Source organism: Rhinolophus sinicus, linkage group LG04, assembly GCF_036562045.2.
Source record: "Rhinolophus sinicus isolate RSC01 linkage group LG04, ASM3656204v1, whole genome shotgun sequence".
Taxonomy (NCBI): domain Eukaryota; kingdom Metazoa; phylum Chordata; class Mammalia; order Chiroptera; family Rhinolophidae; genus Rhinolophus; species Rhinolophus sinicus.
This window is the reverse complement of record NC_133754.1, coordinates 30,980,167-31,268,524: the sequence shown is the minus strand read 5'-3', so window position 1 is coordinate 31,268,524 and position 288,358 is coordinate 30,980,167. Positions and strand designations below refer to the sequence as shown.

At 33.6% G+C, this 288,358-nt stretch overlaps 2 pseudogenes; one reads left to right on the top strand and one right to left on the bottom strand.

Annotated features, from left to right (window-relative positions):
* Window positions 1-146,833: 146,833 nt before the first annotated feature.
* On the bottom strand, window positions 146,834-272,541 carry LOC109453079 (RNA transcription, translation and transport factor protein; annotated as a pseudogene).
* On the top strand, window positions 272,464-273,821 carry LOC109453082 (tubulin alpha-1A chain; annotated as a pseudogene).
* Window positions 273,822-288,358: the final 14,537 nt, after the last annotated feature.

The window sequence follows — 288,358 nt, the reverse complement described above, 5'->3', positions numbered from 1 at the left end:
CACTGTCTTATCTGTATAAGCCATTCTAAATTCAGACCAGATGATTCAACGTTGGTAATCTTTCTTATGTTGTTTTTCTTTCTAAAATATTTTATTCCACTATCTTCCTTCAAAGTTCATAGATTTTTTTCAGGTTAATCATCGGAAAACTCTTTCACAGAGAAACAGTTCATTGACTATTATCTTTAAGTTCAACTTCAGTTTCAATGAATTGAATTTAAACAAAAGCTTGCACTAACTGTTCACACATTGCTCTAGCTTCCAAGGATATGTAGAAGAAAGCTGCAATTCCTACCCCCAAACACCTAATACTTAATTAGGGGAAATTTAATGAAATAAGCAATTACAATTATATATATTATATGTTATAGTATGACTGCCTAGTTAGCATGATAAAACCAGGAGGGCCACTAAATGCTCTGATAATTTAGGGGAGACTCTTTGGAGGAGGGAACATCTAAGTTGATGGATGAAGAAGAAACAGTAGTCAAGCAAATTAAGGACGAGAAGGCATTGGGGAGGGGAAGCACACAGGGGTGAACATGTAAAAGGCAAAAGGTGAGAGATGATAATTTAGGGGTGCAGGGGCAAAATTGCAAGACTTAATATGTCATATTAAGGATTTCCTACTTAATTTTGAGGATAATGTGAAACATATGAAAATATGTTAAGCAAAGCAGTATATGTAATCAGATGTGTATTTTAAATGATCATCATGAATAATTGAATAGAATTATTCAGAAGAGCCGGTGAATAAACACAGACCACTTTAAAAGGTCTTGTAGTAATTTAGGTGTAGAAGATAATGGCCTCTACTGCATTGCAGGATGAAGACAGAGAATAGTAAACAGGTTTTGGTGGTAAAATCTGTTAACCCTAACGTTTATTATATGTGAGAATTGAAGAAATGAGAAAATAAAATTACATATGTGTCAGGCTTAAGCAAACCTCTAAAAAGTTGAAAAAAAGAAGGGCTTTTATGTGATGTAGGGGCAAGTTCATTCATATAGCATGCACTAAGTTTTTCTGATATGATCCTTTTCGAATTCTTCCTTAACAAAATATAAGTGAAAAACTTAACCAGAAGTATTAAGGGGAATGCCCATGTCCTGATAAAGTTTAGATGGTTTTCCAGTCTGGTGGAGAAAAAACAAAAAACTGCCACATGGAGCCTGGTGGAGTAATCTATGCCTAACCCAGATAATCTTGGGGTGAGGCTGAATGTAATAATATGATAGGATTACTGAGAGATTGTTCTTGGGGGAAAAGAGCGTACATAAATATCTGAAAGGCTAGTGAAGCAAACTAACAGGAATTACTAATTGCTCCCCACATTCCATTGACCCCTGTTTTTATGTGCCAGATTTTATGTGCACGTGCTAACATCCAGCTAAAGATAGTATTTCCCAGTCCTCACATAGTTCAGTGAAGCCAAGTAACTAACTTTGGGCAATGGAATATAATGGTAATGATGTAGGTTATTTCTGATTCATCTTACAGATAAAGTGACTTGCTTTTGCCTACATTTTCCCTTCATACTGTCTGGGAAATGGTGATAATTAGAACAAATTTGGGAATTTGATTTTGGGGATGGCAGCCCCAACATCATCCTCCCAAAGCTAAGAATCTCGTTCTGGAATTTTATATGAGTGAAAATAAACTTATATTTCAGGTACTATATTTGGTGATCTATTTGTGAGAGAGAGCAGCTTAGCCTATAGCCTACTTAATGCACTTGAAAAAGTAAATCTTTTTTTACTATGCGTGTCTGGATTTCTAAATTACGTAAAACATACATGATACAGAAATCTATTGTTCTATCTAAATAACTACATATATACTAAAAACATAAATCAATGTGGGTAATGCACATATTACATAAATCTATCTAACAATACATAGTGTATAAGAATCACTATCCATGTGACGGGTATTTCCATGTATGCACATTAGCTAAGACAGTAAAGCAATATAATGAATCAAGATACATTTTTTTTTCTTTTTGGTTGTATTCAATAAAATGTTTTAGGATTATATCTCTAGTCATATGACCTGAATTTTGTTCATTTTCTAACATTTTTCTTTACCTATAAATTAAAATGAGAGTTCCATTAAGTCAAAAATTCTGTAACTGTAATTCACAAAACTTTGGTTAAATGATGAATTAATAACTATCACATACTTAAATAGTATTTATCTAACTCTTATTTCTTTCAAATAGTGAAAGAACATACCAGTGAGTTTTCATTATATTGGCGTACCATTTTAGTTGCCATGGACAAGATAATTTCTTAAAATATGTTATATTGCAAATGTAGTAACTGTTAACATTGAAAGCATAAAGTTCTATTTGTAACATCCTTCTTATAAACATTCATGGTTAGGAATAAATAAATATAATTTAATAACATTTTAATATTAAATCAATAGGTTTCAAGATGCATGTCTCAATGATTTGTAAAGTATTTATTCACAGCATCGTATAGACCTGCAAGTTTCTACTTCCTTCAAATAGAGACAATATACTTGTATTTTCTAATTTTAAATGTGAAAAACCTTAGGATTTCAGTGCTCAATATGTAGAGATGCAACGGAATTCTTTATAGGTTGTAAAGGCATAGTCTCCTTCTACATAATGGTGGTGGTGGAGGTAGGCCTAAAAACCGTGCATTTGGGTTTCAACTAAGGATCCTATTATTTGATTAAATTTTTACTCCTTGTGTATTTACCTTTATGTGTATGCTTTATAATGTGAGTTTTTTTTCAGTAAACAATTTATCTTTTTATTATTTTAAATATAAGTGTTAATGACGTTGAGATGTAAAGTGTGAGATTGAAGCCTTTTGTAACTCTCATAGTCTATACACACACACATATATATACACAGAGCACCCAACTTTTGAAGACTAGATCAGTCAATTTATTTAAATATCAGGTAAAATAGAAGCTCCTGCTTTCCATCAAACTTTCATAGTGAAAATTGAACTTTAGTTATGGTACATTTATGCATTTCAATATCACTTCTCCTTGATTTTTCAATGTATTACTCAACTTTCATTTTTACATATTGTGGTTAAATTCATGATAGAACAATACACTATTTTTTATTAAATATTGCCACTGACACATTTTAAAATAAGGTACCTGTCACCATGCAAGGGCTAGCCTCAAAGAAAACAAATGTAAACTTCTTTCCTTTTTTGAATAAAATTTGTATTCAGAAGGAAAACCCAACACAATTTGAACATTCAGGGCAGGTCTCATACAGATTTTCTATTAACCTAGCTAGGTCTCTTGAGGTTTATATGCATCATGACGAAGTGAACGAACCAGCTATTGCTGTTACCTCAACCACAAAGAAATAAAAACTGTTGAATATTTTTTCTTTTCTTTTTTTCTTACCTTTAAAGGTACCTTTCATTTTACTTTATTGCTTAGTAGTTTATGTGGCACTGACTGAAAAACCATTCAAAAATAAACCTAAAAGTGTGAAAATTAAAAAGAACCAAATTTTAAGAATTGAATTCTTCCAGTGCTACAATTAATATTACAATTAGAAAATATAAATCTTTGTTCATATTTAGAAGTATAAGTGGTATGTTTACAGAGATTTTCACATAAAAAAAAATTATAAAATCAAAGACTAAGAGGTTTGTGCCAAATGTGGGAAGGTTAGAATAGAGAGGACAGTGTAAAGTTTATAGGTGAAGTGATGAGAAGAGTGTCTTAATGAGCAATCCCTCCAACTCTTCGTAGAGATAGGCTAGGTATGTGAAATTATACTTTTGGAAACACTGCATATAACTTCAATATATTTCAACTTTATCTGAAATGACTTGCATTTCTACAAACATGATAAGGAATGATTGTCATTCTTCTGGAAAAAATATTTTGATAGAGTTATAAAGACATAGATTTTTATGATTCTGTTTATTTTTAAAAAAATGCATGGTTGTAATATTGTCCTAAATCTAAATAAAATTATGCTCTGAGTGATTTTTTTCATAGTAGGGATATGTTTATCCATGTTAATTTTGAAAGTGTACTTGGCTCAGGAGAACTGAGAGCACTCGGAAGCATTTGGTCATCGTCCCCTGACAATGGGAAAGACGGTTCTTATGAACCATGACAAGAAATTTCCAAGTGGAATTTGCCTTATGTATGATCATAGTGATGCAGTATTTTAAATATTACCAAGATTTAGTGTAGCTGCATGGTAGGATGATGTATTTTTTTAATTAATACACTTTATTTTAATAAACACTTTTAAGTATACAGCAAAATAGAGTGGAAAGTACAGAGTTCCCAGGTAGTCCCTGTCTCCCGACCTTTCAATATGCCCCACTATCAACATAACATGCCACATGGTACATTTATAATAATTCAACTAAGATTGAAAAATTATTGTCAACCAAAGTCCAGAGTTTGCTCTAGGGTTCAGTCTCAGTGTTGTATATGTATGTGTTTAGACATGTATAATGGCATATACCCACCATTGTAGTCTCATACAGAATAGTTTCCCTGCCCTAAAAATCCTCTGTGCTCTGTCTATTCACCTCTCCCTTCTCCATAACCACAGGCCATCTCTGATCATTTTACTCTCTCAGTAGTTTTTCCTTTTCAAAATGTCATATAGTTTGAGTTGTATAGGGTGTATCCTTTTCAGATTGGTTTCTTTCATTTAATAATATGCATTTAAGTTTCTTCCATGTATTTGCATGGTTTGCTAGCTCATTTATTGTTAGCTCTGAAAAATAATCCTTTTTCTGGATGCAACCTTTTTTTCTTTATTCTTTTTTTTTTTTTTTTAATCCATTCACCTACTAAAGGTCATCTTGGTGCTTCCAAGATTCGGCAATTACAGATAAAGTTGCTATAAACTTTCATGTGTAGGCTTTTTTGTGGACCTTAGTTTTAAATTCATTTGGATAAATACCAAGGAGTGCAACTGCAAGATCATGTGGTAGGGTATGTATAATTTTGTAATATGTTGCCAAATTGTCTTCCAAAGAAACTGCACCATGTTACATTCCCACCAGCAACGAATGAGAATTCTTGTTGATCTGTATCCTGGTCAGCATCTGATGTCAGTGTTCCAGATGTGGGCCATTCTAATAGATGTGCAGTGGTATCTTATTGTTAATTCTCATTGTTTAATTCTCTATGGACATATGATGTTGAATATATTTTCATATGAGATGTATATGTATATATTTGGTGAGGTATCTGTTCAGATCATTTGCTTGCTTTTTGAATTTGTTTGTTTTCTTATGGTTGAGTTTTAAAAGATATTTGTATATTTTGGATAACAGTCCTTTATCAGATGTGTCTTTTGCAAATAGTTTCTCCCAATCTGTGGCTTATCTTCCTATTTTCTTGGCATTGTCTTCTGCAGAGCAGAGGTTTTTAATTTAAATCAAGTCCAGGTTATCAATTAATTCTTTCAGGGATAGTGACTTGCTTTTGTTATGGTATCTAAAACTAATCACCATACCCAAGGTCAATTAGATTTTTTCCTAAATGTTATCTTCCAAAAATTTTATAGTTTTGTCATTTACATTTAGGTTCATGATCCATTTTGAGTTAATTTTTGTAAGTTCTGGGTCAGATTTATTGTCTGTGGAGATCCAGTTTTTCAATTTGTTGAGAAGACTATCTTCCCCCATTTTACTGTCTTTGTTCCTTTATTAAAGATCCATCAGTTGACTGTATTTCTTGTGGGCCTTTAGCAATGTGGTGGCAAGGTGTGGGGAAACGGGAAGTGTTCTCTAGTCCCATTATTAGTCTCAGTCATCTGGTGAGCCTGTGCCCCTGAACTGTGGTCTTTACCAGTGCATTTCGGATTTCCCCCCTTACGTGGGACATGATGGCTAAAAGCAGCTGGATAGGGAATTTCTCTTCCCATAGGTAGGCCTTTGCCTAAAGCCGGAGGTTTTCTGTTTTTGTTTCTTTCCTGTTTGATATTCACTGTGAGTATTTGGTAAGGCTCTTGGAAGTAAAACTCTAAAAAAGGATGCAGACACACACCCCTCCCCACCTCTTAACGAGGTCCCCTGTAGCTTTTATCGCTCAGGCTTGACAACACTGAGACTCCAGCAATTTGCCAATTACAGTTCAGGTTTTCCTACCTCTGCACTGGTTCCCATAGAGGTTTCTGCTTGTGGTTTTTGGCTCTGGTAAGTTGTGATTCTCTGTATTCACCTGTGTCTCCAATTTGGGAGGCAGTGGTTTGCCTGGTGACTTCGTTTCTCTGCCAGATCTAACACTAGTTGTTGCTCTTTCAGTTTGTTCAGCTTTTGCTTGTTGCTAGGATAAAGTGGCAACTTCTAAACTCTATAGCAGACCTGATTTGTGTTTTACAAAGAGCATATCTTAGATTGCGGTGAAATTACATTACAAAATATCTTTCTCTACCTACACCCTCAAACATTAGCCATGAATTCACATAGCAAAACATACTACTGGGTTATTGTTGTTTGTTAATCCTCTCCAGCCTTTTAAACTAATTTTAGGATGTGATAATTTAAATATTATTATATCATTTTATCCACAGTAATAAACAGTTAGCCTTTATATTAAATTTTAGAAATATTATGCAATCACTTTATCAAGTCTTCTCATTATATAATTCTTTATCATTAAGTAAGAATATTTTATTACTTTACTTCAATAGTTATAAATGATATATTTGGTGTTATTTTTGTCAGTGTCTTTCATTTATTCTATTTTTGTGATTTTTTTGGGGGGTTACCATCATATTCTTTCATTGCTATATGCTCAGTTATATTTACATCTGTCTCGATTAATTTGGAATGCATACAATCATTTATAAAATCATCTGCAAATATATTTTAGTACACACACACACACACACACACACAAACATACACACACGACTTCTTTTCAGTTGAAGAACTACAGATAGCAACCAATGGCAGGAAGTAGGGTTATTTTGAGCAAGGCTGAAAGGTCCCTGAAGAGCAATGATGGAAACATGATGAAAGCCTCAGTCCACTGGGTGTCTAGGAGGTCTTCTCTGGATTGGGCTGCTGGTCAGCTATGAGAAGTTGATGGTACGCTCTTTTTAAAGTCTCTCCTGATTCTTAAATGCAGGTTCTGACCTTCCACTGGAGAGCTGGCCCTGTTGTGTCAAGGACACTGCCAGAATATCATCATTTTTTTGTAACCTTTCAATATCTTTAAAGCACTGAAAATAGCCATGAACTTTAGCAGCTAGAATATGCTAGCAGTATCCCTTGTGAAATGGTTTCCATCACTCTTGTGATTTCCCTGCAAAACTGGGACATTTGTGGAGAGGGAGATCAGAATGGCCCTCTGCCGCTAATGTTTAAGTTTACAGGTCATTCTTCAGTATCTTATTTCATAACTAGCACAAGGTTATAAAAATTAATAGTCTGTTACTTGTTGTTAATACTAGTATAAAGATTTCTTCCCCCCGCCCTTTTTTTTTTTTTTTGGTTGTACATTTATTTGACAAATTAAGGGCTTAAATCAATTCTAACAAAACATGTCAACAAAATTTCCATGGAAGACTGAAAAACTAAGTTTAGCCAAGAGAATATTACAAAATAATTATTTCAGCACTTGTATTTGTGTTTGCCCTACAATGCCCCAGAACATTGTTTACAGAACTATTTGAGGCACTACATTTTAGTGATTGTCATTAATCCTATTCCATGACTCAATTTCATAAATGCTGGATTTTTATTCACCTGTAAACAAAACCAATACTTATTTTCTTCATAAAAGAAATTGCTGTAATATAACTTGTGACATCAAATGTGTTAGGATGTCTTTTTGTTTCTTGTAGCTTTTTTCCCCATAAGTAATGGCTTAGAATATGTGAGAATGATTGGGTCCAGCATTTACCGATTGAGATTCTCTTTGGCAAGCTGCAGGATGCTTCATTAAGAATGATTTAAGCAGGTAAGACAGAAAAATGTCCTTTAACCATCAAGGTAAATGGAAGTAGGCAATCCAGTACACCATCATAAAGGACATTAGATCTATTGATTTCCATAGTCTGCTTGCTTTACATTGGCCTTTCATCTTCATGATTTAAACATAGCTGCAATACCTCAGGGAATCTCATGTAAATTCCAGGCAACGATAAGAGTGCAGAAGCAGGGTGAAAAGTCAGGTATAGAAAGGTGCATGTGCTATAATTCTGCACTCTTCAAAAAAAATTTTTCTGAATTTTGAATTCTGGGCTAACTAAAAGCCCCCCTGCTGCCCTAGCAACAAGAACAAGTTGGATGATCTACAAAACTATTACTGGCATGACTTCTCCTGATGTTCACATGTTTTAATGTATTTAACAATAAGAAGATTTTATTAAGTGGGTGAATGAATAAATTATCTAATTTAGAAATATAGAAGATTGTTATAATAAGTTTCCATGGTAGACATGTACATGGGTGGACGTGTCTTATTATTTCAAAAATATTGTACAAGTTAACAGTGCCGTCATTTTCTTTTTTCTTTTTTTTTTCTTTTTGACTTATTTTAAGTTAAATTTATCAGAGTGACATTGATTAATAGCATTGTATAAGTTTCAAATGTACCATTCTACAATACATTATTCGTATATTTGCATTGTGTGCTTAACCGCCCATATTCTAGTCTCCCTCTGTCACTGTATATTTGACCCCCTTTACCCTCTTCATCCTCTCACCCCCTTGCCCCTCTGGTAATCACCATTCTGTTGTCTGTGTCTGAGTTTGTTTTTCTGTTTGTTTTGCTTGTTCGTTTATTGCTTTATGTTTTATATTCCATGTATGAGTGAAATCATATGGTTTTGTCCTTTTCCTTCTCACTTCTATTTACAGTGCAACATGGTGAGTTTCTCATTTACATTAGATGTATTAAAGTATGTGACTCCATCAAATCATATATCAAAATATTTAATGACTTAAAAGTAGTAGGCTCGTTGTTGCTCTTGAATGAAATGATAATTTTCTAGATTAATAAATGGTGATAAGGAGAAATACTGAGATGAGAGAGATAGTGTCACTACTAAACACGTGTTCTGGACATCCTGTTTTTTCCCTACCACTTTTTAATTACAGTTTACTTTTGAACAACACAGGCTTGAACTGCATGGCTCCACTTATGCATGGATTTTTTTTTTCCAGTAAATATATGGTTGTCCCTCTGTGTCTCCAGTTTCACATTCAGGGTTCAACTAACCTTGGATAGAAAACAGTAATCTAAATACATGTTTAGGACTCTGCGAATGCAGAGGGCTGGCTGCATGCATTTTTTATACACCATTTCATATGAGGGACTTGAGCATCCACAGATTTTGGTTTCCGTGGGGACTTCTGGAACCAGTTCCTCATGGATACTGAGGGATGACTGTAGTTGTTTTGGAGCAGTCAAAAGTTATACATGGATTTTTGACTCCCATGTTGTTCAAAGATTCATTGCATGTAGGGTTTGGTAAGTTGTTTACATACTTTGAAGTTTAGTTTTCTCATTCAAACCAAAATTTTTATATTACTGAGGAATTAATAAATTCACTCATTCATTTAAAATATTGTTGAGCATCACCTATATGTCATTTAACGTTAAAATATCAGGCAGGTGTCAATGAAATACCTAGAATATAGACATTGAATAAATATTAGTTTTAAAGTAACAACTCCATCTGACTTCATTTATAGAAAAAAAAAATAACCTAGTTTATTTAATTTCAATTTGAAGTAACATATTCATTTTTTAAAACCTATATAACTGTGCTTCTTGGAATTTTGTGAGATTGATTGAAGTACAAATCATAATTTATTTTACGAGCTGAAATCTCTAAGTACCTACATGTATATTCAGTAGTAAGTTGTACAATTTTTGATTAGATATTTAAAAAGAAAAATATAGAATACGTAATGTAGGTAATATAAAAAGCATTCAACTTCTGTAATGCACTGCAGAGCCCAAATGTAATTGCCTTATTGACATCATGATAAATTTAGTTTAGAGAGTTCTAATAAACATCTGTTGCCTCCACTCACAAATGTGTTCAACCATTCATGCTTCAAATGCCCATCATATTTTTAAGTGAGAATAATTTATAACCCAATTATAGTTTGTGTTTTAGTCTGCTTGAATGTGGTGCTGAAAGAAAAGTTTCTTAATAAACTATAGTTTGTGGGAAAATAATTTAAATGTGACAAGAAAAATTTTAATAAGAAGAACATTTAGGTTGATAATGGCCAAATGATCTCCCATGATTCTTGCAATCTACAAACCTCTAATGGCATGAACTTAAAGTAATGTTTCTGATTTATATATCCACTACAATAAACAGATATGAAATTCACCAAGACATATCAACATTTTTTGGGAGGGAGGAAAAAAAAAAAAGTTGGAAAAGGGGTAACTGCTGGATGAAGGAAGGAGAAAGCTGCTAATTAGTACTTTCACAGAGGGAGTTATTGCCAAAAGAGGACTCATTCTTTCCAGCATATTGAGAGATGAAGGCTACTGACATGCTATGTGGGAAGAGGCTAGGAATTAGATGCAGGACTGAAAGACAGTCATTACTTTAAATATCCCTAGAGAGGAGTTAACCCCACTCCCAACCCCATTGTCCATGTAAAAGCTCTGCAGTCAGTCACATAGAAATAAAAGCTTGTATCTCTGAAGAAACTGCAAGACCCTGAGCAAATTTTCCAATGTGCTTTCCAATTTTACATGTACCCAAACACACTTTTATTTAGGTATTTTTCCAGAGTAAAGCCCCACTCCTACATGATGAATGGAAAGTAAAGCCTGTCAGTTCAAAAGCTCCATTAATAGGCACAGAACACTGAAAACACCTTTTCATTGTTGTTGTTGGTAAGTCCTTTACAATTAAGTGAAAACCAATGACTACATGTACAACCTGATAGATATTGCAGTAAGGTAATGGAAAAATTGATACAAAATGAAACTGATATAATTCTATGAATAAAATGATTAAAAGTGCGTACGTAAACGCACAAGTCTACTGTTGTCCTGAAAAGAATCAAGATTATAGTACAACCATGAAAGAACATCTACTCAATATATAAAAAGTAACATATGGAAAAAACCGTTAAAACAAAAGTACTGTTCATTTTAAAAATGTATTATAATGAATTAATATGTCTGATACAAGGGCAAAGAACAAGTGGAATAGAAAAGATACATAAAATCCTAAAGTAAAGAGTAAGAAAAATGTCCAAAATGGGGGAGGGGGAGGATACACAGGAGGGGAAAGTGTCCATCATTTTAAGACATGGGTTTTCACATTGATAGAGCTTGTCAAGTAATAGCCATCAAAAGACAATGACACCCAGACCTAGACAAATCATCATGAAGGTTCAGACATGAAGGATAAAAGAAAATTTTAAATTCTCTAAAGAGGACAAAAAGAATATCTTAATGTTATCAAATGGCTCTTGAGCAACACAAGGTAATAAAATATTATGTGTTCACTTCAAGTTTCTAAGAAAAAAATGTTAAAGAACAGAGTTTGAGAGCTTCTGTCTTATGTCAATATTTCATATAATACTATTTTAAATGAAAAGTTTGCTAATGGCAAAAAAGGGACACATAAATAAATTGGATATAATAGAGGGTCCAGAAGTAGATTCTCATATATATCATGGATTTATTTTCAACAAACTGTAAAATGAATTCAATAGAGAAAGGAAACTCTCTCTAACTAATATGCTGTTAGTTTAATTGAAAACTCAAATGGAAAAAATACCAACTTTTATGTGACACTATGATCAAAACTCAAAATGGATCATAGACATAATTATCAAACTACAAATATAAAGCCTCTAAAAGAAAAGATGGGAGTGTAATACAATATTTGTAAACATCAAAGAGGCAAATATTTCTTAAATATTATATAAAAACACAAACCATGGAAAAAATGATAAAGTATACTATATGAGGTTGTAGACTTTTCATCTTCAAAAGATACCACTAAATAAAAAAGAAAAAGCAAGCCACAGAGTAGGATAAAATATTTACAACACATGTAATTGACAAAGGAATTCTATCTACAATATATACATGTGTCTTAAAACTCAATAGTAAAAAGACAAATAGTTTAATTATAATATAGGCCAAAAATTTTCTTTCACAAAGAAAGGAATGTTCAACAAGCATATGAAAATATGCTCAAGATCATTAACCATCAGGCAAATGTAAGTTGAAAAGAAAACCACAATGAGATATCACTAAACACTATACATTGGCTAGAATTAAAAATAAAAGAGTGACTGTACCAAGTGATGATCGAAATGTTGGGGAACTGGAACTCTTATATACTATTCATATAACTCAGATATTTTAATTCTACAAATTACTTTTTTGAAATGACAAATATTCTCCTACCATATGACTCAGCCATTCTACTCAGAGGAATTTATCAGAGAGAAATGTAAACTTATGACTACTTAAGTGTTTTTACTCCAAAGTTCATAGCACATTAATTATTGTAACACCTGATGAGGTCATGGGGCAAAATATCCATCAAAAAGTAAATGATATAGAAATAGTGATATGTTCATATAATAGAATATTACTCAGCAATACAAACATATTTTCAAAATATGAAAATATTTCAAAAATATTATGCTAAATAAAAGAAACCAGCTTATGGCTCCGCCCCACAAAACAAAAACAAAAACAAAAAAAACGCTGAATGATTCTGGTTATATAATATCCTAGAAGAGCAAGTTAATCTATACTGAAATGAAGTAGATCAGTAGTTCCTTAGAGACAGGTAGAGGGAGGCATAGATTAAAAGGGGGGAAGAGAAAAATTGGAAAGAATGGAAATATTTATTATCTTGTTTGTGGGGATGATTTCATGGCTATAAATATGTGTCTAAAATGATCAAATGGTACTCTTTTAGTACATGCAGTTTATTTTTCATCAATTATATACTTTAACAAAGTTGTATAAAAAGATAGTATGTATGTGCTGAACTTACTTTTGTTAAAAAATGAAATTTAATTCTCTATAATCAACTGAAAAGATGCTCACCTAAAGTTAATAATGTTGATTTTTGATTTTGAAATTGTGTGTAATTTTTGATATCATAGTTTTGTTTTATATAGTTTTACTTTCATAATGATTGTATTTAGTTTGTATTTCTAAAGTATGAAGTTTAAGAAACATTTTTACAAAAGTCTTCATAATCAGAGATAAAGAAAGTGTAGAAATTATTCCTTACATAAATCAAGAAGCTCATATAATGCAAAAACAAAAACAACCTTGAATTACTTAAGTGGTTTTAATCTTGTGTTTAAGCACTAAACATGGTACTTATTTATTATAGGCATTCATAGATGTAATGAGCATACATTTATTTTTATAGTACATTAATGCTATTTAGAGTATTAAAAGATGAGATGAAAGAATTAAACTAAAATATACCTAGCTATTTTTATATGTTGGTGTTATATGTTTTATGTAATGTGGTTTAATCCCCAGGATAAATATGTGTTTGCACTTCAGGGTTAAATTTTGCACATCTAATAAAGAACAAAATATAGCAAACTCCAGTTTTCATGCCGTTTACATTTTATAGAAAACTGGTAGGATAACTCGCATTATTCCCATTTGACCCACTAGGAAACTGTATTTCACAATTGGTTAGGAATTTTTGTAACCAAATGTCAGCAGAGGTATTTCCTTTTGAGCATGAAATGGAATTTCCTGCAATCTTATGCCATGTTCAATAAGAAAGAAGCAAGCCTAGTGTTTTAAAATTTGCATCTGGCTATGAGCTGCTTCTTTTGCATTAGGCAGTGAACTTCTCACACCACCAGCATTTGATTTCTGTACAGATGGCAGAATATAATGTGCTCAAATAACACTGATATGGTCATCAGCCCTTTTCCATAATTTCCGTAAACGGACAAATAAAGCAACAATACAACAACAAAATCCAAATAAATGCAAATAACTAAAATTGAATAATAAAAAAAATTACAGCTAAATAAAATTAAACTGTCTGACAATGTGAGCTCTTTCCTCTTCTCTACTTTCACTATGTTTCTGCTTTTTTCCAGCCTTCACATCCATGGGCAGGTCTGATGCAGGATGTTTTAACTATTCGCTGTATCCTGCCAAGCCATATCTCCATGTCCTATACCTGCATCAGAGGCAGGTATGTTGTTGTTTTATTAAATTTATTGGTTAGTAAAATTATATAGGCTTCAAGTGTACATTTCTATAATACATAATCTATATATTGCATTGTGTGCTCACCAGGCAAAGTCAAATCTCCTTCTGTCACCATAAATTCGACCCTTTTCCCCCTTTCTACCTTCTCCCTCTTCCCTTTCCCTCTGGTAACCACTGTACCGTTGTCTGTATCTATGAATTTTGTTTTTTCATTTTCTTTGTCTTGTTTGTTTGTTGCTTTCAATTTTATATCCCACATATGAGTGAAATCATATCGTTCTTCACTTTTTCCATCTCGCTTATTTCACTTAGCATGATACTCTCAAGGTCCATCCATGTTGTAGCAAACAACAGCATTTCATCTTTTCTTATGGCCAAGTAATATTTCATTGTATATATGTACCACATATTCTTTATCCAATCATCTATCAAATGATACTGGTTATTTCCATATCTTCGCCATTGTGAATAATGCTGCAATGAACATAGAGGTAGATACAGGGGGTGACAAACATATGTATACAAGTGGACACTTTGGTCAACGTTGCTCAAGCAGTAGTTTGCTATAATCAGAAGTGTCTGCACACTTTGAGCACCTCTTGTAATTGCAGAAGTCAAACGTGACTTGTATTCATCTTTTGTTATCGATATATATTTTTTCCTTTCTTCAAATATGTATCCATTTTTTGGCACCTTCTGTATATCTTTATGTATTAGTGTTTTCAAATTTGGAGGTTAGATACTCAGAAGAAGGATTGCTGGATCATATGGTAATTCTATTTGTAATTTTTTGAGGAACCTCCACACTGCCTTCCATACTGGCTGCACCAGTCTGCATTCCCACCAACAGTGTATGAGGGTTCCTTTTTCTCCACAGCCTCTCCAACACTTGTTGTCACTTCTCTTGTTGATAATAGCCATTCTAACAGGTGTGAGGTGATATCTCACTGTGGTTTTGATTTGTATCTTCCTCATAGTTAGTTAAGTTGAGCATTTTTTTCATATATCTGTTGGCCATTTGTATGTCTTCTTGGGAATTATTTTCATAAGCAGCCTTTTATCCAAATCATAAGTTGCCAAGAAAACATATACTTGCATAAAATCAAATATCTAGTAAATGGTGAAACCAATATTCACATGCCACCGAAGAGCATCAGCTTTTCAGTATATTGCTGCCTCAAACATATTAATGATAGCAATGAATCGTGGAGTAGATCATAGGGGAATGTCCTTTTTAGAGCATAGCTATGTGATGGGAACAGTGCAGCACATAAGTATTCTACCTATGAAAATAATTAAAATTTATTGATTGATTACTGTTGGCCAGGCAATATGATAAAAGATGTATTCATTGTTTCCTGACCTCTGCAAAATATCCTTAAGAAAATGTGCATTTTGTTATCCTCAAATATCAGAGGACAAAGGATTGGCCCACCAAGATAGATCTGACAAATTGTGGTGGTAATATCTCAATCAAGTCTGTCTGATTCCAGAGTTTGGTGTGTTAACTAGCCATTCTACATTTGGCACATCACATAAAATATACACCAGTATTAGAGATTTTGCAGAGGCAGATAACAGGGTGTTGAGACATCAAATAACATTGCCAGAGTGACAAAACCGGTAACGATGAAATTTCTAAACATAACCTTTTTATGCGATTTCAAACACTTGCCCATTCCACCACACCATGTCAATGCCATTTCAGATTTTAGCAACCAGGGTTCATCACATCTACAAGTGCTAGTTAGATTTAGTCAGCCTCTTTCTCTGGATGAGGACATTGTACGGTGAAGCCCCAAACCCCAGTGATCTGTAAATGACATGAATTTAGGCTTGTAACGCAGCCCAAGTCTGCTATTTTTAAAAGTGTCTTCTTTTAACTTGAAATATGAACTATCAAATATTATATTAAGTTTAAAAATAATGATCTTTTAGTGTCACACAGCGGCATTACTTGATGAACCTAATTTTAGAATAAAGGAATTCCTTTCTTAAATGTAAGGAAACTTCTTCACACTTTTACTTAATATTCCACTTCTTCTTTTTTTGTTCTCTGTCATTTTATAATACATTTGGCCTTTTGACAAGCATATTTTCTGAAGACAATATACGTAATGTGCTAGAGTTTAATAACAGTAATAGATTTCTGATTTCAAATTGATACTTAAATTTCATTTTCTTACCATAAAATAGTAAATAAAGTCTCTCATCCTGAAAGTTACATTTTTGATCATTTCTTTGACATCGTATTACTCAAATGTAGATGTGAGTCAGTTCTCTAAGAAATGAATTAGCTTTTTTTTACATATTACAATGTATATACCTCACAATTTATTTTTACATATAATTAAGCCTTAATTTGTTGAATGATTTATCATGTGAAATGGATGCTAATTAAAATAATCTGTTATAATTTCTTTATAAAATAACTTCCGAAAACTTCAAAATTACCAAGATTATATGGAGTTTTCCCTACCGAAACATATTAACAAAATATTATCTAATGGAAAAATATGTTAACGAATATAATCCATTTCCATTGTGTTATATTATTTTTAACTAAACAGCAGTTTAGAGTACATATTATAAATTAGTATGCATTTGTTAATGCATACCCAAATCTATACTCAGATTATTGTACTTTTTATGAAAGCCATATATCCAAAACTACATTTCATTCAATATGAAAGCCTTCACCCCAAGATAACAAATGTTTCTCCTAAAAAAGGAAAACAATATCAGAATACTTTAAAAATTGTGGACACTCAGTGTATTCCTTTAAATTATTTAATTAAATCATGGAAGCAGTTTAAAATAGATAGCATCACCATATAAAGACTTAAACCTAAGACACTACTTTTTTTATTAAAGTATATTCAACATACAATATTATGTTAGTTTCAGGTGTACATCATAGCGATTGAACACTGATATGCCTTATGATATGATCACCACAACAAGTCTAGTAATCACCTGTCACCATACATTTATTATGATATTGACTATACTCTCTGTGCTGTACATTACACCCCATGGCTTATTTATTTTAAAACTAGAAGTTTGTGTCTTTTATTCCCCTCACTTTTTTCATCCATCTCCTACCCCTGTCCTCTCTGGAAGCCACATCAGTTTGTTTTCTGTATCTATGTGTCTGTTTGGTTTTGTTTGTTCATTTATTTATTTATTTTTTTATGTTACTCATATCAGTGAAATAAGTCAGACAAAGAAAGACAAACACCGTATGATTGCACTTAGTATAATACCTTCTATGTCCATCCACATTGTTGCAAATGTCAAGATTTCTTTATTTTTTATTGCTGAGTAATATTTCTGTGTGTGTGTGTGTGTGTGTGTGTGTGTGTGTGTGTGTAACATCTTCATCCACGCATCTATCAATGGACACCTAGGTTGCTTCCATATCTTTGCTACTTAATAATGCTGAGGTGACCATAGGGGTGCATATATTGTTTTGAATTAGTGTTTTTAGTTTCTTCGTATAGATACCAATAAGTAAATTTGTTGGAGTGTATGGTAATCCTATATTTTAATTTTTAAAGGAAGATCCATACTGTTTTCCATAGTAGCACTTAGGTTCCCTTTTCTCTACATCCTTGCCAGCACTGTTTATCTCTTTTTTTCCCCTGTTCTTGTTTTTGTTTGTTTGTTTGTTTTGCTTTGGTTTTGTTTTTTGGTTTTTTTTGTTTGTTTTTTTTTGGTTTGTTTGTTTTGTTTTTTTGGTATAGCTATTCTAAGAGGTATAAGATGGTATCTTATTATAGGTGTGATTTTCATTTACCTAATGATGAGTGATGCTGAATACTCTTTCATGTACCTATTGGAGAATCTTTTCATGTACCTTTTGGCCATCTGTATGTCTTTGGAAAAATGTCTACTCAGTTTGGGTATATCAGATATATGATTTGCAAATATTTTCTTCCACTCCTTAGGTTGCCTTTTCATTTTGTTGATGGTTCTCTTTGCTGTGCAGAAACTTATTAGTTGGATATAATTCAGTTTTTGTGTTTTGTTTTTTTTTTCATTTTGGTGTCAAATCCAAAAAATCATTACCAAAACTGATGTCAAAGTTTTCTTCTATGAGTTTTATGACCTCAGGTTGTACATTACAGTCTTTAATCCGAGCATAGTTGAAATTTTTATCTTACTTCTTTTGAAATGATGGGTAGAAAAATTTATATTCAGATAGACACCAATATCCTAGAACCAAGTATAAATTATCTATCAATTTGTGAAAGATTTTTTTTTTATATTTTCAATCTTTTGCTATGTTTATAGATTTGTTTGTCTCCTTAAATTTACTTACCATTTATTTGAACTGCTTTGATACTATGTTGTTAACATAGTAGTAAATGCAGTTTTAAGTCCATAATTTCCTATTGACTTGGTCTTCTTCATTGTAACCTATTATTATGTAGTGCCTCAATTTATCCTTAATAATTGTTTTGCCCCTTAAAATTCCATGTTTGTGGTTTTAAAATGATGTCCTGGCTTTCTTTTGTTTTATGGTTTGTGTGTATTTCCCTTTATTACTTTTATACTTGCCTCTTTGTTTTTCAGTTTTACCACCTGAAATCCTGAATATGGTTATCCAATAATATGATATTAAAATTAATTTAAGATGAAAATCTATGTTAGGCTAGTTTTACTTACTTGTATCTAACACAGTTGTCTTTATATATTGGCTATATCTACATATCTATTTTTGTTTTATCCATTGATAATTACTTTTTAATTTCATTTTAATTTCTTCTTCTTTATCATTTTGTATTGAATTCATCAATTTTAATCCCTGTTTTCTCTGTGCATTTTAAGAATATATGTAGTCTGTTTTTTTTAATCTTTGAGCATTACTCATATACTTTAAAATGTATACCAGCATTAACAATGTTTGAAATCTATCAGTTGTCTACTGTCTCAAAATTACATAAGGAACTCAAAAGGGAGCCTAGAGCTTACATTTTTACCAATTTTGTTGATCCCAATTGTTCCAAATGTTCTCCCCAAAGAAATCAGTTTTACAATTATTTTGTCAGCAAGCGTTTTTGATGTGGTAATATTTTAGTCTCCAATTTTTTTCTTCCTTCAATTGGATATTATATCTCCATAGAAAAATGTAAGTTAACTGACTTATAAAAAATTTGATAAAAATGGATAAATATAAATATGCATTGGTTATAACAATAAAATAATAGAGAACTAAAATAATAGTGAATTATGTGAAATACAGCATATGGTCGGGGATCATTAGTGTTATATCTGAGCAATGTGTGTTATTATTTGATTAATTTGTAAATAAATTATAGACTTGTTTGTGTTCTGGCTTCTAATAATGATCGTTCTAATTCTGCAGGCAGAATTCTAATTGTTTTTCTCTGCACATAATTATTAGTTCTTTTTAAGTCACTCTCTATTTGGTATATTAGAGAGTCAATTATGTGCCTAATATTATATTATTAGTTTTGATTTATTGTGTTCTGACCTCTACATTTTTCAGGTTTAGGACTTATATCTTTCGTCATTTCTCATGAGTTTTTAGAAAATATCACTTCAAATATGGAATCTTTATATTTCACTTTTTATCCTTAATTATTTACTTAGTTACATGCAGATTGCACATGTATAAAATATATCTTTGTCTCATAACCTCTCTAATATTTTCATTGCTTTATATATTTCTGATACATTCCAAGAAAATTCCTCAGATGTTTCAGTTTATTGATTCTGTATTGAACTATATCTAATCTAATACTTAATCTATTAAAATTTTAATTACAATAAAGTATTTCTTATGGTCATTTGATCCTTTTCAAATAGATCTATGCTGGTTTCATGGTGCATAAGTTTTTAATTATTTCCATTCATTACTTCATCATTTTAATTATTTACACCACATTTATTTTACATTTCTTTTTTGAGTTTTTACTCTTAAGTTCTGAGAATATTAATCATACTACTTTGGTCCAAAGACTCTTCCCCATAATAGATTATTTCCTACGTTGTTTTACATTTTATTGTAAGCTCAACTTCCGAAGAAACTCTATCTTTATGTATATCCTGAGTTGTAGACATATTCTCAAAGTAAAGTTTAGATTTCCCTATGGTCAGTTTCCTGAGAGCTTTCTCCATCCTATGTCTATATCTATATCACTATATATATATGTGTGTGTATATATATATATATATATATATAGTCTTCTTGGATTTTCTTACCCACCTAACTAAGATAAAGTATTTACATTATGCTATGATTAACATAATCTTGGATTTCGATTTTTAAAGGATTACTTTTTTCCTGCTTAAATGCTGGGACAGATTTATGGCGACATACTGCCAATTTGGTATGGCTGGAATATTGCTTGTTTGTTCTAATATAGTAGTTCTCAACTAGGGAAAATCTCTCTTCCTATTCCACTCCTGCAGACATTTGACAATATCTGTAAACATTTTTAGTTGTGTCCAAAAATGGGGGTGGGTTTTTACTACTGGCAACTAGTAGGAAGCGGACAGTGATACTGCTAAACATCATATCATAAAAAACATTGTCACCACAACAAATGATTATCCAGCCATAATGTCGACAATGTCAGGTTGAGAAATTAATACAACTAATTTCTATTAAAACCTAATTAAATCCTAAACTTTATTTTATTGAGAAGCCAGAGGCTATATATATATATATATATATATATATTTTTTTTTTATTTTTTATTTATATATTTTTTATTTTATATATTTTTTATTTATATATTTTTATAATATAATATATATATTATATTTTATATAAATATATATATATATATATATATATTTTTTTTTTTTTACTATCTTAGGTTTTTCTGTCCCTTCATCAATTTTAAATCTTTAAACATCGTTGCAGACAATATGCTAATACATTAGGGAAAAATCATAGACCCTTTTTCTCAAAACTGATTCTCCTAGTGAAATTCTTCCCAGTTTAATTGATTTTCTTTTTTTTTTTTTTTTTCTCACTAAAATTTGCTTAGGAAAATACTCATTTTTCTAAATTACATCGAGTAGAATTGGCAACTTTCACAAATTATGTTACAATTCAATATTTTGTGCAGTGCTAACCTGAAAAACCAATAAATCTAATTATCTTTAATGGACTTGCTATTTTTAGAATTTGCTAACAATGAGGACCTTGAACTTTTAAGTCACTATGTGTAGGCTACTTTCTAATGGATTTAGATTTTACTTTTCTTTTAGAAAGATAGATTATCAAAAAATATATAATTCCCAAAATATTCTAGTTCTATGTCTTACCTTATTCATACTATATACAATAACATTAAGTTCTTGCTAAAATAGGGTCCTACTTAATTATTATTTTTGTTCTTTAGTTGATAGACATGTAGAAGATTTAATTCTGTGATTTATCTTTTTTAAATTAACATAATAATTATTCTCTGTATAAATGGCAACTGTCAAGAAAAATAATCAAAACTCTTTGAGACTGAGGTCAACTCCTTAAGTAATATATCAGGATGATTCAAATCCCTCCATTGTATGCCTGTGTAGTAGACAAGATGATTTTGCAATCCCCATTATCTGGGAACACTGCCAAAAATTGGATCGTGTGCTACGTTAATGTAATGGAGAGAGACTCACTCTTAAATTACATTTATGTTCTATTGGATTTAAAACAAACAAAAAAAGGAAACAACAAACAAACAAAAAAAACACCTCACTATAAACTTGACTAATCATTAAGTAGAAAACCCTGATTTTAAAGTTAAGGCAAAATTAAATCATACACATAATATTTCAGATAGTATACTAAAAATCATGTAATAAACAAATCTTATAATAGTAATATTAGTGATAAGCAGATATTATAATAAATGTATTATTAATTCATATACACGTGCACCAAATTTATATTCAGGTCATACTGTATACTATGCATTCTTCTAGGTAAACACCTAGTAAAAACAACAAGAGCAAAAACAGATGAGGTCACTACCTCATGGAATTTATTCTTTATTTGGGGAAGACATACCATTAACTAACTAAATATACAAAATCAAGTAATGGCAAGTATTATGATAAAAAGTAGATACTGCATTATAAGAGTGAGTTTCACATGATTGAAACACACTCACAGGCGGTGATATTATTGGATTGAATTTTATCCTCCAAAAAGATATGTTAAAGCCCTAATCCCTGCAACTATGAATATGACCTTTTTGGAAAAGAGGGTCTTTGCAGGTGTTATCAAGTTAAGATGAGGCCAATAGGGTGGTCCCTAATCCAATATGACTGCTGTCCTTAAACTAAAAAGAAAATATAGACTAGAGTCACACAGAAAGAATACCATGTGGAGACAGAGGCAGAGATTGTAGTGATGCACCTACAAAGGCAGAAATGCCAAGGTTTTCCAGCTATCACCAGAATCTAGGAGAGGGGCATGGGATACATTCTCCTTCACAGCCCTCTGAAGGAACCAACCCTGCCAACACCTTGATTTTGGACTTCTAGAGTCCAGGACTGTGAGGCAAAAAAAACACAAAAAAAACTGCTATTATTTTAAGCCACCCATTTTGTGGTACTTTGTAATGACAGCCCTAGATACCTAATATGCTTGATATTGAAGTTCAGACCTAATTTATGGCGTGGGGTAACTACATGAAGAATTGGGAAGATCATTCCATCTGTGGAGTAAAGAATAGATTTAAAGGCAGCATTAGTAATCCCCTACAAGGTGTCATTTATGTTTCTTCAGTCATTAGCTTAATAATAACCTCAAATATGATCTCTAAAGAAGATCGCCATTTGGTTAAGGTACCTAGAGCAATCTTGGTTTACCCTGTGTTTTGTCTTAACTATTAAATGTATACCCTTTCATCCTCAAAAAGTTCCAAGTCAATGATATGTTGGTAAATGTTCAAAAACACTGGGGAAGGACAGGTCTTGATTTATAGCGTTAGCTGATTTCCATAGTGAAAATAACACCATTATGGTGACTAGTTTCAAGCTGTTTTTAACAACTTGCTTGTAAAATTTCTTTTTAAACACCAGCTCATCCAAGCCAGTAAAAGTCAGTTCCAGTTTACCATTGGTTTCAATTTTGATGATAACTTACTATGTATTCCTACCACTTTTTCACATTCAAATGAGTTTTGGTTTTGATTATAAATCAGTCACCTTGCTTAAAATGGAAGGGTATTAATGGAATACATTCATGTAAATGTATTAAATATTCACTTGTGCCATGCTTTGTAAATGGAATCAAATTACATTACACAAAAAAATGAAATATTTGATAAAGCAAACAATCTAAATAATCCTCCTAGAATAAAAAATAATTTATTAGATCAATAATTTTATAGTTTTCTATAGTACTTTACTTATGCAGATTCCATAAGCATAAATGTTATTTTAAAGACATTTTCTACTTATATAAAAGTATTTATGCACAATCTTTACAAAAATCTCCTAAAGTTTACTTTGGAATATTTTAAAACAAATATATTACCTTTGTTTATAGATTTTTGTTGACAAATTGAATAGCTTATATTATTATTTGATATAATTATTAATGAATTGCTTAATAAAATTTGAAACAATAGAAATTCTTCCTATCAGATTATTATGAGTTTTAATTAGGGCCTAGATATTCCTTTAATTACTAAGTAACAGAAAAAATATGATAAAATGTAAATTAAAATTATTAATAAGAACAATAATTCACCATGTAAGAAATTAGCTGCAACAACATCACCAAGTAACATCAAGTAATTGACCTAAATGGTAAGTTGGCTTTACATCATACAACTCCTTACATGTCAAGTACTTTAGTCTGATTTACATCTAAAAAGATATTATTGTTAACCAAAAAAACAAACAAACAACAACAACAACAAAAAACAAGTCAGCAGTAACAAGTATTTATTTAAGGTCAAGAATATTATTCAGGAAGTACCGATTCAGACAAAACCCAAATTGTGGACAGATTATAGGGTGAAGGCAAGGGGTTTTTATGATAAAGAGAAGGAAAATAATTACATCAATATAAGGAAGGAATTACTCTACTTGATAATAAGCTAAGTTATTCCTTAGCTATAAGTGGTGGTACTCATTCTAAACAATGTCCTTACTTTTCAGTCATGTTGTCAGGAGGTCTGCTTCCCTGTTAGCTTTGCAAATAAGTTTTTGGGAAGACAATGCTCTACAGGTCAATCCAAAGGTTGTTTTGCAGAGTTGAAACTTTACAAATGTTCAGGGATTAATACATGCAATGCCATTCTTCAGGGAAGACGGCCATGACTCCATTTTAAAATGGCTCCACTTATGCAAACTTTTCACAGTATACATTTTCAATGTTAAAAAATGTTCAATATTAGTAGTACTGGCTAGCCAGGTGCAATTCATAAAATCTGTTTTGATCAAGATGTGTGTCAAATGACAATGCAAATTAGGACTAATTTACAAAAACATGATAATGGTTTGCAAAAGTCTAAAGCAATTCATACTTAGATGTAATAGCAAATTCTGTTAGGATGTTTATTTAAGAATTTTTCCTGAAGAAAAAAATCAGAATAAAGCCTAAAACTTCTGCTGCGCATTTAGCACCCATAATTTGTACAATTCATTCAGGATCTGGCTTATAAATGGTTGTTGCAAATGTCAGAATTCTCCATATTAAGGAGAGTGTTCAAGGGTATTCTATGGGGGAAGGAGAATTTAGTTTTAATGAGTCAATCTCTCTGTTTGGTGTACTTCAGCTTCTCTGTTCTGAGTCTTAATGGTTATTGCTGGAGTGGTCTCACTTGGCACATTTCATTTAGATGGATCGTTATTTGCTCACAGGAAAAGTTTTGTAACTGACTAATTATGTAACCCCTTACAATGTTTTCCTCTCATCTCAAAAAATACAATCTGGATAAAGACTCTATGTTGTTGATCTTGTTGTTTCATATAATTTCATCTTGATTTAAGTTAAGTAAATACAAGATACACCAAAATTGTCACAGAGAAAAACATCCACTTACATATCTAGAGTAAATAATCTATACACCATCAACTAGACTATCAGAAGATAATGAAAACCTCATGACTTCACTAAGAAATACTAACAACTATGCTTCATTGTTAAAACTTCATTATGAAACATATATGTTAGGTATCTATAATGTTTCATCTTGAGATGTTTCTTAAAAAGACAGGAAAGTTAAAAAAAAAAAAAAAAAAGACAGGAATGTGACCCAATCTTATAATCAAGGATTTTATAATCTCACAGGGCACTGACTTTTAAAATGAATATTAAAAGGCAAGTGTAAATATCTTCAATATAAAAAGTAATTTCAAAGATTTGTCCCTTGTAGTGTAAACCCTTAAAGTTGTGTTGTTTGTTTGTTTCTTTGTTTGTTTTTTTCTCTGTTTTGTAATGGAATTGCCTGCCTGCCTTAAACTTTGATTGCCTAGTCATACATTTCAAAGATGGCTCTTTCTTAAACACATTGCCAGCCACAGCACTAGGTAAAGAACTAGGCAGCTCCCCACTCCAGGCTCTTTGACATTTTGGGTCACTTGTTTTTTTTCTCTTTTCATGCTCCTACTCTCAACCCCAGTAAAAGCAGAACCTCAGGATCTCTTTCTCTCTCTTCCTCTCCCTTTCTCTCTCTTTCCTTCCCTGCCACCGTGCTGTATGGTTATTGCTGAGGGAAACTTGCAATCATAACAACCACAGGGCTACACCCATAACATTAGTTATCCCATAGGCTGAGAGTCACACACAATACCCCCCACCCAATAGAAAAACAAAAAGGAAAAATAGTACTTTATGTCTCTATAAAAGTAATTGAGTTTACATCTTTCCAACTATTGTAAAATGCACGCTTTGGGTAATAGAATTATTTGCATTCTTTTATTTCCCTATTCCCTGATGAAGAGACAGACTGGAAATGTTTCGTTGGGACAATTCTGTTACCAATAGTAATGAAAAGACATTTGCCTTACTTCATCTGCCTCTCCCCACCCCCCAGCTGCCTACATAACCACACTTCACTTCATGGACTGTTTAGATGGTTGACCACTGTGCTATACACCTGAAGCTGAAACTAATAATATTGAATGTCAACTATAATTGAAGATGAGAGAGCGAGAGAGACAGAGAGAGAGAGAGAGAGAGAGAGAGAGAGAGAGAGAGAGAGAGAGAGATACTCAAAGGATGTGGAGTACAGCATAGGGAATAGAGTCAGTGGAACCATAACAGCTATATATGATGTCAGAGGGGTAGTAGATTGGGAGAGGAGGTTATCACTTTATGAGGAGTCTAAATGTCTAACTATTACATTGTTTTATAGACCTGAAACAAACAAAAACATACTCTCCACATATTTCCTGTTTTCTTTGAAACAGATTTGCAGCAGTTCTAGATATAGTTACCACTAGTTTAAAAGACACTCTTTAAAATATCCCAAAGTATTTCCCTATAGACACCAGATAGGTACCAGTTAAATTGAGCCATGGCTATCACTCAAAAGATCCTAACCTTACAGCCTGTATTAGTTTCCCCAGATAACTGATTAGTCTGCCAATCTCCTATGGTGCTTTTGAGAATCAAGTGTTAGTTTTATTTACTTTTCTATCTTTTATTTGGAGAGCTCTGAAATCCACACACACTGGCTTGCTTTTTAACTGAAGCAGGAAAATTTATCGTACTAAATACTGCAGTCATTAACAGAGACAAATGAACAATTAATATGTTATCAAATTTGGCTTGATAATTATATTTCAAATGAGAAGTTTTAATATTTTATTAAAATATAACTTTATTATTATAACTCTATTAAGTAAGGATATGATATAGAAATATTAAAATTTACCATTTATATGGATTTCATGGAACATAGGTCTAATAAATTCATGTAATCATCTCAATAAATTTCTCCTGAATAGGCTATATAAGATTGTTCCGTTAAAAATTTAATCCATGTAAGTTTTTTCTAGAATGTTTTTTAAAAGCTAACTATTGTAATGACATTATGTTTAGAAGCATGTTTCATTGATGTGGATTCTACGAATATCACTATTGACTATTCATGCAGCCAAAATATAATAACTGATTATAACCTAATATGAAAGTCAATAACAAAGACAAGTAAATTGCTATGTGTGTTTGTGTGATAAATAAAATCTATTAGTTGGGGTGGTCCTTTCTTTTTAGGGTGAAGAAATATTTTATCAGTAAAATACAAGAATTTTAGTCCATTAATTTTCCGAAAACGTCACAAGTATAAATGAGCATTTAAAAAAATTTATTATTTCCCCATTCGTTAACTGTGTCCAGCTGTGTTTTGAGTTGGCAAGTAAGTGAACTCCAGACTATTGCAATATTATATATTGCTTTTATTCATGAAAGATTGAAACCACAGTTGATGCTTTTACTTTTCTGGTTTCCAAAAGGCTATTGGTAAACATGTCTGCTGTTCTTTGCTTCAAAGTTTTGCATATTCTCAAAATGAAAGACTCATTCTAGAGATCTATTGATCATCAGTTCAGTTCATTCAGTGTTCATTACAAGTCGGGGATGAGATACAGAATAACGTAGAGTGACTAGCAGAAAAACAAAAAGAAAAGGAGGGATGGACAGAGGAGAGATACAGAAGTATTGGACTGTAGTAGTTAAGAAATAGGTCACCAGATTTAGAAAGAATGAGTTTATGATTTTTACCGTGGACTTTTTCAGCTTTCTGATAGTTGTCAAATAACTTCATCCTCTGAAATTCTGATTTCCTTTTATAAAATTGGTATAATACATTTTCTTACTTTACAGATTTTTTTGTGTAATAATCAAATGGATTAATTCATGTGCAGCACTAGCCACAGTGCCTGTCACAAAACACGTAGTTGATAAATGGTAGCCATTATTATTATATATGATTGTGGAATACAAAATTGATACAATGACAATATGCTTCCAATGTGTAAAATTGTTACTGGTCCTTAGATGGAAAGAAAAAGGATAAAGTACTTGTAGATGAGACTTAATCTATCATTTCTAGTTTAATGCAAAATATGCTTGTAGGAGTTCCTAATATGTGCTAGGCACACTGCTAGGCAGTAGATTTTTGAGATACAAAGAGGGATTACAATTAATTTGGAAGAGAGCGATCATTACAATTTAATATGCTAATGTACTGTGACGAAGGTGTGCAAAAGAAACGATGGAAGCACATAGAAAGAATGACTATGCTTAACATTGGCATTAGGAGGTGGTTTCTTTGAGATAATCCCTGCAAACTGACAGAGTTGTTTGTACACAACTCTGTAAGGACATAGGAAATATTACAGCAGTGTGAAGTCAACAGATCTAAATAATGTCATCACATTTGCAAAGTCCTTGATATGTGTCGAAACATAGCATTTTGATGACTGCAAGGAATTCATCCCTGGATTCAGGATAAAATAAAAAGATGGGAATGAGACAAATTATTTTACTTCCAATAAAATATTTCCGGTAAATCATCTGTATATTTCACTGAAAGTAAGTGTCTATGACATAAAATGCCTACATACTCCCCATAAATTTCCACATTGCATCACTTTAGACCACTCCGTTTTACTGGACTAGCACTAAATTTTCTGATGAATCTTAATGGAGTGTGTTACATAGTAAATAGTTTATTACTTCCCAGATGTCTTGCGAATGGTTATTTATTTGAAATGAAATTATATACTGGAAACTTCAACATAGCATTCTTTAAACAGGGTGCAACTTAGTAAAGTATAGCTTAAATAACCAGTTTATTATTAACACACAGATTATTTGTAAAATTTTGATTGAAATCATGTCATATTAAACATATTTTGTTCTTGGATGATTTATCCTGGCCAGAGTGAGAACAGAGCTTATTTATGTAAGTATAGTTACTTGGACTCTGAACTGCAGGTAGATCCCAAAAGTAAAAGCTGTTCTGTTACCCACTTTCTACATGACATGTAGCTGCATCTGTAATGGTGATGGTATTGCTGTCTTCTGTTTTCACTCAAATGCACACATTACTGAAACAAAACAATCTTAATATTTTAGGTACTGCATTACGGTTGGTCCATCCTTAATATGTAACCTTTCTTTCTTGCAGTAAGCATATGTTGATCAATATCCTTTAATACTAGAATACTCTATGACAAAATAGGTCCTGATTTTACAAAGAAAAATAACAACTTTTCAAAGAGTATCATTTTGTTGGAACCTAATAGAGTCTTATTTTATTTAATTTTTTTTTCCAATTAGTAGATTTCAGCAACATTTCTTCAGAAGCCATAAATTTTTCCCTGGTTAATGAATATTCCTCAGCATGTGTGCAGGGTATTCTGAAACAGTGACTAACATTATGAAAAAAATAATCAATTATTCATGACTGAAAGGAATAACTACTATGCAACTTAAGCATTAAAAAGCCATTCTGATCTAAGTAAATTTAATGGAATGAAAATCCAATTCTTGATTGATTTGCTGATTAAAAAAGGAAGTGGCCAATGCTACAAATTAGGGAGGATTTTCATACTGAAGGTGTAGCAAATCAGCAAATAAATGTTCATGTAGAATTAGTTACCTTTAAAATAAACATCTGTATGCTCTCTTTTCTGAGTAACATTTTCATTTTATTCCCAACACTTGAGCCACAAATGAACAGAAAGATCACATCAAACTTAAATGCAGCTTTAAAATATAAATAGAGCCAAAAAGAAATCGATGAAGCATGTTTTGGCTTTCTTTTCCTATTCCAATTTTCTGAACCTCTAATTTCCTTGTTTATTTTTATCTTGTAGTAGTTTGTATATCTTTCCAAACCACTTCAAATATGTTCTTTATATTTTCTACTTGGGGTTAAAATGTTAAAATATAGTGTTATGTATGTTTGAAGCTGTAATAAAAGTATCAATTCAATAAATAGTCATTTTGCATTTAAAATAGTATATTTTTGTGAAGACCTGAGCACATTAAAGCAATATTTACATACATTATTTTATTTAGTTCTAACCTTCAAAATATAGTAACAATCTAAATATGCACTATGCATATTAAATAACATTTACATAATACTAATAACTTAGTATCTGGGTTATAATTATTTATTGATACATATTAGTGTCCATAGTTAAAATATTAGTGTCCATTAATGTCCATACTATTTGTGGAATAATAACAGGAAGAAAAGTAAAAATGTGTGTTTAAGAATCGAAAATATAAATTCAAAGGAGAAAATAAGAAGGAAACAAAATTTAGAAGATATGCTTTAAAAATAAATTACATTATGACCACCAAAGCCACATTTTTAACTAAAGAATTACAGTTATTAATATACTCATATATTATAATGACAATATAATGGCCTAAATCAAATAAACAGAGAAGAATGGCTAGAGAAACTATTGCGATAGAGTTTTCCTTGATTGTAAAGACGCCTTTAGATAATTTATCTTGAACTTGAATTCTCATCTCTATTTTGAGAGAATATTCAGAGATATCAAAGAGGAAAATGATATTCTGGAAATGCAAAAAACGAAAGAAGGAAACATATGAGATCAGCCCCACCCTCACCCTTTCTCTCTACCTAGAGATAATTTATCAAATTTGACTCAGGGAAGTAAAGCCTAAGGAGAAGACAGGGAGCAGAGTTGTAGAATACTATTACAGGTGGGACTTGCAGACAGTGCATGAGAAGGAGGGAACTGTGTGGGGTTGGGTTGCTCCAAGGGTCCTTGACCGAGGACTGCTCTCTTCACACTGAGTGAAACCTCGGTCTGGCAAAGCCAGACAGAAAGCAGCTGCTACAGAATGAAGAGATCACACTGAGCTGGAGATGTTGACATTCTGATCCACTCATCTAAGAGGAGAGATTTCATAATACCAAGCATTCTGCTGAGACAAGAGGTAGACCACACCTTAAAACTAAGGACCCCATCACAAAGTAAGAACTTCTCTAAACCATCTCCCACAAGGACTAAATTGAAGCCTCAAAATGGGCAAGAAAAGCTGCCATACATAAACTGATTGTTAGAACAAAAATAAGCAATCTTTAAAGAAAGACAACATAATTCAAGTCCCTGCATTAAAAATAACAAAGAGCTTGAAGATATTATAAATATTTTTAAGAACTTAATAGAACAGATGGTCTAAAGAAGTAAAGATGAGGACTCATAGGAGAAAAATGGAAGTGGTAAAAAGCCAAATGAAAACTCTATTAGTGAAAACAATAATACTTGAAAATTTTATCACATGCATTTATTAAGATACTGGACACTGTGGAAGAAAATATCAGCAAACATGAAAAATTTATTAATAGAAACTATCCAAACAGAAACACAAGAGAAAAAAAAAAGATTTAAAAATAAAATGATAATTTTAGTGAATTATATATAAAAATGTCAGGAATTATCAGGACGTTTCTAGTGCTATAATAAATATGTATCTGTAATCCAAGAAAAAGAGAGAAAGCAACTAACAAATTGAAAAAGTAGTGATTTCAAATTTCCCTAATTTGTTGAAAATGTAATGATGCATATTACAACCTTGAGAGCAAACACTAAAGCTATCTGAAGAGAATAATAGTAAAAAAAGAAAAAATATATATATGGAGGAAGCAAGTTGAGTAATAAAAAAAAGAAAAAAGTAGGTTAATTTTTTTCTACATTCTCACCAACCCAGAAGTAGGTTTGCTGGATAATGTGGTAGTTTTATTTTTAAATTTCTGAGGAACCTTCAATACTCTTTTCCATAGGAGCTACACCAATTTACATTCCTATGAAGAGTTTACAATAGTTCCCTTTTCTTCATGTCCTTGCCAGCACTTGTTATCTCTTGTCTTTTTTAACAGCCATTCTACTAGGCATAAGGTAATATCTCAATGTGGTTTTCATTTGAATTTCCCTGATGATTAGTGACGTTGATCACCTTTTCATGTGATTGTTGGCCATTTGTATGTCTTCTTTAGGAAACATTTATTCAAGGCCTTTGCCCACTTTATTAAAATTGGGTTGTTTTTGTTTTTGTTTTCTATTGACTTGTGGGAGTTTCTTATATAATTTGGATATTAACCTCTTATTGGATATATGGTTCAAAAATGTTTTTCTCCCATTCCGTAGATTTCCTTTCATTGTGTTGATTATTTCCTTTTTTGTTGTTTAGTTTTAGATAGTCCCACTTATGTATTTTTGCTTTTCTTGCCTGAGCCTTTGATATCATGTCCAATAAATCATTGCCAAGACTAAAATCAAGAAGCATTCCCCCTACATTTTCTTCTAGGAATTTTACAGTTTCAAGACTTACACTTAAGTCTTATATCCATTTTGAGTTGATTTTTGTGCATGATATATGATAAGGGTCAAATTTCATTCTTTTGCAAGTGGATATTCAGTTTTCTCAACCTAATTTATTGAAGGGACTATCATTTCCCTATTTTGTATTCTTGGCACCCTTGTTGAATATCGGTTGACTGTATATGTGTGGGTTTATTTCTGGGATTTCTATTCCCCTGATCTAAATGTGTGTCTTTATGCAAGTACAGTAGATACCCTTATCTGCAGAGGATAAGTTCAGCACCCCAAGTGTAAGCCTGAAACCATGGATGGTACCAAATATGATATATACTTCATTTTTTTTCTAAACATACATACCTATGATAAAGTTTAATTTATAAATTAGACACAGTAAGAGATTAACAAATTAATAATAAAATAGAACAATTACAGTGATATACTATAATAAAAGTTAGGTAAATGTAGCATTATTAAGTAAACTAAATGTTACTTGAGCAGAAACTCTACAAAACATTGACAGTTGTTCTGATAAACAAGATGGCTACTAAGTGACTAATGAACAGTCTATAGAGTGTGGAACCCAGGACAAAGGGATGATTCATGGCCCTGGGAAGAAAGGGTTCCTCAGCATGAGATTTCATCATGTTACTCAGAATGGTATATAATTTAAAACTAGTAAATTATTTATTTCTGGAATTTTCTTACTATGTTTGACTGCAAGTAACTAAAACCTTATAAACTGATACAATGGACAAGGGGGAGACAACTGCACCATACTGTTTTGATTACGGTAGCTTTGACATATATTGTAAAATTAAGATGTGAGATACCTGCAGCTTTTGTTCTTCTTTCTCAAGATTACTTTGCCTGAGGTCTTTTTGGGTACTATATGAATTTTAGCATTTTTAAAAAATTTTCTGTAAAAATGTTAGTGGGATTTTGAGAGTGCGAGCATATGTTCCCCCATCTTGAAAAAATTAAGCCCAAAACAAAAATACAGAAAAAGAGAAACAGTTTTTTAAAAGCATAGATAACAAATAGAAAAATGTGTATGTAAACACAAGCATATCAATAATTACATTAAATATGAATGAACTACATGATACAATAAAAGGAAATAATTTTCATACTAGATCAAAAAGAATACAACTATATTCTATATATAGAAAACACAGTTTATATATATAAAATCACAGATAGGTTGAAAGTAAAAGGATAAAAAAAAATGCACAATGAAATTTGAATCAAAAGAAAGCTTTGGAGTTCTTTTTTAATTAAAAAAAAATTAGATTTCACCACAAGGTAAAGAGAGTAACATTTCATAATGATAAATGAGCCAGTTGAACACAAAGTTATAACGATCATAAATGCATATGTCCCCAATAAGAGAGCATCAATATAAATAAAGCAAAATCAGGCAGAACTAAAGAGAGAAGAGATCAACCCACAATCATTGTTAAGGATTTTACCATTCATCTCTGGGAAATTGAGATAAAACAAGTACACAAGAAATCAGAAAGGACATTATCTGAATAATGCTATTCATTGCTTTGACTTTATTTGCTTGTATAGAACACTACACCCAATGGTACTATATATACAGTCTTTAAATGGATCATGAACTATTTACTAAGGTAATTCATATGCAGGACCATAAAACAAATCTCAATACAATCAAAAATACTGAAATTTTGCACAGTATTTTTTTTCTTACTGCAATAAAATTAAATTGGAAATCAATAATATATACAATGTTTATGTATAATGAATTACAATAATTATATATATTATACATATTTACGTCTTCTATCTACACACATATATCTCCTTTCTACTTATTAAAGCACATATACATATATATATATATATATATATATATATATATATATATATATATATATGCTTTCCTTTGTAAATCCCAGAATGTTTCACTTTTTGATAAATATATGTATGTATGTGTGTGTGTGTGTATATATATATATATATATATATATATATATATATATATATCCTTTCTACTAATTAAAGCCAATATACACAGGTAGAGGTAAGGAGCCTAGTTTTGATATAGTAAAATACAGGTTTTTCTACACATATTTCATTTTTTAAAAAGTTGTTACATAGAGTTCAAGAGTTACATAGCTTTCAATGCTTAAGCAGGTGGTTTTCAGAGAGTGAACTCTGGACCAGCAACAGGTACATTTCCTGGAGGCTTATGAGAAATGCAAATTCTTGGTACTCATCTTGAAATATTAAAATGAAAACTCAGGAGTTGAGACCTAGCAAATTGTGTTTTTATCAAGCTCTCTAGTTGCTTGTAATGCATAATTAAGTCTGAAAAGCCTTGATTTTAAGGCATTTCACTTACTTCCTGTCAGAGAAATGCATGCTCAATGTTGTCAGGGATGGTGAACGGTGATTTTCCTGCATTACCATTTCCTGAACAATCCTTAAAAAGTAGACAAATGAAATGGCAGATTCACGAATGTGTACTTATCTCCAAATTCATCAAGTTAAATATGTTGCATCGATGCATTAAATATGTACATTTTCTTGTATGTCAATCATATCTCAATAAAGTGGTTACAAAAAAAGCCAACCAACAAACAAACCAGGATAATTACTTTTGAAATATCCTCACTGTATTTCAGCTTAATAATCTTCAATAATTAACGTAAAATAAACATTAGCTTCTCAGAAAAATCCTTCAAAAATTGTATTGCTTGGAAATCAAAAATATAACTTGAAAACTACTTCTAGTCTGTGTCTCCATGGAGCTATTTGATCATTTGCTTAAAATTTAAAAACAAATAATTCAGCTAAAATATTAATTTCCCAAACTGTGACTTTGATTGCTGTTGGAACTTCTTGAACATTTGAATCAACTGGTTAATTTGGTCTGGTTATTCAAACCAGTTATATAGAAGTATTTGGGGATGGCATAGCAGCTATAATATGAAGAAGGCCAATATATTCAAATGCCCTCATTAAAATTCTAAGCTCTTTGAATTATTCTTTTTTTTTTCTTTAGGTCTCATAGATTTATAAAATTTAATTCAAGCTCTGAATTTCTGAAGTACAAACATCCATACTAATTAAAATTCAGTCACAACAGACAAGGTTAATTGGGACCAAAAAGCTCCTAGAAAATTACAGTATGTTATTTCAAGTCTGAGTGTTTCAAGAACTTCTTTGTTATGCCAAGACCCAGTTATTGAGATTCCTCTGTCCTTTCATGGTTTCCTCATAATAAATTTTACTTTCTAGGCAGTTTCATAAATGAATAACTGGAATACTACTTGTAGTTCTCTGAAGAACTTAGTAATGATGAGCAAAATTACTTTGATTTATGTTGTGTTATGTAGATGCTACAGCAGAAATAAAAGGAAGCCATGTGTTAATTATAACCATAGTGACAGGATCATCTTAACACGTATAGAAATATTAGCGGCAAAGAGGTTTTTTGACAGTTTTACTCTTGTCAGCACAAACACTCATTTAAGTAATTTTATAATATTTAATATAAACTAATCAGTCATGTCTTTATTTCATGTGTAAATTGGCAATCAGGAAAGACAAAAATCAAAATTATAAATTTTAAATTGCATTTATAATTTTCTAATTTTGCTTATGAAAATCTGAACCCTCTGACATAATGATACATATTTATATGTCAATCCCCAAGTTAGGAAAGTTAGGGCATAATAATAAATACCACAAAATGTCAAATAGCCCCAACACAGTAGTTTATTTCTCAGTCACATAATAGTCCAGTGTAGTTTTCCTGATCAGTAGGTATCTTTCCTTTACATACTGAATTAGAAGTCCAAGCCCTTTCAATTATTTAGCTCTCTTATCCCCAGGGGCCTTGTTATTACAAGAATCCAGCTGGAATAATGAGAGAAACCATCTGGGGAGGAAAACACTTACTAAGCTTAGTCTCAAAATAGAGCCTGTCACTTACCTCGTGTAGCACTTGTCTAGTCTAGAAGGCAGTCATATGCTTCTATCTAAATGCAGGGGAGGTTGGGAGATGTAAATAGCTGTGGGCTGAAGAAGAGAAAATAAATTTCTGGTAAACTGGTAACAGTCTTTGCTGCATTCAGTTACAAATAATTGAATATCAATTTAATATTTTTTTGAAAACTTAATTTATAGAGGCAAACTGAAATGATACTGCCATAGTTTAAATTTTGCCCACGGCAGAAATATCTGGATGATCTAAGTGTCAATGAAGAGATGAGGAGACCCTAAAAAACATTTTTTAAAACCACACCAAAATCATAAACCTAAAACATAGGGCTGTGTGTGAGAATAAAAGCTATTCTTCTGTATAACTTCATTAGCATTATCACAAGTAGAATAGAAGAGTCCCATAATGATATTGAATATTTAGTTCATATGTAAAGTTCTCTTAATAATCCCCCAAATCTTTTTTATGGATTTTTTCAAAATATTCAATCAAATCCCAGACACTTACTTTTGTTGTTATATTATGTTTTTAGTCTCCTTCTGTTTAGAACACTCTCCCAACCTTGTTTTTTTGTTTGTTTGTTTGCTTGTTTTTTATAATTTATACTTTTAGAAAAATTTAATCAGTTGTCTGAAAGAACACTCCGTCTTTCTGGATATCTCTAAGTGCATTCTCATGGTGGCATTTAACTTGTTCCATTATCTATCTAATGTATTTCCTCTGGGATTTACTCCTAAAAGCTTTATTTGTTTAAGTTGAACATTATTGGCAAGAATCATTCATAGGTGATATTGTGTACTTCATATTGCATCACATCAGTAGCAATATTGTCAAGTTGCCCCACTATTAGTTTTGCTAAGTTTGATCATTTGGTTAAAATAGCGTTCACAAAGTTTTCATTTTAGAGGCTTTTGTCCCCCCTGATTAGTAAAATAGTCTGTGGGGTGATAATTCGGCAAATGCAACTATTATGTTTTCCAGTGTACTTCACCCAATAATTATTTTCCTAATAAATTATTATACTTGAAGTTGCAAAACTTTATGTTTTCTAAATATTCTAAGACGGCTTCTAATTTATTAGCCATACTTTTCTCTAAAGAAGAGGCTTTCTTACCACTGTCTCTTTTTATTTGTTTGTTGAGTATCGGTAAGAAATCATGATTTTTATAATATGATCAGTTAGTTTTATTTTGATGTTGAAATTATCACCGTTGATTTAATGTTAAATCAAAAATAAAGGTAGTAAATATTTTTCATTAATCCTTTGCTAAAATTTCTTCTAGTGGCTTCCAGTGGATGTAGATTTTTACTCTAATAGATTCCGAAGGAAGGGATCATGAAAATAGTTTTCTTTGTGTTCTTGCAATTTCTTGTTTACTGCTATTTTCCTATATTGAATACATGAAGAAGATCTTGATCAGATATAAAGTTTTGGATTTAATCTTTCAATTCCAATTTTCTTAAAAATGTTGTTCCACTCTTTCTTTTCATGTTTCTGTTAATACGTCTGAAGAAATTTATGTTTCTATATTTGATTTTGTAACCATCTTATTCTTCTTGCCTGGACTGAGAAACTAAAGATTTTTCTGTTTATAATTAAAATATAATAGCTTTTCTAAGATATAGCTTTTTTTCTTTTCTTTTTTTTTTTTTTTAGGTTTACCGCTTCAGATCAATTTTTCAGGCACAAGGACAATCGTATCAATATATAAATCCTGGTATTCCTTTTTTTCAAATTTTTTGTGGAAGTTGTAGTTTAGTTTTGCATATTAGTTTCTTTCCCCACTGTTTGTTTTTGTCTTTCAGGGTCTTCTAGCTGTCTGTCTGTCTGTCTGTCTGTCTGTCTGTCTGTCTGTCTATCTATCTATCTATCTATCATCTGTGGCTACATCTATGTATTTGTGCATTGGTATGTATATGTTTTTTTTCTTTGATCCATTTTATTTTTCCTTATTATTTTCTCTTGACTTGTTTTTTTTGTTTGTTTTTTTTTCTCATTCTTCTCTATATTTATTACTTTACATGCAGTTTTTAATCCATCTTTCAATCGGTACATTGTAATATTTCTGAGATATCTTGTTCTTCAGTTGTTGACTTTTCTATTTGTTTTTTTGGTTCAGTTTGTTCTCATTTCACACTTTTGTTTGCACATTACAATCATGGGTTTATAATATCTAATGTGTCATATTCTTTCATCTCTCTAATTTCTTATTTATTTATTTATTTATTTTTAATTAAGGGAAAAATTGTTGTACAACGTACCTTTTTGAGGGCCAGGTCTCCTACCCATGCACCCACCCCCAGCAGAGAGTTTTTTGTTTTTTCTAACCTAAATTTTTTGATTGGCACTTTTCTATTCTTATAGTAGCTTTGTACATGTACATATTAGCTCTTCCTGTTCATAAAAAAATTGGTAGACATGTTCTACATTAGCAATAAGAAATTGGATGGGATGGAATGAGGAGTTTGGATGGTTTGTTTATTTCCTTTGAGAATGTTTTATTCTAGTGTGACAGTAAGTTTAGGTCTTTAATAATGGTAATTTCATGTGCATTGTGCTGAGGGGAGTTGATCAATGTGCTTTCTGTTTCTGATTCAGTGATGCTTTCTTGTTTGCATAGGCTTATGAACTTCAAAAGCATGATTATTTCTTTCTTTTCACCACCAAACCTCTTTGTTCTTCCTTGTTCCCTAGATTTGCTTCCTAATGCTGCTTCCTCCGGAATTTTACCTTTTTCAGACTTTCTTTTTACTCATCAGATCTGATTCATTCTCAACACTCCTAGGGCAGAAAACTATCTCTAGGGGCAGTTTTATTAATATTCCACCATTGTTAGGATCCCTCTACACACCCTTCTCATTTCGCAATCTTTTTAAAATTTATTGCTCCATCCCCACTTGGGTCTGCTATTTTCAAGTGTTAGTGTTCCCAATTAAATGTAAATTGAATTTTAAGGTGTTCTCTGTTTATTGATTATCCTGTAGGATGTGTGAGGTGGTTCTAATCTAAGATTGTCAGCATTATCTTATGTGTACCAAGAAGTCTGGAGCCAATGTATCTTATGCAGTTAAAAATCTATGGAATTAAAATATAAGACACTGGCCAAATATTTTAAATAAATTAATCCATAAAATAAATAACACCTCAATAAAGATTAGGAAGAAATAAGAACAGTAAAATTTCTCCTGGGAGTAAAGATAAGAATCTAGGTTTTTGTAAATAAAGTCCTGAATTGACTAATTCAGGAAGGCAAAGATTTCTAGTGAGCCTAATTAGGGGATTATAGTAATGAAAGAAGCAAAGAATGGCTCATCTTTCATGAGTCATTTATTCACTCAGTACCACAAGGAAAGGACTACTTTGTTCTTTTAATGTATATGTTTTTAAATTAGATAAAATATAGCAAAGGTTGTCATTTATTCATTTTCAAATATTCTAAGCCATAAATTTGATCATTTGGAGGTTAACAATTCTACCTTGTATTATACACTAGTCTCCTGAATTAAAAGGGTAACACACCTAATATATATGATAAGAGGTACTAGAATAGCTACCCTTTTTCCTTTTTTTCTCATTCTATAATTTTTCTTCTATCTCCTCTAAATCCTTTATTTTTCTAACCACATATGAATTTCTCTTGTTGAAAAAATAAAAATAGATTATTTTAGAGATAGGAAAGATGGGTTTGCATCAATATTGAGAGGCTGTTAAAGACATTCTCATAACCTTTACTTTTACGCTCACCCTTTCTGAAAGGAGAACAATGGATTCAGTAATATAAAGAAACCTGGAAAATATACATTATTGAAAATGACTGTTGTCTAGATTTATCAATTATATGCTTAACACAGTTCAAGGATCATTAAGGAACGTATTTCATAAAGCTTAGTCTTTAGGAGTTTTATACTGAGAGATTCAGCAATTTCTGTTGTAATATAGCATCTGTCTTTCCATGCCTGCCTAAAACAAAGAAATTGAGAAAAACTCTGGAATTATTAATTAAAGTTAATTTTTTGATACTTTAAACAATAGTCTGAAATTCACTCTTCCACATTTCAGACATGTTTATATTTCATAAAAATGTACTTTGAAAAATCATTGCAGGTGACATTTATTTATTAATATGTATTCATTCATTCATTCATTCATTCATTCATTCATTCAATAGACAGACTGTATTTAACAAACTATGAGTGAAAATCACTTTACCTGGAGACAGTAGTGTGTGAATGTGTTGGTGTGAGTGATGATGGATACATAACTAAGACAAAAGAAAATGTCTGTTCCATTTATCAGGGGGTTGGGGAAAAATATATAAAATAGAATGCAAGGTTACTAGGGTGGACTCTTTGCCATTGTTTGGGTGAACCGAATGATTTCTACATCAACATTCCATTTGTTTTTGTTGTTTTTAAAATGGTTTTCTAAGCAATAAGCATGATTAGACAATTAATTATAGTGGCATAAAAACTTTAATCATTTTAAAGAAATATTAAAGCTCTAATTCCATGAAATTCCCTTCTGACTGAATTAGAAAACAAAACAAGACTAACGAAAGACAGTTTTTCGTCCAAGCAAATTTATCAAGAAACTATTTCCACATATTTTAGTAATGTACGAACAAATTTGAAAAGCCCTCAAGAACTTTCCAATGTCTTCTGAAGCACACGGTCTGTTTTACTTAATTCAGTTATAATGCTCTTGGTTACATGGATATCAGCATCTGTCAAGAAATAATAAATATCTCAGAATCTTGAAGAACCTAGCTGTATAAAAATGCTAATTTTGATGTCAGAAAATAGAGATATTTCAGGAATGTAAGGAGTACTCAATGTTACATGATGCAAAAATTTTAAAATAGGTTTCAGTATCAACCCTTTCATAGGAAGTACATAAATTAACATAGGAAAATTTAGGGAACTACATCAAATGCTAATATTAGCTTCAAAAGCTTCATGAACCTTATTTATAAGATTTCTGTACTTTCTACATTTCAAAAATGTGGTTATGTTACATATGAGATTCAAACTTTCTTTTGTTTTATAACTCTGAAAACAGAACCTGAGTGTGATAAACATTAGCTCCCACCATTGCACCGTGTACACTTTCCATGTGACCCTTCTCATTTTCCTTGTGAACATTACATTGCCTTGTGAACTTGTCTTCGTTGGGAGCTATCCTATCGGTAAAATGGTGACCATAACAACGTGCCTGCTCTTATGGTCACCACTATACATGCTTCTTGTCAACCTCTCATGTGTGATTCTTTTGCAGATTAGCCTAGTCATTGCTAATCATTTTTAATCGTTTCTTTATTTCTGTGCTTTCAACATGGCAATTATATATTCATATCAATCTCCAATCTTGGGGGCAGTGGTTTGCCTTGTTTCCGACCATATAAGACTTTTCAAATTGTGGCCCATGACTGACTATGGCTTCTTATTTCCTTCACTTTGAATACTCCCTAATCCCCTTTCATCCTAAATGTCAGCAATATTGGACTACAATTTTTTTTTTAAATGCAAAAATACTTTCAGAATTCAGTTTAAATATGACTTCTTTGTGGTATTGTTTATGGACTGTTAAGTCACTGAGGCAACATATTCAGAGCTTTATGGGGATTTTATTTTCAATTTTGTAAATTCTGTTTGAAAGAACACAAGAACTCATATTATTTATTATATTATTCATTTACCTCATCATTAAATTATAATGCCATTCCCTCTGTGTGTATGTACGAATGTACGTACAATTGTGTATTTTTATATCTTTGTACATTTGAGAAATTAGATTTAAGGAATTATAAAAATACCAAGCCAAAAGTGTCAGGATAGTTCTATGAGCAGCAAGCAAAGACAATCTCATTAGTGCAATTGGATATTATGTTTAGTTTAGAGATTTATTGGAGTCATGAATGAGGGAGAAAATAATAAATAGAAAAATTCTTGTTATCTTCTCATAGTTAATCCTATATGCTTTTCAGAGGAAAAAAAAATGGCCAAATACCAAATAATAAAAGGAATGTATCATACAATCCTTTTATCATGGTCATTACATCTGATAATGGAGCTATTTTTAAAAAAAAATATATCGATTAGAAAAAAAAAATCTTTCTGTGTCATATCATGATGGTTTTGGATTCGTTTTGAAAAAGAGTTTTGAAACTTTCTCTAGTACAAGTGTATGATGCCCTTGGTAATCAAAACTTACAATATGAAGAGCAAAGCTTAAAACCTACCACAATGAATTTTTAACATGTTTCATTGACTACCAAATATAATTTTGAAAATGGAGCTTTTGGCCAGAACTTGAAAACAGTTAGCTTGACATTATTTCTCCTGGCAAATGAGACATATATGGTTTCTAGTCCAAACAAAAAAGATGGAAAAGCTGTCATTCTATTTTTTGAATTAAAGTGATTGTATTTCACTTCAGATAGCCAACCCATACAGAATAGTATTCATCTGTAGAATTATCTTACACTGCAGACAAATTTCATTATATCAATCCGTTTTAAATTTGTACAGATGGTTAAGAAAAACAATTTTTCCTTGAGCTCTGCACATGAATAATGGGAAATCTTTTGAATAGGAAAATTATATTATCAGTTGATATTATCGTCAGTTGATATTATCAATTGACTTCTCAGTCATACAAGATTAATATTATTATTTCTGATTTTGCATACAATTGTGTGTGTGTATATATATATATATATATATATATATATATATACACACATATATATGTATGTATTTGAGTACATATATGTACAAATAAATCATATACCCACTTTGAAAATAGACTACATAACTATTGAATGAGTTAGACTGGCACACTGAGTTGTTAATATTTTTATAATTTTTAAATAAATGCTGTCTTAAATAAGAACACCTCCTGAGAAATATGTCAAGATATTTAATTTCTAAGAAAAGCTTTGCCTTATAAGTGGTTTTGTTACTCTTATATTAACATAGATTGCCTAAAGTAACAAAACATCTGTGTTTTTCCTTGTTTGATGCACTGTGTAAATTACATTTTCTAGTTTGTATATATTCTATTATTTTCCGAAATTAATTTTCCTTTATTTTTGGTTTTGTTGTTAAATTTTCTCTAGACTTTTATTGAGTGGTCATTCCTACTTGCAAAATTCATATTAAAGACTTTTTTCCCTTCCCATTTGATCAAACCTCCAAATCCTTAAATTATTATTTTGATTGCAAGAGACCGCAATCTTTAGAAGAACCAAAGGACTAAATAAAGTAGTTTTCACTAAACTAATGTATTTTAACACGTGTTTGTCTCTTGCTGAAAAAATGTGTGTGTCCCTCTAACACTTTTTCTCATGATAGAAATTATAAGACCTGCATTATGTTTCTCCGCACCAAATAAAATGTTGTTAGTTATCTGATTGTGAAGCCATCATACAGATTCAAATGTACAACAGTAAATACATAAATTTTTAATGTTTTATAGTGCAAGAAGAAAGCTTCAAATGCATAGTCTCTCTGGTCTGATATTCGGACATAACAGATGTGTTGAGTACATATCCTTGTAATATGTAGGAATGGTTCTTGAAAAGTGAATGAAAATAAAAACAAACTTTCCTCAGTGATTTCTTTTTTTCCCTTAAAGTTCAATATCCTGTGTTTTACTTTTTCTTTCAATAATTGCCAATACAGGTGAATTGTCACATGGTAACAGTATTTATATTCATTTTATGTACCCCAGTTGGAATAGAGATGGGCCACTTAATCAATGCTTTCATAGACATGCAAATGTCATTTTTCAAGATTATGTAGTTAAAACTGTGTGAAGTTCATAGCTGCTTACTTTATTTCTATCAGTGTTTTTTTCTACTAAGAAAATATGTTGAATTATTTAACATCTAAAAAAACAAAAGCAATTTGCTTTGTGATTTGAACTATCATTTGAACTTTTCTGTGTCAGTAAGCCACTGAAAATAATTTTGTTACTTGGAATAATTAAGGACCAGCAAAAAGTATTAACGGTGACAAAAACCTTGATTTTTAATGTTGATGTTATTTTATATAGCCAAAAAGGACAATGAAAACTTTATCCTACAAATTTATAGTTTTAACAAGAGAAATAACTTTTGCTAGGATCAAGTACGAAAATATATTTATGGCACTTCTCATGAAATTTTAAAAATTGGGTGACTCTCATCTGAATATTATACATAACTATTATACTTAACGTTTTAAGTGGTAATTGAAAAAGAATAATAATAACATTTTTGCAAAAGCCTATTTATATTAGCTGTACAAAGAATTCCTAAATATAAGTTAACTTAGAAAACCAATTTTGGGTTTCATCCAAGAATTCATGAATATTTCATAAACTTCTGGGAGGATTTTCAATGTTGATCAGATCAAAGTATGTGATAAAGCTTGAAAGTCCTTTGCAATTGACTGGTACATGCACTTCAATATATGAGCTAATTCATTTGCAGTGTTCTAATACAGTTTTTAAATAAACGAAATTAAAACTTATATCAATTGTGAAGTGACTGCTCATTGGCAACTATTGCCCTTGATTAGATAGCAGCAAGTCATTTGAAATGAATAGCAATAGTCTGGTTCTCCCAGCTTTACAAAGTCACTGCATGCAAATTAGAGTAATATTGATTATAGCTTTATTCCTATGTCATTTTTAAAATAAAAATCTTAAGAGACGGAGCTTACACTTCCTTTGAATTTTTAAAAAATTCTTATTAATTGCTGGTTGATGCTTGGTACATTCCTTTTTCACACCTCATGCTGAAAGGAAAAAAACAAAGTATTTTTTCGTACCAATAACATTATGGTTTTATATGAATGAGGTAAATTGTGTTTCCTATATTTCCAAATACCCTAGCCTTTAAATTTCATTTGATTCAGATAGTTTATGTACAACTATTTGTATTTCTAATATGTTTGTCAATGTAATTTTTTCACTATTATTCATCTATTAAAATGCTTTGGTAATAAATATTTTACAAATATTTTACAAAGTATTTTATTCAAAGATATGGCATGGCTCATGCCAATTAAGCCTCTTTGAATCAGATCATTCTGAGGTTATACAGTATTTCAAGTAACTCAAAGGTAATTGCTTAATGAACCTCCTCATTACCTTCAAACGCTGAAAAACCAATATAGCTTTAAACTATGTAATCTGCTCTGACCAAGACTTCATCTAATTTTCCTTAAAATGACATTTCTAAATGGATTGAAGTAGCAGAATGCATCATTTAATGGCTGGGTTCAGAAGAATATGCCAAAGAGTCTGAAAAAAATCTGGACATTTATAATAATTATTTATTTATGAATTGCTGACTGTATTCTTTGGTTAACATTACATTAATTGAATCTATGTTTTGTAGTGGTTTAAGAGCTTAGTAAAACTGCATTGTATGTCTCATTGATCTCCTTTATAAATATTAAAGCAAATGAACTCTTTCCAGTTTGTTAACATAAATAATATATCTCTGGAACGTGGAAACTTACTGGAAATTCTTGCATTTTAAATAAGGCATTTCTAAACTTGAATACTCAGGGTAATGATAAAATGACAATTTTCTGATTAAATGCCTTAGACCAATAAATAACCATTAATGAACTTAATAACTTTGATTAATTTTCAAATGTTTCTGTATTTATGTATATTTTTATTAAACACTGTATTTATATTAGCATATGTAATTTTAAGATTAGGTTTGGAAATAGAATATACCAGAAATTCATTGAATGTAGATCACTTCCATTATATACCTGGTAATGAACATTTGGAAATTCTAATTGTATGACTTTGAGGAAATTCATGTGTTCTTCAATACACATAGCAGTCCATTAAATTAACCTTGTAAAGATAGTAGGATGCTAATGTGCTTGTTGGCCATATACGTAAGGATTCTTCAAATTTGAATTACGTATATAGGCCAAAGGTTAATGCTCAGGCAGGTTTTCCTTGATAGATTTCTAGGTGAAAGTTATTGTTGTGATGGGTGTAATCACAGTCATTCCTTGGACAAAATGCCCCAGTGATAAGAAACTTTGAAACCTAGCTTTGTGTGACCTGCAGTGAATGACTCAAATGGTCCACATTTATCTTCTGGAAAATGAGACACATATAATGTCTCCTTGAGTCTTTTTAGGACTAAATTTAGAAATCATATGCTTAGTACCTAGTACATTATAAACACTCAATACTATCTAGCTATTTTTACCCTTTATTTCCCCTTCTAAGGACTTGTAGAGTATAGAGTGTATCCATCATCATACATTATTAGATATTTCCACTGATACTTCTTGGACTAAGACTTCCAGAAATGGCATTTCCACTTCCTATCTCTAAACATAAGTGATCAATAAACACTAAGAGCAATATAGGGTCAACCAAAGGCAGATGTGTTTCAAAATTCATTCTGAGTGTAATAAAATGAATCAGATAATGAACTGGAGCTGATATATTAATAACTTAATAAAAATAAAATACATATTTGTTTCTGACTGATAGATGATGATAGATTATATTTCCCTAAAAGGAGTCATTACCCTTCTAAACGAAATGTCATATATCTAATCAAATAATTAGAATAGAAATTTGTGTGGTAACATGTAAGTAATTACATAATACATAAATTATGGTTTGTGAATTATATTTCTGTGTGGATCTGTGTTCTCTGTGTGTAGATAGATAGATAGATAGATAGATAGATAGATAGATAGATGGTATATTTGTGTACATTATATATGGATGGGGATATATATATATATATACACACATACATATATATTATATATTCACATAATATATATAATATACATTATATATAATATACAGTAATTAATTAATTAATATACATAATATATATAATATACATTATATATATGTAATAGTTCCAAATTTATTTCCTAAATATAGTATGAGACATGTTCTATGGATACAATTTTGGTGTGAGGCGATGTGAGGACTCAACTCACCACTGTTGGCTTTGACGATGGAAAGGGTCAACAAGTCAAAGAATGTAGGCATCCCATAGGAATTGGAAAATGCAAGGAGACATTCTCCTCTAAGCCTTTAGAAATAACTTAACCCTCTTCACACTTGATTTTAGCCCAGTGACCCCTTTTGGATTTCTGACCTTTAGAACCATAGGATAATAAATATGCATTGTTTTAAACTTCTGTTGTTCAAATATCTTAAATTAGTATTCACACATGCATAATGTGAAATCATTATGCCTTATAAATTTTTTGTGGTAATTTTTGGCCGTTTGTGGTAATTTGTTACAGCAACAACAGGAAAACTTAAAAAAAAATTTTTTTTAAATCTGGTGCTTATCTGAAATTCACATTTAATTGGGTGTCTCCATTTTTATTTATATTCTGCAGCACTACGTGTCACTATAACAGAAAAAGCAATATTTATCAGACATGAGGCATTAATGAAGAACAAGGTAAGATCATGTACAAAATTTTCAAAAATAAGAATGCACAGAAAGTATACACTTGAATTAGCATATTTTTCCCAAACTTTTTTTTCCATATGTTTCCTTTTCAAATCTTACAAAATTTCTGCACCATCCTACCCTGTGTTCATTTGCATCCTTTACTTTTCAAGCATATATTAATTATCTATATCTATACATCTCATATAAAAGGTACTTAAGTCTAAGATTGGAAGAGGTTAAGACCTTGATGTTTAAAAGTTGAGCAATCCAATTTTCATTTGGGGAGCAATAAAGACTGTTAAAATATTTGATGTTTTTACAATGACATTTGCAATAAACAGTTGTAACCAGCCACCCTTTCAATTTGCTAAGCCAGAAAACCATTACAACCTCCCCTTTAAAGTCATTCTTTTTATTTCATATTTACTTAATTACCATTTACAAAGCACATAACATTTCTTATACGCCTGATTCACATTAGGAAGAGATGAATTAGTTACAACTTCACAATAAAAATCAGTCCGGATAATTACAGTATTCATCCTGGATACACAGATATTCAGGCATAGCTGGTGAATAATTGTGGACGATTCAAGAGTTTGTAGAATTTGTAAAGACTAATGAAAAAAAAAAAAAAAAGTGTTCAGGAAATAGGAAAAGACCAAGCTATTTGAATAAAACTATCTGCATAATCTTTCAAATTCATATCATTTCTGAAAAAGCCTCACGATTTTGAGGATGTGTGCATGCTTTGGTTTATCCTCCTTTGGGCACAGACTGTACATCAAAGCAAGAAAAGAATTGATAATTATTCACATTCTGTTCAGTCAGTAAAGAGTTTTAGCAAATGACACGTTGGAAAAAAGATTTGAATTTTTATATAAAATGAGCAGTACAATCATTAACAACACCGGTATTAAACAATTCATGAATATTTATGACTCTTCTCCATGTAGTTTGATTAATAGTTTTTGAGAGCCCTCATTATTTAAATGCTTTGTGGAGGGAGAGGTTATTTTAAAGTCAATATTTTCTTCTCAAATGTGTACAGAATCTCAGGCTGAAAGCTACATAGTTTGTTGCAAATATAAAAACATTACTGGGAATGTGAATGAAACTTTTTTATATATATATATATATATATATAATTCTATTCCAATCACTGCTTTAGGCCAAGGTGGGGATGGGAGAGACAGGAAACATATGGAAGCTAAAAGTAGGGGCAACAATATTCCCTACAGAAGAGAAATGTAAAACATGTTGGGGAAAAAACAAAACAAAAAAAAAACAAAAGGAAAGATATTCCAACAAAAAGCTAACCTGGAAAAACAAAACAAAACCTAGAGAATGAAAGCAATTTGTGAAATTTAGACTGTATCTATGAAGTGTTAAAAGCACTCATATTATTTGGGGGTAATATTATTCTGAGAAGCCTGTAAATTGTATTAAAGGATAGGTAAATTGTTGCCTGCAACAAAGGATCAAGTACTGTCACAGAAGAAATGGACTTTGATTTCTTATAATTAAGGTTGTTAATTGCCTCTATCGTGACTCTCTATATCTTAGCCATAAATGTCAGGGATTTTGAAATGTCAAATCAAAATTTAACTACCTTATTAAAACAAATAAAAACAACCATGAAATATTGCACCATGAAAAATGGCTTTACAGTAGTAAAAATAACTGCAAAACTATGCATTAAACAAATCTGTTTTCTTCCTTAAAACGTGAGATAAAGAAAAATCCAAATGCCTATGTTTTCACATTCCTGGTTTAAAACAGTTTGAAACACAGTATCTGTAAATATCTTTCTAATATAATGCAACATTTTAAGAATGGTCTCTATACTATTTCATTTGAATCTCAGTTATAATTTTGTAAATCGTGATGGGTTATTACTGTGTCAAGTTAGTTAAACTACTACTACATAGCTCAGAATTGTTTTACGATATGGCCCCAGGTTAGTGTTGGTCACAAGACAATTTTCTGCGAGTAAAGTTTAAGGAAAGAATGAAGTAGAAGCCATGGTTTTATACTCTGAAGATTGAAGGAGGGTGCCAGTTCCCAGGGCAGCTTGTAAGTGTTGTCAAAATGTGTTTGCTCATCTTAATGGCACTTGGTGTCACTTGTCACCTGAACCCACCCCTTTCCCGCTCCCACCCCATCTACTGCTTCATCTTATCTGATTTGGGGCCAGGAAAAAGAATGGCATATACTTCTCTTCTAGCTCCCAAACTGCAAAAGGCCTAATGCACTGTGATAAATCCCCCTGTTCTGTTTTACTCAGTGTGGTTTTGCTTCTCCCAGAATAAACCCTAACTTTTAGAAAAATAGGAACACTAAAAGATTCCACAGGAATGGAATGTTAATGGTGTTTTTGTTTCTGTTTTTTTTTTGTTGTTGTTGTTGTTGTTGTTTTTGAATTGGGTCTGGGTTATCTAGAAGTTGTTCTCTAATCTGATTATATTTGAAGACATTAACAGCACTTATCCCCATGGTTGAGTGAGTACTGGTAGTCTATTGCATAAAGTGGCAAAATAATTCCTTAAGTTATTATCTATAGACACCTGTATCCAGTGTCTATGGGAGATAAAAATTTGGAGGATCAATAAGTTGCTATTATAGAGCAGTTTCATGAAAATAAGGTGTATAATGTTTTATTTTCTTTGGTATTTTCTAAGTTCACTAGGTGTTATATGCAAAATTCTGAGGGTCTACAAGATCCCTGACTCCTGATGTCGATGACTTGTATAATCCCCTCCCTTGCTTGTATGCAGAAGTTGTGAATGTAGCAGGATACCATTCCCATGATACATTTACTAATTAGTTAATCTTTAAACAATTAAAGATTATACTGAGTGGGTTTGGTCTAATTTTGTGAGTCCCTCAAACAAGGTGAAACAGACAATTTGTCTGTTGCCCTTCAAGGAGCAAACTGCAATGTTGCAGAAAGCCTCGTAAGGTAGGGAACTGCTGACAATCAATCTCTAGAAGCTAAGCCCGATTGACAACCAGCCCCCAGCAGCTGAAAAATAGGGAGCTCAGTCCTATAACTACAGGGCAGTTGATTTTGCCAACAATCCAGATAAGCTGAGAAGAGGACCCTGAACACTCAGGTGGGACTGCTAGGTGCCATTGAGACCTTGATTTTAACCTGGCGAGACCCTGAGCAGAGGACCTGGAAAATCTGTGTTCAGACCCCTGATATACAGACACATTGAGGTAATTAGTTTCTGGTGTTTTAAGCCACTCATTTTGTGGCAATTTGTTGGATAACAATAGAAAAGTAATAGAGATTGTGATACCTAGCAGCAGGGTGCTGCTATAACAAACACCTAAAAACGTGAGAGTGGATTTAGAATCAGATAGTAGGCAGAGGCTAGAAGAATTGTGAGGAGCATGGTATGGTAAAACTAAATTTCCTTGAACAGATACTAGTAGTAGAAATAGGAGTAGAAATACTACTAGTAGTAGAAATACTAGCAGAATGCTGCCAGTGAGAGCTCAGAGGAGATGAGGAATATATAGTTGTAAACTAAAAGAAGAAGCATCCTTGTTATATTATGTTTGGGAAGGAATGAGACACTGAAAAGAGTGATGGGTATATATTTTCAGATTTCAATAAGCTAAGGACCTCGAATTCCTCAAAGTTTGCTAAACCTCCTTTGGCAACAGGAGCAGTACTTCTTCCCTGTAGGAGGAGGTGTCTACTTTTACCTAAAGAAATGTTAATGCCCTCGCTGTGGTACTGTACTTCAAAGGGACTTAGCCCCTTCAATGCCTAACTCCCCACAACTCAGTACCTCTAAATCTATAACTAGATTTCAATTCCAACAAGGCCAGAGAATAAAGTGCAAAGTATGACCCATGAGAAAGTCTGATGCACAAAAAAGGATTACCAAGATTTTACAAATTTATACAGGTAGAACCTGGGGAACATGTGTTGCAGTTAGTTTTAAAGGTGTTAGATCCAGTTTGAGAAATATAGTGTGATATCAGGGTGAATTTCGACTCCCTAAATAGACATCCCACATTTAATATTCGTCTGGATATTCAATAGATATAAGCATTCAGTGGCTTAGTTCAATTGAATGAGAGCCTCTAACATTTTGCTTGGTTGACTGATTTGGACCCAAATGTGCACTACACTAAATGAAGGGGAAAACCGGAACTTCTTTAGTATGCTGTAGATTAAGGTATCTAAATTCTGAGTGACGTTGGAATGTTCAAGTAGATTTATCATATAAAACTTGCTAACTGTGCCCCACAGAAGTTACACCTAACAGTCCTTTCCAAGTAAAGAAAATGCATTTATGATTGGAAGCCTTCCGTGCTTGAACAGTTCTGTCACAGCTACCCTTTGTAAGTCAGAAATGGTGGTGGAAACTGCTGCCACTGAACTGAGTTTTCTGAATTTAATGAGGGTAATCAGATCTGGGCCAAGTTGTGACTCTCAGTTGTTAAAGACAAGGTATGCATATTTGCCATAACGGTTGACAGAGTCAACACAGAAATCAGAGTCACCTGACTTGCAGAGATTTTTGGCATTGGCTAATTGAGCATTGTGTCTCTAAATTGAAATGTATGGGTAGCCAACTAAACTTGTATGAGTAACTAAACTACAACTTTGCTTAACAAGTGTGTAAATCACTATAACAGAGAATCAGTCACACCCTCTAAATGAATTTTCAGGTTTTAGCTAGTTCTTTTTGTTTTCAACTACACTTGACATACAATATTATATTAGTTTCAAGTGTACAAAATAGTGGTGAGACCATTATATATCTTGCAAAGTGATCACCCCAATAAGTCTAGTACCCATCTGATATCATACATAGTTATTATAGTGTCATTGACTATATTCTCTATACTGTACTTTATATCCCTGTGACTATTTTTATAACTACCAGTTTGTACTTCTTGATCCCTTCACCTTTCCACCCCTCAAGCCCCCATCCCATCTGTTGACTATCAATTTTTCCTCTGTATCTATGATTTTGTTTCTGTATTATTTGTTTATTTTATTTTTTAGACTCCACATGTAAGTTTCAGGGAATATTTCTATAGTTTGTTACAATTTTTTGATTGAAGTGGAGGTCATGTCCCTTTAAGGAAGGATCCTTCCATACAGCCAAAAAGTAAATACTCAGAAATTCTTTCTACCTTCCCCCAAATACCCTGTGGTGGTTACCAGGTTGACTGTACACTGGCCAAGAGGAAATAATCAAACTTTTGAAGAATTACTAGGCTCTGTCTCTGAAATGATTTTAACCCTGGAGACTTGAAATGTCATTATGGTTGACCAGTCAGATTTGAGACTTATGAAGGTCAAATGAGCAATGGAGTTTCTGCCTGTTCTTATTTCACAGAGGGCCTAGTGGATCCCTGAACACATCCCATGGTTATTTTCCATAATTTGGAATAGTCAAATTTAGCAACTGGAAACAATTGCACATTGATTTACTGGGATCTTGTAATAAGAAAGGTCAAATGAAAACCATTACAGCAGGTTCTGTCTACCAAAAGAGTAATTCAGAATGAATCATGAGGGTTCTGTAGAGATTAGTGACTATCTATAAGACTTGAAAAGTGCAAGGATGGTGATTCATGCTACATTCTCGTTCAACTTGCCTATTTGGGTCATACACAATCCAGATGGATCTTGGAGAATAAGGATGGATTATCATCATCTCAATAACATGTTGACTACAATTGCAGCTGCTGTTACAGATTAAGATTCATAGCTGGAATAAATTAACATATGCCTCAGCCAGCACCTGGTATGCAGCTATTAATCTGGAAAATGCTTTCTTTCTCTATGTTTTTTAACTTACAGACCATCAAAAGCACTTTTCTTTCAGTTTAGCACACCAGTAATATATCATTACTGTCCTGTCTTACAGCCATGCTACTATCTCTAATCCTGCACCACAGTCATGTCTGGAGCCACCTGATCACCTTTTCATTCTACCAGAATGTTCATTACATTGATATATTACATTCATCGTGCTGATTAGACCTGCTTATTAGGATTTACCATCTATTCTGGATATCTTGTTAAAGCAAATACGTGGCAAAGGATGGAAAATAAATCCTTCCAAAATTCATGTGTCTAGAAAATGTTGAAAGATAACTTCCAAGTTGAATGATAAATTGCTTCCTCAAGCCTCTCCAGTGACTAAGAACGAGGCACAATGCTGAAAGGACCTCGGTGGAATTTGCAAGCACTGTTTGTGCATGCTAAACTGGATCATTTACTGATTAACCCTATAAGCCGACATTTTTGAGTGGGTCCCAGACAAGAGTATGCTTTGCAAATGTCCAGGCTGTCATATATAGGCCATATAACCTAGCAGATCAGATGGTATTTACATTACCTAGGGCAGGATATTATACTGCCTCTTCTCTCTCAAGGCAGAGCTATATACTTTTGCAGAATTTCATGAGTTACAGCTGATGACAAAAAATAAAAATTGTTTGTTTATTGATATTTTTGTATAATACAATGGCACTACTTGAAAGTATGCAAGTATAGTACTATACTGGGATTCTTGTGGGGTCACCCTAAAGGAAGATGACACCAAGTGTTATTTATCCTAATAAAGGAATATCCAGCATTACAAACATTGTACCTGTTTGTTAATTTTATGTGGAAAGAGAAATGGCCATAGGCGTAGATCTCCACTGATTCATGGACAGTGGGTAATGATTTGGCTTAATGGATACAGATTTGCAAAGAACAAAAGGAGTAAATAGTTACAAGATTCACTGGATGAGTGGTACATGGGCAAATATTTCTCAATGAGCACTGGACGTGAAGATAGCTGTGCACCATGCAGAAACTCATTGAAGTAAAGGAGAATCACAATACTCAGGGGGGCACGTGTCCCTCGCTATACCTGCCCTTGCCCATTGGGCTCATGATCTAAGTCCTCATGGCAAGAGTGATGTCCATGCATGAGGTCAGCAGCCTTTACTTTGATCAACAAAGCTGTTCTGGCTACAGCTACAGATCTTCACCCATGTACCCAAAGCAGAGATAACAATAACGGCCCCCTCCCCAAGTGGCACCACAGCCTGGGTTTCCTGGCCAACTACCCGGTAAATTAAATGATTATTTAAATGAGACATTTCCAGTCACAGAATGGGCAGCATTTTATTCTCACAGGAATAGCCCCTTCCAATACACAAGGTTTTGTCTTTCTTGTCCACCATACTTCTACCGCAATCACCACTGAAAAACTTTCAGAATGCCATCTTTACCACCGCAGTATTCCAAGAAACTTCTGACGAAGAAACTCATTCAGAGCAATTGAAGTATAGCAAAGGACTTCTGTTCGTGGACTCTGTTGCCCTTTCCATGTACCCTATCACCTGAAGCAGCTGGCTTGAGTGGTGGTATAATTTTTATAGATTCATAGATGCCATACATCGTGCAATGACAACTCCGTAAAAGGAAGAGTTTTAAAAATTGAAAAAAAAATACAAAACTGCATTAAGAATTTTCCACCTGTTACACTGCTATTAATTGTAAAATGGTGCTAGTTTAGTTAGGATTCTCTAGGGTTAGTTCCAGTCCAAAGGCAGAGGCAGCCTATGTTCCAACTCATGCAGTCAGGCCGAGAGTGAATTCTCCCTTCCTCTGCCTTTTGGTTCTACTCCCTTTCTCAACTGATTGGATGATGTCCCACATTGGGAAGGGCAATCTTTTTACACAGTCTACCAATGCAAATGCTAATCTCAAAAACACCTTTGTAGACACACCCAGAAATAATGTTTAAGCAAATATCTGGGCACCCTGTGACCTAATGAAGCTGAAACATAAAATTAGCATGACAGATGGATATAGGAGTCAATAATGTTGGTATCCAAGACACATTCTCTTTCCCATTTACTATACCCCTTCTCTCGTAACCAGAATTATAATCACACTATTATCTAGGCCTGTATGTACTTATTCTATAAGAAATGCAACTTGTTGTTAATTATTCCTTCTCTCCAAATTGAACTATAATTGCCTCTATTATCTTTTTGTTTTTCCTCCACTGGAACAGAATTTAAAATACTTGTAAGAACATCTGCTTTAAACAAGACCGTATTTTTCATCATTTCCTCCATATTCTCTTGGAATTCTTACCAAAGAAAAATAAAATATATATTTTTTAAATTTTTGAATAATTCATAAATTCTATATTTAGAGAGTCTTCGGGACAAATATAATCCTCAAACTCAAAAATACATGTTGGGGCCGCCAAAAACAGCTGAAGCTGAGCAGAAGTTGTCTGAATATAAGTCAAGACAAGAAGCACAGTGAATGGTGAGAGAGCTATCCTTGACATAGCTAAAAAAAAAATGCAGACAAAAAAAAATCTACAGTTGAAATGGTCATTCAGAAGTCAAAAGCAATAATGGATAAAGTAAGTGGTTTGATTCAAAGAAGCAAAGGATATACAGGTACACAAGAATTACAAAGATGGATCATATTTTCAGGAACAGGCCTATCTGTGGGGCAGCAAACGGTCTCCCAATCTTTATGTGAGCACATAGCTACCTAGAATAAGTACAAGCCTTCCTTTGGTCCTATTGTGTGACCACATGAGTAAGTGCTGACTTCAGATGGAAACTGAAATTCCTGGAAACTTTAAAAGATCACTCAAGAGATCCATTAGCCCCCTTGCTCTCCCACTTCCTACTCCTTGAGATTCAGAGTTAATGCCAGAATGGTTGAGCAAATAAGAATGGCTGTATAATATATAAATATGCTTCTCTCTTGTTCCGGCCAACATTATTTTGCCTTTTCTTTTTTCATGGCAGCTAAACCTAATCAAAACAATTCTTTACAAATATACATGGCTTCAACTTTCATTTGATAGCATTTCCAAAATGAAAAAAAGATAACGATTCTGATCATTTACTTCTTAAACAGGAAAAGGTTTATATAAAAAAATAATTGTGTGTGTGTGTGTGAAGCATAGATACCATAGTCAGCAGCTAAGACTTTGAGCACCTCTTATAATTGCAGAAGTCAAACATGACTTGTATTCTTTTTTTGTTATTAGCATATGTTTAGTGTTATAATTTTAGTACAGTTTTCCTTTCTTAAAATGTATATGTATGTTTTAATTATATATATATATATATATATATATATATATATATATATATATATATATACAATATTTCAATCCCTCCTCAAATATGGATCATGGCCCTCTCCTATGTACTATAGCTGCTCCCTCTGAGTATCACTATTTTTATCATAACCAGACATTTAATTATCTTTGCACAGGAAAATTACTTGACATCTCACTAATATAACAAATGTTACATGTAATTGCAGGTATAGCAAGGGCTCTCGCTTTCTAGATTTGAGATTGATGCTGCAAATGAGTTATCATATATCTGTTCAATTTAATACAATTGTATTGTGTAGTTATTCTTAGGGCGTTTCTATCATGGCTGAGAAATTGTCCCTTTCTGTTTTGGAAGAGATGGCCATCTTTGTAGTGGCTCTCAAACACCAATGGAGCTCAGAAACCAAAGGAGGAGCTAAACGAGTCCAGCTTGTTGTTTAGTGAGTTTAATGTGGAATTTATACACAGAATTGAAGTGCTGAGCAAAAGCGAGATGAAATGAATCCCTGCAACTTTCACCACACCCCAACCCCAGACTATGTGCTTAAGTAGTGACACTGACTGAATGATGAAATGGATTAGATGCTGGGAGGCTCTAGTGCCAGAGTTAAGGGATAGATAACACCAAGGTAGACTGACTAGTGACAGAGAAATAACGGAAATCTTTGATCAATCCAGAGCTCTCTGCCCATATTCCAGAGCTCGCTTGGGCAAAAGGAAGGGTTCAAGGGTCTAGATTCACTCAGTTATCAAGGTGGCAGATTCACTTTGAAGGGGTCACTTAAATTCTGCACCCTCTCCACCCCTCCAATCCGGCTCTTACAATTTTACATGCCCTCCTCTTCTGCAATCTTCCCCAAACCTTTTAAGGAAGAGCTGTGTTTGGAGAAACCATGCTGAGTAAAATATTGAAGCCACTGTAGACATAACCCCCGGCAACAGTACAGAGAGCAGCAAAATAACAATAGTCCTAAGATAATGAATAGCGCAGACAACAACATTGTTCCCCCATTTCCCGGGCAGAAGGTTGAGCCACATAGCTAAGGAGTCTACAAAGGAAAGATTTTCTACCTGTGTAATAGTCTTTTGCTTGTGGGACATTAGATCAATTATATTAGCTTCAGGGTCTGGTACGTACATACAACATTCTTTACCTATCAGGGTACACATTCTACCCTGGGCAGTTGTTACTATATCTAAGGCTGTCCTATTTTGTAAGACTCCTCCTTGCATTTGTGCAATTTCCTGGTTTAGAAGCAGTATGCTTTAGTGGGACTCATTAAGGGCATTAGCAGTAACTTTGGCTAATGCAGTGATTTCTAGTTTGGAGTTTATTCCAGCATAGATGGGTAGAAACAAAGAAACTGGCCATTCTCACCAGGCATGCTACATGTTAAATGGGTCCACGTGACCAGCAAATTATACAGAAGGGTTGGCAATTCCGAATATATATTTCCAGCTGTAGCAACATAACCTGAAGTACATTGGCCAGTCCACCCAGGACAGGGTCATAAATTAGTTCCGTATAACCAAGCGCCTTCTTTTGGAGCTGGGAAAATTCCATAGGTATAATTAGGATTTTCCTTTCCTGTCCATTCAGGGATACTACAGTGCATATAGCTTTGCAAGCATTGAGAGGCAGCCACCCCATATGTCTCTGTATGGAGTGGGTATGATTAATTCTTTGTATACATAGGAGTACCTTGTGGTGGCATCCCATGTTCTTCCAATAGGCAACCCAATTCACCCCAAACTTTGTAGTTATTCCTAATACAGGAATTTTCTTTTTCTACCCTATACTAATTGGAAGATTTATGTTTTAGTCTCACTGAAACTAAATTTGGATGAATTTGTAATAGTTACATTTGCTACAGCGGGAGAGTTTACTGTCCCCATTCCTCCCCACCATTCTGTGAGGTTGAAGGAAGTCATTATCCATACCATGCCTTTGGAACTGGCGAAAGGGAGCAGGCTGCAAACCCAGAAATTGGGGCGATTTTGAATTTCAGCATACATCTGTGTCCAGGAGAGAAACAAATTGCCATGTATGGGTGTTATCTCAGTTAGGGACAATATGATGACACCACGGTCCGAATAATAAATATTTACCAGGCACTTGGCTGGGGAGGTTGTCCCCTGCAATCAGGACAACAGCAGTAGTTTCATCCTTAATAGTTAAAGTGTATGCAGCCCATGGATTTGGGGCAGGTGGTGCATACCAGACATGTTGCCTGAGGGGCGAGGATGCCATAATTATTTGCATTGTGAGCAGGGTAGCAAAAGACCACTGTCTGTCTTAGCACTCTTTGGTGTTGGGTTCTGATACATGGAGCATTTGGGCCCAGACTCCTGTAGGATCAATGGGAACCAGTTTATCTAGTCAAGACATTCCTTGCTCTCTGACATTAAGTATCCTATCCAACCTGCCAGTCCAAACTCCATTCAAGTATCCATTCCCCTGGTTCAACATCTTGAGGAGATCTGAATGACTGTTGATGTTGGAACTTTATCAGCTCTGGCACCAATGCATCAGGCCATAGCTTTTTAACAGGCACAGTCAGTGGAACTTCCTCTGTAGCAGTCCCTAGACATTGGTAGGGACCCAACCCCATGCTGGTACCAGCTGAATTTGTTTTTCTAACTGCCTCAGCAATGACCTGATCACCTTCACCCACTGTGCAAGGTAGAGCATTATAAAATGGCTTGTAGTTGTGCATTTAAAATAACATTTATTTCTCAACTAACCCAGCAGCTTATGGGTTATAGAGTAGATGAAATCTCCATTTTGTGTCCCTCTCATGAGCCCAATCTTGGACGTAAGGTCCAGTGCTGTGTGTACCCCAAACGTCAATGCACTGAGGGTTGCCATAACATTAAGGTGTTCTAATTCCTTCATTGTGGCTGCTTGGCTTGCTCTTTTGCAAGGAAAGGCTTGTAACAGTCGTGCTTCAGTATCTACATGTTAATGCATAATTCTGTCTTTGGCTCATTGGCAGAGGCCCAATGTCATCTATCTTCCAGTCTTGTACAGGGATAGATCCTTTGTGTCTATTACTGGTACATGTGAGATGTGGAAGGGGCACAAGTGAGAACACAGGAAATCAGTTACTGCTGCTACTAGCTCACTATAATGGAGGGGCAACCCAACCCCCTTTGCTGTTTGCCATCCCAACAAGGCACTGCAGTGTCCAATATGTTTATGCACCCAATCTGCTGGTTTAGAGTTTTGTGAGGGAGCCAGTGTCCTGATCTTTGCTAGTATATCAGCCTCCATATTCTTAGGAGGCAAGTCAGACCAGGGAGCAGAGACATGATAGATAGATTGTCAGGCTAGTGGTTGGCTCCTGTATGTAACCTTTCACAGATCTGCTACACTGTGCCCCCTGCCCAAAAAGTGTCTTTAGTACTTGTGACCTGTCTCATTCCCATTGTGCCAGCCAGATTATAAGACCCTTATACAGCCCATCTTGGTACAGAGGATTATAGCCCATCGTTCGTATGCACATACTAGACAGACGACCCTATCTCTTTCCCCTGGCTACTCTGTCATACTCCCAATTTCAAATTGTACCTTGTCTGTGTGGGGTTTGTATGCCCACCACAGTCCCTGCACACGGATTGCCTCAGCCTGACCCATACATATGCCATGCTTCTTCAGGGATAGGCCTGTGCCTTCTTTCACTGAGGAGGACATTTTTTTTAAATATTTGTTTTTATTTTTCAGTTATAGTTGACATACAATATTATACTTGTTTTAGGTGTACACATAGTGATTAGACATTTATAAAACTTATAAAGTGACCACCTGGGTAAATCTAGCACTCACCTGACACAGTACATAGTTATTACAATATTATTGACTATATTCCTTATGTTATCTGTTACATTCCCATGACTATTTTGTAACTACGAATTTGCATTTATTAATTCCTTTACCTTTTTCATCCCACCACAAATACCCCTCCCATCTGGCAACCATCAAAATTTTCTCTGTATCTATGAGTTTATTTCTGTTTTGTTTGTTTGTTTATTTTGTTCTTTATATTCTACACATAAGTGAAATCATATGGCATTTGTCTTTCTCTCTCTGACTTCAATCAGTACGATACCATTTAGGTCCATCCACGTATAATAGATGGAAAAATTTCATTCTTTTTATGGGTGAGTAATATTCCATTGTACGTATGTACCACTTCTTCTCTATCCATTCATCCATTGATGGACACCTAGGTTGCCTCCATATCTTTGCTATTGTAAATTTGTAAACAATGCTGCAATGAACATATGGATGCACAAGTCCCTTCAAAGTAATGTGTGTTTCTTATGGTAAATACCCAGAAGTGAGATTATGGGTCCTTCCTTATCTCCTGTTATAGCCTTTGTTTTAAACTTTATTTTGTTTGGTATAAGTATTTCTATCCCAGGTTTTTTTCTTTGTTCTTTTTCATTTTCATGAAATATCTTTTTCCATCACATTGTGTTTAGTCTATGTGTGTGTCTTTTAATCTTAAGTGAATCTATTGTAGGTAGTCTAGAAAGGGTTTTGTTTTCTTATCCATTCTACCCATATGCCTTTTTCACAGCCAGAATTTCTGGGTACTTCTCTTCCCAGCACTGGAACCCTGGGTCAGGGACCCCGATGTGGGTCAGGGACCCCTCACTCCTCATGGGGACCTCTGCAGTTGAGATATCCCTCCTGATTTTTAGCTGCCACGGGGGGTGTGGGAGCAGCCTGTTCTGCGTCTCTGCCTCTCCGACCAGTCTCAGTGTGGCTTCTTCTCTATGTCCTTAGTTATAGGACTTCTGTTCAGCTAGACTTCAGACAATTCTCAGTGATGGTTGTTCCATAGTTTAGTTGTAATTTTGATGTGGTTGTGAGAGGAGAAAAGCACAGCATTTACCTACTCTGCCATCTTGACCAGATGCAATGAGGACTTTTTTGTGAGGACTGCACAGTAGGGGTTGAAATGGTCTTGTAATACATTGGCCCCCAAAATGTATGCAATTCGTTGCTAACCTCATCTCTATGCCATCCTTTCCCCTTGACCTCTGGCTAGTCTTCTCAATTTCAAATATATCATCCTTCCTCTATGCTTCCGTACACTGTGGCTTGTGGAAAGGGCATTGTGCTGCTGTAAATATGCATACCATTTCTGTAAGGTGAAGGTTTGGGCAACAGCTGAAGTAGGCCTTGCAAATAGCGCTTCTATCCACTCCTTGATGGAAAACCTGTCCACAAGGTCACTGGTAGGGCAATAGAGATGGGTTCATATGTTATGATACTTTATATACTCCTAAGATTTGTTATTCAGTGGAGGATTGGCAGGTATCAGCATCCTCCCATAATTGGGATCAGAACCCAAGGGGGATGGCTTTCCCTTGCTGATGTTGCCAGAGGGTCCAATTAATTCCCTTGGACTTAAAGTTATATCCAAAGACATGGGTATCCCAGCAAGGAGGGAATCAAAGGCCTCTGCCAAGCTACTAGGATCTTTGCTTTCTCAATTGTAGCTTTCTGTGCACTTTCCCAACACTAATGAGTGCCTTTCTTTACTAGTCAATATAATGGTGCAAACATTGAACCAGATGGATAATGAAAGCCCACCAATATCCTAAAAGGCCTAAAAAGCTTTGTAACTGTTTCACTATTTCAGGTGTAGGAAATGCTGTACGTTAACAATGATAGCTCCAGTAATGAGATATACCTTACCTTACTAGGTGTCCCTTAGGAACCTTATATCTGGGCATAGGCCCTCTATTTTTTTGCAGATAGAAGGCCTGTATTGTAGGTGGTTCAGCCAGCGTTGCAAGGTTTTCTGTAGCATAGGCAAATATCCAAAGATTAACATTATGTCATTAATATAATGAACCCATTTCACAGAGGTCAGGCAGGACAACAGTGACAGAGCCACCATCCCCTAGCATATGGTGGGGCTATGTAAATAGCCTTGAGGGAGCACTTGGAAGGTACACTCCAACTGGGAAGCATATTTTCTTATAGTTTCTTTGTCACTGTGAGGGCATTAGCCTTGCAGCAGGGGAGGCTTCAACCCATCCAGACTGTACATACAAAATGAGAACAGATTGATATCCATACTAAGTGGTAGTTGAATGAAGCCCAGATTAAATGCATTGTGGCATTTGAAGGAATGGAAAAACTAAAAAAATGGGGTTTGCAGTGAGTCATTAAGGAACAAGTGGTTGTCGTGGGTTTCGCAGTGAGAATACATGGATTATCAAAGGAATTAGTTTCCTGGTGTCTCTGGCGCCCAACCAAGTGAAGAAATATATAACATCAGGGGCAACTGACCCCAGAAAGAGACTAATGGACATCCTGTAATCAGCCCAGAGCTCTGTGCCCATATTCCAGAGCTCACCTGGGGTAAGGGAGGAGGTAAAGGGTCAAGGATCTGAGTTTGCCCAGATGCCAACATGGTAGATTAACTTTAAGATGGAGTCATGTATCTTCTGCAAACTTCTGTATTTATATCAATGAAGATTTATATTCCAAATGGTTAGTAATTTGTTAAGCATAATAAAATTGATTTCAGAAAAAAAAGATATAAATAATATAACAGACATATGTGCCGGTTAAAGCAATTTAAGAGACACACTATCGATCAACAACCAAATATTACCAAGATGTTGGCATTTTAACAAAAGGGAAGCTCCCCTGCCCATTCTATTTTGATATAAAGCAGAAAAAAAATAAGTCCTGAAATGTAGTGGTTAATCAGAATTATAAAAGTTCTCAATTGGAAGAGATCTTTATAGTTATTTTATCCAATGCATGGATTCATTTTTTAACATTTGAGATCCAGATAAGATGAAATTTAAGCAAATTTTCAAACAAACCTCAAAATCAGTTGAACAGTTTGTTGAACTCTTACAAGAACATTTCCAAGGAATCTACAGAGAAGACTGAGAAAAGCATCTGGAATGCAGAAATGCTTGCTGCACATCAGGGACGGTGTTATGACTCGTGCGACAGAACCGTGGCACGAGAGCAGAATGCACAGTAAGGTTAGAGGCGCCAGGCTGCAGACAAAGTAGGTACAAGTTTAAAATAAGATTACATCAGGATAACCAGAGACCACTTCACTGACAGTTTTAGCAGCCATCGATTTAGAAAATGCCTAACAAGAGCATAAATGAAAGAACTGGAAAGAAAAAAAAAAATCCATTAGCAATGATTTTGAGCAGCCAATTTGCATTCTTGTTAAGTATGCTATAAAGCTACATAGTAACATTATTGGTGATGTTTAAACTGCATTTAAATTAAAATTGCAAATAAATTTGAAAATATGAGTGATTTATTGGATTTGGGTTAAAAGTGTGTTGTAATCATAGAGAAGAAAGAAAATTATTTCAATGGTCTCTAATAAAGTTGTCTGAACAATACAAAAGAGGTGAGTTCACCCTCTTCCTTAAGTGTTTTAAATAGTGGAGGAAACAAGTCACAAGTCTAATTTAAAATATATGTTTGATTGTGTCTTTTGCCATACTCAAAAATGTCATTTACCTAAGCCCTCCCTTTTGACCTTTGGCAAGAAGAGTATATATAACATTTCACTAGAAATATCAAGCAGATGTATTTCAGCAGCAATTCAATACTGAGAAGGAATAAATATGGCTTAATTCTTCTACACGTTTAATTTTATAGAATGGGTAATAAGTTAATACGATCTCTAACACATTGATTTCTTTATCCCAAAAGTATTTTCAATAATTTTACAGTGTGGGTACAGGACATAGCATCAATCATTTGATGAGAAAATAATTGTCATAGTTGTATAATTTGTTATAAGCACATTATTTATAATTTCATTATATATGTATTTTTCCTTTGGGTTATTTCTTTTTTCTTTTCTTCTTTTTTTTCTTAATTAAAATATATTGGGGTGACAATGGTTAGTAAAGTTACATAGGTTTCAGGTGTAAAATTCTGTAATATGTCATCTATATATCACATTGTATGTTCACCACCCAGAGTCAGTTCTCCTTCTATCATCATATATTATTTGATCGCTTTTACCCTCATCTACCACCCCCCTGTCCCCTTCCCCTCTGGTAACCACTAAGCTATTGTCTTTGTCTCTTTTTGTTTCTTTATTTGTCTTGTAGTCTGATATAGCAAAATGACTCAAAATTTCAATGTGTGCTTGTTTTCCATATTTATTACACATTTTCCACTTATCTTGCATTTCAAAGGGAAAATCAGGTCTTTCATATTTTTTCATATAAAAAGTTTTGCAAGACAGAAGGGGAAACTACTAGAAACAAGCCTCAGTTTTGTTTGATTGTGAAAGTCGAAGCTTATATATGGGACTTTACTAAGTGTGCTATTGGGGAAGTGCTTTATATTTTGGAAAGCATTTCAGTGTTAATAAATTCACTCAAAACATCTTATTATGCATGCCAAGTTGCATGTTATCACAAAACATGTTCCTGTTAAATATTTACAACGTTTTTAGCAAATTTTACTGCATGAGATGGTTTCCACAACCTTTGTATATTTTTGAAGTTTTAGTTCATTTCAGTTTTAATACTATTATTTTCTTTTCTTTTTTTAACTTCAGACCTTTGATTTGGCCAATTAGCTATGGTTTTGAGCATTAGTGGAGTTGAATGCCAGTGGGTGGATATTCGTATTTCAGACACTGAATATCTCATGCACGAACCATACATTTGATGAAATCAGTTATATGTCTGAATTGAAAATGTTTTTAAATTGAGAAAATTGTGTGATTTATAAATGCATTGACATTCTACCTTTACAAACACTTGTAAATCAAAATTCACAAGAAATGTATTCCCAAATGACATAAGCCCATAGTCTGGAAAAACCCAGAGTATACTATACTTTGTTCACAGTGGAATTAGTCTGGCAAAATTGCTGCAGGCAAATAGAAAAGAAATTATAATTAAAATTAAACTAAACTGTATATCTGAACTAACCAGTTATAGTGTAGGGGGAAAACTCGGAAAGTGCTAAAACCATAACATTCTGTATAACTTGTATATTTAACAAGTTCTTAGAAAATATAACCTTTGGCAAGTAAGTAAATTTTTTAATATAATGACCTAGCCAGTTGGTAAATTGTACTTCAGCCAATTAGAATTTATTACAGATTTTAACATATTTTTGGCCACCTATCATGTTGGCATTTCCCCTGAGAGGGTGGTACATCCTAGGATGAAATATACTTTCTTGTTGTCTTGAGTGGCTGGATAGTGGGCTGATTCCCATTCCCTCAAAAAGAGCACAAAAGCTGCAAACTCACCACTGACTTTCAAGGGAGCCATCAATATCACCTGGGCAGATAGAAATATAGGACTTCTCTGGATTTTTGACAAATTATAAGAACCCCAAGACCTCTATAAAAATCTGAAAAGATGGTATGACATAAAGAAAGTCTGAAATTGATGACTTAAACTATATTTTTTCAGTCAAACCAGATTAATAGAATTTTGGAATTAATCTTAGTTTTCAAATACTGTAGATCAAAGTAAATCTGTTCTACTTTGCTTTCTGTGGTTGGAATTCATATTTTACAACTGATTTTTACAGAGTAGGAGGATATACAATGGCAGGATTTCTAAGTGATAGTCCACCAATACGTGGTTACCGAGACCTAAATAAAAGGAGCCCTTGAATAGAAAGCAGTGCTGCATCTTATTAATTCTAACTATAGCTTGGTTAGTTTGTGTTTAATTTTACAATATAATGATATTTCTAGCTATTTTTGGTGATTATCTCACCATGTATTATGAAGGGAGGTAAACGTTGTTTTTCATATGCTAAAAGTTCTTTAATAAGACTGCAAAAATAATTATATATTATAGATTATAAAGTCCTTGCTATTTTAAATATTTTAATTCCTAGGGTTAATTGCCTTTAACTGTGGCAATGGTAAAGCAGTTTAATGGATAATAATCAGTGGTAATTAGTAGCTCTGCAGAAAGAACATTTGAGAGTAGATACTGGGAATAGATATGACCCGGATGACAGAAGATAAACTATAAAAGGACCAAGGGCTGGTCATGAAGCATGACTGCAGTCCTTGTTGTATATCAGTTCTGTCATATTTCAGCGATGCGTTGAGCCCCGTATGAATGTTTTGACTTAAGCCAAGCGTTAAGTATTGGCAGATTTCCAACGTAATCTTCTGGTCAGGAGAACTTACTACTAGTATTCTATTTATTTTCAAATATCCTAAGAGTTACCATAGAGGCCTTTGGGCTCAGTAGTTTAAAAAATAAACAGGTAATTGCTGTCATTTTTTTTCCCTTTGTCTACAGCATTAAATTTCTGTTTTAGGCTAATTGAGCCATAATCATGGTGAACAATCTTTCCAAAACTTTAAATTACTGATTTACTCAGAGTCTATCTACAGAAAATATATACCTGCCACATGAAGGGTGCCATACCCAACCTTCTTAACTTGTCTGATGTCAACTAAAGATTAAGCTCCAGGAAAACAAGGCCCACATCTATTTTTCTTAATGTTAAATCCTGTTGTCTCTCCTATTTTTTGATAGCATGTGAAGAGGTACTCGAAGAATATTTCTTAAGATTAATTCAACCAAAAAATGTATACTTATCACCTACTATAAAGGAGAATTCCTGACAGATTCACTGAGGTTTCACATGTTTTTGTATTTTTACCTATCTGATAAGTGAGCAATGGAATTTCAATGTTCTGGACCTCCAGTAACAGATGTTTCTCATTTTGATTTTTGGACCTACTAAATTTATTTGTTTTATATTGCACTGGCTTTACTAGATGATACCTCTGTTTATGTGGGGTTAGGAGTACTGTTTCTTCTGTTTGAGGATAGCAGTTTTTGTTGTTGTTTTTGTGTTTTTTGTCTGTTTGTTTGTTTGTTTTATGACTCTTGAAATCTGCAACTTGTTTCCTTGTATTCTTCACCATCATGATTCCAAGGGATAACTCATATTCCAACTCACCTACTCCCCAGTATGGGTACCTTCTTAAGATCATCACCTCTATTTAGCCACATTTTTATCAATTTCTTTTTAATTGCTTGAGAGCTAGTACTATAATCCAAAAAGCTTTAGTCATGTTCCAGTATTCCTCTATTCAGGATGGGATGCTGAGATCATTAAAATAGTTGGTATACAATTCGGGAAAAGTAACATTCTGCCAATAATAAAAAGACAGCATTAGCAAAATATCAGTAAACTTTTTGTTAAATACTTAAGGAATAAAGCTAAAAATAAGTTTTCAAATGTGTTGACCTCCCTATTTTTGCTAGTCTCGTACTAGTATATTCACAAATTAAAAAAAGGTGGCATTGAGTATTTATTTTTAGCCTCAATGAATTTAGAAGTGCCTCAAGAACAAGTAAATATCATTACAACGTCATGTCCATCTGAGAAACTGCCCACCACTGATAAGTTTGAGGCCTATACAGGATGCTGCCACGATGTAAGGATGCTTACAATGTAAGTATTATAAGAAGAGAAACCTAAAACATAGTAAATGGTACAGAGAATAACTAGGTCCATTATGTATAGTTTCTAGCAGTAGGAAATAAATACATAAATTCCAAGAGACTAGGAAGGCTCCTCATGGAATAGTATGGTTAGTGTGAAAGCTTGAATTATCTGTGAAGGATAAGGAAACAAGACAGTTTAGAAATGACTGACAACAGTGATAATTCATAAATAATTGACTCATTAAAAGAAAGTGAGTTTATTCCAAATATAAAATTTAATTAGTTACTTTTCAAAGTGATAAAAAAATATCATGTCTTAGTTTCCAAATAAATTAACATTGAAAAATCTGAATGAGAGATAACATTTATGGTATGAGAGATAATGAAGTAAAGGAAATGAAAAAGAAATCATTAATGACATATTGAAGGATACACAAGAAAAAGCCTAAGCATATTATAAAATAGTCTTCATCAGCTTGACTTTTTTTATTAAAAAAATGTATATATTTGTAAGAGTATATATATGAATATTGCACAGGAAAATATTGTCTAGAACATAATTTCTCAGGTATAAACTCAGTTACCAATTATTAGATATAGTATGACAAACAACTGCAATGAATTGCAACCATATAACTGGTTATTCTTCTCATCTTTGAAAGACCCAACAATAATAACATTCTTCTATGTGACATTTACAAAACACCACAAGAGGGTGTAGAAGGGTAAACAAATGGAAAAAGACAGTTTGATGGACTTCTTGGAGCCATTAAGCTCATAATAATGGTTTAGTAACATAGAAATATCTAAATGAGATTATACTCAAGTCACAGGCACAAATTAATATATTCAAGAAAGTTTCGATGTCTGCAAAATATTTCAGTTAGTTTTATTAAAAACAACATTAACTATGAAAATGCTGTCCCATGACTATTTGCTTTAAAAGCAGTATCTTCATTTGGCAGATGCAATTACATGTTTCTCATGTAAGGTTTATCAATTTTACCTATTTAATAAAGCTAAGGAATATAATTTTTAAATTTATGTTTAATATCATTTACACTACCCACTTCATAATAATAAAAAATTAGTTTACAATCTAGAATGGGTTCATATACATTGAGATTCAATTTCTTTAAATGTTGATGCAAATTTTATTCAGGCCATGAATGTAAAAGATAAAATAGGCTAAATAACATTGATCAAAACTGTGCTTTGCTGAGATAGTTTTTCTAAATCATTGGTTATCAGCCAAGGCAATTTGCACCCCCTACAGGGTTCATTTGACAGGGTCTCGAGACATTTTTAGTTGTCACAGATTAGGGGCTGGAACTGGGAAAACTACTTACCACCCTATAACACATGAATAGACCCTCACAACAAAGAGTTATCCAGCCCAATATGTCAAGAGTCCTAGGGTTGAGAATCCCAGCTTCTAAGCAGTCTTGCAAATACTAGATATTTAGAAAAGGTAAATTAGGAAATCAACTGGTTTATTTTCTCTGGAAGCAGTAAAAATCCACGTGTGACAACAGAACAATCAACACACCCCTGAATAGACTTTGTCTTCTTTGCCTCTTTAATCATCAATCATATTTTAATGCTTTTGTTGAAGACATAAATGTAAAATTTAAGTAAAATTTCCCAAGTCTTATTAATAGAACATAATTTAAATTGAATCCAATTTTTAAAATTTGCTTTGTTCCCATATGCAAAATTATGCAAATACACACATTTACACACACACACACAGATTAAGGGGGAAAATACTACCTTAATGTTTGCATAACTCCTTAAAATTTACTATAGTATTCCAAGTGGCCTCATAATACCTGTGAATGCAATACAATCTAACAATGTGTGACGGACAAAGAATAGTAAAAGGTGGAGAGAATTAACGTCTCAAATTGTAAACTGCTGAGATGAAGTTCTTTGTTCAAACATTTCTTTTACTTTTAAAAAAATATATATTTAAGTCTTCCAAAGTCCATTTGTGCTTTCTTAGAGGGAAAACAATTTTAATGTTTGCATCTGCTTGTTTCCTTAATGAAATAGTTTCAAACTGGGTTTAAAGGCTACACCAAAACTTAGATGCTACCAGAATCTGGGACATTCCTATTCCAGATATTGTCATAGATACTTTAAGGAACACTTGAAAACTTGAATGACTATAGGTTTGACAAGTTAATATCCGTTTTATTTATCTAATATATTTTGGAGTTTGGCAAGTCTTCATTTAGAAAACTGCTTTAATTGCAGTTACTTAGGGTTTATTTTCTTTTCTAGGAGAAAATAGATATTTTAAACATCTTACCATGTACCTATACCTGTTGATTTCTTAGAAAAATGCCCTTTATCATATATTTTAATTAAATCCTCAGATACGTGGAGAGGTATCTAAAAAGGAGAAGGTTTTAACACTTCTCAGGAATTGTGATTGTTTCCTTCAGTCAGAGAATGCACTTTTAAAAAGCTGCCAAATAAAACAAAGGAAAATTCCAAGGTAAATATCAACAGCAGTTACCAACTTTCAGAAGAGATTTTTTTTTTTTATATACTCCCCATAAGACTACTTCTCTTATTGACTACTTCTCAGTCAAGTCATATTTGCTATGCTTTTATTTTAAAATGCATATTAATTCCAACCTACCATGCTAATATTAAAAATGTGATTTATTTTACTTCGAGGAAACAATATTTGATTGCAATTACATCTCTTTTTCTATCTCACTGATTAATTCCTTGAAAAATAGTAGGTGATTGAATTAGACATCCTGCAACATTTTGCAACAAATAAATTGAAAAAATATATCTTTTGGTCATTGAAATGTATCATCCAATTCAAGTGTATCAAGAATATGAAAGTAGCTGGATAAATTACTAGTATTTCTTTATTTTTGTGGATTTACAAGGCTTTACACACGATTCTTCATAAAAATGAACTGTACATACAAATTGTTAGTCTTAAATTTCATTAAATGACAGAAACTGGATATATTTATTGCTATACTAAAGGAAAGACTGCACTATCTCAAAAATGATTTTGAGTAGTGACAATTGTATGATTCCTGCTATATAGAGAAAAGATTGGCACAATGTACATAGTTGAAAATGGTTTATTTCTTTATGTACACTCTATGACAGGTAGCTAACTGAGATAGAAAACAATAAGCAACACTTTGGGGAAATTTTATATATGAAATGTACCACTAATTTGTTAATATTTTTAAAAATAAATAATTTGATCAACTATTATATCTAGTTTACCAGACTGAAAGTTATGGAGTAGGCTAGATTATTTTTAATTTCCATGCATATGTTCTATAGATATCATTATGCTGGGAAACATTTTTAGTGGTTTTGATATGAATTTTCAGTAAATATATTTTGAGCCAAAGGTATAACTCTGGGGTTCTAAAATCTTTTTATTTTGGAAATGATTTTGCCTTTCATAATCATTATAAGTCTTGGGTAGATTCTGCTATCATCAGTAGGCCACAGCAGCTAGGAACTTACCTTTAGTTGAGGGGAAAAATAGCAGGCCCTGATAAAAAACAGATCTGTGTCTAACGTCAAATCTTCCATTCAATAGTAGAAAATTAGGTAGGTTGATTAACCTCTAATGTGCTTTATTTATCATCATTAAGTAGGGCATGATATCTCCTGCCTCTCAGGATTGGGACGGGTTATGTATACAACATGACACGTAGCTCATAGGATATTAAGTGAAAGCTACATGTAGTGTATATCATGTTGATCACATGACGAGGTGGTAGTTCAGAAATAGTATCAAAGATAGAAGAATAAAGTAAAGGCAGTTTCGTGAAAAAATATGAAAGGTAAATTCAAAAAAATAGAATTGTCATGCAGTACTTATATTTATTTTACAAATGTTAAAAGATAGTTGTCATGAACAGCAGGTATTGTCACACTCGGACATCCCTTCTAACTATTGAACTAGTGTCACAAAAGTTCCCTAATCAGTCTCACTGCTCCCATCTTTGTCATTTTATAGTTTATTCTTAACAAAGAGACAAGAATGTTCTTTTCAATGCAATTAGACTTGTTCCTTGACTCCAGACTATCTAGTGTCTTCACAGTTTACTCAGAATGAAAGTGAAATGTCTTTCCATGAACAACATGGCCCTGGGTGATGTGCTAAGCTACTTCTTTAACCTGACATAAGAGCCTCTGTCTCACAGGTCACTTTAGGCACACTGGTCACCTTTTGTTTAAGGAACAGTCTAAGGATAACTCTGCCATGGGAAGGAACTTCTACCAGATTTTTCTTTCTACCCAAAACACTCTTGCGTCAGTTATGGTATCCAGTTAATTCACTCCCGTAGTATTTCTGTTCATGTGGACCTTTATTAGCTGAGCCCAGTTGTCATTTTCTTTTTAACTTTATTTCTCTGAATTTCACACATCACTGCCCGATGATGTTCATTCATTCATTCATTCATTCATATTTATTATCTCTTGCCCTACCCACATGAGAGAGCAAGCTGTGAAAGGAAATGCTGAATATGTTCTGGATTCTCAGGAACTGGTACATAGAACACCTCAAGACATATTTGCTGAATGAATGAATGTGTTTTTGTTTTTAATTTAGAATTATCCATGTGACTTTTTGTAACCCCTTTATTCCTGCAACAACCGATTACTATTTCCATGTACAGTTTTATGTTTTGATCTTTTTAATAATTTTTAAAACTGTAATAGCTATTATACATATTAAAGACTTTAAGTTCTACTTTTAAGTATTCTTTATTTTTTACAGAGAAGATATTAATTTTGTGATTTCACTTATGATCCAAAATGAAATTTATGAACAGTTCAGGAAATAGTTCTTTACAATTAAGATACATAAAGTTTTCTTGTATATACATTTATACTGGGGCATAAAATTAAGTCTATCATTTAGTTCTTAAATATTTAAATTCTAACAACTCTTTTCTTTTATTATTTTGAGTAAAGTATCTTTTTTTTTGCAAATAGATTAGGGCATAAATATAATCTAAAACTACACTTTTTTTTTGACAAGATATTGTTGCAATAGGAAACTATTTAATATTCCTTTATCATTTTTGGTTTCTTTATTCAAGGAAAATATAACACTGTTTTCAGAATTTTTAATATTTTTTTCCCTGTAATAGTGGACAACTTGGTGAACTCCAATTCACTATGACATCAAATAAAAACAATGTTATCCTTTAAAATTAGGTAAAAATAGACACTTTCTGATATCCTTCGGTGGAATTGTCAAATATTGTATATAATCAATTTCTGCTTATTTTTCCATGAGAGGGTTTAGAGCACCTACCACAGTGTTTCTAAGACTTCTTTTAGTTACAAGTGAAATAGACCTAAATTTAGTTCACTGGGCAAGAAAAGGAATTCAGTTCTCAGGAACAATTGATACATGAAACAACAACACACACACACACAAACACACACACACACACACACACACACACACACACAGAACAATAAGAAATCTCTCTTTCTTTATCTCTCATTTCGTTTTCCTCTCTACCTATTGATTTTTTTCTTTCAGAATCACGTTTTTTTTCCCCCCAGAACTGGGACTATAGACACAGGCTGCTCAGTTCTTGTCATCAATAAGTCAAGGCTTTCCACTTCCAGCCCCACCTTGAAACATCCAGTAGATAGTGCCTGTAAAAGACCCGTCTAACAACTTCGCTTTAAAGTAATTGTGGTTAATGCAGTTTCCCAAAGAATCTGTTGTATAGTTTGGACGTAAGTCTGAACAACGACAACAACAAAAATCTTTATATTTATGTAATAAATTGAAGTACAGCAATAAACCTCCTCTATTGTTAAGTATCAACTTTCATTAGTAAATATAACTATGTACTAATATATTGTATGCATTGAAAGCATGCCAATATATTTAAGTAACACATCTGACAATACAAGTGAATCATAGGAATTTATAAGATTGAGCATTCTTCTACTCTTTCTTTGCTCAGTTTACTTTTACCAATCAGTGCTCTGCTGGGGGTGTATTGTGAAGGTGTGGTGTATTCAATGCAGGTAAAAATGTTTCCTGCTCTGACCACCCAAAAATAGCAGTCTCTTAAAGGAGACAAAATAGAAATAAGTTGCTTTCAAATTATAAGCACAAAAACAGGGGGGAAATGTTCACAGTGCTTTCAGGACAAAGCAAGCTACAGCTCAAAGAAATCTGAGAGATAGTAACTAAAGGTAACATTTATCCTCAGTGGGTGTGGAAGGTGTTCACCATGTAAAAACCTTTGGTTTGAAGGGCATGGAAATAATACTTGGTAAAGAAAATGCCAAAAGAAGGTCAATAAAATATTCATAGCTTTAATTCTATTTCAATACTGTGTTTTAAAGTATTATCAATATTTAAAAGCCAAAATAAATAATTCAAACGCTTTATTTTTTTCCTTTTCTACACTCCATATTTTCAAGCCATTTAAACCCAAGGGATAAAATAGGGAATAAAAATGACTGTACAATAGTTACAGGCTTATTTTAAAGTAGATTGTAAATAATTATCCAGATGCTCACATATGTGAGGGTAATATTTTCAGACTGGAAAACTTTCTTTTCTTCTTTACAATTTCATTGCTAAAAATTCACCAAAGTTTTTATAAATGAAAAAAAGCATTTCAGACATCCTCATGATTAGAGGATTTTTTGTTTATTTGTTTGTTTGTTTGTTTTTGTTTTGGTTGAAACCATTAAGATTTGCTTCTATAGATTACATTGAGTTTGGCAATAAAGCCATTGCTACAGCTGCACTCTCTTCAGTGAATTACTTTTTAATTACCAACAATTGTCTCCATTAGGCCTGGGTGACCAGACTAGTGTCTGGGAATTAAAATACAAGAAAGTGGTCTCTCCAATATAAAATCTTTCCTTAGCTGTACAAATCCCTTTTTTGTTATTATTATTTTTAACTGAAATAGTGCCACCATTTTTTTTTTCAATACTACTAAATAAATTTAGGCAGGAGTCCACAGCAATACTCAATACAATACAATAAAAATCTAAACAAATAATGTCAAGGCCCAGTGACCAAATTAGCAGGACTGAGATCTCTCCCCACGGGAATTATTAAACTGCAATGCCAATTGGCACAACCTCTTGTGCAAAAGAGTACTTCTGCTTCTGAGTTATTGCTATCATGGAGGACCTATGACCATCTTTCAGGATTGTAACATTTCCACTGCCTTCTGCTTCTTCCAGAAAGCTGAAAATAATTTCCCTGAATCATCCACTAGCCTGGAAACATCTCCCTTTTATGCAACCATGCTGGCCAACCTGAATGGGTGAGTTCAAAACAGTGCTTTCCCATCACAAAATTAGGGAAAACAGAGCCAATCCCACAGAGAGGTTTTACCTTGGATACACTGATCATACTGTTTCCCCAAAAATAAGACCTAACCAGAAAAAAAGCCCTAGCATGATTTTTCAGCATGACATCCCCTGAACATAAGCCCTAATGCATCTTTTGGAACAAAAATTATTGTAAGACCCAGTCTTATTTGGGGGGAAACACAGTAGAAGAGCCTCACTCTCACTGTGTCTCCCGGACAGTTCCCAGATCACACTCTGTCACGGGAGTTTTGTACTCCTCTTCCGTAAAGGAGGGCCATTACGTTCTGTATCTGTCTGTGTTATGCCCTCCTTCCTTATGCGTCTTCTGATTGTATTTTAAAACAACACCTTTCTAAAAGAAACCATGCCTTTTTCTTTAATATTTTAAAAATATTATATTTGGGAAATCAAATAGTGCATCAGGTAATATTTTCTTCAGCTAGGTAATTAAGAAAGCAAAACACCACTTAATGTTTGCAAAGCAGGTAAAGTTATTTACTATTCAACAATTACTGATTTTACGTTGACCTTCAGCCTCCAGTGACCCTCAATAATGGAAATTCAAAATTGTGTGACTCAGTCAGTGTTCCAGAACCTGTGGACCCTGCATTCTAGAGGAGAGCAGTGGAAGGCACCACAAAGAGAAGGGACAGTTGTTGGAGGCATGTGTAATCAAAACAAGACAATTAGGTTATGATTTAAAACAAGGAGATTTCAGAAAAATCACTAAGAAGTAAATTTTGTATATCCAAAGAACTGAAAGAATGCCAATATGGCAGAAACTTAGGACAGTGTACAAAGACATCGTAAAGCCAGTGAAGCAGGCAGGGGCAGATCATAATGGGCTTTGTGGGAAAAGGCGAAAAACTTGCTGTTTCTTTTGAGGGCAATGGCAAGTCATTCAATAGTCTTATGCTGAAGAATAAGAGAATGTGATTTTGTTTTTATAAAAATCAATGTGTCTGCAGAGCAAGGATGGTGTCAGAAAGGTCATATAAATAGTAATATAGGTGGTCCTGCTAGGAAGTGATGTGGGATTGGATTGGATTGGATTGGGTTGGGTTGGGTTGGGTTGGGTTGGGTTGGGTTGGATTGGATTGGGATAGCAGATATGAACTTGAAGAAAAGTTCATGGAAATTTGCTTTTTGCTTTGAAAGTAGTTACCCAAATTAGTTGATGATTTAAATGGTAAGTTAGAATTCTAGAATTCTAGTTTTCCCTTTAATAATCATCTGGATGGTAATACTATGTACTGAGGTAGAAAACACCTCAATAGGAACAGGTTCTGTTTTGAACACTTAACATCTGAATATTCTTAATACTTTAACGTTGATGTTAAGATGGCTATTATTGAAAGTGAAAATATTAACTAATTATTAGGAAATTTTGGCTTGACTTCACAGGTGAGGTCAGACCTACACATTTACAATTGGGAGTCATGAATATGTGGATGATATTTAAATTGTAACACTGGATGAGTTCATTTAGGATAAATTAGAGAATAAGGGATTAATTAGGCTGAAGACTAAGTCCAAAATATCCCAGTTATGCTTAAACCCCTTAGTGCAGGATTTTGCAAAGAAGACTGGGAAGTAACAGCCAGTGAGGTAGATGTGAATTCCTGGAAGCAACAAATAAGAGTGTTTGAAGGAGTGAATGCTATGGACAGTAAAATGCTACTCATAAGATTTTGGGTGGGGAAAGAGGTGAAATGGCTTTAGGATCTGACAACCAATTACACTTGACAAAGGTAGTTAAATGGGACACTTTCAAGATCTTTTTTCTTTGTTTTGTGTTTTTGAGGGAACAGAGAAATAGGGAAGGAAGGACCTAAAGAGTAATGTGGATATCAACACTTTTTATTAATGATCTTTGATGATGCTTTTTAAAATTAAACATAACCTGAGTTGTTCATTTACAAGAGAGCAGCTTTGATAGATATCAAATGCACAATATAAATGTCATAATAACAATTCCCAAATATTCCTTAAAGTCCTTAAGTAAATGTGTGTGGAAGTCATCAGTGTGGAAATAATTTTGTCTTAGTCCCTTCTAGAGTAGCTGTATTTATAGAACTCAATTCAACAATATTGAATTGTTGAATTGTTCATAGAGTCAGTTCAATGTAGAAAACAGTGAACAATATTCTAACTGTTGGAGCTATGATGTACATTCCTAATTGATCTGTTTCTAGTTATGATACTGCATTTTGTTAAATTCTCAGATTTAACATTGCAGTTTCTGCTATCCATAAGAGACAGCAAAGTTTTAAGTGTATATTTTTCCTCCTCGAAGTATCACAAGTTTTATCCCAATAAATATCTTTCATCCCAACTCCATTTTAGCCATTCTCAATTTCTAGAGAGACTAACCTGTGAAAATATTCTCAAAAGTAATAACATTTTGTTCTGTAATGCCAACACTAAAGCTTCATTTTGTGTTTATAGGTCACTTCTAAAAGTAAATAAAGTTGTATAGTATTATTTTCAAACAAATATCATTTCCTGCAGAATTAAGTAAGTTTCTTTGCTGAGTGCAATAAGCCCTCTGCCTATCAAATGAGGGCATTTCTAGAATTAAATTCAAATGTACTATTAGTCACTGTGAATTAGTTTCCAAATGATGATACATATTGATTTGGTGCATATCTGAAATATGCTTTTCTTATATACTTTGTGTTTGTCTCTGATTCTGCTTACTGACTTTACTGTTTTATTGTTGGGGGAAGAAATATATTCCTTCTTTACCTAATTTCTAATATCTCCCACCTTTTCTCTGTTCTAGCTGTTTCTTGGAATACATTCTGTTCCATTGAAAGTCATTAATTTTGTTATTTTAATATGGCACATTTGCTTCATGTTGGGATCATGCATTTTCCTGTTGGAATTTACAGTTGTCGTATGTGTGTATGTATGTATATATTATTTTTTCACACTGTGTCTTTATTTTATCTTACATTTTTTTTCAAACTCTCATACTATGGAGTGTGTAACATCCTTACTACCCCACCAACTCTTTAAACACACACACACACACACACACACACACACACACACACACACACACACACCTCCTGGCACTCTCAATCCTCTTGCTCTAATCTGGGCAGAATGCTCATTAGGCTTTGAAAACCTGTCATCCTGCAAACCCTCTACTGCTTTCTGCATTGGAGACATTGATTTCTTTGTCTCAGATCTTCCTTTTACTTGTTTTAAAACTCAATTGTCTGTGAACCCTAAATGCGATGTATTTTTTAGAATAGGTGTATTTAAATTATATTTCCAAACCCTTTCAAATCTGAAAATACATAACTATTTTAAATCACTACTTGATTCATAATTTGGTAGGAGAAAGAATTTGAGGATAAAAATCATATCCCTTCTGATCTTTAAAAACCAATCTCCATTGTCCTCTAGGATTTATGTTATTGGTAAGAAATTTAATATTATTCATATTCTTGCAACTTTTTAGGTTACCTGTTTTCTCTGTAAAAAAACAAATTTAGGCTATGCCTACTTCTTCATTTTTCTGATTTTTCACAAGGATTTTTCCAGGTATAGATCATTTTACTTACCCTGTTTGTCAGCTGATGAATCTTCCTATTTAAAGCTTTTATCCTTTTTAAGATCTTGAAATTTTATTAGTTTGGGAAAGTTTTCCATTTTTATTTCTTTGCAGTTTCTAGAACACATGCTTTTTCAAGATATTGAACTCCTGAATTCTTTTTCATCTTTTATTCTTTTTGTGATACGTAGCACACACTTAATATTTTAAATCAATATTTTTATCATGTTGAACGTTTCTGAGTTATTTTCTTGGCATAATGTAAGCTTTTTTGTTTATTTAAAATTATTTTGTGATGATAATAGAATATCTAGAAACTTTATTTTCTGTAGTTGACATCATATTCAGAAGCTCCTTCTAGGTACTTAGGAATAGGTGGGAGGACAGTGAAAGGTGTAAGGCATAAAAAAATACAAAAATAAAAAATAAACAACAAAAAAGCTCAATTTAAACAGGCACCTTTAAATATTAATTTTGCATTTCAGTGGATAAAATCTATTATTTCTCTTCCCCATTTTCTTACCTCACCTGGTCTGTGGGGAATAGGCTTGTATCATCTCGTCCCAGCAAGTGCAAATGGTACAGAGTGTACCCGGGGCACTTTTTGTTCTCTGCTGTAATGAAGGAAATGACTAGCCTGATCCCCTAGTCTGGGCTCTGCCAGTGATCTGTACCAGATGAATGCTGCTGTCTTTTCCTGGTATGGCCAAGTGCTGTGGGTCTTCCTGTAGGATAACTGGGTTTCCTATTTTGTCACTGTATTACTCCGGTAAAAACTCACCACCAACTTATTAGCTTAAAACAATACAAATGTATTCTTTCTAAATCCTGAAGTTCAAAATGATGAAAACCAAAGTATTAGGAGGACCCTGTTCCTTCTGGAGGTTCTAGGGAGAACAGGATCTCTTGCCTTTTCCAGTTAAAGGATGCCTGTGTTCTTCCACAACATGGCATCTGAAGATCTCCCTCTCTTGGCTCTGCTTCTGTTGTCACAGCATCTTCTCTCACTCTGACCTCTAGTAAGGACCTTGCTCTAATAAGGACCCTTGTGATTACATTGATCCCACCCATTTCAGGCAAGATAATGTCCTCATCTCAAAACCCTTAACTCAATTACATCCCCAAAGTCCCTTTCATGCAAAGCAACATACACAGGTTCCAGGGAATAGGCTATCTTGAGGGAGGGGGTGGGGAAATATTTTTCTCTACCATGGTCTTTAGTCTACTGGGTCACCTTTTCCCACCCATGATGACTACTCCATCAGTCTCACCACACAACAATATTAGGCACATTCCATAAAGCTCTACAGGACCCTGTGATCTGGCGCCAACATGAACTTAGATGGCCCTCTTTCTTTTCAACACAACTTATTGTCACATATATGATTTGCTTTGGTTACTCAGTGATTTCAGGGACCAGATCCTGGGGGAATCTTCTCCAAATATCTGAACTGTGGGATCATGAACCAAACACAACCTTGTTTTTTTGTCCCATCATCATAACTAGAAGCCTTTGGCTTTCTATTCTGGGTTTAGGCATTAAACAGGAAAAACGAATGCTTCTAAAAATAGGCTTCCAAGTACCTTTGAATGTGTTTTCTTCCCAAATGCCATGGTCTTCCTCAGCTGAACTATCTCTTACATTTTTTTATTATTTAGCTGGGCTTTCTTTTATTTCAGAACTTTTTGTGCCAGTGACTTTGTGATCATCTTTTTGAACACATATTACTTGGGTGTTTTGTAACCCCTCCCTCACTGGACCTCAACTATCAATTCTGAATTAATTGCTATTAATACTTAAATATATAATGCCAGAATTATACTATCAGTTATTACTTGGTGTTACTCTCACTATGGAAATATCCCAGCATTGGAGGTCTTATGACTTGTGTTCTTAATCTAGTTCCAAACATATTACCCGAACTTGGGAAAGTCAACATATTTTTGTTTTTGGGGGGGAGTCTTGGCTTTTGTTGTTGTTGTTTTTTTGTTTTGTTTTTGTTTTGTTTAAATGTAAAATGAGGTTATTGGACTACATATTATTTGAGATGCAAGATTTCACTATGGAAATATCCCAGCATTGGAGGTCTTATGACTTGTATTCTTAATCTAGTTCCAAACATATCACCTGAACTTGGGAAAGTCAACATATTTTTTTTTTTTTGGGGGGGGAGTCTTGGCTTTTTTTGTTGTTTGTTTGTTTGTTTTTAATGTAAAATGAAGTTATTGGACTACATATTATTTGAGATGCAAGATTTAGAATATCTGATTCATAAAAAGCTTCTTTATGATATATTTTCTGTTTGTAGCTTGACCTCTGAAGCTGCTGGCACTAGGAAGCTGTTTTGAATGATTTGGGGTATGTCAAAGAGAACCACAGCCACATACTACTTTAAGCAGGAAAGACAGATTTATTAAGAAACAATTGTAATAGGGGATAAGAGAATTCAATATAGCCCTGAGCTCCATTCCGAATATAGCAAGGACAAGTGGGGAATTTATAACCCTGGAGTCAGGTGGGGAGTCAGTAGACAGAAATGTGGTAAGAGGAAACATCAAGATGATTCTTCCTAAAGGCAGTCCAGGTGATGAGATCCAGGGTGGGCGATGGGAAATTTGATCAGATACAGAGGGTGATCAGACAAAGGCGGGAGGGGAGGATTCTCCTTATGCTGATTTAGGATTCCTGCTACAATTGAATGAGGCAAACTTGAGGACAAGGGCCAAGGATGATGTGGTATCAAAAGGAGGGCTCAGAGGAGCCTGTCTAAAGTTTGTCTAAGGAGAGAGTCTTTGTCAGGTGCTAACAACACCTAGCAGTCCTGTGCCTGCACGGGAATGCAAGTGTCTTGGTTAAACAGTTACAATCGGAACCATATGTAAATATGGAGCAAGGCAATATCCCTCATTAGAAATAGCAGAGAAGCTTATTAAACAAGAGCACCTTGGTCCTAACACCAGTTCTAACAATATTTCTTTCTGTGGCTTGTGCATTGACGTCTTTTAAATAAAGCTCCCGATAAGACATTAGTTTATGTTCAGGATTGAGAACTATTGGTGCAGATTACTATTACGTTTAGTTTGTTTTAAACAACTTTACCCCTTGTTTACAACTGTAACATATTTTTTGTTATAGAATATTAAAATAATTCAGAAAAAATAATAGATGACATAATTTAAATCACCTCAATCTCATCTTTCAATCCAAAATTTATTGCCCTATAAGAATTCTAGTGACGAAGAAGGTATTTGAAAGGAAACTAGGGAAGGGCATATCAAAAAATTACAACCGAGGAGTATAACCATACATAAAGAGAAGTGTGATACTTCTTGCCAATCCTGGGTCCTAAGTTGCTTAAAATGAACATTATAGGAATTTTAATATTTTTTTTTTATTAAGACTTTATCTTTTTAGAGTAGTTTAAGTTATACATCAAGGTTGAAAGTACAGAGATTTCCCATATACCCTCCACCTCCAGGCATACATATTTCCCCCATTATCAATGTTGTCCCCCCAGAGTGGTATATTTGTTATAATTAATGAGCCTACATTTACACATCATAGTCACTCCAAGTCCACAATTTACACTATGGTTCACTCTTGGTGTTTTGCCTTCTGTGAGCTTGGACAACTGTATAATGACATATATCTATTATGTGGTTCCTTACAGGGAATTTTCATTGCCCTAAAAACCCTCTGTCTTCTGCCTATTCAATTCTCCTCTGCATCCTACCCCTGACATGTTGGCATCCACTCATCTTTTTATTGTCTCCATAGTTTTGTCTTTTCCAGAATGTCATATAGTTGGAATTATACAGTATGTAGCCTTGTCAGATTTACCTATGTATGTATGTATGTATGTATGTATGTATGTATTTTTACTTAGTTATATGCATTTAAGGTTCCTCAGGTAGTTCATGTATTTTTAACACTGAATGATATTCCATTATCTAGATGTACCAGAGTTTATTTATCCATTAACCTATTGAAGGACAGCTTGGTTGCTTCTAAGTTCTGGCAATTACGCATAAAGCTGCTATAAATATCCATGTTCCGGATTTGATGTGAACATAGTTTTCAGCTCCTTTGGGTAAATATCAAGGAGCATGATTGCTGCACTCCTACCAGCAATGTGTGAGAGTTCCTGTAGCTCAACAGCCTTGTCAGCATTTGGTGTTGTCAGTGTTCCTGATTTTGGCCATTAGAATAGATTTGTACTAGTGTCCCACTGTTGAATTTGCATTTCCCTTAGAACATATGATGAACATCTTTACATATGCTTGTTCATTATCAGTAGAGCTTCTTTAATCAGATGTCTGTTAAGGTTTGGCCCGTTTTTTAAATCAGATTGTTTGTTTTCTTATTGTTGTATTGTAAGTGTTCTTTGTATATTTTGAATAACAATCCTTTATTAGATATATCTTTTGCAAATATTTTCTTCCAGTCTGTGGCTTGTCTTCTTATTCTCTTGATTGTCTTTCACAGTGCAGAAGATTTTAAATTTAATAAAGTTTAGTTTATCAATTATTTCTTTCATGGATTATGCCATTTATGTTGTGTCTGAAAGTCATAGACATACCCAAGGTCATCTAGGTCTTATCCTATTTTGTCTTTTTGGAGTTTTATAGTTTTGTATTTTATGTTTAGGTCTGTGATCCATTTTGAGTTAATTTCCTTGAAGGGTATAAGGTCTGTGCCTAGATACCGTTTTTGTTTGTTTGTTTGTTTGTTTGTCTTTTTTGCATGTAGATGGGCAGTTACACAGCACCATTTGTTGATAAGAGTATCTTCACTACATTGTATTGCCTTTGATATTTGTCAGAGATTATTTGACTACATGTAGATACACTATTGACTATATATAGATACACTATTGACTATATATAGATACACTATTGACTATATATAGATACACTATTTGGGGCTCAATATTCTGTTCCATTGATCTCTTTTTCTTTTTCTTTTTCTTTTTTTTTTTGCCAACACCATACTCTCTTGATTACTGTAACTTTATAGTAAGACTAGAAAACAGATAGTGTCAGTTCTCAAACTTTGTTCTTCTTCTTCAAAACTTTTTGTTTATTCTGGATCTTTTGCCTCTTCATATAATCAATTTGTTGGTATCTACAGAATAACTTGCTGGAATTTTGACTGGTATTGCATTGAATTTATAGATCAAGTTGGGAAGAACTGACATTCTGGACAATATTGAGTTTTCCTATCTATGAACATGCTATATCTCTCCATTCATTTCTTTCTTAATATCATTCATCAGAGCTTTTATAGGTTTTTCTCATATGAACTGTGTACATATTTTGTTAGATTTATACTTAAGTATTTTACTTTTTGGTGCTAATGTTAATAATATTGTATTTTTAATTTCAAATTCCGCATGTTCATTGCTGACATATAGGAAAGTAATTGACTTTATTATAGTAACCATATATCCTGCAACCTGGTTATGATTGCTTATTAGTCACAGAAGCACTTTTTGTTTTCAAGTCTTGGCTTTTTCCAAATAGATGATCATGTCATCTGTGAACAAAGACAGTTTTATTTCTTCTTTCCCAAACTGTATACCTTTTCTTTTCTTGTCTTGACTCTTACATTAGCTAGAACTTCCAGTACAATTTTGAAAACAAGTGGTGAGAGGGGACTCCTTACCTTGTACCTGATCTTAGTGGAAAAGGTTCAAGATTCAAGTTTCTTCCCATGTATGATTTTAGCTGTGTGTGTGTGTGTGTGTGTGTGTGTGTGTGTGTTTCTTTTAAATATTCTTTATCAAATTGAGCAAGTTCCCTGCTATTCTTAGTTTACTGAGAGTTTTTGTAGTGCATGGGTTTTAGATTTTGTCAAATGATTTTTCTGCATCTATTGGCATAGCCATATGATGTTTTTAAACTTATTGACGTGATGGATCACAATAAATGATTCCAAATGTTAAACCAGTCCTGCATACCTGGAATTAATTACACTGGGTCATGGCATATAATTCTTTGTATACATTTGTTGGTATCAACTACTTAATATTTTGTTGAGTGAAATAATTTTTTAAAGAGCAGCTGACTATTATATTTTCCTCTACCAACATAGCTCTGGTTACAATATCTCTGTACCTGGAACTAACATCTCTACCTTCCTTAAGGAGCCCAAGACCAGGTGCTAGAAAAGGGAATAAAAAAAATTATTCTGTTCCTACTGTCTACAAAGCAACTACTTGCATCTATACTGTCATATGGGACGAATGGGCTTAGAAATAGTTTCTTCAAGTGATAATTCCACTTTAAGTGATAATTCCTTTATCATAATACCTTCTTTGATGTAAATTTAGTACCAAAAACCATCATGAAATTGTAAAGGAAACCCCTCATGCCATTAATTTTGGGCTGTGATTATAGTGAGATCCCATGTATTAACTGATTGAGAAAAATATGTTTTATGTTTGACCATTAACATTTCAGTCTTTTATTATTTCTAAATTATGAGTTGCACTATTAGCTAGCAGTTTTAATAAATTTGCACTATTAGCTAGCAGTTTTAATAAAGTTGTATCATGTGAAGAGTAACATTCTACGGCATACCTGTGAGATCTATGACAGCTTTATGTCAATTATATGAAAAGTAAAACTGTTTACAAGTCAAATGATTCTGTTTGCATTTAAACTCTCAAACTGTGCATATCATGGGAGGCTTCTTGGCATGCAGACTTCTTCCACCTGTTCTTAGATGAAACATAAATGTGAACCACAGGAGATGTGATTTTCAGTGCTAAACAGAAAGCATTTACTTTAGAACTTTACACAGTAAAACTACCAGCATCCCCAGTTAGGTATTAACTACTTTAAAAAGTCCCCTTTATTAATCTGGAAGTTTTGCCTGAAAGATTTCCTTGTCAAAAAAAAAATATATATATTTTTTTTAAATTTACATGTTCAAGCTAGACAAACATAATAGAAAAAATAAGACAGTAAAAAGGCAAAAATAAGACAATAGTATAAGAAATTCAAGTTAAATAAAATGTGATTGGATTTAGTCTTGTGTAGTTTTATTCAAGTTTAATTTTACTGATTCCCATGAATTGAAGATGATAACCCACAGAACTAGATTTAAGGAAATAACTGAGTAGAACCATGGTAGCCTAAAAGAGTCCATTCATCTTTCTCTTCTATTTCTCATGAGGATGATACAGCAAGTGGTAATAGTGAGTCGTAGCCCACCTTAAGTTAGTACAGGAAGACCTGGAATATTTGGCACTGAGCACCTTCTCTTGTACTGTTCCTGTTACCTACATAAGTTAATGAGGGAACTACCTTGTTAGACCAATGGTGGTACTTGACTCAATCAGACTCAGAACGTGGAAGGAGATTAATATTAAAAGTAATATTTTTGACTGGAAAAAAGAAATAAAGGATAAAACTTGAGATTTTGGTATCTCCCTTGGCATGGGTATAATGCAAAGTAACACAGTAAAGAAGAAACTGAAAATTAATCTTTAGGAAAAAGTCATGGTAGCATGCAAGGCATGGTTTCTCAGAGGTTTCCCCTGGAGTCTGGGATTTAGCATATTTCTCTTATTTCTTAGGCTACTTTAATGAGGATTTCTATCACTTGCAACCAAGAATACCAAAATAGTTTGTTTGGTTTAAACAAGACTTTTTTGTTTTAATAATAAATGGCCTTTAATGTTGAGATGCATTTCTTACTATCAAAACAGTAAATTTGTACTTGAAGCATAAATGACTCTCTTTAAATATAAATTTTAAAATATTAATATTCTTAATAGATAGAGACAAATCTTTAGGAACCAAATTGACAAAGTAAAAGAACATTCAACCTCAGACCATTATTAGGTTACAGAATTTTTTTTTTTTAATTAAGATAGCTTGATTGCATGAAAACATTTCACTTTTTCTTTCCATTTGGGTGTTTTAAAGAAGCTATGCCTGATTATTTGGTGTAAAAACCTGTGATTAAATGCATTTTACCATTGGGGAGCATCCTTAGGATAGATAAATATTTTACTCATGAATTGCAAGATTTTGGCAACATTTAGAAATAAATATTTATTATCTGGAAGCATTTGGAAATGAAATAAACTGTTAATCATGCAAGTATTTTGTTTGAGTATTTTTTTAGTAATTACAGAATAAAAGAAGTAGACCCATCTATTAATTATTATTCATACTATAGTATGGCATGGGTACTCTCAAAAACCTATAATTAGCTATCTTGTGCACTTTTAGAGGACTTCAGCATGCTCTAATTGATGCGATGCACAGTTTTTGGACTGAAAACATTACCCAGCTCTTTAACTCCTAGAACAAATTTTTAAGCATTCTAATAGTGTTTTTCTTTTTTTTATACCAAGTCCAACAACCATTCTTTATTTTTCTAGTAATGGCATCGAAAATTTACCTTAAGTTACTATTTATTTCCAATTCTCTTTCCACGTTTTTTCAGGTAAAGTCAATTTCACCTGTGGCTCCAGGGACAGGAATATGGCCCAGTATTAATAAATCAGAATAATTGACCACAAAATAGGTCATGTAATGTTATCAGAGGTTATGAGACACCGTCTCTAGATTGTCCTTAGACTATGTTTATAGAGAGGCAGATTCTACTTCTCACATGAGCTTGGAATACTGGAGGGACTAATCAGGAACTGCTATAGTGTCACTGAATGCTGACACTGCATGGTGGTACCTTATAAGACCAAGATGACAACCTTCAAACCAAAGAAAGGGTGCTAGGTACAATTGGGGCCACCTAGGTCCAGTTTCACTAACTGGATTTTGAGCAAAATAACTTCTAAGTTTCATTTTACTTAAAGAAATTTATATTGGGTTTTCTTTTCACTTGTATTTAAAAAATAATTAGAAAGTAAATAAATAAAAATTAATTAGAAACTTGAGATTCCAACAAAAAGGTAGAATCTAAGACATAGACTTATAAGATTACTAGCTTAATTACCATTTGAGGTATTGGATTTTCTCACAACTATTCCTGTTTTTGTTTCTTTTGTTAATTCTTACTTCCAAAGGATTATAGTATATAGACCCTCAAAAATATATAAAATAGCCTATCTCTTTGACAGTGCTAGGTCTATCTTGAAAGGAAATGTGTCCAAAGCTCATCCAAACATATTCAGATGGAACATTATATTCAGGAAAAATATTACATACACATATATATCAAGAAAAACTGAAAATAATATTGGGAGATCTTGGACTATCTTCTGCTTGCAACATATCTTAAAAAACAAACAGAATATGAAAGAAATGTGTAGAAGTATGGCCATATAATAAACTTATTTACCACTCTTTTAAAACATGTGTATTGACTCAACTTGTTACTGGATACCATGCTGTCCTGCCAAATATACTAACCAATTTCAATGCAATTTCCATTACTTTGGAAGTTATGCTGGAAACAGAAACCATAGGATGTGGAGAGTTTGTTTGTTATTCCATACATGAAGATACATAGCTTCCAACTTTGTTTTCTCTTGTTTCCTGCCTTATTTTCTTCCATCGCTTTCTCATCTTAGGCTCCTATTCCCTGCTGTGTTTACTCTATGATCTTCCAGCAGCATCAGAGGGAGCTAGAATAAAAATTAAAATTTTATAGTGTAGTAATTAGAGTAACAGGTAGAGAGATCAGTGAATACATGGCTCGATGCTAAATTCTTGCAGATGTTTTTGACTGAATCCTTGCCAACTAAATTTGAAAGCAATGTATGACTGTTTCAGGGAGTTGCAGACAATCATCTCTCCCTTTCTGCACTTTTAAGTCTAAGCTACTTACAAGCAACATAATAAAATATTTATATATCTCCAGTTTGTTGAGCCAGAGACAACATTCTGAGTCTGAATGACTTTTTTAAATCTCATTTTTGAAACTTTTTCAAAAGCATGATTATATTTTTATTATATGTAAAAGTATTTTTTAAATCATTGTTATCTGAGTTTGAAACATCTGTTGATAATTAGAACTCTAATTCATACAAAGTAATGTTTAGACCAAAATTGTCCCAGGCATTTTAGCTTGTGAGATCATCTAGGGATGTAGATAAAAGTTCAGATATCCTTGGACCCATCTCAACACTAATTCAACCACAATCTATAGTGGAGCATCTTGCATCCATAACTTTATTAAGGCCCCCAACAATTTATTATATTCAACCAAATTTGTAAAACATTGATTCGATCTCGGTATAAATTTAAAAACAGATCTCTCATGCTTCCATTATGCCTTCTACAAATAATCAGTAATAAAACATATTTGTGTGTTTTGATTAATCTGTTTCTGAGTCTACTCCAAAACTTTCATCTTCTTTCTGTGTCCTTCATACAAATTTTGTTCCATAAACTGTACTCCCTTTTCCCATATTTTTATTTCCTTTATACGCAACATGCAGTTAAAACTTTGTGAAATTATTTTTTGTTCTCATATGCTGCATAATATGAGGTAAAACCAGTATTGACACTCACTTATTGTCATTTACTGTAGTTTCTCAGCAGCTCACATGTTTTTTTCCTTTATAGCAGTTTGGGTTCTGTCTTGAAAACAAGAGAAACTAACTGTAGCTAACTTAAGCAGAAAGAAACTATGGGGAAGGACTCTAGTTGCTCAAAGAATCATAGGAAGGACAAGAGAACAGGTTTATAAAAGTGTCAATAAAAAGGAAAACTAGGCAATGTGAGATTTGACAAAGATCTGTCACAGGAACCGGCTCTTTTGGACGCTCCCTATGATCCCTCTTCATTAGCTCTGAATGTCACCTCTACTTTAATCTACACATCACCACTATGATTGGCCATTTATTTTTAAGCCATTCCCTCAATATTCAAAACTCTAGGTGAGAACATTTAAATGGGCAATTGTAAGTCCTGTTCTCATTTCCAGCTCTTCAGGAGGTCTAAGTGAAAGCATTGCACTGATCCATCAATATTAACCAACTTCTGCTTGAATTGTGGGATATGCTTATCTCATGCCATATCTCCTTCTAAATGAAGTAGACCACAAGATGTACCATTCTAAGGAATATGTTCTGGCAAGCCATGCCTTGTCCTCATGACAAAAACCACTCCTGACAAGTTGGTTCTAAAGTATACAAGCTAATTCAAAGGACCAAGAACAATAAAGAGATTTAAAGATGAATAGAAAGGGATGCTGACTCTACTAGGCATAACAAGTTGTTATAAACGAGCTAGTAAAGTACTCTGCTTTATTTCTTAAAGGATAGGCAAGGAGATTTATAGGACAGCAAGTTCAGAAAGGAGCCCACTTTATTTAATACAAAGGTAATATTGCAATGCTAAGAAAGGATAACTTTAAATGGTGCTGGGTCAACTAGATAGCTATGTATTTTTAAAAAATGAAAATTTACACCTACCTCAAACTACTTATATAAATTCTGTTGTTGTTATATGTCTAAATCTGAAAGGTAAGTCAATAAATCTTTCAGATAAGAGAATATCTTCATAAACTTAGAGTAGGAAAAAATCTTAAATGAGGCTTAAAAAGTGGTAAACAGTAAGAAAATGAAGGATAATTGAACTACTGTGTTTCCCCGAAAATAAGACCTAACTGGAAAATAAGCCCTAGCATGATTTTTCAGGATGACATCCCCTGAACATAAGCCCTAATGAGTCTTTTGGAGCAAAATTTAATATAAGACCCAGTCTTATTTTGGAGAAAACATGGTACATGAAAACAACTTCTTGTCATTAAAAGATAGAAACATATGAAAAAGCAGGACAAATAGGAAAGAAGCTATTTGCTACAAATATAACTGACATAATGCTTATTTAGAATAGAGTACGAATTCCACAAATCAATAACAAAATGACAGAAAACCCAATATAAAAATGTAACAAGTGCTTCAGGAAAAGAAGATATTGACATGTCCAAGGTAGTCCTTTTTTGAGGAGTGCAAACAAAAAGAGATTCTATCACCAACATCAGCAGCACTGTTACCAACAGCTTGTACATACCATGTTTCCTCGAAAATAAAAGCCCAACCAGAAAAGAAGCCCTAGCATGATTTTTCAGGATAACATCCCCCGAACATACGTCCTAATGCGTCTTTTGGAGCAAAAATTAATATAAGACACTTTCTTATTTTCAGGGAAACACGGTCAATTAGACCGATGGCATAGCTCTCCAAAGAAACACATCTTCAGGGCAGGCATCTGCAGAGCCGTCTGCTCCTGCAGTGGGATTTGTCTGCAAAGCTCCTGATGTTTCCAGTGGTAATAACATAATTTACCCAAGCAAGCTTAGTAGTTAAAAAACAAAAACAAAAACAAAAACAAAAAAATCTATTATGGAATATCAAGAGAACTACACAACACATGGGAAAGATCCAGAAAAGGTCCAGACATACCCAGAGCAACGAGGAAGGAATGGGATTGGACACAATTTTTCCAAAAAGCAGGAGGAGGGAGTACCATGGGTGGAATCCTGTGAATATCCTATGTGATTGTTATAGTGACTCTCTTTTGTGATCACTTTCATATGGCAACAAAATTATTCTTACATAAAATAGATATCAGTGAAGTCATATTGACCATAATTCTGAGGAAATCAATGAGCTATAATTCATTATGAAAACTCTTGCAGTTTGTTTTGTTCCTAAGCTTTGCTTTCATTTAGCCAACTTACTCTAATTTGAAATGAGCCTTTGGGAAAATCTATACTCTGGATAAACCAGACTCATATTATAAGACATATTTTTTGCTTTCTATGATTGTTTTTTTGCAAAGGCCTTTGTCTGTTTAATGAGCTAAGTCATCAAGACTGAATCCCCAAAGTTTCTTAATCACCTTATTTTGACTATCCTTCAGAATAACTATTTAAGTTTGGAAAAGCAGCTGTTTATTTAAAATCAAATAAATTAACACTCTAAAGGCATAACTTTAGGAAAAGGATTTTATTTTATTTATTTTGCTTTCCAATATGTGAAGCAAGAGTTACTTTCTAGGAGAATGTTATTTGATGTTAGTTTAAAGATGCTACTATAGTCTGTACTAAATGTGAAGAATACTATCCTATTTCAAGCATATAAGGATTTTTTTTTTTTTTTAATTAAAGGACAAGAATAATTTTAAAGTAAAAAAGGTGGCTTGGAAATCTTGGAGATGACCGTATTCCAAAATCAGACATTTCAAATCATGAAAGGAGGGCATAAGAATATCATTCAGACTCAAATATTGTGAAGTTGAAGAAATGTGTCAGAATGATTTTGGAAACTGAAGGTGGAACTAATTTGATATAGAAATGGAGGCAACCAAAAAAACTCAAGTCTGCAACAGTGTCTCCGAGACATGACTGTGGCTTTAATTCTTATACTACACCATAAAACCTGAAAATTTCTCAGCCCAGAGTTTGTTCTATAACTTATATTCCCTTGCCCTGATCTGAATTTCTCCTCCTGATTAAGTCCAACAGTTGGACTTAATCTACTTTGCCCTTATTTTTCTCCTACACATCCTGATTAGATTACAGTTTCTCCATCATAGGATTTCTGATGTGTGGTTCATCAACTCTCCCAAGTGATGTCTTTACACAGTTGCTGAATCCCAGGGCTCCAAAGTGAACAAGATTGATATGAATGTTAAGTAAGATAGAAAAGAAACCAAGACAAAAATAAGAATTAAAAATACTTTGGATTCCAGTGGAGGGTAACTTTGTAAGTATAAACAAATCAAATGTGTCTTCATTTATAATAAAATAGAAATTTAAAACTTCATCATACTGTTAAAAACATTTCTGGAAACCAATTTTAGAATTTTCATACAGTTTAATCAATAAGACTGAAATAAATGTTAAAGAATTCCACTCATCCTGCACTAATCTCATAAACATGTCCAATTGACTGATTAATTATATTGTTTTTGTGGCCATTATTTCTAATATGTTTAATAGAAAATACATGCTTCTTTGAAATATTTATTTACCAGGTTAGAATGGGGTTGTATATTTTCCTCCAACTGAGAGATGTAGCAATACATGAAGACCACTCAAATGAGAACAAGCAGTGGGCTATTCAAGCAGAGCTTGCCATGAGGTAGGGAGCCATCCACTATTACCTGGGTTTGGCAGAGACTCAAAGGCAGGCAGAGGAGTAGGAAAGCTTTAGAGTGGAAGAAAGGAAGGGCTTCAGGTGTGTCCTAGTTGGAAGTTTTGGGCCTGTGGAAATTAGAGGTGGCCTAAATAGAACTGAGGCATCTTATGTGACTGATTAGGAGAACAAATTTGGCTTTCTGTGGTTGGATGCTGAAGTAAGAAGAGGGACAAAATAGGAAAACTGGCAGTTAGTGATTAAGTTCTGACCATTTCGGACCAAGTGCTACAGTGCTATGGAGGTTGTCCTTTAGCTTCCTGGGCTGTAGATTGTGGGACAGAACTTTAGGTGTCAGAGTTCTATCATCATATAGGGTCTGGCCATTGTCCGCTTGTATATTCAGTCTCTCAGAGACAGTGATAATGTAATAAATCTCAAGTTTTCTTCCATTAGATATTTATTTATTAGATATTTCACCCACCTCATTTGGATAAATTTATTTATATAGAGACATTGAACTTCCAAATATAGTTGAAAAGTTCACACAAAGTTTTATTCATTTTGTACTTAGGATACAACAAGAGACATCTACACTTAGTTACACATAGCAGAATGAAATATTTTTTGACAGTGAATAGACAAATAGTCTTGGCAGATCTTTATGTGGAAACTTGATTTCCAGAGAAATTAGTGCCTGTAAGAGAGCAGTGTTTTCTCATCACTTATAATATATGAACACAGTGGAAATAAGCCTTCAAGGATCATCTTCAGCTTTCTTCCTGCCCAATGGAATTTTGGTGGCATTTTCCAAATTTAACCACACTCAGGCATGGTTACTCAGAAAACAGAGAGGACAATTTGGCCTTTAAAAAAAAATCTTCTAGGAGTCTATTAAATTTGTGCAGTTCCAATTCAGATGTGGCCATTGAGAATAATGCACGGGTGTCTTACAGAGGGTGGCACATCCAGGGTACTCAGATAGTCAAGGAAGAAGTTTTGTGAACAAGCTTAATGAGAATCAACATCAGTCCTGTAGGGTGGAGGATTGGGGGCACAAAGGTCACACATAGGCTTTCTGGGGTACTTGCCCTTTACTAAAGAGTAAGAGTCTTCTCTGTTCCTTATTTGCTGAGAGTTTTGGTAGTTGACTATTTTTCAAAGGCTTTTTCAGCATCTATTAAACTGATCGTATGTTTTTCTTCTTTATAAAATCAGTTTGAAAGTGTTTCTTCCTCCTTTACTTTTGAAAATCATGTTGGATTGGTTTCTGGATGTGAGTAGAAATAGACGGCATAGATCACTATAGAAGACAGTGCCCCTATTTTTCACTTTCTGTGGGAGTGTAGGAGACTTACTTTGCTTGGCATCTTGTTCAAAGTTTCAAAACTATTTCCTGTCATAAAGATATGAGGTTTGTTTTTCCTTTGGATAAAGCCAATTAACACAGGATCACCGTAATTACCAGGCGAATCTAAAATAACTATGCATGACAAATGGCACTGTCAGGCTCTCTTACTTGAAGACTGGTTATTATGTATCTTGAGAATATGTAATTGGCTGCAATACTTGGCTTTATAAAAGGGTGGGACTTTGTTACATCTTTATAATGTCTTTAGTGGACTGACTGCAATGAGTCCTGTATTTTGGATTAACGTTTATTCATTATAATTGCTTTGTTTCTTTTCTACCTTTGTGGAGAGGGTTTCTGAATTGGGAGGAGATAGTGTGTTCAATTATATTTTCCCGACAGTTGCAGTTTTGTTAATATTCAGTTTGAAATTTTTAAAAAAATTATTTTTTTCCGTTAATGCCTGTGTTTCTTAATTTTCAGATATTAGTTATTTTTTCTGCTTCTTTATATGTTACTAGTTAAATTAAAATTCAAAATCTTTTTTCGATACACCGAAATTTCAAATGTAGGATTTAAATTAATATTTCTTGATCTGAAAGTACAGTTCTGTCACTTAATATGTGTGACTTTGGAGATGTTAGTTCACATCTCTAAGCCTTAGTTTCTTGTCAATAATAGTAATAATAATAATAATAATAATAATAATAATAAAATAAGACTTATTTGCCTTATTTTAATGAGAAAGAGAATATCAGGGTTAAAGTAGAATCAAATTATTAGTGCCTTTATGTTGTTTTATGTTGTCATAAGAGATTCATTAAATCCCACTGTGAAAAAGTTATAATCATTATTATTCAAAATTATGTTTCACCTCTGATATAATCAACACATATTAGTAATGGAAGAATGAAGGTCATGGTAAGCAATAGTGATAGCATTATTCCTGAAGAACAGAAATTAATATCCTGATGTATTTTATCAAGGAAGCAACTTTCATATCTAATGGGTAATTTCCTTAGCTGAAATAACAAATCACAGTTTACATCACTGATCACAGGAAGACTTGACATTATTCTCTTTATTTAAGTACATAAATGAGGACCGGATAAATTAATATTTTTAAAACATTTTGAAAGTGACCAGAAAGGTGTGTTTGTAAAATGAATAAATGAATAAATGCATATGTACAGCTATCACAACCAATGGCTTAAAAGTAAAGGAAGTATTGCTATAATAGGTAAATGCTAATTTCTGTTAGAATTATTCCATGGTCTTCCCTATGGCTTGAAATGTATTAATATCAGTTAACTATTTGCCTTTATTAAATGTACAGGCAGTTTCAGAATGCCTTAAATTTATTATCCTTTTATACTTTGTACCAGTAATAACTAAAATATGAATTTGTCTACTTATACTCCGATTAATGTGTAGAATTCTAGCCCAGTTTTGCTGTTTTGTTTGTACCATAATGATTTATCTGTGTATGCTAAATTATACTTTAGTCTAATGTACTTACATGGTGCTTTCTTTCAGTTATCACTATTGTAATATCTACAATTGCTTTTAGAGATCTTATGAATAAAATTAACAACAACAACAAAAACTGCTGTAGAGAATGAGTAATTTCTTACTCTAATGACAATGTTCTTACCTAGTATTTAGATAGCAAGGAAAACTCCAATAAAAATGGTAAAATCAATACATAATGTATTATTAAAGGGCATATATATGAAATAATTATTTCTAAGTTCTAAGCTCATCATTTACTAGTAAATAAAAATCATTAAATTATTTGAATGGTGAAAGTTGAAAGATGTAGAGATGTTAGGAAATGTTTTACCAATCGAAACATCCAAAATTGTAGTAGTGATGACACTTCACACTAGATTCTTGAAGAAGTTATACATACCACAAATATTTTCTTCTTGTTAGTTTTTCCTTACTGCATCCACTTGCAATACTGAAATATGTTCAAACAACAAATAATATTATATGTCAGGTAATAATTTCAAATTTCCGTTCTTCAAAAATCCCTGTGAAATAGATAAGAGTGTATATTAAGTTCTCCATTTTACTTATGAATAACAAATTGGGCAAAGGTTGTGTACTCACTATGTAAAAGACATAACTTGGACTCATAGTGAGATAACTTCAAAGGGTTGCTACCTCTTTCATCTGTGATTCTCAAATTTTAGTGTTCATAGGAATCTTCTGGGGTGCTTGTAAAATAAGAACTAGATCTCAAATTCCATTCATAAGTATTCTGATAAGACTCATAGATCTGCATTTTAAATAAGCCCCAGATATTATTCAGAATTAGGTTGTCTACTGACCATATTTTGACACAAACTCCTTTTCAATCTGTGCTATTGTATACGAGTATATTTAACTTGTGTGATTAGTATCAGGTATACACTATGTGCTATTATGTTCCACCTTTGGAAAGAAATAAATATAATAGCTTTGTTTTTGTTAGGTGATTTTTGAATGTATGGAATTCCCATAAGGTTTTCTGAATGTCAGATGTTTGCTATCAAAACTGCTTTAAAGGTTATTATGTGTATTTTCCATATAAATAAATGGGTAATGCAAGTTCTTAATCACCCTTTAATTAAACACACACCCTAACTCCAATTATTTTCTTACAACTTGTTTGGATTTGATTAACATCTATTCTAATCCTACAAAGTAATTCCAGTCTCTGCTAAATTATTGTACTATAAATAAGAAATAATCATTGGAACTTCAACCTTCTCTTTTCAAAGATTATGACAATCAGGTTTGATGACATTACCACAGAAATGTCAGCTCAATTATTTTTAGAATAATTAGCTTCATTATATACAGAAGGTGTGCAGATATAAAATTCAGTTTCTTGATTCTTAAGTGGCTTCAGTAGCAATCAAATCCAAATTGAAACAGGCTCACATCTGTTACCTTCATCCTTTATCACTCTCCTATGGAAAGATCTGCTATCACAGAATCGAAACAAGTATTAAGTGTCAGTGTAGAAATGATTTTCAAACATCAACTCAGAGAGCCAGAAGTTACTGAATTGAAATTACCTAACTTTTTTTCGTACACTTGAAAAATACCGTGCTATGTAGGGTTGTCTGTGTAACTAGACTGTTGGAAGGTACAAAGAAGTTGTATTATTTGATGAGGAAAAAGTTTGCAATGGGACTCAGGTGTTCTGAGATAAATCACTCCTGTTACATCAGTTCATCACATGTATGGAACATAAACATTTTCTGTATCGACTCATAAAAATATCCCTCCAGATCAGAAACTTCAAAGGGTGATACGATTGTCCAAGTGCACAATTTTTTGAAGAGCATGCACTGAACAATATATAGTTTTAGGAGAAGAAAGTAAGATTAGGTTTAACTGCAAGAACGAGAGAGGGGATTAAGATACTAACACGTAGTATAAGTCAGGGGGAAAGAGTAACAGCTGAAAGACAGCTTGCCTACAAGTTCACCCAGAGGGATACCTTGGGGCCTCTCAGGTTTTACACATCAGTTAGACAGGTAATGCTTCCTATCTGAACTAACATGATGAAGATATTCAATAGTTTTGAAGGAGCAATGCTAGGTGTATCCTCTTCAGAATATGCTCATACAATAATTTTGTTTTGTGATGAATCAATTTCAAAGATATTTACATCAAAATAAAAGTTGAAAGGTATGTTTTTCCTTTTAATACCTGTCTTGTACAATTATCTGAATTTGGTATACAATGTTAAATATTTTTCTTTACCCAAGAAATACAAGATGTATTACTCGATATGAGACACACTTTGATTTTTTTTTAAATTAACACAGGAAGCATTGTTACTGTGAATATTGGATATATATTTCTATTTTTATAAATCATTATAATTGTAATTTAATTGTATTTAAACTTCTAATACTGCTGAATACATATTATGTACAAAAAAAATATGTGTTGAAAATAAATGTGTGTACCTTGTTATTCAAAGTATTACTAGCTTTAAGACTATTGTGATCCATGAACAGACTGATGGAGTTGTTCAGCTTAAAGGGAAGGCTTTTCTTATCTTAGATCTGGCCTGGAAAAATTGCTATCTTGGTTGGTTATTCCTTTTATTCAAAGGTAACCAAGTTTCCCATTGAATAACTTCGAAAAGTTTATTTAGTTGTTTTTTTGTTGTCGTTTTTTTTGTTTGTTTTTTCCCCAGCAAATTTCTATTGTTGAATGATCCTTTGAATTAGCTGATGAATCTTTGTAGTACAAGATATTTTCTGGATGTTGCAAATACTCAGGCATTTATTTTAATTTTTATGAAATAAAATTAGTGATTGGAGAAGACCATAAATAAAACCAGTTTCAAGAAAACTTTTAGATGTTGGGCTCAAAGCATCTTTAGTGCAGTGAAGATTGCAGTGGCAATCCAATAGATTTTCGAATTTGCAGCTGGATGTTTTTGGTGATGGCATAGTCATCACAGAGATTTTGAGACAATGATAATAATAACACATTTTCTTGTGAGACTAAAATGTTAAGGAATATAGATAAAATACTTTCTGGACAAAGTACACTTTATCTCAAGTATTAATTATTTTGTGAATGATTCAGTATTATCTTGTTTATATCATTATACAAGATATACAGTAAACAACATAATTACAAAACATATACAAAACAATTCTATATTATGATATGGAAGAACTTTTCTCCCAACTTAAATATAAAATCCATGACAGGATATTCTGGCTTCTAAATTTTTCTCCATGATGAAATTTTTTAAGTAGTAGAAACATATTTTTTTTCCTTTCAATTATTTTTAATTTTATTAAATTTGTTAAAATGACATTGGTTAATAAAAATTATATAGGTCTCAAATGTATAGTTCTAAAATATGTCATCTGCATATTGTGTTCAGCACCCAATGTCAATTTTTTCCCCTTCACCCATTTCTACATCTCCCCAACCCAAACCCCTTTCTCTCTGATAACCACCATACTACTATCTGTGTCTGTGAGTTGCTGTTGGTTTATCTTGTTTGTTGCTTTCAGTTTTATATCCCATAAATTAGTGAAATATGTTTTTTGATTCTTTCTATCTGACTCATTTCACTTAGCATAATATATTTAAAATCTATCCACGTTGTCACAAATGGCAGTATTTCTTCTTTTCCTATGGCTGAGTAATATTCCATTGTATATACAAGTATGTACAACATCTTCTTTATCCAATCATCTATCAAAGGACACTTTGTTTTTTCCCATGTCTTGGCCACCATGAATAATGCTGCAATGAATATAGGGGTACAAATATCTTTATCGATAAATGTTTTCAAATTTTGGGGGTAGATATCCAGGAGAGGGATTGGGGTCATATGGTAATTCTGTTCTTAATTTTTTGAAGAACCGCCATACTGTATTTCATATACAATGTATCAGTTTACATTCCCATCAACAGGGCATGAAGGTTTCTTTTTCTCCATAGCCTCTTATTATTTGTTTAACCCTAAACCTTAACACTTATTATTTGTTTTCTTGATAACAGCCATTTGTAAAATGTATGAAATGGTGTCTCATTGTGGTTTGGATTTGCATTTCCCTAATAGCTAGTGAAGTTGAGCATCTTTTACTATATCTGTTGGCCATTTGTATTCTTGGTATAAGTGTCGTTCAATTGAGGTCCTCTGCCCATTTTTAATTGAATTGTTTGTTTCTTGTTGATGTTCTTGTTATTGAATTGTATGAGTTCTGTATATATTTTGAATATTAGCCCTTTATTAGAGGTGTTGTTTGCAAATATCTTCTCCCATTCACATTTAGTTTGTTGCCTTGTGTTTTATTGATGGTTGTTTTTTTGCTGTGCAGAAGCTTTTTAGTTTGATATAGTCCTATTTGCTTGTTTTTGCTATTACTACCCTTGCCTCTGAGGTCAAATTCATAAAATCTTCTCTGAAGCCAACATCCATAAGTTTACCGTGTTTCCCCAAAAATAAGATCTTGCCCGACAATCAGCTGTAATGCGTCTTTTGGAGCAAAAAATTAATATAAGACCCAGTCTTATTTTACTATAAGACTGGGTATAATATAATATAATATATATAATTAATATAATATAATATAATATAATAATATAATATAATATAATATAATATAATATAATATAATATAATATAATATAATATAATATAATATAATATACCGGGTCTTATATTAATCTTTGCTCCAAAAGACGCATTAGAGCTGATTGTCCAGCTAGGTCTCATTTTCATGGAAACAGGGTAGTACCTATGTTTTCTTCTATGTGTTTTCTTGTTGCAAGTTTTATAAGATTAAAACACTCAATTAAATGGATATAGAATGAAAATTCCTCAACATAAAAAAGGCCATATATGACAAACCCTCAGCTAATATCATATTAATATCATAATTGCACTCCATGGTGAGAAATTGAAAGCTTTTCCTCCAAGATCAGGAATAAGACAAGAATGCCTACCCTCACCACTGTTATACAACATAGTACTGGAAGTCCTAGCCAGAGAAATCAGGCAAGAGAAAGAAATAAAAGGCATCTGAATTGGGAATGAAGAAGTTAAATTGTCACTTTTGCAGATAACATGATTCTTTATATAGAAACCTTAAAGATGCCACCAAAAAAATAAATACATAAATAAATAAATATATAAATATATATATATATATATATATATGTTTATTGCTTCTAGTACATATTATATATATATATACATATATATATATATATGTATATATATATATATATAGCTTGTAATATATATATACACATATTTATTAGAAGAAATAAACAAATACAGTAAAGTTGTAGGATATAAAAATCAGTATACAGAAATGCATTGCAATCCTATATACTAACAATAAAATTTTCAGAGAAAGAAATTTTAAAAAATTATTTTGCAACTACAACAAAAATAATAAAACACCTAGGAATAAACTTAACAAATGATGTGAAGGATCTAACACTGAAAACTATAAGATATTATTAAAAGAAATTAAAGAAGACACAAAGCAATGGAAAGGTATTCCGTGTTCATGAATTAGAAGAATCAACATAATTAAAAGGACCATATCACCCAAGCAAAATACAGATTTAATGCAATCCCCATCAAAAAACCAGTGCAATTTATTTTTTCTTTAAAGTTTATTGGGGTGAAAATTGTTAGTAAAGTTACATAGATTTCAGGTGTATAATTCTGTAATACATTATCTATATCTCATATTGTGTATTCACCACCCAGAGTCAGTTCTCTTTCCATTACCATATATTAGACCCCGTTTACCCTCTTCTACAGCCCCGCTCCCCTCTCCACCCTTACCCTTTTGTAACCCCTAAACTATATGTCTATGAGTTTTTGTTCTTTCAGTTGTTTGTCTTGTTCTTTTGTTGTTTTTGGTTTATATACCACATATCAGTGAAATCATATGGATCTCTATTTTTTCTGTCTGACTTATTTTGCTTAACATTATAATCTCAAGATCCATCCATGTTGTTACAATTGGTTGTATTTCATCTTTTCTTGCTGCCAAATAGTATTCCATTGTGTATATATACCACAACTTCTTTATCCATTCATCCATCGAAGGACATTTTCATTGTTCCCATGTCTTGGCCACCGTAAACAAAGCTGCAATGAACATTGGAGCACACTTGTCTTTATCGATAAATGTTTCCAGATTTTTTGGGTAGATACCCAGGAGAGGGATTGCTGGGTCATATGGTAATTCTATTCGTAATTTTTTAAGGAACCTCCACAGTGCCTTCCATAGAAGATGTACCAGTCTGCATTCCCACCAACAGTGTATGAGGTTTCCTTTTTCTCCACAGCCTCCTCAACACTTGTTACTATTTGTCTTGTTGATGTTAGCCATTCTTACTGGGGTGAGGTGATACCTCATTGTGGCTGTATTTACATTTCTCTGATGATTAGTGATGTTGAGTATCTTTTCATATGTCTATTTGCCATTTGTAGGTCCTCTTTGGAGAGATGTCTCTTTAGGTCCTCTGCCCATTTTTCAATTGTTTTTGTTTGTTTGTTTTGTTTTGTTTTGTTTTTGAGTTGTATGAGTTTATTGTATATTTTGGATATTAGCCCCTATCGGAGGTACTGTTTGCAAAAATTTTCTCCCATTCAGTTGGTTGCCTCTTTACTTTGAAGATGGTTTCTTTTGCTATGCGAAGCTTTTAAGTTTGATATAGTCCCATTCATTTATTTTAACTTTTACTTCCCTTGCCTTTGGAATGAAATTCATAAGATGCTCTTTGAACCCAAGGTCCATAAGTTTAGTACCTGTTTTCTTCTATGCAGTTTATTGATTCAGGTCTTATGCTGAAGTCTTTGATCAATTTTGAATTAATTTCAGTACATGGTGACAGATTGCAGTCCAGTTTCATTCTATTGGACATGGCTTTCCAATTCTCCCAGCACCATTTATTGAAGAGGCTGTCTTTTCTCCACTGTGTGTTTTTTGCTTCTTTGTCAAAAATTATCTGTCCATATTTTGTGGGTTTATTTCTGGGTTCTGAATTCTATTCCATTGGTCTGTGTGTCTGTTTTTCTGCCAATACCATGCTGTTTTGATTATTGTTGCCCTGTAGTACAAGCTAAAGTCAGGGAATGTGATACCTGCAGCTTTGTTCTTTTTTTCTTAGGATTGCTTTGACTATTTGGGTTTTTTGTAGTTCCATACAAATCTGATAATTTTTTTGGTTTATTTCTTTTAAAAATGCCATTGGGATTTTGATGGGGATTGTTTTAAATCTGTATATTGCTTTGGGCAATGGCCATTTTCACTATGTTGATTTTTCCAATCCATGAGTACGGAATGTCTTTCCATTTTTTTGTGTCTTCTTCAATTTCTTTAAAATATGTCTTATAGTATTCAGCATATAGGTCTTTCACATCCTTGGTTAGGTTTATTCCTAGGTATTTTATTCTTTTTGTTACAATTGCAAAAGGAATTGCTTTTTTAATTTCTTTTTCTGAGATTTCATTGTTAGTATATAGGAATGCAATGGACTTTTGTACGTTGATTTTGTGTCCGGCAACTTTACTGTATTCGTTGATTGTTTCTAATAGCTTTTTGGTGTAGTCTTTAGGGTTTTCTATATATAGCATCATGTCATCTGCAAAGAGTGACAATTTAACTTCTTCATTCCCAGTTTGGATGTTTTTTATTCCTTTGTCTTGCCTGATTGCTTTGGCGAGTACTTCCAACATTATGTTGAAAAGCAGGAGTGATGGAGGACAGTCCTGCCCTGTTCCTGAACTTAGAGCAAAGGGCTTCAGTTTTTCACCATTAATTATGTTATTACCTGAGGGTTTGTCGTGTATGGCCTTTATTCTGTTAAGGTATTTTCCTTCTATACCTATTTTATTAAGTGTTTTAATCATAAATGGATGTTGTATCTTGTCAAATACTTTTTCTGCTCAATTGATATAATCATATGATATTTGTCCTTTATTTTGTTTATGTGATGTATCACATTGATGCATTTGCATATGTTGAACTATCCTTGTGCCCCTGGGAAGAACCCTACTTGGTAGTGATGAAGAATATTTTTAATGTACTGTTCCATTCGATTTGCTAGAATTTTGTTTAGAATTTTTGCATCTGTATTCATCAGAGATATTGGTCTGTAGTTTTCTTTTTTGGTGTTATCTTTACAAGGATTTGGTATCAGGGTAATGTTGGCATCATAAAATAAGTTAGGGACTATTGTCTCTTCTTCAGTTTTTTGGAAGAGTTTGAGTAGGAAAGGTATCAGATCCTCTTTGAATGTTTGGTAGAATTCACTAGTGAAGCCATCTGGTCCTGGACTTTTGCTTTTGGGAAGGTTTCAGATGACTGATTCAATTTCCTTACTGGTGATGGGTCTATTTAGATTATCCAGTTCTTCATGATTCAGCCTAGGAAGGCTATATGTTTCTAACAACTTGTCCATTTCTTCTAGGTTATTGAATTTGGTGGCATATAGTCCTTCATAGTATTCTTGGATGATCTTTTATTTGTATTTCTGTGGCATCCGTGATAACTTCCCCTCTGTCATTTCTGATTTGTTTTCTTAGTGTCTTTTCTCTTTTTATCTTAGTGAGTCTAGCCAAGTGTTTGTCAATTTTATTAATCTTTTCAAAGAACCCGCTCTTTGTCACATTATTTTTTTTTCTATTTTCTTTTTGTTGTCTATTTCATTTAGTTCTGCTCTGATTTTTATTATTTCCTTTCTTCTGCTGACCTTGGATTTCATTTGTTATTCTTTTTCTAGTTTTTTAAGGTGTAACGTGAGGTTATATATTTGAGATTTTTCTTATTTCTTGAGATAGGCCTGTAATGATTTATATTTCCCTCTTAAAACTGCTTTCACTGCATTCCAAAAATTTTGGTAAGATGTGTTTTCATTATCTTTTTTTTCTATGTATCTTTTGATCTCTCCTCTTATTTCTTCTTTGACCTGGTTGTTCTTTAAAAGTATATTGCTTAATCTCCACGTATTTGTATTTTTTCCTGCTTTCTTTTTGCAGTTGATATCCAATTTCAAAGCCTTGAGATCAGAGAATATGCTTGGTATGATTTCAGTCTTCTTAAACTTGCTGAGGCTAGTTTTATGCCCCAATATAAGGTCTATCTTTGAGAATGTTCTATGTACATTAGAAAAAAAAAATGTATAGTCTGATGTTTTAGGATTAAGTGTTCTATAAATGTCAATTATTTCCATTTAATCTAATGTGTCATTTCGGGCTGCTATTTCGTTATTTTCTGTTTGGATGATCTATCTACAGCTGTCAATGATGTATTCAGGTGCCCTACTATAATTGTGTTTTGGTCAATCTCCCTTTAGTTCTGTTAGTAGTTGCTTAGTATATTACGGTGCTCCCTGATTGGGGGCATAAATATTGATGAGTGTTATGTCTTCTTGTTGTATAGTCCCCTTTATCATTGTGAAATGTCCATCTTTGTCTCTTGTTGCCTTTTTTATTCTGAAGTCTGTTTCATCTGATATCAGTATGCCTACACCTGATTTTCTCTGGACACCATTCGCTTGGAGTGTCAATTTCCAACCTTTCACATTGACTCTATGTTTGTCTTTGTAGCTGAGATGTGTCTCTTGGAGGCAGCATATGGTTTATTTTTTTGATCCAATCTGCTACTCTGTGCTTTTTTATTGCTGAGTTCAGTCCATCTACATTTAGGGTGATTCTTGATATGTGAGGATTTCCTATCATTCTATCTATAGTTTCCTGGTAGAACTGTGTCTCCATTGTTTCTTTGCCTTTTTATTGTTGTCTATTATTTCTGTGTTGTGGTATTCTATGATTTTCCCCTCTGTTTCTTCTTTTATTGTATTATATATTTTGTTCTGGATTTTCTTTTTTGAGTGGTTACCATTAAGTTTACATAAAAGAAAGTTTGATATTTAGAGTATTCCATTTTCTTCAGCATACTTACTTTCTCTATTTCCATATTCCAGTTCAGGCCTTTACTCTCCCCCTTTTTATGTTCGAATAGCCTCCTTCAGTATTTCTTGTAGTGCAACTCGTGTGTTAGAGAATTCCCTCAGTTTCTGTATGTCTGGAAAGTTGTTTATTCCTCCTTTGTATCTAAAGGATATCTTTGCTGGATAGATTATTCTTGGCTCATAATTTCCCTCTTTCAATAGTTTGAATATTTGGTTCCACTTCCTCCTGGATTGTAGAGTTTCTGCTGAAAACATCAGATGATATTCTAATGTACTTTCCGTTGTAGGTTATCGTCTTCTTTTCCCTGGCTGCCTTGATGATTCTTTCTTTGTCGTTGATATTTGACAGTTTGAATACTATGTGCCTTGGAGAAGTCCTATTGGGGTTGAGGTAATTAGGTGTTCTTTTTGTGTCTTGGATTCATGCATCCAGCTCTTTCTGCAAGTTTGGAAGTTTTCATCGACTGTTTGTTTGAATATACTCTCTGTTCCCCTTCTCTCTTTCTTCTCCTTCTTGTATGCCCATTATTCTTATATTGCTCTTTCTAATGGAGTCAGAGAGTTCTTGTAGAGTTCTTTCATTTCTTTTAAGTCTCAAGTCTCTTTTTTCTTCCATCTGTGTCATTTCCAGAAGTCTATCTTTGAGATCACGGATTCTTTCATCCATCTGGTCAACTCTACTACCTAAGGTAGCTATTTCATTCTTCATTTCTTTTATTGAGTTCTTAATCTCCAGAAATTCTATTTGGTTCTATTTGAAAATTTCAATATCTTTGGTAAAACATTAATTTTGTTCTTTGATTGTGTTTCTGAGTTCATGAAACTGCCTGTCTGTGTTTCCTTGCATCTCGTTGAGTTTTTTTAAGAATTAATCTTGAATTCTCTGTCACTGAAGTCACATATTCTTATATCTTTAAGTTCATTTTCTGGAAGCTTTTAATTTTCTTTCTGAGCTGTCTTGTTGCCCTGATAATTCATGCCAATTAATGATTTATTATTTCTCTTCCCAGACATATACAGGTGTATGTTCTGCAACAGGTTGATAGAAAGAGGTCTTTCTTTTGTTTTCCAGTAGGTGTTGGTAGAATGTTTTATTTTCTCTCTGACTGCAGCCTTTTAGTCTGTCACTGTAGTGTTATGTTTTCTCTGCACCATTCGGCTTCTCACACAATGGGGGGATTCACTGGAAGGCAGGCTTCTCCTCTGTGAACAGTTCACCTGGGTCATACAGTGCCGCCTCCATGGGGGGATGTGGAGAACTTCTGAAGTTCCAGAGCTCTTTCTGCACCAGATTCAGAGCACTTGTGTTTCAGCAGCTGTTTTTACTACTGCAGGGATCCGCCAAGACAGGTCGGGACAGGGGCGGGGTGGGTTGTGAGAGGTGGCCCAGAGCAATAAAGGCAACCACCATCATAGCCAGTCCTGCTTCCACAGCTCCCTCCCCTTTGCCGGAATTAGTTGGGTTGCGAGTCCATGTCTGTGGACCACAGTTCTCAGAACTGCAAATATTCTGTTCTTTTGATCTGACACTGCTGCTGTTCTGCTTCTAGCACTGGGAAGGTGGGAGCAGGGCGAGCTCTGGGATGGTAGGGAGGGGGTGGTTAGTCTCAAGGCCTTAGGCTTCCATTCTGTGCTTGGCAGTGAGGGCTTAAACCACTGTTTTCAGCCTTCTTCCCTCAGTCTTTGCTCTGAGGTCTCTGCTGTGAGCGTTGGGTTCAGCCGTGTTATATGCTGTCTGCCCAGCCCTGTGGGCCTTAATTGCAGCCCTAGCAGTCGGAGTTCTTCCCTCTCCCACAACTGTGGTAGTTCCAGACTGCAGTGAGCTTGGAGCAACAAGCTTGTTCTGTGTCCCTGCCCGAGTGGCCCCGTCTCCCCACTTCTCCCTTCCCTCATCCCCCACTAGAACAATTTGCCCACTTTTATATGATATCAGTAGTGCGCGTCTTAGTCTTCCCTGTCTGCTGCACAGGGATTCTTTTGTGGAGTTACTGTTGTTCAGTTTGTTATAAATTCCGGGGGAGATTTCAAGAAACTCAACTCACACCGCCATTTTTATGATGTCAACCCCAATGGCATTTTTTAAAGAAACAGAATTAAGAATCATCATATATATGGAGCCACAAAAAAACAAACAAAACAAATAGGCAAAGTGATCCTCAGAAGAAAAGAACAAAGCTGGAAGTATCATATTCCCTAAATTAAAATTATACTATAATGTGACAATAATCAAAACAGCATGGTATTGGCTGAAAAATAGAATCACAGACCAATGAAACATAATTAAGAGCCCAGAAATAAACTAACATATACAAAGAGTGTAAAAAAAAATGTAGACACATTTTAAGAAAGGAAAAAACAAACAAACAAAAAACTGTATTAATTGTAATAATATATGCCAATAACAAAAGATGAATGCAAGTCACATTTAACTTCTACAATTAGAAGAGTTGCTCAAAGTGGTTACCATCAGCATCCAGACACTTCTTTATTTATGGTGAACTACTGCTTGGGCATAGATAACATCTCTTAAAATGTTTATACATTTTTTAGCACCTTTAGTGTATATGGGCAAATAATTTTTGGCAAAGGAGCCAAAAGTATACAATGGAGAAAAAAAAGCCTCTTTAGTAAAGGTGCTGGGAAAATTGGAAAGCTACATGCAAAAGAATGAAATTAGACTGCTATTTGTCACCAAACACAAAAAATCAACTCAAAATGGATCAAAGACCTAAATCTAAGACCTGAAATTGTAGAAAAATATTTTTACATTTTATAAAGGCTTGCATATGAGGAAGGACTTTATTGTCTCCCTTAGATAGAATACCAGTGTATGAACATTACAGAGCTGCCCAGACTACTCCTGTACTACTGCTGTTGTATCTTCATCCTTCCAAGAGTAAGCATAACCAGAGAAGAAAATTTAGTCTATATAATCAAGTGTCAAATTGTTAATTTTTTATTCAGTCATTATTACCTTAGATGTCATAGTAAATACTTTGAGCACTGACTAAGTGTAAAAATGACCTTTAGTAACATTGAACAGTGTTTAAGAAACTACTGGAGGCCTGGGAATGAATAATTTTCCTTAAAGTGAATTTCAGAACAAAATATAAATCATTGGATCTCATTTAAAGTGACTTAGTTATAGATGCAATGAGGTCCTTTTGTAAAATGACTTCATCTCCATCTCTGCATGCCTGTATTCCAAAGGTCATTACATAACCAAGTTCATTACATAACCAAAGGTAGATTTATATATGTGTATACAGTAATGCTCTGAAATAGACCTCCAGCTCCATATAGTTACTCTTGGTATTTATAAAATCAATGGACGAGTCCAAATAAAGCATGATATATCATTGTTTACAGACCCTCACACATGTTTCTCATGAAAAGGTCAGGGACTGAAAGATTTTCAAGTCACTTTGGAATTGTTCTCAGCTGCTTGACTCCTAACACTTTTCCATCTCTAAACCAACAACAGTTAGGGTCCAAAGCCACCCAGCTTAGCTTAAACCAGGGGCTACCACACCAAGCATTGCCACTCTCATGGACTCCATGGGAGGGCTTAAGGAACATAAGCAGCTCAAGTCACTCCTCTCTTTATCCAGAGAAAGTAAGAATTGTTTTAAAAGCTTTCATGTTAAAAGTACTCACATTGGTTATGGAGAAATTAACTGATTTTTTTTTTCAGTTGATAATTTCTCAAGTTTATCTAATGTTAAGAATCACAAGGGGTACCTTTTTATAATAATAATAATAATAGTAAATATAAAATAATAAAACTGATATCTGGCCCCTTTCCTGGTTGAATATTTATCAAGACATTTTGGGAAACACAAGTTATAGCTGATAAGGCACACAAAAAGCCTCAGGATATGGCATATTTTGTAAAACATATTAAATATAGTTTAGCAATGGAAGACAGACTCTCAGATGATAGAGGAAAAATGTAAAAAAAAATGTAAGAGAAGAAAAAAATGTATTTCAACATACAACAAAATCTGTAAAAAATGCTAAAAGACATATCGTGTTTCCCTGAAAATAAGACCTAGCCCGACAATCAACTCTAATGCATCTTTTGGAGCAAAAATTACCATAAGATCAGGTCTTATGTTAGATAAGACCTGTCTTATATTATAGTAAAAGAAGACCGGATCTTATATTAATTTTTGCTCCAAAAGATGCATTAGAGCTAATTGTCTAGGTCTTATTTTTGGGAAAACAGGGTAAATTATGGTATGCGCCCCCAAGAGAACTTATGGTATTATATAACAAAACACATCACTTAATATTGTGGATGTATTTTTTTATTGTAAAGTTCATTCTTCCTATTGCTGACCTAAAGATCTAATACGTATTTATTTACTATGTGTTAGACCTGGGAATAGCTATTATTTGCACCCAATTATTGCTCTCTTCATACATATCTTGAAAACCATATGGACATATAGCAGAGTCACAAGTTTTAACACATACTACAGGTTGTATATATATAGAAACTGTAACTGGCGCTGAGCTACCTAGAGCTTTTCAAAGAACAACACGTTCACTCCAACATAATATGCACAATCTGGTTTATAGTTCAATCTTAATACGTACTTCTAACATGAATTTCTGTTTCTCTTGGATAAAGTTGATCAGTCTCTCCGCCTTCATGACTCCTGCTTCTTCATTTAGAAATGTGCCTACATGTTGGCAGAGGTGACGTGGAAAGTTTTGGGTGTCATGACCTCTGTCCTCTGGGATGGTCTGTTTTAACTACCTGGAAGCTACTAGTTCTCCTAGTCCCGAGTCCCTGTTGCCTGGAACATGAGCATATGATGTGCTTTGCTTGTGGCTGAGTCCCTTGTTCCAACTAATGCTCTATGCCTCTGTGGGGTCTGGGTCACCTTTTGGCACAAATCTGGCAGTGTAGTCTGCAGGCACAGTATAGACTGGCTTTCCTAAGGCAAACTCCCTCTGCAGATTTCTAGTAATATGTGGATCCAGCTATCAGTACATGAGAAGTAAAGGCAGAAATAAAAACACAGGGACTTGCGCCTGCCTGAACATGTAGCACTCCACATATATTCTGATAGGACCCAAGGTCAGGTTAGTATGGAACAGCTGGCACAGCAGCCTCTCTCTGCAGTGTCTCTAATGGAATTAGCAGCCCTAGTCTGCCTTCAACCGTAACCTTGCTTACTAAAGCACTTCCTCATTCAATGGGTCAAAGCCCAGAGAGAGGAAAAATCCTTCCCATTTGATTGCCCTCATTCCCATAATCCTCTGGGTCCCCTAAATACAGGAGTTTTCCTTTCAGGTGCCCTATTTTCTATGCATATAGTTCTATAACCTGCATAGAAGCTCATAGTTGTAAAAGACTTTTCTCTGTATCACAAGTGAACACTATGAACTGAGCTTTCCTGTTTTGAACCTTAATTTACTTAATTGGAGGGGGGAAAATGATCTCTCTATTATATACCTGCTTCTAAATGTGACTGTCTAGCTTTATAACCCCATTTTATATACCAGGAACGTATTATATTAGACATCTTTTATTCCCTTTTGTAGCCAATCCTAAATTCCATACAGTCATAATAAACACCGTTAGCATATTTGTGTGTACATTCTATGCTTTAAAAAGACAAAACATAAAATCACATTAATCATTTTCAAAATATTGTCCCCAGTAAAACACATTTATATTAATAAAATTATTTGACAAACAACAGCAATGTAAGTGACACATAAAACGAGCATCTCTCTAGCGCCCTCCTTAAGCTGCAACATTCTTTTAAAGGTAGTTGCTTTCCATGGAAGCAGTTACTTCAATAAAACACATAGTTTTTCTCATTACAGCCTTTTTGATACTGAAATTCCAATACGCTTTATTCTTAGCTGATTCTTCAGCTGTTTGTGTCTTTGCCCTCATTCATTACCCTCTCCTTCATTCAGAGGCAAAGAACATTTTGGTTTCATTCTTTCTGTTACATTCTTTCAGTTTTCTTCTCCCAACAATTACCCCCAGAAAGACAACACTAATTTCCATCTCCCTTCTTTGTCATCATTCGGAATTCAGATAAATTATCCCAGTCCTTTAAATTCCATTTCTTTCTGGAGTATATTAACATACCACTCAGTTAATTTTGTTGAGACAAACCTATTTCTTTCGTATGCTATAATGTCTTGGAGAGAATAGGGAACACCCAATTTGGAAAACTAGTCTATAATATATAGATAAATAGATTGATGTTATTGCCACCCTTGCCTCAGATTTCTAAAAATTAGCAGGATAGTAAAATGCTATGTTTGAAGCAGTAGTTTGTGCTAAATATTATGACATATTCTCTCTCTCTCTCTCTCTTTCTTTCTTTCTTTTTTTTTTAGAGACAGAGAAACTGAATTTATATTTAAAAATTCATAGTCTGACTAAGTGAGTTTTAAATATGGGTCTAACCTTGATTTCTCTTCTTTGTTCTTTCATAAACATAGCTCTGAATATTTGAAAACTCATTATTTATAATAATGAGGAAACAACTATTTACTTATTATTCGTCAGCCTTAACAATTAGCTGTTCCCATTGTAAATGCCACTGAGATAATTCACATAATTGCAGATGGCTTGGAATGCCAAATTGTGGTAACATAATTCTAGTACAGAATGATCAACTGCTGCATTATAAGTTTAAAGGGACTGTCCATTTCAGGTGAGCAAAATAGAAATGATCATTTCACTTTTATTTATGAAAAATAAGAACGTCATTACAAAATTTTAGAGTTAAAGTAATAAAACAATTGACATGTGCTGTAACAATTGTCATCTATTTTCTCATATATTTAACTCAAGTTGATTGCTTCTGAGGGGTTACTTTTGTCTTTTTTCATAGAGGTTGACTGAGTTAATCTTTTTATTTATTTTTCTGGTTACATAATGTATTATTTATGTCACCCTTAAACATTTTCCTTTCACTTTAAAATCACTCCGCAAGGCTTTTAATTTGCTTAGTTTTCTCAGAGCTTTGCAGAGCAGGTTCAGGGTCTAAAAAGACTACAGCAATTCCCCTTTAGGGCTTCTGCATTGACTAAAAGAGAGCAATCAAGCTTATCAGCGGGAAACAGTCTTTGGCTTCCAGTGAATAGAGGACTTCTTTTACTACATTTAAAAAGTCTTATTGGGGCATTCCAGCTCCCCTGCCAAGAAACGACTACCCCAGCCCAATTAGAATCTTGCAGTCCAACTGTAGTGTTATTCATTTTAACCAGGACCTGAGGTTAGGACGCTAAGGGCCAAACAATAAGGAACTAAAGAAATGGCCAGTATTTAATGTGATTTATGATAACCCTGTCCATTGAAAAAAATTGTACAGTTTTAAAAACCAGAATCAATTTTTCGTTTTGTTTGTTTTATTATTTTTAAAAAATTTATCGGGGTGACAATTGTTAGTAAAATTACATAGATTTCAGGTGTACAATTCTGTATTACATCATCTATAAATCCCATTATGTGTTCACCACCCAGAATCAGTTCTCCTTCCATCACCATATATTTGATCCCCCATACCCTCATCTCCCACCCCCCCACCCCCTTTACCCTCTGGTAACCACTAAACTATTGTCTGTGTCTATGAGTTTCTGTTTCTCAATGTTTGTCTTGTTCTTTTGTTGTTTTGGTTTATATAATGCATATCAGTGAAATCACTCGGTTCTCTGCTTATTCTCTCTGACTTATTTCGCTCAGCATTACACTCTCAAGATCCATCCATGTTGTCACAAATGTTCCTATATCATCTTTTCTTACCGCCGAATAGTATTCCATTGTGTATATATACCACAACTTCTTTATCCATTCATCTATCAAAGGACATTTTGGTTGTTTCCATGTCTTGGCCACCGTAAATAAAGCTGCAGTGAACATTGGAGCACACGTGTCTTTATGTATAAATGTTTTCAGATTTTTTGGGTAGATACCCAGGAGAGGGATTGCTGGGTCATATGGTAATTCTATTTGTAATTATTTGAGAAACCTCCACACTGCCTTCCATAACGGCTGCACCAGTCTGCATTCCCACCAACAGTGTATGAGGGTTCCTTTTTCTCCACAGACTCTCCAACACTTGTTACTATTTGTATTGTTGATGATAGCCATTCTGACTGGGGTGAGGTGATATCTCATTGTGGTTTTTATTTGCATTTCCCTGATGATTAGTGATGTTGAGCATTTTTTCATATGTCTATTTGCCATTTGTATGTCCTCTTTGGAGAAATGTCTCTTCAGGTCGTCGGCTCATTTTTCAATTGGGTTGTTTGTTTTTTTGTTGTTGAGTTTCATGAGTTCCTTGTATATTTTGGATATTAGGCCCTTATCGGAGGCACTGTTTGCGAACATCTTCTCCCATTCAGTTGGTTGCCTCTTTATTTTGTCGATGGTTTCTTTTGCTGTGCAGAAGCTTTTAAGTTTCCTATAGTTCCATTCGTTTATTTTAGCTTTTACTTCCATTGCCTTTGGAGTCAAATTCAAAAAGTGCTCTTTGAACCCAAGGTCCATAAGTTTAGTACCTATGTTTTCTTCTATGCAGTCTATTGTGTCACGTCTTGTGCTCAAGTCTTTGATCCATTTTGAATTAATTTTGGTACATGGTGACACATAGCAGTCCAGTTTCATTCTTTAGCACGTAGCTATCCAATTCTCCCAGCACCATTTATTGAAGAGGCTTGTAGTACACTTTTATCACAGTATTTAGGAGGCACTCCTTTGGGATCACACTCATATTTTAATTCAGTGTATATCCTGTAACAGGATATTGGGGTAATGTGGGGACAGAAAATTAAGTTCATTTCACTATGAATTTAGCTGACTTTTTTTAAAGACCAAAAGTGCTGTTTATTTTATTATTTTTTAACTTAAATTTATTGGGGTGATCATTGCAGCATTATTTGCGATGGCCAAGACATGGAAACAACCACAGTGCCCTTCGATAGATGATTGGATAAAAAAGATGTGGAATTTTTTATCCAATCATCATCTTTCCTTTTCAGTACCGAAGGGACTTCCACCGTAGAACCCGGAAGTCAGCCATGAACAAGCATATTACAGTTTGTACAAGCTTTGGGTAATATACTTATGCTCTTCATAAAGCATATTGTCATGTCCAAAATTGCTTCCAGGAAAAAAGCACATGTTCATATTTTCAACAAGTATCTCACAAAGAAATATTTTCAAAAAAGATTAGATTATAGTACAGAATTACCTGTAATATATTTGAGACAAAGTTGTGACTTTGCTAGCTTTCTAATATTAATACAAATTTAGGCAACTCAAATCATCATTCTAATTTTCAGTTTCCCCATAGATAAAATTGAGGCAGCTGAACTGGGATGAAAGATTTTCATGATTTTCAAATCCATCAATAATTATTGTTTTTTTTAAATAAATAATAATGGCTAGTTTACCTGAACTTCAATGACAGCACATTGCATTTTTTTATATAATAGCAGGTTGAAATACCTATACAGAAGTGGCTGTTTAGAAGTTGTATATCTTCTAAATATTAAAAATTAAAGAAAAAGAAGCCACAGAGCTCTAAATAATTCCAAATTTCAGAGTATACTCCTAAATAACACACATAGGTACTTTCATGCTTTCATAATTTGTCATTTAGTTCTCTGACACAAAAATAATTAAAGGTTTCTTGGCTACCTTTTGCTTTGTAAAAATGAAAACAAATCAGAAACTCTTAATATTTGTTCGCTTGCCACAGACTTTTTGATTTTATTGCTGTGACTTTGAACTTTGAAATTATGTTAAAATTTCTTAGACATCTGATATCAGAAAATAATATTTTCAGATATAGGTTACAAACTATCCATTGAGATTTCTTGATGAAGCAACACTGTAATTGCAACCGGTTTCCTAAGGGAATTTGCTTTTGATGCGTCTGTGTTTCTTTTTTATCATTTCCAGTCTCCTGCTTTGTTTCCATCCTCTGACTTTCAAAGTTTCTTTCCCATATTTCCAATTAGGATTGAAGGTTGCTGTATTTTTTCTTTAATGCTCATATAAAAAGAAGTTTTTTGGAACAATGCCATTTTCTTAACCCACAAAGCTGTTGCTGTGAGTAGGCTTGCTCTCAGAAAACTCCTTCTGTGGAACTAGTCATGATTAATTAGCATTTCTAAAGAAGTAAATGCATGTCTTGCTTTTTTATTTTCTTTGCAAAATGTTTGACATATGCTTAATGTTTGATTTCTGTATATTGCTTTTAATATATGCTAATACCTGCTCACAATGTGATAGAATACAATAGTGATTAAGCAGGTATAAGAATTTCAGTGAAGTGATTAAATGCTTTTCTTCTTTAATAGTATGGTGACATAGTTGCTTGTCTATTATTGGTAATGATATCATAACAATAATCCAAAAATGGAAGAGGAACTGATTGGTTTTTTTCACCCCCTGGGAATTTAGAATTCTGGTATTCTTCTCCATTCTTAGTCTCCATGAGGATTTCTAGATATTCCGAGTAAATTAAAAAATAAAAACAAAAACAATTCAATGTATTAGATATAAGTTTAATAAACACAGAAATTTTTTATTTGTCCACTGCCACAACCCCAATTCAAAACAAACAAACAAACACTTTTCACTTTTAGTAGGACTACATTTTTTCAGATATTTGCACATTACATAAAATAGATAAATACTAATTTGAAAAAAAAGAAGCACATCACAAAAATATAGTGAACTTATCTTTGATAAAGGAGCAAGGTAATACAATGGAACAAAGATGCTCTTTTCAAAAAATGGAAAAACTGGACATCCATGAGCCAAATAAATGAATCTAAACACAGATCTTACACCTTTCACAAAAATTAACTCAAAGTGGACCACAGATCTAACTAAAAAACAAAACTATAAAATTGAAGATAATATAAGAGGAGACCTAGATGACTTTGGGAATGGAGATGACTTGTTAGATATAACACCAAAGGCATGATCTGTAAAAGAACTATTTGATAAGTCTGTTCTTTGAATGACATTATCAAGAGAATGAGAAGACAAGCCACAGACGGGGAGAAAATATTAGCAAAAGACCTATGTAATAAAAGGCTATTATCCAAAATATATTAAGAACACTTAAAACTCTACAATAAGAAAGTGAACAACCCAATTTAAAAATGGGCAATAGATCATTACAAACACCTCACTATAGAAAATATGAGGTGTGATCAAACAATATGTAAATGTTTAAATAATAATAATAATAATAATAATAATAATAATATTGCAGTAAAAGACACATTGCCGTTATCCCCCTCTAAGTACTCCCCCTCACTTTGAACACACTTACCCCAACATTTTTGCCACTTTCTGAAGCAGTTCTGGATGTCCTCTTTTGTGAGTATCTTTAGTTGCACGGTAATGACTCCCTCAATGTCCTGAATCAATTCAAAACATTCACCTTTCATGGTCATTTTGACTGGGGAAGAGCCAGAAATTGCATGGTGACACATCGATGAATAAGGTGGGTGAGGACACACCATAAAGTTTTTATCTGACAGGAATTGCTGTATACCAGAAGCGATGTGTGACACGGAGTGTTGTCATGATGGAGGATTATTTATGGCACATTTTAAAACACACCTTCATTCAGCTGTAGCTCACACCAAACTGACTGCACAGAACAAGTTGAAACTTGTCACACACTCTTACTAAGATTGGACATGCTGCTTCCCGTATTGAAGATCCCTGCCTTTCCATTGGATGGTACTCGTCAGCAGCATTCATCGTATTTTGTGATCATAATGGAAAGGCTCGTCATCCACCTTATTCACCGGATCTGGCACAATGAGACTTCTAGTTCTTCCCCAAAGTCAAAATTACCATTAAAGGTAAACATTTTGAATCGATTCAGAACAACGAGGCAGCAACAATGGTACAACTAAAGATACTCACAAAAGGAGACTTCCAAAACTGCTTCAGAATGTGTCAAGAATAACGGAATAAGTATGTTTGAAGTGAGAGGGAGTATTTTGAGCGTGGTTAATGGCAATGTATATTTTACTGTAATTCTTTTTAATTTAAACGTTCACCTTATTTTTTGATCATACCTCGTATACACATGTTGAAGTATGCTCAACATCATGTTATTAGAGAATTGCAAATTAAAAGTAACCATAAGATAACCGCTACATACCTATTGGAATGACCAAAATCCAAAACATTGACTACACTAAATCCATCGCTGATAGGAAGGTAAAATATAATAGCCACTTTGGAAAACACTTTAGCAGTTTCTTACAAAACTAAACATACTGTTGTCATATGATCCAGCAATCATACTCCCTGATATTTACCCAAATGAGTTGAAAACAAATGTCCATACAAAAACCTGTACATGGATATTTATAGCAGTTTCGTTTAAAATTGTCAAAACTTGTAAGCACCCGAAATGTCCTTAGGCGTGTGAATGAATAAACAGTGTTACAACCAGACAATAGAGTATATTCAGAGCTAAGAAACAATGAGCTAGCAAGCAAAAAAAATAAATAAATAAAAAAAAAAAAAAAAAAAAAAGATATGGAGGAATTTTAAATGAATATTACTATGTAAATAAGCCAATCTAAAAAGGCTATGTACTGTATAATCCCAACTCTCTGACATTCTGGAAAAAGGAAAATGATGGAGACAGAAAAAATTCAATGGTTGCCAGGGGTTAATGGAGAGGAAGGAATAAGTAGAATTTTAGGGCAGTGAAACTCTTCTGTATGATACGAAATGATGGATACATGCCATAGTACATTTATTTAAACCCACAGAATGTATAACCCCAACTATGGATTTTGGATAATGATGTATCAAGGTAGGTTCATTGATTTTTACAAATGTACCACTCTGATCCTGGATATTAACAGTGGGGGAGGCTATGTTTTTGTGGTAGCAACAAATAAATGGGAAATCTCTATATGTTTCACTTAGTCTTGCTGTGAACTTAAAATTGCCCTAAAAATAAAATATATTTACAAAAAGAAAAAAAAAGATGAAGAAGGAGGAGGAGGAGGAGGAGGAGGAGGAGGAGGAGAAGGAGAAGGGGGAAGGTGGAAAGGGGAAGGGGGGAGGGGGGAAGGGGAAGAGGAAGAGGAAGAGGAAGAGGAAGAAGAAGAAGAAGAAGAAGAAGAAGAAGAAGAAGAAGGAGTCAGAGCTTACATTTTTTAAAGCTAGTCCCACACTTTAGAAGAAAGGCAGACAGCTATCTGATGATAAATGAGTGGCTCGAGAATAGACAGGTAATTAGAGTCAAATTTGAATCCCGGTTTGCTACCCTCTCTGCCCCTGCCTCCCACTAAATCTTAGGGAGCAGATTTTGTTAAATATATTTTCTATAATGTCTAAATTCTATTGCCCTTTTATGTCTCCATGCTTCTAGTATACCTTCCAAGGCAGTTTTATACAACAATGATTTCTGTTCTCGATCACCACAGTGTTTGAGTACCATACAGTCAGGAGATGAATTTAATTCTACTTCGTGCTTTATGTAATGCAACCTTTTCATTTTGTAGTAGTCTGAATGCTGTATAAATTCTTTCCAAAATAAGTAAGCTATTTTAAAGGTAGGATCCTGGCAAATAGTTTCCCCATGCACCCTTCACCTAGCTTACCCTGTTGTTAACATCTTACGTAACCATGGTACAAATATCAAAGCAGGTCATTAGCATTGCTATAATACTTTTAACTAACCTTACACAGTTTGCTCCAGTTCCCAACTCATGTACTTTTTACTGAATCAGTATCCAATTAAGAATCCTACATTACATTTATTTGTCTTGTTTACTTAGTCTCTGTTAATCTGTTAAAGACTGATTATCTGTTAAAGATTGTTCCCCTGTCTTTTTTGTCTTTTATCACCGTCATAGTTTTCATTGACCCTTGGCAGTTATATTGGACACTTTTCATTAATTTGTATTTGCCTAGCTGTTTCTCATGATTATACTGATGTTATGCTTTTGGTGCAAGGATAACACAGACATGGTATATCCTGTCAAGAGATACATGATCCCAATTATCTTATTACTGGTGCTGTTAACATTTAGTTAAAATAGTGTCTGCCAGGTTTCCAGATTCTAATGTTACTAATTTTCCCTCTGTAATTCATAATTCTCTTTTGGGGATATATTTTGAGACTATGATAACATCTTCATACCTCGTAATACTTTGTCTTGCTAATTTTGATGTCCTTCAATAGTTCTTGCTTGCAATGATTAATTCTATTATGTTGGTGCAAAAGTAATTGCAGTTTAAAAGGTTAAAAATAATTGCAAATACTGCAATTACTTTTGCACCAACCTAATATGTTGTTTGGCAAATGGTAATTTTCTACCTCCATCATTCCTTCTGTGTTTATTAATTTAGAATTCTATTTTAACAAATTAGTAGCTTTCATTTGTTTATTTATATCAATGTGCACTCATGAATATTTATTACATGGGCAAAAAAACTAATATTTTCATCATTTGTTTTTCACAAATTGTCTCATTTTTGACCATTGGGAACTTTTACAAGTTGCTTCTTTTATCTGTGTGACATGTCCTTATCTTTTTTTGAACTTCCTTACTTCCTATCAGCACAGAAATATATGTATATTATATGTACATAATGTACATGTACATACACATCTACATTTATTTTATATCTATTCATCAATTTATACATTAACTTTTTATATATACAACAATTTACATACTGAATAAATACATATGCACTCAGCTTTTGACCCACCAAACCTACTTCAAGAAAACTATCCTGAAAATACACCTCAATGATAAGAAAATATATATGCACAAGGTTATTTAATGTAGTATTGTAAGCAACTACAAAATATTGGAAGCAATATAAGCGTCAATATATAACAGAGTTTGAATAAATTATACAAAAAAGTATGAGACAGATCTATTTAAAATTATATGGAGTGATTTCCAGACTATATTTCAAGTGCAAAAAAAGAGCAAAGTACAAAAGAGTATCTATAGTATATAAATGTAGTATATAGTACACTATGTGTATGTACTATAGTATAGCTACTCATCATGTAATGAAAACTGATATAGGAAAATAGAGATTTATCAGCTAATTTGCGCAACAGTGTATTTTTATGACCTGAAAATAATATAAGCTACTGGTAATTTAATTGTTAAAGTAATTGAAACAACATGAAATAATGAAAAAAACTATAAATGAATTAATTACAAGAGGGTCCAAAATCTACATCAATTATATGATCATGTATAGATATGAAGAATGAATAGTTGTTTCCATATCCTGGCCACCATAAATAAAGCTGCAGTGACATTGGAGCACACTTGTCTTTATGGATAAATGTTTTCAGATTTTTTTCTAGATAACTAGGAGAGAGACTGCTGGGTCATATGGTAATTATATTCTTAATTTTTTGAGGAACCTCCACACTGCTTTCCATCACAGCTGCACCAATCTGCATTCCCACTAACAGTGTATGAGGGTTCCTTTTTCTCCACAGCCTCTCCAACACTTGTTACTATTTGTCTTTTTGATGATACCATTCTAACTGGGGTGAGGTGATATCTCATTGTGTTTTTATTTGCATTTCTCTGATAATTAGTGATGTTGAGCATTTTTTCATATGTCTATTTGCCGTTTGTATGTCCTCTTTGGAGAAATGTCTCTTCAGGTCCTCTGCCCATTTTTCAATTGGGTTGTTTGTTTTTTTGTTGTTGAGTTGCATGAGTTCCTTGTATGATTTGGATATTAGCCCCTTAATGGAGGTATTGTTTGAAAAAATCTTCTCCCATTCAGTTGGTTGCCTCTTTATTTTGTTGATGGTTTCTTTTGCTGTGCAGAAGCTTCTTAATTTGATATAGTCTCATTCACTTATTTTAGCTTTTACTTCCCTTGCCTTTGGAGTCAAATTCATAAAATGCTATTTGAACCCAAGGTCCATAAGTTTAGTACCTATGTTTTCTTTTATGCAGTTTATTATTTCAGGTCTTCTGTTTAGGCCTTTGATCCATTTTGAATTAATTTTGGTAGATGGAGACAGATAGCAGTGTCCTTCGATAGATGAATGGATAAAGAAGTTGTGGTATATATACACAATGGAATACTATTCGGCAGTAAGAAAAGATGAAATAGTACCATTTGCGACAACATGGATGGCTCTTGAGATTATAATACTAAGCAAAATAAGTCAGACAGAAAAAGTAGAGAACCATATTATTTCTCTGATATGTGGTATATAAAACTGAAAACAACAAAAGAAGACAAAGAAATGAAGAAACAAAAACTCATAGACATAGACAATAGTTTAGTGGTTATCAGAGGATAAGGGGGGAGGAGGGTTCTAGAAGAGGATAGACGGGATCAAATATATGGTGATGGAAGGAGAACTTACTCTGGGTAGTGAACACATAATGTGAGATATAGATATTATATTACAGAATTATACACCTGAAATCTATATAACTTTGCTAACAAGTGTCACCCCAATAAACTTAAAATAAAGAAAGGTATTTGTAAAGTAAATATGTGTTAATGCAAATATCTACATTCATACACAAGATGTGATCGAAAAATGTGAATGTTGAAATTAAAAAACATTGTTATAGTAAAAGACACATTACCATTAATTCCCCTCAAAATACACCTCCTTGCTTCGAACACACTTACCCCATCATTCTTGCCACTTTCTGAAGCAGCTCTGGAAGTCCTCTTTCGTGAGTGTCTTTACTTCATCCTCCACCATGACAATGCTCTGTGTCACACATCACTTCTGGTACAGCAATTTCTGTCAAATAAAACATTACAGTGTGTCCTCATCCACCTTATTCACCAGATCTGGTACCATGCAACTTTTAGTTCTTCCCCAAAGTCAAAATGATTCAGGACATCGAGGCAGCCAACAGCACAACTCAAGTCAGTTTTAATCATAAAACTAGGTGCATACCAATATAATCCAAATAATTCTAAAAGTTGGTAGTTAACGACAGGATAATATAAATTTCAGATAGGATTTTATGTCTTTGAAACTAAGACTTAACATATAGACCATTAAAAACTTCATTTTGTGAGGCCTAGAAAATATATACATTTGGAATAAAATCTGGTATTTTATAGCTAGATATAGAGAATGTAGATAGATGATAGATTGATAGGTGATAGATAGAACAAATTTCTCTATATGTTCCAAGGTAAATGTGTAAAAAAATTAGTTTCTCTCCTAATCTATTATCTAGTTTGTTTTGTCAGTATGTAAATAATATGAAAGATATTATAGGCACACACATATATAAACACACATACATATTTTACATACTGGACACACACACATATACTCACACACATAAGTATGGACCTACAAATATGTTAATATATTTAGATACATGTTTACATAGAATATATAGTCTCATGTATGTATGTGTATATGTGTGTGGGTTCATATGTTTTATATATATATGTATATATATGTGTGTGTGTATATATGTATATGTATGTATATATATATATATATATATATATATAAAATTGCATACACAAATTATATATATAATTTGTAAATGTACTGTGGCTTCCTTTCTTAACAATATGTTCGAGATCCTTCCTCCTGAGTAAAGTCTTCATATATTTACTATAACATTCAGAAATTATATTAATTGTTAAGAATCAATGACTAAGAGATTATTTATTTTCTCAAATAGAGATCAATATTTGATAACATATCTTTTTATCCTTTTCCTTTGTGACTTTTAAACCCAACTTCTTTTTCACCTTCTCATTAATCATATCCCTAAGTATCCCCACATAGCTCCATATTAAATATGTTCTCTTGTGCTTCAATAAGCATAACTCCAAAATTTTTTTGTTGATGTTTTGTTAGGGAGGTTTCCAATATTTATCACAATTTACTAATTTTTTTTTTCTTTTGAAATGTCATGGATTCTAATTCTTATTTCACATCATTTATTTTTACATCTATTTTTGCAATTGTGTGCTTTTTAATTTTTTTATCACATGTTTGTACTATGTTTACACCTGTCAGAAAGCAGGGTAGTGATTCTGCATTTATGAAATACTTTCGAAGTTGAGTCAGAACAGCCTGGTGTAACAAGAGTCTCTAAGAGTCAGCATTTGTTCTGTGTGACCGGCCTGTCCCCATTCCATAGTTGACATAACTTAAGTTAAACAGTCCACCAGAGCTGGGCTGATCATATTTTCTCTCCTGTACCTGTAAATTTGGAAAAGAGAGACACAGAGATTTATTATTGTACGTGGGCCCCATTAATTGAAATGCTTCTTTGTAAGGATATGTGCATAAGGATAACCGGGAAACTTGTTAAAATGCAGATTCTGGTCTAGGATATCATGCACTTTTCTGTCAGTTTTGTAAGCTTTCAGGTAGTGCAGATGCTGCTGGTAGCTGGGCTACACTTTACATAGCAAAGATATTCACTAGAGAGAAGGTCAGTGAAATTCTGTCCTGGTGCTCTTGAAGTTTCCAAGTTTCTTTCCTAACTGAGTTATTTCCTCTTCTAACTTCTTGAGATAGCCCCTGTCTTTTCAATCAATTCATTTTTCTTGAAGTTAACTGGAGTTACGTTATTGTGATTACAAACAAATAACAAAAACAACTAACAAATTAATGTTGTGTGTCCACATTAATACAACAGGTGTCCACTAAGAACTTCGTTTAATGAATTGTCTATTTATTAGGTCATAAAGCAATAAACGAATTGCTAGGGTATTGCAATTCTTGCTTCCCAGAAGGCATCTGCTCTGTTATTGACAGGTACCATTATTACCTGAGGATGTGATAAATTAAAGTAAACCAGTTTCTCTCTCTTCCTCCTATGTGATTTGCTGCATGGAACTTCTGTTTTTCTGATAATGGTGGTTCTATTTACTTAATGGTGTTTCACAATGTTGTCTGAGTTTCTGAGGTTTAAGTGAGCATCAGATATCCAAGAACATTGTGAAACTCATATTTTCCTACATAGGAAAATAAAGAATATAAAAAGGAAAAGATTCTAATGTGATTATCAGTGAGTCTTGCCCTCGTTGCTTGAATATAGAAAATAATTGTGATACTTTTTTTTCTTATTTGTAGAAAAATGTCATAAAAGAAACATAATTTTTAGTTTTAAAATAATTTGTACCCTATGCAAAGAAAAAGTTCTTGGTTATAATAATTACCATCATCATAATCATAATACAATGATAATAACAACTCACAGCATATATGAAATAATCCTTTATATTTGTATATTTTATTTGATGCATTTATAACATAATGCATACATTTCAGAAATTTGCATGGCATAGGAAAATATTTTCGCTCTAACTTACAGTGAAATATAGCTTTGAAAGTATCCTTAACTCTAATTCCTTGTGTTATGACTCACCAAGAATTAAAAAAATAACCCACACAGTATCGTTAAATTTTTGACCTGTGGTGGATATCTGCTATTAAGTTTTCTTAGGAAGCACACTCCACAACTGCCTCCCCAAAATTCTCATATTTTGGATGTCGTTTACCCAATTGCTAGCTAATTGTTCGGCTCTGACTGACCATCTCTGATAGGCCTAACACCCTCCGAGTGACCTAAAGTGATTGGTTCAAAAATGGGGTACTGAGTCAATAGGGGCCTGCATCCTAGACCTTCATTCCTCTGTTAAGGGAAAAGAAGAGCTGTCTTTGTTACAAATACATGAGGAGCCTTTAAAAATTTGGATGTGGATGTGTTGGTCCCATTGCAGACAATAAAGATTGAATCTGAGGAGCTGGGGTTAGGTAAGAGCTGTTACCGAAATCTCCTTAAGTGAGGCTAATGAACATTCTAGGTTCACTCACTGCTCATGGTGCAAACTGACTATCAGTATCTTGGAGAACATGAGTGTGAAGGTGACAGAAGGGATGGCAGAACCAAGATGTAGAGAGAAATAAAGTTTGATGACAGGATTTGAATCCACATTTGCGTTTAAAATTATCCTCAAAGACTTTTTGACTGCTTTGCAATCAATTTTTGGGGGGCACAAATCAGTTTAAGTTAGGTTTCTGTCTGTTTCAACAGAACCAGACCTAATAATATGGTAAGTAAAGAGCTTTTAAGTACTTTTAACTTCTTTATACTTTATTTTATCACTTGTCTCTTAAAACCTGTTTTGTATCCATTGTAAATATTACTGTGGTGGATTTTCAGGAGCACTGCAAAATAAAAACTCTAGGGTTGTTATGCACACATTCCTATGATTTCAGCCATTATCTGTACAAGTGAAGAGGTACTTGATCCAAGAATTACTGTTCATATAAAGTCTTATTCCATCCCTCCTTCTGTGACACAAAATAAATGTTTCTGCTTGTTTTGACTATTTCTCAGATGAATAATAAAAGTGAGTAGTACAAAAAGATAAATGTTAAAATACATTTTGCTCAATTTCGTGAATTAAATCATGAGTTTTATAGCAGTATTATCTTTCCAGTGAACTGGTAAGATGCTTATGATAGACTATGAGCAACCATAAAAGGCCTCTCTGTATGACTAGCAATTTCCACGTATCATATATTAATATATTTCCAAAAACAAAAGAGGACTGCAACTAGATAAACAGCGTTTATAAAATGTAATTAATGCAATTAAATAAGCATATGATTAAAATAATCCAATTATAAAATGAACAATGGAATTCTGCCTCTTCTCTCCCTTATGCACTCCATGTCATTCTTTCATGGTCATGATGCTTGTCTGTGTCAAGAGCACCAGATGACCTGAGAGAGATAAGTATCTTCATAAAAATTCAAACATAAAAAAATGCACCATGCAAAATTCTTGTTTAGACCCAATATGTTATTCTGATTTTATCCAAAGACTGAGGTAAATACAAATTTTATCAAATATCTAAAAAGTGCACTGTGTTATTTTCAAAATAAAAATTTCACATTTTTAATCAATTTTCAGATTTGTAATGATAATTGGAATATATCTATAATGCCTATCCCTTAGAAAACTATTTATGGTTATCTGTATTATGACCTGTGCTACAAGAGATGTGATATCTTATTCTGTTTCCATTATCCGCTCCTACATAACAATACATTGTGGTTTGAAACAACACAGGTTTATTTTTACTCACAATTTTGTGGGACATAAATTCACCTAGTTATGGGCCGGGCAGTTCTGTTCCACAGGTTGGCAGTGGTTCGTCTCTCAGCTATATTCAGCTGGTGACTGGAATGAACTAGACTAGAAACATACAGCATACACACACCCGTTATGCAAAATCTCCCCAAACTAGCACTAACACAAAGCCCAGGTTTGTATCATGGAAATCAGGTTCAGATAGGAGTGGCTTCTTCATGGGCAGTTTCTCAGTTGTAGCTTCTCTGTTTAGCTCTTCTTGCTCCAGAACTAAAAAGATGTTACCTGAGCTGTCTCTAAATCTAAATATATGTGTACAAAAATAAAAGTTATCTTTCCCACTTACACTACAATGCAAAATGTAACGATGAGGCAGAATCATAGAAACACCAAAAAAGGTAGGGAGTAGAAGCACATAGCCATCACTGGTCCACAGTAATTTTGGAATGCAGTTGTGCATGTATATGGTAGACCTCTACTTCTGGAACAGGAAATGTTCTTCAAATAAGGCCTCGTTTTTCTCCCTGAGAGTGTTTTGCACAGCTTTTAGCACTACCTTCTGGGAGCTTATCTCTGCCCTTTGAATTCACCCTTATAAGGCTTTGATGAAAAATAGCCTTGTTTATAACTGAATAGCTTCATCAGACACTTACTGCCCTTTAGGGCCAGAAGCGCATATTCCTTTTTTTCTTTTAAATTGCTTCACCCCTTTTATTCCAGGCTGTTGATTCTTTCACCAATACATTTCTCTTAAAAACATTGTCAGTTTCAGTAAATAACATTGGGATTCACTCAATGTCCCCGAAGACTCATCCATAATTCTGTTTGAGACAGACATCCCTCTACTTTAGGTAGATAAGGCTGCTATGGGACAACGCCCCTTAACATTCTTAGAATCCATTATGTCTAGGTGCAATAAATCTTTCAAAGACAGGAAAAAGAGACATGCAGCCTCAACTTATAGTTTACCTTTACCCTGAAGCTGCATTTTACTAGGAATAATATGGATTGATATTTATCTTAATGATGTTTCTCACTTTGAGGAAAAAAAAATTTGTCAGGCGTTGTAGGGGATGAGAAAAAGTCGTATTTTCTAACTTTGCAATCTTAGGTTTGATATATCTCCTCCCAATTCTGCTTGAAAAAGGAACAGCCCCTTCTTTCCTTTTTCATTTCTTTTACAATACCATGTCATAGGTAGCATGTGTAAAGCAACTGGCACTTTTGAACATCATGCCTTAACATAGGTGTAGTTAGTTCTCAAATTCATCAGGCATATTTTCTATCATACATGTAATTCAATCAGCAGTTTTGCTAATTCTTCCACCCAAACATACACGCCTTTTTTTCTTCAGTTTTTAACATCAGTTTTCTCACTAGATTTTCTGTTTCTATTAATAGTCTTCTTGGTGTTTTCCTGAACTCTGCTTCCTGCTTGATTCCAGAGCCAATAACCCGTGGATTAGTTTTTTGTTAGAGCAGCAACCAGTTTCAAGGAGAGAGGAAGTAGATTTGCCTGCTGAGAGAATTGGTGTGTACAAAGAGATAGGAAAAAAAGTATAAAGGCCGTCTTTGTAGACTATTTACTGCATGATCTACATCTGCATGTGATTTCTCTTGAATTTGGCATGGTGTTGAAGGGTGGGGCTGTGTGACTGAGAGCTGAAAACTGCATATGTAGTAAGTCATGGTTGTTTAGAATACAAAGATAACCTATAATATTTTTGTATGTGATTTTATATATTTTAATGCAATAAATTATATATATATATATATATATATATATATATATATACACACTCACACACACATTTACATATATAATAGTTAGCATGGATAAACAGTAATATTAATTTACAATTTTCTCAATATTCATTTCTCAATATTCAATTTTGGTGACTTCTAAAGTAAGTGGTTGTTGGACAGAGGCAAGTAGTTGTTCAAGGTGTGGAAAGAAATATCTTCCTTTTAAAAAAATCTGTCAATTGCATTGTGATATCTATATCAATCTCATTTACACTAATTAGCATAAATCCATCTCTTGAAGTCCAGATAAGTGCTGATCGGTAAGCAATATACACAGTAGTGAAGATAGATGTGATTCTGAATCCTATGTACTCTATGTCCTATTGATGTTGCATTAATTAGCTTGCTCAGTGGTAGAGTAACACTTTATTCATAAGTTTGTTTTGTTTTAAATGAACATACTGATTTACTCGTAGATGAATAATTTATTGAATAAAATCAAGTATTTATACAGGAAAAAGGGAAACCACCACACCACTACAACCTATGGGACCATTTCTGAGAAGCAACTAAATCTTCCTTTATAAAAGTCTATTTTAACTCTCTATAATGTTAACAATTCATAAAAATACATTAAAATATTTATGTGCAAATTGGCTTAAATAGTAAAAAGGGAAATACATATATAGATAACGTTTATCTAATAAAAATTTCAAATATCGCTCACATTTTTTATTGGTACTTAAAATATGAATTTATTTAAAAATAATATGTTAAAAGCCCCAAAAGGTATTTCTTTGTGAATATGTGAACAACATGTTAAAATGGAGTTTCTCGAAATTTGAGCATATATTTTTCCCAATGCAGAGTTGAAATGTTGAATTTAATTTTCATTTCTGTGCTCAGTCAACCAATAAAAAGTTCAAAATAAAATCTATCTGTTGGAGTTCCACTGCTTTGCAAATTTACCATAATTTTCAGTGTACCTATTCTTAATATGAAGTGATAACATGACAAAGAAAGTCATTACAACAGATTTCCTTGGTACTAGTTGTACATGCTATTACTTGTGATTTCTCCAGTGATTTAAAATTATTTTATGCCAATAATTTCTTCAACATTTGACTGAATTTTTCTCTTGACATTTCATGAGACTTTTTAAAAATGGTATAATAATTGTAGTTTTTTTGTTTGTTTGTTTGTTGTTTGTTTGTTGTTGTTTTTTAAGCTCATAGTATCTTGAGGATTTTATGTACTATGAAAGACCCAAGTAAACTGCCAAAAGTCACTCCTTTTCATTTGGAAATTCTTTCTGTATCTGCTGATTTATTAATTGGTTCAAATAGCAAAATTTGGGGACTGTAATATATCCATAGTAATGTAGTCAATACATGTGCTCCATTAACTCTGAAAAAGTTTATATTCGGTATGATTCCAATTATAAGACATTACAGGAAAGGCAAAACTATGGAGACAATTAAAGGATTAATTGTTGCCAGCAATTTGGAGGGATGAAAAGGTAGAGCTCAGGAGAATGGAAGGGAAACAATTCTATAGGATACCATAATGGTAGATACATGTTCTTATACTTTTGTCAACATCCATAGAATACACACCACCAAGCGTGAACCCTAATATAAACTATGGACTTTGGGTGCTAAGAATATATTGATGTTTGATCATCAATTGTAACAAATGTACCACTCTGGTGCTACGAGGGGCTATGCATGAGTGAGGGGATAGCTATATGAAAATTCTTTACTTTCCATTCAATTTTACTGTGAACCAAAAACTGCTCCAGGAAATAAAGTCTGTAAATGAAATGAAATGCAAAAATAGAGACCTCTTGCAATAAAATATGAAGACTTGCTACACTGGCTGAAAAACTAAAACCTAGACTTAGATGTTCATAAATTTGCATAGCAAGTGTTATAATTTTGGTAGCTTTGAATGTCAATTTAAAGATCAATTGCAGCAGGGATAGTGAATAAAGATGGTCATTTTGACTCCAGATGTTTGTCTGTTTGTTTGTTTGTTTGTTTGTTTTATTGGTAGGCCATGCAGATACTGAAGAACAACCTGTATTCTGACTTCCAATATGGAAAACCAGTGGATAGGCCATGGAATCCTGGAAATCCTTGCAAGAAATCTATTCTTTGAAGACAGTAAACATTTGTCTCCTAAAATTGAATCACATTCTGCACTCGAGCATTGTTTAGTTGCAATCATCTTCGTAGGACATCAGCACCAGCAGTTCTATAGTTCTTTCTGTATCACTTCAAAAATCTCCAATTATAATGATTACAACTCACATGTGAATATTTTCATAAAGAAACAAAACAGAGAAGTTGCGCCGTTTGTATTATTGTTTGTAAAAACTCTACTTCTCCTGATCTTGCCTTTATATATTAAAAGTCACCATTATTATTTTCAAATATTAAACAATTTTATAATAATATGCAAGATGACATGAGTTCACCCAGTCTAGGGTTCCAGGAGCACGAAGGAACAGCTGAAGGGCTCCACCTCCTGGCGCAAGACCAGAACCTCAGATTCAAATTTTATATGTGTTACCATTAGGTCAGGAATAAAAGCCAAAATATTTTTGTGTCCTAAAACATTGACATTTCTCCTTGCTTCTTTCCTCCCACATGCAAATACACAAAGCATATTTCTTAGAGATTAATTATTGAAGTTTAGGTAGTAATTGTAATCAAAGCAATATGTTTTCACATTTAAATTATTTTAGGTTGCTAAGCTCTTTTGACTCCAAACGCCCATGATTTAGTCACTAATGAGGATTGTTTTCTCTTTGAGGACTGTAAGCTTAAGTATGTCTTTATGTAGCTTATTTTTTCCCCTGTATCTTAAAGCTCATTAATTAGAAGCTGACTTTCCCCAGTTGCAGCTTTTTAATGTGCTGCTTTAGAAGAGCTTTCACAGCTTAGCATTAAAATGTCACTGGATCCAAACAAGGTTTACTTTCTCTTAAAGAAAGCATTTTTATAGCAAGTCCAATAACACAGTAAGCAAAGAACTAAAAGAATAAATAAATTTTGTGTTTTTGAATTCATAGTCAGCATTCATTTTTTTTATTTATTTTAAAAAGTGAAGAAAATATTTTGCAATTAAGGATTTTTCTCATTAGCATAATGCTACAATCAAGATGGTATACTCTGGATAAGGTACACCCTTAACTTTCAAATTACTAGCAGTTACAGAATTTTGGAATATGATTACCATAACTGTTCATTTTAAGCAGGCCAAGAGTTCCAACTCAGTGTTTCCCATCTCTATGAATCATAATCTTCTATCTTTTATAGCTTATCTTAAGCATACTTATTTTTTGAACCTTAGGTACAAATAGTCAGTCATATGCTTATGTTCATAGCCAGACACTACTGACATCACATGTTCCTGTCATCTTTTACTTCATTCTCCTTTCCCACTTTCAGTCCTTTCCTCCTATTATAGGCAGCCATATAAAACGTGTTTGATGTGTAGTCTTTTACTCATACATATCTTTGTGAAATATGTAGTGTAGTTTTACGTGCACATATTTTAAAGGTTTCTAAGCACAGTGGGTTTTTAGCAATATATAATAATATACACATATTTATTTCATTTTCCCTGTGTACATTTATTTCATATTCCCTGCATAAACATCATTCACATTTGATTTACATATTACTCAGTTTTGCACATAGTTATTGTCTAGAACTCCCTTCAATCACACACACACACACACACACACACACACACACACACACCCCAAAACAAAAACAACAAGAAAAAAACAAAAGAAAACAAAACTCTGTGACAAATGTTCATAAACAAGTACCCTATGGATGGCTATGAAAATTTTTCTGTGGTCCATAAGCAAGAGTGCGTTCATGAAAACCTAGGGTTTGAGCTTTATCAGTTTAAATAAGCTTTGCTCTCCAGAATGGCTGAAGCTATCTCTGCTCACATGAGTAGTGCTTTGGGCCCATATCTATTGATAATGGAGAAAATAAAATGGAATAAGCATTGCTACTCGAGTCACTTAAAATAGTCAAGAGGCCACTGAGGAAGTGGAGCCTCCTGCCACAGTTCTCAGTTAACTTGTTTCTAAACTAATCTCAGCCCAAGGCTGAGCCTTAACATCTGGAACAACTGCTGCATGGACACACCTGGACTTTACTTCCTCATTCTAGTACCTCCCCTGAATTTGCATATTGGAACTAATCAATCCCTGTTAATGAGCCAGGATCCTTCATTTCCTCAGATGACCAAAATTGGAACCACATTTGTAAATTGCACCGCTCTAAAACCCTGCCTTTCTTTGTTTTCTTCGGAGCACAATTTAAGTTGCTACCTGAATCTAAACCTCTTTTTTGCTCAAATAAATGCTTTCTGTTCTTTATTGCAGCCTGAACAACTTTGGTTAACATTACAACACTTATTCTTATCCAGACATTTATTCTTTGCTAAAGTCATTGTTGTCTTAAAAGACATTTTTAATTACTGATCATCTCTTTATATTGATACAGTGATTTGGGTTTCTCCTTAAATCACCGACTTCTATCTTTGGTTTACTTTTCTAATGAGCTGTTTTCTTACTTTCAGTCCTTTGATATTATTAGACATTTTGAGTGTTTTCTCCCAGTTGGTCATCTCTGTTATCTTTGTTCCAGGTATTGTTCTTTTAATAGAATTTCTTTCTATTAATTAAACATGTCAATTTTTCATTATACAGTTAAGTTTTCTTTGTGAAGATTATCTTCTACACCATAATTCTATTATCTTTACAGTTTTAACTTGTAATTAAGGCCCTGAATTCATCTGGACTCCACCTTAATAACCTGCTCTGTCCGGACCAGATTCTGGATGGACAATATTGCACACAGATTTCTTAAAGCACAAGTTAGAACTAGAACTCTCTTGCTATTAGAGGGTCTTGGACTAGAATACTAGGCAGCCAGTATAGACTACTTATTTATTTATATTCTAAAAGATATCATTTCTTTGTTTAAAATCCCTAGCTGAGCTGCAGTAGCATTTTGAGAAGAGTTGAGGCAGTTATTGGTTTTGGAACTGGAAACTGAGAGCAAGCTTAAAATAATAATAATAGTAATAATTATACTACTAGTAATAATAATTATAATATAAAATAACATGAATAATCTATAATACCTTAGCATTATATATTATATTTTAAGTTAGACAATTGAATGCCCTGCTGGTTACTCACATTATGCAATTCCCAAAGTTATAAATTCCTTCACCATAGGTGTTAAAAATTCAGAAAATATCCATGCAAAACATTATAGTATCCATACAATTACTTCTAACTATGTGTACATTACAATAACAGTAGTTGAGTGTATACACCTATAAGATGGAAATTTCCATCTTTACCCAACTAATATGAATTTGGGATGGAAGCATTTAATAAATATGAAGTGGGAGAGCGTATTTTATTTGAAAAATGCAAAAGGAGATGTAGATGATATGGGAGAATGTAATATCATTTGTTTATAAAAACATAACAAGCATATTTGTTAGATTTAGACATTGCCACTCCAAGCCTTTTGTAGAGCTCAAGACTATTGGGAAACTAATGGCATTTGATCCCAGGTATATGAGAGCTAGGCTGCCAGTCTATGGAAAAACATTCACATGGGACCACTTAAAAAGAATGTGGCAAGATACATTTTATTAAATACATAAATTAATGTATTTATTCATTCATTCAACATGCTTTAAGCTGAAAACTATGAGATGCCAGGGATTTCTCAAGGTATTAGGGATACAGAATTTTGTGAACATAATATAATTCTTTTTACAGACAATGCATTTCTAGTTTGGGAGAAACAAACAAAATTCTACGAATAATCATACACTATATGTTGATAAATACCATGAAGAAACATAGGAGGTTGAGGAATATTGGGCTCAGGAATGGACTTGCTTAAATCAGAAGGTGATTTAAAAGCAGATCCTTAAAGACCATGAGGATATGGGAAAGAACATTCCATGTAAAAGGAAGGCCACATGGAAATATTCTGAAGTGGAGCAAGCTCAGCACATTAGAAGCACAGCAAGAAGCCATTATGGCTGGAATGCAGAGAATAGAGGGGAGTAAAAGGAAATGAGGACAGAGATGTAAAGAAGAGCAGATCTTATATGGTCTGTACATTACTATAAGGATTTCAGCTTTTCTCTGAACTCCAAAGTCCAGATTTGACCAGTTCTACTTCCTTTATCCCAAACTGAAGCTGACCCAGACAGCCACTTCACTGGAGGGGTGGGGGGGTGTGGATCCAGAAAACTCTGTATAAATCTCTGATTCCTTTTCACTACACACCCCGTTGCCATCTTGGAGAGAAGTCATGAAGAAGAAAACAAGCTGAAAAACTGAGTACTAGCCTGGAGTATCAAAGTAGAGTATCCAGCACTTAAATAATTGGCTTAAATCATTGGATCTTACTGATATAATAAAATTAGGTCTTTCTCACTACCTATCAGGATGAAGAGAAAGAAGGTGGGAGACAACAGATCACTTTTCCTTTCCTTCTTTTCTTTTCCTCCTCTTCCCTTCTCTTCCCGTTTCCCTTTTTCATTTCCTCCTTCTTCTAGGACCCACAACTATTGAAAGGCCTTTCCCTCATTTACTGACAGTAAATTCATGTGGAAATAAACCCTATCTTTGCCTTAGATTCAGTTCAAAACTTGATAGGAATAAAGGATAGGAGTCAGACTGTCTAAAAACTCAAAATTGGCAAATAAGATTTGGATCTTTATTGAGACCAAAGACTCTCCTATTAATTCAGCAGCTGCATTTTCAATGTAAGAGTATCAAATCGTCCACTTGTTTAAGCCAAAAATCCTTGTCTTCCATGCACACAGTTTCTCAGCCTTCAGAGAAATTGCCAGGAAATTGAGAATCAATATTTAATCTTAATCTCTTTACTCTCTCGTGACTCCAGGGTAGATCTTATCATGGCAACTTGAAAGACCAAGTCAAAACACAGCCTCTGAAGTCAGAGGAAACAAGTCTTGACAAAAAGAACATCTTTAACTTGGATATCTATTGCTGAACTAGATAGTGGTCAGAAAAGTGTCTATAGAATGACGAGGTCTAGGCATAGCGGCCATATGGGAAAGGAGATTGCAAAGAAAAAAATATATACTGGGGGTGCCAAAAAAATGTATGTAAGTGGATACTTTGGTCAACATGGCTCAAGCAGTAGTTTGTTGTAATCAAAATTGTCTGGATGCTGAAGGTAACCACTTTGAATACCACTTGTAAATGATAGAAGGCAAACGTGACTTGCATTCATCTTTTGTTATCAGTATATATTGAGTATTACAATTTTAATACAGTTTTCCTTTCTTGAAATGTGTATACATTTTGTTGGCATCCTCTGTACATATACATCTACAATACCCTGAGAGGACAAGATTTCTTTTATCCCTTCCATAAAGAAGTAGAAAGATAAAGACAGGAAGGAACGAGTGTTACCATCATTGGCTGAATATTTTCATAAAGTGTGTACTATTTGGAAGAAATTAATACACACAGTTGGCAAGCCTCAATAAGGCTGCATGACCACAATGTACCTCCATTCAGCTTCCCAGGACCACACCTAACAGTGACCCTGACCAGTATCTATTAGTGGTGGAAAACTTCCTTCCTTTGTGGAATTTACAAGGTATGATAAAAAAAAAATACAGTGAATTCTGCTGCTACATGCCATCCAACAGAAAGGCAGGGATCTTCAATATGGGAAGTAGCACATTGGAGCTTAGCAGTCAGTTGGGTTTGAGCTATGTCTGAATGAAGGTGTGTTTTAAAGTGTGCCATAAATCATCCTCCATGTCACACATAACTTCTGGCATATGGCTATTTCTGTCAAATAAAAACATTATGTTGTGTCCTTACCCACCTTATCTAGATCTGGCACCGTGAGACATTTCGCTTTTCCTCAAAGTCAAAATGACCATGAAAGGTAAACATTTTGAATCTCTTCAGGGCGTCTAGCTAGCCATGACAGCACAACTTAAGATACTCGCAAAAGAGAACTTCCAGAACTGCTTCAGAAAGTGGCAAGAATGATGGGATAAGTGTGTTCAAAGCAAGAGGGAATATTTTGAGGGTGATGAGTGGCAATGTATCTTTTATTAATTTAAAAGATTAGTTTTTTGGGTTTTTTTTAATTTAAACATTCACCATAGTTTTTTGATCACACCTCATATGTAGAAAAATAGCTAGATATTTGGAAACTTGATTTTAAAAAAATAGGCAAATTATATTCCTAAAGTATGAATTCAAATATAAATTTAAATTAAAGTTAATGGATTATCAAACCCAACATAGTGCATATTCGTTCTGAGCCCTGTTTATTCAATGAAATGTTTTTCCCCAACTTAAAATAATTTATGGCATCATTAAGTATGAATTTACTGAGTTATTAGGTTGGTGCAAAAGTAATTGTGGTTTAAAAAGTTAAAAATAATTGAAAAAAACCTCAATTACTTTTGCAACAACTTAATTTAAAGAGGGAGTCTGACAAAACAAGATGATTTTCATTGTATGACCATCGAAAATTGTATCATTAATTCTAGCCCTCTATCCATTCTGTGCTAAACAGGACAGAGCAAAGTTTGTGGTCTACCTAAAGCAAGAGTAAAGGAAAGCAAAGCAAAATTATAGCATCTTTTTCTGTACTCATCTCAATCCAAATTAGCCTTGTTTTCCCTTCTTTTCCTTATTTTATAACACCTTTGTCTCAATTTACAAAATAATATATAATAAACATTTTTTTTTTTAATGTTGGGAAGACTTCTTGATGAAGAGATAAAGGTCTTTTAAATAATATTGACTGAGCAACAACTAATGTGTGAGGTCAGCCTCTAGAAAAATCTTTAAAATTATTGTAGAAGATTTTTTTCCCTAAGATGAAGACTCCCAAGAGAAGGCTTTATTGAGTATATACTCAAAATATCTGCCATAGTAACTGATTTAATGAAGTCTTATCTTAAAACTTATTGATAGTCCAAATGTAATCTCCTTTATCTGATTAATTAGCATAGTTCTTAGTTTTTACATTAATTAAAAACAGTTTACAGCAAAAAAAAGATAAATACAGATGAAAGACTTTTTCCATCAAACTATGAATATGAGATTTTAATATTAACAAGCAAATGTGCAAGTTAGTGATTTCTTCAATATTATATTTACAGCAAAGCAAACATTTCCATTGTTTGTGATGTAAGATAAGCTGATTTATCATATTTCTGTCTCTTAATCCTTCCAATCTAATTTTGGAAATGTCAGTATTTGAGTTAACTTTAAAAAGGGTATATAAATCCCATTTCAGCTTTTTCTCTAAGACTTTTTCTCGTAGTTTTAATAAGAGATGAAGCATTTTAATTATTCCCAGCTCAAAACTTGCATTTTTTCAGTCTTCATAAAACCTAGAAAATATGGGTATTTTTTTAATATCTTGACATTGGTCATTCTGGAACAAAATGTGAATTTCATGAACACAAAACATTGAACAAATTTTAGTTGGTAAATTAATGAACAAATAATTTAGGCTAGTATACAAAATAACCACTGTTTAGCTCTCTTGCATATTTTACAAAAAAGTGCCAGAGTTACTCAATGTTTTCATTGGATGTCTGATATGTAAAAATGACTGTAAACTAAGAAGTTTGGACAGTCCCTACAGCGACTAAATCTTTCTAATGGTCAAAGAAAACCCATTAATCTCCCTAGGACTACATATTTATTTTTAATTCTTCTGCCTCTACAAGCTATAGTACAAGAGGATCTACCCTTTCCCTCCCCTTTTGATATATATATATATATATATATATATATATATAGAGAGAGAGAGAGAGAGAGAGAGAGAGAGAGAAAAGAAATATATATATACATATATACATATATATATATATATATATATATTCTTTTTTTTTTTTTTTTTTTTTTTTTTTTCTTCTCTATCCTATTCTCACATACCTGGAATCCTGTTCTTAATGCATAAACAGTTTAGGTTGGATGACAGATTAAGAGCTAGGGTTTGCTGTTCTAAGCATTTATAAAAATGTTCTAAGCATGTTTTATAATTCAGTTTTCACAATTTTATGAGTGGTACTACTATTATCCATATTTTTCAGGCGAGTAAACAAAGGCATACACGTAGATTAAGTAACCTGCAAAAGATCACAGAAATCTGGTTCAAGTCTACAGGCTAAATGCTCTATTTCATTGTCTCTCTTCATTTCTGTTCTCCTCAGATATGCTGCCATTTTTATCATTCACTTAGGCTCTCTACAACCAGTAAATAATGGACAAGTAACATAGAGCTTACCCTTGCCACCTGCTTCCATGAGCCTAAGGACTCCACCAGCCAACTCTTGTCCAATGTTCCAATCCTATTTACTGGTTAGCTTGAAGAATGAATGAAAAAAAATGAAATTAAGTTATATAAAATTTTATTATAAAACAGCAATTTGTAACATAGATATGTATGAAATTATGGTATATTCAATAAAGTCATCAGTTTCAAATTAGTCCAAAGTATTTATAAAAGATATGTACACCAGAGATAGAAAAGCGTATGATTCTACCTAAAGAAATAAAAGGGTAAAAGTAAAATGTTCATAAATACTAAATGATAGTATTTCATGTGTATACTTCACATCCACTTGGATAACTTTAATTTGAAAAATGTAAAATATCAATGTTGGTGTGGACATGGAGAAATTAGAACCCTGTATTTGCTTATGAGAATTTAAATTGGTACAGCTGCTGTGGAAAACAATTTGGTGGTTCTTCAAAAAGTTAAACAAAATTTTTGTATGACTCAGCAATTCCACTGGGGTATATACCCAAACAATTTTAAACCAGGACTCAAACAAATGCAAATAAATAAACAAACAAACAAATAAATAAAAGTTTTAACACATTGGCGACACCTGCGGGCCAGGGCTGGCATCTGGTCCAGGTGGATGGAGTAAGGGTTTTCCCAGGAAGACAAATGTCACAGTTAGAGCCCACAGAGTACATTATGTGTCTGTCGCCTTGTGGGGAGAGAAAGTGCCCATCATGACAGAGGAGAAAGGAGATGGTGGACTGGCACACACTCAGCTTCCAGGACTGCCCAGAGAATGGAAGAATCACGCCCAAGGCAGGACCACTGCTCACGGAGGAAGCTCGATCTCGCGGGATCTCAGCAGTCCTACAGGGGGCCAGCTGGAGTCTTGGGATGAGAAACACCGGGGTGCCTCGTATGTGAGGAATCTGGCTCATACTACTTATCAGGCAAACCCCGAGGCTCTTGTAAGCCTTATTCCCGCTCTCTTCCCAGAATCACAGCGCGGCACTGTGTCCCAAAGGCCCTGCCAGCTGTGGAGGATGGCTCCGTCCCAAAGGCTGTTGAGGGGATGGGTCAGCGGAGTCCGGAAACGGGACTACTCATACCTGAGCTGCAAACCCCCAGCCTTGGGGAAGGACCAAGTGCCCAGGGCAGCAAAGCAGTCTTCTCGCGTGGGAACCCTCTGTCCTGAATCAGAAGTATGCCAAGCCCCAAGGCCACAGAAACCCAAAGAAGCCATTTTGTTATCCTTGGAGCCAGTAATTCCTCCTGGAAGCTGTGAGGCATCTAAAATTCATCCCAGAAGAACATCACTGCCTGTTCCTCCAGCCTTGTTCACCTGAAGAGCAGCAGCCTTAAAGATATTATTCTCTCTGACTCAGCCCATCCTTGCTGCCTTACTCACAGTAGTCAAAAGATGGAAATACCCAGATGTCCATCAGTATCTAAAGGATAAATCAGCTGTGCTATATGCAACCAATGGAATATTATCGAAGTTCCATCTGGATCCAACGTCTAGTTTTGTTCCGTCATAAACTGTTCTCCCTGACCTCAGGGCATGGATCTCCTCTGCACTTACTTACTTGCCATCTTCCCAAGCTCTTGGTCCAAGAAGAAGGAATAAGGATCTTCTCTCTGGGAGACAACCAACTCTACTTCCTCATCCTTGTCCTGGTAAGTTTTCTCTTCTTTCAATCCACGATATCCAGTATTAATTTAGTGGGTGGAAAGCTTTTGTTAACTCATCTTTCTCCCATGTATTTTAACATGAATCATTTCCCACCCCCCTTGATGACCAAAGCTTTTTTTTTTTTAATTCAAAAGTCAATGTAAGTCTGTTTTATCTGTGCTTTATGACATTAGATTCTTTCTCTGAATTGTTCAACATCTACTAAGACCTAGTTGTTACTTGATTAAGGAGGGTGAAAAGGGAGACTGTACCTGTTATATATTAGTGTTTAACAAATTACCACAAAATTTGGTGGCTTGCAATACCCACATTTGTTATCTCGGATTAACTGTAGATCAAGCATCCTGGCCCAATTTAGGTGAGTCTTTTGCTTCAGATTATAATTAAGGAATTTAGGTGAGTCTTTTGCTAAGATTATAATTAAGGAATTGGCCAGGATTAGGGTCTCAGATGAATATTTGACTAGGGATTTGCTTCCAAAGTTACTTCCGTGGTTGTTGACATCATTTAGTCCCTCAACAACAGTTTGACTGAAGGCCCCAGTTCTTTGCTGGCAATTGCCACATGGGCCTTCCCAACATGGCCACCTTTTTCTTTATAGCCAGTAAGAGAGAGAACTTGCTAGCAAGATGGAAGCCACAATTTATGCAGCCTAATCATTAAGTGACATTCCATCACTTTTGATATATTCTGTTTGTTAGAATCAATTTATTAGGATAGTCTACACTCAAAGGGGATTTCACCACAGTATGACCACCACAATGTGGATATCATTGGGGGGCATCTTGGAGTTTGCCTACCACGGTCCTGAAGAGCCTTCATTAAAGAATGAGTTAATATTTAAAAAACTTTATTTTGCAAAATGCGTATTTTAAAGGTGGGAGGATGTGAAAGGTAGAATAATGCCTCCCCAAAGATTGCCACATCTTAATCTCTGGAATTTGTGAACTCATCACATAATAAGGGGGAATTAAGATTGCAGGTGGAATTAAGGTGGCTAATCATCTAAAATTAAGATATAGAGATTATCCTGGATTATCCAGATGGGTCAGATATAATCACAAGGTGTCCTTAAAATACGGAAGACAGAGTCTCAGACAAGTCAGTGTAGGAGCTAGACGCTCTTAACCACTCCTGAGTTTGATGATGGAATGGGACAACACTCCAAGACTATGGCAGCCTATTAAAGCTGCAAAAGACAAGGAAATGTTTTATCTCCCAAAACTTTCAGAAGGAATGCAGTCCTTCCAATACTCTGATTTTAGCCCAGTGAGATTCATTCTGACTCCCACAACTGCAAGATAATGAATTTTGTGGTTTTAAGGAACCAAATGTGTGGCAATTTGTTAGGACAGAAATAAGAAATTAATGCAGAGGTAATTTTGCCATTGTACTAAGAAGGAAAAAGTGAATCAACATTAAACGAAGCAATATAGAGATATATAAATTTATGATTAGGTAAGAATATATTTGTATATGTGAGTGTGCATATCTGTGTAAATTATTTAAGTGTTTAAGGTTAGATTTGACAGAAAATAAAGTTTGTGTAGCTGTAACAATTTTGAAAAAAGTTCTTAAAGCATACTCTACACCAAGTGTAAACCACAGAGCCTAATATTAAATCATAATATTAATGATTTATTTTAGTTTTTTCTGAGAAAGCAGACTTTGAAATGGTAGAAATTATATTTGCTAGATAATTCAAATTAATACCTTTGATGACACGATAAAAAATTAGTTCTCATAATCTCACCTTCATAGATACATATAGGTTTTTAATCACTGCTTCAGCAAGAAACACTTTTCACCTAAATATAACTGTGTTAATCACTTTGGTTTAGCACTAACTCAGAAAGAAGTGTACTTTCAAGTACATTTGTAATTTTCTGTATTTTTCTGTATTTTAAAATGTCTATTAAGTCATTTGTTATCACCATCCCCACTCAGCTTCAGAGACTTGTAAATGTTACGTTTAAATGTGATATAATGCTTAGACTTGTTTTAAGAGAAATGCCATGTGTTATTAATGGCAAGTAGTAGCTGACAGCATATATTATGCTTTGGGGATTACATTTGATTTACAAAGCCCAAGAACTCTAAAGAAAATGTGTGGATTTACAGCATTTGGATAGTGAGCTGTTTCTAAATTTATATGATACTCCAAGGGGACATTTTTGTCTAATATGTAACATCCATGAAATGTTTAAGAAAAGTTCTAGATCTTTCAGATTGAGCAACATTCCCTTGGGGTATTGTATAAGTTAATAAATACCATGATTAAGAATAGAGTGAAATAATTTTATTGAAATTAAATTTATTGGAGAAAATTCATCTCTGATATTGTACAGAATGATAGGAGTTCTATCTTTTTACGTAATGATGCCCTTTTAATGTTAAGTTATGGGTTCCAAAAATTTTAACCATAATGACTATGCAGTTTTCCAAAACCAAAATTGTGTTATTACCCAGTACTCATGCTTTCCTTCTGCTTTGAGATCCATAGGATTTTTACATATAAAGTGAATCATAGAATGTCAGACTTTGATGAATCCTTAAGATTATCCAGACCAATATACTCATTTTCTAATTATAAAACCAAGTCTTCCAGAGATTATGAAAGGTACATGTATTTACATTCAGTGAGTTACTAGTAGAGGTGACTATATGACACAGCTGTCAACTCCCAAAGTAAGGTCCTTTCCATTCTCTATACCTCATTATCAAACCCCCTGCTTATCTCAAGCCATTGAAGAGGATCCAGTCTTACTAACGTAGAATATTATCTATTAGAAAAAACTGTCATAAAACAACTTTATTTTTAATGAAATCCCAGTATAGGAAAAAAGGTTAACTCCCATATTAAATATTTTTTAAAGAAAACCACAGAGAAGTCAAGTGTATTCAGGTTTGCTTGGGACAATCCTAGTTTGTTCCTATGATCCCAGCCTAAAGGTTAGGCGCTCGTACTTTCTCAGTCAAGTAGAGTGCAAAGTCATCATGTGAGTGTTGGGATAGAGTTGTGATGAAGATAAATGAGAAAGGATAAAATAGTGTTTATATATAGTAAGAAAGAGCTTCCTAAGGGCACAGAGTGAGATTAGCAGGCATTATTGACTAGTCATTTGAGGTGTGTTATTATTTAAAATTAAACCTTTGAGACTGATTGCGTGATTTTTTTAGAGGATAGTTGACTTCACCTGTGATTGAGGTTCACCAGTTAAGTGTGATGGTAAAAAAAGAGGGGCTAATTGTTTGAGAAAGTTTGAAATAGTTTGACTATAATAAGCAAACCATGAAATCAATTCTGGAAAGGAGAGAAAATGTAGAGGTCACTGCAATGGATATTTAGTTGATAATGATAATGGCAGATGATTATTTCAGTAGTGAGTGGGAAAGATGGGAGGTGGTGGTCCAGGGCATTTATAAGTAGTGAAGTTACCAGGGATAACAAAAGTGAGACTAAAGGAATTAGTGTCTGTGAATCACAAGTTTACAAGTGATGAGCACAAGATGTCACTGAAAAACCAGTGGCTAAGTCTATACATTCATTATAGCCAAGCAGAGGGTTTGGAAGCACTACTGAGCAACAGAGAAAACATCTGGTCCATGCCAGCTAACCTCTACCTTGGGGCCCTGACATTAAATAACAGTAAAAAAACAGTCTCCTCTTGATAATGCAACAGCCAGGTAGTGTCCTTAGGAGCAGCTGTTCATAAAGGCCAGAAAGTAGAACATACGCAGAAATCAATGATAGAGCAGAGTTTGCTGCTAACAGATGTGGGGTTCCACATGGCAGAGAGCAATGTACGAGGTGGTCAGAGTAACAGGATTCTGAAAGTCATGGTCATGATACAGAGTAATTCTGCAGCTGTACAAACCCCAGCAAAATAGGGTGCGCCCCACATAGAACACTGTATTTAGGCAGGCAAAGCCTGTCTCATAATATCAAACACTAGACATCATGGAATTTATCCCTAGGCTACATCCCTGATTCTCAAAAGTATCCATTTGTGTTTCTTTTCTTTTCCAACTAAAATGCAGATTAAAATCAGTAAATTAACGGGGAAAACATGAAAATAAATAAGCAAAAACAACAATAAATTAAAATAGCTAGGAACCTGACTGAGGGAGAGCACAAAAAAATAAAGAAGGAAGTCAGGATGTGTGAGAAAGAGAAGGAAGGGGGAAAGGGAGAAATGAAAAAAGAAACAAAGGGAACAAGTACTAAAAATAATTACATGTCCATTGTAAATTGGTACACTAGCTAGAAGCCCTCTTGACACCTGTCCGACAGTATCTGGGGTAGTATTGTATTCTTATTGCTTTATGTTACAACATGTTGGCTCTTCATAATCATCTTAGGACCTTCGAGATGCTATAGAATTTACACATGATTTTTAGTAGATGTCCAAATCACCAGGATCCATCTTGCACAGGAGCAAGATGATACTCCCTCGGGTGACAGAAATTTTAGTAGATGTCCAAATCACCAGGATCCATCTTGCACAGGAGCAAGATGATACTCCCTCGGGTGACAGAAATGTTCTGTATCTTAATGAGGTTCCTGGTTGTATGCATCAAACAATATACTATAAATATATGAATAGTTTGGTATGTAATTTATAAATCACTTAAGTTGATGAAAAATACTGATGCCTGGATGCTAACCCCAGAGGTTCTGATTTAACTGGTTCTGTGTGCCACTTTGGTATCAGGTGGTTTAAAAGCTTTCCAGGTGATTCTAGTTGAGAACAACTGCATTCAATGATTTCCACCTCTCCTCAGGAATGGAAGTCTCAGGCTGTCAATAGTTGAATGCAGTAATCATAAATATACTCAGAGAGATAGTCCACAAAGTTATTGCTTTGAACCAAAATACATGTGGTCATGAAAGCCAAGAAAACCTGAAGAAATATTCTAGATTGAAGGAAACTAGGAAGACATACTAAGAGAGTGCAAATTGTGATCCTGGCTTGGATATTTTTGCTGTAAATGAAACAAAATATTTTGGGGATGATTCAAAGTTCTCTGGGTGATAAATGTAAGAACATCCTTTTATTATTCTTGCCACTGTTTATCAAACATGTTGTTTGTGGATATGAATATATTTAAATAATGTAATGAATATATAAGTGTAAAGAATTTCAATTAGTTTATAATAGTAATTCTGGATTGCTTTATTTTCTGTATTCTAAATTTGAAACTTTGATCATTTAGTTCATGTAGAAAAAAATTTAAGACACATAAAATTTCCTGCATTTTAAAAATGTGATTAAAATTTCAAAAACACACAAAAGTAGAGAGAACTTAAAATTTAAGTCCCACAGATTTCTTCCTCCGTTTCTTTTCTTTTTTTCCTCACTTTCCCAAACTTTATTAAAGAAATAGCAATGATGATAAATCTCTAGAACATAATCATTTTTGGATGCTTCTTCCCTCAAAAATGTGGCATTTGATTTCCAAACACGTGCCAGAGTGTACATAGTTCTTCAGCAGTTGAGATGCTGAAATCCTAAAATACTCATCTTCAAACTTTCCCCCATCTGTGATTTGTCTTTGGAAGGGCAATAATTGCCTGAGCAGCTACTATGGATTCGTTAATTTTTGTCTGTAGCTCTCTGAGCTCTTCTATATGCAACAATTGCAGAATTTGAGCAGCTTCATTAAGAACTCCATCTTATGTATCAAAAACAAGCATATGATTGTCTAAAGCAACAGGCAAGCCTTCTTTTGTTTGATTTGCTTTAGCAGCTGCATGCTGTGTCAGATGCTCCTGGATCAAAATGTGAATTGCCATCCAAATGCACCAATGGGTCTGCATTATTAGCATTGTCAGCATTGTTTGAATTCTCAGGTACCAAATCCTTGTATTTTTCAGCATTATCTCCATATTCAAGTTTAATAGCTAAATCTAGAAGCCAGTCAATTGCTTCTTGTAGAACTTGAATCTTGAGAGGACAATTAACCTCTCTGATAGGCTTTTCAAAGAGCTCGGCCAGTCACTGCTGTAGATGTTTCCTAAATTACTTCTGTGTCCAGTGTTGTAGTGTCTGATTTTTTGGTCTTCAAGCCCAACAATACAGTTTCTAAATTCTGTTTCATCTTTGTAGTTGAAGCCAGCAGGGTTGTGGTAGCGCAGGGCCTTCAGCTTGCGTGGGAACCTAGTCCCGGCGTCTTTGTCTGGTTTCCTGGGCTGTGGGCTTGCGGGGCGGAAGAAGGTGGGAGGTGCGGGCAGCCCAGGCACCTGTGACACGCTGGAGAGGGCCTCTCCTGTTCTTTGCACTGCAGACAAACAAATAAACATGGCAAATTTGTTCCATTGTTCAGAGCTACTAGTTCATTTATTTTAAATTTTGACACATTTCAAACTTACAGAAAATTGCAAGAATGAACTGCAAAAAAGAGAGAACCATGTGCTGTCTTTTGAGAACTAAGTTCCCCTGTGGTGATGTTGTAGAGCTGGCCGTAAAACCCTTACATTACTAGGTTGAGGTGTGCGCTCTATAGTGCTAAATGAAATTTGACCAACCCGAGATAATCCCTGCATCTCTCTGCATAACTTTATACTGAGAAGAACTTGGGCACATTGCACCATAATTTACACCAGCTCATTCGGCTGTAAAATCCCTAGACTTTTATGAGTAACTCCTAGACTTGGCCTATTATAGGTTCATCCAACGGTGCCCCTGGAAACAGAATAGTAATTCTATATTACCTTTTATGATGGTGTTCAATCTCACCTATTACCTCAAAAGTCAGACTTGAACTGTTTAGAAAATTAAGAGTTGATAGCAGTTCTTTTTTATTATAGCAATAATTATCACATAGCACATATTAAGTATCCAGTGAGTACTGAATAGTTTGATGTTGACACTGGTGTTCTTTCTTCTTGCTTTTGGTAAAGTCTGTAGCTATCTGAGTACTGCATGCTTTTCTTTTAAATAAACTCCTTTGTGTATATACAGTTAGTCAGGCAACCTTTAGAACCAAATATTTTTCCAGAATAATGATATAAAGTAGTTAGTGCATGCAACAAATCCAAATTACACTTTAATAGTTTTTCTCATGTTTTTCTGTGAAATACAAACCTATTATTTGTTTTTACTCTACGATTTTTATAATGAGTCTAATTTAGTTCATAGTTTCTGCAAACCAGAAACCAGCAAGCTTTTGAAGATCACTCGTCCTCCTATACCCTCTGTATCCAGTCATTAAAGTCTGCCAACACTGTTGCTTCAATATCTCTGTAATATGATTACATTTTTATACCCACTGGCTCTTCATAATTTAATGAATAAACACTAAATGGTACTACAAAGCCATTCATAATCTGCACCCACCAGTTTTTCCCAGTTGTGCCCTGGTAACCAACACTGGCTGACTCGTACATGCAGTGGGTTTTTCATGCTGCCTGCCTTGTGTAATCTGCTTCCTGTAGCTGGAAGTCAACACCTGTCTTAACTCCATTCCCTCCATGTCTGCCCTTCATTCTGTGAAATGCTCCCTCATCAATCAAGATACAGCTTAGGAATCTTCTCCTTTACTTGCCTTACCTGACCCACCCATGAAATATGACCATATTTCCTTTATAAACACCTCTGTCTTAATAACTGTCTCACAGTATTGGAATTATGTCTTTGCATGCTACCCCCACCTCAATATACGTATATACATTTATATGTATACATACATACATGTGTATATATGTGTGTGTGTGTATATATATGTGTGTGTGTGTATACCGATGTGTATATATCTATGTGTAAATATGTATGTGTTTATGTATGTATACACACACACACACACACACACAAAGGGTGCCAAATAATGTATACACATTTTAAGAAAAGAAAAAACTATTAAAATGATAATACTCAATATATACTGGTAATACATGTCATGTGTATCCATTTTTTTGGCACCCCCCAGATATATATTTATATATCCCTCTGAGGATAAATGCCTTCCAATTTGTCTTTGTGGCTCCAGAAAAAAGTAAGTGCTTTACCCAGCCTGTGTGCTCAGAAAATAAGTGATTGCATTAATTTAGAAAATGGTTATTAGAAAAATGAAGGGGAATGAAAAAGAATACATTGAACCTCATTAAAATATTAATAGAACCTGAAAAAAAGACGGAAGGTAGAGAAAACTCAGTTCATTCAATAGGTAACTCCTCAGTGCAATTTTAATTCCAATGCCCAGATCTTCATCTTTTATTTTTCTTTCAAGAAATTTAAAAAATTAATACCAATGATAGTTCAATATTGAAAATTTTGATCGTAAGTATAAGATGCTGCAACGGACCATCAGTTCTATGGGAGTATTATATTATAAAACCCATGTTCTCTTGAAGAGCATTATATTATGATATAAATGTACAGTTAGGAGCAACTAAATATCTGTCCAAATTTACCTACTTTTGAAACACCACTTACAATAATTATTTTCCTATTCAGAAAATATCAATTGTTAATATATATCAAGCAATTACTCTGTTCTAGGGATTATGCTTTGTTTTGCTTTATTTAGTCTTCAAAATAGCCATGTGGAATAGATACTGTAATCATCCCCATTTAACGTGAGGAAGCTGTAAATTAGGGGTGTGAAATATATTTCTTGGGTTCATAGAGCTTGTGTAGTGCTGTGCTATTTTAACTGGGTGATGGAGCTCCAGAGTGCTTGTCTTTAAGCACTAAGACTCTAAAATGCTGCCTAAATATGCCTGTGTCTTAAGAAAACTATATAAAGTATAGATCAACTTTTAACTTTATTGCTTATTAACAAATATTAAGCTATTTGTGGCAATTGCATTTTTTTTTTCAATATTTCAACTAGATAGCTTAAAGGTTTTCCACATATTTCTAACTTTATTTCCCTTAAGATTATTGGGCTGAAAATGCATAGATCTTCCTTTAAAGTGTGTATGTGTGTGTGTGTCATTTTTACCTGACAGATAAGGTAATATATAGCTCTAAACAACTATATATCTATTTTTGGAAATATGTTCTCAGTTGATTTACGAAAGGTAAATTAAATATACAATTTTGGCATTTAAATGTCAACCAACGCGTACCATATTTTTATCTCTTATTTACTGTCTCTTAACATTTTATAGCATCTTTTTGTGCTCATAATTTTATCTATAATTAAACCTCATTAATCTGAGAGTGTAAGGAATGAATCACGGAGTTTCTAATTCAACTGTTAATGATAAAAAGACTTTCAAAATCTTTGACTCAATCAGAGACCCCATGCACTGGAAACAGTATATACGATTCACCTCGCTAGTTAATAGAGAATGTCTAAAACGTGTTATGCTATTTTATGATTTTTTTTTCTTTACAATTTAACAAGTTCGTCTTATATAACATGTAAGCAAATGAAAGTAAAATGAGATGATATAGGAACATTTGTGACAACATGGATGGATCTTGAGAAAGTAATGCTGAGAGAAATAAGTCAGACAGAAAAAGCAGAGAACCATGTGATTTCACTGATATGTGGTATATAAACCAAAAACAACAAAAGAACAAGACAAACAAATGAGAAACAGAAACTCATAGACACAGATAATAGTTTAGTGGTTGCCAGAGGGTAAGGGGGGTGGTGGGTGGGGGGTGGGAGATGAGGGTAAGGGGGATCGAATATATGGTGATGGAAGGAGAACTGACTCTGGGTGATGAACACACAATGGGATTTATAGATGATGTAATACAGAATTGTACACCTGAAATCTATGTAATTTTACTAGCAATTGTCACCCCAATAAATTTAATAAAATAAAATTAAAAAAAAAAAAGTAAAATGACTATACATCATGTAAGTTACAAAATGTTATGGTCAACTCAGACTTCTTTGTGGCTATGATTGAGATTATTTATCATCTATAGCTTTTAAGTCAGAAATTATCACTTCAAGAATAGGAGACTGAGGGAGTTCTACACAATTTCCTCTCAGGTTTATTATGTGATGGATTTAGTGTCCTTGCCTTTATATTTTATACACAGATTCCATGTTCTAAACAAATAGGTAAAGCAATGAAAACTATATTTTCTCTTACCCCAGAGCTGAAAAGTAGGCTTCGGATCCTATATCAGTCAATATAGGCTGCAATAACTCCAAAATATCAATATCTTAGAAATATCAAGGTTTATTTCTTTCCTACACTCTGTAGATGTCTGTCATTGGAACTACCTCTTCAAAGTTTCTGCCTGCAAATACCATATATCACTGGCACTCATGTTTCATTGGACAGAGCATGTCTTTTAAATCTACCTTATTAAGGTAACTGTAGTGATCCAGTATGCATAGAAATAGAGGAAAACTAGATATCATAAGTACCAAGATAGTAGGGAAGGACATTTTTGTTGTATTTTCAGGTTCCTTCTATTAGGTCGATTTTACAATTTTTGTTATTTCCATAGTTTTGTTTCCTAACATAGTTTTGTTTTTGCTTTCTAAAAGTATATATTGTTGTTAACAATATGTTGTCACATTGTACTGTTGCAAATCCATTTCTTCTCTCCTATTTTTGGACTGCTCAGTAGTTATTGAAGACCTAGGAGAAACTCGGGAGTGTTACATGTTTTTATAGAGGATAAGGATTTTATTTAACTTAATTATTTTAAAAGATTACTTGCTGCTCCATATGAACTGAAATTTATTTAATGAAAATAGTGTTTTAATAGCAGTTATTTGCTGTTAATTATTATTTATAAGGAACGGATGTTAGATACTGAAAAATCAGCTAACAATGTCAAGCAATATCAAAAGAATGACGTCATTAAGACCATACTAAAGGTTCTGATAATGGAAAGAAGCAAATATAAGATCAAAAGAGGATGAGCACAAGAAAACAACTTTCTTTCTAGAGTCCAATTTTGAGGTTAAGAAAGAAGAAAAACAAATCCAGGAAATGTCAAACACTACCCAAAGATCTACATAAATAGGTACATTTAAACATCATCATCTTCCTCTTACTGCAACCTCTTTGGAACTTGAGACCCTGAGGCTTTTGTGTTGTGTACTACTCTCACATCAGTACAGATCTGCGGAAATGTCAAAAAATAATTTTATATTAAGATACTTCACTATTACATCAAATACAAGGACTGAAAAAATAAATCCAATTCAGTGAAGAAAGTTGCACATTATTTCAGTTACATCAAATCACTGCTTTGCTGCTTATAATGAGGCCTGTGACAATGCACCCTATGAAGAATGTGCAATTCACTTACCTTTCTTGAGATGCTGAAGTTACTTGCCCACCTAGATCAGAGTCTTCACACAAGGTTGAATTACTACAAACTAGAGGCAATGAAAAAATAAAATAAACTTTCAGTTCTATGAAGATAGATATAAATGTCCCTATGAGGCTCTTAAACATGCTTACCATTTCAGATATATTTTGCATTATTTCCTATACAATATGAATATTATATTAATAGCTACAGGGTTTTAAATGTATCATGCATGGCTAAGAATACAATATGAAGGAATGAAAAATTAAAACATTAAACAAAACAATATGCTTAAATCTCTTTTCTATTACAATATTACTTTGCTTAATTTCATTGAAACTCAAGTCATGCCCCTAGCAATAGACCAAAGACAGTATTATTTATTTAAATATGACAGTGTGTCATATTTAAATAAAATTGTATTTGAGAATTAATGCATAGTTTGACCTATTTACAAGAATAAATTTTATTTTGAGCTATAATTGTAGTGCTAGTAGGTACAGAAGAAAGTGCTTTGTAAATTAAGATGCATTATGTTATAGCATGTTATTAATAAAGGTGATTACATATGTATCTATACTTATCTTAATATAAAATTTTATTTCGGAGTAAATGTCATAAATATCAAGTATTAATAAGATTCCTATAACAGTAACATTGGATATTGCAGGACATTTATCTCCCTATGCAGATCCACACATACCTTTTTTATTGAAGTCTCTGAGTGTTCAAATAAGAATATAGTGTATTTGGATAATAAGCTATTGCCATTCTAGACCAATTGCCAAATATTAAATACACAGGACAACTTAAATACCTATCTATCTATCTATCTAATTTTCAAGATTTCTGTTTCCTGTGTGGGTATCTATCCATCTGTCTATCTATCTATCTTCAGGTGAGCCTGTTCTTTTTTTTAAGTGTATGAATGTGCATACTCGACAGTTTCTTGAAAAAACACTTCTTGAAGACTTGAGATCATTGTAACTTGAAGTTCATGAGTTCTTATAAACTGTCAGAAGTTACAATATCATATGGACTGTTTTGCCACTTTTATTTTCTTTGTGCCAATATAGATCAATACAGATCAATAATATCTTTTGATATTTATCTAAGTTAAATTTAAAACATATAGTTCCTCTAACAGGTTTCACAATCATCTTAAATTATATATATGTAAGTTTTATTAATAAAGGCATGTATTTTTTAAAAGTTAATAACTATAATATTTACATTAATTTAAAAAAAGCAAAAACAACCCAAAAAAAAGCCTTCCTACTAAATAAAATCTGCTCAATTATGTGTATTGGAAAAATTATCTTCTTTTATAGTCTTCTTACTTCAAAGAGATTATTCAAGAGAAAATGGAATGGGTAAGAAGCCCAATGAGAAGTAATCTGAAGTGTTGCTGTGAAAGAATACTGCATTCTAAGAGAAATACTACATTTGTAGAAACTAAAGTACGAATAAGACACATAATCTAGGTAATTAAATATAAAATATATACATTATATTAGGACAGCTTATTTACAATTTCTTCAGAGTGTTTACTCTGTGTTGGCTTGAAAATGCCGTCTTTTAAGAGAAGGGAGCAAACGGTAAGATGGCTGAGAATCCAGGCCTTGGGGTTCAAAAAAGAGGACTAAGGCACTCAATAGACTAGTGCCACTAGAGCCCTTCGTTATTACCAAGGCCAAGATGACAATCAAATAGCTACAAAAAGACACTTCCCATCAGGTAGTAAAATATTATAGCAGAGATGTCTTATTTGAAGAGGAAGTTATCCAGAACACTTGTCCCTGTTTCTAGGTAAGGCCAGTTTATTTTATACCTTCTTCAGTTGATTTTAAGGTTTTTTACTTGAAGGTGTCAAGCTTGAAAATAGAGCTATGAAAGGTTTTAAGTGACTCATTACACTTGCTCCCAAAATTACCTATCAATATAACCATTTCCTTCTGTGGTCTCCAACTCACTGTTACAAATAAACTCCAACTCAGAGCTATTAAGTCCGGGGACCATGTTTAAAACATTGTATTGCTACTACTGAGAACAGTGGATGGCACATCTCAGGGTCCTAGGCACCGCCTATCAAATAGTAATAACCCAGAGTGCATTCACTTTTGTTCCTACCTATTCACCTAAGCATTTCTCTATTTTCTTATATTCTTGTTTCTAGAGTCCCTAGAATGTCAGAGATGCTCAACGTTACTCTCTGTGCTAAACTGGAGCATTCTTTTTGCACTTCCATTGGGTGTTGTCACTTCAGTTATATCCTAACATATTTTGTCATGTACTCTGCCAGACATTGCTTCCATCACTTGCTAAAGACCAGAATTTCTAATTAGGCACCTGATCACCACCAGATGTTGCCACCACTGACAGAAAGACATCATCTAGAAACACCAAAGTAGACAGGCTTATACAAATTATAACTTTTATCTTATTAGCCAGATGGCCCTATTGTTCAGATCTTCCCCTCCCTGTAAAACCAAAAACCATTAATAAATAATAGATTATCAAGAATGGCATTTCACCAACATGAATATGATTGATTTGGGGGAACATTTTCTCATGTTTTGATGTTCTTGTAGAATTTTAGCTTCTAATACTCACTAAACTGCATCAGTCTAGGGTATATCTTCTGACAGTTTAGAAAGGAAGAAAAAAATAGATCGGCATTTTCAAAACTGGTTGATTTGAAACACAGTAATAGTTGCTTGACATTCATATGATATAATACAATAGTTGACATTTAAAAAAAATAGTCTTTGGTGATGTAACTTTGTGAATCACTGTGTTATTATATACCTCCCTCCTGGAAAAGTCAAAGTATACACCAATATAATAATGTTTGTTTCTAAGATTTCCTCCAGTGAAAACATCCATTGACTTTTAATACAGCATTTCCAAAACTTACTCGAGTATGGGAAATATTTGTGAATCATTGTTTCATGGAACAGGTATTGGCAAATTTTGGCTTAAAATAATGATGGATTACTCAACAGTGGCTAGTATCAATAGATAACAAAACCAAAACTATACAGTTTCTGGAGTGGCTGGTTAGCTCAGTTGGTTAGAGCGTGGTGCTCGTAGCACCAAGGTTGCTAGTTCGATCCCCACATGGGCCGCTGTGAGCTGCACCCTCCTTAAACAAACAAACAAAAAACTGTACAATTTCTACATATAACCCAGGAAAAGGTGAAGTTTCCCATTATAATTTTCTATAGTTACAAATATAACAAAAGGGATCTCTCCATAAAATTGATGAGGGAATGTAAAGAACTGTATACGTGTATGTCTTGTAGAAGAAAAGAGCGTAAAGAGAAATGAAAGTCAAGGCACATTTAATGCAGATGTTTGCCCCTATTAGGTATTTAAAATACACATATTTCATTGGAATAACTTTTTCTAGAGATGAGTAAAAGGTCTTGAAAAAGGAGGTAAATTAACTACCTTAAAATTTAGGGGCGGGGGTGGTGGTAAGGAGAACATATAGTATTTTATCAGATATTTATAAGATATTTTTTATCAATACTGAAGATGTATTGAAAAGTATGAACAAAGACTAAAGGCCGAGAAAGAGCAGAAATTATTTGGCCTTTTCCAAAAGAGTATGGCAGCAAATGGAATCAGTAGCAGATACCTAGAAAGTTAGTGAAGCTCAGATCATGTAGTCTTGTTTACCATCCAGAGGTATCTGTTCTTCATCTTCAAGGCCATGTGAAGAAACTTGGGATTAGTAGAACATGATCATGATCATAATGATTTGTAGAAGGATCATACAAAAAACATCAATAACTGTAGTACACAAAGGTAACCACTGAGAGAGGAATTGTGGATTGGGAGTCTATTGAAATAGTGACCCTGAGGGAGCAGAAGTCCTCGATCTGGGTTAGTGAATGCATGGATGATAGTACCATTGGAGAAGGAAGAGTTAGGTGGAACAGATTTGAGGTAGAACAGTTACATTCAGTAAGATCAGGATCAACTTTTAGTATCTTGTAAAAAAATATAGATGTGACTTGCCATTATTTATTTCTGTGTCTTGAAAGCAAGGTGAGAAATAAAAGATGAAGATACAATGTTAAGCATTACTAGTACATAGATAGGCAGTGTGTCACTGCATAGACGAGAAGCTAGTGGAGACGTGGTGATATTGAGAAGGAGCCATCACAGAGAGAGAATCAGAGCAGAAAGCTATCAAGAATAGAGAATTGTTGTAGAAGATGTGTTGTGAAGCCACCAGAGCAGAGGGGTCAAACATGGTACATTCATTCCCAAAGGGCTAGTTGAGTTTGTAATTGAGAACTCACTGTTACTTTGCATAAAGAGTTCTGGTTTTGAAGTAAAGAACTGTACCATACAATTTGACATATTAATCTAGAAGAAAATTACCATAGAAAACTTCTTGTTCCAGTCTTTATTTATAGATTAGGAAACTGATGAATGGTGCTGTAGAGGAAATGGAAAATACACTGATCTTAAATTTTCTTTATTAGATAACCTTCTTAACTAGTAATTTAATATAGTTTAAAACAGGCAATAATATAGTACTAAAATGTGCAAGAAATCTGTGTGCTTTTAAATTTGTTCGCGATACACAGAGATTTGCCTCAACTCTAATAAAAATTGGTTTTAATCATGACAATTTGTTGACGTTTACACAAATGTCATCAAATAACTGATTGGACTTCATTTTTTTCATGCTTTATTGTAATTGAACTTTATTTTTTCCATGTTTTAATGTCATCATGACACAGCTTCAGCTGCGTAACAGTAAAAATCAGAGGTTATAGTGTTTTTCTGAATTTTTGTTTCAACTAAATTATATAAAAACAAAAGGCAAAATCACTATCTCTAACTTGTAATAAAACTGAGCTTTATTTTTTTGTATCACTGTCTACACAGAGTGATTTTTTCTTTAGTGGAAACAAGACATAAAAAAAAATAGTCTTTCCCTGGAGTAGCCAAAAAGAGCAATTCACTGGTGACCACTGTAAATTGCTTTAGTACAATAAAGGATGTTGATTCATTGGCGTTGCATCAAGACTGAGGACTCAGAGCAGTAAAATGCCAGGAAGAGCAAGTAGGGATGTAGGATATAAGGGAAAGACATTGGGTAGTAAAATGGAAAGAGGGAAAGCACTGATATCATATTCTGTGGTGGAAAACTTCAGACCTGATGCAGTATTTAAAAAGTAGCATATAAAAAGGGGAGGGGGGTGCACTGTAGATACATCAATCAGAGCAGTAAGACAAAAACAAAGGGTAAAAAAGGATCCAAAATCAGCAGACCGAAAATGGAACAGGACTGCAGTTAGGGGAATTGAGAATGAAGAAGGAAGCTGAACAAGACTGGCAGCAAAAGGATAATGAGAGGTGGAAAAGCTGAGATGCAGGGAAGAGGGAAAGCAGCAAGCTAACAGCAGAGTAATCAAAGAGTACGGTAGCAGCTGTATGATGACAGGAAAGACTGACAGTACATCTCACAAAAGTCAAGGAGGAAACTATGCTTAGGAGACACTGGTTGGTATAGGAGGGGTGATGTTAAATTTGTTTAAAGTAAACCAATCTAGCAGCAGAGGGAAAAACAGTATCACACATTTCTTGAGGGTTTGCTTCATTTATACAATAAACTTGGTATCAAATTTCAATGAAATGCACATCTAGGAAATTCACTTATGGAGCATGTCTGGTATTTTTGTGTGCACGTATGGATATTTTGGTGTGTTTATTGCTAAGTTCTACTATGTAAGCCACAAGTGTCAAGGTAATACAATAGGGAATTTAAAATTTGTAAGCATATATAAATGATGAGGTGCAGTAGAGAATACACACTAAATCAGTTAAATTTCCCCAAAGTAAAATAGTTTTTACAAAGCTACCAAATTAAATCTGAACCCAAGAGGTCAATTCAATTAGATTAGTCTGCTTCTGGTTCAGAATGGGGTGAAAGGAGTTTATAGATGACACTTCAGACACTAGATGATTCCAGTTTTTTTGATGGAGGTGACTGTTTACTCCTTGTGAAAATTCTCTTTTCATGGCTTATATGACACTGTTTTGTTTTTAATTCCTCTCTCTCTCTCTCTCTTTTCCTCTCTCTCTCTCCCTCTCCCTTCAAAGCAGCAACCTTCTCTCTTTATATTCTCTGCCCTTCACGCTCATCCGCTTTCAAAAATGCAATACTTAATGTAGGAAAATAACTCCAATATCTGTATCACTAGCCATGAACTTCTTCTAGATCTTCTCACTAACTACTGGGAAATTTCACTTCTATACTTGGCTGCCTTTTTTACCACAATATAGCTAATTTGAACTTATTTCCATGATTTTTTTTTTCCTATTCTATTTTCTGTTTTTATGCTACCTCTCTTTTTTCCCATTCTGTTAATGCCACGAGTGTCATCTCAACTGATCAGACTTGAAACCTTGGAATAATTTTCCCTTCACCTTATCACTCACAAATCATTCAATGAAGCCTTCCAGTACTCACCAGTTATGCCCTATGTGACTCATTCATGCATTCATTCAACAAAACTCAAGCCACTGTTTTCCAAGTACTGTTGTGACAGCTGGGATATGACAGCAGATGTACCATCCATATCCCTTGCCTCATGGATTTTCCAGTGATGGAAGATAGAGAATAAAATACAGTAGTTTAAGTAGTATGTGTTTCACAGATAAAAGCCAAAAGTAAACGCATTTATTTCAAAACTGTTCATAGAAAACTCAGGTTAAGAACAAATTTTACCTAGTGTTGCAATCCATTCAAGTTCTTGAATGTATTGAGTGACATTGTTTAAAAATATTTTATCAATTATCAGATATGACTGAGAACTTGAAGTGTGGACTTTATGAAAGGTCCTGTATGGCAGGGCTGAGGGGTGATACACATTTGGAAGTTTATCTTAATCTCCCAAAATCCCTAAAATGAGATTTTTTACAGCATCTTTTTTAAATTGTTCTGTTTGACAATGCTTATAGTCAAATATGCTTTCTAAATATAACTTGTATTTTTTTCACTTTCTCCTCTGCAAAACAGAAAAAAAAAAATAATGAAAGAAAAATCAAAACAACCCTTGTAACCTCAATACTTAGGGAAGCATTTTGAGTTTTGAATGAGTCATGTTTTAGATTAAACAATCTGTAATTTATCTAACCTTACTGTGTGAGCAGCACTTTTGAACCTAACATTTGCCTTCCTAACTCCCACCTATCTTCTTGCAAGTGTTTCCACTCATGTTTTATGGATTTTAAAATGGGGCACAGTAGTCTAATATAGTTATGCCTTTTTTTATCTTTTTGTTTTACCTAAAAACCTCATCTGAACTGTCATTTATAGCCTCCCAATGTTTACATCTGCCCTATTTTTCCAATCCAGCCTTGTATTAGATCTGAATTCATCATATTACAAAGGTAAAATTTGTTAAATAGTTAATTAGAATGCACAATAAATGAATAAGTGAGTAACTGATTGCCCAAATGTCATTTTTTAATTAACATCAGTTGCATGTTGTAGGTGCGTTCTACAATTAAGTGTTACTTAAGTGTTTACTAGAAAATGAAGATACTGAAGGGAGTTTTCATTAAATAGGTTGCTAACTGAATAGTAGTTTTCCGTATTATTTTTATTTAGTCCATTTGAAAAGACTAGCTATCATTACCTGTGCATGTTTCAATACTCCCAAACAACTTAACTATTGCCTGTCATTTCTATAATAATTTCTTATTGGTTTAACAGGTGAAAACACAAGAGTGATTCAAAATTCAAGAAAAATTGTACTGTTAGTATAATCCAGTTTTCTTCTGTCACCAAATACTAGTATCTCTGATTTATAAGATCTGTTCAGTTTCATGTGGAAAGCTCATATCCCTCTTTTCTCTCTTCTCTGTCAGTCTCTCTCTTTTTCTCTCCCATCACATATAGACACACACACAACCCTGACCAGATTGGTACCTGTTGTAACAAACATATTAAATTTTTTAATTAGACTCATGGGAATCATATAACTTACCCTAAACAAAACTTACGAATAATTTTAAGTGCAGGCAACCACTATGCACATTCTTTTACTGGAGAAGTGTGAGAACTATAGATGCAGCTACTGATTAAGAAAAAAAAATGTCTTTTTTTATCCATCACTTTTAAGACAGGTTTTGGTTCGGGGTTAACATGCAGGATGCTTGGTCAATGCAGGGGAAACATTATTCATGCAGAGAAAGCCATTTCAGTTATTGATTATTTTCATCTCATACCTCATTAATTACACAGATTAGCTTAATTTTCCAGCTAGCCCTGGCCCCATTAATACATAAATTGCATATTTATTTATAACAGTCTGTGGTGGAAGAGCATAACATCCTGTTTGTAATATTTTATGTAATAATAAAAAATACCTAGGCTATTACACAGATTCAGAATCTTTAACCAGCACAGCATTATCCAAAAATTTTGAGTCAGAAAGCACTTAGGATGGTTATCCACTCTCCTTCACACAGTCCCTTTATCCCTTGTCTTAAGCTTGGCTGCTTCCCATTTATAGTTAGCTTGCTAAATTCTGAAGCCATATCCATTTGAGAGCCCTTTAAAAAAAAACAAACCTCTCTTTTACATAGCGATTCCTTTCACTTGTGCTCAGAATATTAATCTGCCTCCTTTTTTACTGAAAAGAGCCTGCTTTGCTTTCATCATTGCCTTTGGCCTCAAAGCTTACTCAAGTCTCACTTATTTTAAAATGTCCTTCCCTTAAAGCTGAGAGTAAAATGAACAGCTAACATGAAGGGAAAAGGCAGTCAACTCATTAATGTTCATGATTAGGATCTAAGTCTTCAAGAAATGTTTAATGGATATCCAATATATAGTATTTAAGAAAACAAAGACTATTTGTATTTAAAATAGTAAAAGGTATTCTTAGCAATTTCAAATACAAATAAAGGAAAATACAGTTATGTGTAAAACTGTACTCCTTATATAAACATAATACTTTAGTGCTTGGAAAGAACATTTGTCAATTTCGTCTTTCAGTAGCAAAGAAACTGAGGCCCATAAGAGACATTGCTCCATTCTATGATCTAGGGTGTAGCAGAGTTAGTATTATAAGCCCTGTCTTTTCAATGACTGATACGTTTCTATTGAATACTTAGTATGTAGTGTTCATACTAAGTATTGAATACTCAGACAGTAGGCTAGCCTAACGACCCATTTTTCTCCACTGAAACAGTGTGCCCTAAATACCAAAACAAACTTTGGTTCAGTATTCGCTTTCTATTTCCTACTTTTCCCACTCTCATTTTTCAAGTCAAAACTGCTTTATCATTGCCCTTCCTCTCATATTTTTAATGGCTGAAAAAAATTAAATATGGATAAATTTAGATGAATGCAATAGTACCGTACCTGCATTTGCCTCATAAAAGTCAGAATATTTTTAAAAAGTATGTTCTTATTTAAAAAAAAAAATCCATTCTAGCATACTATGCCTTATTTTGTGAAACTACATTTTGGTATGAATGATCAATAAGTAATATTCATAATTTTAATAGCTTAATTGTATAAGGGGTGTATTGCATTGAATTATAATTCGTTTAAATCTTTTATTTTAACTCTCCATAGTTTTTGTTTTTTTTAATTTATAGAAAAAACATTGTGTCCATAGTGTTTACTTACTTTATATACATTTAATGTTAAATACAGATTTGAGAGTCAGCTTCCTCTTTTATTTAAGATTACTAAGAGTTTATAACTAATACACTTTCATTAATGTTATATTTGTCACTAAGTCTATATATTTCCAATAAAATGAGCTGATGTTACTGTGAAGGTATCGTTGACAAGATCAAGAAGAGAAGAACAGTTTATCACTAAACCATCCATCTATGGGACAAAATCTTGTAGTTCTTCCCTATAGTACTAGTCTTCTCTGGTTAATTTAGTTCACTTGCAGTAAATGATTTGAAGGCTGACCTAATCTCTAAATATTGTTCTGTGAAATGTTCTGTATTTTGTGTCTTCTATTTACTTTTGTGGAGTCGATATTTCTCTACTAAACTGCAAATCTAGTTTTGTATTCTCTTGTTACTTTCCTTTCAGAGCAAACACTATTATTATTATTATTTTTAACTGTAATAGTTGACTGCTGCCCTGAAGCCCCTAACTACTCCAATTCCCCTTGGTTGTCAAACGAAAAGATTGGAAATGCACATACTGCAAGTCTCACAAATTCATTGAACCTGAAAAGCTAAGAAAAGCTTGCTAAATGCTAGAGCAGCACACAAGAAAAAGTCTAAAGCAGTTCGGGAATATAACAGAGTTAATGATCTCACTGTATTAAAAAAAAAAAAGGAATCAAAGGGATGAACTGGAAGGATACCTAGAATGGAGTAGAAATTGGTAATAAATGTACTTTGTAAGTAAATTAAAATATAGTTTTAACATCTAGCTTTAAAATGTTTACATATACACATATAAGTGAGAATGCTTAATTTCCTTTCTGTAAAATTATTTCTAACTATGGAATGTGTTAGACTTGGTTCTAGATTTCCATAATATATATTACATTGATTTCAGGTCTGAAAATTTATTTCTAAATAATTCACTTAAGTTATTTTATTTTTTGAAAATTTTATGAATATTTGGGATTTCAGAAACTGAGAAAGGAAGACAGTTTAATAATTTTCTTCAGGAAAATATTTCAAACTTAGAAGACTGGAAGTTGAGTTGTGAAGTAAATCCTGAATGAATCACAAACATTTAAAATTGGTTGAAGAACGAAAAATACTTTATTTAGAACTCCCACTACAGTATATGCTATTCTTTTATGATATGTGTCACATTTTATCTTGTATACTATTTCTTTGGGTCTTAATTCCAAAACTTAAACTCTTTTAGTAGAAGATGAATGCTTGGCTTCCCTTTCTTGTCTATAGCATTTTAGCATGTGCTTTACTCATATTACTATGGTGAATAGAAGGAGAAAAGAATGATAGGAAAAAGGGGAGAAGAAAGAAAGTCATGTTGTTTAGGTAATTATATGAAACTGTATGAGAGAGGTTGGAAATGATAATTAAATAAGGACAGGAAAAATAGAAATGTTTAAAGTCAGGAGGATAATTCAAGCAAATACCCTACTTCTGTGATGGCATATTTCCAGTGTCTCTAAGAGATATAAGAAACATAGATTTTGTTACTTCACAAACCAAATTTTCAAATAAGAACTCAGTTGACCACATGGGAAACCCTTTAGAAAACTTACAAACTATGAACCAGAAGGAAATCTATGTGGCAGTATATATGTTAGTCACTGCATCTCATAGCTGGGATATTCAAATTGTAAGAAATAATTGAATTAAAATTGTAAAGTTTTCTGTCATTCTCACTGTGTAACACAATTAGTGACCAAAGGAAAGGTATCTTGCACTTTTATGATGTGCACTTAATCAACATTGAAATAATAAGCATAGCACTGCGAGTATGTTTTCAATGACAAATAAACCAGTCATTTTTAAATTTTAATAACTATTAGCTACTTGAAGAGAAGCAGCTTAACATGTTTTCTTCTCAGTTTGAAAAGTAAGTGGACACGCACACACACACACACACACACACAGACACTCACACACACACTTATAACAGCAAAGGAAGGATACTACATTCGAGTACAACCATATAATGTGAGGATGGGTATGTATTAGTGCATATAGATATTAACATATTGTCATTTCCAACATTATATAAAATAACAGTCAGATGTTCGTTAATGGGAGAGGAAAATAAATTCTAAAAATGAGCAGTCATAGACTAATAACAAAAACATAATTGCATTTGCTTCATAAAAGTCAGGACTTCAAGAAGAGTTATGCTATATAAGTAATACTCATAAATTTAATGATTTAAGTGTTGAAGAAGTTTTTCTTGTGCTGAATTATAGCTCATCTCTATTGTTTCAATTTTTAAAAATTTGTAGAAAAAATGTCCTTTGTCTAGGTTTTTTTTTTTTTTTCACCTTATCATTTTAAGCATAATATGTAGAGTGGAGATTTTCTTATTGTTTTTTATATATTATTACTAAAATAATCTTTCACTCACGTTACGTCTTTCACTAAATCTACATACTTTAATAATATGATATAATATTAGAAGCTATTCTCACAAGGATAAAAAAAGAGAAGTGTGGTTTAGCATTAAATTGTCTACCTACAGTATAGCATCTTGAGTTCCTCACTGCAAAAAGATGGTCATTGAAATCAATTATCTCATGCCACATGTTAATGGTGAAAGATTACATTATGGGCATTAAAGCTATTTTCTCTATTAATAGATATTACTTTTTGGAAAAGTATTTGGTTTATAGAAAAATTGTTCAGAAAGCCTAGAGAGTTGTCATATGCTCCTAAATACACTGAGCAGTCTCTCCTATTTTAAAGTCCTGAATTACTGTGGTACATTTGTTACGACTGATGAACCAGTAAGAATACATTATTATTAAAAAGTCCATAGTTTACAACAGCGTTCTTTCTTTGTCTTGTACAGTTCTATGGGTTTTGATAAATGCATGATATCACATCATAATGTCATGCATCTACTATTATGGGGTTATACAGAATAGTTCCACTGCTCTAAATATCCTATTTTCCACCCATTCATTTCTTTCTTCTTCCCTATGACCCTCCTCCCACAATCTCTGGCAATCACTGATATTTTTGCTATCTCTGTAATTTCACCTTTTCCAGAATACCGTATAATAATATTTGAAATAATACAGTAGTTAGCCTTTTCAGATTGGCTTCTTTTCAGTTAGTAATACGCATTTAAGGTTCTACCATACTGTTTTGTGTCTTGATAGCGAATTTATTTGTATTGCGGAATAATATGCCGTTGTATAGATGTATCCCAATTTTTTTATCCATTCACCTATTGAGGGATATCTTGGTTGCTTCCAAGTTTTAGCAATTATGAATAAAGCTGATAAAAATTATGTTCAGGTTTTTGTGTAGACATATGCTTTTAATTCATTTCGGTAAATATCTAGAAGCGATATTGCTAGAACATATGGTAAGACTATGTTTAACTCTTTAAGAAGCTGCCAAATTATCTTATAAAGTGCCTGTTTCACATTTTACTTTCCCATCAACATTGTATAAGGGTCCCTGTTGCTCCACATCCTTGCCAGTGTTCCGGTTTTTGACCATTCTGATAGATGTGTGTGAGTGGTATCTCATTGTTTTAATTTGCAATACCCAAATGACATATTATGTTGAGTGCTTTTTCATGTACCAATTTGTTATTTGAATGTATTATTTGGTGTGGTATCTATACATATTTTTGCCCACTCTTTAATTGGGTTGTTTGTTTTCTTATTTCTGAATTTTAAGTGTTCTTTGTGTATTTTGGATATCAATTCTTTGTCAAATAAATGTTTTTGAAAACATTTTCTTCCAGTCAGACTTTTATCTTTTCATTTTCTGAACAGTCAGCCCTTTGTGCTTTTAATTAAATCCAATTTATAATTTTTTTTTTTCTTTCATGGGTCACACTTTTGGTATTGTATCTAAAACATCATCACCAAACCCAAGGACACCTAGATTGTCTTTTATATTATTCTCTAGAAGTTTTATAGTTTTGTGTTTTACATTTAGGCTTATGTCCATTTTGAGTTAAGTTTTGTGAAAGGTGTGACATCTGAGTTTAGAGTCATCTTTTTGAATATGGATGTCCAATGGTACCAGTGACATTTGTTGAAGATTGTCTTTTATTATTTAATTACTTTTGTTCTTTTTTCAAAGATCAGTTGGCTATATTTGTGTGGATAGATTTTGAGTTTTCTGTTGTCTTCCATTGACCCATTTGTCTATTCTTTCACCAATACCATATTGTCTTCATTACTGGGATTTTGTAGTAAGTCTTGATGTTGAGTAGCTTAAAAAGCATTTATATCAGTAAACATTTAAAGTATGAACATTTTATGTGTGTTTTTTTTTGTTTGTTTTTTACTAAACGGAAAAAAATTACAAAAGAAAAAGTTTAATCTTTTGAAATTTAGGCACATGTTAGTTAAATTCAGTGGCTGAAACATTATTATTGGGTTTTTATAATCTGTGACTTTTTGTTTTCTTTGGGGAAATTCATTTGCCTATTCATTCTTCCAATATCTTTGTGCTCTGGTTGTTTTAGTTGCTTTCATTTGGTCTCATTTTTAAAGTCTTATTTCTACGACCTTATTTTATGAGAATGAAAAGCAATAGCCAGATATAACAAAACCACATATAGACATACGTATGTATATGTAATTTTGAGTTTACTCTTAGTAGAGACTGAAGTATGTTTAAGTTTGTGTGTCATGGTGGAGTGGGGTGTGAAAATTACACACACACACACACACACACACACACACACACGTATTTCCCCAAATCAAACAAAGTAGAATTAGGAAAGAGGAAAAACCAAAAGGATGAGACTAATCAGTTGTTGCTGTTTCAAAGTAATCTCAATTATTCAATAGAAATGTGATAAAGAAAAGTGATTTATAGATCACGAACTATCTTCTTGAACAAAATGACAGACTACACAATGAGACAAAGTAGAGTTTTAATGGATCAATTGGGGACCTAATTTCTCTTTATTGCTGAATAACATGCCATTATATAGATGTATCCCAGTTTGTTTATCTATTCATCTACTGAGGGACATCTTGTTTGCTTCCAAGTTTTAGCAAGTTATAGTGACTGGTTATATTTTAAGTAGAGGGGTGGTTCATAGTAAATTATGTATGAAAACAAGAGATGATTGAAGGGAGATAAATCTAAAAACAACAAAAAGTTTCCAAGGATATGTTGTTAACAGTGGAAAATCAGAGTTAAATTCTGTGGCCTGGTGACTATATCGCTAATCAGACTATCTCTGCTCACTGTCATACAATCATACTCGCCACTTTCCACATCTCATAGTATGAGAATAAAATCATGTCAAAATCTCACAACAGATGTGATGGTCTCATTAGTAGAACATACATGATTAAATTGGAACATATGATATGTCAAAGAAATAGATTGTTGAAAACCTGTGGCCTGCTGTTTGCTATAATAATCTGTTAATGTCAAATCAAATATTAGGTACAATGCACACACTCTTTTACTCTGGCCTTTTCATTGTCCACAAGTAATGTGTCAAAGTTCCCACATTTGGAAAAAGGTAATAGGCAATTATCATACAAAGTAATTTGTTAACAGTCCAAAGTCCTTTATTTTCATCACAGTAATTCCAACATAACATTGTCTTGAAGGAAAACTGTCTGATGGTTTTACATGTTATATATTTTCTGAGAACAAATATTTATATGCACATAGAATCTTTGCTGAAAATATTATATTTAATGAAGACGTTTTTGAATCATGTTTAAGCATTTTAATTTAGGTATATGAAAAACCTAATTTTTAATAAACTGTGTGAGCCTAACTTTTTGTGACTAGCTATACTCCTTCATTTTGAGAATGAGGGATTTGAATAAACAAAATAAGATGAAAGTGCCCATCTATGATGTGAATGAAAATTGAAAAGAATTTTACAAATATTTGTAATTCCTTCAACACATAAGATAAGGATACAAATAGAGGCACTACATGCATTAAGTCCTGGAATATGGTGTAGGATAGTACAATTTTGTGTTAGCAGAAGTTTCCTTACTCCTTACTCCTCTAGGAAGTAGTCTGTGACCTTGAGAGAGTTGTTTAACTCCCAGATCCTTAATTCCTTTCTCTGTGAAATAAAAACTTTAGCATGGATAATTTCAAAGTCTATTAGAGCCTTATAAATCAGTCCACCATCAGAAATGTATACTTAGAGAAAGACCACGTGTTTATGGGTTTGTTTCATCCTGAAAGAAAATAAGCTGTGCTTTTGAATTTTCTTTCTTTTTTTTTTTTTTTTCAGGGACCATACTGTGGAGTGATCATTTTATAGATGAAGTCAGTTAATGTTAACTTTATACTCTGAAAAAAACTCCAATTTTAATGGGCCCTTTACTAAAGAGTGAACTGTGATGTCTTATGTTAATAGAAAGTTTCTTGGCATTCCGTTATGTGCATAGATTTTTACTGAGAGAAACAGTAGAACGATTATATTTATAAAGTTATGAAAAAAGGAAAACTTTTTTCCCTAATTCTACTACATAGGATTTTATGGAACTTTACTTCACAAAAGATCATCAGTCCCCCAGGGAATTAGAAGCACTCACTTGCCTATTAATTAGCCTAATATCTTTGTGCTCTGATTGTTTTGGTAGCTTTTATTTGATCTCATTTTTAAATGTCCTATTTGTATAGCCTTATTGCATGAGAAACAAAAGCAACAGCCGGTTATAAAAAAACCCATCTATAATTAGTTTGATCTTTGATAGTTACAAGTTAAATAATCTGATAAAAAGTCAACTCTTCATAAATTAATCTACTTTAAGCATCACAGATTCATAATTTATATGAATTTTCTTTTCTAATTTTTAAAATTATTTTTTTAAGATTTTAAAATGCAGCAAAAATGATACAATTGATTGACCACCTTGTTCTTGCTTCAGAAGATATGTAAATGAATGATTTAACTTGTTATTAATATTATATAAATTAGGTCTTAAAATCATATTTTATTATATTTTAGTGAGACTTTACAGTTTGTTATACAATTTAAGCAAATAGTCTTTCTTTTTTTACTTGCTATTCCAAAATTTATGTGATTTTACTAGACTCTGTGATATTACTTTTGTTCTGTATAACAGATTGGGATCTAACTGATAAATAACAGTATCATATATGAATCCTGCAAGTTTGTATTACATGGCAGATCTTTCTGAGTGTCTAAAATACCTCAGATTTAAATAAAGTAACATTACAAGTTGTATTTATTTTGAGGCTTTGTGGACAGTAATCCATGCTCAAATATTTCAAAAGGTTTAAATTATACCTGTGACTACTCAGACTATTCAGTGAATATGACATACAAGTCTTGGAAAGGATATTTCATTTTAGCATTTATATTATCTAAACTAAATGAGTGCCACTTTCACATCATTATCTGTTACACAAATCAGAAACAAAAGGAGATATCAGAGTATAACAGAATCTAATATTAGCCTGGTACAGAAAAGTCTATTGTAAATAATTTTGTGTTTTCTCTTTAAATATATAATAGTTCAATTTCTAGGTAAGCCAGAAATTAAAGGCTAAGTGATATGAATTGACAAACAAAACCAGAGAAAGCTTTCTTCAGTTCTTGCTGTGTTTCTAGTAGCAGTTTACATACTATATTTAATGGGGAATTGTGCGTGATTCGTGAGCCCAACTGAGAATCTTTGCAATTGTTGGTCTTCCTGGAACATTCTTCCTGAAGATATCTGAAAGAATCTATCCCTCACCTTCTTATTTGAGCTCTGGGCAAATTACACCAGACCCATTCCTTGACACAGGTGGTAAAATAATATTCTCTACCATACTGCAATCTGTTGTATTCATCCTGCTTAGTTTTTTTGAGTGAACTTTTTATTTTGAATTAATTTTAAACCTATAGAAAAGTTGCACAGGTAGTATTGTAAGTTCCCATATTCCTCTCACCCAGTTTGTTTCCCCTAAAGTCATTACCTTGAATTAAAGTGGTAAATTTGTTAAAATGAAGAAACTAATGTTGGTATGTTACTGTTACCAAAATCTAAAACTATTCAAATTTCACCAGTTTCCTCTAAGTATCCTTTCCATGTTCCAAGAACCAGTCCAGGGCACCACACTACATTTACCGTGTTTCCCCCAAAATAAGGCTTTGCCAGGCAATCAGCTCTAATGCTTCTTTTGGAGCAAAAATTAATAAGATCTGGTATTATATTATATTATTATATTATATCGTATCGTATCATATCATATCATATCATATCATATCATATCATATCATATCATATCATATTATATTATATTATACCTGATCTTATATTATAGTGAAATAAGACTGGATCTTATAATTTTTGCTCCAAAAGATGCATTAGAACTGATTGTCCGGCTAGGTCTTATTTTCGGGGAAACACGGTAGTTGTGTCATCGTTATCTCCTCTGGTCTGAAAGTGTTAGTCTTTCTTTTTTTTTTTTCCCCCCATGATTTTGACAGTTTTGAGGATTATTGGTCAGATATTTTATCCTTCATTTTGGGTTTGTAGTTTTTCTCATCATTAGACTAGAGTAATTAATATTTTGAAAAATACTTTTAAAATTTCTGAAAAGGCTATAATAATATACATATTTTCTATCTGTATATCGTAGAGTTCCTTGTTTTAGGAGGAAACTGCTCTCTATTTATTTCTCATTCTCAATTCGCCTCTCTATCTGCCCGTTTATCTTTATATAGCTCTCTCTTTCCAGCTTGATCTGTTTTTCTTCCCATCTGTTTCTTATGTATTTTATATATATTTTTATTGTCTGCTCTATCAATGCATGTAATTAATCCAACGTATATTTTTGAGGATCCTATTTGTAAGGCTGCCTATATCAAGCTAGCGATACAACAGTGAACAAAATATGATGGTATGAGAGTTAAATTCATGAACGATGACATAAAGATAATCAGGCAAATAGAGCATGTCAGATGGTGAAAAAATAATAAAAAACAAGGTGAGATATTAGGGAATGATAAGGGGGTAGAATGCTAATTTAAATAGGGTGGTCAGTGACGAATTTATAAAATGATCTTGGGGAAAGAAAGTGAGAGACATGAAGGTGTGATGCATGGAAATACATGAGGGACTTCAGGTAGAAGGAAGAGTGCTTTCACTTTCCCTTGAATGGAGAAATGCTTTTTAAAAGACCATCAAAGAGGGTAGTGGGGCAGGATCAGTGACAGGATCAGTGGTTCAAGTTCAGATCAGAAAGATAACTCAAGTGCAAATCATGTAAGCTCTTGTAAGCTAGTTTAGCGACTTTTACTATGAGTAAGATAGGATAGTATTAGAATGTTTACAGTTATTGTGGAACTTAGATTTATTATTATTATTATTATTATTATTTACAACTTGGAAGATAGACTTCGGTGAGTGAACAGTAAGGGAGATATCAGAGAGAGGAGGTACTACAATAATCCAGCTGAGGGATAATAATTCATTGTGCAAGTGAATTATTAATACAAATGATGCAAAATGGTCAGATTATGGATAAATTGTGAGACTGATCCAGTAAAGTATATTGGTACAATGATGGTAGAGAGGAATCAAAGATGCTCTAAAAATTTTAGATCTGAACTAATGCAACAATTAACATTTATTGAGAAGGGGACAATTTCAGAGAAAAAAAAGTGACATTGGGAGAGTGATGATGATATGCATCAACTTTTTGAATTAGTACATTTTCATTTTTTGATACTTAGTAGGACATGAACTAAAGACAATATGTAGGCAGTTGGTTATGAGTCTAGAATTCAGATAGGAGGTTCTTTTTTGGAATAAAATTTCATATTCATTTGAATATAAATAAAATTTAAAGAATGCTTTCTCATTAAGGGTGTTATCTCCCTCAAGTAAGTGAAAATTGGTTCATCGAGGGTAGAAAAAACTTTGATATTACAATGGTCTATGGCTCTCCATAGCTCAAACGTATCTGAAAAATTCTTATTCCTTAATATTTAATTTTTCTCATTAGGGACAATGTAAATTCAATTTAATTTTTCTCCTGAGAGAGATATATTAATTAACAAAAAGTTTTTGAAAGAGCAATTTAAATTTATAAGACTTGATCTGTTATCTAAAATATGAGTTCAGATAAAGAATAGAAAGCTTTAAAGAATGGTCCCTGGGACACCAAAAATTATAGAAGTTTGAGAAAGAATACAGAACTAGTAAATGAAATGGAGAAGGATTGGCCAGGGAGGTAGCAAGAGAAGGGCGTCTTGTCCTATATATTATGTGTAAGTTTTTCAAGAAAGAAGGAATAGTATTCTGTGTCAAGTACTGCAGAAAATAAGTTGAGGAAAGCATTATCAACAATTATTTTGAGTGTAAGAAAGGAAAAGGGAAAAAAAACACATTAAATGGAGGAATTTACTTAGTGTTTTTTTTGGTGTTTTTTTTTTTTTTTTTTGTAAATAATGAGATAATACTATATATCTATGGTAATGGTAATAATGCACTAGAAAGGGTAAACTGATAGGAACAGAAGAGAAGCCAATATCTGGATCAATATGTTGGAGTAAGTAAGCACCTATGGGTTCTAGTGAATGTGAAGAGTTGGCATTAGTTGTAAGCACAATCACAATATCCTTAACTCCAGACAAAATGACAACAATACAGCCACAGGGGAATAAATGTTAGTATGTGGCAGTGAGAGCACTCAGAACACTTTTCTCATTGCTTTTATATTCTCTACAAAATGAAAACAAAGACATCAAGTGAGAGTGAAAAGGAAAGAGAGTGTGTTGGAATTGAAAGAGAGATAAGAACACATGAAATAATCTTGAAGTAAAACAGGTAAAATAGAGAAAGTATGGTAAGATTCCAGGTAGTTTGGGTGGCCCATTTGAGATAAAATATCAATCTAAAGTGAGCTTAACGTGTCCTTATGTTTTCCTCTACCCACATTAATTGGCTTAATCGAAGGCTGAGAATATGTGGAACTTTGCATGTTTTGTTTTCAGAGAAGGAAGAGAATGACTTGAGGGCACATGCAAGAAGGTGTCATAATGGACAATGGAATCTGGGAGGAGTAAACAGCAAATGAAAGCACAAAAGAACAGTGAGTGCTGAGAAAAGCTGGGAAGATCAGTGGAGTGTCTGTCTATAGGAACTGAAAAATTATCGGAAACAAGCGTGGTGTTCATATGAAAAAAATAGGTGGTGATAGAGATTAGGATATTTACAATTTTATTATGAAAAATTGTTAGCTGTTGGTAATGTGGAAGTCTAGGAAATTATTATATCGGGGGCTGAGGTTAGATAGAAGACAAATTCATAGTAGGAGGAAAGTTCAAGGCACTAGAATAATAGCTATTGAAAGCTTATGTGTTTAGGTATTAAAACACCAAGAACTATGACAGCATACTACTGTTAATAGTAATATCTTAAAACAATGAGGGGAATTTAAGAAACAGTCTTTAAATGATTACAGAAAGGAGTAGATAACATTATATAATATGATCAAATGAACCTTAACACTGGGGACTTTTAGGGAGAAAAGTTCATCATGACCTGCAAACAGTAATGTGGTCTGTTGCCTTCTGTGCTAACATTTTTGCATCTAGCATAGTTCCTGGAATTTAGTAATAAGTCCTCAAACATTTGTAAAATGAATGAAGCTATGAATCCATGAGTGAGTCTGTAAAATGAAGGGAATTGATAGTACTTCTTAAAAGCCATTCCCAGTTCTAAAATTTAAACATTTACATATATGAATGTTATTCAATATATGTTAACCTAGGGATGATTATAATGAAAGTGATGCTTAACAATTTGTACCACATCTAGCTTTACCTAACCCCAGCCCAATTATTTCTTTAATTAAGTCCTATGCCATTAGCCTATTTTAATAGATATTGGGCTCAGCAGTAAGTCATTTTTATTGCTCTGTTTCTGGATTTCTCTAAAGCTTATAATGGGTAAATTTTTAAGTTCTTCAAACACCAGTCTTGAAGGTAGGGTTCCTAACATCTATTATTGATCTTAGATGTCTTATTATTCTAATTTTCATAAATTAAAATCTTACTGATAGCCTACCATATCTCTCCCTCATGAACACTCCCAATCTCAGAATTGCTTTAAATGGTCTAAACATATGTCACTATATTCTGCCCACTTTTACTTTCAACTAATATTGGTCTACATGTGTTGACTTTATTTTTGTAATCGTATCTCTACTTGCCGATCACAATTTAAAAGCTTAACTTGTATCCCTAACTTTATATAAATCCTGACTTTATCTATATTCCAATCTGCCTCACTTACTCCTCTGATTCCTGTGACTGCTGAAACCCTGATCATGACAAATGTGAAGATTTCTTTAGGGGATATTTTTGTGGGACACAGATAGAAAATGTGTGATGTTTTAGCAAATGCCCAAATGAATGTATAGTCTTTAACACACTACATACCAACAGTATATGGTGGCTTGTATAAATGGCACAAAGAAGTCAATCTGAGTTTTAGAATTGACAAGAATATTCCATGAGGAGAAACATACAGACTAACTCCATTTAACAACAGCGAGGCAGCACAAGAAGCTCTCTATTCTGTGGCTCTCTAAGCCACAGAAATTTCAAGCCATAAAAGAAGTGACTATCTAGTTAGACATCTGGTTTACTAGGTAAAGAGGTTGAGGCTTCAGGTAGCATGTGTTAGAGGAAGAACACTGATTCCCCACTCCTAATGAATCCTTCAGTGTAGGAGGGATGTAGTGGTTAGAAATATAGTCTCAGAACTTATGAACTGTGAAAAATTGGGCCATTTACTTAATTATTTGTTTATTTGTTTCATTTCCACATCTTAAAATGAGCCTAATAAATTCAAAAGTATTATAGTGTAATTTATTGGTCATCACTCCCACAAAGAGTTAATGGCTCCTCCCTCCACAGCCTCTAGAGCACTAGCCAATAGACAATCTCAGGATCTTCAATATTTTCTCTACCTTACCCCAAGGATGTAGATATATAATTTATACTATCCTAGGGAATTGAACTAAATGAAGAACTTTATTTTTTCACTAAAGCGTCTATTCCACAAACATTTCTAATGGTATGACCAAAATAGAAAATGAACCTGCCTTTTCATACTTCATGGAAAACACACTGGTGTATTAAAAAACAACAACAACAAAAAATTGTGCAAGAATATCTTTTGAGTTAATGGTGTATAAAATATAAAAAATGGTGATTTTCTAAAAATTGCTCTCTTCATTTATAAGAAGAGTATTCATATACATGTCACATTGGCAATGCTTTTTCTAATTTGTCCACATACATTACATCTGAGGAATCATTAGTCTAAGACAATATGCTAAATAGGGTGCACATATACTTATATATATTAGTATATTTATTAGTATACTAAACTCTTGGAAATGATGCAACTCCATGGCACATATGTGGCTTTAAAATGAGGAAACAAGAGCTTTGGCATGACCATGGTGTGTTTTCCTACAGCACATATTTATTCGCTATTCCATTTGAAAATAATAATATTTAAGTACTGATTTTCCCTAAAGAGTGTATCTCTCTGGAACTAAGAGGAAATGAAAAGATTACCTTATCTTTGTTAAAAATAATGTTGATCTGGGAGCACCCCACAAGTGTGTGGAAGACAAGTATTTTACATAAAAATGACAGTACTGTTGTTTGTTTTTTAACTATACTCTTTTTGGTCCTTTTTGTTCATGAACTAGTGCTATGAATTTCTTATGTTGAACACAGTCAAATCAGTTTTCCTGTTCTTTTTATTATGACAAATTTAACAGGAGTATTATTTCATTATTTAGGGATAGTCTTCATATATTTTACAAATGCATTTATATAAAATATGAAATTTTCAGCTATTATTTTAAATACTTGCTAATCACTTTAGTATAGAAATAATCTTACTGCTTTAAAATACAATTTAGAGATAAAATCCTTCTTAGCATTTGCTTTCTAAAAATAAAATTCTCAACATCTACCCAAAATAATTAGAGCCATCTAATAAGGAGGTCAAGCTATGCACCATAATCAATCAGCAGCCTGGCAGTAATGGTGTCTGTAAGAAATACATCAAACTAATGAGTAGCTAAGAGACGTGAGAATAACTCTTGGTGCTTCAGATCTACACTTTCAATGCTGTCTGAACTACTTCAAAGACTGCGAGGATTGATTTTTTTAAATAAGTCCTTGAAATAAGTGCCGACTACTTTTTTTTTTGCAGTTGAAAATCAAATTAAAGCAATTTTAATTGAAATAGTTATTGTAAAAGCAAATAATTGTGAATACATGAAAGTGAGCATCATTGTAGTCTCTTTTCTCAGTGACTTGTTAGATGAAGATATACTGTGGGTGGAACAGATGCTTGAAGAATACCATAACCTTTTTCTTTGGCACCATTTATATACAAATGAATAAGATAAATAGTTCACAGCACTTAAAGTTTATAATTTTCAAACATTGTAATGTTTCAAATTTCTATGTACAAGCAAGCACCTGCCTCATATGCACAGTGTTCCACAAATCTAATTGGTAAAATTAGATAGTTTGTGTCTTTGGCTTAATAATGAAAATCATTGTCATTATTCAACATATACGGTAACTATGGAAGAATAATAAAGATAAGTATAACTAACAGGTTTTTTTTAGAAATTGCTATGTTCCAGGAGGTATTTTACATGCATTTACAACCCCGTGACATAGCTCCTGTTAGTATATCTATGTCTCAGTGAGAAAACTGAGATATAGTATGATAAGGTAACTTGGCAAAACACATTCACTCAGTAAATAGTGAAAGTCCAATTTGTTCCAAAGTAGTCTAGCTCCATGCTGATACAAAATTATGCTGTGCTACCTAATATTAGAAATGTTTTAGGAAAAACATATTTAGAGTTAACATTTGAGAAACCTAAAAGACAGTATTATTTGCTATTCCTAAAACCCGTTTTAAAAAACATGCAATATAGATCTGCACTGTCTCATAGAGCTCTCTTTGGTGATGCAAATATTCTGTAATCTGCACTCCCCAGTATGGTGGTTACTACCCACATGTGGCTATTGATCAGTGATAATGTAATAAGTGTATCTGAGAAACTAAATTTAAAATTTTAACTTTAATTAATATAAACTAGATTTTAAAAGCCACGTTTCTAGTGACTACTAACTTAGAGAATTGTGGCCTAGATAGATTTATCCAAGCGGCTACTCATAAGTATAAACAGTGTCAGAACTAATTTGTCTTGAAATTCATGCTCCTGATGCTACTGGTAGATTTAGTTCTTGTTCCAGAAATTGCACCTTGAGTGTAGCTCTGCTTTTTCCTTAATTCCCTAATTGACAATCCTGAGAATTATGCCGTTAATATGTTAAAAAAGGTGAAGATCAAGGACAGTAATTAAAGGACTAAAGATAGGAGTGGGTCCACTAACGGGGTGGTTTAGATGAGCTCTCCTAAAATTTGAAGATTAGGGAATATAAGTGCCAGGTTCTTTTACCAATGTAACTGCATATATGGTTCTTTTATTCCGTCTTTTAATTGATGCTTTCATCCACTTTTCTTTTCTGGGTTTGTCAATACTGCTTCAAACAAGGTTCTCTGTAGAATAGAATCAGTCTCATTAACTTGAACCTATTTTCCTTTGACTGGAGTTAACACATCTTTTTGAAATGTCAATGCAATTCCTATTAAGAAAAAAGAAACAAACTGAAGAAAAACCACTTCATTTTATACTTCTTTTTTTATTTTTATTTTCACAAAGGAAGAGCCAACTTTGCTTATATATACTAATTATTACTTTTTGGATACATACAACCTGAAGACATCACTGTATTTCCTGGGAAAATCGACCTCAAGGTCCAGCAGAGGTTACAGCAGAAGGACATTGAGGATGATTGAGAAAAAAAAAAAAAAAGAATATATATATATATATATATACACACACACACGTATATGTATGTATACATATGTATAAATATATGTATACATATATATGTATATATATGTGTGTGTGTGTGTGTGTGTATACACACTTGAAAACGATGCCAGTGCTAATAGCAGTAATGGGAGGGAAGAAGAGAGGTAAAATAAGTCTTATGAATTTAGCAACCCTCCCCCTCATAGTTTAAGGTCAGAAACAGGTATCTGCTTGTCAGGGGAGGGAGCAGATTTTATGTCAATGATACTAGAAGAAAAGCAAAAAGGAGAACATGATGCGGTGAATTAGAGGTGTTTTAACAGTTATCTGCCATTTTCAGGTGGCTTTAACTCAGATTTTTATACACAGTATCTCTTTTTATCAGAAAATTAGTTTAGTATCATCTGAAATCTCTGGGTCCTAAATGAAGGTCCACAGAGTAATGATTTCCAAATGAATATATATATATATATATATATATATATATATATATATATATATATATATATAAATATATATATATATATTTAATATATATATATATATAAATATATATTTATTTTTTTTTCCATCAGCAAAACATGTCACATTTACTATAAGTAAATACTGAAATGTGTATAGAGAGGTAGAATATTAAGCTTTAACCCAACAATAGACAAGATCATCAAATCTCTGTAGAGCTCAGAATTACAAATTTAGAAATACACCAAATTTAAAAGAGGAAAGGACAGGCTTGGACTTTAAATCTGGGTTTGTGATGTTTTTCTCTTTTGCTGACTGTTTTGAACTGCGTAAGCTTAGAAAATTATTTTTGTTCAGGATGCAATACTCCCATAGGAGAATCTTAGGCTCCTATTCTTATCACTCTTAGGTGATAAGAATCTCCATACTAATAAGACTTAGGTGCCTTGGGGTAAAATTTCACAGCATTGGGTCTGAACATGGATATTTTGTTTGAATACAGGGACATTTTCAGCTGATAAATTGCATTGCATTTGTGTAAACAACAAAAGTACTTTTGAAGGCAGAAACGGTTCTGCTTACTGCTATAGTGCTATCTGAGCTAAGACTTAAAATATTATATTTTCAGTTATATTGTCTTCTTAAACTTTAATTCAAAACTTTCAAAAAGTTAAGAAATACAAAATTAACATAACAATATCAACATCATCCATGTTGTCCCAAATGGCATTATTTCATCTTTTCTTATGGCAGAATAGTATTCCATTGTGTATATACACCACATCTTCTTTATCCAATCAAACAGAAAAAGTTGAGAACCATATGATTTCATTGATATGTGGTATATAAAACTGAAAACAACAAAGGGACAAGACAAACAAACAAAAACTCATAGACACAGACAATAGTTTAGTGGTTACCCAAGTATGAGGGGAAAGGATAGATGAGGGTAAAGGGGATCAAATATATGGTGATGGAAGGAGAACTGACTCTGGGTGGTGAGCTCGCAACATGATATATAGATGATGTATCACAGAATGGTACACTTGAAACCTATGTAACTTTACTAAAAATTACCACTCCAATAAACATTAATTTAGAAAAATACAAAATTAAAGAAATGAGAATTAAAGGCAGGAATTGAATGTATAATAAGATAAAAAATAAACATAGGGAGAGAGAGGAAAGACCAGTATTTGAGATCCTAAAATTCCTTGTTCTTGTATTTTTAATATACTCCTTTTTACTTGATTTCCCAGCCTCCCCCCCCCGTCATTTTTTCATATTTTCAGAAAAGAGATTCAATTGACAATAGAAAACCCCTGTGGTATTATTAAAATTATCAACCCAAAGACAATATGGATGTTTTCATATAAAAATAAATTGAACTGTTTAATAATCAAGGTCCTCACACTTGCACAGATTATTTGTTTGATATACTTTTTATTGTATTCTAAAAATGGATGGGAAAAATTCTTCAAAACTCGATAGGTATAAATTTCCATAATATCTTTGTACATTATTCCTATTTAAAAGAATAATAATCAAATGGAAAATAAAACTACTTTGCATAAAAATTACGTAGGATGCATGTTTCAATATAGCAGAAGATTATAAGAATGGCTGCTGGTTGCACTGAAAAATTTCTAGTTTGTATGAAATATGCCATGATTTAAGTGGAGAAAGATTTTGATTATTGATAAGGGGAAATTTTAATTTAAAAAAATAAACCTAAGGAAAACAAAATCTTGAACTCTATGAAAAATAAATACATAGTAAAACAAATTTCATATAACTAATTGTAACTCATGAAGTACCTTTTTGTTAGTGGATTTTTATTTACTAGTGGTTTATGATAATATCCTTCCAGTATATTTTCATTTCCACATATTTGATTTCAGTCTTTTTCGTCTACCTTTCTTGCATGCCAATTCTATAATCTGTCATATTTTGGGTCCTGTCCATATTTACATTTTTTCTTGGTTATAGATTTTTGTATTGCTTTTTTCATGCCTTGTAATGTTTTAGTGGACACTAGACATTGACACTTTATGTTACTGATTTGTAAATTTTGTTTCGTTTCTTTAAATATGGTTGGAATTTGCTCTGGAATGCCTGCCTGTAGGTTATTTGGACTCAGATCTTTTAGAGGCTTGCTTTTAAACTTTTTAGGGTATTTCAAAGCAACCTTTCGTCTAGTACTAATTTGTTCCCACCATGGAGGCAAAACCCTTCTGAGGAATCTAAGGATTAATAAGATTTTCTATTCTGGCTGGTCAGAGCACAGATGAGTCTTGGCCCTGTCTCTTGGAGATTTTTCTCCCAATTTCTTGTTTCTAGATGTTCTTTCTTGGTCTTGTGTATTTCTACAATCATATACAAGTTAGTAATCAATAAAATACTCAAAGAACCTTTTTGTAGATGTCTATGGCTCTCTCTCCCTCTCTCGCTCTCACTCTCACTATAGCTCTCTCCTCTAAAGTGTTTTGCTGTTCAAATTCTTGCTGCCGTTGCTACCCCAATCTGAAATCTCTCTTCTTTACTCAGTGAGATTTTACACTGTAGCCTGAATTCTATTTGTTTCTGCAAAAGGTTTAATACAGTACTTATTCTTTCATCTTATCTAGATGTAAAAATTCTGGATTAATAATTTACAAGTTTAAATAATGGTTCAATATAAGCAATCATCTGCCATAATGGCAAAATATCTCCTTTGACAATATGTCTAATATATCACTGATGAAAATGCAAAATGCTACAACTCCTATAGAGAGGAGCATCACGACATCTAGGGAAGGTGCATATGTGCATCTATATCTTAATACAGGAATCACGCTTCTGAAAATCTATTGTAAGATATAACTGCAAAATAGTTTAAGAACAAAATTGGTATTTTTTTTAAATTAAATGTATTGGGGTGACAATAGTTAGTAAAATTACATAGGTTTCAAGTGTACAATTCTGTAATACATCATCTATATCTCACATTTTATGTTCACCACCCAGAGTCAGTTCTCCTTCCATCACTATATAGTTGACCCTCTTTATCCTCTTCTAACCTCTGGTAACCACTAAACTATTGCCTGTTTCCATGAGTTTTTGTTTATTTGTTTGTCTGTTCCTTTGTTGCTTTCAGTTTTATATCCCACATATAAGTGGTATTATTTGTAATAGCAATGATAGAAATGATCAAAATTCCCCTCCATAAATGACTGGGTTAAATATATATATATATAGTCACAAAATAGAGTGTCACAAAATAGAGTACGAGGCTATTATAAAACCGTATGAGCAAGAGCTCTGTACACTGATATGGGGTGATGGCCAAAATATGGTGTTAAATGAAAAAAGCAAGACACAAACCAGAATATAGTATATTATGCTGCCTTTTGAATAAGAAAGTAGAAAAAGTGAACACATGTGTGCATACTCCATGGTTATATTTGCAAAAAGCAAAAGGACACCAAGCAGAAACTACTAAAAACATTTATTATAAGGAGACAGGGGAACAGAATGGAAGGAATAGGAATAAAAAAAATGCCCATGAATGGACCTATAATTTTGTTATTTGCATCATGTAAATATAATAATCAAAAAACAAAATGATACCATAAAGAAAAATCTCTTAACCAAAATTATATCAAACAAATAAAACTAATTGTATATACTTTTGGTGATATGACCTCATAGAGGAAAAACATCACTCCAATTGTTTATGCCTTCTCAGAGCAATATATCTAAGAGCAAAAATAAATGCAAAGAAATCTGAAACTTTATCCTGTTGTGTTATTGTTATGTTGCGCATACTCCATGACAATTTGGGGTATTGTAGGATAAAGAAAATAAGTCATTATATTCATACAGTGTAGGAAATAACTTTTTAGCCGAAAAGATAAAATAGTATAACTCTTATATTTGAATTGAATAAAGCAATGCAAATCATATATATATATATATATATATATATATATATATATATATATAATTTTGAATGCATGTTGTAACACTGTCCATTGAAAAGATACGAGGACAATAGCAACCCAGTAGCAATAAATACCTCTAACAGCCAAATTTTGTTCATGAAATGTCTTTCAATAATAGAACTAGTGAGGATCCTCAGAGAAAAGGCTCTTTTAGGTCCTGGACAGGAAATGCAGGAGATGTCTTTGGGAAATATTGTTGAATATAAAGAATGGAAGCAACAAAAGGATTATGGAGTCCATTTAAAAAGCACAGGAAACAGCCTGAAGGTATTCTTACTGCAGTAAGATGGAATCATTTGTACTTTGAAATGATTACTAAAATATATTTAAAGCAGCAAGTTCATAAAAACCCCAGTTATTCAATAGGTAAATAGATAGATAGAATAGGTAAACAGATAAAGAGATAAACACTGGAGTTTGCCAAGACACCAACTCATTATGATGAAAATTGATAGTCAATAAGAAAAAAATTAAGAATTTTGTCTGTACTTTCTGCATGGGCTACATCTCAGGGTTATTAAAACCCCACTATAATAGGTGCAGGGGGAGTTTTAAAGTACGTGCAGAATTATTGAAAGTACTAGAAAGTCACAATTTTACTATTACTAATAAGATAACTGATTTAGGAAAGGTAGTGATTTATAGTAATTATTGCTCCAAATGAGGAAGCACCAAGGTAAGAAAACGTATTCAAGTTCACAAACTGTTGGCAAGCAGTAATTTAAAATGAGGCAGTCTCATTGAATAGCAGTAAGGTAAGATAGTAAAAACAGAAAGCAAGAAAGAATTCATTGCATTCCATCCCAGAGGGTTCTTATATTTTTTTAATCTAAAATTAAATTCCTTTTGCTTGTGAAAAGTTCTATGCTCAGCTAGGAGGCTGCTATGAAACATTAAACACTGTCAATTCTTACTGTGATACTGCATTAATACTGCATAGCATCAATATTTTATATTATGAATGTTAATTATCCCTGAGATCCTGGAATGCCTAACAGAGCTAAAGTACTAGTGCCCTAATTTTATTTTTAATTCACTTTCTTTTTTCTATTGGCTGTTCTTCCTGGATTAGATTCTTCTCCCTGCAGTGAGAAATGAGTTAAATCAGCTCTCACTGTCAACTCGAACAGCCTTGGAGCTAAGTTAATTCATCACCTACTGACAAAAGGTTAAAAATATTGAATATCAATATCCAGAATATTTTCCAATTCACAGCTTGTTTAGCAGTGCCCCATGTCTGAGCTCTGGGGATAAAGTGCAATGCTTTGGTATTCTCTGTGCCCATTAAGTAACTTTCTTAATGTGCTTTACATATGAATGTAATATAAGTTTTGCCTTCACTTTTCTCTTAATATAGTTGACACTAGAGATGCAGACATTTTGAAACCAAAAGCTAACACAACAATGAAATGTCTAAATCTGCTTTCACAATACAAGCAAACTTTCACAACCAACCTGCCAAATTATCACCTGGATCTACACTGTATAGGCTCATGCTTATCTGATTGCACATTCACTCTAGTCACCTACAAACACTGAACAATAGGACCATTAATTTTTGAATGAATTTAACTCAACATGTGCAAAGAACTCTGTTAGGTGCTAGGAAAACTAATGCATAAAATCTGCCCCTGAGCTCAAAAGATCAGTATTCTGGTAGTTCAAGATATATTTTCATGCACGTGCATGCACGCACATGTGTTCATCCAAACACGCACACACATACCAATGTGCTCTAGAGAAAATATATTAGAAACGTATGGTAGCTTAGAAGAGACAGATTATTTTGACCAGTAACTGTGCCCATGGAAGAACTTCACTGAGATTTGAAAATTAGATAAAGTAATAAACTGGACTTAAAAATAGGTAAAGCTATGGTCAGTGGAGATGGTGGCCATCTCATGCATTTTGTGCTTTCTTATGCAGAGAATACAGTGTTAAGATATGTGTATAGGAGAATGGATACAATATTAAAGTTCCAATTTGACTTTTCAAAATATTGTCTGCATGAGTGGAGAGGCAACGGGATCCTTGATCACAAAATCATTAATGATAATGACAACGACAGTAATCACTAAGTCTTCAGGAGGTGAAAAGCATAGGCTTATTTAGGGAGGGTTTAAACCAGGAAGAGTTCCAGGGACCCTTAAGAATAGGAGCCTTCCATTCAATAGAATCCAGACTATATGTAAGTAAGGAGATTTTATAAGTGAGGAGTTATAATAGTATTCTGGTGGAGAAGAAGAATGAGGGTTGGATCTAGGGCTGTGTCATGGGAAGCTGACTATAGGAAACAGTGATTATAATGTAGACCTGTAGACAAAAATCTGTCGATGGAACTTGTAAATGATACTATTCGTATGGTACTACCTGGAATGTAAAAAAAAGGAAAAGCACATATATGAGAATATAGGGACATTTGTACGTGTGTTTTTTTTCCATTGGTGTACACACACATACACACACACACAGAGCCACCATAATCTCCACAGAGCATTTGAATGGTGATTTACAGACGTCAGAGGGTAACTGTGTGACCTGAGGCTGTGGTTAGGTGGGAGTCATCAACATAGAAAAAAAATATAAAAGATTACAGATTATTTTTACTTGTGGAAAATGAAAATCTCATCTTAAAATAAGAATGCATTTTAATATGTCTATTTTATGGATTTTTATCTCAAGACTTTATCAAAATTTGGATAAAAACAATTTACTTAGTGACTATTTTCCTTGTTCACCTTTTTTTTTTTTTTTTTTTGCTTTATTATGTGGTTGGACAACTCCTGTTGATTTTGTGACCAGGTTTCTAGTAACAGAGGTCCTTGTAACATACGAGAATTTCTAGAGAAATCCAGTTATCATATCCAGACAAATGCAAAACTGAATTTGATATTTTTCAATTATGTAGTATCCTGGAAATTATTTTTTGGCATTATATAGGATATGTAATGATATCTGTATAAGGCTTTAAAGCTGTGTAGGGCTTTAACCTGTGTCAAACCAAAATAAATATATGCATGTATTATAGAGAGGTCGATGATTTAGGTTGTTTCAGAAAATTTTATTATTGCAATATATTTTGTGGTATATTGCTTCTTTGTACACACATACCAGTATCTCTTGGTCATATTCTGAGTATAATTCATAGGTTATGCATATTATGAACTTTATTTAAAGATGTTAAATTACTCCTAAAGTTTTAAGACAGGGATATGATATACACCGTACTTTTCCAATTGACTCTTGTGTTATGTGTTCAGAGAATGCACATAAGTAGTGACTACCACAGGTCTGTATAGGGCATCGGATTTAATTTAACAAATACTGTTATTCAACAGTGCAAAAGGTAAAATGCAGTACTTTTGTTTGTTCATTTACTTTCTTTAGATGGAATGCTTGAATGACAAAGATCTTTCAGAAAATTCCCTAGTAAAAATCTGTCAATATTTATTTTATGTCATAATGGGGGAATCATAAATTAAAAAGGAATAATATTCTAAGGTTTTTTTTCTAGTCAGGTGAAACATTAGATTATGTCTTTTAAAGGTACAAAAGTACCAAAAAAGCTCAAATGGAGTGGTTGAAATGATTCTGCACAGTTGAGTCCTTCAGTTATTTGTTATTTCCCTTTGCTGATTTTGCCTGCTTCACTGCTATAATTTCCTCCTTTATCCTCAGTGCTCTAGCCACTTTCAGGGAGCTGTGGTTGCTCAGTCATTTCAAATCAATGACTTGAATGTCCTGCTTTGCTAATCAGAAAAACATGTCATCTAAGCTATTCACCTGTTGGGAATACTGAATAAGCATAACCTCCTCAGGAATAGTCATTGACCATCTCCTCTTCCCCATTTGGGGAAAGGTTTTCCTACGTTGCATTGTTCCCTGTGTTCATTTCCTCACAACATTTATTTTGCTGTAGTTCAGTTTCGTTAGGTCTTCTTTAAAGCTTCCCTTGTGTACTTATTTTTAATTATTATTATAGATATGCATCCTTATTGTCAGCTCATTGAGGTCAAATATTTTTATCTCAAGAATTATCCCTTTCAGACTTGCACCAGGTAGGCACATAATAAATATTGGTTAAATGCATTAAAAGTCAGGAGAGGGCTAGAATTTCAAAGGAATAGTGGCAAGATTTGTAAACTGACTATGAAGTAGCAAAACTTTTTAGATAATTTGAAGTTTTCTATTACTCTGCTATTTTGCATAACTGAAATACTTTCCTATATTTTATTTCCTAAAGTTATGTTGGTTAAAAATTCAATTTCTCTAGATACTGTTGAGCTCTATCACTCTACTTTCTTTTCAGCTTTGACAACATAAATTCTAATTTTTGTTTTGTTAAACAGCTATGCAGTGATGTGCCTTCTTTCCAGTTAATAGAAAGATGTTTTTATTAAAATTGTAAATTTGTTAGTTGGGTGACTACGAGAGTTAATATTAGCCAGACATAAAGGATTGAAGCATTTCCTGCTTTGAGGAAAACACTATATAGTTCTTGTCCATAAGACCAAAGCTGAGTGATAGCCTGCAGTTAAAAGGCAAGTGAAGTCACTGCATCCAATCAGCATGATACCTGGCCTGACAGAAAATAACTTCAGTTCTCTATTATGGTGAATAAATGTACTGCTACATTTAGAAAGACTAAAGATTTTTGTTTAATGAAACCATGCATGTGACTTAAAAACAACAAAACACTGTATTGAGGTATGACTGACATGCAAAGAGCTGTACATATTTAGTGTATACAACTTGATGAGTTTGGAAATAAGTACAACTGACCCTTAAACAACATGGATTTGAACTGTGCAGGTCCACTTATATGCAGATTTTTATCAATAAATATGTACAGTATAGTAACTCTGTTTTATTTTATGATTTTCTTAATAAGATCATCTTTTCAATAGCTTCCTCTATTGTAAGAAAACAATATATACACATAGCATGCAAAATATATGTTAATCAACTGTTCATGTTATTGGTAAGGCTTCCATTCAACAGCGGCTATTAGTAGTTAAGGTTTGGGGAGTCACAAGTTATATGTGGATTTTCAACTGTACAGGGGGTCAGCATCCCTAACTCCCTGTGTTGTTCATGGAGCAAATGTATACATCTGTGAAACCATCAATCAATGCCATAAACATATCCATCACTTCCTAAAGGTTCCTCTCACCCTCTTTATATATATATATTTTGTGATAAGAACACATCAGTTCTACTCTCTTTGAAAAAATTCAAGTCTACACTGTAGTATTGCTCACTGTAGGCCCTGTGTTACTCACTAGATCAATAGGGCTTATTCATCTTGGATAACTGAAACTTTGTGCCCTTTGACAGACACCTCCCATTCTTCCCCTCCCCCATAACTTTGTGACCACTATTTTACTCTCCTTCTTTGAGTTTGACTATTTTCAGTAGTATTTATTATTCTGTGTCTGGCTTATTTCACTTAGCATAATGTCCTCGAGGTTCATCCATGAACCTGGAATGGCAGGATTTCCTTTTTTAAGGCTGAAAAATTTACATTGCATATAAGTTTGTGCAGCAACCCTGGGAAACAGTATAGAGGTTCCTCAAAAAATAAAAAGTAGAGCTACCATATGAGTGAACAATCTCATTTCTGGACATATATCCAAAAGGTATTTAAATCGAGATCTTAAAGAGATAATTTGCCCTCCCATGTTCATTTCAGGGTTATTCACAATCATCACAGCTTATAGGGAAAACTTTCCAAATTGAAATTTTAAGCTTGGAGATAAAGTAAAATACCATCCTTTATATTAAAATGCCTGCTTTTGCATCATCTTTAATACATTTTCTAAGGAATAGCATTTGTATCTCTTCATGTTAGTTATAAGCATTTCTAAAAAAGAAGTAGAAATCCTGAATGATTCTTATATATCAAACATACTCCTATTACCTAATTTTTATTACAGTAGCATCTCTTCCAAGGTCATAGTTAATTCTAATTCCTTGATTTGTTATTTTACAGTATTGCAAGATAACAATGCAACTGCAATGATTGCTAAATAGGAAAAATAATATATTTTACAAAGGGGCTCTTAGGAAATGTACGGTACTTTGAATGACAGTTTTGTGAGTGGGTGGCTGTGCATATGATTGGTCAAATCTCTGTGTGATATATGGCATATTTTACACACAAAGTAGATCATTTTTAGCATCTCCTCTTATGCATGATAAATTATTTTCAGTAAAATTATATAATGAAACATATAATATGTATGACCGAATAATGCAGGCAGAGAAAATTTTCTCATATTGACCGCTGTATATGTGTAATCAAGGCAGGAAAAAAATAAATAAGATTTAGTAACACAGAAGAAAACAAAGAAAATGGCTTTATTAATACATGTTAATTACTTCAATGTACTTTTGGGGTAGAAAGGGACAAATCTTAGAATTACATTGGTAATAAATAATAAGATTGCAGTTTATGTTTCTGAGTTTTAACATTTTCAAATATGCTCATCAGTCTTTTACAATTGACTTTAACAAATTCATGTTCAAGAGACACTATATCCTGATTGTCAATCTTTATTTACTCACAGTTGACTGACAGGAGAGTAATTTCTTGTTTATTTTAAACACAAAATCTTTTGGAACTTAAAATTAATAAAATCATAGCAATTGGTAACAAATAGGAAAAGACAATAGCGAAACAATAAAATAATTCATTTCAAAATTGGAAATACCAATTTTTTAAAATATAATTTTGAGTGGCTTTCAAATATATTTGTAGTTGTATTAGTTTACTATGGCTGATGTAGTAAGTTACCACTGACTGAGTAGTCCAAAATTGGTCAAAATCAAGGTAGTGGCAAGGCTGTATTTCTGTCTGGCGGTGCTAGGAAAGAATTGGCTTTCTTGATTTCTTTATCTTTTTTTTTTTTTTTGGCCTGGGGATAAGGAAAGATTTGTTTTTTTATTATTATTTTTTCTTTAAGTTAAAATGCATTGGGGTGACAATTTTTAGTAAAGTTACATAGATTTCAGGTAATACATTATAATACGTTATCTGTAATACATTATCTATATCTCACATTGTGTGTTCACTAATCAGAGTCAGTACTCCTTCCATCACTATGTATTAGACCCCATTTACCCTTTTCTAGAGCCCTGCTCATCCCTCCCCTCTTACCCTCTGGTAACCCCTAAACTATTGTCTATGTCTGAGTTTTTGTTTTGTCAGTTGCCTGTCTTGTTCTTTTCTTGTTTTCGGTTTATTTACCACATATCAGTGATATCATATGGTTCTCTACTTTTTCTGTCTGACTTATTTTGCTTACCATTATAATCTCAAGATCCATCCATGTTGTCACAAATGGTCCTATTTCACCTTTTCTTACTGCCGAATAGTATTCCATTGTGTATATATACCACAACTTCTTTATCCATTCATCTATCGAAGGACACTTTGCTTGTTTCCATGTCTTGGCCACCCTAAATAAAGTGGCAATAAACCTTGGAGCACACGTGCCTTTTATGGATAAATGTTTTCAGATTTTTTGGGTAGATACCCAGGAGAGGGATTGCTGGATCATATGGTAATTCTATTAGTAATTTTTTGAGGAACCTCCACACTGCCTTCCATAGCGGCTGCACCAGTCTGCATTCCCACCAAAAATATCTGAAGGTTTTATTTTTATCCACAGCCTCTCCAACACTTGTTACTATTTGTCTTGTTGGTCATAGCCCTTCTAATTGGGGTGAGGTGAAATCTCATTGTGGTTTGTATTTGCATTTCTCTGATGATTAGTGACATTGAGCATTTATTCATTTGTCTATTTGCCATTTGTAGGTCCTCCTTGGAGAAATGTCTCTCTTCAGGTCCTTGCCCATTTTTCAATTGGGTTGTTTGTTTGCTTTTTGTTTTTTTGTTGAGTTGTATGAGTTCCTTGTATATTTTGGATATTAGCCCCTTATCCAAGGCATTGTTTCCAAAAATCTTCTCCCATTCAGTTGGTTGCCTCTTTATTTTGTCGATGGTTTCTTTTGCTGTGCAGAAGGTTCTTAGTTTGATATACTCCATTTATTTATTTTAGCTATTAGTTCCCTTGCCTTAGGAATCAGTCATAAAATGTTCTTTGAACCCAAGATCCATAAGTTTAGTACTTATGTTTTCTTCTATGCAATTTATTGTGTCAGGTCTTATGCTTAAGTCTTTAATCCATTTTGCATTACTTTTGGTACATGGTGAGAGATAGCAGTCCAGTTTCATTTTTTTGCACATGGCTTTCCAATTCTCCCAGCACCATTTATTGAAGAGGCTGTCTTTTCTCCATTGCATGTTTTTTGCATCTTTGTCAAAAATTATCTGTCCATATTTATGTAGGTTTATTTCTGGGTTCTCAATTCTATTGGTCTATGTGTCTGTTTTTCTGCCAATACCATGTGTTTTTTGTTGTTGTTTTTTATTATTGTTGCCCTGTAGTACAAGCTAAAGTCAGGGAGTGTGATACCTCCAGCATTGTTCTTTTTTCTTAGGATTGCTTTGGTTATTCGGGGTCTTTTGTGGTTCCATATAAATCTGATGATTTTTTGTTCTATTTCTTTAAAAAATGCCTTTGGGATTTTGATGGGCATTGCATTAAATATGTATATTTCTTTGGGTAATAAGGCCATTTTAATTATGTTGATTCTTCCAATCCATGAGCATGGAATGTCTTTCCATTTCTTTGTGTCTTCTTCAATTTCTTTTAAAAATGTCTTGTAGTTTTCAGCATATAGGTCTTTCACATCCTTGGTTAAGTTTATTCCTAGGTATTTTATTCTTTTGTTGCAATTGCAAAAGGAATTGCTTTTTTTAAAATTTCTTTTTCTGATATTTCATTATTAGTATATAGGATGCAATGAACTTTTGTACGTTGATTTTGTAGCCGGCAACTTTACTGTATTCATTGATTATTTCTACTAGCTTTTTTGGTGGATTCTTTAAGGTTTTCTATATATAGCATCATGTCATCTGCAAATAGTGACAATTTAACTTCTACATTCCCAATTTTAATTATTTGTCTGGCCTGATTGCTCTGGTGAAGACTTACAAAACTATGTTGAAAAGCAGAAGTGAAAGGGGACACCCTTGTTGTGTTGATGAACATAGAAAAAGGACTTCAGTTTTTCACCGTTAATTATGATATTAGCTGAAGGTTTGTCATATATGGCTTTCATTATGTTAAGGTGTTTTCCTTCTATACCTATTTTATTATTGTTTTAATCATAAATGGATGTTGTATCTTGTCAAATGTTTTTTTGTGTTTTTTTTGCATCAATTGATATAATCATATGATTTTTATCCTTTATTTTGTTTATGTGATGTATCACATTGCTGGATTTGCATATATTGAACCATTCTTGTGCTCCTGGGATGGACCCCACTTGGTCGTGATGAATAATCTTTTTAATGTATTTTTGCATTCGATTTGCTAGAATTTTGTTTCAGATTTTTGCATGTGTATTCATCAGAGATATTGGTCTGTAGTTTTCCTTTTCTTGTGTTATTCTTTCCAGGTGTTGGTATCAGGGTAATGTTGGCCTCATAAAATGAGTTAGGAAGTATTGTCTCTTCCTCAATTTTTTGGAAGAGTTTGAGTAGGACAGGTATCAGATCCTCTTTGAATGTTTGGTAGAATTCACTAGTGAAGACATCTGGTCCAGGACTTTGGCTTTTGGGAAGGTTTCAAATAACTGATTCAATTTCCTTACTGGTGATCAGTCTTTTTAGATTTTCCAATTTTCGTGATTCAGCCTAGGAAGGCTATATGTTTCTAAGAACTTGTCCATTGCTTCTAGGTTATTGAATTGGATGATCTTTTGCATTTCTGTGGCATACGTGAAAACTTCCCCTCTTTCATTTCTGATTTGATTATTGGTGTCGTTTCAGTTTTTATCTTAGTGAGTCTAGCCAAGGGTTTGTCAATTTTATTAACCTTTCAAAGAACCAGATCTTTGTCACATTAATTTTTTCTATTGTCTTTTTGTTCTCTATTTCACTTAGTTCTGCTCTGATTTTTTATTATTTCCTTTCTTCTGCTGACCTTGGGTTTCATTTGTTATTCTTTTTCTAGTTCTTTATGTGTAACGTGAGGTTATTTATTTGGGATTTTTCTTGTTTCTTGAGATAGGCCTGTAATGATATAAATTTCCTTCTTAAAACTGCTTTCGCTGCGTCCCAAAAATTTTGGTAGGCTATAGTTTCATTCTCATTTGTTTCTATGTTTCTTTTGATCTCTCCTCTTTTTTCTTATTTGACCTGGTCATTCTTTAAAAGTATGTTGTTTAGTCTCCATGTATTTGTGGATTTTCCTGCTTTCTTTTTGCAGTTGATATCCAGTTTAAAAGCCTTGTGATCAGAGAATATGCTTAGTATGATTTCAATCTTCTTAAGTTTTCTAAGGCTAGTTTTATGTCCTAATATATGGTCTATCCTTGAGAATGTTCCATGTACACTAGAAAAGAATGTATAGTCTGATGTTTTAGGATAAAGTGCTCTATAAATGTCAATTATGTCCATTTCATCTAATGTGTTTTATGGCTGCTATTTCTTTATTTGTTTTCTGTCTGGATGATCTATCCATAGCTCTCAATGATGTATTTAGGTCCCCTACTATAATTGTGTTTTGGTCAATTTCTCCCTTTAGTTCTATTAGTAGTTGCTTGATATATTTATGCTCCCTATTGGGGTCATAAATATTGATGATTGTTATGTCTTCTTGTTGTATAGGCCCCTTTATCATTATGAAATGTCCATCTTTATCTCTTGTTACCTCTTTTATCCTGAAGTCTGTTTCATCTGATATCAGTGTGGATACACCTGATTTTCTCTGGATACCATTTGCTTGGAGTGGAAGTTTCACCCTTTCACTTTGAGTCTCTGTTTGTCCTTGTAGCTGAGATGTGTCTCTTGAAGGCAACATATGGTTGGGTCTAGTTTTTTGATCCAATCTGTTACTCTGTGCCTTTTTATTGGTGAGTTCAGTCCATTTACATTTAAGGTGATTATTGATATGTGAGGATTTCCTATCAGTCTATATTTGCTTTTCTGGTAAGACGGTGTCTCCATTGTTTATTTGCCTTTTTATTGTTGTCTATTATTTCTGTGTGCTACTATTCTATGATTTTCCTGTGTGTTTCTTGTTTTATTATGGTACATATTTCATTTCTGGATTTTTTATTGAATGGTTACCATTAAGTTTATGTAAAAAAAAAGTTTATTATTTAGAGTATTCCATTTTATTCAGCATGCTTACTTTCTCCATTCCCATATTCTGGTTCAGGCCTTTACTCTTCCCCCATTTATGTTTTGGTTGCCACAAATTATCCCTATTGATACTGGTCGAATAGCCTCCTTCAGTATTTCTTGTAGTGCAGGCCTTGTGTTAGAAAATTCCCTCAGCTTCTGCATGTCTGAAAATGTTTTTATTCCTCTTTTATATCTAAAGATATCTTTGCTGGATATATTATTCTTGGCTCATAATTTCTCTCTTTCAGTAGTTTGAATATTTGGTTCCACTCCCTCCTGACTTGTAGAGTTTCTGCTGAAAAAATCTGATGATAATCTAATGGGCTTTCTTTTGTAGGTTACCATCTTCTTTTCCCTAGTGTCCTTGAGGATTCTTTCTTTGTCGTTGATTTTTGACAGCTTCAATACAATGTGCCTGGAGAAAGCTGTTGGGGGTTGACGTAATTAGGTATTCTATTTGTTTCTTGGATTCGAGAATCTAGTTCTTTCCACAAATTTGGGAAGTTCTCATTGACTGTTTGAATATACTCTCTGTTCCTTTCCCTCTTTTTTCTTCTTCTGGTATGGCCATTATTCTTATATTGCTCTTTCTGATGGAATCAGAAAGTTCTTGTAGAGTTCTTTCATTTCTTTCAAGTCTCAAGTCTCTTTCTTCTTCCCTCCGTGTCATTTCCAGGTTTCTATCTTTGATGTCACTGATTTCTTTCCTCCATCTGGTCAACTCTACTACCTAAGCTGGCTATTTCATTCTTAATTTCTTCTATTGAGTTCTTAACACATTGCGTACGGCGGGGTTTAAATCCCTCATACCCCTCTGTTCCAGCAGGTTTTTAAAAGAAACTACTTTAAAATGCACTCTTCTCTTTAAAGCGTAAATGCTTCTATGTCATTTATTATTTTTCTATAAATAATAGATTCTACAAATAAATTATTCTATAAATAATTATTCTACAAATAATTCAATAAAATATGCAAAGTAAAAAGAGTCAACAGTAAAAACGAGAATTCTCGTTATCCATCCTTAACGCATGGCTCAGAAAAAATGAAGATTCTCGTGATCCGTACGCAACGTGTTAATCTCCAGAAATTCTATTTGGTTCTTTTTAAAAATTTCAATATCTTTGGTAAAATGTTCATTTTGTTCTTTGATGTGTTTCTGAGTTCATGAAACTGCCTGTCTGTGTTTTCTTACATCCTGTTGAGTTTTGTTTTTTGTGTGTGTGTTTTTTTTAGAACTGCAATCTTGAATTCTCTGTCTTTTAAGTCATATATTTCCATTCCTTTAAGTTCATTTCCTGGAGACTTTTCATTTTCTTTCTTAGCTTCTTGTTGCTTTGGTTACTCATGGCAATTACTGATTTCTTATTTTTCTTCCTAGGCATCTATAGTAGTGGGTTCTGCCACAGGTTGGTAGAAAGAGGTCTTTTTTTTCATTTTCCAGTAAGTGTTGGTAGAATGTTTTATTTTGTCCCTGACTGTAGCCTTTTAGTTTCTCTCACACTGTAGTGTTATGTTTTCTCTGCATTATTCCGACTTCTCACACAATGGGGATATTTCCTGGAAGGCAGGCTTCTCCTCTGTGAACAGTTTGCCTAGGTCATATGGCACCGCCTCCATGGGGGTGTGTGGAGAGCTTCTGAATTTCCAAAACTCTTCTTGCACCAGATTCAGAGCCCATGTGTTTCAGAAGCTCTGTTTACTCCTCCAGGGATCTGCCCATATAAGTGGGGTCAGGGGCGGGGTGTGTTGTGAGACGTGGCTCAGAGCAGTGTCAGTGACCACCACCACAGCCAGTCCTGCTTCCACAGCTCCCTCCCCTTTGCCAGGACTAGTTGGGTTGCGAGTCCATGTCTGCAAACCACAGTTGTCAGAACTGCAAATATTCTGTTCTTTTGATCTGACACTGCTACTGTTCCGCTTCTAGCACCGGGCAGGTGGGGGCAGGATGAGCTCTGGGAGGGTAGGGAGGGGGCGGCTAGGCTCAGTGCCTAAGACTTCCTTTCTGTGCTTGGCAGTGAGGGCTTAAACCACTGTTTTCAGCCTTCTTCCCTCAGTCTTTTCTCCGAGGTCTCTGCCATGAGCATTGGGTTCAGCTGTGTTATATGCTGTCCCCTCAGCCTTTTGGGCCATAAGTGGAGCCCTAGCAGTCTGAGTTCTTCCCACTCCTGTAGCTGTGATAGTTCTGGGATGCAGCAAGCTCGGTGCACTGAGCTAGGTCTGCGTCTTGCAGCCGCATGTCTCCATCTCTGCACTTCTCCCTTCCCTCCCTCCCTGTTCACGCAATTTGCCCACCTTTATGTGATTTCAATAGTGTGCCTCTTAGTCTTGCCTGTCTACTGCGCAGGGAGTCCTTTGTGGAGTTATAGTTGTTCAATTTGTTGTAAATTCCACGGGAGATTTCAAGAGGCTCACTTCACGTCACCATTTTTATGATGTCACTCCCTTGACTTGATTTCTAAAGGTCACACACTTTCCTTTACTTGTGGTTCCCTTCCTCCATCATCAGAGTCAGCAGTGCTGCATCCCTCTGACCATTTGCTTCTTCCTTTGATCTCAAAAGGAAAGGCTCTCCTTTCATAGACACATGTGATTAGATTCAATCCACGCAAGTAATCTAGGAAATTTCCCTTCTTAAGGTCTTTAATTTCATCATATCTACAAAGTCCTTTTGTCTCATAAGGTAACATTTTTACAGGTTCCAAATATTGGGGTGTAAACAGCTGTAGGAGCCTTTATTCTGCCTACCACAGCAGTTTAGTAATAAGAAGAAGAAGAAGGAGGAGGAAGAGGAGGAGGAGGAGGAGAAGCAGCAGCTATGGTAAATGACAGAATTGAAGTAAAACTATCTCTGTTTCTTGATCTTTATAATCAGTGTGCAATTATTGTTTATTTCAAAGCTACTATTTAAATGAAATCATACGTGAGGAAACAATATGTTGATTAGGTTGACAGTAACAATCATTTCACTATGTCTAACTACGTCTAACTAAATATCACGTTTTATAGCTTACATATATAAATTCGTTATTAAAAAGAAACTAAATGTAATAATATGTATACATAGAAAATAGGCTCAAAAACTGACCTTGAAGTGAACTCATGTGATTCTGAAGAGGTACAAACATTCTCAGAGAATTGCATGTACCCTTTTCTGCTGTTTTGAAGGTGACTGGGGATGCAGTTCTCAAATTCAATGCACAGAATACAGTAATATTTAAGGATAAGTAAGACATTGTGTTAATTTGAATTTTACATATTATTTATGAAAACAGTAACATCAGCAATTGTTCAGAATTTAAACCAATATATTATTTTTATAAGCATTTTATTACTTATGCTTAGAATTTCTGGAGGATGATTGTAATAAAAATCTTACTAACTTTTGGTTGGTTTTATGATTGCTTTAAAAATCTTTGTAGACAATCTTTCTATTGAGGCCCCCACCCATATTAGAAGACTCTCATCTTCTACCCACTTTGGTGCTCCATGGCAACTTTCAGATATTGTTTGGATAAATGTCACAGAAAACGCACACAGTAGAATGACAGAAGCTTTATTAGCAACCCCAAATGTATCCTAGCCAAAGGAGAGAACAGACTTCAACAGTTCTTGGGCAAAACTTAAATGAGATTTTATTTCGCTGATAAGACATACATTGCTTAATTCCACACAAGTTACTCTATATGGAACTGGCCATGTTAAGGAATGCTAAAGGCTCCTGCAAGCTTTATGGGAGCAACTACTTAGTCTATCCACAGGAAGTAAGACTAACTACAATTCTTCATGTTATCTCTGAGGTGCATCGTTCTTAATGTTGATTTTTTCTTTTTCTTTTTTTTCCCTGTGAAGGTTACTTTTATTGCTGATTTTTGTCTGCTGTTTCTTTGTTTTGTAACTTGCCCAGGCTAGATCTGTGAAATCAATTTTTCCTGCAGTATTCAGCCGCTGATGTTTTGCCTTCGTTTTTTGCTTGTGTGTTTTGCTATTATTTTTAAGCCTAGTCTCTCAGGGCTTACCACTTTGCTTGTATAACTTAGTGGTCAGCCAGTGATTGGACAGAGCTATTTTCAAACACCTTGACCCAGTAAGGCACCTGTTATCTGGTGGGTTGCTGGGTGGGTAGGGCAGTGCATTCAGGGTTTTCATGGCTGCCCTGGTTTGTCCTTTTTACAGGCCCTTGTTGCAGTGAACAGAACTTCAGGGTTGGCCAGGAGAGTTGGGTGAGCTTGAGACCTCTTTGGTCTCCCCTGTGCAGGCATACAACCTCAGTCAGGTATATGCTTGCTCCAACCAAGACAAAAATCTCAGGTAGAGTCGGTGGCTTTCCCCACCGACTCACTTTTAAGATTGTTACTTCCACAGATAACATTGTTGCATCATCCTTTGCGCACCAATGAGTGAGCTTCCTTGGTCCATGGCTGAAAGAAGCCAGCCCTCAAGACTACCCCTCTCACCCCAGAGAATCTTCCTGCTGACTAACGGGGTGGGGGTGTAGGAGGAAAAAGGGGTTGATGGGAGCATGCCTAGGGGAAGATAAGGCAACAGATTTTGTGTGTTTACCCTAAGTTCAGCATTTTGTTTAAGAATAAATGCTTCTGTGATTATATGTCTTGAACCATTTCCAGAGCATCAAAATGTTTGTTTCTGTCAGTTTTATCCAACTTTATATAAAGTTGCTTTGTGCAGAGATATTTTGACTGCCTCACTAGACTATAGTATAGTCACAGTAATTCTTGTTCTTCATGAAAAACGTCAAGCATGGTCTCATCTAGGCCTTAGTAGGTATTCTTCCCTCTGCCTGGATGCTCCCATAGGTACATGGCCTGCTCCTTCAAGTAAGTCAGGCTCCTTCAAGTAATCTCAGTATCAGCCTACTGGGGAAGCCATCCCACGCTGTACAAAGAGGTCCCCCTCTGTATCACCTTCCCCTCGCTTTATTTTGCTTCATCCCACTTACCACCTCTTATACTAGACACTTCTATGGACCCCTCACCCAACATGACAGCCAACTTTGTTTCATTAATTGCTATATGTCCAAAACATGCAAATTATATTGGCACAGAAGAGGTGCTTAATAGGTATTAAATGAATGAATGAATGAATGAATGTGTTAGTGATTGAGTAAACAAAGTAAAAAGGGAAATAATAAAGGACACTTTGCCAGAGGAATTTTTCTACTTTTCAGTTAGTATTGAAGAATACTAAAAGGAAAAAAATGGTGGTCTCGGAGACTGAGTCACCATTGTGTTCCCCATTCCATTTCCTAAGAGTGTTTTAGCACTTTATCACTGGCCTCTGAAGAATCCTATTTTTTTACTTTCTATGACTTGCGATGGGGTGAGAGAATTTCTACAAGGAATTTTTACGTCTGGGATGTGGCTGAGGGTCCTAAAGTCAGAGTTGCTTCATAGTGGAGCTGCCATATCACATACTCGTATGTCAGAATTTGGGGTTAGAAGCAAAGAGGAGCCAAAATAGCAGGGATGTTGGAAAGCTTTAAAAAGTGGTGCAGATGAAATGTGCCTTCTCTATTCTGGTCTTTACCAAAGCTTGGTGTGAGTTCTTTTGAGTACACTAAATTAAACATTTAGTAATAAAATGACCGTCAGTCAATAAATGACTCAGGGGGTGAAAGAGTATGGATAAGATTGTTAATTTAATTTTTAATATAAATATGTTAATCCTAATGAGAGTATATAACAGTGTGTAACACATAGTTTATAAACTAATTCTCTGTATTTGAAGAAAATAGATTTTGTGTATTCTGGAAAAAGATGTTTCTGTAACTTGTAAATAACTAAACCATTGACTCATTTTTCTTAAGTGACCCTGTAGGTATTTTCAGTGTTATTTCTGGGGCTTTTTTTTCCCTGCAGGATGTACCCAAATTTACTGAATCAGCATGAAGCCATAAAACTTTTATTTTTCCGGATGATAGAAAAAAACCATTTCAGACACATGAAATATATTTTAAAAGAAGCCCCACTGTATCAGATTTTGCAATTTGTTGCTGCCCTTGGAAGCAGTCATTTAGAGAAATACTTAAAAATTTTGTGCAGTTACCTCAGATGTGATGTGTGCTATTTAGAAAAAGAAAATGGCAAAAATATGCTCTATAAATCCATCCAAATGCAAAGAGAAATATGTAGCTGGTTATCTTATGCTGCATTCTGGTAACATGAGAAATCCGTTTATTTAGAAATATTAGTTTTATTGCATAATGTAGCTAAAAACTCTACAAAGAAGAAATTTTCAATATGTTTTGTTGGGGGCAAATTATGCTCAGAGACTGAGATTGTCTTTGCCAAAAATGTATTTAACACAGGTTCACTGTGGGAATTATCATTTACAATAATATTTCACAAGCCAGTAGCATATAGAATAATGTGTTTTAATAAGCCAATAAAGAAATAATATATTTCAAACCAATGATACATTATTTGCACTGTTGTTCCAGACAAAAGGGTGATGAAAGAAATGAAGTCCAAAGTTAGTTTGGGTGTAACTTTCTCTGGGTTGGTTCTAGGTGGAGTCAGTCCCTCCAGCTAAAAACTGTTTGTCAGCGACTAGCTTAGGTCCCTTGCTGGGGACACATAGTAATGGGCAATGGTGGTGGCAAGCACAGAGTGTGGCTCTGAAGGTTATCACTCCACAGACCATAAGTGGCTTACATAGTGTTGCCAACGAGGAGAAACCTCCCTGCAGGAACAAATGTCCCTTCTCTTCCTAAGACTACATGGTTTAATACCACTACCGACCAAGAGAGGCCTTGTCATGGCAGGAGCAAGTGTCTCAAGATCTTTGGAGAACTCTTCAGATTAGCAAAGTGTAGCCTTGCCCAGACCACTCTGGGTCCAAGTCCTTACGGACTCTTGGTCCATCACATCAGAGCCGCTCTTCCTTATGTTATCCCTAAGTTCCTAGTGGGGCCCCCACAATAGCTGAACTACTGAGTGCTTATTGACTCAACAGATATAGACAACAGCATCCTGGCATAGCTTCCTCAGTGTAAACAAATTCAGCCTTAGATCAAAACAACTTCACTTAAATCATACACAAGTAGATTTGAAATTGTAACAAACCAATACACAACATAGTCTATATGGGAATATTTTTCAAATTGAATTTAAATTCTATGTTAGAGTAGACACTTGTTTACTACACTAGTGGTTGTTCAGCATCAAACATACATGTAAAAATTATTTAGGGGGCCTCCTTTCACACTGACTAGAGTCTAAAGCAAGGATGAGAAATATCCCTCACCAAGAAATGTATGCATGTTTGGAAAGGTAAGGTGTTTCCACAGCACTACACGCAGTGCAGGTAAACATATTGCACAGCTATGCACTCAAACCACAATCCTGGTGAAAGATATAATTCTGTGACTCCCTATACACTATTTTTATGCATTTTTATCTTAGCAATTTTATCACTTTAAATCTGCTACCACAAAGCAAAACATTTGCTTGTATATTGTCTCTTTTGCTTTGATACAGAATAACATCATTTCAAGTTTATTGGGATCCAGGGACTAGGAACATTATGCTGAAGTCTCATTTAACCAATAAAACATTTCAGAATTCTGTCCTCGAGTCCTTAAACATTTGTTATAAAACAATACATTCAGATTCTATTTTTTCACGTGGCAAACCATTCTGCCTATAAATTGCTTTCCATTTTACTGAAACATTCTAATTAGTTCAACCATATATGTGTGTGTGTGTGTGTGTGTGTGTGTGTGTGTGTGTGTGTATCATGGGAGTACTTTGATCTGTATTTTAAATTGATTTAAAATTCAATATTTTTGTTGTCAAACTAAAATGTAAAACATAACAATTAATGTTTCTTTTAATATACTAAGTTGGTAGAGACTTTGTTTCTTCCAACCAAGTTCCTTTTGATAATTTTTACTTTTATTAAATAAGGCTAAACCTAAGCAGGAATTAATTGCCAACATTGGTAGGTTGTCAGATTTATGCAAATGAAGGTTTAGAATCCTGCGATGCCACTTATTTATTTATTTATTTTTATTCCATCTTTTTCTTGGTAAGCAGGGAGATTTACAGTCTGAGAAATCCTCCCTCGACATTTGTTTTCTTTCCTTCCATATAGAATCAGACAGTCAAATGAGACGATATCAATGAAATCATGGTAACCTGTGTTTAGTCTCACCTAATATTTCCCAGGGGAAGAGCCTGTGATCCCATGGAAACAACTGGGGGTCTTTCCCATTAGCTTGCCACTGGGAAACTGCTAGATCAAACAAAGAAACAAACAAATTGCAGTTGTTTCCTGCAGTTCCACTTCTTCTTGTCCCTAACAATATGGAACTCCATAATCTGGGTGTTATTCACTTTGAAACTGTTTGGACTCTACTTCCAACAGCAACATTGTTTTACCCAAGCTATGGGGCACTGGCAGCTTATATGTAAGTGTGAGAAAAGGAGCTTCCTACAATCACACTTTAACATTCTGTTAATAACCAAGATCCCCTTCTCCCACCTACTCTGCTTGACAATGTATCTACTGAAGAATTTGGTTTGTCATGTAACCACAATGTTGCAATATCCTGGGAGAGTAGCTCAGGTATATTTCCAAACAATTATGGAAAACCTGGAGTCCATAATTAAGCAAGAGATGACATGTATTTTATGCTGTAGTGTTTTGGAAGCAACAGCAAAATGACCTATGGATCGCTAAAATGCCAAAAATAATAATATTAGTGAGCCTATCTTGAAGGCCAGTAATTTTCATCAAGTTATGTGTAATGAGTAAAATAATTCTACTCTGTAACTTTTTTTCATATAGGTCTGGATTGCACACTACAGAAATTACAAGGTTTTGCAGTTTTGCTCATTACCATTTCAAAACATTCTTTAAAGCATTCATTTGTGGTCATTATTCACCTGAATGTTAGAAAAAGAGTTTGAGGATATAATAGCCATACAAAATAAATTTAGATAAGAAAAAGTAGTTTCTTGGCTTATAAAATGCTCTACATTCAACCAGGGACCTAAACAAACAGTCTAGCAAGAAAAGAGGAAAAACAGAACACACGATAAAATATGAAATAGAGTGAGAAATTGATACCATTATCCAGTCATTTTTTTTTCTTTTTAAAAATATTTATTTTCTACATAGCTGGCATGCAATAATATTATATTAGTTTTAGGTGTACAACACAGTGATTAGTCATTTATATAATTTATAAAGTGATCATTGTCGTAAGTCTAATACCCATCTGAAAACATTCCAGTTATTAAACTATCATTGACTATATTCCGGGTGCTGTAGAATCCCTGTGACTATTTTGTAACTGCCAATCTGTACTTCTTAATTCTGTCCCCCTTTTTACCCATGACCCCAAACCCCCTCCCATCTGGCAACCATCAAAATGTTCCCTGTATCTTTGAGTTTGTTTCCATTTGGTTTGTTCATTTATTCTGTGCTTTAGAGTCCACATATAAGTGAAAGCATATGGTATTTGTCTTTTTCTGTCTGACTTATGTCACTATTCATAATACCCTCTAGGAAGATCCATGTCGTTGCAAATGGCAAGATTACATTCTTTTTATGGCTGGGTAATATTCCATTGTGTATATGTACCACTTTTTCTTTTGTCTATCTATGGGCACTTACATTCATTTCATACCTTGGCTATTGTAACTAGTCATGCAATGAACATAGAGGTCCATATGTTTTTCTGAGTTAGTGCTTTGGGTTTCTTCAGATAAAAACCTAGAAGTGGAATTGCTAGGTCCTTCTTTATCTCATTATAGCCTTTGTATTAATGTTTATTTTGTCTGATATAAATATTGTTACATCAGCTTTTTTCTGTCTCCATTTGCATGAAACATCTTTTCTAGTCCCTTTACTTTCAATCTCTGTGTGTCTTTCGCTCTAAAGAGGGTCTCTTGTAGAACTCATATGTAAGGGTCTCGCTTTCTCATCCATTCAGCCTCTCTGTCTTTTGATTGGAGCATTTAATCCACTTATACTTAAACTAATTATTGATAGGTATGTAGTTATTGCCATTTTATTATTCATATTTTATTTATTTATTTTTATTTATTTATTTATTTATTTATTTATTTATTTATTTATTTATTTATTTTAAGTCTTAAAGAAGTCCCTCTAACATTCCTTGTAATACTGGCTTGGTGGTGAGGAACTCCTTTAGCTTTTTCTTGTCTGGGAAGCTCTTTATCTGTCTTTCAATTATAAATGATAGCTTTGTTGGATTGAATTATCTTGATTGTAGGTTTTTGCTTTTCATCACTGACTATTTTGTGCCAATCCCTTCTGGCCTGCAAAGTTTCTGTTGAGAAATCAGCTGACAGTCTTATGAGAGCTCCGTTTAGGTAACTAACTGCTTTTTTCTTGCTGCTTTTAAGATTCTGTTTGTCTTTAATCTTTGGCAGTTTATTATGATGTGTCTTGGTGTTGGCCTCTTTGGGTTCATCTTGTTTGGGGCTCTCTGCACTTCCTGGCCTTGTATATCTATTTTCTTCACCAGGTGAAGGAAGTTCTCCATCATTATTTCTTCAAATAGGTTTTCAATTCCTTGCTCTCTCTCTCGTCTTCTGGTACCTCTATAATGAGAATGTTGGTATGCTAGATGTTGTCCCAGAGACCCCTTAAACTATCCTCATTGTTTGAATTCTTTTTTTTCCCTTTTTGTTGTTTTGATGGGGTATTTTCTGCTACCTTGTCTTCCAAATCACTTATTTGTTCCTCTGCTTCATCTAATTGACTATTGATTCCCTCTAATATAGTCTTCATTTCAGTTATTGTATTCTTTATTTCTATTTCCATTTTTATGTTTCTCATCATTTTGATAAAGTTCTCACTGAGTTCATCTAATCTTTGTTTAAGTTCATTGAGTATCTTTATAACCAGTGTTTTGAACTCTGCATCTGTTAGATTGCTCGTTTCTATTTTTTGTTGCTGCTCTTTTTCTGGGTTTTTTGTTTGTTTGTTTGTTTTCATTTGGTACATTTTTCTTGGTCTCCTTATTTTGACTGCTTCCCTTTGTTTGTTTCTATGTATTTGGTAGAGCTAGTGCATCTCCTGGTCTTGGTAGAATGGCTTTCTGTAGTGGGTGTCCTATGGAGCCCAATGGCTCAGTCTCTCTGGTCGCCTGAGCTGGGTGTTCTAGTGTGTCCCTTCTGTGAATTGTGTGTGACCTCTTGTTGTAGAGAAGGTTTGATTGCCTTTGGCACATCAGTGGGAGGGATTGACTCTCAGGCTGATTGGCTGTGAGGTCTGGCCATCAGTAGAGCAGAGGAGCTCTTGTGCAGGGGCTGACCCTACAGAGCAGGATTTGCTTTAGCAGGGCTCTGGTGATTGCCAAGTCCACCTTTTGAGGACTTGTTTGGGAAAACAAGTGTGTTGTTTGGGAAATGGTTGAGTGGTGCTGTGGTGTAGTCTGAAGCTGGCCACAGGGTGTTTTGGTTCTGGGGCTTCTTGGAAGGGGCTCTAGTGTAGGCTAAGATCAGCCTGTACCTGGCCTGGGGCCACCTGGTATGTGGTACAAAGTGATTTGCAGATGTTGCTGTTTATGCTGGGATTGGATGTGGCTGAGAAAGGCAAAGCTGAAAACCAAGTCTGGCTGCTAGGAAGAGATAAAGGGCACGCCGAGGCCAGATGCTGCTTGTTTGGGGTTTATGAACCTTTGAGAAATTTTAGGAAAGTTTGCAGCATGAGGCAAGACAGGTTGTTTGTATCTAGTCATTATTGAATGGATTATTTTAAAAATAGCTATTTTAATCTCATCAGACTTCAAGGACATCCACTTTTTTCTTCATCAGGGCTAAATGTTTTTGAGTATCTATTGAAAGTAAGGCACAATACAGAGACCTTTGCATGTGACATTTCAGTTTATCACCTAACAACCCAAATTTGGTACCAATGTTATCACCAGTTTACAGTTTAGGAAACCGGGGCTTAGAAAAATTATATAAATTGTGCAAAGTCAAATAGATGATAGATCGTTAAACCAGTTTTCAAATTCAGATATGTTTGGTACTAGATCTAGATCTTCGAGATATATATACATATACATATATATGTTGAAGAGCTAGATCTATGTATATACAGCTGTATTTCCCCGAAAATAAGACTGGGTCTTATATTAATTTTTGCCCCAGAAGATGCATTAGGGCTTATTTTCATGGGATGTCTTATTTTTTCATGTACAACAATCCATATTTATTCATGTACAGCAATCTACATTTGTTCATTTATTCATGTACAAAAATCTATATTTATTCAAATATAGTCATGTCATCTTCTGTAACATCATCATAACTCTCCAATCCCTGAATTCTAGCTTGAATTTCTTGCGACTCCTTTTCCTATAGAACCATTGGCCCCAATCTCTCACATCCATCAATACAGCTCTCCTTAAATGAGTAATTCTTTTCCATGTAGCCTGCTCGTAGTGCACTAGCAACACAGCTGTCAGTGATTTTATCCCATGAATTCTTCACCCAAGTCACGACCTCTTGAAGGCTAGGCTTCACAGAGTTTCCACACTGATTTCTCTCCATTGTGTTTTCAATGTAGTCATTGATTTCCATGCGCAAACAGTCCTTGAAAGGCTTGTTTATTGCAATGACAAGAATCTGGAGCTAGGCAATCATTCCTGCGGGAATCGTTATTTGATCTATTCTTCTCTCTTCTAGGAAGCTCTTCATGTCTTTAGCGCGGTGAGTGCTCGCTGAATTCCAGACTAGCAGACCTCTTTGGCCACCTCGCAAAGTAAACGGCAGCGTTGAATCAACCCAATTCCTTATAATTACTTGTGTGCACCAGGCTTTTTAGATTTCAAGAATATAAGTGCCTAAAACACATTCAACCTTATCTTTCTTGCTCTTAGTGTTGATTAGAGGTGGGGCTTTCTTTCCATCCATATGAATTGACAAAATACAGGTAACATGTGCAGTTTCGTAACCAGTGGAAGGAATGCAGATTGATAAGGCACCCCTCTGATCAATTGTTGTTTGAGATCCTTGGCCCATAAACTCTGCAGTTCCATCAATAGCAATCATGTTGAAGAGTTGGTACTTAGAAAAGTCGATGCCATCAACAAAGGACTTGAATGCAAATGCATGTTTAATAATTTCAGTATCTTTCAGCTTGAACAGTGTTGTCGATACTGTCGATGTTGTAGAGACAGTTCATATCACTGAAGGAAGCCATCCAGCCAGCGTTGTGATGCTTTGAATTCTTCTGGGGATGTTTCTAACTGTGGTGCCATTGCAAGGGCAAATGCTTGAATATCAGTCCTGCACACAGCCAAAGCCTTTGCTCTCCTGTCAGCAATCCATTCACAGATGATGTTTTCCAGCTCAGGAAATAATGGTTGCCAACCTGATCCACACTTGCGCTTCTTAGCATTTCTCTCGTCCACTTATTGACTGATGTTATCGTACTCTGCTCACTATTTTCAGACCATTTGGGGATCCAAATTCTTCTCTTTGGAGAAAGCCGTAAGATTTTTGCCCCAGGAGTCCTCAACGATTCCTTTCTTGTACTCGTGTACTCGACAGAATAGCTTTTTTTTTTGCACTCATCTTGGGGGGGGGGGGGAATAGCATTCCCTTTAAATCTACCATTAAGTCAAGTGTTAATTGAAGACTTACCAGAAAGGAGTGGCAATAAAAATGATGGCAGTTAAGAATGATGGTCCACACAAAAGCGACGAAAAATTGCAGGCACCAAAATTCAGAAAATATTTCTTTAGTTCACATGAGTGCATTAAGTACGTCCAGTACAACACATGACATATTGAATTATGAAGATTCACATTAGGCACAATCACTTCTGTTCGTTATCAAGTGTGCACGTTATTTGTGCATTGTGTCTGTACTCCGATTGGTCATTGGCAGTAAGTCTCGAGTTCATCTGTTTGCATAGGCATTTACTTCTCATCCAAAAGTGCCCGCTTGGGTATTTACAAATACTTAATTATAATTTATATTATTATTTTAAGTATTTTAATAATATTATTTATTTATATTTGATTATATATTAATATTATTTTGTAATTCAATACATCTGTCTTGTGTTGCAACGGACATACTAAATGCATCCGTCTGACTGACGATCTTAACTAGGCTTATTTTTGGGGTAGGGCTTATATTATGAGCATCCTGAAAAATCATGCTAGGGCTTATTTTCCTGTTAGGTCTTATTTTGGGGGAAATACGATGTACTGTTTGGATTATTGATATTATCACTCCACTAATTGTAAAACATAACTTAAAACAATTGTTAACTGCCTATGTATTTGTTTGAAAAATTAAGTCATACAGCCTTTCATGATAAAAACTCTCAGTAAACTAAGAATACAGGGAAACTTCATCAACTTGTTAAAGAATATCTACAAAATACATACAGCTAACATCATATTTTTAATGGTAAGCAACTCAAACCTTTACTGCTAAGATCAGGTATAAGGTAAGGATGTCCCTACCTCAACTTTTTAGCATCCTATGGGAAGTTCTAGCTAATGCAATTACATAAGTAAAGGAAATTCACAATATATGTATTGGGAAGGAAAAAATAAAACTGTCACCAATGACATGATATGGCCGTCTATGTAGCAAATCCTGAAGAATCAAAAAACCCCACAAAACTAAACAACAGCAACAACAAAAAACAACTCCTGGAATTAATAAGTGACTATAGCAAGATTGCAAGATATAAGGTTAATATACAAAGTTAACTGCTTCCCTATGCTAGCAATGAACAAGTAGAGTTTGAAAATAAAATTAAATACCATTTATATTAGCACTCCTAAAATAACATGCATAGGTAAAATTCTAACAAAAAAGATACAAGACCTATGTGAGGGTAACCACAAAATTCTGATGAGTAAAATCAAAGAAGAACTAATAAACAGAAAGATAGTTTATGTTCATGGATAGAAACACCCAATATTGTCAAGATGTTAGTTCTTCCTAACTTCTATAATCTATAGATGTAATGCCATCCTAATTCAAATCCCAGCAAGCTATTTTGTGGATATTGATAAATTGTTTCTAAAGTTTATATGGAGAGGCAAGTGACTCAGAACAGCCAACACATATGAAGCAGAAGAACAAAGTTGGAGGACTGACCCCACCCTACTTGAAGACTTCCCATAAGGCTACCATAATCAAAAGAGTATGATATTGGTGTAAGAATAAACAAATACAGCGGTGTAACACAATAGAGAACCTAGAAATAAACCCACATAGATTTAGTTAACTAATATTTGACAAAGGGACAAAGGCAATATGATGGAGCAAGATACCATGTCTCCCCAGAAATAAGACCGGGTCTTATATTAACGTTTGCTCCAAAAGATGCATTAGGGCTTATGTTCAGGAGATGTCATCCTGAAAAATCATGCTAGGGTTTATTTTCCAGTTAGGTCTTATGTTCAGGGAAACATGGTAGTCTTTTCCACAAATGATCTCTTACAACTGAACATCCATATAAAAAAAAAAAAAAGTGAATCTAGACACAGAACTTACACCCTGCATAAAAATTAACTCAAAGTGGGGCCGGCCCGGTGGCGCAGGCGGTTAGAGCTCCGTGCTCCTAACTCCAAAGGCTGCCGGTTCGATTCCCACATGGGCCAGTAGGCTCTCAACCACAAGGTTGCCAGTTCAACATCCTCGAGTCCCGCAAGGGATGATGGGCAGCGCCCCCTGCGACTAAAGATTGAACACAGCACCTTGAGCTGAGCTGCAGCTGAGCTCCAGGATGGCTCAGTTGGTTGGAATGCGTCCTCTCAACCACAAGGTTGCCGGTTCGACTCCCGCAAGGGATGGTGGGCTGCTCCCCCTGCAACTAAAAACAGCAACTGGACCTGGAGCTGAGCTGCACCCTCCACAACTAAGACTGAAAGGACAACAACTTGAAGCTGAATGGCACCCTCCACAACTAAGGTTGAAAGGACAACAACTTGACTTGGAAAAAAGCCCTGGAAGTACACACTTCCCCAATAAAGTCCTGTTCCCCTTCCCCAATAAATTCTTTAAAAAAAAAAAAAAAAAAAAAAAAAAAAATTAACTCAAAGTGGATCCAAGACATAAATGTAAAACAGAAAACTATAAAACTCATAGAAGACAATATAGGAGAACATCTACATGACTTTGTGCATGACATTGATTCTTTAAGTCCATAAAAAAAACAACTGATAATCTTGAGTTTAGTAAAATTAAAACCTGCTCTGTAAAAGGCAAGATTAATGTAATGAGGAGATAAGCAGACTGGGATAATACTTGCAAAAGACACACCTTATAAAAGACTTATCCAAAAATAGACGGAAAACTCTTAAAACTCAACAATAAAATAACAAACTGATTAACAAATGGGCCAAAGACCTTGACAGATACCTCACCAAAGAAATTATACAGATGGCAGATAAGGATATAAAAAGATGCTCCACATCATATGTCATCAGAGAAATTCAAATTCAAAAACAGTGAGATTCTATAATACATATATTAGAATGGCCAAAATGTGGAACAATAGCCGCACCAAAGGCCAACAAGGATCTGCAACAGTAGCTCTCATTCATGGTGGGAATAAAAAAATTGGTACAGCCATTCTGGAAGACAGTTTGCATTTGCTCATAAAACTAAATATATAGTTACCATACTATCCGGTGCTTGTGCTACTTCATATTTACCCAAAGGAGTAGAGAACTGATGTCCACACAAAGCCTGCACACAGGTGTTTATTGGAGCTTTATTCATAATTGCCAAAACTTGCAAGTAACCAAGGTATCTTTCAGTAGGTGAATGGATAAACTAGGGTACATCCAGACAATATAATATTATTCAATGCTAAAAAGTAACGTTAAGTCAAGCCATGAAAAGACGTGGAGGAACTTTAAATGCATACTATTATAGTAAGTAAAAGAAGTTAATTTAAAAAGGCTATGTACCATTTGATTTCAACTATATGACATTCTAGAAAAGGCAAAACTGTGGAGACAGTAGAAAGCTAATCATAGCCACCAAGGGTTAGGGTGAGGGGAAGGAATGGATAGGTAAAACACCGGATTTTTAGGAAATAAGAGGACTCTGTATGACACTATAATAATGGCTACCTGTCATTACACATTTGTCCAGACCCACAGAATGTACATCACCAAGAGTGAACACTCATGTAAGCTATGAACTTCCAATGATTATGATGTGTCAGTGTAGGCTCATCAATTGTAACTGATGTACCAATCACTCTGGTGAGGAATGTTGATAATGAGAAAGACTTAAGACTACGCATGTGTAGGGTCAGGAGTATATGGGAAATCTCTGTACCTTCCTCTCAGTTTTGCTGTGAATTTTACTGTGAACCCAAAACTGCTCTAAAAATATAAAGTTAAAAAAAGAAAAAAGTCGTACTCAAGTATCAATGCCATATCATTCTATTTATAGTGCAAAATATTTGGAGCAGACTTAGAAAAATTACACAAAGTAATCTGAAACTTGTTGTTTAACATTTGGTTATAATGCTGTAATAAAACACAATGTAGAATTTCATTAAAATGCAGGGCACCAGTTACTAGTTATAAATTGTAAAACATCTAATGTGTGTGAAATATATTCTCTTGATTTATTTTATATTCCTAATTGTAAAATTAATAAAAACTGTTTAACATACCATAAGACCTGATGGGAGATTAAAAAGTCATCTAACCCTCAATGAAAATAAGCAAGGGCCATAAGAAGTCCAGGGATCTATAAAAACTAATAAAACCAATTCATTGAGAATCTGATAGCAGGCTTGGATATTTCCAATCTGTCAATAGCTGAGTACAATAGAGGGTATTTTGAAGTCGTTTATCTTTGCTTCTTCCACCTATTTCTTTTTAGGATAGACAAAATAGAAAGAAGTGGTTAAAATTATGGGCTCTTGATCAGACATAAAGCAAACATTTGTGCTCTACTATTTACAAACAACATGGCCTGGGACTAGTTGCCTGATATCAGTAAGTGCTGTAATCTTTCATATTGTCATATAGCACCCTTGTTATGTGGTTATGAAGGTCATACTAGGTTATAGAAATAAAACAGTTCAACATGGTCCCTTACCCTTAGTAAGCACTCCACAAATGTTAGCTGTTTATTCTTTTCCTAATCACATCTGCATTAAAGGAAATTATATATTTATTATGTATATGTGTATATATATAAATTTATGTCAGTAAATATTTACTGTGTACTTACAATGCCAGCAGTCGAAGTAAACTGTGTATAGCAGATATCCTGAATATCACTGACAGATGCGGTTGCATTATATTTCTCTCAAACATTGAGATGACTGAAATATTTGAGCAAGAGGCAGAAGTGGATACTGATAAATAGAGAGCTTTCTTTCTTGCTGAATATCCTGGTAGTAGCAAGACACTTAATTGTTCAACAATTTTGTTATAGTAGATTGTTATTTCGTGGTTTGAGGCCAGAAAGAATTCAGAAAATCTAATTTATCCAAAAATTATATTTTATTAGGCAGGTCTAGTTTAAAAAGACTTCTGCTTTCAGCAGAAATTTTACGTAACTTTTAGATTGAATGTATCATTAAAATTTTTGTTTTTCATTAGGATATTTGTAACTTTTAGAAGTAAAACTGTAAAATATAATTCTCAGCGCTTGTCATGGGAGTCACTTTATCTTTTTCAATGGTTTCCTGATTTCTTTGAAGGGAAACTAAACTCATGTTTTCCTTCAGTTGAAGTAAGTCAAAATTTAAAGATGGATTCATGTTTCAAAATGTTCACCTACAATAGTGCTTCCCACAGCTCAACATGTGACTTAGTGTAATATAAGTTACTCATTAAGGTGAAACATTCTCACCTAGCAACTTTTATTCCTATTATGAGAGCTGCAGTTGAAGACCTGCTTTGAATACAAGTTATAACTACAAATCAGTGTATCCTGCTCAGGCTGAGAACAAGTCTACACAGTAAAGTTCCCTGCAACTAAAAGCACGAAGTTGCAAGTTGATCTAATGCAGCCATTGACGTGAGTGCCGAACTGCAACCTGAATGCATGGTTACGGTAGTGCTCACAGCTAATGTATTTTCTCCTCACAGTTCATGATCTCCTTGCTGCCCTCTCCCAGATTTTCTATCATTTTATTCTTTTACTCTACCTTCCAGTACCTTGCCATTTTCACCTTCTGCCTTCCTTCACAAGTCATGTACTCTCTCCTCCAAAACAAACAAACCAACAAAAAACAAAACTAAAACAAAAAAGAAACTTCTTCAGGAAACCTTTTCAGATTAACCCATGATACCTCCTTTTGATGATACAAAACTCAGTAACACTCCAGCATTGACTCAGCTATAATATATCAGGCACATTAGTGTGACAGACGTGTTCTCATGTAGAGTGTGCTATCCATTTACTGAAAGATCAATTTCTTCATAGCAGAATGTTTTCAAACTATTTCCTTTTCAAGTTGTCATCTTAACAAAGGTTTTTTGTTTTGTTTTGTTTTGTTTTTCTTTTCATAAGAATTTTCCAAATTGAGTGTTTAGCTGGACATCAAGGAGCTTTGTAACATTTTCTTATTTCCACTCCCCATTGTATTAATAAAAATATCTTCACATACGGGTTTTAAGGAAAAAGCGTAAAAAAAGTAATAATAATAGTAATAATTTTTACTATGGCCACGAGGACTTAAGAGTTTGGGGGTAAAATATAATGACACTGGACATTGTAGTCCAATGTACACTTCTCTTACTAGCTAGGGCTTTAGTCCTGAATATTTTATGTAGTTGTCCCTAGTTATGTGGTTATAGACAGATAGTGACAATGGCTGTGAAGGACACAAAAGCAGTAATGTAACAGCCAGTAAACATAAAGGGAAAAGGGTGGGAATGAGGGGTCTGGTCCTATTTGAGGTTGAGGTGCTGTGCAACTGTAGTGGCAACTTTTAACTGAAGATGTAACAGAGGGAAGACATCATCATCAGTGCAAGGACTCAAAGGCAGTATGGGGTTGCAAAGGGAAAGTTCTAACGTATGTGCTTGCTGAAGTAATGTAAGTGATACAGGGGAGTGTAATTAAATAATAAATGAATGAGGGAGTGATGTGCTAGGAAATCAAAGAGGTTGTATATTAAGGTAAAGAGTTTAGAATTAATATTTATTGTCATGGATAGTCATTTAAGAGTTTTAAACAGAGGAATGAACTTATCTCAGTTTTGAAAATATTATTCTTTTTCCTGCATGGAAAATAATTCATAGGTGGGTAAAAGTAGATACATGGGGGACAGGCAGAAGGTTATTGCAGTTACTGAATTAAAGAATAAATGCAGCCTGACTTAGATGGATGGTTGGGAAGACAGAAAAAATGCGATGGGTACTAGACATATTTCGGAGGCAGAAACAAATAGACTTGGTAATGCACTGACTATGTGAGATAAGAGAAAGAGGAATTAAAAGTGACTCCGGAGTTTTTGCTTTGGGTTCATTTTCTTATGGGAAAGAGTATGGGAAGAAAAAGTTTGAGAGGAATGATAAAAGGTTCTGTTTCAGATTTATTAGGGTTGAGGTTAGGTGTATGACAAGAGATTTTTGTGTCTGGAATTCCTCACACCTTCCTCATTCACATACCTGTGCTTTTGCACATGTTTCCATTAACCCTTACAGTACCCTTTCACTCCATTCCTGCCTTGGTGTACTCCAAATGATCCTGCAAGTCTTTGTTCGGTTGCTACCATCTTCAGAAGGCCTTCCTGATGTCTGCCTAGATGTCCGGTTGTGCACTCTATTCATTCATCTGTTTGCCTCTATTTTCCCAATATAGCAAATTTACCCAGGGGAGACATTGCCTTTTTTATCTGTTTTTTGGGTTTTTTTTCTAGACACTAGCCCAGGTATCCAATAAACATTTGTTTTATCCGAAGACCTTTCCATTTTCTATTCTTAGAATGAAACCAATTGAGAATTATAAGGGGAGGGAGTGCCCAGTGAGTGCTAGAGCCCCTTCCCCCACACTGAGTAAAACAGGTCAGTCCACCAATAGGGATATACCAGGATTGTCATCTTTTACACAAACGAAACCATGGATTGTGGTAGTAGTGCATGAAGTTGTGTTGATGTCTGTATCCTTTTATATTTCTAGAGGCAGGAAGAATAAGAATTTTGGTTATTTTGACTTCCCTAATTTCAAAGTTAAATAATCTTGAAATAAAGAACTGATGAGTAAATACATATTTGGAAACCATGATACACAATGCATTTTGAAAACACTTGAATATAATCCAGGCCTATGTAAATCTTATGACCTTAATACACCAAGAGAAAGTCACGGAATCTAAGGAATTCTAAATTCCAGGATATGTTGACAATCTCTGACTAAATCAGAAATGTCTGTCCAGGATACTTCTGTCTCCACTGCTATGTGGACTGGACACACATGTTTCAGAGTAGGTTATTTTCTTTCAAAGGAAATTTTTGCTCTGTCGATTGCAAAAGATTTACTAAGGGACTACTAAAAATAGAGGGATGATGTCCTAAGTGGGAAAAGGCAAATGGTTTATTTCATCAGAAGCGTAATGACTAGGAAAACACATTCCATATTTAATCTGTAAAATCTGATTTTTGTTTTGTTTTAAATGCATCTTTCCATTCAAAATGTTTTAGGTAATTTTTTATGTCAACACTTTTTAAAAGCTGAAATCAAAAGCAGTGGTTTGTAGTTTACTTCTGCTATCACATTAATTAGGTTAGGTAAGGATGAGTTTTTAATTTAATTCATGTGAGAATGAAACAGTTGCAGGAGTTAAATACTTCAGCCAATACAAAACAAGATCAACTGTGGTGGATTAATCTTTGGAGTGTTTCTGTGATTAGAATGTGCAACCTAAAAAGAAACTTACTCCTAAATGTAACTTATTCTCAACAGTTTATTGCATTTATTTTCTTTAATTTTTTATTGTTATTTTTTTTAGTAGAATTATTATTTTCTGGAGCTCCTGTGTTGTGTATTCATTCTTTTCTATTCCTGTATTTCTCATAACTTAGCTTTGTACTTTGTATTATATACACAAATTCAAAGGAATAATTTCCTCTTAACCTTTATTATTCCTCTTTAAAAAATTATATATGACACATTAAGTTTATTATGTTTACAGGACAATATTTCACCTGCAGTTCACCTTTCTTTTTTTTTTTAAATTAAAATGTATTGGGATGACAATGGTTAGTAAAATTACATCAGTTTCAAGTGTTCAATTCCGTAACACATCATCTATATTTCACATTGTGTGTTCACCAATCAGAGTCAGTGCTCCTTCCATCACCAGATATTTGATCCCCTTTATCCTCATCTACTATCCCTTCTTCCCCCTTACCCTCTGGCAACCACCAATCTATTGTCTGTGTCCTAATAACTTCACCTAAAGCCTTGATACAGTATGAGAAAAATGGTAAAAATATCATGTTTGCTAACCCTGGGAAAACAGTATAGTACTTTAAATATGTATACATATATATCTTCTGATACATATGATATTTGAGATGCAAATTAATCATCCATTAAATATTTATCAAATAAAAAATGTCATACAAAATTAATAAGATTACTATTTTTTGAAAATTATTCTAATCCGTTTGCATTTATTTTCTAATCATGGAAAGTCTTCAAAGATGAACTTATTGCAATTTATCTTTGTCACTCTTGGCAGCAGTGTTTTGCTCCTGGCAGTCTTTAATTCTAAGATCAATATATATTTTCTTCATGAAGACACTTAATTATAATGGATCTTTACTGTGTGTGTGTGTGTGTGTGTGTGTGTGTGTGTGTGTGTCTTCAAATAATGCCTTAGAATTAAATGTAGTGGACTCTATTATTAAAACATTGAAAATGTGGCCTTTTGGTTGGAGGACAATTCTGTTCTTAAAAGCTAACCTATATATTAATTACATTTTTAAATGATAAGATTAAACATAAACTTAAATTCATAATACAAAAACATACCAGATATAATTTATCACCTTTTTGAATTCATGTTTGTGTGGGGTAGGTGGGGGGGGGTTATATTATGGTTAAATATATATCACCATTATTATAACTTGTTTTCCCTACTGATAAAACAAAATCCTGTCTAGTTCTTTTCCTCCTTTTTCATTTTTTGTTTTTGCTGAACCTCTCAGACTGGTGATCTTAATTTTCTTGTTTTGCATTTTCATTTTTAAAATTCCTGTACACACTCTAATTCTAATTCCACACAAAGGCAATTAATAACTTTTCTTCCTTGACACTTTTGTGTCATTCAACACAGGTTGTTTCTTTTTTCTGTTAGTTTTATGTTATCTCTCCCCTTCAATGTCATAACCATGCTCAACTTACTAATTTTTACATGGGTTTGTCTTGTAACCACCCTGAAATTTTGATATTTTTATACTACATTCTGCTGCATTCTGTTTTTGTAACTCAACATTTTATATACACCCTCAGATTTTATCCCCGCTCAAGACTTCCGCTATACACTGGTAAGTCACAGACTTATATAGCTCCACCAATGCCTGTCTCTTGAATCCAAAATCCATTTTTATTTTTGGCATTACTATGAACGTCCACTGGAATGTCCACAGGTACACAAAAATCATTATGTTCAGCATGAAATTACCCCAAACTTCAGTATTTCCATCCTGTTGTCTAGCCCCTGTGTGTCTTGAATAAAGTCGATCCATTCACCCAAGCTCTAGAGTGAGAAATACGTAAGCAGCTCAACCCTTTCTCATTTCCCATGACAAGATGAACTATAACTCATGTCCCTTCTTTCACTTGCTCTTTGTCACTGATCATTCAGCTTTCATTATTAATCTACACTGTTATAACTGTTTAAAGCTCTTATCTCTGCCACCAGGATTGAAAGCTTCCAATCCACTGTCCCTTTTGCTGTCACAGGCTTCTTCGTAATTGAAAATCTGATCATGTCACTTTAGCACTCAGACTCTTTCACTGGCTCTGCTTTGCTTTCAGGGGGAAAAAAAAATCTGAGTTATGGTTAACAAGACCCTTTATGATCTTGCCTCTGTATTTAATATAGTCTCAGGTACATTTTCTCTACTTGTCAATTTACAAATATGTATAGGAGTCCCCCTTATCCATGGGGGATATATTCCAAAACCTCCATTCAATGCCAGAAGCCACGGATAGTACCGACTGCTATAGAGGCATACCTCTGAAATACCTGTGTTCAGTTCCTGACAACTGCAATAAAGCAAATATTGTAATAAAGGAAGTCATATGGATTTTTGGCTTCACAGTGCATGTAAAATTCATTTTACACTATACTGTTATCTATGAAGTATGCAATAGCTATGTATATATACATACATATATATATGTGTGTATGTATGTATGTATATTTATAGACAATTAAGTTTGCGAACTCATCCTAGAAAAAGTGCTACATACTTCATTGCTGAATATCACTATGGTCATCTTCAAAGTATTCCTCTTGGGAAGCTATGCACCAACACCAGTGCCTAGTCCACCCTTCAAAGCAATTTTGGAATTATTTTTCTGGAATGGCCCTCAGAGCTGTCATCGTATTACCCTGGATGTCCTGAATGTCATCAAAAGGTCTTCCTTTCAATATTTATATATTACTTTATCTTCAGGTAAAGAAAGATGTCATTGGGGGCCAGATCAGGTGAGTAGGGAGGGTGCTCTAATACAGTTATTTGTTTACTGGCTAAAAATTCCTTCACAAACTGTACCGTGTGAGCTGGTGCATTGTTGTGATGCAAGAGCCATGAATTGTTGATGAAAAGTTCAGTTCATCTAACTTTTCACACAGCCTTTGTAGAGCACTTATAAATAGTAAACTTGGTTAACTGTCCAATTGGTACAAATTTGTAATCAATAATCTCTCTGATATATATATATATATATATATATATATATATATATATATATATATATATATATATATATAAAAGTTTACCAACATTGTTGCAAGAAGTTCGTGAACTTAATTGTCAGGCCTCATATATCTTAGTTAAAATAACCATTGTCTGAGCCTTCAGCAAGTCATATATTTTTGTTGGTGGAAGGTCTTATCTTAATGTTGATGGCTCTTGACTGATCAGGGTCTTGGTTGCTGAAGGCTGAGATGGTTGTGGCAATAAAACAACATAAAGTTTGCCACGTTGATTGATTCTTCTATTCACTGATATTTTCTCTGTAATATGCAACTCTGTTTGATAGCATTTTATCCAAAGTAGAGCTTCTTTCAAAATCGGTGTCAACCTCTCATAACCTGCTGCTGCTTTGTCAGCTAAATTTATGTAATAATCTACATAATCTGTTCTTATTTCAAGTCTTCATAATGTCTTCATTAGGAGTACTTTCCATCTCAAAAAATCGCTTTCTGTGCTCACCCATAAGAAGCAACTCCTCCTCCCTTAAATCTATCATGAGATTGCAGCAATTCAGTCACATCTTTAGGTTCCACTTCTGATTCTAGTTCTCTGGCTATTTCTACCACATCTGCATTACTTCCTCCACGGAAGTCTTGAACCCCGCAACGTCATCCAGGAGAGTTAGAATCAACTTCTTCCAAACTCCTGTTAATGTTGATATTTTGACCTCTTCTGGTGCATCACAAATGTTCTTAATGACATCAAAAATGGTGAATCCTTTCTGGAAGGTTTTCAATTTACTTTTCCCAAATCCATCAAAGGAACTGCTATCTATAGCAGCCACAGCCTTACAAAATATATTTCTTAAATAATAAGATTTGAAAGTTGAAATTAATCCTGGACCCATGGACTGCAGAATGGATGCTAATGTCAGCAGGCTTGGAAACATCATTAATCTGATTGTCTATCTCCATCAGTTTCTTGGGTGGCCAGGGGCATTGTCAATGTGCATTAATATTTTTAAAGAATTCTTCAATTCTTCTTTTTTCTTTTTTCTTTTTTTTTTTTTTTTTCTGAGTAGTAGTTCTCACCAGTGGGCTTAAAATATTTAGTAAATCATGTTGTAAATAGATGTACTGTTATCCAGGCTTTGTTATTCCATTTGTAGACAAAGGCAGAGTAGATTTAGCTTAATTATTAAAGGTCCTAGGATTTGGGGGATGGTAAAGGAGCATCGGCTTCCGTTTAAATTCACCAGGTGCATTAGCTCCTAACTAGAGAGTTAGCCTGTCCTTTGAATCTTTGATACCAGACATTGACTTCTCCTCTCTAGCTATGAAAATCTTAAGTGGCATCTTCTTCCAATATAAGGTATTTAATTTACATTGAAAATCTGTTGTTTAGTGTAGCCTTCGTTGTTATCTTAGTGAGATCTTCTGGATAACTGGCTGCAGCTTCTATAGCAGCATTTTGTTCACCTTGTACTTTTATATCATGGAGAGGGCTCCTTTCCTTAAACCTCATGAACCAATTCAAACTTTACTTCTGCAACTTCCTAACCTTTCCCAGCCTTCATAGAGTTTGAAAGTTAAGGCCTTGCTTTGAATTAGGTTTGGATTAAGAGAATGGTGTAGCTGATTTGATCTTCTATTCTGACCACTAAAACCTCCATATCAGCAGTAAGGCCATTTCACTTTCTTATCATGTGTGTGCTCATTGGAGTAGCACTTTAATTTCCGTTAAGAACTTTTCCTTTGCATTCATAACTTGGCTGTTTGGTGCAAGAGACCTAGCTTTCAGCTTCACTGGGCTTTTTACATGTCTTCTTCACTGAGCTTAATTATTTCTAGTTTTTTTATTTAAGATGAGAGATCTGTGATCCTTTCACTTGAACATTTAGAGACCACTGTAGGATTATTAATGGGCCTAATTTCAATATTGTTGGGTCTCAGGGAATAGGAGGGCCTCCAGGAGAGGGAGAAAAATGGGCCAGTGGCCGATCAGGGTGTAGTCAGAGGATAAACGACTAAGTTTGCTGTGTTATATGGGCACAGTTTGTAGCACCCCCCAAAAAAATTACAATAGTGACATCAAAGATCACTGATCACAGATAACCATAACAAATGTAATCATGAAAAAGTTTGAAATATTGCAAGAATTACCAAAATGTGACACATACACATGAAGTGAGCAAATGCTGTTGGAAAAATGGCACCAAAAGATTTGCTCAACTCAGGGTTGCCACAAACCTTCAATTTGTAAGAAGCACGATGTCAGTGAAGAGCAATAAAGCGAAGGAGAGTAGAAGGAGGTATGCCTGTGTAGCCTGTACTGTTTCCTGTACATAGGTGCTGTGATAAAGTTTAATTTATAAATTAGACACAGTAAGAGATTAATAACAATAACTGGTAATAAAACTACAATTATTACAATATACTGCAATAAAATCATGTGAATGTGGTATCTCTCATTCTCTCAAAATATCTTATTGTGCTATATCTACCTTTTCACTAAAAGAGGCCCTTGGCACCTTCTATTTGGCATATTTGCATTGCCAGCATCACTACTTTTGCACTTTGGGGCCATTATTAGTAAAATAAGGGTGACTTGCACACAAGCACTGCTATACCGGGACAGTGGATCTGACAACCAAAAGGGCTACTAAGTGACTAATTGGTGGGTAGCATATATAGCATGACTACAGGGATAAAGGGGTGATTCCCATCCTGAGCAGGACATAGCTGGTTGGCAAGAGACTTATCATGCTACTTAGAGTGGCACACAATTTACAACTTATGAATTATTTATTTCTGGAATATTCCATTTCATATTTTTTTACCTTGATTGTCCAGAGATAACTGAAATCATGAAAATCTAAACTGTAGAAGAGGGGAGGCTACTGTACTCTAACCACACCACAGTGCTTGAATGTTATTTCCAACATGCATTACCTTTCTCTTTGTTATGCCTTTATACTTATTAATTTAACAGAATGCCTCCACAGCATACCACCACTACATACCTCTTTACTACAAGTATGAATGTTTTAAAATATTTTTCCAGTCTTAGCTCTTTCATTTACCAGTTGTCATAGATTCATTAATTCATTATGCCAATTCTGAGTCCCCACTAGGTGCCAGGAACTATATAGGATCCTGGGGTTTAGCAGTAAGCCACACATATCACCTCTGCTGTTAACCCTTCTCCAAATCTGTAGCACAGCAAACATCCCCTCTACTGCAATAATATGTATTCCACTCCTCTTGTTATATTTATAGCCATTTTTACTTGCAATGCAATTCTTGGTTTGATTTTTCATGGTTCCCATTACACTGTAAGCTCCTTAATGGCAGAGATTTTTCTTACTTTTTTCTCTTTTTTAATCAATCCAAGTCTTATCACAAAGGCTGATACAGAATAGGCAGTTGCTAATATTTATGAATTGAATGGTAATTAGCAATTTCCAGGGACTTAATGTCATGCAAAACAGCTTCTATTTAATACTGTTTTGATTTCCAAACAGATAATGGGAAACTATATACATAGTAAGATACAGTGGAGGCAGTAAAATTCTATAATCTAACCCTGCCCAGCTGGGATGTCCTTCCAGATTGCTCTAACTGCTGCCTTTTAATGTCTACCTCAAAATAATCATTTTTCAAGAAGTCTGTGCATGATGCTTTAGTCATCCCTAGTTTCACTCTTCTGAACTTGGAGGACAGTTTGCAGGCTCCACTCATTTCAGCAATTAATCTATGTTGTTTTCTTCTACTTAAAAGGATTGCTGTCAATTAATAATGTTGGCTGTTTCTTCCTCAGCAATTTAGAAACAGACACCTGCAAAGTGTTAAGATCTGTTCATTCGGTTCTTTAAGCTACCATTTCTCTGCCAAATTAACAGCGAGGTCCAATCTGTTTTTTTGTTTGTTTTGTTTTTCTTCTTCTTTTTTTTTTTTTTTTTTTTGTCTTTTATGTGAACCTGTTCCCTCATGGAAGAATTTGTTTATGGTCTATATCTCCAGTTTCTCTGCATTATTGTTCTTTCTTTTTCACTGGAGCTGTGTGGCTTTTAACAAAGACGTGAGCATCCAGTGAACTCTGTCATATCCAGCACCCAAGGATGGTATCTCTTTGAATTACTCTTTCAATTTCAGTGGAGCTCTGTCACTTTGAGGAGCCATCAGAACACTAAATACGTCTTTGGAATGTTTCTTGTATTTTGTCCATTAAAAATTTATTTAACATACCACCTGGAGAAACGAGAAAATCCTAAACATCAGTGCTTAAATTCTAGCTTATATTCACTTTTCTACTTGCATTTGCATCTTTTGCTCTCTGTATCTTTTATTTTTGGTCATTTCTGCCTCTTCAGAACTGCCATTTGTGTGTCATTCAGATATAAGCCAGTGTACGAATATACACTCATACATGTTCTCACACTTCACTTTTCACTTCCGCATTTTTATCACAATTTAATTTTTAAGATGTTGTTTTCCCTTCTAATGTACAGGGTTTTCTGTTTCTTTGTTTCCTTTTTCTTTTTTCATAGGTGTTAATTACTCATCATGATGTATATATGTTACATACCCAGTACTTATTTGTCTCACAACTGGAAGTTTGTATCTTTTGACTACCTTCATCCAATTCCCTCACTGCCCCCACTCTATCTCTTTGCTAACACAAATCTGATCTCGTTTTCTATGAGTGTTTTGTTTTGTTAGTTTTAGATTCTATATATAAGTAGCACCATGCACCATTGTGTTTGTTTGTTAGGCTTATTTCCCTTAGCATAATGCTCTCAAATTCCATTGATGTTGTGTAGAATGATAAGATTTCATTCTTTTTTACAGTTGAATTATTGTTTACACACATACACACACACACACACACACACACACACACACACACACTTTATCCATTTATCCATCATTAGACACTTAAATTGTTTCCATGTCTCTGCAATTGAAAACAATGTTGCTATAAATATGGGGGTGCAGATAACTCTTTGACATAGTGTTTTCATTTCCTTTGACTATAATCCAAGAATTGGAATTGCTGGGTAAGCTAGTTCTATTTTTAATTTTTTTGAGGAGCCTCCATATTGTTTTCCATCATGGCTGCACCTATTTACATTTTCACCAACATTGCACAAGGGTTCCTTTTTCTTCACATCCTTTCCCACAGTTGTTATGTCTTGTCTTTTTTATGATAATCATTCTAACAAGCACGAGGTATATCTCATTGTAGTTTTGATTTGCATTTCCCTGATGGTTAGTGATGTTGAACACCTTTTCATGTACCTGTTGGCCATTTGTATATCTTTTTTAGAAAAAATGTTTATTCAGGTCCTTTGCCCATTTTTGTAATAGAATTATTTGTTTTTTTGTGTTTTGTTTTGGATTTTTTTTCTTCTTTTTTGTTATGGAGTTGTATGAGTTCTTTATATATTTTGGATACTAACCCCTTATCACATGTATGATTTGCAGATATTTTTTTTTCCACTCTGTAGGTTGTCTTTTTCTTTTGTTGATCATTTCTTATGCTGTGCAGCTTTCTAGTTTGATGTAGTCCCTCTTGTCTGTTTTAAATTTTGTTGCTTGTACTTTATATGTCATATCCAGAAAATTCATTGCCAAGACGCATGCCAAGCAGGTTTTTTTTTCCTATTTTCTTCTGGGAATTTTATGGTTTCCAGTCTTACATTTAAGTCTTTACTTCATTTGACATTAATTTTGGTGAGTAGTGTAAGACAGAGATCTATAGTTTCTTTCTTTTACATGTGAATATCCAATTTTCCCAGCATCATTTAGTGAAGAGCCTGTGTTTTCACCATTGAGTATTCTTGTCTCCTTTGTCAAATATTAGTTGACTGTATAGGCATGGGTTTATTTCTAGCATCTTGATTCTGTTCCATTGTGTCTGCTTTTATGTGTTTGTTTCTTTCTTGTACTTATGGTAGCCATGATTGAACATAGAAATGGAAAAGTAACAACAAATCCAAATTTTAATTAATTTTGTTTTGAAATATGTGTTTCAGGGTGTTGTTTTTTTTTTCATCACAGTCATTGAGAACCACAAGAAAAAAATAATAAAAGTTGGGAAGTACTTAAAGACCATATATTATACAAGTTCAAACATATTTCATTTTATGTTCTTTCTGCTTTGAAAAAAAAAATATATATACACATATACATATATATGTATATATACATATGTGTGTGTGTGTGTGTGTGTGTGTGTGTGTGTATGGAATACAGGGAGCAAAAAGATGTAATGTGAGCTGTCATGTTTATGGCAGATTAAAACTGGCTGCAAATTCATTAATACTCCTCCCACTGAAAGGGAGAGTCTTTGTCTCCTCCCTCTGATGTCTGCTGACTTGTGACTCTCATTGTTAGTGTACAGTAAAAGTGACACACTGCCAATTAGTGGCCTAACCTGTAAGAAAATTGGCATCTTCTACTTCCATGCTTTTGAACCTCTGAGCCTTCATGTAAGGATGCTAACTGCCTTCTTGGAGACAGCACTTGCAGAAGCCCTGAGATTTCTTAAAGAAGGAGAACGACAGTTACCTCGGCCTTGTAGTTGCTCTTCCACAGAAGCACATAGGGAGGAGAAGCCTTCTTGAACACTCCACGCCAGCTCAGTTACAACTGATTACAACCAAGATAGACCCGTTGGCAATGCTACATGGAACAGAATTCCCCAGTCAAACCCTGTCCAAATTCCTGAACCACAAATATGTGAAAATAACATGATGTTGTTTTAAGTGACCGTGTTTTAATCTGTTATGAAGCAATCAGTAAGGGAAATGATGGCCATCATATTTTACATATTATTACATCAATATATATTATAGTTGCATATATATATATATATATATATATATATTTTTTTTTTTTTTTTTTTTTTTTTTTTTTTTTCTTTCTGTGGAATTGTTCCCTTTAATGCATTTCTTCGGGATGATAAAATATATCTTTCTCAAAAATATTTTGAATATTCAAAACTATTTTCAGTAAATTTTAAGTCTTTAGTCTTCTTCTTTAGGATGTGAATAATCTACTTGTAACAATTGTGAAACTAAAGTTTAGAGTGATAGTCAATATTCAAATAAATTATTAATATGTTATATAACATTTTTTTGTGATAAATTATTAGTTTTTTGTTTTTTTATTTATTGGGGTGACAATTGTTAGTAAAATTACATAGATTTCAGGTGTACAATTCTGTATTACATCATCTATAAATCCCATTGTGTGTTCACCACCCAGAGTCAGTTCTCCTTCCATCACCATATATTTGATTCCCCCTTACCCTCATCTCCCACCCCCACCTCCCTTACCCTCTAGTAACCACTAAACTATTGTCTGTGTCTATGAGTTTCTGTTACTCATTTGTCTTGTTCTTTTGTTGTTTTTGGTTTATATACCACATATCAGTGAAATCACATGGTTCTCTGCTTTTTCTGTCTGACTTATTTCGCTCAGCATTACATTCTTAAGTTCTGATTGAAAGTTTAGTCTTCTGTCTTCCAAACAATTTCATCATATGACCCATTGTTTCTCCTGCTTTTCAATATGTTGTACTCAAAATAGTTTAGATACTGTCTTGAGTCAATGTTGTTATGACACATTGGATAAAGAGGTAAATAGAACATTTTAGTGTGATTAATAAGTTGAATTTATTACATAAAAGTAGTTATCAGACAGTTAAAAAATATGCTTCCAGTGGCCTGTGTTTTAAAAAGGGAACAGATGCATGAACAATTCTATAAAAAAAAAGAAAAATAGAGTAACAAAGGAAAGTATGCCAACGGCAAACAGCACATGCATAAAAATTTAAAATATGCAGTTTGATGAAGCAGTTTTGTAAAATTATATATCCCAGTCCTTACATTTTGGTAAAATATGTTTCTGTCTCAATTGCAGCAGAGCAAATCCAGCTTAATATCCCTAGTCTGCTACTTCCTTTAGTTACAAAAGCAGAAAGACATATTTACAAATACTCATTAAGGCTTGGCTACTTCACTAGATTTTTATTTTTCTGAGCTCCTTTCTTTGTGCATAATAATGAAATGGGGAAGTGTTTCTTTCTAATTTAAAACAACAGGCACATTTTCCCCTCTAGGTGGAACAAAAACAGTGGAAGTCACTTATAGGATTAAAAAACATTAAAAAAAAAAACAAAAGAAGAAGAAATGAATGCATTTCCACATTTTTAAAGAATACATGTTCTTCAAATGTTGCATATGCTTCATGCCAAAGGTATAAATAACATTGATAATAGCCAGTCATATTAGTAACAGGTACTAGATTTTTTTTCCCTTAAGGGGGGATTTTCTGAGTTTTCTTTTTCTTTAATAATAGTTGATGATTAATGTTTAAATACTTTATTAATATTATTAAATTACAACATAACAAAGCAATTATTGTTAATGCTCATAACAAGTTTGTCTAGATTCTTTAGGACATAGTATCAAAGCCAGAATACAACATTAGTCAAATGCCTGTGCATAAGCTTGTTTGTTTGTTTCTTTGTTTGTTTGTTTGTTTTTTGGTTTTTTTAGGCATGCTACTGCTCTGGCAGAAATAATGAAGTTATATTTTCTTGGCAGTCTTTCTGATTTACCACCAGTCCCTCTTTTATTAATCATAGTATCCTCATACAATTTGACATTTTCTTGATAATCCAGAGAGATTACGTGAGCACTGTTTTCTGCGGAGTCTCAAAAAACTATGCTGTCAGAATTGACAAATCATCTACCATGTAATTTCATGTCAGTCTTCATGTTTTAATGTATTCATTTTTAACAATGGCCTTGCCAATATTAATCAGCAAATATGACTTTTGAATAATAAAATCAAGAATAATGCATTCACATGATGTTTTACATTTTACAAAGTATTTTATGGGACACTAAAGATTTCCAGAGAGAAGTAGAAATTCTAATAAGATCATTAATCTCTTTGATATAAGTAACTCAAGCTACATTTAGAGTACAGAGAGCAAATATTGGGAAGAGACACATGAAAACTCACAACAGCTCCCTCTGTGTTTAGTAATTCACAGTGACACATAAGATTTCACTAGAGGAAGTTACAAGCCAGACTAGTATGAGGTGCTGAATAACAAGTCATGCTATTTGCATGAAACAACAAATGGATATTCATTCCTCATCTGTTCCAAATATTTATTTACTTCTAATATAATGCAATGCCATAATGTGATTTCCCATGCCTTGTAGCCATGGGAGTTTTATTAAATATGAGTAAGACATTATCCCTGGCCCTCAAGGAACTCATTGTCATGTCAAACAAATAAGATTAAATGTCATAAAGGCTATATTATTGGGATGTAAACTATGTAACACTGGGAAAGGAAGGAGTTTCTGAACCTGATTAGGGCAAAACCTCAGAAAGGAATATTTTAACCTGTGTTATGCGGAGTGGATAGGAGTTAATCATGGTACTACAGTGAAGAACAAGCAACAGAAGCATGAGAATGCATGTCTAACTGGGAGAACCTGAAGAATAAAAAGGGGCCTAAGAGGCCTGGAAGATGGGGCCAACGTAGAGGATTAAATTAAGAGCATAACTAGAGAAACACCATTTAAACGACACCTATAATTTTGTCAGTTTGCTGCAGTTCCTTCCACCTCGAGGTTACTCTGAGACATAAACTGAACTCTGATCTATCAGGCAGCTGAATCCCAGTAACTGGAAATAGAGTACCCAGTTGCAATGTGCTGATGATCCTGGCTAACAAATTCATCATAATAACTTTCCATATCTAGATTGCATGCTTACTAACAGCCATCTGATTAAACATTCCCTTTCTAGTCCTTGTGAAGGAACGTGCTCATCCCTTAACATTCTCTTTCATCTTTACATTCTGAATTATTTTTTTTAAAAAGAAGACAAATTGTGTAACCCCTCTGCTAACAACACCACCTTCTCCTAGTATAAGAGGTAAACGCCGAAGTTCTGACAATGGCCCACGAGCTCCTACACCATCTCTTTTCCATTACACGTTTCCTCCCTCGCCCCTTCCTTACCACTGTTCATCTCTTCTGCTGTTCTAGGTACCCTAGCCTAGAATCTTTCTGCTTTAGGACATTTGTCCAGCCTGTTCCCTCTGCCTGAGAAATTATTCTGCCTTTTCTTTTATCCTGGCCTGATGAGATTTTTTTTTTTTTTTTTGGAGGGTTTGGAGGGTTAATGTCTACTTTTAATGTTCTCTAATGCATTTTTTAAATTAAAGTTTATTGAGGGATAATTGTTAGTAAAGTTACATAGGTTTCAAGTGTACAATTCTGTAACACACCATCTATATATCACATTGTATGTTCACCATGGATGGATTTTGAGAGAACTGTGCTAAGCCAAATAAGTCAGATGAAAAAGTCGAGACCCATATGATTTCACTGATATATGGGATATAAAACAACAAAGGAACAAGACAAACAAATAAAGAAACAAAAACTCATAGACACAGACAATAGTTTAGTGGTTACCAGAGGATAAGAGGGTAGGCAGGTGGTAGATGAGGGTAAAAGGGATTAAATATTTGGTGATGACTAGATTTTGTTGTAATATTTCAACACTGTCTGCTGTTTTAATATCTGGTCTTAACATTGTGCTAATTTCTAATAGGTCACTTAGAATGGATATTAAGTAAAAGTGAATCCCATCTGCCCTACTATGCTCTCATCTGTTTATTATCAGCCAGTGCTATGCAGGCTGCTGCTACATAATGCAGGTGTGTCTGAGTGAGTCCAGACAAGACTCCATTTTGGTTAGGGCCAAGAGAGTGAGGCTGAGAGAGTGTGTTGGATTATTTAGGTTACAATGAACAGAAATTAATCTAGCAAGTTATGTTAATGTGACAATTAGGAAGTGCTGTAGTAGAAAAAAAGTTACTGAGATATCTATTTATTTGTTCTGAGATTAAGCCTGTGAATGAAAATTTATATCACAACTGTAATAAGACGAGAATTTTGATAAAGTGGACAGGATTCAGGGGAATCCGGAGGGGGGGATAAAAAAAAGGCTTAAGGTAAACCTTTATGGAAAATACAGGGGTCATAACAGTGCTGGGCCTCATGAAGACAAGAGTGTAATTCAGAAATGTTCACTTGTCTAGGAACTCCTGTTACCCACCCTTCTCCATTGTTCCACCCCACATCCAGAAAAGATTTCCTTAAAACCTAATTAGTATTTTGGCAGCTCTCCATTCTCTCTGGTTGTCCCATTGTCTAGATTTCCTATACTTATGTATCCCTGGGCTTGTGATTTTTTCCAGAGATTCTCTTATTGCTAATTGCTACAGCTTTGTGAATTCTTTAGCCTGCTGTTTCCCTAGCTGTCAGCGTGTACTCTCATCATCAATTGGGATTCTGTGTCTTTACCTCTAATACTTCAATTCTCCAAGTGCAATATTCTCATCAATTCTCTTAATCCCTGTGTCCTGCTGGGAAAACATTCAGCCCCTGACCACTGAGAAACCATTAACTGGCCTCCTTTTAACCAGCTATCCCCTGTCAGTGGAACAACCTAAGTTGAAGCATTCTCTTGGATCAGGCAGAGGGATCCAGGGCCAGCATCATGAGCATCACTTCGAAATTTGAAAGAAATTGAATTCTTAGGTCCCACTCCAAACCTGCTGAATCAGACACTGCGGGAGTGAGGCCCAGCAATGACAGTTAGCACTTTCCATGCTAATATTTCAGAACATTTTACTTAGGAGGAGGTTAAGGATATAACTGTTCAGGGGTTGTTTAATATAAAATAATTCTCTGGTTTGTTTAATATAAAATAATTCCAATGGAGAAATTGAAAATAGGGGGATCAGGTTTCAATGTAAGAAAAAAATGTCAGTTTGGCTCGTGTTGATTTCAAGTTTCCTACGTTATTCCCAGATGGAGGTGTACAAGAGCCAGTTTGGTGGATTTATTTCTAACTTATCAACTTTCGCGTATATATTACCATACATATGGTTTTAAAGCATCACTATATTAACAGATTACAGTTCACATTAAACATATATAAATGATTTAAGCTGTGAGACAGTGGCGGCTTTATATATTCATCTGGAGCCAGGCAGGTGAAGACTGAAGATAAAAGTGAAGGAGTTATTTCAGATACACTGGCTACCTCATTTTACTGCACTTCGCTTGATTGCACTCCACAGATGTTGTGTTTTTCAAAAATTGAAGGCAAGACCCTTCATCAGCAGAAAGACTATGATTTGCTTTATTGTGATACCCACTTTCTTGCGGGTATCTAGCAACTGGTATGCTTCATTTTAAAGGAGTTCTACAGTATCTCTGAGGTATGGCTGTAATAAAGGTCCCAACTCAGCTGATTTGAGTTAATCAAAAAAGCTGATGACTCCCTATGAGCCTGTCTTCTTCTTCTTCTTTTTTTTAATTAAAGTATATTGGGGTGACAATGGTTAATAAAGTTACATAGGTTTCAGGTGGATAATTCTGTAATTCTGACTCATTGACTAAAGCGACCATGTTGGAAAAGTCCACTTGGCTGGGAACTCTGGGTAGGTTCTAGAAACTTCGAGTGGCTCTACGGATCTGAGGGCAGGCTCTTGCCAACATGTAGCAAAAAACCAGGGCCGTTAGTCATATACCCATAGGAAATAAAGTCTGCCAACCACCTACATAAACTGGAAGGAGGATTCTTCCAGCCTCCACACAAGAATATAATCCAGTGGACACCAACAGAAGAGCCAGATATGTGGTGTCTAGATGTGACCTAATGTGAGGTAATAAATGTGTGTTATTTTAAGCTGTACACATGTGGTAATTTATTATGCAGCAATATAAAAGTAACATATCAGCTTCTCACTGCATGTAAACATTTGCACATATTTTTAAAGTACAATCTACATGTGTTTGCACGCAGGAAAAAATGTTATCTGTAGTTTTATCTTTCCTCTTTCCCACCATTTTTCTTCTGTTTTTGTCACCATGGGGTCAGGAAAACCTTACAAAATAACTCTAGTGGTATTTTAAAGTTTATTAGGATACCAATTGGCTGAGGGAACCAATAAAAAAAAAAATCGAGTTGCAGGAAAACCTGTTTTCTTAAACCTTCATAACACTCAGAAAACCCTTAGGCCAAAACAAATACTTTTCTATTGCCACGTAGAGACCCTTATGAAAGGTGAATACATGGCTACCAGGCTAGAATTCACACCTAATCAGTTCTGTATTAGAGGAATAAACATAATCTCACACCAAACAAAACTGAGTGTGAAAGCAGATTGTGGAAAGAACATATACATCTATACTATATTTTGGGATCCTTATTTCATCCTACAGTCTAAAGGAACAAAAATGGAGAAACTACATTTTTAAATATAATTTTTAAAATATTTGTTTTATCCTCAAATCTTTCTCACTTAAAAATTGTCTTTGGAGAAGAAAAAATCTTTAAATATGTCTCTCTTACCTTTCGGATGAGGCAGTAAATCAGTTTGAAATTATTTTTAAGAGTTTTACTGCTAAGGAAATAGACAGTTCATGGGGAAAAAATGCATATGCAAAAATAGTAAAATTTCCAGAACTTTAAAAATGCCATATAAGCCCCTATCACTGATCTATAATTTATTCTATGTGCGCTTTTAAAGATTGATATCATAGTCTCCCTGCATCCTGGTCTTAAACCTAGGTCTATGCCATTTATTATTCTTTTTCCCTTATGCTAATTTTTTGTTTGTTTCTCTTTATAACCTGAATTGTATCATTCTGCCAGAATCCCACTGTGTAAATATGTCTACATTTCACATTGGAGATGTTAAAATTGAACCCACATCCCTCTTCTAGTTTCTGAGCACATAATTTTCTGAACACCCTCTTCTAGTTTCTGAGCACAAAATTGGGATAATTTTCCATAAATATTCTGTGAGAAAGAGCCTTTGCCTGGTCTGGACAACCAGAGTGGTATCAGTTTTTGTCCAGTTAAAGTACCCTGTAACTCATGTGTTGGTTATCCTCATAATTACATTTTTCTTTTGTAGTTTCCAAATTTTTCAGTCGTGTAGTTGCCAAACTACTTCCATTATATACAATAGCAGCAAAACATTCAAGATGTCTAAAACTGAAATCATCCTTCTCAGCTACTTGTACTAATAATCCACCTGCCCAAGCCAGAAACCTTATAGTCACCCTGGAAGTCCTGTATGTCTCAGTCCCCAGTCTCCCTTATTCTCATATTGAATCCATCACTGGCCCGGTCCATTTGCCTCTTGAGTAGTTCACAACTTTGTCCTCCTCTCTCAGTCTCTACTCCATACTTTTACTAAGTTCAATGTTGGCAAAAGCCTGTTTGGTACCTCTTTCTAAGAGAATCCACAATAATAGGCAGAGGGACAGAATCAAGTCCTAACAATGAGGCAACTATGTCAACCACCTTTTACAATGTTAATGTCAGGCGTTTTAGAAATATTATATTAGCCTGAAGACAAGAATATTTTAGCATGCTCATCATTAAACCAAAAATGATATTAATATTAGCAGTAATAATTCAGAATTCTAATTGCTGATAACAGAAAGAATGAGCAAGCCGCTATTCATTGAGCAATTGCTATGTGCAACTTAGATGCATTATCTTATTTAATAATTCTAATAATCATACCACACATTATTAAAAGGAAGTGTACTTGTGGCTCAGAGCATGAAGTTTGGAATCAAAGTGGGAGTGGTTGAGTCACAGCTTTGCTACTTAAAATCTGTGTAATCTTAGATAATTTTTAATTCTTTGGTGTCTCAGCTTCCTCATCTATAAAATGGGGATAATGATCACTGTACCTACTTGAAAGGGTCTTTCCTGGGATGTAGTATGCACTCAATGGCTATTAGATATTTTTATTACCTTTATTAAATACTTCTTAGAGATTCAGATTTTAAGGAACATGCCCAAGGTTATACAGTTCTTAAAATGGTATAAACTAGATTAAACTATGAGTATGTTTTACTCTAGAATACATAATTATAATCTCATTGTTTACTGCCTATATACTAATATAAAGACTTGGAAATACAATATCAAACTCTTTTCCCATTTGCAGGAAAATATAATTTTTTCATGTTGTTGACTTTTTTTTTCACAAAATTAGACATGTTTGAGATACTTGAGCATTACATTAACATTTTAGAAAACTAAAATAAAATGTTGACTGATATTTTTCTTTATTGTTGTCCCCTAGAAAAAAATAATTGTGTTGATTGTGTTTACTTAGAACTTATCCTGTACACTAATAAAGTCCAAAAAAATTAATAATCTATTAGGAAATTATTTACAGTTGGTATATTTAGACATTCCCATTTTATAAAGAAATGGTAACTTCAACATATTTAGAATATAATGTGAATTCCTCTCTTTTGATTAAATATGATGAACCTATGACTAAAAGATGAATTTAAGGCTTAACAGATTATTTTATAACATTTAAATTTCAAATAAACAAATGACATCTTGAATTTCCATCCTCTTTCCTGTTTATTTTATTTTAAATTTTCTTTATCAGTTCCAGTTGTTTGAAGTCACAATGGAAGCCAGTTAGGACTTATTTTGTTGTTTCTTATAGTGTTGGCAGCCACGTAGGTATAAAATATGCAGTCTGTATTGATCTGAGTAAGAAGGCAGGCATGACAATGCTAATGACACATAGTGCAGGTGTAAGGATGATTTGTGGGGGAAACTTAGAGTCAGGGAGTCAGATAAATTCATGCAGTTTCTTAGGCTCTTATCGTCTCACAATGCTGTGCATTTGCATCAGGCATATGGTCAGTGTTGCCACTCTGCCTTTTGTATATTTATAGGGAAGTTGGTAGGGGACATGGGAGTAGCCAGCCATTCTATAGTAAAGAAGTGTTTATTCTTGGAGAGTGGCTGGTTTCAGAAATTATATATACATGATTCATATATATATGAAATATGAAATCCAATTTTGTTCAGTTACTGGCTTATCATGGGTTTCATGGGACCTATTCCAAGTCTTAGAACTGAATGTTGATTGATTATTGATTATCAATCATCATTCCATTCTCTTTGCCAGTGATTTTTTCAGATTATGTTGAAGTTAAGCACTTCTGGCTAATATGCAGAAATGGAGACTGTGCTAGGGAAAAATTTCCTAAATAGCTGTAAAATAGCAACTCACCGTTTTTTTGCTTTCAATAATATCAATTGAGGACAAGATACTTGGATCTGCTACAACCCCATTTGCTAACATGAAAACCGCAATATAACCATAGAGAAACTCTTCTGGATCTCTGAATTTGTAATCAGCTACAATAATATTCCTGAGGCTATTCTGGCTGCAGGCTCTTATGTGACATAAACAAGAAATAGCCTCATGTTTATGCCTATTTTTTTTTCTGTGGAGTTTTACACTTAACAGTATATCATTTCCTTGAAAGGAGAAGAGATTTGCTTGACCTCATCAACCTCTATTTTCCATTATATTATATCTTGACATTTTGGTGTTATTTTGTATATATTTTACATTGCACTTTGTTTTTGGTATTCATTTATTTGGGTAGCAGCAGGATTCATTGTTATTTATTTAAACGTGTCTCATATTTTATTAAGTTTTTTCTGAATTTATTCCTCATATTTATGCAGTATGTCTCTGAAAGTGTTTCTAGAGAGGTTCTTCTCTGCTATCTACCTATGATTGCCTAAGGGTATATTTATTTTTTTCTGACATTTAAATGATATTTTAGCTGGCACTAAAATTATATGGTCTGAGTCATTTTCCTTCAACACCTTACACTATTACTCTATTATATTTATACATCCTGGCTTGCTCCTATAAATGTGATACTGATATAATTCTCATTATTTTGGAAGTGATTGGAGGTTGTTTTTGTTTGTTTGTTTATTTGTTTTTTCCAAGTTTTGGAAGACTTTGCATTTTCTTTGAGACTATCATTGACACTGATGTTCTTAAGTTGCATTTAATTGGGATAAGGTATTTTATCTATAGGGAGTTTTATGTTTGTGTGTGGTGTTGTGATTGTCACTCCATGCAACATTTCAAAGTATTTTATTTTCTAATAAAGTTTTTACTTTCTAGTAAATTTTCTCAAGGGAAAATTCTTAATCATTAGTACAAACATAGTATTAATATATTTACATTTTTCTTTTCTTATGAGCCTCAAAAAAAAAAAAAAAAAAGAAAATAAATACAATCAGACTTCCAGTTTCTGGTTGGACATGTGAGGAACTTGAAGTTTTTACGCCCTATCCACACAAGAAAAAAGACGAACAACCTGAAAATCAACAACTCTTAGATACCTCAGAGAATTAAGGTCACAAGAAAAGCTGCTGCCCGAAAAATTGGAGACACAAACACATGGGTAGGATAATTTAAACTGTAATTGACATCACTGGAGGCTCAGTGTGGACAAGCTGGAGAGTTAAAAATTCCAGGGTGAGGCTACTCTGTGAGCCCCCCCACACACACACACACACACACACTTTTATGAATTTTACATCTATGACACCTACCAGATTATAGCACTAAAACTTAGAGAAAAGTCCCTACTTCTTCTGGCAGGGGGAGGAGAAAAGTAACTATTTAAAATATACCCAGAGCATACTGTTCTTTTTAAAAGGAACATCCTAAAGGAAATTTATTTTACCAGATCCAAACCTTCTGGGGTTTTAGATCTGGCGGGCAGAAAAGTATATAATTCTTGCCCCCTTTAGCTTTTCACATGTAGGAAATACCCGCCCTCATCCCACCTCTTTCTTTCATGCTACACCTAAGGGAGGAAAAACAAAACAATCAACTGATAAACTCTAGCGAAGGTCACAGAGCTTATACTCACTAAAACACTATGACCTAATTACAGAACTAGAGAACATAATGTCTTCCCGGAGACCTTCCTACCACATCAGTAGGTCTCCTGTATAATAACCGGTAAATACAATGGAGAGAACTGCATGTCTCAGTCCTTGTTTAAAAAGAAATCTCTCTGGGAAACCCAAAGAAAACAGGTAAGCCAATTTAAGGACACAGAGGACAATTTAGTCTCTGTCACCTACAATTTCAGCAAACAGTAAACACAACCTAACTCCTAGCCAGACAACATAAAACCTCACAGTATAGGCCTGTTTACCCAGCACATCAAGTCCAGCTGTCAATAAAAATTACAAGGCATACTAGGAGGCAAAAAAATACCATTGGAAGAGAGAGAGCATGCTTTAGAACTGTCTCAGATATGGCAGAAATTTATTATCAGAGTTGGAATTTAAGAAAAATTATGATTAACAATTAACTAAGGGCTCTAATGAAAGCAGAGGACAAGATGCAAGAATAGATGACTAATGTAAGCATATAGGTGGGAACTCTTAGAATCAAAAGGAAATGCTAGAAAAAAAAAATGCAGTGACAATGTTGAACTGGCCTTGTCTATCTGAAATAAATTCCATACAGCCATAATGGTTGGGAGCTGAAGGCAGCAGAAAGTACTTTATGGACAAGTGTTGTGGTAATTTTACTAAATATAAACAAAGAATAGCATATAATAATTAAAATTAAATCCAGTTCTAAACAATTTGATGCTTTGGAGACTGCTATTTCAACTATCTTGATAGTTTAAAAAAAAAAAAAACTTTCAAATCGATACTGATTTTTGTCAGATTTTTGAGATTCATTTTAGAATGATGATCCTGGGTAGCACATATAGAGTTTCTCCAAACAGCATTCTTTTTTTTTTTTTGGCTCACTTTTAAGTATTTGAGGTGGTTTACATCCAGCCATAGAAGCTTAATGTTCTGTTTTACAAAGACAGTTTCTCATATGAAGCATAAAGACCACACTAGGGGCAGTACCAACTATTTTTGGAACTGTGATTTTTAATCCTGCTTAGAAGATATGAAAAATATTTTTAATCTATATTTATAATAATCCAAAATTTTTAATTTGGTACTAACAATTTTTCTAGCACAGGTTTCTCATATCCAGAAAACATTTACAGCCCCTTGTGTCTCTACTCACTTCAGATAGTGTGCATTTATAACTGTAAGCTTTTCCGAAGAAGAAATGCTATTCTAAAAGGGTCTGTGTGTGTCTCTGTTTGCATGGGTGGGGGGTTGACTATTTCAAATAACATTTGAATGTGAGACGGTATGACAGTCATAAAATCTGATTTTCCTTAGATAGTCACAATGACTTAACTACAGAGATGACAACATTTAACAGGCAGAAAAATGACAGATCAATTGATTATTTTCAGATTCAATGTTGACTAGTCATTTTGCAAGGTATGTCAATCATCAAGAAAAATCAGGTTGCTCTTAGAAACTGATAGATTTGTTTTGAATACATAGTGTAGAGGATGTACTAAGTGTCCTTTCAGTAGATATAAAATATTTTCTCTGTTATTTGAATCCCTTTCTTCATAAATTCTGCGTATACAATATTTGAAGAGATTATAAAGAATGTAAAGTATCATATTTCTCTAAAATCTTTGAACTTTTAAAGTTAAGAAATATGCTTTTTTTATTGAATTATCAAACTAAAATTTCAGTATAAATGTTCCAAAGATTCAAAGTTATAAAATGAGAAAATTATTCTAAAGGTGTTTCTTTAGTGTTTCATTCTTTAGCCATATTTAGTTGTCTTAGACTTAGAGTTTTCTTTTTTTTTCTTAACATTCATTTTAACACATTAATTCCTAGTTATTTATCTATGATTTCCTCTTCCCATAAAGTCAGAGATTTCAGTCTACCGTTTGCAGTTTCATGAGTTGCTTTTTTAAAGTAAGGTTTTTTGTTTGTTTGTTTGTTTTAGTAACAGGTGTACAAAACAATATTTAGACATTTATACCCCTCACAAAGTGATAACCCCTCTTCCCCAATCTACTACCCTTCTGATATCGTATATAGCTATTATAGTTCCATTGACTCCATTCCCTATGTTGTATTCCACCTCCCATGATGAACGAACAAACGATAGATAGATAGATAGATAGATAGATAGATAGATAGATAGATAGATAGATAGATAGAGTTGAAATATATATATATATTTAATTTTATATATATATATATATATATATATATATATATAATTTTAGTTGACATTCAATAGTATTCAACTTTAGCTTCAGGTGTATAGCACAGTGGTCAGAATAGAGAGCCCAGAAATAAATCCATGCTTAATGGTCATTTAATCTATAACATTGGGTTAAAGAATTTGCATTGGGTCTATTTAATAAATGGTGCTGGGAAAACTGGACAGACACGTGCAAAAAAATGAAGTAAGGTTTTGTTTTTAAACTAAATTTACTCTCAGCTTGATTTTTTTTTCTATAGTAAAGTATGCATTCTGATTCTTAATTCTGTCTTTAAAGAAAATCAACCCTGCATAATTTATTTCCTAGGAAATAACTAACAATTCTGGAAGTCCTTTGAACACCTGGAAAATTTTGTTAATTTTATTATTTCTTATAATTTATATAATATCAAAATTAATTGTCTATTATTTAATATATTTTATTTACTTATGATTGTAAGTGGCGAACATAAAGTTGAGAAATCATACCCATCATGTACATTTTATAAAATATACTCGCATTTCTTTTTTTTGCCCAGTATCAAAAGATGTTCAAACATTAAATTGGTAATTATTCAGGAAATTCCAAAGATACATGTGTAAAGGTCTTTGACACTTAGATAATATCACATTATTTACAGAACAAAGTTAGTACCATATTCCACCCATCCCATCAATATTTAGGAGCAAGGAACATCCACGGGAATTTCTTTTAAAACAAATGCAAAAAACCCCTTAAGAATTACTGAAAAAAAATGGACAGGTGTTTTTAAATGAAAAATATGCAATTTGATTACAGATTAATCAGCTGCCATATTATCAAGAGGACAATTAGTTTTCATTTCAGATGTTGTAGTCTGAAACTCAATAGAGATATCTTCTCTTCCTTCATTTCTATTCTCTAATGATAGGTAATGAAGAACCAGAATCAATCTCCACATTAAAATGATTAACATAAGGGCATGTAATTTAGAAGGAACAAGGGGGCATGCAAAGTCTGGAAGAGGAGGAGAAATACAATAATAAGACAGGAGATAGTGGGTGGGACAAATTACAAATAGAGATTCTCCACAAATGAAAGTGTAATTGATACTTCATGGAATTGTCTCCTGAGCTGAACAGAAGCTTTTTTGTTCAATATAGTCCCACTTGTCTGTTTTTGCCTTTTTTTTTTTTGCCAGTGTTTTTGTTGTCATATCCATGAAATCATTGCCCAGACCAATGTCATGAATCTTTCCCTTATGTTTCCTTCAAATTTTTGTGTTTGGGGGGCTCATATCCAAGTTTAATTCATTTTAAGTTTATTTTTGTATATGGTGTAAGATATGGGTTCAATTCCATACTTTTTCTTTAAGAAATCCAGTTGTTGTTTTTGTTTTTTCTTTGTCTGTTTTTCCAATACCCTTTCTTGAAGAGACTATTATTTTCCTGTCATGTATTTTTGGCACCCTTGTTGAAGGTGAGTTGCTTATATATGTGTGGGTTTATTTCTCAGCTTTCTATTCTGTTCCAATGGTCTATATGTTTGTCTTTATAAGAGTACCATACTATTTTGATTACTATAGCTGTGTACTATATTTTTAAATTTGAAAGTGTAATACCTTAAACTTTGTTCTTCTTCTCTCTCAAGATTATTTTGGTTATCCTGGGTCTTTTGTTGTTTCATATGAAATTTAATTTCTTTTTCTATTTCTGTAAAAACACCATTGGAATTTAGATGAGAACAGCATGGCATCTATAGATCACATTGAGCACTATGGACATTTTAACAGTATTGTTTTCCAGTTCATGAACATGAAATGTTTTTCCATTTGTTTGCGCCTTTAATTTCTTTATCAGTGTATTCATTGCATAGAAAATTTTCACCTCTATGGTTAATTTTATTCCAGGTATTTTAATCTTGTTGATGCTTTTGTAAGTGGGATAGTTTTCTTAATTTTCTTTACTTATATTTTATTGTTAGTGCATGAAAATGCAACTGATTTTTGTATGTTGACTTTTGTGTCATGCAACTTCACTGAATTCATTTATTAGTTCTCAGAGGGTTTTTGCAGTTGTTGTTGTTTCCCCCACCCTTTGGTATCTTTAGGGTCTTCTCTTTATAATATCATGTCATCTGCAAAGATAACTTCTTCCTTTCTGATCTGAATTATGTTATTTAATTAATTTATTCACTTTTCTTGCCTAGTTGCTCTATCTAGGACTTCTGGTACTGTGTTCAACAGAAGTGAGGGTGCGCTTCTTGTCTTGTTCTTTATATTAAGGGAAAGCTTTTAACTTTTTGCCTTTGAATAAGATGTTAGTTGTGGGCTTGTCATATATGACCTTTATTATGTTTAGGTCCATCCCTTCTACACCTAATTTGTTGAGCATTTTTATTATGCATATGTTGAACTATCCTTGAATCCCAGGGATAAATCTCACTTAATCATGGTATATGTTCCTTTTAATGTGCAGTTGAATTTGGTGTTCTAGAATTTTTCTGAGGACTTGCATCTATGTTCATCAAGGATATTGACCTTTAATTTGCTTGCGGTATCCTCATTTGGTTTTAATATCAGGGGAATGATGGCCTCATGAAATGAATCTGAGAGTGTTCCTTTCTCTTCATTTTTTTTTCTGAAGAGTTTGAGAAGAATTAACATTATTTCTTCCATAGTTGTTTGGTAGAGTTCTCCATTGAAGCCATCTGGTCCTGAAGTTTTCTTTGTTGGAATACTTTTGATTACTGATTCAGTCTCCTTACTTGTTATTGGTCTATTCATATTTCCTGTTTCTTCAAGATTTAGTCTTGGTAGATTGCATGTTTCTAGGAATTTATGCATTTCTTCTAGATTGTTCAATTTGTTGTCATATTTGTTCACAGTAGTCTCTACAATACTTTGTATTTTTTAATCAATTATCATGTCTCATCTTTCATTTGTAATGTTGAATTTTCTTTCATGGCTTGTCTGGCTAAAGGTGGTGTGAATTTTGTTTATCTTTCAAACATCTAACTCGTACTTTCATTGATCTTTTCTATTATTTTTCTAGTCTCTATTGCATTTATTTCTACTATAATCTTTATTACTTCCTTTCTTCTGATAGCTTCTGACTCAGCTTATTCTTTTTCTAGGTCCTTGAGGAATGAAATTATGTTATTTATTTGGGATATATATTCTTTCTTAATGTAGGCTTTTATCACTATAAACTTTTGTTTTAGAACTGCTTTTGTTGTATCTCATACATTTTGTTATATTGTATTTTCATTTAATTTGTCTCTGATAGTTTTTTAACTTCCCTTTTGCTTTTTTCCTTGACCCACTGGATGCTCATAAATGTGAGTTTAATCTTACAGAAGAGGGAACAACAGAATTATTAGGCAACCTAGAGATGGGAGAAAATATTGGCAAAAATATACAGATAAGAAACTTCTATAACTGAAAATATATAAGGAACTCCTACAACTCAATAGCCAAAACAAAACCCAGTTAAGGAAAGGCAAAGGACTTGAATAGACATTTAACCAAAGAAGACATATACATGGTCAACAGATAGATAAAAAGGTGCTCAGTTATTACTAATCATCAGAGAAATGCAAATGAAAACCACAGTGATATATTACCTCATACCAGTTAGAAAGGCTATTAAAAAAAATAACAGGTGCTGATGAGGACGTGAAAAATTATAACCCTGTCCAGTGTTGGATAAAATGGTGTATCCACTATGAAAAACAGTGTGGAGTTTCCTTAAAACGTTAAAACATGAATCTCTACATGATTCGGCAATCTCATATTGGAGTATATATCCAAAAGAGTTTCAATCAGAATTTTGAAGTGATATCTGCATCCCCATGGCCATTGCAGCATTATTTGCAACAGCCAAGATAACAAAATGACTCAAATGTTCATCGACAGATCAAAATGGTGTATATATAATACTTATAATGAACTATTACTCAACTTTTAAAAATGAAGAAATCCTACCATTTGGGACATCATGGATGGACCTGGAGGACACTATGTTAAGGAAATAACCCTGTTGTAGAAGGACAAATACTGCATGGTTCTAATTATTTGAAGTATCCATAATATTCAAACTACACAGAAACAGAGACTAGAATAGCAGTTGCCAGGGGTAATTAAAAGGTTCTGAGGAGTTGTCTCTCAATGGGGATAAAGTCAGGGTTATAAAGATGAATCATTTCTGGAAATCTGCTGGACAACATAGAGTCTAAATTTAGCAATATGGTATTGTGCACCTACAATTTTGTTAAGAAAGTAGATCTCGTGCAAAGCAGCAAAGCATTAACACACATCACACACACACACACACACACACACACACACACACAGAACAAGAAATATTCTGGATGTGATGGATACCTTTATTAACTTGTTTGTGGCGATGGTGTCATGGATGTATGCAATATCCAAAATCATCAAATGTATACATTAAATATGTGCAACTTTTTGTATTAAGTATACCTTAAAGTTTTAAAACAAAGACTTTCTATATATGAGGAGTACCTGAAAATTAGACGTTATGTCTAGTAATGAGTGGTCTTTTAACAATATTACAGATTCAAAGTACAGCTACGAAGTTACAAATTGGACACATAAATATTTAACATGTCCTTTCTCTAATTTGTGCACTTTAGTAATATATTTTTCAATAATTTTCTAACGGAATTTTAAGTTACCCAGAAAATACAAGCATCTCAACAACTTGAAAGTGCTATATTGACACTTTCCTTTCTGTTAAATATTTTGCAAGTTGTTCTAAAGTCTAAAAGATTCAGCTAATGACTGAAAGTTAGATGCAGGTTTTCTATTGCTTTGTCACTTGGGGTTGCACTGACCTGACACTCTTCACCTAGAGCTAGTGTCCTTTCAGTAGATGACTTCTGCAGTCTTTATTTTTGCTCTGAAAGAGCAGGCATATAAATCAAGTATTTTTGTCTGTTTCTGCTTTCACATTGTGCTTTTAATTCATTGTGATAGAGTTTGTCTTTCAAGTCATGCTAGACCTACTGTAATTGATGTGCTTTTCATCTGTCACTGTCTTTACACTGTTTCATTAAATTGGTTCTACTGCTTTCAGAGAAACAGGCTAAAAAGCCTAAGTGGCCATATCTAATTCAGTTGTATAATTCAACTTTTTTACTTTCCAAATTCTAGTGATTAGCCTGGGTTTGGAGGTAAAGGAATTACAGTAATCTCTAAATTTTTGCTCTAACACACTTTTTACAGACAAGAATTTTAAATAAAATGTCATAGTTTATATTCCCAGTAGTTTTACACAGATTATGAAAAATACATTTTTGAGAATAGATTTTCAATTTCATTATGTATTTTTTGAACAAGATCAGATCCCATATTAAAAATATTATAATTATAAACATACTTCAATAAAAGAAGTTAAAAAGAAGTCATATTGCTATTCTTTTTCCCTTGATATGTAACTGAAAATTACACTGACTTCATATAAAAATTGTGACATTAATGTCATATTCTAAGTTAAGCTTTAAAATATGCAATAAGAGCCAGAGTTTTGTTTCTGATATTTAGAGCTAAGGCCAGACTCTGACTTTTCGTGCTTTACTGTTAGTCCGTAAATGAGAGAGCTGAATTGAAAAGAAAAACTCTGATGTTATTTTCACCACCTCAAAATCGGTGTTCAGTTTATGTGTTTGTGTGTGTTTGTATGTGTGTATGTTTCTAGATATCTTCCCTAATGGACAGATAGTTCGATGGAGATGAAATTTTGAGTTACTTTCATAAAATACTCCAAAGATTTACATTGCTATTTCCTTTTTAAATGTTTACATGTGTTCTAAATTTTAAACTCTGATTCTCATTCAAGTATCTTGAAATTTTTACAAAACTTGGCTCAAATCGTGGTTCGTAGTCTTCTTTGCTATGTGATCTTGAAACATTCTCTGTGCATGTATGTGTGTGTGTATTTGTTTATATATAGTCCCATATATTAACTTATGAAGTTAGTCACTTTTGTACCTGATAGCATTGATGTATGTTACTTAGTGTAGTATGGGGGATACAGTAAATTGTCCAGTAGTTACATTAAAAATCATGGTTTGATATGTCATCTATAAATGACTTTTTAGTACTCCAAATTCTGAAGAAACTTAATGCTATGCTATTTTTATCTTTATATACAACTTCTGGTTCATGTAGTTTAAATTTTTCTTAGTGATAAAACGACATGTTACTAGTTATGACAGAAAGAGGTTTCTGCTGACAGAAAACACTATGTATCACATTATTGTTAGGGTTGAATTAATTGGAATATGTAATGTGATGTTTTATATGGTCTCAAGTTTAGTGAGAGGAACTCTCCAGGGATTATTTGGTATGTTTTTAATATATGATTTATTTTCTATTGCAGAGAGAAAAGGCTAGTTTCTGATTTCTTAAATCAGTTTCTGACCTTAAAATACTTAAAGCTTCAGAGACATGTAGTTTAACCTCTCTAATGAAAAGGAAAGGTACAGTTGCTGCAATATTAGCATCCACCTGCATTCTCAGAATTTTGGGTGCAGCATTTTAGATCCATGTATAATTCTAGTTAACCAGATAATTGATTACATTCACACAGACATGGCATTTTTTATGTTCTTGTCTTAAGAACTTAGGGCTTATTATGAGAAACTGGATTCTTAGGGGATTTAGAAGAAGTAAATCATTAGCCATAATATGCATAGAAATATATCCAATGATATTCTGGTGATGTTTAACCTCTGGTTCTCTGGAAAAACATAAATCAGCATGGATATGTGCACATAAATTTATTATAAATTTTACTGATTTGTAGACTATGTAGCACCAATTATACAAACAATATACAATATTGTTTATTATGTTATATGTAGTCCATCAATTCTTATAAAATACTTTCATTGATTTTGTATAACTCTCGTATCTTTAGCCAAAACATAGTTGCAATTGATGAAATAGTACCATTCCAATGAAAGTGTTGGTTGATATTTACATTGATAAATAAGATGAAGTAAAACAATAAACGTGTAAACTTCACTTATTCCAAAATCACATGAATGGCTTATTTACTGTCTCTTATAATACTTTTCAAATACTGGAAAAATATTAACTCAATTTTTGAGTTATTCACAATGCAATAGCTATAGACATGGTGCACTTTTAGTTTTATCTGTATTAATATTTCATCCATTACTATATTAAATCTAAGACAATTAAGAAACGTAAAGCCCATACTTACAGTGTAATCTGATGTCCGACGCACAAATATTCCCACCCTGTTAAATTTATGTTACCACACTGACATCACTGAATGCTGCCTTGGAAGAGATGTGTTATAGTACACCACTATACAATGTTTCCATCAAACAGGATCCATGGCCATGAATAACCTCAAGAGCATGTAAAATTGTAAAATATTATAGAAAAATAAGTAGGAAGTAATGAGTATTTGCTATGTTTATCTTTGTAAAATAATTTAAAATACTATATTTACGTATTTTAATTTTTAGTAATAGCAGTGTTTAGCAAACTGCTCGCAAAATCCCTGAAAATTGTCTCTCAAGGGCTGGCACACACTAGCTCCAGCAAGCCACGGGCTACACTTAACCGCTCAAGGGAACTGTAAGTGAGGACTCACTAATGAGATGTGTGTATGAGAAGATACTGAGGTCCAAAGGAAGAAATCAACTTTAAACACAACCAGATCTTGAAAGCAGAGATATGTCTTAAAAATACTAACAAAGTAAGAACTCTCAACCTCCCTTCACTCTCCTCTCTCTCCAACCATACACCTTCAAAGCAACCACAGGCCAGCAGGAAGAAAGTGAAAACTATCCTGGGCCAGGGAAGGAAAGAGAAACCCATCCAGTACTTTTCACCTTCCCTGTTTTCCCGAAAATAAGACTTAGCTGGACAATCAGCTCTAATGCATCTTTTGGAGCAAAAATTAATATAAGACCCAGTATTACATTATATTGTATTGTATTGTATTGTATTGTATTGTATTATATTATATTATATTATATTATATTATATTATATTATATTATATTATACCTGGTCTTATAGTAAAAGAAGACTGGGTCTTATATTAATTTTTGCTCCAAAAGATGCATTAGAATGGATTGTCCAACTAGGTCTTATTTTCGGGGAAACAGGGTAATACAGTCTCCCCACTACTTACTGCTGTAGCTGGGCTGGGGGAAGTATTAACATTAAGTCAGGTTCAGCATTTTGACTATTAACATGGGACTGGGGATATAAATTTCTAGCATGAGAATGTATTTGCCCACTTAAAGTGAAATTAGTAATTAACATTTTGTAAGAGCTATCTGAAGAGTAATGGTCTTCTTAAACTTAAATATTAAAAGGATAGACGTAAAACAGAAAAGGAAACCAGCAAATATGTTGTGTTTAGATCCCACAAAACATAAATGTAATATGTATGTATATATACTTTTTATTCCCAGATGATGTTTGATTTAATTCAGCAAATATACTTTTAATAATGGATATTAAGTGTATTTCACATTAAAAGGATTTGTGTGATAATTACATACAGAATAAAGACAGGAATGTAACCTCTTTTTTTGTGTTTGTTTCAAGGGGAAAATACTAGATATTTGGAATACTTCCAAAACCTTTTTAAATTATTATGATTAATTGATTTAAAAATGGTAAATTAAAATGGCTCTTATTTATATTTAGGCCTATTAAACAATAAGACATAAAGTAGAGAAAGAAAGATCATGTGGAAGTGAATTCAAATATGAATCAAATGGCAGTTGTGCTGAGGATAGAGAAGCTTTCTCTGTGTAAAGTTACTAGTTTTATATAATCTGTATGCATGCTTTTTTCTTCATAATTTCCCTCTGGACACTCTCCGTTTAAAGCTAATAGTAACTGGATAGATGATTATTAAAAATGTCTATATGCCTTAGGAAACTCACTGAAAGGGAAATAAAACCAAGTGAAAAAATAAAGGAACAAGAATCTATTTCTCACCCACCTAAGAAACCACCACCACACAGCTAGCATGAATGAATAACTTGCATGGGTGGCTCACCAACTCAAGGAAAAATACTTCTCTAACATTCTGGTATTTATCAAAATCTTATAGTATCTGTTGTGAATGTTAGTTATATTTCATCTCATCAAAATAGCTTTAGGAACAATTTTCTGCCTAGGAAACTCTCAGTAAAACAAAATCCCATAAATAGTTACCAATAATTATAAGGGTATTATTTTAAAATTTTAGTGTTGTCATCTTAATATATGAGGATCAATTTGAGAAACATTGTTATTATTTTACTGGCAATTTTGCTGGTTTTGTTTGAGATCTTCTTCAAACCTCAAAGTATATTTTTGATCCACCTGGGTAAGATTAATGAACATTTCTTAAATGTAAGAATTCTTTATAGATAAGTATGTTTTTATGTTATGTGGGAGACTGTGTGTGTTTATAGTGGTTTCATGTATGCATAGAAGTATACGAATTATTATTCGCATGATTAAAGATATAACTATATATATATAAAACTATGTATTACTGATAATGTTTAGATGTATTTTTATGTCATGTTAAAATATTTTGTATTCCAAATGTAAATTTTCTTAATTATCACTATGTGTTGAGAAGTTTTGTCAATCAAACAAAATTTTTTTTTTCAGTATGTCATATTGGTATTATAACTTTGGGGCATTGTAAACATTTGTTACATAATTTATTGGTAGCATGTGGAAAACAGCAAAAAATAAAAATTAGTAATATAACCCCTATGAAATTAGTTTGTGTGAGCTTCTAAAACCTTGAAACTCACACAAAGACTAAGATCTATAACTTGAAATAAGGAGCCTGCAATAAAAATTTGAATTGATTGGAATTTAATGTGTTTGCCCGTTGAGATAAATGCATTGCTGTATTTGATATTTGCCGTTTTCTTGCTGAGGCTTTTGAAATATTAATGACAAATTATGAGTGGAATTCCATAAAGGAAGGGCATGCACAAAGCCATAATGCCAATATTACGGTTTCCTACAGTTTAGTAATACTGTTTTTCCTTGTATTTATTAGTAATAAAACTCATTGTCAACTCTAATTATTTAGAGATTATATTACAGATAAAAGTGTGAAGTTTTGAGGCATTGGGCATAAGTCAGGTGGTTCTCCCTATATGTTTTTATTTATATAGATAATGTAGGGATAAATAATTCTTGTACATTTATTATACAATTATTATCAGAGTGTCTACCACAGTCAGAATCCCATATATATATATATATATATATATATATATATATATATATATATATATGTATGTATATATGGTATTACAATGTTATCATTATAATTATTTTAATATCAATAATGCATATAAATAATCTATTGTAGTGTCTGCCTCATGACACCCCTTAAATGCATTTTCTTTATTTTTTTTCATCTACCTCTTGGATTGCAGATATACTTGCATAGAGAGAATAAAAAATAAGAAATATTATGTACAAGCCTTTCCTCTTAAAATAATTGGTAATAGTAAAATAATATAGTTAATATGAAGCTGGACCCAGATAGCCAGGATTAAATTTCTGGTTCCTCTACTTCTCAGTTGTGTGGCACTGAACAGTTTCTTCAAACGCTCTGTCCCTAAGCTTCCTCATCTTTAAAATTAATCCAATAATTACTTCCTCAGTTACTGCATGTTAATTACAACATTAACTGGTAAATAATAAGTTCTTAGTAAATGTTTTCTCTTACTATCAGTTAGGCTTCTTTTGTAGAGGTAGGAGTGTCGTTTTACTCTTTATAATGTGGACAGAATTTCCTTGGAGCTGATGAATGAGATTATTTTCCCTTAAGCCTTAAAAGATATTCTTGATTTACATATTATAACAAAGGGGCAAATAATAAATTCCTTGGATATGTTATTTGGGTAGATATCTGTGATGGAAAAAAAAGCTTATCTCAATAAAGGGGGAGAAATTCTGTATCAAAACAAGAATCCTTGACCCTAGTATAAAAGAAAAAAGTCCAATTTTTAAAAGCTAGTGTATTGCTGATTCTCCCTAAACAAGGTAAACACAAGGAATATACTCTTAGATTAGACTGAAGACCATAATTTAATGATAAATTAAAGATTCAATAAATATTTCAGGAAGGGTAGAATGAGCTTATTGTATTATTTATTTATTAGTGTTTGTGATTTTAGATCTGGGGGGAAGGCCAAAAAAGAAATTATAACTAAACATGATTGAGACAATAGATTAAAAATATAGAGGACATTTGAAAGAGGCACACTTTTTGAGAAGTTTATTTTCATTGTAGGAGAAAGATAAGTCTAAGATATTGCAAAAGGCTGGAAAAGCATCACTAGGAGATATTACAGTAGCCAGTGTTTGTTCATTAACACCACACACGCATCGTAGTTTGAGGCCTAAGATCTTTGTATATTGTATTGCAGATTGGTCTCTAGGAATATAGTGCTTTTATTTTTTTTAAGAGAGCCATCTTTACAAACCTATATATTACTTAATTTCCATTAATTCTTGTCATATGTGACAGTGCTCTCCCATGACATATTTTAAACAAACTATGATATGATATTTTATCTCAAATAAATGGTTTAAAAATATGAAAAATTTTGAGAGCTACAAAAGGCAGGATAGTAAAGTTGTTAACAGCATCAATTCTAGAAACAGACTTTAGCCTGTTGTTACTTGTGTGACCTTGAGCAAGCTTTGAAACATGGTTAAATTCAACAGAGTTAAATTGGAGATAATAATAATTACAACTCATACATTGGACATACATGTAAAGCACTTAAAAGAGGGTCTGACAAATAGCAAACATTAAATAAATATTAGCTCTTAGTATATTACCTGGCTACAGGAAAACTTAGCTATTTTTTGGTATTATATGTATAAGTAAATGTCTATACTTTCTTATAGAAACAAATTAAAGATTCATATTATTTTCCCAGAAGTTGTCTTCCCCTTTGAATGCAAACAAACCACACACACACACACACACACACACACACACACACACACACACAAACACACAACAACAACAATAGCCAAAAAAAACCACGAAAACCAGAACCCAATTCAGTGGCCTGTTCCTAATTTTCAGAAATCAGTTCCTAGTTTTGGCATTTATTTTTGTTGTAGTATAAAAAACATAACATGAGCTCTAACTTCTTAACAATACTTTGGTATAAATCTAGCAAAATATGTACAACATGTATTTTAGGGTAACTCTAGAACTCTGATAAATGAAATTTAAAAAAAAAAAAACACTAAATAAATGGAGAGAGAGTGCATGTTCATACACAAGAAGACTCAATATTGTCAAGATGTCAGTTCTTCCCAACTTGATGTATAAATTCTGTGCAATCCCAATCAAAATCCCAGCAAATTTTTTGTACTTATTGACAAAGTGATTCTACAGCTTACACTGAGAGACAAAAGACTCAGACTAGGGAACACAGTATTGCGGAAGACCAGACTGAGGACTAACACTACCCAAGTACATTCGGACTATAAAGAAATGAACTATCAAGCCACAAAAAGACATGAAATAATCTTAAATGGATGTTAGTAAGTAAAAGAAGCAAATCTGAAAAGTCTGCATACTACATGATTCCAAATATATAACATTCAGGAAAAACCAAAACTATGGAGACAATAAGTTCAGTGTTTCCCAGGGTTGTGGACTGGGGATTATTGATAATGGGGGAGGCTAAGCATGAGTGGTAGCAAAATGAGTATGTGAAATTTCTATTCCTTCTTGTCAATTTTACTATGATTCTAAAAGTGCTCTAAAAAGATAGTCGTGAAGAAAAGGATCTCCCTCTAGATGCTAGAAGCCCTGTTTGGGAATTGTAACAGTTCACATTGTTAAATAAAAGTCACATGTAATATGTCAGAAATAAAAGATTTCAGAATGGGTTCAGTTAAGATCATATGATTATTGGGATAGGTGTTTTTATGAAAGCTCATGAAAAATGTAGCATTTAGGCTGACTCTTAAGTGGTGGGTAATATTTTCATAGCTGCATGTTTAAACAGTCCAGTTGAGGAGAACAGTATATTCAGAAAAGGAGAAGCAAGTCATTCATTTTGTCCGGAATCGAGGGCAAGTTGGATGTGCTATGATAGAGGAAAAATAATGTGGCCCATAACAGTTTTAATATACTGTTATATAACACACTATGATGTAATAGCATTAAAAAAATAAGTGTGTAAAACAATAAATCAGTAAAAAGAATACTTTAAAAGTATGTCATGTACCATTCTACTCGTATATTGAACTATCTGAACCCCGGTGATATAAATTAAGTGCCTGTAATGGAAAAACGTGCCCATTCTTTAATTTGTTAAAATTTACTGAAGTTCCATTGCATGGGTACACTCATATCAGAACACACAAACTTGGTATTTACAGGTGACTACAAAATGCAATGAATGCATAAAATAGATTTGGATTTTATGGCAATGCCCTGGAGAGCATATTCCTCATTTAATAAAGTCAGCTACAAAGCCGGTCAGTTAATTATTTGCAATTATGTATTTTTGATAGATCATCTACTTCAAAGGAAAATATGGATATTGAAATATTTATATTAAACATTTTGTTATTGAGATGTGGACAAGTTAGTAGATTTTAAAACACTATGTGTGAAAAACTCATTGTTTGGGAGATACAACTGGCCTCTGTGCTAGTTGGCATCTTCACCCTAAATACACATATGCTGGCTAAGGCAAGGCTACACCGCTTCAAATATGCAGGTGTAAATGATCACAAATGTCACTTCTATTCGTGATTATCTTGTGCCACCACAGAATTCCCTGATTCAATTATTGTCAGTACAACACACACACATACTCTCACACACACACACACACACACACACACACACACAGAGCCACACAGATAAGCATGTGTGTGTGTATGTGTATGTGTGTGTGTGTCACCCCACACACACACACAAACACACACATAGTTATAAATCCTGCAAATATTTTTCTGCAGGCCCATTTAAGATTCCATTTCAAAACCATCTTAATCGTGCATTCAGAATTCATTAACACATTCATGATTTGTGTTGAGTATAGAACACAGATCGATCTTTTTTGACATTTTTACAGCTTAATTCAAGATTGTAAATGTTCTTAAGAAATATTTTTTTCTTTCATCAGAAGTTTTTCCTTTTCTATAGAAAAATATGGGTTTTACTCCTAAAAGCGGTGATAAAGTTTAAGTAATTGAAAGCATTGTGTGATGTATTACTGAACCTTTATTGAAATCATTTTTCAGAAGCCTTGAACTCTCTCCTCCCTGACAGTCACCCCCTAGTACCAGTGTAAAGGCAAGTGGAGCTGGTTACATCAAGATACATATGTTGATATAATTACATTGGGGGAATTCACCTTTTAAGACTTCCTTACCCTATTTGCTTAAATATTCTATAGTCCAGAGAAGATTCACCACACAAAATCAGTTCTCCGGGGTCAAAGAATAGTCATATAACATGGAAAATGTAATTATATTCAGCAGAATAAGAGGTAGTTGGGATATGCTTAGAGATATATAAATATTTCATCACTTTTTCCACTGTTTACAGTTTTGTTACTACATTTGTTCCTGAAATGTGGGAGAAGTCACAATAACAGAATTCCTTTATGGCAATCAGAATAGCTGTCCGCAAAGTGCACCTGTGCTCCAATTTAAGTTTAGATCAGATGAACCAGAGACTCTACAAATAAAATAGAATATAGGGTTCTATCCACCCCCCCACAACTAAAAATGTGCCTCATAATGTACATCCAGTTACTTTAGCAAAAAGGTTTTTCTCTAAGGAAAAAATAAAAGGAAACTTAAAACATACTAGCAGAGTCTTCTGATTTCAGTTTCTTCATGTAAAGGTATTTTAATTATCACTCCTGTCCTTACAATAAGAAATGAATGAAAAAACTGAAAACAGGTGGCTTTTCTTGTACTCATTAGAAAATTGGCGTTGAGGGACAAATAATCACCCCTGAATCTGAAATGCCTGGTAAATCCAGAGTCACAGCTGGGATCTGCTTACCTAGAGCATACACTTCTGGAGTTCTGTAGGAACTCTTAAGTTGCTGGAAGCTGAGTGTGGATAAGTAAGGGTGAGAAACTCCTGGGCACAGATTTAGCCCCTCCACTCTCAACATTTTCATGAGTTTTCTCTGTAAGACTGCTACATAGAATTCAAGGGTGATGACCTCATGGTCCTGGCAGCTGGAGGAAAGAGTGAACCCTGGGAAACACAGGCAGGGACTCTCCTATAACAAATGTCTACTTCCCAGGATAAAAAACTTTGTCAGAAGATTTATCCCAGCAAGGGAAAGAGATTCCTTCCCGCTTGACCCTCTCCAGCCTTTCTGTCTCACATACAGGGGTAAAACACTAGGATTCAAAGAAATATATTGGGAAAACGACAGCCAGGGAGTGAACTTTATTCTGATTATAGAACGTTCTTCCTCTACATCTTATTACCACACCAACAAAGCTGCAGTGTAATAATAGTGGATTACAGGTGAAAGACAAGACATAAAATCGCTCTGAGGAGCGGTGTGTATAGGGAACCCCAAAAAGGAAAGACAGAAATAAGTACACTAAAAGAATTGGAAGCTTCCGCACCCTTATCTACAGCAAACATTAAAGTAGCCCAACTCCTATCTAACTTAATATAAAGTCTCCCACTAAAGACCTGTATATCTCAATTTCTTTATTATGTAATACATGTCTAGCAGTCAGCAAATTAAAGCCATGTCACAAGGCAGGAAAAAAAACAAACAACAAAAACAGTCTTTACTCTTCTTGAAAATTTACTTAAACTATTCTGTAACTGTACTCAGCGGACTCGAATCCCTCAAATTCCAGTCTGAATTTTGTGTGTTTATGCTGTGATATCACTAACTTTTGATGTGTATTTACATGACACTGCAGTAAAATGATCAGGAAACAATCGTAATTATCAGGGGATAAACTAATGAACAGGATAGACATCAACCTCATTGTTACAGATTTAAAGACTAGTGCAGACAACTGATTTTGATGACGTATAGCAGGTCCTTGAATATCATTTTGTTCAAGGTTGTTTTATTGTAATGTTGATGAGGAAAAGAAAATTGATTCCAGGCAAAGGCTGCTGTCTGTGAAGACTGCAAGTTCTCCCAGTATCTCCATGGCTTTTTTCCAGATACTCTCTATGGTTTTCTTCCACACCACCAAGAAGTGCGTGTGAGGAGAATTGGCATGTCTAAGTCATCCCAGGCTGGGTGAGTGTGGGTGTGAGTGTGCGTGTGCCTTGCGATGAAGTGTGGTGATGTTTTGGGGACCAGAAATATGCCAAAAGAACTTAATTCTTGTTACATTAATTAGCCTATGGTATAATTGGTTTCGTTATAGTCGTTTCTCTTAGTCTGTTTCCAAGAACCTATCAGTGACGTTAAGTGAGGTTTTACCATATTTTCAAGGATCAGGAAGGATATGAAAAAAAGAGCTATAAAGTATTTTGAGAGGGTATGATGGGCTAATCAGATTAAAAAGATATAATTTAAGAAGTGGCATAATATTGTAATATGTTCCATTTTACTATTGTAATGTGTGGGTATTCAGTACATTTATTTGAATCATTGTTATAAATGTATTTTGACATCTTCTGGATTGCTAGTTAAATGGAGCACTTTACTTGTCTAAGAACCTTGGATACATGGAACTAGATGATTCAGGTTAAAAATAAAATCAGTCTCTCTCTCAGATAGATATAGTTATAGTTGCCAAACTACGGTGTTTCCCCGAAAATAAGACCTAGCCAGACAATCAGCTCTAATGGGTCTTTTGGAGCAAAAATTAATATAAGACCTGGTCTTATTTTGCTATAATATAAGACCCGGTGTAGTATAATATAACATAATATAATGCCAGGTCTTATATTAAGTTTTGTTCCAAAAGACGCATTAGAGCTGATTGTCCAGCTAGGTCTTATTTTTGGGGAAACAGGGTACCATGGTAAGCAATTACCTGTTTTAGTCCACCAGTTTTTCTGGAAAAAGTGATTGGTTTTGAGCAAATGAAATTACATTCATTTTAAAATATCTTTTTCTGTTTTTATACCATCAAAATTACTTACTTTTTGGTTGTTGTTGTTGCGCTCTGTACTCTGTGGTGGTCTACAAAGATGATTGAGGCATGGTGCCATTCACAAGGAAATTTTAACATCCATTTTGAGTACATTGTTATGAAATTAAAATATCTTATATTTTAAACACATGCCATATTATGTCTTCATTTGCAAAATATGATTTGCTGCTAGATCTATTTTACATTATTACATCCTAATTTTGAGTTACAAATTTTATACTTAAAGCTTAACAGGTAAAGTCCTTAAATTTCACCAAGTAAACAACAATCTACTGCAAGTGCTTAAGAGTTCTATTCTAATAAGTTGAATAAATTGATTTCTAGTTTCAGAACATTTATTCCAAAATGAAAGAGCCTTTTAAATTTGATGTTTTGTTTATTGTTGAGATTAAGAATTTAATAGTTTGAAAATGGTTTTCAGTCCTTTTAAAGTAAAAAAAAAAAAATTGTTTTATGCTTTTCCAAAATTTATAGCGCATGTATTTACTATTGTATAGATAATTTAATTGGAGAAAGATGTTACTTAAAAACCCACTACAATATTTTAGAACAAATGTTTTAGTGCTTCTCCAAATGAAAAATAAGGTAATTTTGCTCGATTTGGCAAAATTAATCATCTTTGTGTTAAATGTTTGTCTGAAACTAAACGATGTAATTTGTACTACCATTCAGTCCCTCCGGATGTTATAATTGTAATTGTATATCTTATTCAAATATTTTGAATGTATTTTCTGCCTAATAACATTATTATACCATTTGGCTTACTTTAATGTCACATAATTATTGCAAAGAAAAAAATAAATTAATAATGTAAGCAGTCATTTTGAATTACTATAACTGTTGGTAACTTGATTCATATATTTTTCCTTACATATGTAATGTATTTGGGAAAGTTGGGTCTTTAATTAATTAACATTCAATAAACCATATGGACATACACAGACCCTATTTTCTCATAATTAATTTTCAGTGTTATAGGACAAATTATCCTTAGGTATGAAAAAACTGCAGATAGCATTTGAGCTTTATTCAAAAAATGTATTCAATAAGAGTAAAGAGTATTATGGAAGTAGAAACTATAAATTATTTTAAAATTATGTATTTAATGTTAGAATAAAATAGTATTGATACAAAATAGATAATTGCATTCTTGTTATTCTTAAAATTCACACCAAGGCAAAAACATTTATTTGAAGGTTGAGAATAAATTATTCTGATTTTTCTTCTTTATCAAAGATTTCTTTAATATATCCTAGTTATTTGCATAGATGAAATCTCTCTTGCTTCCCCCTGCCATGCCGGATGCAAGTAGAGTGACAGAATGATGAAAATATCTAGCCACTAAACATTTTTCTTTGCCAACCTTGTTTGACATCAGTTACCAAACTTCATCATTGGTCAGTTTTAAGATAAATAGCCTGTCTCAGTAGTTTAAAGGAAGAGAGAAAAAGTTAGTAATACGAAATATGTAGGAGAAAAGGCAGTTTCTGTATAAGAGCAAAAGAAACAGGATCTATAGGTGATTTTCAGAGGTTCTGTAAACATCTTATAAAAGCAAACAGGAACACATTTATTTTCTTTTTTCACTTGTTTCACTATTAAATGTAAATTTTTTGTTCTTGTAATCAGACTTAGGGAGGAGGAAGAAAAATGACAGTGTTGTAATTTTGTAGAAAAACAACTGTGTAGTTTAGAAGAAAAATTATCTGTGTAATGTATATACACAAAGTGTGTGTGTGTATGTATACATGTGTGTTCTCAAGCTCGTTTATTGTGCTTTTCTTGCCTGCTGCTATGACATGGATTGATATTTTAAAGGTCACAAGAAATTTCCAATTGCTGGCTTGTTTGCTGATCCAAAGCAGAAAAAAAATACTAAGATTAATAACTCTGTGGTGACTGAAGACATTTATTTTATTGACTACTATCTAATAGGATAATAGGAAAGAATATATGTTATTGGATCTGTTCGAAATGAACTCCTTTTATTTATTTGATAAATAGCTTCCAAATGATCAGCCAAATATATCCTGATAATTTTGATTTTGATAACATAATGAAATGTCATAAATTAACATAAAAGCTATGCTTGGATGCATAAAATATGCCAGCAATAATTTTCTTTGCCAATAGATATTTGCACAGATGCAAGATTAGGAAAAATAATCTTGCAATTCTTTAGTTTCCTTAATCTAAATTTTTCATCATTTGTTACATTCCTAGGGAATGGAGTGGTTCTGTGATCAGGCACCTACTTTGGATTACAGAAAATGTGTAGATAACTGCAGATCACTCCTCCCAACATACAAATGGGCATGTGCACAGATAAAGGGTGCATGTACTTAGAAAGATTTTTATAAACCCTCTGAAAATCACCTATAGGACCTGAGCTTCCAGCTATAGACTATTTTCAAAACTACCAACAAATCTAGCTCCGAAACATCTATTCTTTTCTATCCTTCATAATGCTTACTCTTTTAAATTGAGAAAATTCCATTGGTTAATGATGAATCATACTTGTATATATGTATATACTCTAATCAGTCATTGTAACCAACTAGTTCATCTATTAAGTTGCCAGAAAGTTGAGCTTTTGAAGGCAGGTTCTGTAACTTTCTTCAAAGTTAAATTTCAATCCCCATTAATTTTCCTCATGGGGGAATGCCTATATCTTCCTACTGACATGCAATTCACTTTTAGCTTTAGAACAAATTATCCGTAGTGTTAGATTTACTAAGACACATTAAGGAGCAAAGCAAAGAGAAACAACCTTTAACATTGAATTTTACTTTGTGGGAAGTTGGAAACAATTGAACAATGTTCTCTCAATCAGGTTTCAATCAGGCAGTTGCCTTATGATGGAATAAATTCTATATGCCCCATTGTTTCTCCTTATTTTTTCCCTCATCATTGCATTAGCTAGCTGCATCCACCCTATAACAGCTCCGTTTATAGTATGTCCTATCCTGTTTTAAAAAGAAGATGCAAACATGAAGTAGTCACACACACACACAAACACACACACAGATGATTACAAAAAAGCGAGAAAAACACTGTTTCTGTTTTTCGATTTAAAAAAATGCATGTGTTGAGTGTGCTACCATGATTGGCAAATATCAGAATAAAATGTTCCTTCACATACATGTGGTTGAAAAGTAATGAAGAAATAATTCAGCTGCCTGTGGGTGTGTCTCTCACATCTGTAATAAAAATGCTGGTGTACAAAGCTCAAAATGACAGCTTCCTAATTTTTATTGCTCATTTAGCTTTTTTTTAAGGTTGCTAAATCCCCAACGGCTGACTTACACTGTGATTTATTTATTGTTAGAGCAGCCAAGATAGAACAATGGGGCACTGAATGAGAAATAGCACAAAAATAAGGAGATGAACAATAGCAAAACTACATGGAAGGCAGTTCACATAATATTATTTGGATTAAAATATACCAATAATTACAACAACAACAACCTCCAAAAAAAATTCCAGTTACTTTTGTGTAATATTAACACACAATTTTGAAGCTTTATTGTTCAATCTTGCATTCAATTATTTGTTCTGTGTGCGTTTACTAAGCACTTGGTTTATTAGGCAGGGATTCTATATAAATCACACTAATTAAAGTGTAGGTAGATATTTTTATTCCTAATATTGCTACTTATATATTGTCAACAATAAATTTAAAATACGAACCTTTTATAACTTTATCTTAGCCTAAGTCCGTGTATTAATTTGTCAGAGAGTGTAATTATTTTCAAATGTTTAATGTTCACAAGGGTTTTTATCTGCATCACCAAGTTCACATTGCCTGTTCCGTCCCTCCCCCTTCCCATTCTCTTTCACTTTTTCCTTCTTTCTGTGATCAGACGTCCCATAATATGTTAACTGATTTATGATTTTTAAAGTTTTTGTGGGTGGTTGACAGTTTCTTCTTACATTACTTGTAATATTGTCTTTATGCTAGTTCAACTTACTTTTATTTTTCTTTTCTCTTGCTTTGTGAAATGGAGATCTAACTTATTTTCAGTATTTCTTTTGATTTAACATTAAGGTTATATATATCACCCTAAGTAACACTTGGTTTGCATCTCAAAGGTCTTGAAATTTGTGGTGTTATTGTCAATATTTACAAATCTATCACAAATTTCACTATGTATCTTTCTGTAGCTCATGAATTGCTTGAAAAGCATGATATTTTTTCCATACATACATTTTTTTTAACTGTACATCACAGTACTTCCATGAAGCAGGAAAAATGAATAAATTATTGGTACATGAATGGATGAATCTCACAATGTAATGTAGAATCAAAACGAAACTAATACAAGAGTATATTAGAATACCACTAACATACGCCTATGCTACCATAACAAAGAGACTGAAAATTACAGGGGCTTGAACTCTTGAAATTGATCTCCTTCTCACTACTAGTGCAGAGAGAGGAGCTATACCTTGAGGTTACACATCTAAATTGTTATGCAACCCTAATATATGCTCTTTAATCTTTCTTCATCCAGAAAAAGCAAAAGATAGTGAGTAGAGAGCAAGCAGTTTTCTCTTAAGTAGTGCTGTAAGTAACAATTTAGTCACTTTTTACCGGTTAGAAAGTAGTTCCGTGGATCCTGGTAGCTGTAAGGGAGAATCACAAATGTGGTCTCTGTGTTCTCTTGGTACTCAAGGATGATTTGTGTGCATGTGGTGGTGAGGGCTTATTTCTAAAATAAAGAAGAGGACAGTTAACAGTTTCTGGCACATCATTTAAAGAACATTAAAAATTTGAAACAATAATACTTTAAGGATTCATATGTATGTGATAAAACCATAGTAAGTAGCAAGAGAATAGTAAAAAATAAATTAGAAGAGCTATTTTCATTTTCAATTACTTATATGGTTTATAGCAAATATGTACATGGTTCTAAACATAAAAATATAAAAGGTATCATGAAATATCCACCTCTTAAACTTTTCCCATTTACCCAAGTCATCTTTTAGAGAAAAATTTGTTTTATATGCAAATATGTACAAAGATATATTGTCTTTCTTAAGTTACTTTCTTTGTTATTATTTTACATTATATATTTTATAAGTTATTCATATCAGAATATGAAGTTTTTTTCATTTGTTTTTCACAGCTGTTTGGTATTTATTGTCTCTAAGCATCAGTTACCTCTTCTGTATAATGGGGACAAAAATACCACCAACATAATAGAAACATAAAGGTGTGCTAATTCTTTGCAGTGGAATCAGTGTCTAATAGTGGTTAAATATCCAAAATGCATACCTATTACCATGTTTCCCAGAAAATAAGACATAGACGGACAATCATCTCTAGTGCATCTTTTGGAGCAAACATTAATATAAGACCCGGTCTTATTTTACTATAAGACTGGGTATAATATTATATTACAATATAATATAATATAATATAATATAATATAATATAATATAATATAATATAATATAATAATCTATACCAGGTCTTATATTAATGTTTGCTCCAAAAGAAACATTAGAGCTGATTGTCTAGCTAGGTCTTGTTTTTGGGGAAACACGGTAGTAGTAGCAGAATTGCTTTATCAGGGTTTATACATTTGTTTTTGATACCCACTGCTAATCTGAGATTGTTAGTGATCCACTAGCATCACATTGGTGTGATTTTACCTGTTCTGTAGCTGCTACAGGTTCTGCAACCAAGACCCATGGTGCATCTACATGAAAGGATTTTGTTACCAGCTCATTTTAAGCAAATAACCCATGAGTGGAAAGAGGTACCAAAAATCGTAGTCTGAGCATATAAAAGTATTTTATTAAATATATTTTGAACAGCTGTTATTTATATTTTACAATTCAAATATATCTTTCTCTAATTGCTATACATAAAACGGCTTAGCTCACTTTAGGTTAAAACTGTGCATATCAAAAGGATATTTTATAAGGTTTATTAAATGTGACATCCTAATGTAACATATAAGAAGGTTTATGGGTAAAGGATCCAGTTCGTGGGATTAACTGAGCCCCTTAACTGTAGTGTTCCCCTCTGAAGGATGCCCAGCCACTGGTGTTATTGTTACTCAGCTCTATTTGCTTTTCCTGTGATGGTGAGGTTTGTTTGGAATATAGTTGCCCAAGATGTTTTATGGCTGTTGTTTTGGGGACTGTTGTTATTCTTCCTGGTTAATAAAAATAAATAATGTTTGAAATTTTACATGACATAATTTAATTTTATCACTGAATACAATACCTTCTGAGGATATCCATTTATCTGTTTTATTATCGTTATTCACTTCTTGGTCTGAACTTTATAAATCAATAGCTGTAAGATTTCAGATAATGACAGAATGGGATGTGAACATGTCTACTTTCTAAGTATGCGTACATAAAGATACAGCTTTGGTATTTTTTTCTTTCAGTTTGTATGTCTGAGTTAAAAGAAGTGTGCTCATGGCTACATTTCTCAAGAGACTAAGAAGCTTGCAAAAGTTGGAGGGACTTTATTCTGGGCCCTGCTGTCAAAAAACTGTGTGGTGAAGTTTGTTTTGGTGGTGTTTTTGTTCACTGTTCTGATTATTCTCAGCACCTCTGTGTGTCGGTGGCCCCAAAGCAGGAAAGACCACCAGGATATAAAAAAGCAGCTGATGCCATTCTCTTCATTGCCTTCTTTATGTATCTGAATTCTTTTCTGCAAAAGTTTGCTTGGTTTCATAAAGGCTTATCCTCTGATGACAGATTCTTAGAGCCATTTCATCAGCCCCCTCCACTTCATAATCTGATTTTCTTGAATTCCCCAAATAGCTGAGAATTTAGCATTCTGCTCTCAAAAATCACTGTGAAATTACCTAAATAATCTCTCTCTCTCTCTCTCTCTCTCTCTCTCTCTCTCTCTCTCTCTCCCCCCCTCTCTCCCTCCCTCCTTCCTTTCCTCCTTCACTCCATCCTTTCTTCCTTCCCTCCCTACCTCCTTCCCTCCCTCCCTACCTCCCCTCTCTTTTTCTCTCCCCCTTTGCCCACTTCCATCCCTCATGATTTATTAAGCTTGGGTCCTTACTTCTGTATCTTATTACTTACCTCCTATTTTTTTTTCTCTTTTCTCTCTATGGCATCTCTTTGCCTACCTTTGGTGGCAAAAGAACAAATACTATTTATTTCCATGAGAGGAGAATTTTAAAACACAAAAGAATATACATTTAAGATTTAGAAAATTCAACTATTTATGGTAGAATTCTGAAATTAGTAGTTTCCCTACCTAAGGACCATAATTTCAAAACTACTACTCAATGTCCATAAGATTCTTATATATTACACCATTCAGGGGCTATATCTATAAAAATCATGATATTATTTATTGATAAGACTGACCCTACATTCTGGACTGACAACCTTAAAGAGTTTGCCATATTAGATAAACAATTACAGTGGTTATAAATTAAAAGACATGCATATAAAATTAAAATATGTAAAACTATTTGAATAACTAGACGCTGGGTATAATTTTCTATTAAGTATAAGGTGTGAAAATTAAGTTTGTGAACTTGTTGCAATGATGTTGCTAACTTTTTTTGATATCAGAGGGATTATTCATTATGACTTTGTACCAGCTGGACAAACTCAGTTTACTACTTGGAAGTGCTGAAAAGGCTTCCTGAAAAAGTTTGACGACCTGAACTTTTCACCAACAATTCATGGCTCTTGCATCACGAAAATGTACCAACTCACACAGCATTGTATGTGAGGGAGTTTTTAGCCAGTAAACAAATAACTGTATTGGAACATCCTCCCTACTCACGTACTCACGTAATCTGGCCCCCAGTGACTTCTTTCTTTACCTTAAGATAAAGGAAATATTGAAAGGAAAACATTTTTATGGCATTTAGGACATCAAGGGTAATACGATGACCGCTCTGATGGCCATTCCAGAAAAAAGAGTTCCAAATTTGCTTTGAAGGGCACAGGCATTGGTGCATAACTTCCCAAGGGGAGTACCTTGAAGGTGACCATAGTGATATTCAGCAATGAGGTATGTAGCACTTTTTCTACGAGGAGTTCGCGAACTTAATTGTCTGACTTAATTATATGGGATAATTAGTCATGTTACCATTATTCTTAATTGATTGTATGGCTATCTGAAAAATTCTGACTTTTATACTGGCCTTTCTTGAATCATTAAAATGGTATCTGACTAAATAGATTACAGAATTTTTGTCTTTAGTTTTCCCCCTTTTAATTGTATATTAATTTTAAAATTTCTCATATATATGATTCTCATACCAAAAGAAAAGAATTCTAAAGTTTGTTTACTGAATTAAAATATTTTTTTAAAGGAAGAGGATTCTTCTTATACCATCCACCACAATGGTGGCATGGCACAGGCCAAGATGAGCATTTTTCTAATCAATAATGTAGCAAAGAGTGATGAGGAAGAACGTTTGTCTCATAGTTTAAATACAAGGACACACGGATTTTTCATTATTTTTAGAAATATAATCAGTCATTTAATAAGGTGTTTACAAATACAATTTTTAAAAAATTTCTTACAACTCAAATGTGATTTTAAATGTCCAACTAATTTGATCAGCAATTTATTGCATCACTAAATTGAAATTTATTTCAATCAGGAGATTTTTTTAAGCTAAACTCAAATATTAGACTATCAATCCACTGCTCTGTCACTTGTGGATAAATACTCTTTTTCTCAGTATTTTCCTCACTCTTATTTCCTTCTTTGGTCTGGTAACATCTCTAGTAAAGCTGTATCACCCATTCTATTCCTAGGCATTGAGATCTATCATCACTTTGTCTGTTACCATGAAACTGATGGGAATTGCCCTTCTGTACAATATGCTCATGTTCTGATAGCCAGTAACTGTAGTTGTCTTTGGTTCCTTATACTTCCCGTCTAAGACTTCCTTAATTTGAAATTCCAGTGCTCCAAAGGTTTTCGATAGCCTTTTTGTTTTTAACCTTAAATTGGAGATTCATGAGTCTGTCAGGCTACACTCTGGCTGCTAATCCAGGCACTGTCTGTAGCGTTCCATCTGTGTTATGAATCTGCCATGTGCAGTCACACTGGATGGTGCATGGAGTCCCATGTAGGAAGATGCACATACCCCCTGTGCTCTTGTGTTCTGACTCCCTATCAAGTAAACCAGGTTTTCTCATGTCTCACTTTCTCCTTAAAGGATTTAGATAGTAATTTTTATTTAATGTGGTATGTAAATATAACAATATTTTGATAATATACCAACCTGAAAACTTGCCTTTTTATTTTGAAAAATGAAGACAATATAGACACAAATTGTAGACCAGTTTGCTCTTACTTAAGACAAATTTATATATAAATATATACATGTATAAATTCATGTCTATGTATAAATATATACATATATATGTATATATTATACATTATATATGTCATATATTATACATACACATATATACCTATTTTGTTTTATAGGGATGCTCTTTTTAGGTTCTGAATGAATTGCTATATCCTGATTTTTAAAGGTAACTCTTTTCTGGGTCATGCCAAAACCCTTTCACATACTTTCAAACAGAATTTACAATAAAAAAGAGAATTCATTAAAAATGCATGGATCCGGTAAGAGGAAACTTGGGACAAGGCCATTAGTGTCTGTTCAGTTCCTTAGGGAAGGAGATAAAAGATATCTGTCATGTCAAGATATATCATATTTACTCTAAAACAGAGCTTGTTTTTTTTGAAATATATTGTATTTAATTGTTTTAGGTACACTTAAGAAGCAAAATGATCGAGGGTAATTTCTATATAAATTTTCGTGAATAAGAATCTAATTAGAATGTATCATCATACCTCTGTTGAATGATAACTTCCACAGGTAAAACGATTGCTCATGAAATACAGTCCTACCTTGCACATTCCATCCAGGAATGGAAAGTTTAGGGACAAGTATATGTATGTTATTTTATTTAAACATTAAAGTGCTTTTAAATTAAATTTCCTGATTCTGTTATTCAGGAAAGCTCTTTTTAAATTAATGTGTTTGAAATTTAAATAATGTAACTTTATCAAGAGACGCTAAACTATATGAAACATTTTAAAGTATGAGAAGAATTAAATGTGCTTGTTAAAATAGATTTTGAGGTATCTAGATACAATTTAAATATTGTGCACTTAAAGAGTAATAATTGCAAGATAATTTTTGACTACAATAGTTTCAAAGAAATTAAATTAAGAAAAATGATTCAGAAATGTCAATTTAATTTGAAAATCTTTCCCAAGTCATTTGTGTTCCATGTTTATCTGACATTCTCCAAATCTGTTAATAATACAAGTCTTATCAGACTTCAACTTGTTGTTGGTATATTTATAATTTACTATATAGATTATAAAATGCTGTTCATATGGTTAGGTTTAATTTGAAGGTCAAATGATTATAATAACAGAAATCCAAAGAAAAATCATTTTAAACATTTTAGAGTAGAATAAGTTGCCAGTATTAAGAAGTATTAATAACAAATGCCCTGAAAAAGCAGTTTAAGTACAACATAATATAATAGACAGGAGCTTTTTTGTTGTTTTATTTTGTTTTTTTAATTAAAAATTATTGGGATGACAATGGTTGGTAAAATTATAGGTTTCGTGTGTACAGTTCTGTATTACATCATCTATATATCACCCTGTGTGTTTACCCCCAGAGTCAGTCCTCCTTCCATCACCATATATTTGACCCTGTTTACTCTCATCTACCACCCCCCACTACCTTACCCTCTGGTAACCACTAAACTATTGTCTGTGTCTCTGAGTTTCCGTTTCTTTGTTTGTCTTGTTCCTTTGTTGCTTTCAGTTTTATTTCCCACATATGAATGAAATCATATGGTCCTTGACTTTTTCTGTGTGATTTCTTTGGCTTAGCATAATAATCTCAAGGTTCATCCATTTTTTTGAAAATGGCACTATTTCATATTTTCTTATGGCAGAGTAGTATTCCATTGTGTATATATACCACATCTTCTTTATCCTATCATCTATCAAAGGACACTGGTTGTTTCCATGTCTTGGCCACTGTGAATCAAGCTGTGACAAACATTGGAGCACGTATATCTTTATGGACAAATGTTTTCAGATTTGGGGGGCATATATCCAGGAGAGGGATTGCTGGGTCATATGGTTTACAGGAGTAACAAACATTTCTTGTTTTCTCTGTCAGAGTAAGGAAAAGTTTGGGCTACATGTTAATACATGCAAATATAGTGGTCTCTGAGTTATAATCCCACTGACAATGGGATCCTCATTTGCCCCTTTTTATCAGTTCACTTGTGTTGGATAATCAAGATAAGCTATAATTTATCCTGTCTCGTAAAGGACCTCAAGAAATACTAAATTTAATAATATTATATGTCACATATTAAAACACTGTTTTGTTTTTCTTATGTCTTTCTTTTTTTGATAGTAAATAACATGGAAAGCATTTACCTCCAAAGAAAACTAAACCTTATACAAAACATAGAATAGACAAAAATATTTCTTTGGGAAATATAAAAAAGTTAAGATATTAAATTGCATAATACTTGGTCATTTAGATTGGAAGCAGTTTTTGAAGGACACTGACTGGCTTGGTGTTTTGGGGTATTTACCCGGACGAGTAAAGCTCAAAAATAGAGTTCTAAGCAGAGGATTAACAGGAATAAATTTTATTTTTTTTCTCCAAAAATAAAGAGAATGGGTAAAAGTTGAAAATAAACTGCTGGAAGAGAAACAACATAAGCATGGGGTAATAAGATAGCAAAAGTCTGAATAACAAAGTCAAGCACAGAAAGAAAACAGCCAGATTCTGGAGATATTGCTGCTTAATCTTTGTACCAAGTAGGGTAAATATTTTGCTCACAAGATCTTTTGAAAAATCAAACATTGAATAATGCCCTGAATTTGAATATTTTTAAGTCTTCAGTAAAATATGCTTGAGCTCAAATTATTTCATAGATCAATGCCACAAGGGTATCTAACAGCCTATTGCGCAGTGAAAATTCCATCGATAACAGGGAAAAGGAAAGGAAAAGAAAAGACTAGAGAGGGAAGAAAAATGCCATCTAGTTTGGAACCGAAGTAAGACCAGTGTGCGTATGTTTTTTTTGTTTCTGTTTTGTTTTGTTTTTAAGAATACTACACTGCCACTTTCACCTTCTTTTTAATGTCTATTTGACTATAAACAATTTTAACAGCTTTATTAAGATATAATTGTTATGCAAAACGCTGTACATATTTAACTTATACAATTTGACGAGTTTGGACAAATACAAACACCAGTGACCTGTCACTACAATATAGGTAATAGACATGTTCAACTCTTCCCAAAGAAGATTACTTGTGTGGTCCTCCCCACCCCCACTGTGGGTGTGTGTTAAGAACACTGAACATGAGATTTACCCTCTCAACAGATTTGCAAGTGCACAACATTGTGTTGTTAACTAGAGATACTCTACTGTACAGCAGATCTCTAGGACTCAATGTACATAGTATAAGTAAAACTTTATAACCACTGAACAACTCACCACAATCAAGGTAATAAACATATACGTCACCTCCAGAATTCCTCATACCCTCCCCCCTTTTTGTTGATAAGGTCACTTGATGTGAGACCTAAACTTTTAGCTAAGTTTTAAAATGCACAATACAATATTGTTAACTATGGCACCATGGCAGACAGTAGATATCAAGAACTTAGTCATCTTGCATAACTGAAACTTGATGCCCATTGCATAACTCCCCATTTCTCCCATTTCCCTGCCCCTGGCAATCATTATTCTATCCTCTGCTTCTATCAGTTGACTATTTAAGATAACTCCTATAAGTGAATTGATCCTGTATTTTTCCTCCTGTGACTGACTTTTTTCACTTAGCATAATGTCCTCCAGGTGCGTTTGTCTTGTCACAAATGTTAGGACTTCCTTATTTTTTTATGACTAAATACTATGCCATGGTAAGACTATATCACATTTTATTTATCCATTCATCTGTGGATGGACTACTTAGTTATTTCCATATTTTCACTAGTTTGAGCAATGCAGTGAACATGGGAATGCAGATATCGCTGATATTCTGCATTCAAATGGTTTCAATATAGATGAGAAGTGCTGTGTTTCCACAAAAATAAGACCTAGCCAGATCATCAGCTCTAATATCTCTTTTGGAGCAAAAATTGATGTAAGACCCGGTCTTATTTTACTGTAATATAAGGCTGGGTATAATACAATACAATACAATATAATATAATATAATATAATATAATATAATATAATATAGGGTCTTATGTTAATTTTTGTTCCAAAAGATGCATTAGAGCTAATGGACTGGCTAGGTCTTATTTTCGGGAAAACATGGTGGATACAGAATGATTACTGGATCTCTGAAACTTTTTAAATTTTTTGATCCATTAATGGACAATTGTGTTGGCTCCATATCTTGGCTCTTGTGAATAATGCTGCAATGAACATGGAAGTGCAAATATCTAGAGATTCTGATTTCAATAATTTTGGCTCTATACCCAGAAGTGGAATTACTGGATTATATGGTATTCCTATTTTTTATTTTTTCAGCAACCTCCATACTGTTTTCCATATCAACATGTATAAAAGTTCTAATTTCTTCACAGCCTTGCCAACACGTTATTTTTATTTATTTATTTATAAATTTTTGTATTTTGATACTAGCCACCATAACAAGTGTGAGGTGATATCTCATTTAAATTTTGATTTTCATTTCCCCCATAATTGATAATTTTAAGCATTTTTCCATATATCTATTGTCCATTTGTATGTCTTTGTTGGAGAAATGGCTGTTCAAGGTTTTTGCCTATTTTTAAATCAGATTGGTTGTTTTTATGCTATTAAATAGTAAGCATTTCTTACATATTGTAAATATTAACCCCTAATCAAATGTATGGTTTGGAAATATTTTGCTGTTCTTGTCTGTGCTTTTTATATCATATCCAAGAGCTCATTGCCAAGACCAGTGTCAAGAAACTTTGCCCTTATGTTTTGTTCTAGGAGATTTACTGTTTCATGTCTCATTTAAGTGTTTTATCCATTTTGAGTTGATTTTTGTGTATGGTTTAAGGTAAGGTGGTCCAATTTCATCTTTTTACATGTGAATATTTAGTTTACCCAACACCATTGGTTAAAGAGACTGCTCTTTCCCCATTGTATATTCTTGGCACCCTAAATGAAACTGAATTGTACAGAGCATCTAAAAATAATTCAAAATAAAGCAAGAATGAAACAAAAGAGAACATCGATGGGTACAATATTATGATTTACAAGAAAAAATATGTACTTGTTTATTCAGATGACCAAAATATATTCCTCGTTTGAATTTGTTTGTGGCCTAGGGTTCCGACTCATAGCTCCCAAAACCCTTGGAATTGAGAATGTCAAAGTTGTCTCTCTTGCTATGTTAATGAGGTGACTTTTGCTATACCTAAGAACGGGGGCTGGTTGCTTGCCAACAGAACCAACTACCAATGAACAGAGTGATTAGAAGGTTGGCATTTTCAGCCTAATGCCCTGTCCCTTGGGGAGGGGAGAAGAGCTGAGGGTGTAATCAATCCCCAATGGCCAATAATTTAGTCAACCATACCAGTGTAATGAAACCTCCATCAAAACCCAAAAAAGACAAGGTTCAGAGAGCTAACAAGCTGAGGAACACCTGGGGATCCTGGGGATGTGAGGAGAATGGCACACCTAGCGAGGGTATGGTAGCTCCTATTCCCGTCCTACACATACCTTTCCTTATGCATCTCTTCCATCTGTCTGTTTCTGAGTTATTTCCTTTTATAATAAACCTGTAATCTAGTAAGTAAAATATTTCTCAGAGTTCTGTGAGTTTTTCTAGTAAATTAATCAAACTGGAGGAGGGAGTCGTGGGAATCTCTGATTCATATCTAGTTGGACAGAAGTAACAGTAACAACCTGTGCTTGCTACTGTAGCTTTTCTGTGTTTAGAAGTTAGGAAACACAAATACTTACCATTGTGTTACAATTACCTACAGCACGCAGTACAGTAACATGCTGTACAGACTTGTAGCTTAGGAGCAATTGGGTATATCACACAGTAGGCTATGTCTTCTAGGTTTGTGTAAGTATACTCTGTGATGTTTGTACAATGACAGAATTGCCTAAAGATGCATTTCTCAGAAAGTGTTTTCATTAAGTGGCCCATGATTGTATTATTTTACCAAAGTATGTAACAAGTAATATTTCATATCTCTCTATATACAAAGATGCAAAGTTCCTGTTCAATGTGTTAACAAGTTAAATCCAGTGATATATTAAAATGAGGACACATTAAAGCAGGGTAGGTTTATTCCATGAACAAAGCTAATATTCAAAAAGTTAAGGAGTCCAATTCACCAAATTAACAGAATATTTAGAGAAAATGCACTTGTTAATATTAATACCATTCATTTAGAAAAGAAAAAGAAATTATCAGAAAAAGAAATTAAGAGAAATTCTTTAATGTTATAAAACGTAGGTACTGAATTCCTATAGTATTCATACTTATTGGTAAAATATTGAATGTTCTCCCTGAAAGTAGGAATGAGAGAAAGATATCTATTTGCATCACTTCATTTTTATATTTGCTAGGAGTCCTAGTGAGTGCAAAATGTTAGGGAAAATGTATTAAAATAACAATAGTAAGTGAAGAATAAAACTCTTTTTTTAAACAAGTGACACTACTGTGCATGTAGGAAAGCAAACAAAGCACAGAAATAATTAATGAGAGCATTTATCATTGTTTTTAATTCAAGTCCATAGATGAAAATCAAATGATGAAAGATGATTAATTGTTTTTTGTTCAAATTTAAAACTCTCTTTGTCTAAAAATATCATTAAGAGATGAAAGTCATGGAGTGAAGGAAAATATCTTAAACATACAGCTGATGTCAATATGTACGGTATTCTAAAATCAATGGGGGAAAGTCAACAATCCTTTTTAAAAACTGAACAAAAGTGTGGAATAGTCACTATATAAAAGAGACTGAATGATTAATAAATATGTGAAAAGATATTCCCTTCAGCCATCATAAGGGAAATACAAAATAAAACATAAATAGGATTAAAATACCCACGTAAAGGGCTAAGGATCAACAACTGGAAATCTAACTTTTGGCTGGTGGAAATATGAATTGATATCATGTTGGAAAACTACAAATAATTACTGAAACCAAACATATGCATCCCATATGATTCAGAAATTCTATTCTAACATATGGTCAACAGAAATGCCTACAAATGTGCCACAAAATATATGTAGAAAAATAGATAACAGAACATTTTGTGGTAGTCAATACCAGAAAACATCTCAAATGTCCATCAAAAATAAGAACTGAATAAGTGAATTAAGATATAGTTATACGGGTTCTCTTACTTCGACTGCCTAAGAGTCGCACTGTAAGAAGCAAGAACCTCTTCTTCTCAGCCATCCTCCCAACAGCTGCAAAGCAGTAACCATATGTGAGTGCATCTCCATCCACGTTGGCCAGGCTGGTGTCCAGATCAGCAATGCCTGCTGGGAGCTCTACTGCCTGGAACATGGCATCCAATCCAATGGCCAGATGCCAAGTGACAAGACCACTGGGGAAGGAGATGACTCCTTTAACACTTTCTTCAGTGAGACAGGTGCTGCAACCATGTGCCCAGGGCAGTGTTTTAGAGCTGGAATCCACGGTCATTGATGAAGTTCACACTGGCACCTACTGCCAGCTCTTCCACCCCAAGCAGCTCATCACAGGTAAGGAAGACAGATGCTGCCAATAACCGTGCTCATGGATGCTACACCATTGGCAAGGAGATCTCTAACCTTGTCTTGGACTGAACTTGGAAACTGGCCAGCCAGTACACGGGTTTCAGGGCTTCCTGGTTTTCCACAGCTTTGGTTGGGGAACTGGTTATGGGTTCACCTCCCTGCTGATGGAATGCCTCTCTGTTGATTATGGCAAGAAATCCAAACTAGAGTTCTCCGTTTATCCAGCCCCCCGGGTTTCCACAGCTGTAGTTGAGCCCTAAAACTCCAACCTCACTACCCACAACACCCTGGGGAACTCTGATTGTGCCTTCATGGTTGACAATGAGGCCATCTATGACATCTGTCATAGAAACCTCGATATTGAGCACCCAACCTATCTATATTAACCTTAGTAGGTTCATAGGTCAAACTGTGTCCTCCGTCACTGCTTCCCTCAGATTTCATGGAGCCCTGAATGCTGACCCGACTGAATTCCAGGCCAACCTGGTACCCTATCCCTGCATCCACTCTCCTCTGTCCACATAAGTCCCTGTCATCTCTGCTGAGAAAGCCTACCATGAGCAGCTTTCTGTAGCAGAGATCACCAATGCGTGCTTTGAGCCAAGCAACCAGATGGGGAAATGGGACCCTCGCCATGGTAAATACATGACTTGCTGCCTGTTGTACTGTGGTGATGTGGTTCCCAAAGATGTCAATGCACCACTGCCACCATCAAGACCAAGCGTGCCATCCAGTGTGTGGGCTGGTGTCCCACTGGTTTCAAAGTTGGCATTAATTACCAACCCCCCCCCCCAATGTGGTACCAGGTGGAGACCTGCCCACAGTACAGCAAGCTGTGTGCCTGTGAGCAACACCACAGCTATTGCTGAGGCCTAGACACACCTGGACCACGAGTCTGACCTGATGGATGCCAAGCGTGCCTTTGTTTACTGGTACGTGTTTAAGGTCTTGGAGGAAGGAGAGTTTTCTGAGGACCAGGAGGATGTGGCTGTCCTTAAAGGAGAATATGAGGAAGTTGGTGCGGATTCTGTTGAAGGAGAGGGTGAGGAAGAAGGAGAGGAATACTAAAGTTATTATGTCACAAAGGTGCTGCTTTTACACGGAGCTCATTCTGTTTTAAACATTGAAAAGCTGTGGTCTCAAGATTGCCATAAGGGATACGAAAGCCAGTTTGGGGACTACAATCAATAACGTTGTAAAGATTTTGTGGGGGGTCAGATGGGCAATTGTCTTATTAGGGAGATCACTTCATAGACTGTGTAGATGCCTGACCTCTGCACTGTACAGCTGAAACTGAAGCTGAATGATATTGAATGTCAACTAAAACATAACATATATATAGTCACAGCATATGGAGTACAGCATAAGGAATAGAGTCAGTGGAACTGTAACAGCTATGTACGATGTCAGAGGGGCAGGAGGTTGGGGAAGAGGGGTTATCACTTTGTGAGGGGTATAAATGTCTACCTATTACATTGTTACACCTGAAACTAATAGAACTAAAAAAAAAAAGAAAAGCTGTGGCCTGATCAGTTGATGTGTATGGAACAGTGTATATTCTCATACACGAGTACTGGCCTATGCTTTAAAACACGATGCTTTGTTATCAACCCAACCTGTCCATTTCTCTGATGGGTTTGAATGAAGTATTCCCTGTCTTAAATTAAAAAAAAAAAAAAAAAAAAGATAAGTTATACAATGTATTACTCAACAGCAACACAAGTGATAAACTGCTGTCATACATAGCAACAGAGGAACCACACACAATGTTAAAAGAAGGCAGGCACAAAACAGTACTTACTCTATGTTTCTGTTTCTATAAAGATTTTTAAAAGTTCCCCTAATCTATGGATCTGAAAATTAAAAGTATTTACCATTGAGATGATGTGTAAGTGACAAAGAAGGGCATGAGTAAAGTCATTGGGATGCAAGTTCTATTTATCAATCTGTGAGTTGGTTATATGTACATGGATGGTGATTCTATGTGAAAAGCCATTGAGCTCTAGTTTTACTGTGATGACTTTTTGGAAATATATGAAATTGTGTGACACTCACTGCAAATCTACAGTTATTCTGTTGCATGGTTATACCACGTTTTATTTATCCATGCAGTAGCTGATGGACATTTGGGTTTTTCATTTTTTGAAATGAAGAATAGTGCTGCTATAAACAGTGTAGATGTACCTTTTTGTAAACACGTGCTTGCATTTCTCTTGGAGTAGAATTGGTGCGTTGTTTTCAAGTTTATGTTAACATTGCAAGAAACTGTGAAACTGTTTTTCAAAGTGGCTGCATCATTTTACATTTCTACAAGCATTGTATGAGGGCTTCAGTTTCTCCACATCTTCATAAACACTCTTTATGATCTTTTTGGTTATAGTCATTCTGGTGGTTGTGCAGTAGCATCTTACTTATTTAGAGCTGGTGATGATATGGTTGCTTTGTTATCCATGTTGAATTTTGTTGAATTTGTGTTGAATTTTGTCTAATTGTTTTGCTACATCTATCGTAATATTGTTTTTCTCTTCTGATCTGTGAATATTGTGAAATTACATTTCCTAATATTAACATATCATACATTTCTGGGCTAAACAGTATTGTAAAAAATGTAAGATTTGGTTGATAAATATTTTATTTAGTAATTTTTCATCACTATTTTTAATTATGTTGGGCTATGATTTTTTTTATATATACTGCGTGATTATTTTTAATCAAGGTTACACCATAATATGAATGGAAATGAGTCAATTTACTTTATTGTTTCTTCGTGAAGCAATTTAAGTAAAGGTTGTTTTTTTTGTTGTTGTAGTTAGAATGTTGTCTAATTTATCTACAGTCCCAAATGCATTTATATAAATTACATTTAATAGTCTGTTATCATTATAATTAAATATTTTTGATGCTTCTCCCATTCTTACTCCTTACTCCAAGGATTTAGAAAAATATGTTTCCTGATATCCTGATATTATTATACATATTAATTGTCCAGTAATTTATTCCAACTTATTTTGCTATTTACCAAAATTATCCATTATTTTGATTCTTGTTTGTGCCATTATTCAATGATAAAATCAAATCTCCTTCTGTCACCATATATTTGACTCCTTTATTCTCTTCTACCACCCTCTACCCCCTTACCATCTGGTAACAACAAATTGTTGTCTGTGTCTAAGAGTTTTTGTTTATTTGTCTTGTTCATTTGTAGCTTTTTGTTTTATATCACACATATTACTGAAATCATATGGTTCTGGACTTTTTTTGTTGTTTATTTCTAAAAAATATTCTTTAGACTTTTGTTTGCTGAGAACTTAACCATATGATGCTGGAAAGTTTTAAGGGTTTATTATTGGTTGATTGTTTTTTAACTTTTTGCCCTTCACTGTGCCTTGTGATTTATTTTCCTGTTTTCTTTTTGGTTATATGACTAATTGAATTCCCTGAAGCATAATATGAGATCACGATTTTAGTTCATGGCGTTTTTATTAGGAACATGGAGAAAGAGAAGGAAGCCGCATCATGCAAAGGAACACGTTAGGGTTTCAAATAAGGCCTCCATCAAACCCATGGAGCTCTGAAGATGGGAAGGCCTTTCAGAAGTATTCTGAGTTGAGGCGAGGAATTGGAGCCTTCTTGCTCTTCAAGGATCAGTGTTTGGACGTTGGGTGTCCTGGGAAAGGGCAGTGATTTTCGTGGACGCAGCTCTCTTCCAGCGGGCTATTCCTGAGGAAGGCTGATGGCTGCAAGCTGTCTGCTGGAAGCACTTGTAATGCGTGGTGTAGAAAACTATTCCTTATTAAAGTGGGATCCAGATAGAATACCACAGTGTTGACTACAGGGTAACAGTTACTTTAAAAAAATGAGAGTGTCTTTTTTATTGTCTTCCGGTTTTAATGTTTTTGTAGAATGAGCTATCAACCTGTCATAACTTAAAGTACAGGAGCCCCCACTTATTCATGGTTTTGCTGTGCTCAATTTCAGTTACCTCCACTTGACCACAATCCAAAAATAGTAATTGGGAAACTCCAGAAATAAATGTTTCACGCGTTTTAAATTGTGTGCCATTCCGAGTAGTGTGATGACATCTTGCACTGTCCTGCTCTGTCTGGCCCTAGACATGACTCAGCCCTTGTCCAGCGTATTCATGCTGTCTATTAGTCATGTAGTAGCTGTCTTTGTTATCAGAGCTACTGTGTGGTCTGGCAGTGTTAGTGTTCCAGGAATCCTTTTACTTAATAATGTCACATGCACATAACTTTTATTATAGTATATTGTTGTAATTGTTCTATTGTATTATTACCTATTTTGTTAATCTCTTATTGTGCCTAACTTACAAATTAAACTGCATCCTAGGTGTGTATGTATTGGAAAAAAAGCACGGTATATGTAGGGCTCAGTACTCTACATGGTTTCAGGCATCCACTGGGGGTTTTGAAGCGTGTCCTCCATGAGTAGAGGGGCCCTTCTGTAGTAGCCTTTCTTTTCTGTTGATCGCACCTTTGTTTTTCTCTTCTACGTGTCCTTCCTTCTTCCCTCCCTCACACATATCCTTCCTTCCTTCCTTCCTTCCTTCCTTCCTTCCTTCCTTCCTTCCTTCCTTCCTTCCTTCCTTCCTTCCTTCCACTTCTTTCTACTTCTACTTGCTATTAGATTTATTCCTGAATCCGAGGAAAAATGCTTTTAGTTGTCCTTTTTTTTTTTCTAAATCTTACATACTACCACTTTGGTAGTTACTCTGTTCTTCTGATAATTCTATTAGATTTATGTTGGGTTTACTAATTTCACCCCTGGACATCTTAGGCTTCTTCTGACACTTTCCTTCTTTTTTTCACCATGTACTACCAGTCTCTTTCTTGATTAATCGATTTATGTATCTTCCACTTAACTAGTATTTTCTTCAGCGGAATTTAAATCCTTATTTAATCCATACTGTTGAATTGTTGTTTTAGTCTTTATATATTATTTCTAGAAATTCTGTTTTTATAGAAACCTGTCTACTAGTATTTTTAATAAAATCTTATTCCTTCCTAATATTTGCAATTAAAAAAAATATTTGACCATTGGTAGTTATATCTTAGTGACCTTACCTTGGTTTCAGGAGCCCTAAAACCACAGATTATTTTTCCTGCTGATTCTCACTTAAATTGTCTTATTTTTCTGCATAATTTATAAATTTGGTGAGGTCATGATCAGCATTATCTGTGTTATCTGTGGAAATGCAATTTGATTGGATTTAGGGTGGCTCCCTCATATAATTTTTGTTTCTTGTTTGGGCCACATCAGGGTTATTATTACCCAGAACATAATGTTACCTTTCATAGCTTGTGTTTTCCTGGGCCATTCAAGAATTTTAAACTCAAGAGCTTTTGAAAATGGGCCCATGCTTATAAATCGCCTATGTAGAAGCTACATCTGCAGAACTCGCACCAAGCCTGAGAAACTTCGTATTCCTTTATTTGTCAGTGAGGAGATTTGTTTCTGGTTACTCAGTCCCAGAGTTATAGCTCTTTATGTTCTGGTTTTCTGTGTGTAGTGGGGATGGGAGGGGTGTCTAGGCCTCAGTTCTCCACATGGAGACCTGCCCAAGGCCTTGTTTTCCATCCTGAGGTCCCAATAAAATAAAAGTTTCTTGGTTCTGAAGACAGGTGAGACAGGTGTTGTGTCCCTCAGGACACGACAGTTACTTGTTACCTTTTTGCCATTCTGGTTTTCAGCTTCTCTTCAGTGTGGTTTCCTCAGGATATTTTCATAAGTTTGGCTATATATTTTAGTCAGTGTTTGTAGCTGATTTTTTTGCAGGTTTTTTGGATATCTACTTAATTATTTATAATTCCCGAAATAAAAGTCCAGATATTTTGTAAGTGGCAATGCTCAATGCTCCTGAGGTTATGAGATGACAGACACCTTCATTTTCAGCTAAAAGATTCATTTGATATTTTCTCCTGGAGAGACATTTCCATCAATAATCTTAAAAAGTTTTACGAATTTTACCAGAAATATCTTTTCAGAAATTATATTTTGAGCAACTAATTATATGGTAATATACTTAACCACTAAGAATAATAATTTTACAGTTTTATTAAAGGGATGATTATATGCTACCAATGTTTTAAGTGGAAAATAATACATACTATTTTCATTCATCTCATATAATAATTATTTTTTATTGTTATTTTCTGTTAGTTTTCTGGAATGATCAGGTTCTAAAACTGGTTATTCCAGAACTCAAATATCACATTAAGTCACTACAGACTACTCTAACCACTGGTGTAGGAGCTCTAGATTTCTTGACTCTCTGGAGATAATCATGGAAGCCCTGCTTGTAAAGGGGTGTGTGTGTGTGTGTGTGTGTGTGTGTCTGTCTGTCTGTGTTCATTCCTGAAAAGAAACTTTGAGACATTTTGTATCCTGAGAATCAAAGAGAAAAACTGTTTGAATTGATGCCAGGAGGGGAAAAGGAGAATATTAAGGGGATTAGAATAATTTGCGTATTGTCAAAGAGAAATTGCATTGGAGGGTATTAAATAGGCAAGGAAAATTTTATTCAAGACTATTGCAATAGGAGGAGGTAGATTGATAGATTGAACTCAGTGCTGTTGAAACAGAGGGCAGGGGATTTTTAAAGCACTAGGCCCGACTAGTAGAAAAGTACTTGATGATGTTGGGGGAGGTTGGTAGATTATTTACTAGTTGCAAACACTAGAAAAATCATATACTTCCTCAAAAGATAAAATTGAAATGTCTGCATAAATAATAATCAGAAGGATGTTAGGGAGAATATAGACTTTTATTGTAATTAGTTTGATTGATATAAAAATATGAATTATTAAAAAATAGACCATAAAGCACATCAGCCCTGAGGAAGGTGACTTTTTTCTTCCTCATGGATGCTGGGACAACCTGCTCTTCTGCTTCACCTCCTCCCGCTCTGGGCACTCCTCAGTTTATCTTGTTAGATCTTTTTAAATTCATGCCTTTGACTATTTGAGTAACTCAGAACTCTGTTGTGAGGTTTTCTCTCTTTTCTGTGTAATTTCTTGCAGTCCCATGTTGTAAACACTCACAATGATGGCTATCCCATTCACATCTTTGGCTCCTAATTCTCAGTGAATCTTCTATTTATCCACTTCTCTTACAACACCAACAGCCTAATAGGAACAAGGTCAAAGTCAAACTCTTGATTATCCTTCACAAGCCCATTTCTTCTCTATTATTGCTGATCACAATAAGTACTATAATCCAAAATTCATTTTGTAGCTTCAAAATGCTTGCGGTGATGCTTATGAGTCTCTCTCTCTCTCTCTCTCTCTCTCTCTCTCCCTCCCTCCCTCTCTCTCTCTCTCCCTCTCTCTCTCTCTCTCCCCCCCCCCCGTCTCACACACACACACACACACACACACACACACACACAGAGGCATATCCATTTTATCATTTGTTGATGAAATATAATCCCTGATGCTCCTACAGGATTTTCCTTTAGACACCTAACCCTTGCCATTTTGCACCCTGTTTTCTTCATTCTTTCAATCTAACCAACATCTTTATTTTTCTTTCCGTTTGCCAGCAAGCACCCAGTTTAGATATTTTCTACTTGCTACTTCCTAAGGCTGATATAATTCTCTCAGATATTTTATGAAACAGCTGTTTACACTATTCAGGTCTCTGATCCTTAGTCAACTCCATAGAGATGTCTTCTCTGCCTGTCTTATCCAAAATAACCCTCTTGTCATAATTTTAATTTTATTTGTTGTCACCGTTAGTGTTACCAGTGAAGTGCTATGAAGCACTGATAACTCTGACATTTTATTGTATTTTTCTTTTTTTGTCTGTCAGTTTTGTTTTTATTTCTCCTATTAGAATGTAAGTTCTGAGAGCAGGAAATGTGATTTGTGTACTGCAGTGTTTTCAGTTGCTAGAAGAGTGTATGTTGCATGTAAGTGTTCTATTAATGTTTGTTGAATGAATAATTGAAAAAATAGTAGCAAAAACAGTGGTATAATATGAAAAAGGAATATACAAACTTACGAGTAATATGTAAAACTGAATATATCTACTGTAATTGGATATAGGTAAAGATATACAAGAAATAAGAAATTTTTATTTATTCTTAATGAATAAGTTGCAACTTTTTTAATAGTCTGTATTTAACCAGGTCGGTACCCAATTATTATTCATTGTTCTCTTTCATTTCTTTTTTGCTTACTCATTTGTAGAACTTTTTATATGTATGAAATAAATAGTTTTTCACTAGTCACATGTATTGTGAATACATTTATCAGTTTGTCTTTTGCATTTTTATTTTGTATATGAATTTTCTTGTATTTGTAAAAATGTAATGTAGTTAAATGCATCATATTTTTTCTTTTGTGGCTTATAGTTTTTATGACTAGTTTTCAAAGGCTCCTTCAACCCAAAGATTATTATCATTTTTTAATCCCATATTTTTTCTAGTATTTTTTTTTGGTTACTTATGTTAAACCTTTGATCCATTTTGTTTTATTTTTAATATAAGCAATGCAATAGGGCTCCTTATTTCTCCAGTTACCTAGCCACTTTCCCCTTATTCTTTATCTTTATTATTTTTTGTTTGTTTGTTTCTGTTCTTAACCCTGGAACGACTTCTATTAATATCTGACCATTGTACTAGAAATAAGAATAGTAACATTAAATAGAATTGGAGTTTAAAAAAAGTAGAATTTGAAGTGGATTATCAGAATTCATTTTAGGATGCAAAGAAAAAAAGAGAAAAACTATAAAGTATGTACTTATATTCATTAACCCCATAAAATTAGTCAAGCATTTAATATTTACAGCTAAAAATGGGAGAAAATATACTGTAATACCTTTACCAGCAAAATTTATTGCTTTGTGTCATCTGTTTGAATTGTTGAAGTATGGAGTGAAAATATTTGCATATTACTGGACAGCAAAGTATATTTATGGTTCTATGTGGGTTTCAAATCTACCACGAAAATGTTTGAACAATTGATTTCCCTGTTTTCTAAATTTCTTCCTTCCTCTCCTCACTCCATAGGCATTTACTGAGGACTGCTTAGTAGATTTGAATTTGATGTCAGTTATAAAAGTATGAGAACTGTTGTTGGAGGATGTAAGAGCATCCACTCAGTTCTGCAATATGGATTGCAATTAAGATCACTGAAAACAACTTCTCCAGTGGACTTATTTCAGGTGATTTGCCTTGTTTTGTACAGATGCTCCTCAGTTTACAATGGGATTACATTCTGGTAAACCCATTGTAAATTGAAAATACTGTAAGTTAAATTTTAATACATCTAACCTACCTAACATCATAGTTTATTGTAGCCTTCCTTAAAAGTGCTCAGAACACTAACATTAGCCTAAAGTTGGGCAGTATCATTTAGCACAAAGCCTATTTTATAATGAAGAGTATCTCATGCAATTTGTTATGCATATCACTTTTGTACCATTGCAAAGTTAAAAAATCATAAGTTGAACCATTGTAAGTCAGTGACTATCTGTATTAGAATGTATTTGGGGGACAAGGAAACCAGAATCTCAGGAGTTATTGGAATAGAATCAAATAAATAAATGTCCAGTTAAACAAGCTGCTTATCATGCAAAAAGACTATGATATTCTGACCAGAATATAGAAGATATAATATTTATTGAAAAGCTTGCCATTTTTATATATTTCATATTAAAATATATTTAGCACTTTTTGATAGGAATAGAAATTTCCACAGGTATCCTCCATAAAATATTTTTAAAAATACATATTAGAACAAATACATTTCATCAAATTCAATGTATAATTTGTTTTCACAAAGATATATTTACTCATGCATTATTTCAGTGTGGAGCACTGTCTTCATGTGTCTTGAAATTATTCATGTTGCTTGAAATTATCATTACTAATTGACTTTTTGAAAATAAAGTGATACAATAAAGAATCAGTTGTTAATGGTTTTTCGTTGCTGGTGCTTTAATTGCCGATGCCCATAGTGTTAGTAAGTAAGGAGGATTATTTTGTTTACTTCTTTGCTTTTATTATTCCCTTTTCTTGAGGTGGAGCAACAATGTCTACATTTTTCTTTTTTTCTAAGAAGGTATTCTGTGTGGCTATATCCAGTCTCTACACTTCAACATTCAAATCAAGTCAGAAAGTCAAGCCACATTTCAAATATTAATGTATAATAAATGAATATGCACATGGATGGCTGAATGTATTTAAACCTTTATAATAACCTAGAAATTAATAATACATTATTATTAATAAATCATGCATACTAGTAGTATTTTGAGTACACCAGGTCAGATGAAAAAGAGAGAGCAAGTGATGATAAGATAAATTACACAAATTAATATGGATGGTTTTATATCTTGGTTTCAATAGTCTTTTTTCAATATTTTCATGAGGAACTATCATTTTTAAAAAGGTCAACAAGAAGAGTAAACGTCCACCTGCTTGCTTATCAGTGTCACCATTAATCGAATAAACAGCAGTTCCCTGGGCTGGAAAACTTATTTAAAATCTTTCTGAGGCAAATATCTTTTCATGATAATAAATCACTTGCTTTTGAACTCTATCTGAACTCAAATTACCATGAAAATATTGAGATAAGCACCATTTTATAACTCCGGTGCATGAATCCCTTTATGTAGATATTTTAATCTTAATTTCCTATATAGAATACTTGCACCTTAATAGCATTTCACTTACTTTTAATCAACAAAAGCATAAGCATGCTTTTCTTACTTGGTTTTTGGTGTGTGATCAGTTGGTATTTTGTGTTTTTTCTTTTCTCTTCCTTATAGGTATGTATAAGGGTTGGCTTTTCTTAAGTTCTTAAAATTTTTGTTCTCAATATCATGGTATTTCTTACATTTTTCAGTGTTATTTATTTCTTATAAAATACAATAACTATGTAATTATTACTATTTTGTTTGATCCAACACTTTATAATAGATTACAACATGTACATGAAAAATAATGAAAATTGCAAAGTTCGGGTTTCTGATACCTTAGAGGGTCATTTAGATAGAAACTGAAAGTAGAAAAACATCTTTCTTTCAACTTTATAAAACAGCAATTTATTTAAAATACTAATGTTGTAATAATGTTATTCATGTGTTTTTTGAAATTATGTTAATAAGATAAATAGCTTGACACCACACACACACACACACACACACACACACACATGCACACATGCAGACATACAGACATGTATACGTGTAATGGCTGACCTAAAGTAACTATGATCAATGTTATAACAATACAAAATAAGGAATTTCCTGTAAAAATAACGTATTTGTCAGAATCTGTATATATGTATGCACACACACACACACACACACACACACAGAAGATACCAAAAAATGTACACACATTTTAAGAAAGGAAAGAACTATTTAAATTGTAATACTCAATATATACTAATAACAAAAGATGAATACAAGTCATGTTTAACTTCTGCAATTACAAGAGGTACTCAAAGTTGTTACCATCAGCGTCCAGACACTTCTAATTATGGCGAATTATTGCTTGAGCAACGTTGACCATCTCTTGAAATGTGTATACATTTTTTTGGCACCCCTGGTATTTATCGAAGTGGTACCAGGATTGGCTTAATTGCAGAAACTTGTATTACATCACTTTTTCTCTGAAACTGGAGTGAGCAGTAAATGGCTACTATGGTACTTCATTCCTGGGGTTCATCCACATATTTTAGTGGCTGCAGTATTAGCACTTAAAGAAAACTGGCTCAGCTGCTTAACCTTCATCTGTTTAAATGGGCATGCCATTGTCAATATTCAAATCAAGATAAAGTAAGCATAGCTATTGGTGAAAATCCATCTCTTTTTCACTCTCAGCTGTCAAAGTTACTCATTTTATGTGAAATTTTAAATTAATCCATGTACAAAAATTTGTGTATTTACCTTAATAAAAATGAGTTTATGTTATCCAAAGTCATGGTGACTAGAACTTAATGGAAACTTAAATGAAAGCACTTAATGTAGTCAGACAATATGTATTATATTATTTATGTTTGTAAATTATAAGATTAATAGACTTTCTTTTGGCATTTAATAGTGTTATCAACTGCTGTATATTACATATCAGAACACATATTTAAAAATATAATCATAAATGTACAATGTTTTCTTATTTGGTGTGCAGGGGATGCTGGAATTAAATTAGTACCTTGAAAACATAAGTTTTATTTCTGATATATTTATAAGATTTATACTTTAAAACGTCTTCATTTATCTCTCTTACACCCCCAACACACACATACGCACATACAGAGCTACACCACATAACACAACCAGTTTATTATTCAAACTATGGTAATCACTTTTTCTACAAAATAGAATCATATTCTAGACATTAGTCTGAAATTCATTTGTTTCACCTGACAATATATACTTAATATACTTAAAACTCAGTGTCACGTCCCATGCCACGAGGGTTGTGGGAAGCAGGAGGGCGGCACAGGGTTAAGAAAAGACAGTAGTCATGAATAGAGTTTAAGTGCGGAGGCCAAGGGACCCCCAGTCTCAAGGACTGGGTGCCTAATCACCTAATCGGGCCTAGCATTAGCTTTTATTAGTTAGGTGGGGGAAGTCAACGAAATAAAGCTTGTCAGACTCAATATCTCTGAATCCTATACATTACAATAGGAAACTGATTTAAGCCAATCACCCTTGCCTGCAGGCAGCCGAACCAAAAGTGTCAGGATGTATGTACTTCCCCAAGGGACAAACACTTTATGCATATGAATAGATGGAGAACACACTATTGAATCACTTCCCTGGCAGGTTGTGGGAAGGAATGCAGCCACAGAGGCAGAGGCTCTCCTTAGCCTGGGGGGGGGCGGGGGGGGGCTGTGCCCACCTCTATGAACTCCATGGCTTCTCCTGTTGGTCCCCACTCAACTGCACCTGGCTTGAGTTGTCCCCCCTCCCTCCTTGCCCCACCCCGTGGGGAATCTTACTCATCATTGGCTGACCAGCCATCTTTCTGGGGCCAAACAGGGAGACATAAGGTGCAAGCACAAATGTGAAGCAAAGTCCCTGAAAGGATCCGTCTCACAGACTCTTCTTGCTTTATGGGCAAGTACTTGGAGACAGACGGGTAGGCTGCTGTGTGGCAACAACTCAGTCTAACCATTATTCAAAAATTCATATTAGGTATCACTGTACATACATACTTGCATCTTTATCTTTTGACTTCTATATTGATAGATATCAATAATGGATACCTGGTATATAGGTATATGTGGGTTGTTTTTTGTGTTTTGCTTTTTGCATTTTAGTAGATATTGCCAGGTTGTATTTGCAAAGGTATAACAATTTAAGTGTCCACCAACAATAGGTAAGAGTATTCGTGGTCCTTCATTCCCACATTCACTGATAGTTATCTTTTACTTTTTTAACTTTTCCCAGTCTAACAAATGTGACTGATATCTCACCTTCATTTTATTTCTATGACAAATTGTTACTGCATGTATTTTCATGTTGATTAGCAATTTGAATATGTTGTTCAATTATTTTTCTATACATTTTCTTATTTTTTCCTTGGCAGTTTTTCTTTCTGGTGAATATTGAACTGCGTTGGTCTAGTTTACATCGAGTCATTCATCTGCCACTGGCATTATATTTTTTATCTCAATTGTTTGCTCATTGGTTTATGTCATCTTCTGCTTTAAAAAATATGTACTATATAGTCAAAAAAATTATTTTTTTCTCTTCTAGTTCTGAATTGTCATGATTTAGATCTTCACTGACCTAAGGTTGTGTAAGTAGTCCATTTAAGCTTCTCAGTATTTAATTTTATAAATGTTTGTACCTTGCAGTTATGTCTTTTGGAAAGTATAAGTATGAATTTAATACCACAATAGTATTGAAATAATGTATGGTCTAAAGACTAGATTTGTAAATTGCTGTTCCTGGGGTGACTTCGTAGAAACCCATAGATCTCAGCAATTCATATACAGAATTAGATGGTACGCTGCGTCTTGTAATCATGACCATGTAAACATTGCTAGGGGCTGCAGAGGAGCACACACATCTTCTACTAGATGAACTGTATACCAAAATCACTTAATACAAAGGGGGTATGTGATGAGATTCATGGATAAAAATCAGTGTAGAGGAAAGTAATGGATACATCTCTGACTAGGGAGATTAGGGAAAGTTTTATGTCAGGTTTTATTTAAAATGGCATTAAATTATATATATGAAAGTAGGCAGAGGAACAAGAGTGCAGTGCGGTTTTAGATAACAATGAGAACTCAGTTGTTGTAGGTGATTATAAAAAAATTCAACTTTCAATGGAGATTTACTAATAGAATATTACTATCTGTTACATAGTATGCCAAATAAATTTCTCTGACCTCCATGTTCTCCCTGAAGAGTATTTTATACTAAAACTATTTTTTCAGCTTTAAAATTAATATAACTAGTGACCCTAAATTTCAAATAATTTGGAAAATAATTGCTTTTAGAAACAATTCTGAACTTAATTTTTTATTTAAATATTGAATAATTACGGTTGAAAGAGTATTAGTTTTATTGATGCAACAAAAGTAGACGGTTCTTTGTATTTGTTTTAAAATATGTTATTTAATCATAATTTCAAGTATAAAAATTTTTCTCATATGTGCATCATTATAAGTTTGAGCAGGAACTATTAAATTGATATTGGCACTAGAGAAAATAATTCACATATGTGTTTTCAAAATATACCAATGAAATCATAAAAGATGTATTTTCAATGTGATTTAAATGTACATACATTTACCATTCAGGTATTATATATAGGATTAAGTTTATGATATTGCTTTTCCATTGGAATTAACTTAATTGTTTTCCAATAAGATTTAATGTTAACTTAGAATTTAGCCTAACATTTGTAGTAAAGTTACTGGTGAATAGACTACTCTAATTATCTGTCTTCTAGTTCTTAATCTTCTTAGGTAAAAGAAGAAGCAAAGTATTGTGAGGATATGTTGCTAAAATTGAAAGTGAAAAGGAAAGTTCTGCAAATTAGTTCTAATTTAAAAAGATTTCGAAAACTGTATTATATGATTCCAGAGAGTTCAAATTAAGGTTCAGTTTCTAGGAATTTCACTAAATGTGTGCACACTGAAAATGTGCACAGAGTACTTAAACACTATCATTCAGTTTTATAAAAAAATAAATAAATAAATAACAGAAGAATGAAATAGTCATGTTACTTGAAGGAGGTTGATTAGTCAGTAATTATTTGAACACCAAGTGGGGACATAGACCCTGGACACAAAACTAAGTTCAACCTGTCTTTTCTGTTGATTATGGAAGGTTAAAAACTTGTAGAAGAAAATAGTTTTTTGACAATGCTATGGAAAAAGATATGAATTTCATATATTTCTAATAGAACATTTCCCTTGACTATGTTCCCTAATGTGGTTGCCCCTCTTTTTCCATTTTAATATACAGAAAATTATAAATGTTACTCTTTACCATCGTGTACTATTAATTCCTATATGTCATGTTATTACATGAACGTTAGATTAGCATTTTGCAAACTAAATTTAGGTACTTTAAAAGGTTTTATTAACAGAAACATAGTATAAGAAATT